The sequence below is a fragment of the Copadichromis virginalis genome, linkage group LG7 (assembly GCF_057382275.1).
Source record: "Copadichromis virginalis isolate Kocher_CV1m ecotype Utaka linkage group LG7, C_Virginalis_male_GT1.1, whole genome shotgun sequence".
Taxonomy (NCBI): domain Eukaryota; kingdom Metazoa; phylum Chordata; class Actinopteri; order Cichliformes; family Cichlidae; genus Copadichromis; species Copadichromis virginalis.
In genome coordinates, this window is record NC_140624.1 from 21,934,806 (window position 1) to 22,223,163 (window position 288,358).

The 288,358-nt window shown below is 40.9% G+C and overlaps 8 protein-coding genes and 1 long non-coding RNA gene across 11 annotated transcripts in view; 6 read left to right on the plus strand and 3 right to left on the minus strand.

The window, feature by feature from the left end:
• Nucleotides 1-654: 654 nt before the first annotated feature.
• Nucleotides 655-17,981, plus strand: oaz2a (ornithine decarboxylase antizyme 2a). Its single transcript, XM_085462488.1, is given in 6 exon segments — nucleotides 655-868; nucleotides 11,786-11,852; nucleotides 11,854-11,934; nucleotides 13,736-13,908; nucleotides 14,961-15,046; nucleotides 16,063-17,981. Coding segments are annotated over 6 exon segments (651 nt in total). The 5' UTR covers nucleotides 655-758; the 3' UTR covers nucleotides 16,197-17,981.
• Nucleotides 17,982-34,752: 16,771 nt separating this feature from the next.
• LOC146704988 (unconventional myosin-IXAb-like) lies at nucleotides 34,753-194,358 on the plus strand. 2 transcript variants are annotated; one of them, XM_085462491.1, is made up of 45 exons: nucleotides 34,753-35,097; nucleotides 80,552-81,521; nucleotides 116,508-116,602; nucleotides 117,981-118,043; nucleotides 121,203-121,302; nucleotides 124,392-124,445; nucleotides 130,040-130,140; nucleotides 130,894-131,020; nucleotides 139,342-139,431; nucleotides 148,120-148,236; nucleotides 149,652-149,786; nucleotides 159,728-159,849; nucleotides 162,315-162,456; nucleotides 163,876-164,071; nucleotides 165,293-165,412; nucleotides 168,526-168,601; nucleotides 168,678-168,821; nucleotides 169,742-169,781; nucleotides 169,877-169,999; nucleotides 170,143-170,223; nucleotides 170,316-170,426; nucleotides 170,668-170,790; nucleotides 170,906-171,055; nucleotides 172,312-172,613; nucleotides 173,033-174,238; nucleotides 174,890-174,974; nucleotides 175,182-175,382; nucleotides 177,301-177,398; nucleotides 177,482-177,585; nucleotides 178,484-178,707; nucleotides 178,953-179,069; nucleotides 179,202-179,390; nucleotides 179,537-179,584; nucleotides 181,983-182,094; nucleotides 185,225-185,286; nucleotides 185,736-185,928; nucleotides 186,351-186,479; nucleotides 186,593-186,698; nucleotides 186,923-187,054; nucleotides 187,329-187,452; nucleotides 188,873-188,926; nucleotides 190,585-190,605; nucleotides 190,885-191,090; nucleotides 191,334-191,476; nucleotides 191,812-194,358. In XM_085462491.1, the coding sequence occupies exons 2-45, from the start codon at nucleotides 80,619-80,621 to the stop codon at nucleotides 192,195-192,197; spliced, it is 7,455 nt and encodes a 2,484-aa protein (XP_085318617.1). In that variant the 5' UTR covers nucleotides 34,753-35,097; nucleotides 80,552-80,618; the 3' UTR covers nucleotides 192,198-194,358. The 2 variants fall into 2 exon arrangements, with proteins under 2 accessions (XP_085318617.1, XP_085318618.1); XM_085462492.1 differs by lacking the exon at nucleotides 175,182-175,382 and having other exon boundaries at nucleotides 34,754-35,097.
• LOC146704989 (uncharacterized) lies at nucleotides 171,049-177,486 on the minus strand. Its single transcript, XR_014921252.1, has 3 exons — nucleotides 177,284-177,486; nucleotides 172,290-172,517; nucleotides 171,049-171,829 (listed from the first exon to the last, which is right to left on the minus strand). It is a non-coding gene; the product is annotated as an uncharacterized LOC146704989 (long non-coding RNA).
• A 4,948-nt stretch (nucleotides 194,359-199,306) lies between the features above and the next one.
• Nucleotides 199,307-202,696, plus strand: LOC146704990 (uncharacterized). The gene is made up of 3 exons (XM_085462493.1): nucleotides 199,307-199,652; nucleotides 199,785-199,836; nucleotides 201,844-202,696. The coding sequence occupies exons 2-3, from the start codon at nucleotides 199,785-199,787 to the stop codon at nucleotides 202,377-202,379; spliced, it is 588 nt and encodes a 195-aa protein (XP_085318619.1). The 5' UTR covers nucleotides 199,307-199,652; the 3' UTR covers nucleotides 202,380-202,696.
• Nucleotides 202,697-203,686: 990 nt separating this feature from the next.
• Nucleotides 203,687-209,232, plus strand: LOC146704991 (maternal protein exuperantia-1-like). Of its 2 annotated transcripts, none has more exons than XM_085462497.1 (2): nucleotides 203,687-204,127; nucleotides 208,257-209,232. In XM_085462497.1, exons 1-2 carry the CDS (start codon nucleotides 204,121-204,123, stop codon nucleotides 208,904-208,906), a joined length of 657 nt encoding a protein of 218 aa, XP_085318623.1. In that variant the 5' UTR covers nucleotides 203,687-204,120; the 3' UTR covers nucleotides 208,907-209,232. The 2 variants fall into 2 exon arrangements, with proteins under 2 accessions (XP_085318623.1, XP_085318622.1); XM_085462496.1 differs by lacking the exon at nucleotides 203,687-204,127 and adding an exon at nucleotides 207,242-207,538.
• On the minus strand, nucleotides 204,322-206,502 carry LOC146704992 (uncharacterized). Its single transcript, XM_085462494.1, has one exon. The coding sequence runs from the start codon at nucleotides 206,340-206,342 to the stop codon at nucleotides 204,711-204,713; it is 1,632 nt and encodes a 543-aa protein (XP_085318620.1). The 5' UTR covers nucleotides 206,343-206,502; the 3' UTR covers nucleotides 204,322-204,710.
• A 428-nt stretch (nucleotides 209,233-209,660) lies between the features above and the next one.
• On the minus strand, nucleotides 209,661-224,475 carry mpi (mannose phosphate isomerase). Its single transcript, XM_085462495.1, has 8 exons — nucleotides 224,365-224,475; nucleotides 223,172-223,299; nucleotides 220,922-221,122; nucleotides 220,509-220,650; nucleotides 220,235-220,414; nucleotides 218,498-218,671; nucleotides 216,899-217,107; nucleotides 209,661-214,429 (listed from the first exon to the last, which is right to left on the minus strand). Exons 1-8 carry the CDS (start codon nucleotides 224,378-224,380, stop codon nucleotides 214,211-214,213), a joined length of 1,269 nt encoding a protein of 422 aa, XP_085318621.1. The 5' UTR covers nucleotides 224,381-224,475; the 3' UTR covers nucleotides 209,661-214,210.
• A 1,605-nt stretch (nucleotides 224,476-226,080) lies between these two features.
• scamp2 (secretory carrier membrane protein 2) lies at nucleotides 226,081-242,007 on the plus strand. The gene is made up of 9 exons (XM_085462498.1): nucleotides 226,081-226,272; nucleotides 232,682-232,759; nucleotides 233,035-233,100; nucleotides 234,649-234,760; nucleotides 235,321-235,449; nucleotides 235,701-235,860; nucleotides 236,344-236,445; nucleotides 237,752-237,869; nucleotides 240,219-242,007. Exons 1-9 carry the CDS (start codon nucleotides 226,216-226,218, stop codon nucleotides 240,366-240,368), a joined length of 972 nt encoding a protein of 323 aa, XP_085318624.1. The 5' UTR covers nucleotides 226,081-226,215; the 3' UTR covers nucleotides 240,369-242,007.
• Nucleotides 242,008-250,797: 8,790 nt separating this feature from the next.
• The window catches only part of map1ab (microtubule-associated protein 1Ab), a 103,585-nt gene continuing 66,024 nt past the window's right edge, over nucleotides 250,798-288,358 (plus strand). Inside the window, exons 1-2 of the mRNA XM_085462499.1 lie at nucleotides 250,798-251,077; nucleotides 258,284-258,385. Coding sequence (XP_085318625.1) covers nucleotides 250,813-251,077; nucleotides 258,284-258,385 — 367 coding nt within the window. The 5' untranslated portion in view covers nucleotides 250,798-250,812. The remainder of the gene's footprint in view (nucleotides 251,078-258,283; nucleotides 258,386-288,358) is intronic.

The window sequence follows — 288,358 nt, forward strand, 5'->3', positions numbered from 1 at the left end:
TAGGTACGACTGTGCAATGACAATAAAGAGTTATCTCTAGCTGCCAAGGTTGCCACAGCTACTTATTAGGTTAATAAGGGGCAATCACTTGTTATATATAGCTAGGTAGGTCTGCATAGGTAGGTAGAGATTTTTCCTTAATAAATAAAATCATTATTTAGAAACTGCATTTTGTATTTACTCAGGTTATATTTGTTTAGAATTAAAATTTGTTTGATGATCTGAAACACGTAACTAAGCTTAATTTCCAACAGAAAAGAAAGAAGAAAATAGGGCGAATACTTTTTAGACAGATCTATAGGCGTGTAAGGACGTTAAAAGTCTTCTTTAAAACATCCATATGTGAAAAACTTAAAATGTCTTAGGAAAGATAAGTAACAAGTGAGAAAACTTGAGGAATATTGCTAAAATTGCTCCTCGGCTCTTTGGCCTATGTCTTACAAAAAAGGTGAATTAAGGGAAGGAAGCAGAATAAAAACAAAGAAACAGAAATGACACATCACGACTCTCATTTAATTTAATCCGTGATTAGTTTTATTCGGCGCTTTAGTCTGTTTTTGTCGGTTTGTTCACTTTGTTTTTGTTGAGCTGGGGGAAAAAAACCTGCGAAGAATACCCATGATGCCTCGCGCGACTATAAAAGCGCCGTGTTTCGTTTGCGGGCTGCAGCAGTGTAGTTGTACCGTCGGGTGGTGGTTTCATCTACAGAAAGTGGAACTACAGACTTAACAAACACCAAGTTTGCTCCGAGTCCCCGAATGGTGAATACATCTGCGGAGTTTTTGTTGAACAGTGATTGCTTCGGTTGTCATAAAAGAAGTAAATATCCGCGTTTCCTCGAAGCCATCATGTTGAACACCGAGGAAAGGTATGAGGATGTTTGTTTTTCTTTATCGACATACTGAAAGCAGATGTTTGCGCTGCTGTCAGCTGCTCATATTAACGCTGTCTCTGTGTTAAAGGCGCTTAGTTTGTAAAACAAAAACAAACAAACAACCAACTAGTTAGCACGGAGCTCAGTTAGCAAGGCTGGAAGCATCTAGAAATGATTCCCCTGACAGATGTCGAGCCACTGTAAACACAAGGAGCTGAAGGTTTTAGGTTTATGATATTTACCGAGCAGGTTAATGGCGAATTTTATTACCGTCTTTAAAAAATAAGCAGGACAAGTTCACCCAGACGTTTCTAACAGTGTTAAAGCTGCTTTATGCCACATTTACACGGTATTTTTCCCGCTGTATAAAGCAGGTAAGCATCCACTAACTGTGAGCTATACGTGAATTCAATTGTACGCTGTTTTATTGTTGGAGGTGGAGGTCTTTAAGGCCGTGAAAGCCCCCTTACACCACTTTTTAGCTTTCTTCCGGGAGCAAACAAGTTGATTCTTGTTATTGAAAATATAGGAAATATAGGCCTGCATCTGCACCTTTTTTTTTTTAAAATTTGTGTTTTGTGCTTAGTGTTTCTTCCTTAGTCGCTAGAAGTTAATGAGCTCCAACTGTGAAATTTTCTTAAAAAAACAAACAAACAGCCAGACCCAGACTATTTTAGTTGGTTCACAGATTTCATATAGTTCATATTAATTTTTTAATCCAACTCCTTAAGTGATTACATTTCCGGATGTAATGTACTCCTCACCTTATTTCAGTAGAAAGTTAGTAGCCCTAACAGATTATTGAAGGCATTTTTCCAGCTAATTATTTATTTGGATATTTGCTGTTTCCAATCCTGGAATCATTTAGATGACTTAGTTTTCCTCCACTTCTAATAATATCACTGTTTTAATTGAATAATAGAAACATCTCGTTTTATAAGCTGATAAGGTCTTTATTGGGGGAACCTCATGACATTTTTCCTAATGGGGAGTTCACCTACTATTAAGTAACTGCGCAGATTTGTAGGAAGCAAGATGCCTTTTAGCTGGAAAATAATCAGTGCTCTCTGGTGGACAAACCATGTATTGGAGATACTACTGTTTTTTTTCTTCTTGTTTTTCTTTCATGAACTCTGATATTTTTCCTTATTACCCAACACATGCACTGATTTATTTCTGTGTAGACTGCCAGGGTGTCAGCTAAGTCTCACTGAACTGTGGGAAGTCTGGACAGTTATTTTGACGTTATCAAAAATAAAAATAACAATTAGTGGCAGCGTGTGTGGTTTTGTTTGTGCCTGGTTTTCCCCACCTCTGTGTGCATAGTGATATGCAAGCGCTAAGAGAATTATATTATCTTCACTTTATCTGGAGTGTGTAGTACAGTGGCTGTTCAGTGAGTGTTTACACTGGTGGTGTTTTGCACCTTATGTTCCTGCTATTGCATCATCATAGTCCTACAGGGATTTGGTGTCTTGTCTTTTGTTATGCAGCACCCACCTGTTTAACCCTTGTTGGGAGTGATTACAATGTTAGACGTTAAATAACTATTTGACCTTTTGGTTAAATGAGCATTTGCAGCATTTAATTGTAGCCTGTGTGTTTTCTTTGTATGCCTCTGCCCTCAAACAAAAAGAGAGCGAAACAAGGCCTGTTTTTGTCCTGTGTGTTTATCATCTGACACGCAGAGCAGGGAGAAGGCAGAGGTCCATTGATGCTGTGAGCCAGAGCAGTGACTATATTAGCTCTCTGACTGCTATGGCCTCGTCAGCAGAAGGCATGCACTGGCCTACATTAGAGCAGTTGCATAACCCCATTCTCTCCCCTGGTTCACTTCCCAAGAATCAATGGAATCTGCATGTGGAAAGTGTCTAGGAGTGCATTCACTCGGAAACGGCTGGACTTTCTAACCTGTGCTACCTGAGTGCACTAAGTGCCTTTTTAATTCAGTGGTTCTGGGCTCTGCGCTGTTTGCTGGTATATCCTGGATCAGTCATGTTCAATATTTCGTAACAAAGCCAAAACTGTGCCAAGCAGCATCAGCTGACATCTGGCTTTAACAGCCGCCGGTTTTATAGTTGTCCGCAGGGAGTTGGTTACATAAACAGGACGAATTCCTAACTGCCAGCATGAAACAGACATTGATGGTTTTGAAGCAGTTGGAGATGAAATGCTTAATCACATAGGTCATTTAGCAGTAATAAGTAGCAGTTATTATTCTTAATTTGTCACGCAAGATTTTTATTTTTTTGCTTTGCTTGTGCTCGCTTCTCAGATTTAAGCATGGAGTATTTTACCACAGTCACTGTCAGCCTGTTACCCACAGGGTTTGAACAGTTGGCTGGACTAAGCATGAGATTGAAGATGGAGATTGTGATGAGAACGGGTGCTTAATTTGTTTATTAATTACAGCTTAATTACACCCCCAGCTAATGCGGGGGTGGGCAACTCCAGGCCTCGAGGGCCGGTGTCCTGCAGGTTTTGGATATTACTCTGGGTCAACACACCTGAATCACATGATTAGTTTGTTACCAAGCATCTGGAGAACTTCAGGACATGTTGAGGAGGTAATTTAGCCATTTGAATCGGCTGTGTTGGATCACACATCTAAAACCATCTAAAACCTGCAGGACACCGGCCCTCGAGGCCTGGAGTTGCCCAGCCCTGTGCTAATGTCATTTTTGGGGGGGTCACACTGAGTAAAAAAAAAAAAAAAGCTGATTCATTAAATTTTGGGCATTTTAAATGTCAGAAAGTTGGATTATCCACAATATGCTCATTGGCTAGTGGCAGTCAGTTGTTAGCTATTGCATTTTCTTGATTTATGGTGTCACTGGATATTATGCTCTTGCAGCTGCGGACACCTTTTTTCGTTAGATTCACATTTCAAATATGCAAGTATGTCAGTGAGAGTGGCTCATTGGAAAATGCTCTGCCTTTACCTACACTAATAAATATATTATTATTGCAAGTGTCAATAAAATTATGTGTATGTAGTATTTATTTTTCTGTGTTCTCAGCCCCACCCCGAAGATCCACCCATGTCTCATCAGATATGATGGTGACGGGGAAAAAACGGTTATTTTGAGGCTTCATATTAGGACCAATGGTTTGTTCAGGTTTGTTACCAGCCCTATTTGCATGGCTGGTATTGATTTCACCTTGTGCGGCTGTATATCGTTGAGAGAACTTGTGGTCCTGTAGATGCCTTTGACTGCTGGCACAATCTCAAATACTTTGGTGGATGTTTGTGTTGGTCTGTTGACTTGTAGATCAACTGATTTTTGTGACTGTGACTGTATCATAAAACTTTACAGGTCTGTAGTTGAAATCAAAAGTAAAAGGTCTGATTATAGATATGGTTTGATAAAGTGGCTGCTGGTGTTTTCTGTCATGAAAGGGGTCTCAAAGTCCCTCTGATTCAGCTGCAGTCTGTGCGCTCTCTGTCAGCCACAGAAATACTGTAGTAGCAGAAAGGCAGGCACTTAATGAGATACCCATCCAATACACAAATGCCCTCAAGTCTTTTGAAGCAGAAACACCCTTTTTGCTGTTGGATAATTGAGTTGATGTTTTATGTCAAACTGCTTGCTCAACAGGCATGAGCATGCATACTTTTCCCTTTAGTCATGGTTCAGTTTTGTATGTCATTCTGAACATTTAAGACCATTTGTCATGGATAAAGACAACACTACAAGTATGATAAATCAAGATAGAATTTAATAATGATTTGTATAAAACATAAATGGGCCCACTGTCATTTTTCTGGTTAAAATAGCTCAGTTGCTTAAGGATTGAAGGTCGAGGAGCCAGGACATCGTGTTTCACACTGAACTGTAGAGCTGCTCCAAGGCCCGGTGTGAGATAAATAAGAATTATTTAAACTGTGAATCATCCAAAGGTACTCTAATCCAACAATAAAAAATGTGGAGCAGAAAATTAGCATAATGGGTCATCTTTAAGCAACTGCAATGCTTGCATTCAGTGTTGCAGAGCTGCTAGTGCAGATACAGGCTTTTACACTTGTATCTGAATGCATATCTCATCTCAAATGCACATCCTGTCATTATCATCAGCAGATGCATTCATTAATATATCTGTTATCTTGTTAATATAACAAGCTAAAATCTTCTGATTGTTCGGATTGTGTCCTTCAGCTCTGTTTTGAACTGTAGTTAAATATTGACCTTATGTGTCGTGTTCCTGAGTAACAAAAACGTTACATTTATGTCTCCACTGTACTTCACTGTTTGTCTGATGATTTTACTATGAAACATGTTCAACATACCCAGGATTTATTCACTTTTCTGGCTTTCCCACCCTAAAATCAGAACTGAAGGCAGCAGTCAGACAAAGGTGATCGATAAATGAACCCATGATTTCCCAGTGTAGTTTCTATAAGAGGAGGTGTGACATCATATGACCAGTCAGAAACACAGAAGGGGCTGCTGCTAGCAGAGCAGCTAATTTTTAATTTTTTAATTTTTTTTTTTTTTTACACATAACTGTAATGCACAAAGTGCTGTATGATATTCTGAGCTTCAAGCACTTTAGACAGTGAGATGGGAAAAGAGATGGTATACCCGTAACTCCAGCATATCTGAAACCAGGAAGGAAATCTGGTAAAAATACTGTGCAAGATAAGACTTGTGAGTATCATAGCTCTACCTTTAAGACACGGGACAATCTGATAGATTACAGTAAATGACTGTTTAGATGTTCAGCCCAGATTGCTTTTAACAGTCTGAGAGCCAAAACAAATCAAGGTTCATTTTGTATTCAGTAGTAACTTGACCAACAATTTGATGACTGCTAAGTTGCGCACGTAGGGAAGTAACATGTGAAACAAACAGAACTTAAGAACGCATTCTCAGAAAATCATCGCAATTCAGGTTTGTTTTTCATGATGTTTGCAGAAAAGGTTATTGAGATTGGTCCAACTGTTACGGAGAAATGGGGTACAGACATCTATATAGATAATACACCATTTAAAATGAATCTTGGGTTAAATCTGAAGTTTCTAGCACCGCTTCAGCACATACAGTTTAGGTGCAGGGGTCAGTTCTATGTTTTGGCAGAGACGCCTCCTTTCACGCTGACGTTTCAGAGCACGTGTGCCTTTCCTGTTTCTCGATATTTCTCCGACATGTTGCTCTGACAGACTTACTGGTGTCGGCAAAAGTCTAAGGACTGTCCTTATTTTCCTACAGTAAATAGTTGTCCATGTGTAAGACCTAAAGCCCTTTCCCAAAGCTTTTCTGGAGCCAGGAAGCTTGTTTATGTTCAGTGTGGATTTGAGTCGAGTCGTTTTCCATGACTAATCTTGTAATTACAGCGTTAAAAGTTGGTTTGGTGTGTCTTGGGCTTCTTGGAGGACCTGCCAGAAAGCTTCCTGTTTTGGTTGAGTTGTGTGTTTTTTGGCTTTTAGCCAAACTCTGGATCAACTGCCTGTCCAACCCGAGGTATTCATCCCCGTGAAACAATTCACCTGAATCAGTTCTCATAACAACTTGCACCTCAGGAAGCGCAAACTGGCAGTGCAAGCATTCATCCGCTTTAAAAATAAAATAATAAATTCTCTTGAATACAAACATACTCTCACCAGTCCTGCCAAAATGATGATAACGCATCTCTCTGCAATACACAGATGATCCTCACTAGCAACTTAATGCAGCACAGGCTTGTGAACGTGCTCAGTCTTCACATTAATGGTCTACAGAGCATAAAGTCAACCTTCTGGAAAAATGTAAACTAAATGGTGTTTTTGTCACTTGTGATTTGTTGGGAGACGACTAAAGGCCACAGCCCTTCAGCTTGAGTGGCATATTGGGATAGGAGGGTGTAGAGGAGGGTGTTTAGAGTGTGGCTGAAATGTCAGAGGACAAGAGCGTTGGCTTTCAAAACAAGCTGGCATTTCCATCAAGGGCAGACTGTCTGAAAGGGAAGATGGAAAAAGAAGCCTGCCTTGGCATCTTGCTCTCTCTCCCTCCATCTGTGTCCTACCTGTTGACCCAAATACAGTCAGTATCAGTTTTGTTTCTGTGGAATCGACATGCTCTATTGATGAAGAGTCTATGACCAATTTTTATAGATTACGTAACGATTATTTAAAGAAACTGAGTAACCTCCAGTTAGAGGGTCCTAAAATTTTACCCACTATAATGCACTGGCACATTTCCTGTGCACAGCTAAGCACAAATAATGAGACGAGCAAACAGAGGGTGTGTGCAGCAGACATGAACAGGCATAATACGCTTTGTTTTCCATTGCTCTGTAGCTCTGTACATCAGGTCGTGGGGGTAACCTGTTTGGTCTGCAGGGAAACTGTGGCACCTCCCTCTCATGAAAGGCACATGCTTGTTTGATACATGTGACTGTTCTGTTGCACATGACTTGGATATGTGTGTATACTTGCAAACAGATCAGTCCATCTGATGCATGTTTAAGAGAGAACGTGTCAGGTTTCACTGGCAATCGGGGACAGAATTGAGTCAGGCGCTGTTGCATAGCTGTCTACCTAAAGTTTGACGCCATGAGGACCGGGAGCCCTCCCCGTGTCCCAGCCCGACTCTGGCAGCGCCGGCCGTCTGCCAACGTCTGGTGTGAGATGCACGACTGTAACTCGAAACGCAGACCATGCTTGTTTCCGAAAGCCATGAAGGCTATTTGCAGAGGTGTTTACAGATCATGCGCTTGTTTATGATACATTCCCTCCACTGCATGTGGTGGCTCTTTGAAGCTGTAATAAATCATCGGCTTTAATTCTGTCAGTGACAGACTCGCTGTAAACAAACAGCCCGTGGAGGAGAGTCCATGAACTGGAGCTCAATACGAGCAATTTAAGAGTTTGTAGCTGGTTTGCATCACATGATTGATATTCAGACATTTGTGATTTTAATTTACTTTGAATTAGGGCTGGGCCATATCACATACCGTTCACGGTAATACCGGTATAATGTTAGGCAATGATAAGAAAATGAAATATCGCGATAAAATCTGGGTAAAACGCGCATGCGCAGTGCCTTTGTTTACATATGCACATGGCGGCGACGCTGAATGAGAAGAGCGTTTAATGAAACGGATGAACCAGAATTGGTTTGTAAAAATGCTGCAACTTCAGTGGTGTGGAACTGGTTTAGCTTTCGTCCATCAGATACACAACAAAGCACTATTTATGGTAGAGCATGCTAGTGGGCCGTTGTTATTACCGTATTTTTTGGAAAATACGGCACACTTAAAATCAATCCTTTGAGTTTTCTGAAAATCGACAGTGCCCCTTATAATCCCGTGTGCCTTATGTATGAATTCTGATTGTGTTTACTGACCTCGAAACGATTTTATGTCGTACACGGCGCTCGGAAATTTGTCAAATGTTTCAGTACGACTTTGCTAAGCTACAAAGCCGCACAGCTTGATGGATTGTCGGAGCATTACGGCTATCGTAGGCAGGAGCCTCGCGGAGTGATACGTACTGTGCTTCAACATAATATTACCGTATTGTATGTGTATAACCTCTTTTTAAGTTTTGTGGATATTATACATGGTTATGCTGAGGATATGTTGGACAATTTCCACTGGAAATGCCTTTTGGTTAAACTGTCAACAAGGAATTTACATTTGCACTGCAAATTTTTTATATAACTTTAATGCACTTAAAAAAAGCTGCTTGTGTAAGTGAAAATACATTCATGGGTTTTGTTTGGTTTTTTTTGCACTAATAAAGTTGTGGAGTTGTAAAGTATTTTGTGTACAGGGAGTGCAGAATTATTAGGCAAATGAGTATTTTGTCCACATCATCCTCTTCATGCGTGTTGTCTTACTCCAAGCTGTATAGGCTCGAAAGCCTACTACCAATTAAGCATATTAGGTGATGTGCATCTCTGTAATGAGAAGGGGTGTGGTCTAATGACATCAACACCCTATATCAGGTGTGCATAATTATTAGGCAACTTCCTTTCCATTGGCAAAATGGGTCAAAAGAAGGACTTGACAGGCTCAGAAAAGTCAAAAATAGTGAGATATCTTGCAGAGGGATGCAGCAGTCTCAAAATTGCAAAGCTTCTGAAGCGTGATCATCAAACAATCAAGCGTTTCATTCAAAATAGTCAACAGGGTCGCAAGAAGCGTGTGGAAAAACCAAGGTGCAAAATAACTGCCCATGAACTGAGAAAAGTCAAGCGTGCAGCTGCCAAGATGCCACTTGCCACCAGTTTGGCCATATTTCAGAGCTGCAACATCACTGGAGTGCCCAAAAGCACAAGGTGTGCAATACTCAGAGACATGGCCAAGGTAAGAAAGGCTGAAAGTCCGACTCAGACGCCAGCAAGGTTGAGGTGGAGTACAGGTTTGGGCTGGTATCATCAAAGATGAGCTTGTGGGGCCTTTTCGGGTTGAGGATGGAGTCAAGCTCAACTCCCAGTCCTACTGCCAGTTTCTGGAAGACACCTTCTTCAAGCAGTGGTACAGGAAGAAGTCTGCATCCTTCAAGAAAAACATGATTTTCATGCAGGACAATGCTCCATCACACGCGTCCAAGTACTCCACAGCGTGGCTGGCAAGAAAGGGTATAAAAGAAGAAAAACTAATGACATGGCCTCCTTGTTCACCTGATCTGAACCCCATTGAGAACCTGTGGTCCATCATCAAATGTGAGATTTACAAGGAGGGAAAACAGTACACCTCTCTGAACAGTGTCTGGGAGGCTGTGGTTGCTGCTGCACGCAATGTTGATGGTGAACAGATCAAAACACTGACAGAATCCATGGATGGCAGGCTTTTGAGTGTCCTTGCAAAGAAAGGTGGCTATATTGGTCGCTGATTTGTTTTTGTTTTGTTTTTGAATGTCAGAAATGTATATTTGTGAATGTGGAGATGTTATATTGGTGTCACTGGTAAAAATAAATCATTGAAATGGGTATATATTTGTTTTTTGTTAAGTTGCCTAATAATTATGCACAGTAATAGTCACCTGCACACACAGATATCCCCCTAAAATAGCTCAAACTAAAAACTAACTAAAAACTACTTCCAAAAACATTCAGCTTTGATATTAATGAGTTTTTTGGGTTCATTGAGAACATGGTTGTTGTTCAATAATAAAATTATTCCTCAAAAATACAACTTGCCTAATAATTCTGCACTCCCTGTAGTGTCAGTTATATCGTTATCGCAAATTTTCAAATGTATATCGTGATAAATACTTTTGGTCATATCGCCCTGCTCTACTTTGAATTGTGGTAACAGGTTTGAAGCAGTGAAGAACTTTCTATATATAACCATGCAGACCACTGAGTCTCAGGTTAAAGGCCACAGTGTTGCAGTCAGGCTGTTTCTGCTTCTGAGTTTGATGCAAATATACAAAAACGACTGTAGGAGTTTCTGTTAAGCTATGTTTAATTATGTAATTTAAGTTTCTCTTTTTTCCAAACCTCAAAGAAATGTTAAAACTTACTTTATTTGGCCACATGCATGAGAACCTATATGGGGAAAACGGTATAAAGGCAAAGTTCAGTTCTGGGTTTCTGGCGAAGCACCATCTTTACAACTAGTTGCACCCAGAAACTGCTAGCAACCTCCAGTAATCACATGTCAGAATTCATTCTTCCATAGCAACCACTAGTTGCCAGGGTGCTGCAGACCAGACTCTATGCCTGTGTGACTGAGGCCTTACTGAATGAAGAGAAACTAGCACAGCAAATATCAGATGACCTTGAAGTAGCTCATTATAACAGCGTGAAGTACAGTAGAAGGACACTGGTGACACTTGTTGGGAAATGCTTGTTGTGCTTGCAGTAACATGACCTGTCACAAGCTGATTTCATTTATACCGACTGTGTGAGGAGCCTCAGGAAAAGACAAAAGCGTTGCTAATATTTGGTTGCTGTAAGTGAGACAAATGCAAAAATGTTACCACATTTATATCAGGCCTGTTCAACTCATTATTCTGCTATATTTTATTATTTCTTTAGCTTTTAATTTGTAAAGTTAGTAAAGCAATGTTTATAGCAGCATCAGGCATAATTCTTCACAGTGAAGATTATAGCTGATGGATTTTTACACTGATATCTGATCAGAAGTTGGAATGAAGCGTCCTCATTTTTAATGAGCCTAACATCTCTGAGGTAGAATACGTTTTTAAAAAAATTAATAAATGTCAGCAGTGTCAGGTTTTCCACATTCCAGTGTGTCTACTAAGCGTGTTGAGTAATTAAATGCTGAATCACACTTCACAAGGCTTTCCAGTAACCACTTCTCGCCCCTGGGCAGCAGGTTTGACATCCCTGGCTTTAAATGGATCCAACAAACGAGCGGGCAGTATCGTGCTAAATCTCGTTCTGCGAGCTTGTTGCTACAGGTGCTTCATAGTTGCTAGTTATATGAACATGCTTAATGAAGTTAAAATAAGGTGTGTGTGAAGTAACAAGCTAAGAGGTTTACATCAGCAGTGGATCATTAGCCATTAGTCATGAGTGCCCAAGTTTCACTTCTGTCTGTCTGAGTTAGAGATGCCCTGCAGTGTTGTAAGTGCGTGAAAGCATTCCCATAAAACTTCATTTATCTAGCTGTGGTCTTGGTGATTAGTCACTCTGCAGATTTTAATAATGCACTCTGGTTTCTCCTCATTCGCTGATGGTTTCTGTTTTGCTCTGTCAGGTATAAGGGTAGATCGAAGAGCGCCAATCGTTTCCATCCAGTTTAGTTTGGCAGGTTTGCAGCTCTTCATTTAAGTTTCTGTGAAGTACAGTCACAGTAAACAAGAACTTTAAGGCAGGAAACATATGTCTCGAAAACATTTCCATCTCACTATTTTGTGGCAGTTGTAAAAATTTATACAAAATTGTTTTGTTTTTTTTGTTTTTTTTTTAATTTACACGAGTATTGAAAAATGTTTCTCCATGCTTCTCTCTGCAGTTCCTGGTTAGGGGGGTCTCTGATGCCATGCTCCATCCCTCAGGCTCCGGGGCCTCTGTGGTGCTCCTGATGCCCCTCACCCACAGCTGAAGATCCCGGGTGGGCGAGGGACGGTCAGGGATCACTCTCTCGGCGTGCTACTGCACAAGGTGAAGGTCCTCAATATTTCACACAGAGCTATAGTCCAATTTTGTAAATCATCTTCTCCACGTGTGGCCACTCTAACCAACACACATGCAAAGTGGTGCCATAATGCAGCGGTCCCCAACCCCCGGGCCTCGGACCGGTACCAGTCCGTGAGTCGTTTGGTACCGGGCCGCGAGAGTTGAGGCTCAGGTGTGAAATGTGTGGTTTTCAGGGTTTTTATCGGTTTTCAGCGTTATTTTGTTATCGTTTTTATCGTTAACTCTGTTTTCCTGGGTCTTTTCACGTGTGTTATGAATAAATCATCTTTTTTTTCAGTACCGGTACTAGTTTTATTTTGTTGTATTTTTCCGCGACACCTTAAAGGCCGGTCCGTGAAAATATTGTCGGGCATAAACCGGTCTGTGGCGCAAAAAAGACCGCTGCCATAATGCATGCAAAATATCAGCCTCTTAATGCTGCTGTGGTGAGAGTCCTACATTAGTCATCAGGGTCTTTATTTCAGATTAAATTGGGTTTAATAAAACTGAATGGGGTTTAGGGGGTAAACACTGGGGGAAAGGGTTGGCACGTGTTGCTGTAATTCACTATAAGCTTTTCTGTCATAACTGTTAAGTGCTTCACCGCTCAAGGTCATTTCTGACTCACTGAGCCAAACACAGGAGCGCCTGTCTAACGAGTTATACCCTCATTTCCCAAAGTTGTTTTATTTAAAGCTAAAAAAAAATCCTTTAATCTGCTCGTCTGCACCTGCAGTGGATTTAACAAAATTATTGTAGTCCTCTCTCCCCCGGACATGCTCAAATGGTATGTTTGCCATGCAGAACACAAAAAAGCACCCAAGTGAAAATGTATACTTTTATAGCTGTCTCATATTTGTGAACTTCTTGGGTGGGGTTGCACACAAACTCACAAACAATAGAGAGGAAACAACAGTGTTTGTGTGTATGTCAGGTTGCTCCCCAGACATATGACTGACTCTCAGGAGGATTAGAGCTTTAGGATCAGGCAGATCAGTCACAAACTGTCATTAACATCTTCATCTGTGCAGAGTGTGCAGCCCTTTCTAATATTACTGCTTCAGCAACAGCACAGAATGCTGAACGCGTTCACACTTTCACTTCTATTTCGGCACACGAGAGTCATGCATGACTATTTAGAGTGACGCTGCTGATCAAAGGTCCTGAAATGGACAGCATCTTGTGAAGGGCAGCTATTAAAAAACGAACCAAGACTTTACCTTTGCTGTTTGCCATGCTTTGGTTTAGTTTCAGTTTCATGAAACAAAGATCTGTGCGCCACTAACTTGTTGGTAAAGACAAATGGTTTGCTAGTTCACAGAAGATCACACTTGTCTGCTGCTTCTTTAACCACTTCCTCTTTAACTGGTTTCATTTCAGCACAGTTCTCAGACAGAGAAGTCTTCTTCAGACTTTTGCCAAGCTTTCAGCCTCCTGGCATGTTTACACTTGCTGCTTCACCCTCGCACCAAAAGTGACACCACAGCTGGAGGCGTGTGCTGCAGTTTGATGTTTCAGCTTTCGTTCACCCCTCAAACTTTCAAAACGTTGGCATGCACAGCCAGGATAAAGATGTGTACGCGTGGATGTGATATTCCTGCTAGAACTCAGATTCCCAAAAAAACAGAGTAGGAGCTTGAAAATATGCCCCTTTATGGAGGAACCGGGTGGGGGTGGTGTTTGTGTTTATTGTCCTTAGAAAGTGTATCATATAGCATCTCACTCTGGTTTCACAAAGCTGGATTAGGATCTATTCTAAATCTCTTCTTCCTCCCTGTGCCTCCAGGATGAAAAGTTAACTGTGACTCAGGCCTCTTCAGTGAGTGGGAGCTCTACTCTGCTCCGCTTCCACTACCAGCTGAGCGAGCGCCGCTCAGCCGCCTGGGATACAGCTCTATCAGGAGACAGCCTCTTTCTGGAGATTCCTGCTGGACCTTTGGTGGAGGGCAGCAAGGAGGGGTAAGTTCAAGAGGGATATTGTTAGAAAAGCACAAAATGCCAGACCTGACCAACACTGTTCTTTGACAATAAAATGTGACTTTAATAAAGGAGAACAGAGTTTATAAGACGATCTTTTAAGTTCCAACTTTCCTCATTTTATTGTGGTTTAATAAGAAGCCACCCTGCTTTTTATTTGCTGTTGTTAAAACTCTAAACTGTCTCATCAGGAAGAAATTTCTGAGTCATTTTCAGCTTTGCCTCAGATGTGTAGAAGCATTTTAAGCATAATGCAAAACATTGTTTTTGCCTCTTCCTATTCCACTTTTAGTTTCAATGGAAGTTCAGGTTTAAGTTTGGAGGCTGGAGAGAGGAGAGTTTGGGTCCCTCACAGGACACATTTTTCTACATTTGTTATATTTGAATTGTTAGTTATTGTTGGAAACTACAAGATTAGGTTCATTAACCTGTCATTGTTTGTGTTAGAGTACATTTTCTGGAAACAATTTTTCTTGCTTACTGAATACAAAGTCGTGACATGAAAAAACTGGACACTGTTAAGACAGAAATGGCTTTTGTGAATCTTTCATATTTTACTGAGTCCAGCAGAAAAACGAGCAAAACACAAGCTCTTCTTCTTCTGGAGTTCTGGGTCATAAAGCTGCTTAAATGGGACATTTCTTATGTTGGTCTAGTTTTAGAAATGTTGACATACTGTCCCAGTGTTCTCCACCAGAGCAGGTTTTATGCCAGGATGTAAGTTGTTTATGAGAAGCTATTTATCATGGTGCTTCAAATCTACTACAAATTAAAAGGCTGTGCTAATAAGTTTCTGCTTTTAGAGCCTGGCTTTGTGTTTGTCTGTAATCAATGGTGGGACAGAGTAACCTTGCCTGGTGCAGGCACCCTGCCAGTCCTAAAAACAGCCAGCTTTGCAGCTGCCACTGCATTATTATGTAAAGTTGCAGTGCTTATATAAAAGAGGGGGGGGAAATATTCTGTGCGTCATCCCCGCTCGTCTCTTCCCTCGCTTAGCGGCTGACTCTGTATCTCTGTGTTCATGTCATCCACAGGCTCACCGTGCTGCTTGAGTTTGCAGAAGAGAAGCTCAAAGTTAACTACGTCTTCCTGTGGTTCCATAAAAACAGAGAGGATCGATGTAAGAGCTCCTGTTATTTTAAAATGCACTTCCCTTGTTCTTTCTGAAGCACGATTTGCCTTTGCCAACCACTGTATACTGATGCAGAGACCTTATCCAGGTGTACAGCCAATAGTAAGAGTGTATAAATACAGTGCTAGTATTCATACGCTATCAGTGCTACTAGTTTTTTGTGTATTCTTAACAGTTACACGTTTGGACAAAGATAACAAGAGTAAATACAACATTTTTAAATGGTTTCATTTATTAAGGGGGAAAAAAAGCCCCCTATGCTTTGGTATGATCTTAAACAGGCCACTCAGTGTGGTGGATCCGAAACAATTCTGCAAACATCAGTGGGAGAAAATTCCTCCACAGCGCCATAAAAGACTCATTGCCAGTTATCACAAACGCTTGATTACAGTTTTTGTTGCCAAGGGTGGCACAGCCGGTTATTAGGATTAGGGGACAATTACTTTTTCACACAGGGCCAGGTGAGTCTGGATGACTTTTTGGCCTAAATAAATGAAATCATCATTTACTGAGAGGTGCTTATGCACAAAGACTGGACCACTTAGAGTCAAGGTTAACACTCCAACTCAGATCATTTAATATTTGCAGTTCCATTATATTTTCCTATATTAGAAAAGTATTAAAGAAGGAATCTGAGCTAGAATATGAGGCTGGTGTGAGTCTCAGTGTAAATAAAAAGGAGACCTTATCATATGTTGGTTTGAGCAGTATATCCCAGCTCCTTAAAAGATACAAAAACTACTTTTTTGAGGTTTTCTCCAGTGAATTATCAGAAAAATGGATAGAATATCCAGTGTTCCTGTGTCAGATCTTTAAATGGAGCAGTGTTGCTATTGAAATAAGATAGATAGATAAATAGATATAGACATAGGAAAAAAAAATGAGATGTTTAGCTTCACATTCTGAGACGTGGAGTTGGCACAAAATTGATTTGGTTGCAGTTTTTAGGGCTTAAATGTTACCTCAACAAATACACTGAGCGTTCTCCCTCATTTCCTCTCCAGTGTCCATCATCAAGACGTTCCACTACATGGGCTTCGAGATGGTGAAGCCGGGTAACCCCATGGTACCTGCCCGGCCTGATTTGGCCTTCATGGTTTACTCTCTGGAGAACAGCAGCAGCTCTGACGAGGAGTGACTGTCACATTATCCCTGACGCCTCCCTTTCCCACCCTCACCCCCCTCTCCTCTCCTTTCCACCGTTTTTATTTCCTCTTCAAACAATCGAACCTGCCTCAACTTTCCCTCTGACACACCTCTCCTCCCCCTCCTCTACGAGGTGTCACTTTTTTTTTCTTCGTTTTTTTTTTCCTTAGACTTATTTTAAGGTGTTCAGGAGCGGCAGCGTGTCTGTGCGAGAGAGCGCAGACACTGCTGCTTCACCCTCCTATCTCCCCTTCTCTGAAGATAACTGTATTGTGAAGAAGCAGCATAGCTTGAACTAAGTTGTCACATGCAACGTGGGGATTTTTTCTTTCCTTTTTTTTTTTCTTTCCTGCTTCCTCTCTCGGCCACATTGTTTATGCTGCGGTTGACAGGACAACCAACTGCTGGACATCCAGGAGAATGTTAAAGTTCAACATATCTCTCCTGACAGCTTGTAACGTTGCAGAAAGGAGACTTTGTGTTTTTGTGTGCTGTTTATCTTAAAGCTGTGTTGATGGGGGAAGCCTGGGGTGTGGTATGGTTTTACTTTATAATATACACGATGATCTGTTACATTTAGCATTAAACACATGTAAACGTTTCTTTAATCTTCCTCAAATGTGTCGAGGCATCATTCCAGCACGTCACTCACACTTCTTCTTTTTTTTTTTTCCTGCTCTAAACGATTTAGCTACAAATGTGGAAACACTCTGTTAGTGTTTGCAGTAAGAAGCAGCGAGCCTGTTCAATGCCATCGCCTTCACCTCTCCCCCGCCCACTAATTATGTCAGTGAGTTGCTAAGAAGCTGGAGAAAGAGACGGCTTCACTTCACAGAAGCAGATCCTCACAATTTGCGATGACATTTAAGTCTGAGCGTCCTGGTTTTCATAGAACGTGACGAGCAGCCATAATTTGTGCGTTTTTTTTAAGACGTAATTGTCAAACAAGCTGAGCAGACTCGTGTCAGGCATTTCTGATCTGGAGATGTCACATTTTGAGAACAGAACAATCGGCTTTGTGACTCAAATATGATAAAGGTGCAATGAGAGGCCGGAAATGACGCTCGTTCAGTCCCGCAGATTCTTCAGCACCGCCTAAAGTGTTGATCGAAACTGGGTTTTCAGTGCCTCAAGATGAGAGTGCGAATGCTTCTTACACTCAAGTCTTATTGAAGGAATGTGTCCATTTTTCACCCCAGTTTCAGACGCATGTTGTGTGAGAGGAACGTTAGCCCGCCATCGGGGTACAAGCAGGGACTCTTCAGGTGCTTATCCTATATGCAAGAACGGTTAAAAGGCAGGCGCTTTTAGTTTTTATTTCTTTTTTCCATTTCAGACTTTGGTTTTATGGTTTTAAGTACTCTGAATAAAACGCCAAAGAATTCAGTTTGTCTGCAGTCAGTTCAAATCCAGCTAATCTGAACCTAGCTTGTGTTTATGTAAAGCAATATTAACCTACATTCCCCACGTCAGCCATACTTCCTGTAACATGACCGTCTGTCCAGTGTCTGGGTGAGATGGGGCAGGGCCTTGTTTTTGTTTTGTTTTTTCTTCTGTGTTCACATCATACCAGTCTTTATTGCTACTGATTGAGCCCTGACTATAAGCTGTTAGGAAATGTCTATATGAAGTTTTCCAGAGGTATATTTTTATGTATATTTCTCTATGGTGATAGTTTTAGGGTTTTACTTTTTGTTCTAACTAGTTGGCAACCATCCAATGACAATCCGCACTTGTATTTCATGCAGGGGGAATCAATAAAGGTTGTTAACTGAAACATGCTTCCTGTTTTCTTTCCTTCAAAGAAACACACATTTTGCTTGCAGAGATGTTAAAATAGGCCATACAAAACATGGATGTTTACTGAAGATATGATAGAAATGATAGAAAAATCTATGGGGAAAAACACCAGTCACTAGTTTAAAGTTATAGTGCGTAAAACCTGAATTTGATAAATTTAGCTCATTGTTGGTATGAGAAAGGTGGATTTTATCTTGAGGCAACTGTTGTTGTGATTTGGTGCTATATAAATAAAATTGGTTTGAATCTTTTGGACATTTTAGTTGTAACAAGTGGTTATTTGACTTAATGGCGCCTTTCTGTCGTCTAGAAGCAGCCACTCAAAGAACAGCCGCTCACTGGATGTTTCTCTGTAAAAACCAGAGATGATTGTGCTGGAAAGACCCAGCACAGATCAGCAGTTTCTGAAATATTTGGACCAGAGCCACAGTCGGTCACTTAAATTGCCTTTCTTCCTCATTCTGATGCTGTTTGACCCTCAGCAGGTTCCCTTGACTGTGTCCACATGCCTAAATGCACTGACTTGCTGTAATAGTATAAGCAAAGAAACGCTGCAGAGAAAACAGACAGGAGGCAAGAAGAGCTTTTTAATGTGTGAAACCTTCGTGAACACCGAGACAGTGCAGTGATGAGGCTGATCTGAGCAAGTGAAAGTTTGTTTTTGTTTGTGTTTTTTAATCAGCTGTCAGTAGTTTCAGACAGCCACTGTCACATACACTTATATCCTACAGATCACTGTTGACTCCTCACCAAAAATCGCTACCAGCTCTCAGGTCAGTTGATCAAGAGGACTATTTTCAGCTGTGGTGGGCCTGAGCTGCAAAATACAAAACACTTCCTAAAGCAGAAAACTCAACATTTTGATCTTCACTTTCTTTTCTGTGATAGATTTTCACCATAAGCACAGTAATCTCTGTGAGCTGAACGCAGGCTGTTTCATACATCCAGTTTCAGTTATGTTTCTCACTTCTGTATCTGTATGATGTCAAAAACAGGAGATATCCCTAGCACAGATCTCAGCCACACGTCTTTGGGGGAAGAGTGGCCCATCACACCCGCCATCCCCACCTTCTGTTTGTGTTGGGCAGCCAATCGAGGGAAGCAAAAGGGCTCAAACAGAGGATGAGCTGATATTATACCCTATAACCAGCTGTAAGACTCCAAAATTAACCTCTACACTCCTGTATAGTCTACAAAGTTTTTTCTGTGTGTTCATGTTTAGCTGCTGCTTGAGGCACCATTTAAGTGCTCGTGCTCTTCCATGGCCGACAGCAGCTCGCATGTTAAAATAAAGCTGTGTCACTAATCCCCTGCACTAAACATCAAGAGGCAGGCTGTCCCCTCCTGGCCTTAATCTTATGTTGGCTTTACGTAAAGTCACCTCAGATGGAGGCAAGTAAGTGGTTACAGCATCAGCTGCACTCACAGCACTTCTCAGAAGCTGCCCATGTACCTGCGTCCTCCCATCTCGGTTTCCAGCACTGGGTAGCGAGTTAAAGTCAGACAGTGGACAGCTAATCCCTTCAGAAAGCATTTAAACTGATGCAGATCGGATGTTCTAATAAAATCTGCTTTTCTGTGCTTCTCTACTCTCACCACTGCAGACAAAAAATACACTTTTTATCAGCTGTTCCGGCCCTTTCTGTCACATTAAGTGATCTTTTTTTTCTCAGTACTTTAAGGGACTAACTGTCTAAGTTTAGGCTCATAAACCTTATATTTATTATCTAGGACTCTTGTAGAGTAGCTTTGCATGATTTGCAGATCAAAACAAGAACTGTCCGAGACCGTGAACCTCCAAGGCTGAAAATTCACTGTGCACAGGAGTGTGTTTATGAATTCCTGGATCTTGTTGTGTGGATTTGCATTAATGTGTGGCATTACTGAAGAACATCAAGATAATGACTTAAATGTTCGTTTTTGTGCTGGCAAAAAATGTCCAAATACTGTAGCTCCAGGATGCCGATGCAAAACTAAAACACTTCCAAGTTCCAAGGCCCCCTTTTCTAAAACTTTCCATGCACATTCTGATATATCTTTTTTGGTAGGCCAGGGAATAAAATGGGACATACGTAACTTATTTTAGAGCCTGTTCTCCAAAACTGCTCTCTTGCTGCAACCCAAAGGCAGCCACGAGAGTAGCAACAGTGACTAAAAAGCTGCAAAGCTGCAGGATGACAGCCTAAAAGATACAAACATCACTATAAAGCTGACTCAAGCTGCAGACTCAACTGATAAATGTCTGGAGGTTCAACAATATTATATCTTCATTAGAGTGTGACTGCCACATATCGATCACAACAAGGAATGCCACAACCATCACGTCCTGATCGACCATCTCTTATCCAGTCTAAACGTAGCATTTCCCCATTTAGCAAATATGAACATATCATTCATTGTGTAATTGCCATCTCCCATTTCATAGCAGTTTAAAGTATCCATTACAACATTCATGGAGAATACATTATGTCCAGCTGTGTTGGCCTAAGACTGAATTTGCTTTAATCCCATATTGATTTTAACTGTAAATCCACATAAATCCTAATAAATGAAAAAGCTAAAGAAGCTTTTAATGCATCTGAAAGACTAGAAAAAAGCACTTGGGTCTAAAAGGTGACAAACAATCCAGGCCATCATTATATAAAGTTAAGGACTTTTTGCTGATGGGTTAAATCTTGGTCAGTAAAGGTCCACAGGCTTAAACTGCCTTTTTACAGCAAGGATATCCCATAATATAATCCAGAAGAACTTAATCATATCGATGTATGTTGCTGATGGTTATTTATTTATTTTAACTTTGCCTTGAGAACAAACTATTGCTGGATTAAAAATGTTACTCTATCACCAAGTCAACTATTCTGGAAACACGTGCATAGAGAAAGTTGCATCTGTAGCTTGTAATCGACTGCGAATCAACTTTCAGTAAATAAGTGAGAGAACAGTTTTCACTACGCTGACTGGAGTTCAAAGTCGTGAAAACAGTTGTCTGTCCTATCTGCTGCCCATTATAATGGATTAATCTTGGATTAATCTAGCACTGTTGTCGCACAGCAAGAAGGTCCCGAGTTCAATTCCACCATCAGGCCGGGGTCTTTCTGTGTGGAGTTTGCATGTTCTCCCCGTGTTTGCGTGGGTTCTCCCCCAGTACTCCAGCTTCCTCCCACCATCCAAAGACATGCAGTTAGTGGGGATAGGTTAATTGATTAATCCAAATTGCCCATAGGTGTGAATGCGGGAGTGAATGTGAGCGCGAATGGTTGTCTGTCTCTGTGTGTTGGCCCTGCGACAGACTGGCGACCTGTCCAGGGTGTACCCCGCCTCTCACCCTATGACAGCTGGGATAGGCTCGAGAGCCCCCCGCGACCCTGAAAAGGATAAGCGGAAGCGGATGGATGGCCTTATTTTTGCAGTTTTACCACTAAATTGTTAAAATCTGAATAAAAATGATTTCTTAAACATTGCACCTCCCTACAGACAGCTTGCTGACGTCGTGGTTTTATTGAGCACTTTCATGGTGAGAGTGAAGGCCAAGGAAAGGGTAATCTCTCCCTCCCTCTAGTCCTGCTTCAGCATTGACACAGCAGCCTTGAATTGAGCAGAGTAGGTGAAGAGAAAGACAGTAAAAGCTCTTACTGTCACTGTTATCACAAAGTTTAAACCCATCACCCTCCCTGTTAGTGATGCAGACTTCACAGACGTGTAGATGTGTGCAAACAGGACTTCAGAGACATGTAGAACTGAAGGTTTCCTTTGAAACAGTGTTCATCCTCTCATGTACACTTTCACTGTCTGCCGACTCTCATACAAGCTCACTGTGTGTCAGGATCAGGTGTCTCTCCTCCTCGGACAAAACCTGCGCGCACTCATGTTACTGTATGGCTTCTTGGACACAATGCACAGCAGAGGCTGTTACCCACAATCCTTTGTCTGCAGAGATCAGCAAAGCCAGCCTGAATTTAGAGTTGCACAATTAGCTGCCCCAAGAGTCAGCACTAAGTAGGCCACAGCATGTCTGCTTATTGTGAGCGTCCAGTCTTTGTCATTACCAGACACACTGAGCAGTGGCGCCTTCTAGTGTCACTATTTAGAAATGCATTTTATTTTTATTTCTCCAGGTTTCTGTTTAGCAGGGCTGCTTCTTTACTGCATGATTATTTTGGTTATTTAACAGCATTGCTCACTGACTGTAGATAATAAATGCCTTTACTGAACTTTTTACAGTCTTAAACTGTGGATTTCATTTAATTTTTATCATAATATAAATTAATTAATGCAAAAGAAAAAAAGAGAAAAGAAACAGAACCATATTGGGGATATCATCTCTCTTTGACATCCTGAAGATTTAAGAATAGAAAAGACTTCTATGAGTTCAGAACAGTTTTTGGCTTACAGAGATTGCTTACACTTTCATGGGCCTCATTATTTTTCCTTGGTTAGTGTTAAAATCTTGACCAAAAGTACACCTTCACGGTTTTTCTTTACCCAAAAATGACCAGCACTCGCCTGCACACGCTCAAATCAAATTGGTTGAAGATTAATATTTCTGCAGTGGATCTAAAATTTTCTAGGAGACAATTAACCACATCATTTAGAGATGTAATTAATCGTCCTTGTGCATACGCTGACCTCACCACACTAAAACACACCACTGCTCATTAAAATGAGGTCTAACTGTGTCGGTATCGCTTTGATTTATTTCCTCTTGCTGTTTTTAATATTATTGTCTATTTTAAACTCTTTTTATTGGCCTTGCAATTTTCTTTTTTAATTTAATGTCTAAGAAATCAGTTTTTAATTGCTTGCAGTGCAGCACTCTTGCTAATGTCTATTGTGATTTAGGTCAAGACGACCTGCTGAAGTTCAAACTGAGCATCAGAAACTGACAGAAAGTAGTTTGAAGTGACCTTGAACATGGTACCGTTGTTGGGATCTGCTGGGATTTTCTCACATAATCATCTGTCTACGCACGGTGCGTAAAAGTCACCAACATAACCAAAGCTTTGCTGACTTGGTAACAAAGGCACCAGCACAGAAAGTGAGAGCCAGGAGCTTCATGGGATAGGTTTCCATAGCCAACCAGCTCCTGTAGGTGTAATGTAAAGTTGGCCCGGTAAACATGAAGGGGTGTATAATGTTTAATTTGTGGAAGATGGAGACAATAGTCAACATTATCTGCTAATTCATTGGTTTGAACAGTAGATGGCGGTGCTGCATAAAACAACAACCTGAGATTCACCCTGGCAGCTCATGTGCTCAGTAGCTTCTAAATCCTTTATAACACTTGAATAAGCTGAAGAGCAAGAGGGCCAGTACAGACCAGTGGGTTTAGCTGGTATATGATAAGCACCAGTTACCTTAAAAGCTGTAGCCCATCAGATTTTATGACTGCTACATCAAAGCAAATGTGACTGAAACTATTTACAGTACATGCTGGTGCTGGTGGTGGCCAACACACTGTGTTGCTGCTGCTGTGGGATAAACTGAACCAGTGGTTCAACTCACCGTACTACAAGGCACTGAAGTGAAATTAAATCTCTGAAGTATAAACTGGTATTTCAAGGTATTAGTGCATCATTCATTTGGTTTACTGTGAGTTTATTTTATTGGGACAGTGTACAAGTACACCAAATCCTTCTGTGATGAAAACCAGATGTTGCTTTGCACCCGATTATAATCATACATATGTTTCCACCTGGAGTCCCTAAGTGGCCTAACATGTTAGATAATGCAGAAAAGCAGTCATGCCAGGAAACTACAAAAGGAAAGCAGAGTGAGACACAACATCCCTTGAAGTGACGAAGAGAGCAGCCATCGATGTCATCGGTGGAAAACCCATATTAGGTTTGACAGGTCAATCATTCAGATGTATATTAAAAGGAGGCAGGTAAAGGAAGGAAAAGCAGTCGTTTATAGACAAGGGGAAGCGGAGAAGACTTTCACAGAGAGCATAAAGAGGGAACATGCAGAAAATGGCTTTTTTTTAGCAGGTGTTTACTTTGTGTGAAAGTAAACACAGCAGTGTGTTAGAAAAAATGATGTCCTATTAGGTAAGATTAGCTCAGGAATCTTGTGACGCCATCATCTTTCCTCCTATGTGCTTGAAGCAACTTCAAGAAGCTGTGGCTCTTGAGAAGAGCTATAATGTTGGGGAGTGACAAACTAAAGTAATAGACCAGTAACAGAATTGCAGAATCCCGCCCCCAAAAAAAAAAAAAAAAACAAGAAACAAAACAGGACGTTGTGTAAAATGTAAATAAAAATAGAAATCATTGATTTGCAAATCTCGTGAACCGGGTTTATTCACAGTATACACATCAAATGCTGTTTAAACTGACATTAATAAGAAATATAAGCTCATTTTAAACAACACATCTCAAAAACTCTGAGACAAAGGGGGGGAAAGCTAGAAAAGTAAGTGGTATTTAAAAGAAACAGCTGAAGGAACATTTTGAAACCAGTTAGGTTAACTGACAACAGGTCAGGTCAGGTTTTCAGAAGAGGTTCCTCAGTCTTCAAAAAAATGTATCTACGAATTGTGCAACAGTTTCAGAAAAGTGCACCTCAGCATAAAAATGTCTAGACTTTGAATATCTCATCATCTACAGTAGATAATATCACAGTATTCTGAGATTCTGGAGCAATTTCTGTACACAAGGGACAAGAGTGAAAATCAGTGATGGATATCCGTGCATGCCATCCTTGAAAACAGGCAGGATCCTGTCGTGGAAATCACTGCATGGCTTCAGGAACACGTCCAGAAATCCTTGTCTTTGAACACAGTTCACTGTGCCATCCACAATCCAGGTTAAAGGTCTGTGACGCCTTAAGTGAATGTGCATGTACTGCAGGAACAAGTGCAATCTATTCAAAAACTATTTTTGGGATTTTTCACTCAACTGGACAGATAAAAATCAGCTTTAGTCACGAAAAATCCCCCCAAGCCTGCTACGTTTATTGTCAGTGCGATGAGTCAGCTCACTGTATGTTATCAGTCAAGTTTCCATTTTTAGAAAGTCCATGAAAGCTTGAAAGCCCTAAACAAATACTAAACACACCTAAAGTTTTGTTTTTCCAGGGGGGGGATTCATTTACTTCTACAGATCTGATCAGTAAAAGCAGAGATTGTAGCTGATCGTGTACACAGCACCGTAGCGTGTTAGGAGAAACCTTTTTTCCTGTTTGAGGTTTTTCTCTCTATTGCACAGCCCAGCTTGGTGAACGTCTGCCAGGTTATCAGATATAATCACATCATCACATTGCACTCAGGGGATTGCCACAGGAAAGTAGAAAGTTACAACCACTCACAACATCTCAATAAACAAACAAATGATGGCACCCTGTTCATTCATCTGAAAAGACCTTATTGCAATTGCTCTGTTTTTCAAATTTCTGACATCTGAGCTGAATCCAAAGCAACCATGCTGTGACTTTTTGGGAGGAGTCTCTCCTGACAATCTGTTTTGACATTGTTTTGACAAACCAGCTCTTGGCTGAGTGGCAGCTCTGAGCTATCAAGTTCCCTCTTTTTGCCTTTAATTGTACGGTATCACTAAAGGAGTCTGCTCCAAAGGGATTTTTATTGTCTCTTATAAAAATTGGTGTAGTGGCATTTTAGTGTCAGCACTCAGGTGAAATAGGAGACTGTGAAGCAGAGGCGGAGGCAGACATTTGATACACCCGGGGCTTAGCCCTAAAGGGTAGTATGCATGTGGGATTGGGGGGGGGGGGGGTTAGAAATGACTGAAAGATTAATAGGCTCTGTTTTGAGTTTTGTTCAAAAAAGAATGACTTCATATAGGGAAAAAATATATCACATGTGAAGGACACCTTAAACTAGGTTTTTAATTAAGTAGCAAGGCAGAACAAAGTCGGGGCTGTATCAAGACACGAGGACTAAACCCCAATTCAGCCAGACCCAGAACTGATCTGGAATTAAAACAGGACTACAACAGTTCAAAATCAGGACTACTGAGGACTTAAGACAGAACAAGAATCAGAACTAGATGATAGTAGCACTAAAAATCATCATAGACCTGCACTACACTTGTTTTTTAATTCTACCAAAGTCCACTATTTAGATTGAGAAAAGTTTATATAAGAAACACTAGGTACGAGATACATGAGGACCTATGATACGGTGATACTTTTGGTAAACAACCATTTGACTAACATGTGTGTCTCACCTGCTCTTGTTCCCTCTCTGTTCTGTCCTCATTCTCCATCTCCCTCTCTGCTCCTCTCTCCCTCTTTGTGCTGACAATCAAGCCAAACACCAACATCATCAAATCTACAGTTGAAACCAGATATTTATGTACTCTTCAGATCAAAACACAAACACTTTTTTTAATTGTAACATCAAATCAGACTAAATGTTTATTCTTTTTAGATTGATAAATATAAAAACATATTTGTTAACTTTAAGAGTAAAGAGAGAAACTGTCTGTGTTTCTTAATTGCAAATGGCACCAAATTGTATTCAAACTTGAGCCACACTTATGGAGCTCCACATTTCTTTTCCTGGTGTTTTGGTTGACATCTCTTGATGTTCCCATGTCACAGAAACAGGCTCTGTGTTTTGCCTTATATGCATCCACAGCTGTGCCACCAATTTACTCACATGGACTCTACTAACCTATCAGAAGCTTCTTCAGCTCAGAATAGAATCGTCTGGAGTTTTCTTATTAATTAACAATAAACTTAGTGTATATGTGCTCCTAAATTTGATGAAAGTGATAAAAAATAGACAGCTCTGTCTCTCTTTATTCTGACATTTGACTAATTCAAAAGATATTTCAATATTTACTTATCCAAAACAAAACAAGTTTACTCTAAATTGATGTTGTACAGTAAAAAAATGTTCTTGTGTTTTCCATAAAGTGTATGTAAATATCTGGTTTAAACTGTGAATATACTGCTGTGTATTGAAATTCCTCTTGTTTTGCATAGAAATATATTGAACAACATACAAAGCATAATATATAAAATAACACCTACCATCTAACATCTTCTTTGAAAGAAGCCCCTTATGTCCATTCTTGTATATTGTAACGCACTCAATTATTCTTTTACTGTTATGCTGTTTTGTGGATCACAAGGTTTAAAACTACTTATAAACACACACACACACACACAGTAACTCCACCAGAGTGCCAATTTCAGGTCCCTTCTGCCGGTCCAGGCCCGGGTAGAGGAGCAGGGTTGGAATTGTGACATTAAAAAACAATAATTGCTAAAATAAATTTAATTTGTAGTTCTAAATAAATTCTAACTGCATTTAGAACGTTTTTTACTCACTCTGTGTCTCTTCCATGATGTTATTTCTCTCTCCAGCAATGTAGGTTACAATTACATTAGCATGACCAATTATTGCAATTAGGCGATGACATCATTTGGCGACTTCTACCGACTTTTAGGACAGCCAATAGCGATTTGCCTTACTGAGGAGTTGGCAACACGGATTCAGCTAGCAAACGTATAGAACTGCAGCCAATTCCAGGTCATCATCTTTTAAAGCATCAACACCTGCTGTGCTGTGATATACACTACAATGTTGCTCAGATACACACTTTTAAAATTTGCTGTCCTTGTGAAACTACTACAAAATGTAGACAAAAACATAATAAACAGTATTAGTTAAAGGACTGAAAGAAATACGATATAACTGAAGTCTACAGTGTATCTGTGTTAGTTTCCTCAGTTTAAAAGTCTGTTTAAATGAGCCTTTACCAGTCGGAGGGTTGGTGGTTCGGTTCCAGCCTGTGTGTATCCTTGGGTAAGATACTGAACCCCAAGTTGCTCTCCAATTCATCTATCAGAGTGTTAATATTAGATACAAAGCGCTTAGGTAGAAAAAACATAGAAAAGAGCTTGTATGAATGGGCAAATGAGGCATGTTATATAAAGTGCTTTGAGTGCTCGACTAGAAAAGTACCATATAAGAACCAGTCCATTTACAGCTCTGCATCTATCCTTAACTCATGCCAAGAGAAAAAACCCAAATCATATGAACAGATTTTTATGTTCCCATTCTTTGACTTTGATGACATTTCTTCTCATTATTATGGCCTACAAAGTCACCTTAAAAAGCTAATAAATACAGTGTGGGTTAATTTCATGGCCTAAAAGAATATCATTGTTCACAATTCAGCTCAGCAGTCCTGTGGTCAATAAACATTGATCAGGTATACTTATACTTTTTCTATAGCTTTTTTATGTGTGACACATTGTCAGTGAGTTTGGACATCCAAATAAAATACTTTATCCTGAACTGTGGCAATTAATCTTTTTAGTCTTTGTTGTATATTTAATTTTATGTATTATTTAGTTTATCCAGTAAAATTAAAATCATGCTGTCACAAACAGACAAACAAGGAAAAACATAATTTGTGTAAATAATTTTTTTTCCTTTGGTCTTTTGTTATGCTTGATCTCTTTTTGTTTTCAGCTCCCATGTTCTGTTTTGATCTATATCTTTAATTTGAGCTCTTTTTGCCAACAAAGACTTGTTTTTGTCTCGACTGTCTCTGCATTTTGCAATTAGGTCCACTCCACTACTATCACATCACATCTCTTAGTGTATTTGGTGACAGATTTTCTAGATCTTCCAAAATATCTGCATGTGGTTTATTCCCCACATTTCCCAGACATCAGGAAACATGGTGGCCCTCTGAATCTACCTTTCAGCTCTGTTCTATTTTTGTTCTTAATCTCATGAGTCATGAAGCACTGATCATCAGACATAATCCGGAAACAGTCACACGGTGCAAAATTCGTAAGGGATTTTGAAATGGTGGGATGCCCAAGGAGTCAGGACTGAAGCAGGTGTGAGACAGGTGTATTTAAGATTGTGGGAATTTTTCATTCATTCCAGAAAAAGATTCGCCATTTGGGAAAGTACTACAAAATTAAAAGCTTATCAGACAAGTCATAAACATAAATCAATATATGTCTAGAAGTATTAGTAAAATAAGTTACAATGTAAGTGTAAAGAACTGGTAACAAAGATTTAAACTTTGTGTAAGTCATTTGGCACAAAGCAATACAGAGAACAGTGCAGCTAGCTTAAATAAAAACACAGGTAGCTAAAAGCTAGCCAAACATTTGTCATAAAACTCCATCAGTCAGTACTTCTGAAGATCTTAACATAAGCTTAAAGCGCGTGCACTACAGCAGTAGAAAACAACATCAAGTACCACTCCTGTCAGGAAACAAGAAGAAACTGAGGCTACAATTCACACAGGCTCATAAAATTGAACAACAGAAGACCATAAAAACCTTTTCTGATCTGACAAGTCTCGATTTTGATTTCTGCTGCGACATTTAGATGGTAGGGCCAGAATTTGGATATTTGGATAAGATATGTGCATTACGGCGGTGCAGAGAGCAAACCTTCAGCATTTTTATGCTATTGTGTGAACATGAACTCAAATCTCAGAGGAATGCTTTCCTACTGAATCTGTGCCAAAAAGAGTTATGTCTCTCCTGAAGGTAAAATGTGTCCAACCTGGTACTAGTACAAGGTTTAACTAACAAAGTGGCTGGTGTATATGGTCTGTTGCAACTTAAATGTATTGTCGTATATCGCTGTATTAAATCTTAGCTAAAACATTTTAGTGAGCAGGCTAATATTAGCAAAGGTAGCTAGCAAACATTTTCTATATTCACCACCCTAGTTATTAGAGAAGTCGTGTACAGGTATATAAAATAAAATGTTTAAGTATGAATAAATAATATTATTAGTTTAATAAGTTAAAGATTGAAAAAAAAAACCCTGAAAACAGAAGTTAAAATTGTTTATTTTTATTTTAATAACCCATTTTCTGTTGTCAAACTTTTATCTTCATTTCAAAGATGCAAGAATTACTTTGAGAAGATTTCTGTGGAAACTTAACAGGCTAATGCTATTGATTATTTTTATGATTGTTTTCGGTGTAGAAAAGTAAAAGTGGATCATCTGGGTAAAGCATGGTGAACCATGTTGTTAAAGAAAGCTTGTAGTTTCTTTCCTTCTCTCTCCGTTGTGCTTCAGTACAACCAGGGATTATTTTGTGATTAACTTGATTCATCTCGTGTTTTTCATCCAGTTATGCTTCCATCCACGAATTTCCCAGAAAAAGTATGAGGTAAAGACCGGCAGTGTTTTTTTTTAGTTTCATGAGTCATAAAAGTCACATCATGAGATATTATTAACTGTGACACAAAGAAAAAATTAAAAGGAGATTATGCAAAGACGGGATGCCCGACTTATTTGCACGGCTGCGAAATGAGACAGGTATTAGACAGTGTGTCATATCAGGTGGGTGTGAGACTGGAAGATTTCCCCAGAACACATTTGAGATATACTGTATGGGAAATAATTGTTCACCAGACAGAATATTTAACAACATTTACGTCATTCTTTGTGGCCACCACAACTCAGCACTTTCAGTCTTATTTCAGTCAGATGTAAAAGTGCAAAAGAAATAAAAAAAAATCATCAGGTTGGCTGTAAAAATAGGACTTTAATGGAAACCCAAACAGAGTGGATTCCCGTCTTTTATAAATTTTATATAAAAAACATTAGTTTGAACTAAAATATATATGTTATTTGCTTTGTGTGTGTTCATGCTGGTATACAGATGTTGCCACTGTGAGACGGGGCCAATTTTCACCCTGTTTTAAATAGAAAAATTTCCAAGTGTCAAATAGCAAGAGGTGTCTTTGTTACTGTCTCCTCTGTTCCCGAGGATACTGATTTTTTTCTTCATCCTATCTCAGGTTTCTCATGTCAGTAGAGCCCTGTCGGCCTCCTGGCTAAACTCCCCTCCATTTAAACGTTTCTAGTCGACTGTCTCCATCACCCCGGCCTCTTCGCTCAGCTCCTGATCCTCTAATTTAATGTCGAGCTACTGTCATTTTGGACGCTGACGCTAGCCTGAATGCGTGAGCAGAGGGCCCCACGACACGGAGTAGGATTCCAGCTTTCAGGGCCGAGGGGAGGATTTCCTTTTCAACATGTCTGGCTGGTAAATATGTCACCGGGCTGGAAACCGATCCTGTGAAAAACAGGTGGGATGTTTTCAAACCCGCTACAGAAGTGCATGTGATCTGTCTTTCTTCCCTCACACACACACACACACACACACACACACACACACACACACACACACACACACACACACACATATTGAATGTAAAGAGAGTTAGTTCCCTGCCAGCAAAGGTATTATCTGTCAAGAGTAAGCAGCGCTGGAGCAGTTTATCTGAGATCGGCTGCTAAATCTTCTCTCATAAGATTTCTCAAAGATTTACTGTGTGTGGTGTGTCCGTACCTCAAAAGGAGTTACATTTCACTGAACACCCCTGCGGTGGAAACGAAAATGAAACGACAGTGACCTTTCCAATGACAAATCCATCGTGACACAAAGGTGTGTTGTGTGAAGCCAGTATTGACTTACAGCCAGCCCGCTGTCATCACACGCCTCAAAGAAGAAAAAAACCTGTGATTAATTCTTATAATGACGTAGCAGAAATGCTCCGGTATACTCCGAGTTTTTTATAACTCTGACAATAATTTATTGTTTGATTCCAACGGCTGCGACCAGGGACCAATACTTGATCAGTTTGTTGTTATTAAAAGCTTCAACAAATTACAAATCCTCCAAATTCACTGCAACTTTGGATCCATGTACTGAGGTTACCAGATACAGTTTAGCTTTTCAGCGTGCATTACAGAGGTTTAGGTAATATAAGAGAGGTAATATAAACAGAAACATATGTAACTGATAACAGACACATGCATTTCCTTAATCTGATGCCACTATGTTGAGAGTTTTAGGTGTTTTTTGAGGTATGGCTCTGTCCACATGTGCACAGGTGTTTTGGAAAGCACAGGTTTTTCTGTGTTCTGTGCTGTGAGGATTAGTTTGAAAAGATTTACAAAGGCTTAGAAAATCAAAATGTTTATCAGGGAAGGAAAAGGAGATCAGATGATTATGATAAAGCATGGTGATCTGTGACTTTGATAAAAACCTGTAGTTTCTTTCTCTGTCTTTGCTTAATTATTGTGACATTTTTCACACATTAAGTTTAAAAAAATGGAAATGAAAAAATGCCGCTGTTACCGGTGTCACAGTTGCATCGCTTCTTTGCCCTTTCATCTATTCCAACCACTAACTTAATTATTTTCTTTATCATTTAGCAGTAAACACATTTTGTTTGTTTTTACATTTAAAAGAAAAGTATTATACGAAATAATGTAGGTACAACCAAGTAACAGCCTAAAAACACAACAACAAAAACCAAGTCCCAAAATCTGCAGTTCCTCTAGTGGCCACTTGAGGTCAAGACTGCTATGTTGAAATTTCCAGCTTTAGAGCATTCAAAAGCATGAGCACAACCTGCTACAAAAACAGTCCTCACCCCCCATTAGATAACTTTCCCCTCTATACTAACTCAACGGAAGTTTGAGGTGAGTGAAATCCTAGTATTTAATCAGTGTGCTCCTTGGTATTGTGTCTGTGCAGTTTATGGCTGTATCTTGCTAACTAAACTTGCCAGTGAAGACTAGGGACGTCAAACTGATTCTACACTGTAGGCCACATACAGCCCACTTTGATCTTAAGCAGTGAAAATCTGTTTTCTGTCAGTGTAAAGAAATCGAATTACACTTTTACTCCCTGTTACATCTTAATATTTTATTCACTTCAGTTTTATTTATATAGCATCAACTCACAACAAGTCACCTCAAGGAGCTTTATATTAAAATATATAATATAGCATAATATAAGAAAGATGTTCAATTTTAATAAGTGTTGCTGTAGTAAATGAAAGAAGCCGCTCATTGGGCTTAAGGAAATAAATGTGTTAAATTACAGCGAAACGTTCTGGTAGCTCATCGCCCAGACTGTCCTATTATAAAGCAAAGTTTTTATTAATTCACAGACAATATCCTCTTTTTGACCCACTGTAAAAAAAAAAACACAAATAAAACAGCGGGGGGAAAAGCAACTTTTCTATCAGTTCATTGTTTATCTATTACTTTACCAGTAGGAAAAGTTGTAAAACTTTTACAGTTAAAACTCCAAAATGTATTGGATTCACTGCTGTGCTGATTCTGGCCCCAGGCCTTATGCTCGACTCCTATGACTGATAATATCACATCACACTATTTTATGATCAGTTTTGCCCCCCCCCCCCCCAAAAAAAAACAGCTTCCAGCCAGGGGTGCCTCTGGAATTTTTTCATAGTGGAAGTAGCTTAAGATTCACTTTCCCAGAATGGAGTAACTTACCGGTAATGTCAGCAAATTTGGAGGGCAGTGCCCCCTTGCCCCCCCCCCCCCCCTTGGTGGCGCCCCTGCCTTCAGCTTTCATTGTGAGTTGTAGTTCAAAATCAGTGTTTGATGCCTTGGTGTCCACACCCATATTTTAAACTGTCCCTGAGTACAACATATGTGCAGCCAATAAATATCATCATCAAGGAAATCATTTACTAGTTAAGACACTTAACTTTTAACCAAAAAGAAAAGCACACAGGGGTTTCTGCTCAAAAAAGTATTAGGGATCAACAAAGTCATTAGGCTTCATCCTCTGGGGATCATTAATGCTTGCGGCCAGCCATCAAACTGATGCCGAGATGTTTTGTCTTGGCCCAAAGTGGTAGACTGACAGACATCGGAGACGTCGCTGAGGCTCTCTAAACAGCCCAAAGACAACACTGGAAGTGCCTGAGATGTCACAGAACAGGTCGTGAGAGATGTGAATCCATCCTGGCATCACACAAGAATGTCTGCACATAATTAGGTCTCTTGGTAACATGTCTCTGACAGCAAGTGGTAATTAAATCAATGATACACTCATGCTACACTATAAAAAGTCCCTGACAGCCCTTGGGTTTGTTTGTTTTTTTCCACACTCAACATTTGGTTTATCCCACATAGAAGGATGTAAGATATCCACAACACATTCAGCCTCGTTGTCTAATAGATCTTTGGTGGCATATTTTAATCATGCACAAAATAATAGAAACATGTCAGTAAAGTCAGTTCTACTAAGGACACACTGGGAAGCTGGAAGCACATCAAGGCCCAGACATAGACCTGCGTTCACTTGCTTGTATTGTGAGTCAGTTGTGTTTGTTTCTTTCTTCATTTTTAATGGTTATTTCTCTGCTGCCCTTTTGGCCCAGTCAGTCTTGGAAAAACAAAAGATTTTTAATCTGACGCGTCGATAAGAATTACATGATTGCATCTATAAAACAATAATAGAAAACAGACAGTAAAATTAAGCTTTCTGTGTCATTTCAGTGATCTGTATTAAATAAATAAGGTAAGCCTTGGCTTGGATTTCATCTTCAAAATAAGTACTTGATTCTGCAGGTAGTACTGATTTGTATATTGGTCATTTTATAACTGGCTTAATGCAAAACACCATACTGTAAAAACCTCCACTAAATTCAGTCGTAAATCTTCCAGAAGTACAAAGATATTTTACTCCAATTTATGCATCTTCCTGTGTGTGTATATTGGGTGTGTCAGTATTGGCCACACCCCTCAGCACGTCATGATCTGAGTGACACTCTCAGAGCCAACACGTTAATTCTGCTCAGAAAAAAAACTAACTAACAAAAACTACTTTTATTGCTCAGGTCTTGACGTGAAAACAATCGCTGTTGGTTCACAGCAGTCTCCCACCTCCACCCACCAGCATCACTGCTATAAAGCGCCCATCCTACGGTGTACGTGAACGCGCAAGCGCGAGTCCACGCGCGGTAACAGCACCGCGGCTCGTAGAGGAAAAAAAGGGAGAGAGAGCGAGAAGAGAGCACAGAGGAGCTGGAGGAGCTGCTGTGGGAGGAGGGCAGACGTGACGGGAGCACCCAAAACAGAAGCTGCCGGGAGTACGACACGGACAGAGGGACCGGATCTTATCTGCGGCACATTTTGGAGATTTGAGCAGCCGGATACGCGCTCTGTTAACGACGGCGGCTTTTTCCCTGCGGTAAAAAAAAAAAAATCAGCACGGGTGTTTTTGGTGAGGAGGTCTGCTCTTCCTCTTCAAAAAGGACAGTCTGTGGCGGAGGGCTGTGCTCAGACTGAAGGCACGGTGGAGGAGGTAAGCCTTCCTTTTCTCCTTTCTTTCAGCTCTGTGTTGTTCAGCTCCCGCTGTCAGTAAGAGCAGACACCGGGGTGAGGAATGCCAAACCTCCGTCTGCGGAGCTGCTGTTTGCCCCGATCAGTCAGCTCATCGGCTGCAGCCTCCTGTCCACCCCCCACCCCGCCACCCCAGTTCAGATGTTTCACCAGGACACCTTAACCCACACCGTCATTCAAAAATACCCTCCACCTTATGATGCCTACACACACCCTACACCTTTCTCACGTCACTCTCTTCCACCGTTGCCACCGCCTCGGATGAATGTCACCCTGTTTTCTTACATAATGCAGTAAATGTGCGGGTACGGTTACAGATGTTGGCTGGTGGATGCGAGACTCCACATCTGGCGGGGTGCAGCAGATAAACGTGACGCACTGGTGTAAACGGACAAGGCGCTGACCCGGGCGGGCTCTGTGTCGCAGAGGACGGGCTGCTGGAGCTGCAGCTGCGGGGCTTTGTTTTTGTGTCATCTACCTCCCTGCTAACGCGCTCTGTGAGCTCCATGACGCTCGGTGGTGAAATTTTTTTTCGTCAAGCGCGAGCCTCTCAGCTTGCTGACATCACGCTGCTGCTGCTGATGGGGCATGGCTGCTTTTTTTTTTTCTTTTACAGCAGGGCAGGATGATGTTCAGCTGCTGTGGACGAGGCTCAGTATAGATCCTGTATTATGTCCTGTTGATCAGCGTGCACTTAGAGCAGTGTTCTGCTTTACCTTCAGTCTAAACATACTTTGATTCCGGCCTGATCGTAGATTCCGAATGGTTTGATTTCGAAACGTAGGTAATTCAACTTTTTAATGCAATTTAGTGACTAAAGAATGCACTAATTTGACACACATCCATCAGATCAACAAGTCTGACACAACTCTTGTCGACAAAAGTAGAGCTGTCAACACCAAAGAGGGATTTTAAGCTGTAAGCCTGTTACAGATTGGAATGAGAGAGCAGGTAGAGGAAATATTGGTGTGATGTAATACCAAAAAGTACAAGCCATTTTGTGATGTTAAGTCGGGCCGAGGATGAAAATAAAATAATGCTTGAGTGAGAGTCTGAGTCAAAATGAGGTGATTTCAAACCAGCTGACAGGTTAAAACATGCCTGCTTGGCCTCAGTCAGACCACCGGTGCCATCAAGGTCTCCATCCACTAGCTCCAAAAGCCCCAGTACTACTTCTACCCTCCTCCTCCGCTCCCTGTGGCAATCTGCATGAAATGCCACAGTGATGGCACTTTCACGAAAACAGATAACAGCACTTTTGGGTGGACGTCTTTGACAGGCAAGGAGAGACAAACACTTCTCACCACCTCCGGGTGCTCTTGAGCTCAACTGTCTGGTTTCACTCTCCCCGTTGCCGGTTCGGGATAAGGAACATGCTGCTTTTTTGCAGTGTCAACTTTGCTGACGTTAACATTTCATGCAAGTCATTATGTAAGTGGCGAGGCCCTTGAGAGCAGAACTGAAAACATTGCTTTGACAGCTGGCTGGCGAATGGGCTCGTGAGTGCGCCGAAGGAGCTCCAAAGCGGCCCAGAGATGTTTCGTTTTTAAATCTGTCGCAGATGAAGACATTTGTGAAAGCGGAAGAGCAGCCATTGAGGCTATTTTTCCTCACAAGTTAATATAAACACTACAACACATTCAGAGCACTCAAGGCACTAAAAGAGCAATACCAGTCATTTCAATAATTCATAAACAGTGGAAGTCTTTAATCTATTTTCTACAGCTGTTTTGAGGCTCTGGACCAATGTGTCTAGATTTGGGTTTTTCTTGACTTTTTAATGCAAAATGGATAAATCATAGTCTTGTGGTTCATTGCTCTCACATCTGCAGTTTGTTTGGTTGATGTGAAACAGGAAAGCAAATGGAAAGGTGTGAAGGAAGGGTTAGAAAAGAGAGGCTTATACGGTAGTATGAATAGGGAATATTTACCAAGCCAAGTGTCTGAATTTTTAAAGAAGAAACGGGTCAAATCTGTGCAGCTGCAGCGTAAAATTGGTTATTGTTATTGTCATAAATAAGCACGTTAAAAGACTGTTGATCAGACAGTTTGACTGATAGCTTAAGCACAACGAGTTAATTCAGTTCAAATGGATTTAAGTCCGTGAACAACTACATTTATGAAGAGAAATAGCTTCTGTGTGAACAATCTGGACCCTCTTTGTCCTTGCATGAGGTGCTGACTCATTCTTGAACCTGCTGCAGCAATACTCAAGGCTTCATGTAAAACAATATCAGGATGAGGTTAAGGCCACATATAGCATGTCAGCAGCTATGTGCATCTCTAAGCTGGTGTATTTATAGAGCCATTCACAATGGTGTGAATGGTGTGTGTGCATGCGTGTGTGTGAGGCATCTATCTTTGGATTCACGCTGACAAAAAGATTTTGAAAAGATACTGCAGTTAACTAGTCAGATTTCAGTTGTCACTAGTTTTATTTTATTTACCATGGCCATGGCTCGTCTATGCACCTTTTTTTTTTTTGTTATGTTTTGCCCTCACATTTTCTAACCCTGATCAGACAAATGTAAATGAAAATATGAAGGCCTTAAATTGATAACTATTCCATATTTATTTATGTGTTCGTTGTATTTAGACCCCTCTATTGTCTGCTTCAACTATAGTATGAGATTTCTCACAGTTTTATTTTAGGTGTCACCCACATGGACTGTGGTGGTTGTGGTGTGAGAGGAAACAAACCTTCACAGACATTGTTCAAAAAACAGTCACTGCGATGCATTGTGGAGCACCGAGGCATGTCTGTGCACAGTTTGACGTTTTGCATTTACTATTAGATTCTGATGAACATAAAAAGTAATGTGTTTTTTTTCATCTGTTAGATATAAATTCATAATATAAAAGATATAGCGCTATCCCAGAAAGAACCAAAGCTGTCTGTTCAAAGCAAGAAATACATGTTGTGGTTTTGTCCGAGGCCTCAACTGTTGTCCAGAAAATGTTAAAAAAGTTAGCCTGATTAGATCGAAAGTGTGTCAGTCTTCATAGACTCCCATGTTGAACTCTGAGGCATTTGCGTGCACCTGTAAACTCAAGTTATGAAAAATCATATCTATATTTTATCATCGGAGAACAAAAAAATTAAAACACATAGAGAAAATAGACAACTTGACCACCAACTGAATAAAATCTTATCCTCTTCCTCCTCACCTCAAGCCTCATCTCCTGACCTGAAGTCGGGACTCCAACACATGCAAACATGCAGAAACATGCTTGTTTATTCCCCATCATTTTTGCAGTTGCGTATTGTCAGCAGATTGCACATCTGTATCTGAACCTGAAGCATTATCTCATTTGGGGTTCTCCAGTTATGCGCAGCCATCTACAACAAACCTAAGGCAGCAAGGGAAATCCTTGCCAACACTGCACAAATGTAGTAGAGACCGACATATTTGTTGGTCTTCTTAAAAGGAGTTTATAAAGCTTCATTTCTTATCTATTTTCTAGAATAAAAGCTTTAGTTGTTGTGTTAACCCCCTCTTAAACTCCTACACTCGATCCATGTTTAGAAGAGACCTCCTCTTGGTGGTGCATCCACTGTTGCCACAATGTGTTGGTGGAACACCACTAGAATAGACCCGGTGCTTTTACGAAATCTGTTTCACTGCCTGATGAAGGAGTGTATGCTGGAAGACGCTGACGTTTTCATTTTAGATTCGACATACTCATGCCACGAGATTAAAGACATTTTAAAATGTTATATAAAGAAGACTGTCTTGGCTTTCTTTAATGCCTTCGCTAATCTGTCTTATTCCCAAAATGATTTGAAGGAAGATACAATGTAGCACTGGCAGAGTATTGATTGTGTAAATCCTGTTATCAGTGGTGGTTTAGCTTGTAGTCTCGTGCATCTGATGTTGCTGTGTCCTTCAATTTGCTCCTAACAAACTCATTTTTACATACACCAGCACACGGGTGCATTAAAATAAACAGTCGCACATTTTCTCCAGCCGGCTGGATCACTCAGTCAAACACGATTGCTGTCACACTTCTGCTGTTAGTTGAGGCCGCCTTGTGACCTGCTGACCTCTGTCACACATGTGCACCGTGAAGACAGAAGCTGGCTTGTTAAGAGCGTGGATGCTGTCAGATACAGAGTCTTTAAGTGCTTCATTTCATTGATTGAAGTCCTTCTCACAAACTCCTGAATCCAACAAATAATCCCCACACAGACACGTTTATCCCTTTATTACGTCCGTCATCTGCAGGTGGGGTTAATTCACGAGCGCATTTTACTTGTTAGGTGTTATTTAGAGAAAAACATTCAAAGGAGCTGCGTCCAAACCAAAGAGACAGCCGGTGAGAATTCCTACCTCTCTTTTGTGCAGCTGTCTGATGAGATTAAAATACCTTTCACTTTTGTTTTCTCCAGAAGCTTCTTGAAAGGATTTACTGCAGTATAAAAAGTGTCAGTGGTGCAGATTGTTAGCATGATAGCAGAAGTCCTTTTGATTCCAACATGGCTTGTTTCTTGGTGGGGGCTCCGCTGTTTGTTATTCCTACAGCTGCTCAAAGCCCGGCTCTCCGTGGATTTCTGCATCCATTATCGCTTCTCACATCTCCTTTGTATTATTCATTAACCTCATGCTATGGCTGTCACTGCTTTAGGCACCATTTAACGAGTATTCGCCTTGTGGAAATAAACACGTCTTGGTTTTATTGGTGGGCTTATTTTGACATAGAGAATAGGCACACTTGATTGTGGTTCTTACAGTAGGTAGCAGCCGGTGAGGGCATGGATCAGTCCCCTGGCACTGCCCGGGGGCAAAGAGCAGCCAGCGGCACCTCTCCCCTCCATCCTGCCTAGCTGGTTACAGATGGAGAGGCAGCAAGAGAGACTTTGACAGGGAACGAGGATCATTAAGCGAGCGAGTTTAGGCGTTGATACATGTTGAAGGATTCCTTTTAAATCAGCCAGCAGTGAGACTCCCTCTGCAGATTAAGACCCTGTCTCTTACCCTTATATGTCTCTACTAGTTTCTGAAGGCAGTATATTTATGGTATATAACGAGGAATTTTCGGTGGAACTCTGACTTTAAAAGCTGTGTGTGGTCAGCGTGTTGTCAACTACTGCATGAGAGGGTAGACCTGGGGACAGCTAAGGCTGATTAATAGGATGCTAAATAAGGCTTGTGTAGAAACAGGTTTAAAACAAAACCTGCGTATCAGAGAAACCAAGCAGCTCAGTGTTTTTATCTACTGTCACCCATCGATCACCAACAGTGGACTGCCCATAATAATTTACAATTTTAAGCTTTACCCAACAGTCACAGTGAGTGAAATTGGCTAAACAGACCAAAACCATTTTTATACCAGGCTGTAAAAGTGTTTATTTCACCTCTAAAGTTTGGCATTTTAGCCTGGGAGTCAATGGGATTTATTCAGTTTTGGAAACAGCTTCAAGTAGCCATTGGAGGAACTTCAGGTTTTTGGCAGTTCTGCAAAAACTAAGCACAGAGAATGTGACTTGGCCCAAGAACCTGGAAACAGTGTCACTTACCACAAGAACTCAAGTTGATCCTCGCCAGCTACACGTTACGTTTAGCTAAACTGCTTTGTCCCTGGCTCCAGTAAAGACCTGTCCTAATAATGCAGCTGGCAGCCTCCAATGAATTATATCATGAGTTTTAGTTTACTCCCTGTGGACTGAACCACTACAAAGAACAATTTGGGACAGGAGATAAGATACTGCTGTCTGAGTTTGTGCTAAAGTCCTATATTAAAGACTGCTGCATATTCAAGTATATATGCACACATGTATCATTTTCTCTCTCTTAATTCTCCTAAAATCATTTACCAAGTGCAACAGTTTCAGCTGGCTGTTATTTCTGTGAATAGAACGATCAAAACACTGAATTTGTATGCCAGAAAACCAAAACGCTAACGAGCATTAAAATGTAAAAGTAAAGGACGTCTTTTACGTCACATACAGTTAAGAAAATAATTGTGGTATCTTTAAAGTAGCATTTTCTACTGTACTTTATGGCTTTTGCTTAGCAGGGCGAAATACGCAAGTAGTCAAATGAGTCTGGTTCACAGATTATCTTAACCACTTTATTTGGAAATTATGCCTGTAGTGAGTACACTCAAATGCTGTAATTATCTCTAAAACTGTTTGCATACTTTGTAAAGGCGCGTTGAGCCATTTAAAGATGAAATGGAAACATGTTCTCTGAAAAGATCCATCACAATTGACAGTTTGGGTACATAAAACCTATAAACAAATCCTATAGGACTGTGTTAATATTGGTGCCATTTACCCTCTTTCATGATTATCAACTGGGAGCGAGCAGAGTTATCACAACTGATATAAAACCCAAATTGTATGAAAGTGGAATTTCCCTGTGAACATTTCCAGTTTGTCTCCCTTTCCTTGTCCACTTCTGTGTGGCTTAGTGCTCACATGATCCACATGACCCCAGACCATACATTTAAGTGAACAGTGGTCTGTCAGTCATTAGTTCCATTCATTTCTTAAGATTGCAAGTTCACTGTGTTAGAGCTCAAATGGCTTTTGAGTAGATTAGTAGGGCGACTAAAGGCCATTTCCTTGGAGTCATCCATAAAATATCACATTGATCTTTTTTTGTTTGTTTGTTTTATTGAGTTTATGTGTTAAGCAGCTGAGGGGAGCCAGAATCCAAACCTCAGCTCTTGGAAACAATGGACGCACCTCAGAGGAAGTTATCCAGAAATGCTGAAAAATCTCAAATTCCTTCAGTTATTATTATTATTATTATTATTATGCTCATATGAAGTTATAAGCAGCAACTGAAAATGGTTGAACATGCACTTAAAGCCCTCGAGTGAGTTCAGGTGGCCAGTATTAGGCCCTGCCGTGTGTTTTAGCTCTGCTCATGATGCTGATGCTTGCACTGTTTGTCTCACTGTGTTAACACCAGATTGATGGAGTCGCTGCCCAGATTGACAGATCTAGCTCAGCCAGCCACTCTCCCCTAAAGTCTGCCAGACTCTGCCTGTGAAAATGCCTGTGAGGTTAAATCAGTAGTAAGAAAAACTCTTGCCCCCCTCTGCAATTAGCACCGTGTCATTTTGGGGTTCCGAGGCAGTCGATAATGTCACATCTCACTTGTGTGTCAGTGGTTCGCTTTTTAAATGTTTTTGACATGGTGCCTACAGACTGAAGGGGGGCTGCGTTATTCCACGCTTGTGTCACTTCCCTAAATGCTGAACTACCATCTATAATAAGTGCTTGTTTCATATTCGTTCTGTCAGTTAGTTTGCAGGCTGCAGAGTCTGGCTTCAGTCACTGCGGCCTCGGCTGCGGGTCGGGAGTTGTAGCCAAATGACGCCCTGCTGAAGGGAGCTGGCAGCCGATATACATGCGAGAGGAATTTGAATACATGCACAGTACGACAAGCAGGCAGGACAACCATGTGACCTGCTGTCTGCCACTGCTTTGTTGCAGTATGCTGTTGGCAGTGTGTGAGAGAGAGAAAGAGACAGTAGTGGCCAGAGCCAGAACAAAGCAGTCTGTGACCAGAGTTGGGTGTGGCGCTTTCAGTTTGATGAAGTCGGGATCCTTGCTGCTGGATTGCCGCTCTCTCAACACTCAACGCTTCTTCTGGTCACCAAACATTGCATAAATTTCCTACCGATTCCAAAAAACTGCAGCTACATGTAGACTGAATGACTGTGAAAAAACTAAGATAAGAAATCACACTTATTTATCTCAAGACATCTCAGGCTGTCCCTCATCTGTTTTATACATGAGCTATTCATTAAATGAGGAAAAAATAAAGAACGCTTAATGCTGTCATATTTTTCAGGGAGTGGAGCAACGGGTGTATTTCTCTTGGAATTATGGTTTTTGCTTCTTAAAATCTTGATTATGCCCCAGGTAAACATTTTAAGAAGATGGTTTACAGAGCATGCTTGTCACAGCACTATAATGTCAAAATCAAAACCTGCACCCAGGGAAATACTCAGTACTCAATGCTATTTTCAATACCACAGAGTTAAAAAAGCCAAAATTAAGAGAAATCATTTTTAAAAAAGAAAATTACAGCAGTACTGGTTTATGTAAATTTAGCCACAGCCTTGTGACTAGGGCAGCACGATTTTGCATAAAATGAGAATCACGATTTTTTGGCTTAGAATTGAGATCACGATTCTCTCCCGATTCTCTTTTCCAGTATAAATATTTATTGCACTTATTAACTGCACATCAACTTCGTAACAGTTTAGACTGAACATAAAAACAATAAATAAACATAAAAACAACAAATGTCTCACGTTTTGTTGTTGCCGCAAAATGTTGTACTGCTTGAAATTCCGTCTCCACCGTTGCTCGACACTGCGTGTATAGAGCAGGTAGCGCAACAATAGAAAAATAGTTGCGGGACGGCACTGTGTAGCGTTTGTCTAGGGTGTTGATCATTTTCCTAAATCCCTCGTTTTGCACAGTGTTGATGGGAGCCATATCTTTGGTCAGGTGATAAGTGATAGCCTCCGTACTTTCATTTCATTTCATTTCATTTTTATTTATTTCACACTTGGTACTACAAATCAAACAAAACAACCACATCTTCTGTCAACAAAACACAACAACCATGTGTGAAAAGGAGCAGGAAGAAGAAAATATTCTTATTAAACCCTGCCCCCTATCTACCATCGAACTTATATCACCGGTGGGCACCAAAAATCAGGAACAAACTAATATTGACATTTCTCTCCGGTCGAATCCCAAACCAACATCACATTCATTCGCATTCTTCATACTGAGTTATCGTTTTAAACATATAACACTTTTTAAAACATTGTAGATTTATACAATTCTTTAAATTATAATGAAGTGAATTCCACAGTCTTATACCCCTAACCGTTGTGCTCATTAATCTTTGTGTAGTCCTGGCTAACTGATGTTTAAAATAAAATTTCCTTCTATTCTCTTCTCCCCTTGAACACATCAAAAATACTCTTTGTAACTTAAAAGGCAAAATATTATTTTTAGCCTTAAACATAATTAATAATGTCCGTAATTTCACTAAATCTCCTAATTTTAATAATTTTGATTCTATAAATAATTTATTTGTATGTTCTCTATATTTAACATTATGAATTATTCGTATAACTTTCTTCTGTAATAGGTTTAAAGGTTTTATGGTATTCTCATATGTATTCCCCCAAACTTCAACACAATAGTTGATATATGAAAAAAACAAGGAAAAATATAAAATACGCATTGTTTTATAATTTAATAAATCTCTTATACTACCCAAAATATAAATACTTTTGACCATTTTCTTTCTAATATGTTCAATATGAGATTTCCATGTCAAATTCTCATCCACTATTACACCCAAAAAACGAAATTCAGTAACTCTTTCAATCAATTCTTCCTCTATAAACATAATGACTTTATCCTCCTTTACACGATTGCCAAATATCATATATTTCGTTTTTGTCAGATTCAAAGATAATTTATTTACATCAAACCATTTTTTTATTCTTAACATCTCAGAAGTCATAATTTCAACCAAGTCTTTCAAATTCTCTCCAGAGCAATAAAAATTTGTGTCATCTGCAAATAAAATCGAATTTAACCTTTTAGATACGTCACAAATATCATTAATATATAAATTAAAGAGTTTAGGTCCCAAAATAGAACCTTGAGGAACACCACATACAATCTTCAGTCTTTCAGAAGTATTGCCAAAATAATAAACATATTGCAACCTATTCTCTAAATAACTCATTAACCAATTCAATGCTACTCCTCTCACTCCATAGTTATACAATTTAGAAATCAAAATAGAATGTTGTATCGTATCAAAAGCTTTTTTTAAATCAACAAATACTCCCACTGTGTATTTATTATTATGTGTTGCAGATGAAATATCTTCAATAAAAGTCAACAACGCTAATGCCGTTGACCTATTTTTACGAAATCCAAATTGGTTTTCATGTATTAGTTGATATTTTTCAATAAAACTATCAATTCTTTGTGCAAAGAGTTTTTCTAGCAATTTTGAAAACTGTGATAAAAGAGACACTGGCCTATAATTGTTAAAACTATGCTTATCTCCTGATTTATATAATGGTATTACTTTTGCCACTTTCATTCTGTCAGGGAATACTCCTGACTGTAGCGAAAGATTAAAAATATAACAAAGAGGAGTACTTATACAATCTATTGTCTTTTTAATTATGACCATGTCTATACCATCACAATCAGTAGATTTTTTATTTTTACAATTTTTTACGATTGCTACTATTTCTTTTATGGTAGTATCGGCTAAGAATATGGAATTAACCATTCTATTATCACCTATCCAGGCTTCCTCATCTCCTGGATCATCATTTTTCCTGATTAGATTTGCTAAAGTAGGTCCAACATTTACAAAAAAAGAATTGAATTCGTTTGCTACTTCGGTCTTATCTTTAACAACTTGATTATTATTAATAAAATAATTAGGCCGAACTTTGGGTGTGTTCTTATTACCCAATACCTCTTTAAAAATATTCCAAATGCCCTTAATATTATTTTTGTTTTCCTGAAAAACTTTATTATAGTAATCTTTCTTAGCTTTCCTCAATATTAATACCAACTTATTTTTATATAGTTTATATTTCATTTCCGCATTTTTAGTTCTATATATTATATACTCCCTATATAAATTATTTTTCTTTTTACACGCATTTGCAAGACCCTTAGTTATCCAAGGTTTCCTATTTATATTCTTTTTCTTATGCTTAAATGATATCAATGGACAATGTTTATCATACAAAGCCAAATATATATTTAGAAATACTCCGTATGCAATGTTGACCTCATTAACATAAACCTCCTTCCAGTCCGTTTCCATGAGATCTTGTCTAAACCTATTAATTGCTTCATCATTTCTTAACCTTCTAAAACTCACAAAACTAGCTTCTTTCTTTCTTTTCATATTTAAATCGAAAATAAAAAAGACTGGTAGATGATCACTTATATCATTTATGATGAGGCCACTTTCAATATTATTCTCCAAACTATTAATAAAAATATGATCAATTAGTGTTTCTGATTTCTCCGTTATTCTACTCGGCTTTATAATTAAAGGATAAAATCCTTTACCATATAATAATTCAAAAAAATCTGACGAAGCCTTATCATTTGTCACTTTACAAAGATCAATATTGTAATCACCACACAAACATACAGTCTTATTTCCCTTAACCTTACTCAATAAATTTTCTACTGCTTCTGTAAATAACTCAATCTGTGATCCCGGTTTCCTATATATACACGTTACAATTATATTACTTCTCTTTTCTATATCCAATTCTACTGTCACAGACTCCATTAAATCATCCATAACTTTCTTTGTGCCTGCGGGAGTTCGACGTGTATAGGGAAGCGCTGTATAAGGTTCCCGTTATTGATGTTTGGGTGGTTGACCGGGACGGATTTTCTTCCTCCTGTCACTTTCTCGTCATCCCTGACGTGCTCTCCGTTGTTTTTTTTCCCTGCTAATTTTAGCATCACATGGCACAGCTTCTGTATCACGTGGTATAAGGCTCCGCCCTTGTCATTTGTTGAGCAGGAAGAGTGAGCGCTTGTTTTCATGCAGAGTACGTCCCGGATCAAAATGCGGTACAATCGTCATCGTCATCCTCTTTTTTTTTTTTTTTTTTTTTTTTTTAAATCGTTGTCATTTGGAAATGAGATCGCACATAAGTATGAATCGAGATCGCGATTTTCTAACGATAAATCGTGCAGCCCTACTTGTGACTGTATTTTTGTTGCTGATCAAATACCTGTTAAGGCAGGCTGGCACTGTGTCTGTGTAGTTGTTGGTAGACCTTCCTTAGCTTCAGTCTGGGAGATTTAGAGAAACATAGTACTCTTTAGACACAAATAATTGTGTTATTGTTTTAATTAATATTTTCTATTAACATAACAATTGTTGTCTAAACCCACAAATAATGTTATTATTCTATAATTAGCCATAGCTGCTGGCTGCTACCTTAATGACAAGTTAACATTAATATATTAATATACATACACATAATATATATTCATATTTATGATGCCTGCTTAATACTTCTATGTTGTTAAAACAATGGAAAGATTTAGTGACATCTTGAAATTCTTCATAAAGACCAGGGTATCAGTGTCAAGTTAACTGTTGACTACTGTTGATGTGTTCAGCTGCTAGTGAAGGGAGGGGCCATGTGACTTTCAGATGACTGCTCAGATGGAGGCGGTTATCACAGAGTTGTTTGTATCGATACCTGCAGATTAGTATCTAATCTGATAGTAAATTTCAAGATCAGTTAGTATCTGAGTGTCATTTTTTCTGAGAACACTAAGAAAAACCCCTACAATAAAAACAAGTAGATTTGTGTTTTGAGCAGTTCAAAAGGTACTGTAAGTACTGGTCCTGATCACATTCCTACTAGAGAAAAATGTTCTTTTAAAAATGCAAGTTATTGTGCAATGCTTTCACAGAATTGGCCCATTTAAAATTAAATCAGGCTCTGTGAGGCCCATGAACTGAAATGAGTTTAACACCCCTGACATGATTTTTAGTCTTAGTCAGAAATTCAGGTTTTCTGTGTTTCTGAAAGGAAAAACAGTCAAAGGTGTCTTGCTGAGATCAGTGTAAAAAAATGTAAACTATTCCTGTCCTAACAGTCTTTCTTTTTGCCCTCATTTTCTTCTTGGTCACATTTTCTTCCATGCCTCTTTTCTTGCGTCTCACTTTCCTTTGTGTGGCTATAAAAGCGTAGTCATTCTGCCAAGGTTGTCTGAAAGTTGCTCTGTCCTGCAGCCTGTCCTACTTTGGTGCACGACTCTAAACTGGGACGGCACAATACGAATATAGCAGGTAGGATCCGGTGGTTCGGTGGCCTTAGTCACGGGATCTATAGATGCAGTTTGTACGGCGTCTCTGTCTCAGTGTTCAGTCATCGTCCTGTACTGGAGTTTGCTGTAAATAGCCCAAAGTTACCAAATCATGTGTTGCATGTGCAGGAAGTGACATTGTCTCACAGGTCCCATGTACATGTGATTTAGCTTTTTTATTTTACACACAAACGGCATTAGAAGAATTTGGTCAAAGCTTTCCTAGAAATGTACCCACCATGTCTGCGGAGGTGCATGTCCGGTCATGGTGTAAAGTTTTAAAAGTGTTGGTGGTTATGACGCACCTGCGGTGGAGATTTACCACAGAAGCATAAATCCTACTTGATGTCCAAAAACTAGTCAGTGCATCTTCTTCTGCTACATAATCTACCACAACAACACCTATTCTGTTAGTCCTCTCTCAGGTTTACAGTTATGATAACTATTTAGTACTTCAATGTTGTTGAAACTAGAGCTTTACTGACCTCTGGAAATCCTTTGTAAAAGGACTTTGGGAGAATTTGGGGGCTTTGGTCAAACAGAATGGGTTATTTTGAAGACTTTGAACAATTTTGAAGAGAATGTTGTCCATTTTTGTGACATTTACGAGACTAAAATGATCATCTTAATGGTAACTGAACAGATAATTGTTAACACTTAAAAGGTTAACGGTTAAATGTGTATGCTGAGCAGGTAATATTTATGATAGAGATTTAATACTTCAATGTTGCTGACATGAGAGCTTTACTGACCTCTTGAAATTCTTAAAGATGTAAAAATCAGTGTCATGTTAGTTGCGCTACTATTGATGTGTGTTCAGCTGCTATTGAGGGGAGGGGCTATCTGAAGTTCCGTTTAAGCTGGAGGAGGTGAACACAGAAGTGTTGGTATCAATACTGTTGCAAAAAAGTATCTAATTTGATAGTAATTTGTACTAACAGTATCCAAGTATCATTTTTTCTGATAGATGTACTTGTCAATGTTGTTGAAACTAGAGCTGAACGGTTATTTTGAAGACTTTGATGAAGATTTTGATGAGAATTTTGTACCTTTTTGTAACATTTGGAAAAAATCAACTGATTCTTTGATGACCACCTATAACTGATAAAGGCATACCAATGAAGCAGCTTAGTCCTCTCTATTAGGCTCTTCATTAGCTCGTGTCTGTCTTGTTTGGGCTTCTAAACACTGGCCGCAACAACAAAAGCCTGCAGCCGCTGTGTTTTCATGGCCGCCCGTGTTTCCCCTTTCCTTTGTCTTATTTTCATCTTTTTTTATTTATATGTTAATAAAGCAATTAGTTAGTGTTTGGATGTGCAGGCGGTCAAAGCTCGGTCCTTCTTCTTCTTCTACTTTCTCCTCCTCCTCTCTCTGCTGCACGTTGTTCATTCATTCAGGCTTGTGGTCCTTGTGACAGCGTAACCTCTTCAACCTTCCCCGTCAGGCAGCAGTTGCTAGGAGCCAGACTCGCTCGCTCGTTTTCAAATAAGCAGCTAGTTGGTAACAATAACCTGACACTGCTGATGAGCTTCACAGAGGGGCATCAGGTAAGATGGATTTTCACCTAAATGTCTGTTATTGTGATGAAAAATGTTTTCACTGTCTTCAGGTGCTGCTTTTAGATCCGTCTCCACATTGTCCTAAAGAAATCTCCAGTTGTGTCTGGGTTGTTTTTTTTTCTCTTTCTCCATTAGTAAATGATGGCATCAGCAGATAGAAAGATATAAGACAGCAGCTTTAAATGTGGGTTATTTTTGTCTCTTTTTTCTGGACAATTAAAAATTGAAAATGGTTTTTATTCGCTCCACAGTGAATCCTTTTTGTTTTGAAAAACTGCCAAAATATTCACAGGTTTCAGCTTCTAAAATGTCAGTGCTTGCTAGTTGTCTTTGTCTTTAAGATACTGATTATGTCGAGTTGATAGATGAATCCTTAACAAATATAATGGTGTGCTGCTCTCCTAATGAGCAGTGGACACTTTCATGTATTGTAACATTGTAAAGCATGATGAACACTGTAAATGATGGAAACCAGTGTAACGTAGCAAGGATGAGTGATAAACAGCTTGCAGAGACGATGAAGAAGGAGCGACAGTTAATATTTTTTGTGAAACGTACAGTATGAATTCATCAGGGAGTCTGCCGTGTCTGCAGCTGTGGCGCTAATGAAAAGCTCTCAGTTTCCTCTCAGGCAGCAGATGCTCTTTGGTGCGAAGAGGAGAGCCGAGCAGCAGCAGAGCTACAATCTCATCTGGAACAATGATGAAAGCCGTTGGTATAAAACCATCCATGGAGGGAGTGCTCTCATTGGGCGGCAAAAAACGAAGGGAGACTAGTGATTGGCTCGAGGGTTCGGAGTAGCTGCGTTGTGGTTGGCTGTTGTCACGGCGCTTAAAAGTCCACCAGAGAAAGAGAGTGTGTACAAATCAAGCTCAGGACAGATGCATGACTGTGTGTGTGTGTCTAGTTTAGATCAAGGTGGAAACAGTGGGGTTTAATTTAGTTTGAGGAGGGTGTGAAAGCTGGCCCGCTGTGGCTACATGGGGGTGAATAAAGGGTCTTTGAGTCATAACACGCTCAGCAAACACACACACACCCACACACACACTCACACTAATAACATATGTCCACAATCACGTGTCAGATGTCATCTTCCTGCATAGCTGCATTTTGAAAAATGACCATGTGAATCTGCATCTGCTGCAACACCATGTATCTTAACTATACAATATATTTTTAATCTGTTGGATTGCATTTATCATTGATTATGTAGATGTAAAAAACAAACAAACAAATACAAAAGATGTTTAGTCAGTTTTACACAAACTTGATGAGATCTACTGGCTAACACCGGTTAGCACATAATCACATGACAAAAGTCATGTGATTTGCATGTGCCACGCACTCAAGCTTAAACAAACGTTTGACCTTGTTGCGTAAAATTGTGCTTAAGCATGTCTGTGTCAGTTGTGTATTTACTAAAGCAAAAAGTGTGCAAATAGGCGACGCACTTGGCACACTTTAAAGGGATGGGTTGTGTTCAGCTGGGTTTAGTTCAACAGAAAGTAAATAGTTCCTACTTGAAACTGCTCAGAGGTTTGTGGATTTTATTTTGAGAACCTGTTTCATAGTTTCTGGAAAAAGATGGTTGCTGAGTTTGTGTTTTTTTTTTTTTCCTTCATTTTTCCAAAAGAGGAGTGCAGTTTAGTTTCATTATATTAAAGAGACGACAGATTTCTGTACACTGATGTCTCCAGAGCTGAACAGCTGATTACAGAAAGTGGCTGGATGGCTAAAAACAGACCAGAGGAAGTTACCATGTAATATTTTATCTGTAAATTAAATGTTTTAGATTAGTTTTTACGATAAATCTTTAATATTTGTTTACTTATATCAAGTCATATTGTTATTGCACATTGCAGGCCTACTTGAGATACGCTTTTTATCAAAATAAGCATATTTATATTTAAGTAGCTTCTTTTTTAAAATTTTTTAACAAATATATAAAATACCCCATGACGTATTGTTTCAGCGCTATAAAAGCAGGATTATAAAATGAACATTTTTGTTTGTGTGTCTGAACTGAATAAAAATGAGCACAGATACAGGTTAGATGTGGTTCATGCTCGTACAATCATCCTCATTAGTACATGCTATATTGGCAACCTCCATTCAGGCTTTTTGAGTTTGTTTGTCTCCCCCACCACAAACCCCGGAAATTTCAAAAGCCAAACATCAAGTGCCAGGTTACTCTGTGCTGTCTGTTAGGTTTTTTTTGTTTTTTTTATTCAAATAAAAAAAAGCTCTTCAGCATCATCGCTAAAGCCACTTGCTACTTCCTGTTTGTAGATTAGGTCTTCCACCTTTGTTACTCTCAGAAAAACACAGGATATCCAAGCAAACCCCAGCCCTAGTGAGCCTTGCTGATTGCATTATTTTTCTGTTTATTTGATTTATTTGTTTGTTTTTGGTGAATAGTCTTTGCAGAGTCTGCTTTCCACATCTCTGACATAATTTGTATAAATAAAAGACACGAAAATCTGATGGATCCTTTCTTTAAATTCATCTGTAGGCTGGGCTCTGAAGGATTAGAGACCTTGGATGTGTTCATTACTGAAGGAAATTTTAATCTCCGACCTCTTCAGTCCTTCTCCAGCTGACTGACAGTTGATTAGGTGACCGAGGCAGAGGAGGGAGGCAGAGCAGCTGCTGCCACAGAGAAAACAATCAGCGAGTCACACACTGGCCTCTAAGTGGATTTGGTGGCTGGATGGAGAAACGGAGGAAAAAGGGAGGGGGAGGGGAGACGGCGTCTGCGCTATATGTCTAGATTGCCTTGTGGACTCTGTGTGTGTGTGTGTGTGTGTGTGTGTGTGTGTGTGTGTGTGATTAGATGTGCCTTTTGTTTTCATGATGTGTGAGTGTTAATCCTGTGCAGTGATTTTGTGTTGCCAGCAATGTGTTGAACATGCGTGTTTGTTCAAGATGAAATTTTCATGTGGGGAAACTGGGTCATTCCACCAACAAATCAATTGGATGCAATGAAATTATTGAGGTTTAACAGGAAGGTTACATTTAATAGCAAATGCATGTGTATTTAATGCAGACAAGCATTGAAATCTGGTGTTAATATAACTGATAGAAAATCATAGTAATTTAAGAAAATGTGGTTTATTATCATTGTTTTTAGAAAGCTTTTGAAGTGTAAACCATCTTTGATCGGTAAAGCTTCTACAGACAGTTGCAGAGATGTGTTGTATTTGTGTGTCTGGGCTATTACTTATGAAACTGACCTTGTGGGTAAAGCTAAAAGCCATATGTGTGCATGTTTAAGGGTTCAGGCTGTATTTGTATCTGCATCTGATATAACACTGTCTGTTATCTAAGAGATAACTGAGAGCGAGGGCAATTCTGTCAAATCACTGGGCAGTTTATGTTCCTACCCTTATTTATGGCCACCGTGCCTGATTAGAGACAGAAGGAACATGATTGTTTATATATGTAGGAGAAATCAGCTTCTACAGGGAGTGCAGAATTATTAGGCAAGTTGTATTTTTGAGGAATAATTTTATTATTGAACAACAACCATGTTCTCAATGAACCCAAAAAACTCATTAATATCAAAGCTGAATGTTTTTGGAAGTAGTTTTTAGTTTGTTTTTAGTTTTAGCTATTTTAGGGGGATATCTGTGTGTGCAGGTGACTATTACTGTGCATAATTATTAGGCAACTTAACAAAAAACAAATATATACCCATTTCAATTATTTATTTTTACCAGTGAAACCAATATAACATCTCCACATTCACAAATATACATTTCTGACATTCAAAAACAAAACAAAAACAAATCAGCGACCAATATAGCCACCTTTCTTTGCAAGGACACTCAAAAGCCTGCCATCCATGGATTCTGTCAGTGTTTTGATCTGTTCACCATCAACATTGCGTGCAGCAGCAACCACAGCCTCCCAGACACTGTTCAGAGAGGTGTACTGTTTTCCTTCCTTGTAAATCTCACATTTGATGATGGACCACAGGTTCTCAATGGGGTTCAGATCAGGTGAACAAGGAGGCCATGTCATTAGTTTTTCTTCTTTTATACCCTTTCTTGCCAGCCACGCTGTGGAGTACTTGGACGCGTGTGATGGAGCATTGTCCTGCATGAAAATCATGTTTTTCTTGAAGGATGCAGACTTCTTCCTGTACCACTGCTTGAAGAAGGTGTCTTCCAGAAACTGGCAGTAGGACTGGGAGTTGAGCTTGACTCCATCCTCAACCCGAAAAGGCCCCACAAGCTCATCTTTGATGATACCAGCCCAAACCAGTACTCCACCTCCACCTTGCTGGCGTCTGAGTCGGACCGGAGCTCTCTGCCCTTTACCAATCCAGCCACGGGCCCATCCATCTGGCCCATCAAGACTCACTCTCATTTCATCAGTCCATAAAACCTTAGAAAAATCAGTCTTGAGATATTTCTTGGCCCAGTTTTGACGTTTCAGCTTGTGTGTCTTGTTCAGTGGTGGTCGTCTTTCAGCCTTTCTTACCTTGGCCATGTCTCTGAGTATTGCACACCTTGTGCTTTTGGGCACTCCAGTGATGTTGCAGCTCTGAAATATGGCCAAACTGGTGGCAAGTGGCATCTTTGCAGCTGCACGCTTGACTTTTCTCAGTTCATGGGCAGTTATTTTGCGCCTTGGTTTTTCCACACGCTTCTTGCGACCCTGTTGACTATTTTGAATGAAACGCTTGATTGTTCGATGATCACGCTTCAGAAGCTTTGCAATTTTGAGACTGCTGCATCCCTCTGCAAGATATCTCACTATTTTTGACTTTTCTGAGCCTGTCAAGTCCTTCTTTTGACCCATTTTGCCAAAGGAAAGGACGTTGCCTAATAATTATGCACACCTGATATAGGGTGTTGATGTCATTAGACCACACCCCTTCTCATTACAGAGTTGCACATCACCTAATATGCTTAATTGGTAGTAGGCTTTCGAGCCTATACAGCTTGGAGTAAGACAACATGCATGAAGAGGATGATGTGGACAAAATACTCATTTGCCTAATAATTCTGCACTCCCTGTATTGAAGATTGTCTGAGTTCAGCTTTAGACAGGTGAGAGGTTCAGTCATTCCCAAGGGACTAAACTTGGGAATGACTGAAGTAGGGAAGTAGAGCTAATTTGAGACAATCTAATCTGAAGTGGTTCAAGCATCTGTGATGTTCCTGGTCCCCTCCTAGGTCAGGTGTCTCTTTGGTAGTATAGGAATGACTCTGTATTCCTAAAGCTGGAGGTGGTTGCTGGGGGTGAAATGCTCCACATTTCCTTATTCCAGCTTCTCAAAGTTTGTTTTTTGTCATGAATGATGGGGATATCCCACACTGAAAAAAGCCTAGCCTAGATGTATCATTCCTTTCTTCATGAGGTTTGTCTGGAACTCAGAGTCCCACTGGAACCTGTTGTTTTCGACCCCCTTTGGTGGTCTCCCATAAGGAGTTGGGGACTTCTAGTCCATATGCACCACATATGTTCCTGTCTGGTTTCCCAACCACTTAGTTATGCTTCTCAGTGTATGTGTCTCACCTTGCATCTTACATTGTGCTGCTATGTTGTGGATGGTCTCTGGAGCACCATTGCACAGTCTGTAACTTGGGTCCTGTTGGTTTTGATAGAGTTCTGCCTCTTTGGATCTGCTGCTTAGGGTCTAATCTTGTGCAGCGACATCAGATTCTCTGTGCTGTCCTTTAAGCTGTCCTTTATTAGGATTTCTTCATCTCGGGTCCTTCCTCTGTCGATTGTATATCCCACACAGGTGGTTGGTCATCCATGAGAGTTCCTCCTCCTGTTCCTCATCACTGTCTATCTCCAGTTGCTTCATCCTGATGTTATTTGTGAATGCTCCAAGTCCCTGTATTTCTTGCTCTCCCTCTTTCAGTTGCTCATAGAGCCTCAGAGTGCTGGACTTCATGTGGAGACCTCTGTGCATTGTCAATTTTCATATGTTGTCATCAGTGGTATCCATCTACTCCTGTGACCAGCTTATTATTCCAGTTGGGTATCTGGGTTCCTTTTGGCCTGTGGGATACCCAGGTACTTGTAGCTGCACTGTATCTCTGCTATTATATATTTCCAGTTGCTCCAACGCTGGTGGATGCTGGTGAGATGGATCAGTGAGTCGATGTCTGGCTGATGGTCACTCCACTTCTGAATCTATATCCATATCTACTGTTAGTGCTGGGCTGGTTTAGGTGATTGAGGCAGTGCTCAGGTTGGCCTGCCTGGCCTTAGAGTCCTAGTACTGTTCTGATAACCACCTTTGACCCTATGGGGATATTTGTAATGTGTTTCTGAGCTGTGTTCATGTATAGACTTATGCCTATTCAGGTTGGCTGAAATGCCTGAGAGGAGCTTCCACGTTGTGGAGAGGCAGGTAATTGGCCAGTAGTTCAATGGCATCTTACCCATGTAGAGATCCTTTATGATCAGGATTGTTCTGCCCTGTGTTATTTCTGCCTGGATGAGTACCTGCTGTTAGGAGCCCCTTGTTTTGAGTCCTGTTTGGCTTTGTCAGCTATTAGGCTTAGATTATATCAGGTCCTGGTGCTGCACATCCTTCTTATAATAACTTCCATCTATGGGCTAACCCCAGCATAGTGGAGCCTACCCAATACCCGCCTGTAGGATATGTTGTAGTGGCAGCCATAATAGATCTTTATGATGCACTTATACAGCATAATCAGTTCAGGGTATGGTAAGAAATTGTTGTTATTTGTACCCTGATAGGAACACAGCTGCTTTAGGTGCAGGAGGATACTGAGGGTAAACTAAAATCTCAACATGGCTGTGTCTGTTGATGATTTGCATTTGTTTTCTGCAGCACATCTTGACGTAGTCTGTGGCTTTATTTACCTCGAGTGTGTCTGTGTCTGCTGAATGTGGTGAGAGTTTGTGGTTACACTTTAAGGGAAGTGTAGAGAGCTTTGTCTGTGTCTGTTTTTGTCTCGCTGCTCTTGGCTGGTACAGAAAATGAATATACTCAGGTCACACTTGCAGACTGCTAAAGGCAGATGTTACTAGTTATTCCTCTTTTTTTTTTCTTGCTTTACGCTGTCTCTCAATTTGGGGGGAGAGGAAAAATAAGAGTCACGATGCAGTGAAACGTAAACTTAAAAAAGAAAATGTTATTATACCTTTAAATTGCACACTTCATCCCCCCTCCTGAGTGAGGAAACAGACTATCTGTTTCACCATCGCATCCATACGTGATTTATTGATGAGGATGTAATAGGCTTCTTTGTTCCCAGAGAGGATTCACACACGTCTTTTGTATTATTTATATTAAAGCGTGAAAATTCACAGAATGTGGCCACATGTTTAGATTTTTCAATGATGTGTTTCAGTCATGCCAATGATATTTTTGTAAGTGTTAAATTGTCTGTGGTCCCACCCTGTTTTCTAAAACGTGCCCTGAGGCCTTGTGGGAGATTATTTTGGCCTGATGGCTGCATTCTTGGGACTAAATTGAGTGTACATAATCCCACGTCACTGATATCGCCACAAATGCACACATGCACACACTCTTAACAGCACTCATGTCTGCCCTCAGGGGCTCTGCGTAGGAAGCAGACTGGTGGCTGATACTGCAGACGGACCCTCGGCCGTCCCTGCAAACCTCTGCTCTTTAAAATGTCATAATGAATGTGATCTGTCTAAATGCTAATAATCTAAAATAGCTGGCGGCCATGAAGCCTTATTACAGTATTAAAAAATGTGTTTGAACATCTCTGACATCATCCTGCAGGATTTGGCAGACGCTGTAGAGTAATTTGATGCTGTTTTTCGTTTTTTTTTCTGTTCTCTCCTCTTTGGCCTTAACTGCCTCTTTTCTTTTTTTCCCCTTTGTAGCTGACATAAAACACATATGTGGGCTAGAGGCAATGTGAGCATTTTCAAAACATCCTCTGAGGAGTTTTGGAGGACAGTCCGGAGTCGCAGGAGCGAACAGAAAGCTGCGAGTTTGTCACATAGTTTCTGCTTCTGGGCTCTAATCCTCTGAGGATCAAGTTCCTCCGTTTGATGGTCATATCTAATCTGTACAGGATTGGTCTCGGGAGGGCACACAGGGTGACTGAGACACAGCTGCTGCTATGGTAACCTCGTGGCCCAAGGATAGTCACTGGGCATTTGGTTTCAGGAAAAACTGAAGGAGATGTAATTGAAGCATTTCTGTATCTCAGTCAATGAGGACATGATTTTTGGGTTTGGTTGTTGTGATGTGGCAAGACAGTGACATAAGAATGAGTCCTAGAAGCTGGAAATAAGTTATCATTACTGTACTTCTGGTTCTCTCAACTCTTTAGTCATTTTTTCAGTGGGTTTGTGGTTGGATGTATAAAAGAAGGCAGACAGTTCACCCAACATTTGTTTTACGACATGAAATATGTCAATAAAATCTCACTTGTGCCCAAACGAGAAGATAGGCACATGCATTGTCATCATGGCGAGCATATAGGCTTAGTGGTGTTGACCCTGCAGTCATGTGACCTTGCTGTTGTTAGTTTATATCCGAACATTAGAGTTTAACCTCCGGTGATATCATTGAAAAATCATGAAAGTGGTGTTTATCAAGATTATCTTATTGAACAAAATCTGTGTTTTCTATAATAATAACAATCCATAGGTTTTAGATTTTGTTGGAAAAATCTGGTTGTCTTGAAACCAAAGAAGCATAAAAATGAGCCTCAAAGCCCTTTTGACATCAGAGGATCTGTTTATAGTTTTGGATATTGCATTTAAAAGATATTAATCGCATTTGTAGTCTTATTGAGAATTTTGTGTGCACCTGTTCTTCAGTATCAATCTGTCTTTGAAGGACAGTTTAAGACTGTACTTCTCTGCTTGAGGATCTTTAGGATTTGATAACTACAGCATGTGCTGATCTCGTTGAGCTAAGACCTTGATTTATGACCCTATTTAGAGTTATCTTCGCCAAAGACCCTTTTGTGGTCCCACGTTAGCCTCCAGGGTCAAAACATACCGCTGACTCTCTTTTGACACGTCATCCATTTTTCAATGATAGGACGCAGCGGAGCGTTGAGTGCCAGAGGTCTTCGCTTAATAATACAATCGCTCGGTCCACAAAGAGGAGCTCCACATTCAGTTGGTGCTGTCACACCATTACTGTTATACAGTTAATTCTAACACTATTGGCTTCAGTGTGAGTGAAAAGGAGAAGGAAGATAGGTGAGAATATCAGAAATATTTCATTATTTTCTAAAACCCCAAGAACTCTCCCTCTTCAGCATGTTGTTGCATGTCTTAAAAAGTCAAATGTCACTCATCCTGTCAATCCTTAATGTAGTAATTGTCGCTATAAAGGATAAACTGTACAGCCATACCTTTGTAAAAATTGTAATTCATTCTCCCTATTGTGCCAAAAGAGTGAAAAAAAATCAAATCAAATCATCATCAGAATTGTTTTAAACTGTGTTGAAGGCCTGTACAGTACTGATGGGGCAGAACTAAGCAATGGCCACTGTCACGGGTCGCAACAATAGGACCCAAAAGCTTTGAGACAGGCAGGATAACTAAAAGCAAGCCCTTTATTATGGCTGGTACAAAATCCACAGAATACAAAAGTCCACAGGAAAAGGAAAGCAGGTTCCAAACAAAGTAGACAGGAACACACTGGGAGGAAAAACGGACAAAAGGCGGGGTTTAAAATCTCACACGTGAGGTAATCAAGGTAAGTGGACACAGGAGGGTCATGGGACACAGCTGAAACGAATTAAAACAAGAAGCAAGAAAGTACTACAAAACTGAATACTAACCTAAGAGGAAGATTTGAAAAGACACAAAAGGATGTCGTGGAAGTTTTGAATAAACTAAAACATCAAGACTCAAATGTAACTGTAAACGCCAACCACTGCATGGAATATCTGTCCATGCATTTCCGACAGACCTCCCTCACCCTGGCCACCTTTTCCAGCTCCTTTCCAAGCCAGCTGAGTGATATAATCTCTCCAGTGAGTAGAGATTATATATGTGAATCTTAAATGACGAAGCTCCTCACTATCTCTAAGGGAGAGCCCAGACACCCAAAAAGCTGAACAAACTAAGCAGTACTATTTTGTTGTTTGTCACATGTATCTTTTTTTTAATAGAAGTGACCCCAAGTGCTTTAGAGACAGGTCACATTTACCTGCCAGATCCAGAAAAACCCAGCTGAATGGTTCAAAGGGGTGTTTTTGTTTTGTTGTGTTCGTTAATTATTGTGGAAAGTAAAAATGACAGTGATTTAGTTGTCATGAAAATTAGTTCAGAATTGGCAAATTAATAATGAGTCATCTCATAAATCATGACACACTGCTCTCCAATACATAAGGTTAAAAAGAATCGGTATTGGTATGGGCAATACTGGCCCTGTATTTACTTGGTATCGCCAAAACTTGTGGTATCACATGCTGAGATCAGGGCTCCGCTGTAAGATTCCTCTGACAGATGAGAATCTAAAAATCGTTTTACTGACTTTTAGAGATTTGGAACCTTTTTATTTTTCGTTTTGTTTTTCACGTTCACATTATTTGTCTTTCCCCCATCATCTCTGCAGAGTAGCTTGAGTCAACTGAGTTCTTTTAGATTCAGAGCCCTGTGTTGTAATGAAGGGTTAAACCAGCCGTGGAGCCTATGTTAGAGCCCCATTATTATCTGTCATTACCCCACAGAAATCTGTCTCTTCTACTTGCTTTTGTCCACTCTCATGTCTGTGTGACCTGCTCCAAGCACCGCGGCATCAGAGATAGCGGTGCTGGTTTTCAAGGAGGCTTGATAAATTAGGCCATCCTGTAGCTCGAGACTTGAGCTTCCAGGGATTTACTATCCAGTGCTCATGCAGGCGAGAAACAGTGAAGTTTAAGAGGAGGATGTGCTAATCTTCTGTACATTTGAACAGATTGTCACAGGAAAATGATTCATGTGGAGGGAGGAGGCAGAAAACTCTGTGGCTGAAAAATCCCTGAAGCGGAAGTGAAAGTGACCACAATGCAGTGTTTTCCCCTCAGCCTCTTATCGTGTCATGTTTCACCCGAACGAAAAGGGGACCTTGAACCATCTTCCGCTTTCTCTAATTGGATAGTCATTTCCTTTTGGATTTCAGGGTGAGAGGGAGGGGCGCGCTGACGTGGTTGAATGAAAACTGAGAGCCGAAGAGAAACCTCTACTACCGAGAACGAGCGAAAAACAGAGGCCCAGCTGATGTGAGCGACCGAACGCGTACAGCAGCAAAGACCTCACACTGTTATTGTGTTGAGCCCTGGTTGAATTTGCTGAAACGCAAGGTCTGGGACACACAATAGAGGTGGGACTGGAGCAAACAATGCAGGCTTTTCCTCAGAAAACAAATCAAAACGTCAAACAGACAGTTCTCGGAAACTGCAGCACCACTTAGCTGCGCACAGCGCTCGGTTTCCCCTTAATGAAACACCGTATTTTCTTGCAGCTCTGCTTAAAAAGCGGCCATTCAAAACACATTGTCACCTTTGTTTTCAGAGCTCCTGCAGGATGTCAGAGGTCGCTGCTGTGTTTGAGGGCCACCTCATCATTCGGGTGAAGCGTTTACAAGGTCATAAACAGAGTTTGTTCAAATTCAGACATCTGGTCGAGGCGCATTCTTCTTATTTTTGTCCTGTAAACTGGGATTTTTGGACGACCTCCTCTTCCCTTCCCTTTACAAACATGAACTCTGCCTCAGGTTGGATTAAGGCCCAGACAGCAATAATGCTAAACATGGGGCTTAGAAATCTCCCATCTCCCTGAGAATGTGTTGCACTTTGTCCACTTTTATCCACTGTTCTTAACCTGTGGATCTTTAAAATATATCCAACTTCTTTCATAAAATGTTCTTTACATTTTATCTGAAGTCCGAGGTTTTAAGTGGATTGACCTTGTACAGCTGATGCATCAGCCATCGCTCTTCCGCTGTCCCGTCCTTGCTGACTGTAGAGAACATGACCGTTCCTCTTCCCGTCAGAGGAATGACACTCTTCGAAACCCGATTGCCATAGTCAGTCTCCTGACTCATAGTGGCAGACGCCAAGTCCCCTGAAGCCTCCTGTCTTCTTCATCTGTTGCGTCCTATCAAGGTCATCTTTGTGCCTCTACGTGCTTCAGTATGTGTACTCCGTGTCCTTCTTCTTCTTTTTTTTTTTAAAGAAACAAAAGAGGAGTTGATAATCGTTTATAGGGCTGGGCCATATCATACCGTTCACGGTAATACTGGTATAATGTTGGGCAATGATAAAAAAATCAAATATTGCGATAGAATGTGGGTAAAACACGCATGAGCAGTGCCTTTGTTTTCATACGCACATGGCGGAAAAAGCATGGCGATGACGGAGAATGAGAAGGGTGAAAGTGGATTGTTGAATGTAACGGATGAACCAGAACTGGTTTGTAAAAATGCTGCAACTTCAGTGGTGTGGAACTGGTTTAGCTTTCGTCCGTCAGATACACAACAAAGCACTATTTCTGGTAGAGCATGCTAGTGGGCCGTCGTTATTACCGTGTTGTTTGGAAAATACGGCACACTTAAAATCAATCCTTTGATTTTTCTGAAAATTGACAGTGTCCCTTATAATCCCGTGTGCCTTATGTATGAATTCTGGTTGTGTTTACTGACTTCGAAACGATTTTGTGTGGTACACGGCGCTCGAAAATCTGTCAAATGTTTCAGTACGACTTTGCTAAGCTACGAAGCCGCACCGCTTGATGGATTGTCGGAGCATTACTGCTATCGTAGGCAGGAGCCTCGCAGAGTGATACGTACTGTGCTTCAACATAATATTACCGTATTGTGTGCGTATAACCTCTTTTTAAGTTTTGTGGATATTATACATGGTTATGCTGAGGATATGTCGGCCAGTTTCCACTGGAAATGCCTTTTGGTTAAACTGTCAGCAAGGAATTTACATTTGCACTGTTACATTTTTATATAACTTTAATGCACATAAAAACAGCTGCTTGTTTAAGTGAAAATACATTGATGGGTTGTTTTTTTTTTTGCACTAATAAAGTTGTGTAGTTGTAAAGTATTTTGTCTAGTGTCAATTATATCGTCAGTTACATCGTTATCGCAAATTTTCAAATGTATATCGTGATAAATATTTTTGGTCATATTGCCCTGCTCTAATCCTTAATCAGTCCAGTTCTGAGTGGTGTCTGAGTACTTGTAGGGAAATTGCTTGGTGGGGCTGTTTTGTTGCAATGCTTCCAGATGGGCAGATAGGTTGACTCACTGCAGCTTTATGCAACTCTATGAAATTGTAATTGTTCATATCAACATTTTTAACTATCATCACTTTTAGTTTGAATAGTAAAAAATAGAAATGCTCTGTTCTGGAGTATTCCAGTTTTGTAAGTGCCAAGCTGTGAAACTTGTATTTAATGTATCTAAGTGTTTCTACGTTTTTAATCATTTTCAATCATCAATCATTTAATCTTTCTTTTTAGTTTTTCCATCTATTTTCTTCTGCTTATGCAGTTTTGGGCTAACATAAAAAGATAAAAAGACAAAACCACTCAAGCTCACAGCCATGGAGAATTTAACCCAACCCTATTGACTGCATGTCTTTGGACTGGAATACCTGGAGAGAACCCACAAAGACATGGACAGAATGTAAAAACTCCACAAAGAAAGGCCCTGGCCTAGTGCTGGATTCAAACCCAGGACCTTCTTGCTGTGACCATGAGTTTTTGGTATCATAGACATAGAGCCAATTCTCCTCTGTACTTCAAGGAGCTCATTGAGGTGGTCCAGCCATTGGGAACATGGTTAGGATGTCTCCTGGGCACCACCCTGTGGAGATTATCCACATACTACAAACTGGGAGGAGACCCCAGGGGAGGCCCAGAACTCAGTGGAGAGAATATTTATCTAATCTTGCCTGGGAATGCCTCGGAATCCCCCAGGAGGAGCTGGAAACTGTTGCCATGGAGAAGGACGTATGGAATAGCCTGCTGCCACCGCAGCACGACTGTAAAGGGTGGCTGATAATGGATGGATGAATGCATGGGTTCTTAAAGGTATTTGTCTCTCACAGTAAATGTAATCTGGCAGCGAAACCGCCAATCAGGAAGCGAGGCCGTAACCGAACGCTTTGATCTATCAAAAGGAGACTTGGTGCATGGACTCGGGATTATTTCAAAGACGACTTAAAACATTGTGACATTTGTCCCACTGGTGGTGTTGTAATAATTAATAAGAAAAAGAAAGATTTTTCCCTAATTGTGCTTCCAGGCTTGCTTTTAAGACGACTACATTAACATTAACATGGTGACTGCACCCTGCCTGAACTGCTCCGGCCCTTTTCGTCACCGCTCGCAGCAACATTTCAGCGCTGGTTTATTTCCTTCTTGGATAATTAAAAGCTGAAGAATGCCAGCCTTATCCTTTTTTAAGGTTAAACCCCCGATCAAAGAGAACGCAGGCCTCAGAGAGACAGTTAGGGAAAACTAACATGTGTTCTAACAGGCGACATGTCATTTCAGATCGCAGAAGCTTGAGAGCCGCTGTCAGAGGCAACGTCCAAAATGTGGGCGCAAACATGCAATTCAACATCCCCTCTGCTGATTGTCAAATGGTTTGAAAGACATGCTACTGGTAATGTTTGTGGCACCCTTGTTTTGCTGAGCTTTGCCTTTTTTTCCCTCTCTGGCTGTGTGGTGATCGGTGTCGTGTTTCAGCCCACTTTTATTGGAGTGCTGCGGACCCCTTCATCTCACAGCTACCACATCCATGGCGACTGCATATACGCATGCATGCACTCACACTTGAGAATGCACAAAAAATACACGCATTAGCTGCTGACCTATTTTTGTCTGTCTGCCTTGAAGGTGTGGCGGGCTGTTGCCCTGAAGGCAAAGTGACAGAGCTGCACAGGAAGCAGGTGATTGTTTAGGCTGAACAATCACTTTACCTGTCGGGCTGCGCTGTGAGTTCATTCATCTATGAGCTTCATTCATCTGTTCAGCAGATCGGAACACAAAAGCTTATGAGAGCTTTTGTATCCAAAAGTGTAGTTCCTTGTTCTCTGGCAAACAAACGCACACATCCTGCTGCCTGTGGCATCTTTGGTTCTTTCTGGTCCAGCGCTATAAGAGCCATTATTAGGGCCAGGCTTGCTTTGCTTTGATCTCCCCAAAACGCCACGGCCTCACCATTTATTACTGTGCAGAAATTATGCACGAGGAACGGTCTGTCCACGAGCATTACTCAGCCCGAGTCCCCCCCCTTTCTTTTTTTTTTTTTTTTGTATGACTGGAAAGTAGCAGAAGGAGGACGGAAAAAAAGGCGGTTTTAAATTAAGAGTTAAAAGAGGCCAGCATCCTTTGAGGCCATTTAATTGACTGACATTTTACATCCCAGACCTTTTATGGACACTCCTAAACAGGCCAGCTCGAAGTGAGTAATGCAGGATGATGTTAGGCCTGCCGTACACTCTGAATATCTCTGGTCTTAATGCTTGCATTTAATTTAATGGAAACTTCTCATACTGATGTCCTAGCCTAACCCGTTTCGTTCGTTTGACATTTAGGGCTCTGCAGCACAGATAAAACAAAACAACCTGAGTTCATCTGAGCATTGACTTTTTTAAAAAGAAAAAATGCGGACAACTAATGCACAAAACAGAGGGAGAGGATGGAGGATGGTATTGATTGTCGTCCTGCGGACACAAATCCCAGTACAGAACAGCAAACAGAGGTGGAAACTGGAGGATCAATGAGGTATGATGGAGCCATTAGTGACACGGTGACCCTGTAAGGGGAGACGGCGTTCTTGTAGCATTGTTTGAAAAGTGGGAATATTGATGATTGGTAATTGCGCCGTGGGCTGCAGCTGATGGTACCTCTGTGGTCAGTCTGTTGACATCTCAGACGCCCGTTTCCTCGGTTGTGTTGAGCGAGCCCGTCTGCTGGTCCGGCTCACCTTATTAAGTTCTTCTCTTTCATTTTCCACAGCTCTGCGGCGTCCAGCAGTTACTCAGCATTAGCTCCTCTGAGTGGTGCTTGGCTGACCGCACCCTGAGAGCCAAAACTGTGGGCAGATTGTCTCGCGTTCTGATGAACAAGTCCAGGGCACAAGCAGCTTTAATGCAAATAGACTTGGAAGGGGGTGTTTTCTCTGGCCTCACTCAGGCTGTGGGAGAGAAATACACACCAATCGTACCCCCGTCTTCTCCTCAAAAGTGCTTTTATTCAGCACAGCAAGCTGATATTACAGTTTTTCTCAAATGCTAAAACACATGTCACAAACGTTACCACCAGGTCCCCCAATGTCCAAACACAACACCCTTCTCTAAAGCTACATAAACACAACCACACCTTCCCACTGCAAAACTCAAACTCCCACACCAAAAGAGCAGCTCGAAGCTGTCAAAACTGTAAACACTATACACAGCATTACACACTACAGCAAAACAATTGAAAACACAATGCTCAATTTGTGAGAAGGTTCTTTGTTTCATAACTGCCAATGCATATTTTAGAAACTATACAGTAACGGATCGTCGTAGATCTCTGCAGAGGATTAGGCATTTAGATTTGTGAGTTTCATATGAGTAGTATAAATCTATAGAAAATCCTGCATGTACGTACACTACTGTAACACAACTCAATGCAAAAACAGAATCTATTGCACACAACAGTAATCTTGAAAACATGAACAGGGTGTGAAGTTTTTTTATTTACGTTATTCACACCACACACACACCACAATCACTGTGCGGCATCATGTCGCTGAGCTGTTGCTCGCATCTCGTCCGTAATGATGGTGCGAGGTTGTCTTGCTCTCCCTCCTGGACCTTCTCCTCTCCCATGTTGGCCTTCTCCTCTTCCTCGTTGGTCGCTCCTCTTCCTCCTCTCATTTGAACTCCTCTTCCTCATTGGCCTGCTCCTCTTCTTCCAGGGCCAGCTCTTCTCCCTCCTCTGCATCAAATTCCTCTTCCCCTGACTCTGCCTTCATCCATTGTGTTTGTTTGGAACCTTCAGCATACTGTGCACTCTGAACTTGCTTTTACATGTGGGTACAGCATTAGCAACAAGTGTCTTCAATTTTGAGTCATTGTGTGTAGTGAATGACGCCAGGTGTGTTCCCTGTGTTCAAAGATTGGTGACTGTGGCAAGCATTTTGCATCACATGGGCTTTCATTTGAGGATATGAGCAGAGTTGTTTTGCAACATGTGTTTTAGCAAGGAAAAATGTGTTTAGATTTATGAGTACAGAGGGTTGTGTTTTGTGAATTGTGTCTTCATGTGACATGTGTTTATGGTACTGGAATATGGTGGCTACATTTAGTAAATGTGTTTAGACTACTGGTCATTTGGGTTACAGGATTGGCTTTTGTGTTTTAACATTTGAGAAAAACTGTAAAGCTTGGACCTTGGACTAATTGGTTCAAATCTGTGTTATAACTTTTTTCCCACCCTGTTTATTTGACTTTTTATTTTTCTACATTTTTACAGATGTCTTACATTTGCTAATTTACTCACTTAATCACTTGAAATTTGGACTTAAATGAGCTAAAATGTTTTTGTACAGACATTTATTTTTATTTATTCATTTATTTTGGGTATTCCCTGATTTATTTTGTTTTTGTCTTTTGTATACTGTAAAATTCAATATACATGACTTTTTTGAATAGGTCTACACTCAGTTTGGAATAATGAGACTGGATTACTGGAGGAAGGAAAATGAGGGAAGATGTAAAGGAACAAGAAAGACAGGGAAGAAGATGGAAATAGGCAAAAAGAGATGAGGAGGCCAAGGAAAAATGGCAGGAAGGATGAAAGGAGGTGGAAGCAGGAAAGGAAGAAAAGAAGGATGAAAACATGGAAAAAGCATGGAGTCAAAACATAAAGCAAGGAAGAAGGGAGTAGGCAAAGGGAAGTGAAAGAGGAAGGAAAGGAAGAGAAGGGGTGAAAGGAGGGGAGGAGTAAGAGGGTAGGGTGGAAAGCGACAAGACAGAAGGAAGGGAGAAAGGAAGGAAAGTAGGAGAAAGGGGTGAAAGGAGGGGAGGAGTAAGAGGGAAAGAGGGGAGGAATAAGAGGGAAGGATGGAATGATGCGAAAAGAGGGAAGGGAGGGAGAAGATGGGAAGGGAAAAAAAGAGAAGATGTGGAGGGCAGGTGAAGAGTTAAGGTAGGATGAAAAGAGAGAGAGATGGGAAGGAGAGAGAGGGGAGGAAGGAAGGAAGGAGTGAAAACAAAAAAAATTTGTAAAAAGGATGGAGGCAAAAAGGAGGAGAAAGGAGTAGGCAGAGGGAAAAGGTAGGAAAAGGTGAGATTAGAGGGAATGAAGGAAAGAAGGGTGTGAATGTAGCAGCTATGAAATCACATGAGTTGTGTAACAGTTGTGCCCTCCGTTTTGACCGATGACTGTATCGTCATTGGTTTTGACAGGTTTTGTTTTTTTTAAGGTGCTAACCAGTAACGTCCTGTGAACACATTTATCCACCCGTGTTGATGTTTGAGGTCCCACATTAAATGACATAACGCACACAGACCCAAACCACTCCGACATCTGTCTGTCTCAGGCCAGTTCCTGTCAGTCATCTTTAGGGTAAACCTGAGGCAGTCGGCCTCCAGCACACTCCCCGATGGTGGAGGTCGACATTTTGTCTCTGCTCGCTGATCAATAGCGACTCGCTTGCTCATCACTTATGGAGTCATAGGCGTCTCCTGGGGGTTGGTTAGCTAGGAAGAAAGAGCGAAAGATGATACTGGCTCTTTGGCGAGCTTATCTAGCGGGTTGCAGAACACATTAAAATAAAAGATTTCCTCACATAGACTCACATTTATAATTTTGCTGGTTTACAGCTCACTCTGCTGCCTTTTGAAATAAAAAAAACAAAACAGTACTACTATTGCTGCTCTCACTGCTCTGTGTGCCAACATACACACCAGACATGCACAAAAACATCACATTGGGAAAATCGTGACGCTCAGATGCTAATTGATTTCAATTACCATGTTACCATGGCAACAGAGAATCACAGTTAATGTTTGATTGCAGTAAGAAGTGGGGTCTTCAATCAATAGAGCTCCCCATTGCGGCTCCATTAAAGTGTGTGTGTGTGTGTGTGTCATGTTTTACTAATGTTGTGGGGACCTGCATTTGTGCTCACACTATGGGGACATGTGTTCCTTATGGGGACAGAACACAAAAAATGAAAATAACTGAAAGTGAAGACGTGTTACAAAGTGAGGGTGTGGTTTGGGAAAAGAGCAGCAGCAAGAGTGCTGTGATGGGCTTTTCACGACGTTTCAAAGAGGGTGATGTTTCTGTGCTAGTAGGTATTGCTTACATTGTAGACAATGAATGTAAGTTAATGGAAGGTCCACTGAAGGCATGGATACATAACTGTGTGTGTTGTGTGCCAGGAGAAGGGCGGATGGCCTGAGATGATGTCATCCCCCAGTGGGAAATCTAAGAGTGGAGAGAGAATGGTGCTCTTAAACATACATCACACAGTATTGAAGGATCTGGTGCTGTGTAGTGTGTGCTGTGTAAAAATATATATCTATTTGACAAATGTGCATTTTGTGAAGTCACAAAATGCACATTTGTCAAATAGAAAAGCTAATTCTGCATTTTGAAAACATGCCACTGCTGACTGTGGCACCTTTATGTACAATATCTGCAGTATTTCCAATAACTTTAGATCTGTCTCGGACTTTGCTGTCATAGTATTTTGGCACCACTACCTTTTGCCAGTTTGAAGGGTTTGCAGTCTTTCACCAGCATTTCACTGGGGTTCAGGTCCAGATTTTAACTCGGTCTGCACTGAAGTTTAATTGAATCCTTTTTGAGGTGTTCAGAAGTGGCCAGATCGCCCTGGATAAATAAAGGACCTATTTGTGCTTGGGATCATTCTCCTATTACATTGCACTTGAGCTTTAACCCATAGAGTGTTGACCAGATCTTCTGCTTAACATGAGAAAGTCCTGTTTCTAGCTCAGTGCAGTGTAGAAGTGGCGTCTTGCACCCCCCCCCCCCCAAACACACACACATACAGTCCACAAGCCTCAGAGTGCTTCGCTAACTGACTCGGCACGGTGTGCATCGGTTTCTGGCAGATGTTTGTGTCTGTGTGGGCTCAGTTCCTGTGAGCTCTGCTGGCCCACTGGAATTCAGGAATTCACACACACACACACACACACACACACACACACACACACACACACACACACACATAGGGCGATTATTATTAAGCTTTTTTGCTTTTTTTATTTCAACCTTTAACTTTCTACGGAAAGTTGCCTGAACACATTTTTTGTTCCGCAGTAACTCTCTGCGTCACATTTGTGCTTAAAGTAAACACTAAACGGGAGGAACACGACACTCAGTGTGAGATGCCTTGTTAAAAAGTACGACACAGATCTGTGTCTAAAGGTGAAAGTTTTTCTATTTGTTCAGTTCTGCAACAGTTTAAAGTTGGGCAAAAAACCCTGGCGCCTTTCACAGAACATTTGACGAGTCTTGCACAAATTTCAGCACATTGTAGACTTGATTAAGAAGTCAATTTCAACTGGATTTGGAACAATCTTTACTCAAATTTATCCGATCCTAACATGCATGTCTCCACACAGAAAGGCCCCGGACTGGATTATTACTAGCAGCCCACAGCGCTAACCACCAGTACAAAAGTGATTTCTTTTAAGTATAAGATTTTCATGCATGTGGTGTTTATCAGTTATTTTTTTCCACCTGCATATATACTGACACTCTTTAGCACCTCTGCAGATGCAGATTTGATGAGTTTCTGTCCAAATAAGCAGCTGTTGATACACACAGAGTGAAAAAGATGATTATCTTCCTCTATCTTCCTCAGATGTTGCAGGAATTCAAAATAGCAGCTTTGCGGTAGCAGATATAAAATCCTGACCTTTAAAATGTCAGGATTTCAGGAACTGAGAACAAGAACTGTTTGAATCTCTGGCTTCAAACAGCAGGGTTTGAAAATGATTCGTGAGCCCTAGATTATTATTTTTTGAAAACTTGTGTAGGTTGAACTTTCGATATATTCTTTTATATTTTGTTGAGGACAATAATAAGGTGTGGTCCTCATCTGAGGTGATGCTTTGGGAGTGTGTGTGTGTGTGTGTGGGCTAAGCTTGCTATGATACTGTAGATCAAGAGTGAGCCTGCTGAGAGTAACACTGTGCCTGCAATCCTTAAATGATCTTCAGTGACGAGTGATCCTGGCTTGGAGAGTCTGTGTGTCTGTAAGGAGGCAGAAAAGACTTGATGTGCAGTCACAGTTCAAAGTATAATTAAACCCTGTAGTTCCCATTCTTCCACTTGAGTTTTATTAGCACAGCACTCAGTTTTGGGACGGGTAAGAGTGCACCTTTTGTGTTGAAAGATTGTACGTTAAGTGTGTTTATGTGCGTTAACAGTGCAGGGGGACTACTGAGGTCTGATGTTTATTGCTGGTGTATTGGTGAGAACCGACTGTGGGAGAGGAGTGGGTGTTACTGTTTAGACCTGCAAGACTAGTTGAGCTTCTCATCTCCATTTAATATCTTGGATGTGTGCCTGCCGTTCCTGGCAGGTTTCTCAAACTTTTCTGTGATCCTGAAGACTATCCGACTTAGGGCTGAACGATTATGGAAAATAATCTAATTGCGATTTTTTGCCCCAATATTGCGATTGCGATGCGATATGCGATTATTTTTTAAGGTCTTTGTCTTCTGTATTATTAAACAAAGACAAGCAATACATCATATAGTATGGCCAATACTATATTACATTAATTTTAAACTGTTCTTTCCTGGAAGACAGACCTCTGTTATGATGACATGAGGTGATGCATGAATTGATGACTGACATTTTTATTTAACTTCTTCAATCACAACAGTATATTTGAACATACACAATAGTTTATTTTTAGCTTACAAACATCTGAGCATAAAGTGCTGACAAGGAACCCTGGTGTAAACATTAAAATGAAAGTCAGTACAATGTGCAGATTGCAGAAATATACATAAAAAAAATCAGTGGCTTTACCACACTCAGTTTTTCGACATCTGTGAACTACTAGACAGTCATTCAATTAAAAAATAATATTAAATAAATAAAACTAATAAATAAAAAATACACACATCTTACTGATCTCTGCAGTCAGTAACATTACACATAAAGTGCAAACATAATAGCAATTGTATAAACACACACACAAACACGCCTTTAAAATTTAAAGGCGTGAAATTGGACGGTCTAGCCTTCTGATTAGCTAATCAGAAGGCTAGTTCTGATTAGCGTCACCGCTGTCTTGGTGGAGTTTAATAAACTCGGCCGTCTGCTTCTTGCTATCTAAAATATAACCAGACACTGGTGTAAATTCTCGACTGTCTCATATTTCTGTTTAATAAGTTTTCTGTTTGACGTTTAGTCAGCTGTGTGAAAACCAAGGAGGAACCCACCCGGGGGATTAATAAAGTTTTATTTTATCTAATCTAATAACTTTAATCTCAGCCAAACCGATTTACTCACGAACAAACAAAACACTGAAAAAAGCCCAACAATAACATTTTTAGGTTGTCTAAGTGACTTATATATTACGTTTAACCCGAGCAGCGAAACTCCGCGGTGATCTGAAAATGATGTGCCGGGAGTTGTGCCGTTCTCGGCCGCATCAGTAACCCTCGAGCTCCCGGCTAGCTGTCGAGCTGGTGGGTAGCAGACGCCTCTGAAAACGTCGAAGCACTTTTGCAAATATGGGATATCTTGATAAACCGAGCAGATATTTGATGTTTACACAACTACTTTCTCGCCTGAAAATATGTTAAAAGTTTATTTTGTGACCCAGAAAGATTAGTATGAGTAATTTTAAAACTTAGTAGCGGCCGCCATTGCTGGAAACTGGAGTTTGGCTGGGCCGCGCTATGAATTCTGGGATATGGTAGTAATTTGGACAGCCTTATAATCGCAGTATAATCGCAGCCTTTGCGGTTAGAAAATTGCACTTGATCATGTCGCGATATTATCGCAAATGCGATATATCGTTCAGCCCTAATCCGACTCCTGTAGTGCCTTCCTTGCAGCAGCACAGTAATTTATTTGCTACACTGCTGATGTAAAATAGTTCTTATTCCAGTTCCCACACATTTGGAATTTAGTTGCAGTGTTGGGAGGAGGCTGGGTGCACACAGGCGCATGGGAGTGCAGATGTGAACGAGCAAATGTAGCTGCAGGTTCATAAACTTATATAAAAATTGGTTTATATTTGGCTGTATACAAGATGGAAGCTGTATCTGCAGGTGTGAAAATATGAAGCTAGTGCAGATGTGTTTTAAAACTGCAATCTCTCTAGTGTCCAGCAGGGGGACGATCCTTTGGCTGCAAAAAGACATTAGATGTATGTAAATCTATGAGACAAGAACTCTACTTATTACTTGAATTATGAACTTGGCAAACATTTTACTCATGATGTCGTGGTCTCAGTCATTCATTTCAACTCTTCCTTTTTTTTTTTTTTTGCCTGTCCCGTTTGGCTCTTTTGCCATCAGAATTATTGTCTAAAGGCAAAGAAAGATGCCCAACGGATTTACTTTACCAAATTGACCATCCCAGCCTTGCCGTAATGGTCCATTTGATTCACCTTTTATTGTTTATTTTATTTTCACTTGCTGAATACGGGACAGACTTGACTGGGGGAAAGAAGGGGAGAAAGAAAGAGGGAAAGAGAAACAGCTGAGAAGAGGGACGGGGGAGAAGGGCAAAAGACAAAAACCAACAGAACGGGCAGAGAAAAAAAAAATGCATATATCAATCACCTGGATCACCTGCTGAGAAAGAAAAAAGAAAACAAGCAGAAGAAAACAAGAGTAATAGAATAAACAACATCACAATGATATATGGGAATATGACAGTAAATACTAAATATTAAACATTATTGTGCAGCACATAAGATCAACAGAACACAGTGTGCTTTGAGGTAGGAGCCAAAAAGGGTGTAGTTTGTGGGTGTGATCACCCGTGTGTACACCTGTGAGCATGGATGTGCTTGTTTTTTTTTTAAAAGGTTCCTTTATGTAATGATCTGCTAGAGGGTGTGGGGGGGCCACAGCCCCGTCCTCCAGGGCATGAAGCAGGTATGGAGGAGATCAAAATTCCAGACATCCAGAGGCCCCCAGAACACAAGAGACCAAGGAAGACCAACAGAGGGGCAGCCGCGCCACTGTTCCAGAAAGAGCTAAGGAGAGTCCCAGATGAGGGCTCACTCAGCAGCCGCAGAGCAGAAGCCAGGGGGAGTTGCAGTGACGCGCCCGTGAGCTCCGCTGGCAGCCAGCCGTGCCTGAGTGACCGAGCCCCAGGCCGAGAGGCCGGGGGCACCCTACCTCCGAAGTGGCCCGAGCGAGCCCAAGGCTCCAGGTCCTGATAAGCGGCCGCCAAGGAGTGAGCCGGTGTGTATTTAGTTGCAGGGTTGGGAGGAGGCTGGGTGCGCACAGGCGCATGGGAGTGCAGATGTGAACGAGCAAATGTAGCTGCAGGTTCATAAACTTATATAAAAATTGGTTTATATTTGGCTGTATACAAGATGGAAGCTGTATCTGCAGGTGTGAAAATATGACGCTAGTGCAGATGTGTTTTAAAACTGCAATCTCTCTAGTGTCCAGCAGGGGGACGATCCTTTGGCTGCAAAAAGACATTAGATGTATGTAAATCTATGAGACAAGAACTCTACTTATTACTTGAATTATGAACTTGGCAAACATTTTACTCATGATGTCGTGGTCTCAGTCATTCATTTCAACTCTTCCTAAACACAATGTGATGTTTATTTTGTTAAGTAGCGTCCCATTTAGACAAGCTAACTGATTATAACACATGTAGCACAGTCATGAACTTTTCCAGACATCACCCGACAGAGGTGTGTGTAAGAACGCAAAGGAACATTGAACATTAGCTGGTCTTTGGCCTGATGTTTGACTGTGCTGATATGTGAATAGTAGAGCTGGGAAACACCACAATATTTCTCTCAGGTTTGGCTAATATTGCGATTTTGAACATTTTGTTTTCTTTTGTTACTCTGGCTGTTACGGTAACATCTATTGCACCCTTTTTTTTTTTTCCAACTGCAAATTATGTCCTCAAAGTTAAACTTTAACAGTATCTACTTTATCCAAAAGGAACATATTTTTGCTGAGCCCTGAGAGGAGTTTTTTGTCTCCAAACGTAGTGGATAATTCATAAATGTGCTGGCTCCAAGTGTGCTATTGTTGTGTGCTACACAGAAATTACTTGATGTGTAAAAAATGTAACAGTGTGAGTCAAGGGTGCATCTGCATTGTAAGAAGATCTTGGTGTGCAGCGTTCTCTTTTCAGTGAGATCCGTCTCTAATTTGTCACATCTGTTTCCAAAATTCAAGATGGCTACTTTTCTACAGTACACAGTCTGTTTTAGCAACCAGCCAACACATGTCATATTACAGTAAAGTAGCAATCTAAAGTGTCCACTTAGCATCTAATAAGTGTTATTCTACCCTCTATCAGGTCAAATAACATCATATAAACTGTGGTGCACCATAATTGCTCTCAAACAAGGATGCACAGCATGTGTTATGATGGGTAACAATTTGAAAAAGAGATGAAGCTTCCAGCAGTTTTGTCTGAAATGTTGTTTTTATTTTGCCATCAGACAGACAAACAAATATGTCGACTTATATTTTGCATTTATCAAATGGATTGCACGGGGTATAATTTAGCACACAACATTTGACTTAAGAAGATTTCTAATAATCTGCCTGAAGTCAATAAAGCCTGAGGCAAACGTTAATGTTGACCATATTTCAACTCAAAAACAAATAAATGGGTTTAATATGATTCTAATGCAACAGCTAATGGATATTTGCAGCCGCACTGCACACTTGTCAACATCATTGAAGAGATGGCGCTATGGTTTTATGGGAAGTCATGGTGGATAATAACTCGGCAAACAATGTTTGAGAGTACCCGAAGTCTTTTTTTTTTTTTAAGGGACGCAAACAACAAACCTAGAGTGTTATTCAAGCGCATGAAGTCAAGTTATTTATTTATTTAACAAATGCAATTCCATTAATATTTACAGCTAAATATCTTTAGAATTATATTTGCTTGTACACAACAACCCAGCACCATTAGCTTTCTCTTTCCTTTAGAGCTGAAACAAGTAGTCAGTTAGTTCATCTCTATAAACAGAAGCCTGCACAATCAATAAGATAGGGATTCATTTTTGCTTTGTGAAAGTGCAAATACTGAACAGTCACAAGAAGACCTGAAGAGGAATTGCAGCTATAGTCTGAGCTTTGAGACTATAGCTCAAATATATCTTTCAGCACTGTATGGAAACGGGGCGTGGAAATCATAGGGATTAAATGCAAGTAGAAAACTGGTTTAGATGTCCGGTGGCTTCACAGGAAGCCGGAAAATCCTGGCTGTTACCTCAGAGGCTGATTCTTCAGATAAGCCGATGGATTCCTATCCGATCAGTTAGTTAATCTGTAGGTATTTTATCAACAGTTATTTTAATAGCTGATTTTTAAATTGATTCAAAAACTAATTTTGAATTTTGGATTGGTAGGCAGATTAATCAGTTTAGGAGCTTACAGGAAATCCTCCTTTTTTTCACTACTTTCTGTCAGTCTCCTTCTCTTTAATTATCTATTTAGGAGCCCTGTTTTAAAACATCTGCAGTTTTACTCCACATGCGTATCCGTGACCCTGGGCTGAACCTATCCGGCAAGTCAGATGACTTCCACGCTCTCATTAAAACATCTTCTACTCTTTCAGTCTCTCTACTTTTAAACTACAAGCTCATTTCTCCACCATGTCAGCTTACGTCCTTATCTCAACACGCTGTCAGCACTTCAGATTCAACCATGTCAAAACAAGACGTAACAGATGTTCAGCCCCGTCCTGTGCTTCGCCTTCCTTCCACCACTTTTGCTTTCTATCATCTCATCTCCTCCCTTCTCTTCCATACCCGACTTGTATCAATTTCCAGCTTCATCCATCATCCTCCTTAATTCTGTCAGCAATAGTTAGAGTAGATGTTGAACATACAGTTAAGGTCATGTCCAGCTATATTATTAAAGGCTTTTGTTTTCTAAAAGTCATCCAGTTCCTCCCCGAATGATCTCACCGCGTGCAGCTGTTCGAGGAAATGTCAGAAACGATTTTTCCATCTCCCCCCAAAAAATGTTGGCAGCGAGGTCGCAGCTCTACCATGTGTGATTTGTGACCATGACTAGTTACTTTGACCTTTGCACCATCCACCAGTCTCTACCTCCTTCTGGCCAGGAGCGTCCAGTGTAACCTGCATGAACTCTCTGCAAGGCTAAATGCTGAAATGCAGGCGAACAGGTTCATTTTCTGCTCTGGAGACTTGCAGTCCGCTGACTCGGGCAAAGGTTTAAAGGGAAGCCAGTGGTATTAGCTTTCGAGGCAGCAAAGCAACACATATATATATTTGTGGGGCGGGGACGTCATTACCCGAAGTAGGGATTTGGATTGCCCTTTAAACTCCTAATCCACAATATCCTTTTATTTTGGTGACATCTGCAGTGTTTTTCAAACGGTATTTCCCAGCGACCACACGTCGGGAGCTGAGTTGTAGTTTTGCTCTGTTTAGGCGGCGACGTTTTCTTCTGCTGATTCCAGACAAACTGATTTTCCTTCAGGAAGCCACCTGCCAGACATCAAAGGAGATCTGCACACTTTGTTGCTCTGGGTTCACTGAAGATTTGATTTGATTTCAGTGTATTTAATTCCCTCTTCACTCTCTGCTATAGCGTTGTTTGATGTGCAAGAATGTATCGTGCAGTTTGCCAATATGGAGAAATGTGGAAAGATTCTTCAGTCTCCCCCAGGCTCCTGCGTCTCCTTGTCATCCATTCTCATTGGGAAATATGCATGCTTTTTGCCCTCAGTGGCTCATTTTTGGCCTGTGACAGGAAGACATGCCGACAGCAGTCATAAGTTGCTGCTTTCCAGTTTAATGACTCTCTGAGTTGGACTGGCAGCTGAGCTCAGCAAGCTGCAGAGAGCTGATGAAGACGAAGCAACTGGAGAACTGAATGAAGGCCACAGCAGCTGGGCTCAGCAGCAGCTTTACAGCGATGTGCAAGACTGTGCTTCATCTCATTGTGAATCAAACCTCTTCGTTATGCTGATAGAGTAGGCACACACTAGTCTGCTCAGTAGTTATCCAGTAAATTAAGATGTCAGACTTCTTTTTTTTAATGCTGTGAGCGGTGGAGATTAGAGAGAAAAGTGTGAAAGACACATCTGAAGGTTCCTTGGAGTATATGGCTGCCTGCTTCACCAGGCGAGCTAAACTGGCACATCTGCATATGTTTTTAAATGGCACTTTATATGAAATTAAATCAGTCTGGACTTGGCATCAGTAAGGATGTGCAGCAGTGACGATTCTATAGTCTTTTGGGCCTCAGGCAAAAATTCACCATTGAGCCCTTATAAGATGCTTCTAAAAATTAAATGCTAATAACATTCAATTAAAAAGCTTTCGTGTTATAGAAGTAGAATTCCTCAAAATCCATTCCCTATTCAGTGTTCACTACTTCCTTTTCCACGTGTCATTACGTCACATTTATGTGTGGCTGCATGTGTCCCGCAGTGTCTGTCCAGAGGGGGGAACTAAGGTGGGATGAACAAGATGTAGCTTCTATTGTGTCTCCACATAAATGGAGGCATGCATCCACTTACTCAAAGGAAAAATAAATGTTACCATTTATGAGGTTATCCTTTGCAGAAACCTTAATAACCAACTAGTTTGTGATGAATAAATAACACATCAGACTAAAACAATCAGCTGCCCCTCCAAGTGAGAGTCTCAATCCACGGCTGTAAACTCAAACTCCAGCTCTTGTTTTATTACAGCGCAGTGACACGTGTGCCAGTTCTCCACCTGCTCCAGGTTCATTTAGCTGACAGTGTATGTCCAACCACAGAGGAGGGAATCACTGGAGAGACATTAGAATTAAATTGACCTGAACGGTGAACTTGCTGGTAAGGAAACGTGTCATGTGAAGAGCCGGGGCTACCTTCTGAACTGAGACGGAGCCTTTAAAGTGACAGCAAAGGGGTTGGTGTCGCTCTCTTGGAGGACATAAAAATGCCAAAATGAGGTTCTAAATCTGGGTGGCCCATCCAAGTAAACTGTGTGTGTGTGGGCAGGAGGGGCTATAGTGAGGAACAGTGTAATTGCATCAACATCCATAAATCAAGCCTTGGATTGCATTTTTGCCATTATTACTCACATCGTTGTGACCACAGTGTCAGGGAACTTTAGTGTTTGTTTGTATATTTGTGTAAAAACACCAGAAATTCCCAAAAGGAAACCAGCACAGCGTACACGCACCGTGATGAATACTGACTCTATTTGCATTTCTGCATAATAGACTTGAAACTTTGACCTTCTACCTATTTGAGCAGCTCATTAGTGTCCCAGCGAGTGATTGCGTCAGTTATCTTAAGTCCCAGGCTCTCTGTCATCTCTGCCTGTCTCTCAGCTCTGCCTCCTCTGCCTTTGCCCTGTCTTTCATCCCTCACAGCTCACTTCTTTGTGTCTTACAGACACTCGGCTGTCTGTTTCCTCCCTGTTTGTCTGTGGGCTGCTGCAGACTCCTGTAGGTGTTCAAGATTACTCCAGACAAGCAAGAGGGAGAGGAAGGCCTGTCTGGAGCGCTCAAAGGGCGAGTGGCTGGCTCATCCTCTCCTCTCCTGTCTTTATCTTTCTGTGTTTGTCGGCCACATACTGTACACATAGCTCAAAGGACAACTAAAGGAAGCTGTGTTGCTAACAGCTGCCCTGACAGACGTTTGACTTTGGCTGTCTGGTGCGTATTTGTTGTATCGTAGAAAAAATAGAGAAGGCATGAGAGAGATGTAGCAGATTAGAAAATTCAACCAAAAAAGAGAAAGTAAAGAATGAAGGAAACATTGAGGTGAACTGGCTCCAGAAAAGAAAAGAATAGTTAGTTAAATTAACCTTGAAGTATTTCAGTGGCTCCATCAAACGGATGCAGTCTGAACACTGTCGAGATTTCTGGCACAACTTCACCTACTTCTCAAGCGATAAAGTCCAAACTAACAACACATGTAGTGTACAGAACAACTTCAGAGTTTGACAGTAAAGCTGTTCCATATATTATAAGTAATGCTGGAGCTTTGATTGCCCAAGGAAAAAGCAGTTACACATTTAAGCAGAGAGGTAAATATAAACCGTTACCATCAGTTAAAAATCAGGTAAAAAATGCTGTATATAAAGAGTTATATTAATCTAGTGCAGCACAGAAGTGCTATAGTCTGTTTCTGATCGTGTCCCAGACACAATATACAGTATTGTTGTTTGTGCAATTGAATTTAAAAGCGGTTTGTCTCCCAAAATCATTAATCGATGGAAGAGCACTTTAAATTTTCAAGTGTGACATTTGAAGTTTGTGTGTGTGAAAGATTGAGAGGGAGAATGGAGTCCTGTGTCCACTATCAACAGGGAAGTGGTGAATTGCACCATTGTGCTCTCATTACAGCCACTTTTGTGTGGAAGGTGGCAGCTGTTAATCTTGGCACACAGCTACAGTACTTGGATTATCACACACACACACACACACACACACACACACACACACACACACACACACACACACAGAGTGTATGTGGCTCTGATAAGCTGTGGCCAGTAGCCTTTAAATTCATGCAGCAGCTACTGTTCCTCATTGTTTTGAATAACTATCAGCCCACTATCAGTTCTCGACTCTCCCTTAGCATCGGGCTCTTGCTCTTCTTTTGTGGCGGCTCTCATAGTGGTTCCCTTTACGATATGAAACAGAAAGCCCATTGAGTCGGACTACTGTGTCGCCCTGACTCTGATGACCCTGTTGTGACTCAATGTACTTGGAAGTGTTTGACGCTGTGAGGGCATGAACTGATGTCTGAAACCAAAAATGTCTTAACCGCCTCCATCTTTCTCTCTCTCCCTCCTCTAGTTGGGATGTCCTGAGTCAGTCCCTTGGTCCCTGAGAGCAGCTTGCTGATGGGACCTGCTGCGCCGCCATGAGCCTACAAGATGGCGGCTGCAGCTACACCGGCAGCGCCAATATGGCCACCATTAGTGGCAGCATGCGGCGGCGCCTGGAGGACCAGGAGTTCACCCTGCGCGTCTATCCGGGCTCCCTGGCTGAGGGCACCATCTACTGCCCCGTCACCGCCCGCAAGAACACCACTGCTGCTGAAGCCATCGAGTGCCTCATCGAACGGTTACACCTGGACCGTACCAAATGCTACGTGTTGGCCGAGGTGAAGGAGTTCGGTGGGGAAGAGTGGATCCTCAATCCCAGCGACTGCCCGGTTCAGCGGATGATGCTGTGGCCAAGAACCGCCCTGGAAAACCGTAGTGGCTTGTGCAGTGGCGAGGATTACCGCTTCCTCCTGCGGGAGAAAAACCTGGATGGATCTATTCATTACGGGGGCAGCCTGCAAATGTGGCTGCGGGTGACTGAGGAACGAAGGCGCATGGTCGAACGGGGTTTCCTCCCCCAGCCTGCAGGGAGCGACCCACCTTGTGACCTGTGTGCTCTCCCGGAGCTAACGGAGCGCGCCCTTTTGGAGAGCCTCCGTGCACGCTTCCGCCAGGAGAAGATCTACACTTATGTTGGGAGTATTCTTATCGTGATTAACCCCTTCCAGTTCCTGCCAATCTATAATCCCAAATATGTCAAAATGTACGACAACCACACGCTGGGGAAGCTGGAGCCCCACATTTATGCTGTGGCAGATGTGGCGTATCATGCCATGTTGCAGCGGCGGAAGAACCAGTGCATAGTGATTTCTGGTGAAAGTGGATCTGGGAAGACCCAAAGCACCAACTTCCTCATCCATCACCTGACAGCTCTCAGCCAGAAGGGCTTTGCCAGTGGGGTGGAGCAGATCATCCTGGGAGCGGGGCCTGTGTTAGAGGTAAGGAACTAAATTAGAAACTAAACTGCGGTTAGCATTTTGCCTTGTGACCAATGGAGGACACATGGGTGTATTTTTAAAATGAACAGTGGCGTTTTTGTGATACCTGACTGTCTGATTTCATTTAAAAGGCACAAAACTTAGTCTAGCAGTCATCTTCCACTGCACAAACTTTACTAAAAAAAGGTAAACAGCATAAAAGATGGATGTAGCTACCATGATGTCATACATAACTTAGCTAAGTCCTGTTTTGAAGCTTTGAGTTAACCAGTGAAACCACACTAGCTGAGGACTTGTCAATCAGAAGTCATTAGCCAATGAGCATACTATGGATAATCCTCATTTCTCAAATTGGAACATGCAAAATTTGCAAAATTTTGAATATAGTATTTTGGGTCATACTGATTCTATTCAGTATGTCTCTAAAATAAGTGACTGATTCCACTCATCAGGTGGACTTTCAGCTGCCTCTGCAGCGAGTCCCTGCTTTTCCGACTTTACTGTTGGAATGCACTAACTGAGTGAAGTCACTCTAAGTTCCGATATTGGACTTCTGAAATAACTGGAATGCCCCATAAGTCTAAGATGAGTATCTGACGACATGTAAAGTCTGATTTGAAGAGGATTGCTACTCTTTTTGATGACATTTGGTACCACAGCCCTTTGCAGCTTGGCAAATGTTGTGCTCGCTAATAACGTCTGTCTCATTACATGGTTGACTCTGATTGGTTGGTTTGTAGAGTTGTCTGAATCGTGTCGCAGGGTGTGTTTTGTGACCAAGGCTGCAAATCACCCACTGATCCATAGATCTAGACATTCTCTCTGTCTAGATCCCATTTGGGTTTAAGCTTTACTGCATTTACTACGTTTTTTGTCACTATTGTCAACTTCGTGTAAAGCTGTGCAGTTCATTTGGGCATCGAGACTAGAAAGGTTTGATAGTTAGAGCAAGACTCAGACCCAAAATGCTTCAGAAAACATCATAAATGTTCAAGCTGACTTGTTTTCAAGATGAATATGGTTCATATGTTGTTCATTAAGACGCCCTGTGTGTAGAAAGGAAGTGACCAAAATAAAAAGGCCAACGAAATCTGTAGAGAAGTCAGTGGGAATTTTTTTTCCCCCTCTGGTGATGGAATGTCAGCTCATGAGACCAGGCATGAAATGGATTATAGAAATGTCCCTCTGAAGCTGGAATCCCTTAACAGGCAGGAAACCTATATTTAGCAACAGCTTTACCACATATGACTCCTTATACTTAATATTTATTGTGTGACCTAGATATGTTGTTTTTCTGCAGTGTCCAATCTCTGCATTGACAGGAGAACGGGGGGAAAAATAATGGAATGCTGCCTAATCTGCTGTGGATTATAAATCAATAATGGATTATGGATTATGGAATTTCATTGGGAATTCCATGTTTGGTCTGTTCAAGGGCAGCATGTTCTCTTCAGCCTAAACATGACTCTGTGTGGGATATGTGCCCACCCGTAGTTTGTTGTTTGCTGGCAGCCATTTTGTTCCTCAGCTCACAGCTTCCTGTCAGGATGTATGGGGATGTCATGTCAATATGCAGCTGTGCATGTTGACACCACATGCATCCCACGTGCAAGTCTGTACAGTAAAATAAATCTGCTGTACACTCAGTCAGAAATACGGTTTGTCAGCTGGAAATCATGAATCACCTTTAAAGACCCCCACGCTGCCTCTGGGGAAAGAAACCTGTTACTGCAGCTGGTTTGGGGAAAATAAAGGTTTCTGGTATGTGTGAGACGCTCATTCTTGTTCCAAATTTCAGAAAAAAATCTTTGGAGAAACACAGTTTTCATGTACCTTACATGGCTGAGAGGTTTTTGTGCACCAACAGAATGAAGGTTATGTTACACGTGTCAGAAATGCTTTTTTCTTTTTTAGCCACATAGCTGTGGTTCAACACACAACTGCTTTGATCTGCAGGCTGACTGAATACCTGTCAGAGCTCAGTTGCCGGGGGCGACATCACCACAAAAACTGACATGCTCTTTTTGTTTAATAATAACACAGATAGAGGAACATTACAGTACTCTCTGAGGAAGTAGATACTATTTGGCTGCATATGTGCTTTATTATGGAGGCTGTGACTGTGTCCCATGTAATTACTTCCCTATCAATCACCTGTCTGACTGTGGTGTGTCAAAAAAGGTGCGCACTAGGAATGTTTAAAGATTAAAGATTTTACACTAATACACTTTTTTGGCTTAAATACTTCTAAATACTGTCGGTGCTTCTGTCTGAACAGCAAGCATGAGTTTTACTGTTGCTACATTATGTTGCTCATAACTCATCTGAGTAAAAAATTAGGTTGAAACAGGTATGAATAGATGCTAAATGTTCATTTTAAATTGTCCTCAGTCCAATCATTGCAACATTTTAAAGATCACATGATATAAAGTAAAATGCTAGCTACCAGAGCTGTCAGCATTTTAGTGTGAACCTACACCTTTACAGTAAAATACTGTAACAACTTTTAACATTCATCCAAGTCAGAGGGTCTGAAACCTATCCTAGTTGTGATAGGCTGAGGCGCCGGTTACACCCTGGACACGTCGCCAGTCTTAAACATATTTAAATAAAGGACGTTGGTAAAACGGTAAAAATATGGTAAAACCCCGGCATCTTTGATCACCAGTAATCAGTCATTTATTTCTGGTATCTTTTTCTTGTCGATGGATTTCAAACGGTAGAAAACAAAAACTCATCAACAGAGGGGCCAGCATCTAAAAACTGTTAAATACCAGCAGCTGTAGTTTGTTGTGTTACCAACAAGATGGCATAAAGATCGTTTTTCTGTCACTTTCAGAACACACAAATTCATGTGGCTATCTAATTTCTTTAATCTGACAGACTCTTGTAAACTGGCGAAATGTCAGATTAAACCAGCCGGATTATGATTAGTGAGCATTTTAGAGATGCTAGTAGGTGGATTTTGTCAGCTAATTTGATGAGCTGCCACTCGTCATCCTCAATATGAGCTCACAGCATTTACATTGGTAGAAGGCCAAAAGACACATAACAGTAACAGGAAAAATAAGAAGAAAAATGTTGAATTTCTCGAGGGGTCACTATAGCTAAACAATGAAAGAGAAGCATGCAGTGTCATTACATGTAAAAAAAGAAACTATGCACTTCATGTAGTGTAAAAGATGAATCGGTAGCAGTTATGTGTCACATGGCATTAAACCAGCGTGCAAAGAATAGCTTTTAATGTGTTTAAAATGAGAAAGCAGGAAAACATCGAGTGTTTTCTCCTTTCAATGGGAAGATCGGCGCCTCCCCAATATAAGGAGAAGCAGATTTCTGGGGTAAAAAGTTTACCAGCAGGCAGGGCACAAGAGTGCTTTGGTTCCATTCTTTGGTTTCCACAAGTTGTAATGGCAATTACAGAACCATTTGCTTCGGTCAGATGCTGCTGCTGCACTGAGGCTTTGTGGTGGTTTGAATGTGCCCCTGAGGCAGAGTCAGGCTGAAAATATGAGGTCAGAGAAGCTTATTAGATTGATTTCAAATGCATGCCGGTCCAGATGAACTATTAAAATTCTAGCCACTCTGTTTGGTTCTCAGTAGTTTTATCTCCCTTTTGTTGAACGTCTTCCCTCTTCATGCCTGTAAATTGGATACTGTCTAATACAGTGCATAACTTTTCTAATAAATTACTGCCAGAGCTCAGTCAAAGCTGCCTGTTGTATAGACTGAAAAAATGCTTTGGGACCAATCTGTGACTTTAGCCCAAATAAATCAAATTAATGTGTATTTACCACCCAGCTTCCACATCTACGCATCACATGTTCTGACAGATACATTTACTGACCAGTTAAGTGTTATCTCCACATGCTGGCTGCTGAAGTGCTGACCTCACAATCAGAGCTTGACTAATGGGGGATTTTTAAAGGCTGATGTAATGATGATAACAGGAAGGACAAAAAAGTGATAACCATTAAGGCAATTTTGTGATATCATTATGGAGGAAACAGAGCTGCATTCAAACAGTTTTCAGCTTTTACAGAATTTTTTTATTTTTTGTCTAATGTGTTCGTAATATCAGCTCACAATTTACAGATAGAGCTGGGCGATAGAACGATAACGATATGTATCGCGATATAACTTTTACTCGATAGAGAAATTAAGCTATCGCGATAGACCTCGCCGCTCTTGTCCTCTTAAAAAAAAAAAAAAAAGGTCAGCCAATCCAAATTAGGTAGCGCAGAGCCGAACCAATCACAGCCGCAGCGTCACGTCGCGTGACTTGTTACGTACAGCACAAGTGCTAAGCCGCACGTGTGTTTGTTTGGGAAGCAGCCAGCGCGTAATGGAGGAAATGAGTGTGCCGACTAGAAAAATCAACTGAGCGTGACCTTAAGAGAAAACAGATGATGGTTCCAATGCCGGAGAGATTGTCGAACAGAAGAGCCAAAGAAGTTCCGTAGTGTGAAAGTATTTCGGCTATTTCAAGTCTGACAAAAAACAGAGTAGCTGCACTGTAAATTGTGCCGAAAGCAAGTCTGGAAATACAATAAACTGGTGCATGCGTCACCAGTTTATTGTGACTGGTGAAATGAATTTCTACAACACTGTTACTGTTAATTCTACTCTCTGCAGTGTTTAAATGCTTACATATACACACAGTTACTGTCCCTCCACACAGACGACTCTGTTCTGCTTCTATGCCCCAGCTTTGTTTACTTTTTCCCACCGAGGCTTTTAGACTTCTGATTGGCCAACATTTCTGCACGGTTAGGAATCTAGCGCCACCTGCTGCTTTGGCATGTTCATAGCAGCGTTTTCCTTAATTTCCGCCTTTATGTGTGGACGGGATTATTTTTTAAAACGAAAACGGAAAATCTCCGTTTTCAAAAATACCCGTGTACGTGTGGACATAGCCTCAGTCTCTGACTGGAAGCGCTAATTCGTCATTCGGCTTTTGTCAGACTAAAGTAACTGTTAAAACTGTTTGAACAGCTCAGCTATACAACAAGGAGAGATTGAGAATTTCCTTTTAGTTCTCAGTTTATTTGATATTGACAAAAGTTAGTCAGTTTTGTCTGTTCTTCTGTAAAACAAACTAAGATTTATTTTTAGAATTAATATTTTGTTTCTAAGTGGAATTGACAATTTAGTCTGTTTCGTTTGTTCTATTTTGAAACTTAAACGCTTTAGCGGCTGCCTTTTGTGTAGTTTGCAATATTTGCCTTTATTTATCTGAAAAAGTCTCATGTTCCTTAAGTACATCTACCCTGTTGAACTTATTATGGGAAATAAATATTTAAATAAAAACAAGCTGCTGATTATTTCACATTTTACTTGTGAGCAACGGCACATTTAAATCTTACAAATATAGTTATTTGGCTTATATCGTGATAGATATCGTTATCGCCTGAAATGAAAAAAACATATCGTGATATGAAAAAATCTCATATCGCCCAGCTCTATTTACAGATAAAACAAACTGATGTGTAAATCTGTTACTGTTTGTTAAATGTTTTCTTCCTGGATTAAAAGCAAAGCCCATGCAGATGTTTCTTAAAATTTATTCTTTCCAGCATTTGCCAGCAGGGGGCGACTGCTCTGGTTTCAAAAAGAAGTCCGATTGCGAAAAAAAATCTGTGTGAAAGCTGATTTCAGCTCCTTTGATCTGTGACTTCAGTAAACACTGTACTAATAAACTTATGGTTTCAGTTAATGGTTTAAAGTTTTATTTAATACAACATCTTACTCATGTTGCGGTCCCCTTTAGAGTGAAAAATTAAAATAAGGGGGCGCTAGTGAGCCGACATTGGAGTAAGACGTGTTGGACTGGGCTCCCACTTGGCTAGTTTATATTTTAACAATTCCAAGCACCTTTGAAAAGCTTATTTAAACCAACTGTCACTCCCCATTACACCTGTGACCGAAGAAGGAAAAAAATCAAAACAAAACAAAAAAGCATAAACAGTTAGGGAGTGAGATTTAATTACCAGTAATATAAATAATATCTTAACTAAGATTAACGAGTCAAAATCTGGCCTGCGTGTTATTATATAGTTCATCCATTTCTTCCAACGTGATACACACAGGTCCCTCTTTTATTTCACATCCACTGTCATTTTCTCCATCCTGTAAATATCCACTGTGACCTCCATCCACATGTTCATAGTTGGGCTCTCACATGAAAGCCATTTTTTTATGAGGGCTTTTTTGCCTGCCACCAATAAAATATTAAACAAATATTTATCGTTCTTTGTCCATCATTCTGGGATGAGTCCAAAAAATAAAGTTTTTCTTTCTAAAGGCAAATATCTTCCAAATATTCCTTGTATTGCTACATGTGTTCCCTTCCAATAAGCTTTAATAGCATCACAGTCCCAGAAAATATGATAACGATTTGCATCCGTGTTTCCACAATTTCTCCAGCAAACGGGAGGGTTACTGTCATAGTGAGATTTTTGGTAAGGTGCAATAAAATATCTTATCAGGCTTTTCCAATAACAATATGGATAATATGGACATATTATCCATATTGTTGTCCACTCTTCCTCCGTTATATCTATTGCTCCCTCCATTTCCCATTTAGTTTTAATATATAGGGTCGAGTGTGATTTCATGTTTATTAACCCTTTATACAGGCCTGAGATGATGCCTCTATCTTTAGTTGCGCTGTATGCCCTTTTAAATAAGTGTAACAGCAGTTTGCTTAATTCAGACTTAGATTTTACCTTTTTGCTGACAAAATGCCGCATCTGTAGGTATCTTTAAAAATCCTGTGTTTCTAATGAATATTTTTCTTTAACCTTTTCAAAACGAAGAAGTCTACATTCCTCCAGTAGCATGCGCAAAGTCACCAATCCTTTATGCTCTTTTATTATTATTTCCCAAACTAAAAGTCAGCTTGATCCATTTAAATAGTGTTTATTAAATCTTGCGGGCTACTGTCTGCTATAATAGCTTGTAAGGGAATGGAGGTCAGACCCTCCTCAATGCCTTTCCACTGAGCATCATATGAAGGATTACACCAGCATATCATAGGCCTTAATTGTGCTGCCCAATAATAATCCTTGAGAGAAGGAAGGCCCCATCCCCCTTTTCCTTTATCCAGTTGTAAGGTTTTAAATCAAATTCGGAGTCTTTTACCTTGCTATGTATCTTGACAACATTTTATCCCATTCATTAAATTGTTTCTGGCTTATTTCCATTGGCAATGTTTGAAATAAATATAATAATTTGGCAGTATATTCATTTTAATCGAATCTATTCTCAAATATAAACTTAGAAACTGCGAGATCCTTAGGTGTTATAACTCCCAAATATTTTTACTCTGTTTGCCATGCTAAATGATACTTATTTTTAATTTCTTCTGATGGATTATAATTGTATTTAAGCAGTTGTATTTTACTCATCATAACTCGATAATCGACCAAAGTATTCAAATGATTGCATTAATTTAGGTAGAGAGTTTGCTGGTTGACACCAAAATATTAAAATTAGTGCTGTCAGCGTTAATCTTGGTAAAATGATGTTAACGCCATAACCGCATTAACCGCTTGTATGTTTGATTTGTTGTTTGTAACGGTACTTTTATTAAATCTCTTTCAATAAAAGACCTTGATTAAAAAAAATCCAAATGAAGTAGGGTATGTCACACGGTGGGACTACCTTGGGTTGGTAATCTTTACTATCCAAAGAGCTGTTTTTGAGGAAATGTACAACTTTTTTCTTTTTTGGAGTTGAAGTACACAGTTAGAGGAACTTAAGCCTAGACATTTAAGTGTATACATCCATGCTTACCACCAACACTAAGGTTCAGCAAAATTAAGAGGTAGAGCAGACAGAAGCTGTGATACTTTTTCAGCTTTGTTTTTTTTCTCCCAAATTTGGTGTCTAGGTTAAATTTTTCATTTCAGTTTCCAAATTGTTGAATGTAGAATCAGTGGAAACATGCAAAAGAGCCATATGAAGCTAGAAGATCCTACCTCAACTGATTTTTGGACAGCACAAAAAACGTGACTTTGCTGACCAGAGGCTCACATCACTGTGGCTTCATCTGACTTTTATAAGCAGTCTATAAAAGTGTAATGGTATTTGAATATAAACAACACTATTACCTTGACTTTGTGTGTCAAGACTGAATGCAACGCTTTTTGTTGTATTCCTGTAACACTGTTTAATAAGTCATGCTGACTGTTGGACTATGATGTGATTCTCCCAGACGTTGGGGATTTTCAAATGTATTAAGATGAAAATAACAAAAAATGCATCAAATCAGTTTTTTGGTATTCTTCTGATAAATTCCTTGAAGGCCTTTGATGACATTCGATTCTTTTGTTTGTTTTACATCTAAATTGCCCTGGCAAGGCTAACAAAACACAGTTCTTTGGTACCGTATTTTCCGGACTACAAAGCGCACCCAAATATTAGCCGCACAAGCTAAAATCAGGGGAAAATCCTGTTTTGTACATACATTAGCCACACCTGACTAAAAGCCACAGGTGTTTCAATGTTGACTTATCATATGTAAGAGAATATGCACAAAGGGAATTGTCAGGAAAAAGATGGCTTCTTGGAGACATCCCTTTTTATTAATATTTTGAAAAACAAGTTATGGGTACATATTTGCATAACTTTTTAGGGTATATGTACAAGTAGCGGTAATTACAAGTACGAAACATGTACTGTGCTTCATAAATGAGTAACAAATGTAGTACATAACAGTAACCTACAGCACACCAGAAAAATAGATTCGGACTACCTTTTAGGCTCAGGTGCAGTGACACGGCTTTAACAAGAAGAAAAGTCAGTCATTCACCACCATCTTTCTCTTCTTCCTGCCCACTAAAACCACCAACGTCCTCTCCTCCAGTGTCGGATACCAACAGGCTCAGGATGGCTTCGTCATCCACTCTCCGCTTCTTTCCTTCGTTGTCACTTTCAAAACCAAAGAAATCCTCGTTGTCAGTGTCAGAGTCGAACACCCTCTGAAGGGCCGTGGCGGTGTCCTCCTCTTCATCATGCAGCAGTCCAGCCCTTCGAAATCCGTTGGTGATCATGGATTTTTTAACACTTTTCCACGCTGTCAGAATCCACTGGTGGAGTTGGGCATAACTTGCTTTTCGCAAGTTTATCGCCGCTCGTCATCCACGCCACTGAACGCGTAGCGCTACTTTGAAGTTTGTTTTTCGCGCTACTTCGACCGGCACTACGTTGCCTGGCGGACGGACATGTGACCAACATGCCATTCTTGAACCCCAATACTGTGTGTCTGATCACATGCCCTTCCGCCAGGCAACGTAGTAAACAAATCGTCTTACGATATGACAAAAATCACGGACAATCCATAGAAAAGCCGCACCTGACTAAAAGCCGCATTGTTCAAAGCTTGTGCAAAAAGTAGCGGCTTATAGCCCGACAATTACGGTATTTCTATCTGCCAGTTTGTATACTGTATTGTTGTCACCCACGCTAACTAGATGCATCTACTAAAAATCTCAGGCAAGCATGAATCTTTTTCCTCAGATCAAAGTCAGAGGTCAAGTGTTTTTTGAAGATCTGGTGAACGTGATACTTTAGTAAAGCCTGACACAATAGATGTATCTACTAAAAGTCTCAGATGAGTTTGAATTTTGGTAACATTGGCCCACAAATATGACCCACCAGGCAGGTGCTCTAGAAATTCTGCTTCTATGGTATTTGCGCTAACTAAGGATTCTGCTGCCAGGAGGCTGAGGGCTAGCACAGGTGGCTGCCAGTATCTTCTAAATTGCTTTCATAGTGTGGTGGTTTACACATTTGTCTAACAAGGAGAAGATCCCTGGTTTAATTCATGGAGGTGACACAAATCTGTCAGCAAGGGTTTAAAAATCCGCCAAATCAAACATGCAGAGCTACCTGCTGTGGCGACTGGAAGTTGGTTAGTTTACATCATAATGATTCATTAGATTTTTCTTATAGATTGCCTGAGACGGAGCAATAACGAAAGCAGATGTCCAGATTTTTACATTAATGTCAGGAAGAGGTCTGGAAGAAGAAAGAAAACACTGCAGGATGAGATATCTCTCGCTGGCAGAAGATGCTGCGGTTGGGCCTTGATTTGACAACATTTGTATAAAAGCCCGTAGCCTTAGATAAATCATTCTTTTTTGGATTGGTGTAAGAGGCTTACTGCCAACTGGATGAATGGAGGGAGGGGGGGCAACCTGCAGATGAGTGAAAAATTTCTTTTTAAACCTTGTTCCTTATAAATATTTTAAATCAATTATATTAAATCTCAGGCCTTCCCGTGTACGTTTGATTGACAAAATTAAAAGGAGATTTAAATGGAAACACCAGGTGGGCCGTGAAGGATCCAGGCTGGGATTATTTCCTTCAGTTTTCAAGCTGTAACAGTGAAAGCTTCTTCCTGTGCTCAGGGAAATGAGACAAAGTGGGCTTTTAGTCAGCGTGAAGGTAAAACAATAAAATAGCCACACTTGGTGCAGCTTGAGCTTGTGGCTTGCTCTTGGTACATGGAGGCTACTGTGAAATTCCTAGGTTAACAACAGTGGAGACAAAAGCTATACGCGTGTTAGTCATTTGTTGAGTCAGTGTGGAGGACTGTACTTTTGCACACCTCGGCAGATGTGTTCATGCACACAAGACATTCCTGCAAAACAAGGGCACAGGAAAAATAGTAAGAGAAAAGCACCAAAATACTTGGCTCCAAACATACGAAAAGATTACAGCGGCCTGCTGGGGTAGCTTTGGAGTTTATTTGAACCTCCTAATGGGCTGTCGTGTAACTGGCCTTTTGCGTAGTCAAATATCACAGTATTTGCAGTCCTTACAGGCAGATAACGCCCAAATCTGTCCTCATTTCTTTTGGTTTGAAGTTCATATTCACTGCCGATGACACTGTCTGTCCAAAGACTTTCTATTGTTTCGAGTACTCTGTTTATACTATTCTGTTTACTCGTATTAAATCCGTGGATTAGTATGCCGTCTGCACTTCGTCTGAAAGTTGTCTGCGCCCCTGCACTGACATGCTCGGCTACTTCTGGCTGCGTGAACGCTTTTTTTCCTCATTAAGCTAAGTAACTGCTGTTGTCGGGACTCAGTGCGACGCTGTGATGATTCCTGTTAGAACCTAAGTGAAGATTTGTATTTTTTGGCTGGAGATCTTTGGAAGTTTGGGCTGATCTAATAGCCAACCCTGTTGCACATATTTGTGCATTTTTCTGCATCACAGTGACCTGATTGTTCACCTTTGCTCAAGGTAAAGCACGCTGCAGTGAGTGAAGAGGCTGTGCCTGACTTTACCCCCTTCTCAAGGACACTGTGTGTGTGTGTGTGCGTGTGCGTGTGTGTGTGGTTTTAAAGGCTTAAAGACTCACACAGCTTTATTTCTAGTGACTGATGACCACTCAGCTCTTCATCGGCTGCTGCATCAGCCGCTGCAGGGGTTCAGTCTTGTGACCTTTTTCTTTTTTTTTTTGGCTACAGTGCAGCCTCTGTAGCCTCTGTGTGATGCGTCTCAGAAATACAGCAGTGCAGACACATGACTAACAATGACTGTCTTCCTTGCATCACGCCAGCGGTCAAATCCAAGTATTCATGATATGCTGTCATCGTCCGCTGGAAACTTTTCTCGTTGCGTAAAAGCCTTTAATAATGCGCCGCAGATGTCCAATAACTGCCGTCGTGTGTAATTTGAGCGGCGTTCAGAGGCAGGCGACGGCAGAGATATGAGCGTACAGCGGGAGAGCGCTGACGGGAAGACAGCTGGCAGGCTGATGGGAAGGACTTGGCTTCCAGTGTCCGTCTGTGTCTAGCAGTCCAGTTGTAGTTGTGCAGTCAGGTAATATCAGATGAGATGTTCTTTTTTTTGGTCCCCTGCAGCCTATTAAGTTTCGGAGAGCTGATACACAGGAGGTGAAATTTGACTATTATTTGACTGTTTGATTGTGAGATCAGATCAAACCCAGAGGCTTGCTGAAAATAAAGAGGCCACTGACATTATGTTGGATTATCAGTCATTTAGAGGCAGGAAGGGAAACTGAGTGATGATGAAAAAAATCCTTCACTTTCACGTAAGCTGGACAGACTTTTGTGCAGAGCCATACATTTAAGCAAAAAGTAAATAAATAACTAAAAAGATTCAGTTTCCCAAAAGCTTTGTGTATGTGGAGCAGCCGTTCTGTGTGCCACATTTGGAAAACATGCACATTCGGTAAATAATATCGAGTCGTCATCTGACTGAAGGACGGGATTTCTGAAAGGCTGCCGGCTGTGTCCTCCACAACTAAGCGGTAGAGAAAGTGAGTCATTAAAATCTTAGTGTTTGAGTTACTGTCATGTGAAGAGCGGAGGCAATCCATGAAAGTGAAGCAGTCTCTCGCATGACGAGCAGACGTCTGCATCTTAAATCCGTCCTGAAGGCCAGGTGAGGCTTTGAGACTGACCCCAGCTGTGTGCTGTTCTGTCTGGGGAGGCAGGCAGACAGAGCTCCCCCGCCTCGGCCGCGGGGACCACATTACAGCTTGCCTTTGTTCTGGTGGTGTGGCCGGCAGACCTGCCTGCCTGCCTGCTGCAGGAGTAGCAGAACAAACTCCCCCTTCACCAGATGGTTCCCATCCAGATGCCCCCCCCCGCTCTTAACCAGGCCCTCAGGGAAAGGCTCTGTCTCCTGTGGCTGATGGATGGCTCCAGGTAGTACCTCAGCACTCTGATACAAAACAAAACGTGGGTTCAAAGGTCAAAGGAGCGTGCGTCATTAAGTATGAGTGTGAAATGGCTTGAGGACCTGTGCTCCTATCCAGCACCACCAAAACTGGGATTGGAGACAGCTACCTGGGTTAAAACGGCACGTACTCCCCGGGCATATGGACACATTTACAGTACGGCAATGGTGCCACAGCTGCTGGGGGTGAACCCACTGAACCTCACAAACCAGGTGAGAACTGCAAGGCCTGTTATAAGGCTGGCAGCTTGATAGAGGATGCATGGATTATAGCACCATCGCTCAAGATGCGTGCGTATTGCAGGAGGTGCTGTTTTTATTCTGCTTGAATGAGGGCACCGCTGCTCTGTGTGTGTGTGTACTATTCTGCATGGCGTGTGCAGCGCTAACCTCTGTGCACCGGAGAGGTGCCTGTCAGAACATGTTCTATTCTCCCAGGAGCTGGGGAATAGGAGATGTTCACTCATGACTGACTGTGTCCTTGGTCTTTAAATCACAATGAGACATCGGAAAGCTCTGTACTGCCAGAGCTGCTCTAGTGCAGAGGACAGGCTGGTTTTACTGCACAGTGCTCTCCTCTGTGCTGCTGTCCCACCCTCACTCACTGGTCACATTACCTCTCCTTCATCTTTAGCGCATGCTAGAGTTTTAACTAAATGAGCTATTTCCTCTTGATTAAATGGTGAAGAAGTACAAAGCAAAGCTCCGTCCACTCTCACATGTCTGGAGTCTTCTCTGTGTGACATCTGGAGTGTTTCTTTTGCCAGTGGCTACTTCTGTGAAATTCTCTCATTACATGTGCTTTAACAACAACGGCTACCTTTTACATCTCAGGATCGCACTCTGGCTAGCCTTAGCAGGTGTGCGTTGGCTAATCGTGTAGCCCACCTTGGCTCCCAAGCGTTCCTGTTAGCGCTTCCATCCGCTTATAATCGGTATCCTCTGGGCAGCGAGCACTCTTCGATGTGCTCCCAAACATCTGCTCACTGGATTATCCTCATCTCCCTCTCATGCACTCTTTCTCTGGAGCATTCCTGCTTTCCTTTCTCAGGAAGCTCAGTACAGCATTTATCTCCTCAGACAGCTGTACACAGTGTACTCAAATGCTCTGTAGACATATAGTTGACCTGGACAAGGTTCAGCGTAATATCATCAGCCAAGTTTTTTTTCCTTTTCTCGCTGCTCCTTTCTGCATCCTGAGAATTTTTTTTCTTTGTCATCTTTTATTAGCTTAAAGGATCCTGTTTTTATTCTGCTCATTTTTATCTTTGAACTCTGCTAGAATAGCTTTGCATGATTCGCAGTTCAAAATAAGCCTTATTTACTTCATACTCGGCCTTAACAACAAGTTGTTTTAGCTCGTTTTCCTCTCCCTTAAAGCTAACTTGCTTCTGATTATCTGCCCCTCATTAACAGGTGATTTTAAACAGGTGAGCGGAGCTTCTGCAGTGACCATATAAGGATTCTTGTGCACATGCATGCGTCAAAGAATAATAAGTACCTATCATTTCATGCAGTGGAATCTGTATTGTTGTCTTTTGGACAGTAACACTGAATGGATGTGCCCATTTAAAAACAATAGCTGACACAAATATTTCACACAATGCTGTATGGCCAGGCGGTGATTTCCTCTTCTTCCTCCCTGCCAGCAGTGTCTTTTTTCTCTTGATGACTCTCCGCGACTCCGCCCAATAGATTTAGCGAGAGGCTCACGACAGGAAATTGATAGTTAAAACGGGCCTGATTCAATCTGATTCTGCTTATGTGGTGTCACAGCAATCAGGCCCAGATGAGATTACTGACATTAGTGCAGCTTTAGTTGGACACAAGGCCATCTGGGCTTTATGGAGGCTATTGAGCAAACTAGATCTGCATTTGTAATCTTGTCTGTTTGAAACCGTTAACTAGACTTTCATCAATCAGACGGAAACTGAGCCCCCGAAAAAAAAGTTGTTTGTTTTAATTTGTCATACAGATATCTGTTTATCTCTTCAGTTTTTTCATCCGCGGATTCTCAGTGTCATTTCAATTGTTAAAATTAACATCTTCCCCATTCACCCTCTAACGTGCACGAGTCGGCTTGGTTTTCATTACCTTTTGTCCCAGCATCATGCGGTTGTGAAGCAGCCTTTGAAAAGTTATTTTAAGCCTGTAAAGACAACAAACTCTGCCTTTGTTTGCGAGTTTCTGGAGGAGGCTTGCCTCAGAATAATTGGTAGCCTTGGTGCATAACAGCAGCATATGGTGTTACACAGAGAACCAAACATAAGAAAGGAGAGATGTCAGAGAATAATGTGTGGGGTGGGTTCAGTTGGTGTGCATGGTATGTTTCTGCACAACAGTTGTTATTTTTATCTAAAGGTGGATATTCAACTAATAGCTGCAATAAACATTGAGGTAAAGTGCTTGTTTAAATGCAGAAGAGTGTACACATGATAGAGACTATACATGCCTCATCAGAGTTGAGACAGTGCTATTTTTTTCTTTAGGGTTCACACAAAAAACATGTCATTTTGTAATCTGAATCAGATTTTGGGTATTATCGGGTTTCTAGTGCAAAAAAAAAAGTGCACGTGCATGTGAAAGAAAACGGCTATGGCTACATCCATTTTAAGTGGAGTTTTCAACTGTAACGCCACCGCAGAAGATCAGCGCAGCCACACTGACCCCAACCTCGCAATCCAAGATGTCGCCTATCAAACCTACCTAATCCTACCTATCATACCTAATCAGGTCAGGCCAGATGATCACAAAGGAACAAAAACAGGAAGTTCAACTGCAACAGGACACATTAGAAAAGCTAACTATTAAAAAAAGAAGAAGAAGGAAGTAACCAAAGGGCAATTAACATGCACTGAAACATAACTAAAAGCCAATGGGAACCACAGGAAACATGACATGTACAAGTAGCTGGGATACCCTCAAGGAAATTAGCATCTAATTTTTTTTTGTTGCTATTCTCCTTTGGATGAAATTTTTTTTTTAAAAAGTCTGGCTTTACACTAAACTCCTGGAAAGCTTTTCTTCATAAAGATATTTTTTTAATTATTATTTTTATATATATACCCAAAAAGATACCGTAACTTAGGTATTGCCTAACTACATGCTGCAGATACTGGCTTCTTGTGGCTGCTCCATTTGTTTTTTGGGGGGTTTTGTGGTGAGACCCCATGCAGCTAAAATCTGGCTCATTTTTGCTCACGTCACTGCTGCAGTAATCACAACTTTAAATCTCCCCACAAACCCTCCTGCTTGCTTTTTCTTCTTTATAATTCTGTCATTCCTTATTGAGAAACATATCTGTGTCACAGACTGACTCGGTGAGTCTGAAAGCACTTTTTAGCAGGTGTTTGATTTCCTTTTTTCTTATAGCACGTATCACTGAATTTAAATAACTAAAGGAATGTGCGTGTTTATTTAAGGACTACTTCACTATTATTATTGAATTCTTTACCTTTCAAAGGACCTTAAACAAATAGATACTACATACAAAGAAGCAGAAACATCCTGTTGCACCCAGTTGTCCTAATGCTTTACATCAGCAACTTCAGTTTCTACTACCCAAAGTATCCCACAGAGTTTCTGCTAGCTAAAACTAACTGATAAACACATGTTCTCTAGCCTCACAGAGAATAACAGTTTGCCTCCATGATGTTTTAGCTACTTGATTTCTGTGTTTTTTAGGATTTTTGCTTTTACATTTTAGAAATGTGTTTCTATATCTTTCCCTGAGCTTCTTGTATATTTGTTTAGTCCTTTTTCTAAAACCAGGCTGAGAGTCCATTTACATGTCAGCAGCTCTGTAGTTTTGCTCTGTGCTAAATGCTAACATGACAGTGCTAAAGTGTTATTTTTATGTATTATTTTCAGCATATTTAACCACTTTTTAGAGTGCTAGCTTGCTAACATTTGATAAGTACTGCTGAATCTAATCATCATCATCTGCTGGTTCAGTCGTCATGAAACTTAATGAAATTAGCTAGGATACCAAGTTTTGTAACGTCCATACGGGGTTCACTACAAATAAAAAAAATATTTCTGTGTATTTGTTTGAAGAAACTGCATCATTAAATGCATCATTTGTACCGTAATGTTTGTACATTTATATGCACATTACATATAACAGTCACCTGATGGTTCCATCGTGGTAGAGTTTGCAAAACCTGCCCTTAGGATGTCTTTCTGCTAGCGTTTGTAATGTTGCATGTCAAAAAAGCCCGTTTTGAATGCAGATATACACAAATAATAAAAGCTTCATCTGAACAGTGTCAGAACTCATTTATAGAAAAAAGGTTCAGTCATTTAGGAGGTGTTTAAAGTAGAGCTGCTGTTCTTCCACATTGAAAGGAGGCAGATGATGTGATCCAGGCAGCAATCAGGATTCCTCTTGGCCTGGACTTTGGATATTATTGTTGTTTGTCTGTTGTTGTGGGCAATCCAGTTTCTGTATGACTGCAGTGAGAGCTTGGTTTGCATTGCCGGCAGTAAGTCAGCCCCATTCCTGTGGAAGTTGGACTCCACCAGGGCTGCTTTTTTCCCCACTAATTCTGTTTATTAGACTGAATTTCAGGCACAGCAAATTGCATAAACATAACCCTAACCCTTGTCTCAGCTTTTTGCGAATGATGTGGTCCTGCTGACTTCATCAGGCCGTGACGTCCAGCTCGCACTGGTGTGACCCGGTTAAGATGAGGATTAGCACCTCCAAGTCTGAGGCCATGGCTCTCAGCCAGAAAATGGTGGCGTGTTCGTATCTAGTCTGGGTGCAGGGAGGAGCTGCTGGAGTTTTAAGTATTGTGTTGAAAAGAGTTGACCGTGAAAGCGACACTGGCATCAGTCTGCTTTCATTTTAACTCTCAGTTTGATGGATTTTAGTTCAGCTGCTGTGCAAGCTGGGTAATAGTGGTGTTATCAGATCGGCATGAAGTCATCACTAATGGTCTGTGGAGAACACACACTGCCTTGTTTTTGTCTGTGTTTGTAAGTGTGGGTGATTGTGAAAGTTTCAGACAGTAGCAGTCCTAATCACTGTCTTTGTACGCTGTCACAAAACAGGGATTTACACAACAAGCACATGAACATGACGCTCACCTGTCAGGTTTTAACAGGTTTTGATGTTGAAATCCACTGAAACAAACCAGACACCCCAATACTTCAAGTGAAGTACAGTCATGCTTGGTCTAGCCATTCAAAGCCCAGTAGGCTGCTGTGGATAAATGAATGAATGAAGGGATGAATGGTACAGCTGTACCATTGAGAGTCCTTCTGCTGAGTGTGTGTGGACTGGGTGGGTGCGTGAAAAGACCGGGAGTGGCCGGTGGAGGTTTGAACTTGTTTTCAGACTGAGGCTGACAGGTGATGCTTTGGTTTGGTTTGTCGGTGCATGGTGCACATGCCTGCTTGCGTTTGTATTGTATTGTTTCAGTGCAGTATTTACTGCTTGGTATGAATGAGGCAGCACTGATGACATTTGGCAAACTACAGTATATTTGTGTCTACAAGCCTTCCCTTTACACTTGTGCTGCACAACATAACATAGAGTTTAATCTAATGATTTTCTTTAACTTTATAAAATCCAAAGAAGACGCAGCATTGTGAAAACAATCATAACATTCAGTTTCAGTTATAATAATGATATAAATCAAAGCTTATGATATTAAATCTAAACCTAATACGCCCTATTTCAAGCTTTTTCCAGTTGTAATTCTTTGATGTATTTGCTCAGTGGTGCCTGTCTGTTCTGCTCTGATCTATATCCTTTTCACGGCTGGTGCAATGACCTGATTTTCCCCACGGGCATCATTAAAGTTTCATTTATTTTTAATATTTAATTTAATCTAATAGACCATAGTTGACTGATGCTGCTGCCATAACCTGTGATGAAATAGCAAGGTGCCCAGTGCTAAATACACCTAAAAACTGCCGTTTTATTCAAGGAATCAGAGCTGCTTTATTTTCTGACAATTTGCTCAGTCTGCAGTGTTCAGTTTGGTTTCTGCTAATTATATTTTATTCATAAATCTGTGTCAACTTTATTTTAAGATTCTCTTTATTCAAATAAAATAGAATAGAATAGGATAGCCTCTATTGTCTTTGTACATATACAATGAGCTTGAGATTCACCAGTAAATTATTTAGGGTTTCACTTGTTTGTTTTTTTTAACCACATCCTAAACAACCACATTTTATTTAGAAAGTATGAGATGTTCCCCTTCAAATGTCTCATACATGGATTTATTAACCAGTTATCTGTGATCTTCGTCCTTCAGATCTTATTATTATTGTTGTTCAGATGCAGCTTTTACATTTGGGTTGCTGTTTTTTTGTTTTGTTTTGTTTTTTTACAGCAATAATTTCCAAGCAGGGACCACAAGCAGAATTAGATTAGACATTTATTGAAAGAGAAAGGTATATGGAATAAGTGTAGATGTAGGACTGAGAGTGGGATTTAGGGTAAGCCTCAGTGAGGACTGCTGGCGAGCCAGGCAGATCCCCAGGTATTAATGAGAGGTCTGAGAACTGAGAATGGGGGAGGCAGGGTGGGGTATGAAAATGAAAACAAACATCCTGTAGTGCAGGACGGCATATATACTGGAGGCATAGGATTTGAAGGGGAATGCATAAGGTGTGGCCCAACCCCTGAAATTCAGATAAATGATCTCCAGTTCCAACTATCACCTCTATAAACGCAGATGTTTTGGCAGTTTGCTGATCTGAAACCTTCACTCGTGTAATCTTCCCAGGAGTGGATGTCCCAGCAAATTCTCCCAGGTCAAACCATGCAATGTTGAAAAAGCTGAAAAAATTAGCTGTCATGTCTGGCTCCACAGGTCTCAGGTATATCAAATATTATCATCTTGGCATATCATTTTTCTGCTTCTGGCAAAAAAAACAAGTAAAGCGCATACCAACAGTCAAGCACGGTGGTGGAGGGATGATGATTTGGGTTTGTTTTGCACCAACAGGGCATAAATCAGCCATGTCAGCTTCTCTGTACACACCAAAGAGTCAGATGTGAGACTATTTGTCTAATAGCTGAAGTCTGCCAAAACAGAGTCGCACGACAGGACACTGAGACAGCAGCACATCTATAACAGGATATATAAGAAAGAAAAGAATCAAGATTCTGCAATGGCCCAATCAAAGTCCCAGTCGAGGAAATGCTGTGGTGGGACCTTAAGAGAGCTGGACATTTTGGACTTTTTGTTTGATGTTGCCTGTGTAAAAGTGCGTTCAAACAACGTACACGGCATTTTTATGTTGTCCGAACTGCACGAGTTGTGCAATCAGCTCAGTGTTTGACTTTTCCTATACGATGTTTCCATGTGGCAGAATGGACGGGGCAGAGTCACGTGACAACACAAACTGTAGTGTGTTTTAAGGGGGACAGTATGTATTGTGGAAAAACGTCTGCATGCTTGTGCTCTTACTCTCAGTATGATTAGCAGGAAACAGATTGGCTGAATGAATAGAAATAACTGCAGCATCTCCCTGGTTCATGTCATGTGACTCATATTATAGCTACTGAAATATGTAATATGTCTGCCTGTGAGTAACACGTTCCAGCAGTTACGATGACAGGTTAAAAATGCATGTAGCGTACAGTTATGGTGCCCTGGCTCTGGTGTATCACTGCATCCACTTGGTGTGACTTCTCCTTGATGCAACAGCCCTGCAGAGAGTGGATGAAAGCACTCTGCTGCAGCACCCTGCCTCTCTGCCTTCATCTTCTCTCTATCCCACCCACTCTGCTACAGCACCACCGAAGGCACACAGTGGAACGACGGAGATAAAAAAGGAAAGGGGGAGGACAATAGAGAAAGAGGAGAGTCAAGGAAGGGAGGAGGAGGAGGAGGGAGATGAGAGGGTCTCGCGCTTAAATAATGTAGAGCGAGAGGATCGTTTTCAAGTTAGCATGGCTCCCAAGTGCCCCAGAGGCTGGTAATGCCGACAGATTTGACTCTTCCTAAAGACCGTCTCCATGGTCCTCAGAGGCAAAGGCGTGCAGTGGAAGAGATTCCTCCGGGTGGCAAAGTGGGTGGCAAAACTCTTATCCCCTCCGCAGCAGTTTGTTTGTTCACCTTGTAAACAAACGACGTGAAGAAATGTGTGACTGCCTTGTTCAAGCTCGCTTTCTCTCACAAATAATGTCCCCACACTAGTCAAACACTGTTGTGGCTCTTCTGTGCCACCCACCTCATCACATTCATGTTTACTTACTATGTTCAATGAAACAAAGCTGCGACACTGCTATCACTGCACCGTCATGACACGTTTGATAGCGAGCATGGCGAGAGGGGCTGAGCATCTGTGGGTTTACCCACTGTCTTTATGTATGCTTGTGTCACTGTATAGCTCACTGTACGCATGTATTTTGGTTTTGGGTTTACATGCGGTGAGCGTTCCAGGGCTCCTGTTCACACTGGCACTAAATTTTTGCGGGATCGGTGTAAAAATAGCTCAGGTTTCTTCTGCTGCCGAGTGAAACACCGTCTGAAGCACTTGGGCTCAGAGAGAGCTTAGCTAGAGAGGGGAGGAGAAAGAGGAACAAGGCAATGAAGCTTTCAGATGGGGGAGATGGAAGTAGAAGAAAAGCCTGAAAGGAAGGGAGAAAAAGAAAGACGTAGGGCTAATATTAGACTGTCATGTTAAGCTAGAAGAGGTATCAGTTTCTTAATTTCAGGAAGACAAAGAGGAAATAGTGCAGCCTCGCAGGAAGGCAAGATTGTCTTAATTTAGGTGGCTTCATCTCCCTCCAAAAATTTCCTTCCCCCCGACAGGCACAGATAAGACAGGAAATGCTGCACTCCTTTATTGAATTAGTTTGCCAAATCCACAGTTCATGTAGGGCACTAATTTAGCTTCCCGACTCTTTCTTTACCCCCGGCGCTCCGGTAACACAATACTCTATCCATGAGTGCACAAAGACCGAGTTACTATCGCTCAGTTATGAACAGTGAGGTAACTCTCAGTTACAGCCGACGTTATTTATTTGTGTTTTTGGAGAGTGTGGAAAGTGGACCTGTTCGCCAGAATACTGTACTTATAAATCTTTTTGTGTTTATGTCATAAATAAGGAGCTGTGTTTTTGAAGAGTGAGTTCATGTCCAGAAAGGTTTCACTTGAATATTTCAAGCTGCGCAGCTTCAAGTCTGATGTTTGGAAAGAAAATGTTTTTCCAGAGCGGCCGTGTAAGAACAGATGCACAGATCTGTCTTTTTGTCTGCTGACACCTTTTCCACTGTCTCAGCTGATACTGATTACTCCTTGAGCACCGCTGCGTTCTTTATTAGGAATTACAAACTGTATGAAAGCTACAGAAATACCAGAAAAGTTTACTCTTTACTTTCAAGCGCTGAAAGTGATTTAAAACGTATTTGCGCAAATCATCGTCCTAACAAAGCTGTTTATTCTTAGTTGGCTGTTTACCATGAAGCTCACAGCGTAGCAGAAATGTACAATCCTGCAAGCATGTTCATGCTTATGTTACCTGGTGAAAATCAAGGTTTAGCTGCTGGGTCGATGTCAGCAAACGCTCTGCGTGAATATCACTCTGGATCTGTAGGTGTATGAAAGAGGTTAGCACGTTGCTTCAGGTGCTTGTAGAGCTGTTAGGAAGTGTTCACAGCGGTGGATTGTTGTTGTTTCCAGATTAAGAATTGTCGTCTCTTTATAGTCAAGTTCCTGATTTTTCCCTGCAATAAATCTCAGTATAATGATCATAGCATATGTTTGTATGTTCCCTCATCTTTACAAGTATAGTAGTTTACAATATGTATTTTGTGTATAAATATATTTAAACTATTTTTAGTGGGGCAGCACGGTGGTTAGCACTGTTGCCACACAGCAAGAATTCCACCATCAGTCCGGAGTTTGCATCTTCTCTCCGTGTTTGCGTGGGTTCTCCTCCAGTACTCCGGCTTCCTCCCACAGTCGAAGGACATGCAGTTAGTGGGGATAGGTTAATTGATTAATCTAAATTGCCCATAGGTATGAATGTGGGAGTGAATGTGAGAGAGAATGGTTGTCTGTCTCTGTGTGTTAGCCCTGCGACAGACTGGCGACCTGTTCAGGGTGTACCCCGCCTCTTGCCCTATGACGGCTGGGATAGGCTCCAGCGCCCCCCGCGACCCTGAAAAGGATAAGTGGAAGCGAATGGATGGATATTTTTAGTGTAGTGGCACTTTTGGATCATTGGAAAGTTTTTTCATGCATAGCTGTAAATAAGCGTTCATCAGACAGTGATGCTAACAGTGCTTGTAACTGATAACTTTGAATATGTAACCATGAATATGTAGCTTGCAAAGAAAGAAGAATACATTTGGTTTTATTATTCATTTGTCTGATGTTTATGAACAGCCGTTTTTGCCATCTTACTATATATAGTATTATAATGAACATAAAATAATTAACATGATATGTTAACCTTAACATGCTTTCTTACATGAATGAAGCGAGCAAGAACCTCTGGCTTGGCAAAAACTGCCTGCAGGGCGGGTTTTTGCTAGTTAGAAATGATGTGTATATGGTCACTCCTCGAAAGCAGATCACTCTGCCAACTTTTTTCTTCCTCCTGCTTGAATTAAAGTTATGCACCTGTTGCGCAACTGTACTCACATTTTCATCTGGCAGGTTATAAAAGAAGTCGTGTAGCTCAAGTAACAGCATAACGGTTTGATTTATAACTTTAATGTGATTACTGAATTTACCACAGTGTTTTTAGACAAATGTCATGTGATCAGAGTAAGGCTGTGTGTCCTTTGTCCTTTCTGTCTTTATTGTCAAAGAATACAGGGCGAAAATAGTAGCGTCAGAGATTAAAAATACTTGTCCGTCCTTTTTTTAAAATATCATCATAATGTCTGATTTTGTCACATTTTTCCAAAAAGTTGCAGAGACGGAGGCTTCCACTTTCATAAGTGTGTGAATTACTATTAGACCATTAGAGGTTTAACCTTTTAAGTGTGATTTTAGCCACTGAGCCAAACGCATGCTGAAATGCTGCTTCATAACTTAATAATAGGCAATAAATTGGTTGTTTATTTTCTTCAAAAATTGTTTATAAAGTTATCTGTGCGGTCGGTAGTAACTGTTATAGTAACCCATTTTCTTAGCAATATTACTGTAAACTCTTCACAGAAGAAATATGTTGCTCTTTACACCATTCATGGGCTAGGTGGAAACTTTTGTCTCACAAATGCATAAACAGACTGCATTGCAACATCCAAATATAAATGCACTTCAGGCTACACACACTCCTCCCAGTCAAATCCCCAAATTAATCATCTGTCACTGCAGCGCACGCACACACACACACACACACACACACACACACACACACACACACACACACACACACACACTTGCACACTGCAGCATGCAGAGGTCCAGCTCTCGGGGGATTAACACTTCAACACGCTCAGTCGTGGGATTTTCCCACACCATCTCGCATGCTGAGTTACATTTTATGTCATTCACACCGCGCTGCGTTACAGGATCGCCGCCAGCTCCGAGCGCACTCCCACATATTCACAGGGTTTGCCTGAGAAGCTGTGGTGTGTTAGAGCGCTGGATCCAACTGAAGGGGGTTTGGGGTTGATTGGGCACCTTCACGTTTCTTGAAAGGTGTCTGTTTTTATCTGCAGAAAAACAATAGGTATGCAGTACACACAAGCAAACACTGCTCAAGTCGGTTCTTCAGAATAGGTTTAGTAATAAATATTTCAGGAGGCGTTAAATACAGACCTGCATGCCTCTCTCTCCCTGTCTCTGCACGTTCACATACAGCAGTATTTATGCATTTTTCCTACTTTGTGAGCAAGAAAAACTTAACGAAAAACTAAACTAAACTTCAAACTAAAAGTCGCGCCTTTTGAAACCTGCTGGTTTGCGCTGTGAGGTTGAGAACTTTTACTCTGAAGGTGAACAATCTACACAGTTTTTGTTATTTTAGTTCTATAATTAGACGACTACCCATCATAGCTTCCTGTTAAAAGGGAGTTTTTTCCTCCCACTGTTGCCAAGTGCTTGCTCATAGTGGGTTTCTGTTGAGATTTTCTCTCTATTATATAATTATTATTGCAGGGTTTTTACCGTACTGTATAAAGCACATTGACGCAAATGTGATTTGGCATCTTTAAATAAAATAAATTAGAAATTGAATATATCCAATAAAACATGGTATTACTGTGATGAAAGGTTAAGGTACTAAATCATAAAAATGGCAATGCAGTTTGAGCTGTTTTTTCCCTGTCTTTATAATCACCCTTCTGCTACTTCTTCTACGTTTCCTGCTGCCTGTGTCTCTGTCCATTTTCTTTATTCCTGTCCTCCTCTTCCCCTTAGCCTCCCTCTTTTTCTGTCCCTCTCTCTGTCCTCCTCCTCGCCGACAGTGGTGGACGGCCTGTTGACAGTCCTCTGCAGTGGAAGGAGGCTTTTATTGAGTGTTCAGCCCTTCCTGGGGCCAATAGGATCCAGATGTGTTGCCGGCACACAACGACAGCAGCCATTTATGGAGAGAGAGAATGTGTGTGTATGCATGTGAGATAACCTGTGACAAAGATGTGATATTTCTTCTTCTCAGTGTGCTCTGGAGCTCTTTTTAACACGTGTTCACATGTGTTTGGCTGCGTGGGACGTGTATTTTTCTGCCCATGTGACAGCACCAGATGCGCTCAGGCACTATTTTCTGAAGGATGGACACACATGAGACACACACCAAAACGTTTGTGAACACACAAAAAATGTACAACAATCATGAAACTGAACTTGTGGCTAATTGTTAGGCTTTGGTGCTGGTTTTGGCTGTTTTACAGCTGTACTGTTTATAAGGCTGGAGAAACGTGCAGTCAGCTGAGGCTAAACAAGCCACTTTGATGAGTGTTGAAACACTTAAACACTGTGTCCAGATGATGAATCCAAAGTTCTGATATTTCTTTTTAGTTTGACAGTTTTCTCAGCCTTGTCATGCTGCAATTACTGGTAGTCCAAGCTAACGGCAACCCCTTCTCTCAGCCGTGTTGTGTTTTTAGGTTGTTTTTTTTTTGTAAAACCTGAACACCAAATATACATGAGTTCAAAAATAAAGACATGATGAGCCCAAACGCTGTCATCACATACACTGATTTTGCTTTGTGTTGAATGTCATTCATGTTATTTCAGTACATGCTGAGTCACTGACCATTGCAGCAGAGCCCTGTGCTGTTATAATTAAAAGGAGTCACTTAGCTAGCATTAGCTTTCTCCCTACCATCAGCCTTATTGTGATGATAGGAAAAGGTGAGGCCAGTTGTGTCAAACATGTGCCCCAAGGGCCAGATAGGAATTTCAAAGGATCCAGTTGATGGCTTTGTTAAGTGTGGAAACTGCTGTGAAGTCAGTAATTACATCATAAAAAAAGATATTATATATATGTTGCCAATTCGTCTTTGTTATGTTAGTATTACCATGCAGGAATGGAAATACACATAGATAATTGCTCCATCTCGAAAGGAAAGTGATTAAGTATACAAACCACTTCATACAGACTAAAAGTTTGATGCTCTCAGTTTTCTCTTCTTCCAGTATCAGGTTAAATTATCGAATGTTGACGGGTGAATAGTGAAAGCTTATCTATGTGTGTAAATTTAATGTTTGATCTTTATTTTATTTATTATTATATTTAAAGGCTATCTATCACCAAGAAGTTCCAGTGTGCAGCTATCCCAGTAGAAGTAAACAGCAGCATCAAGAGCATAATGAACACGAATGTTAGTGTTAAAATAAACACTCATGAATTCACATGCCCATTTTCAGTCACATGACTGTCCTATCTTATTTGCTGCACCAGAGTTCCTGGTTACAACTTTATTTGTTGCGTTCTTTAGAGCTTTAACACTCATTCATGTGTGAATGATTGGAGTAGGCAGTGCTCAGCTGATCAATTTTCATCATTTCATCATCATTTTTATGTGAGTGCACACAGAGCCTGGAACAGGAAGCCTGGGTAACAAAGAAAGCTGATGGCCACCATCATGATACTTGTTATCTCTGACTGTCAAACCAGCTAATGTAAAGAAAGCCTGGATATGCTGATATACTCTAAGGTGTTACTCATGTTGTTGTGTGAAAAGAAAATTACAATATGGGTAGAAAGACCAAGTTCTTATAGGTTAAATCATTAAACACAAGTGTCTGTTTTAAGGTTAGGCTAAGTGTTGAGTTAGTAGTAGTATAAGCCTCCAGGAAGTGAATATGAGTCAGTGAACGGGCTTCATAAATACACAACTGTGTTTATACGTGTACGTGTGAATGAAATAATGGGCTCCTTTTAACATGATGATCTTGGCACAGGCACAGAGCTGCAGATGACTAATGCAAGCGTGGAGTGTGCCAGATATGAGCAGAAACACTCTGCTGCATCTTTTGGATTAATGTTGTTGCGCACTTGTGGTGTTTCTTGTGTTAAATAATGTTCTGTAGTGGAATCCACACAAGTGCAACTATATATATTGAGAATAAGCCTTTTATCTTTCACAGCTGTTAGACACGTTTGTGAATCAGCAGGCCAATGTCAACTTGTTTCCCTGGTTTTAATTCTTCTTGTGGTCAAATTGGGCAATAGATTCTGGGCATTTTATCAACTGGAGGACGTTGTTATTCAGTAAGGTTTTTCATGTCAAGCACCAGCCATTAAGCCATGACGTTAACGGCTCATGCTCACCACATGAAAGAAACCATTTCAGAGTGTGTCACCTAATATCAGAGCATTATTAGCCCTTAAATACAGCCCCGTGGAGGGTAGCGATGAAGCCGAAAGGTAAAACCAGAGCATGTGGTACAGTGGATCTGACCTGACTGTTTGCATAGTAATCGGTGTCCAAATTTAAGAATGCAGTTAGAAAAAAATGAGCCTTGGGGTGATGTTTGCTTAGGAATGTTCCTGACTGAGTGAATTAACCTGGAAAAACAAGTGTGGCAGCTTAGTGCTCACAGCATGTGACCTACATGAAACCAAACCGTAACCACACCTTACAGTAAAGTAAGGTGTGTGTTTTGGAGCCCAAACTTTGAACATTGTGGTTAAAACATGGCACGCACACGTGCTGTACTTCTCTTTTCCTAAGTCTTCTTCACACCTTTCCATAACCTAATCATGTTTTCCTTAAAGGTCAAGGAAAAGTGATTACTAGTGATTAGAAGAGGTAGGGGGTCATTTTTTGGCTTGTAGAGCTGATCCCCTGTTTGTATTCTGTGCAAGCAGATTTGTAACTCACTCAGAGAGAGGAAAAAAAAAACCCAAGACATAACATAGTGAAAGCTGTTTTTTTTTTTAAAACTATATTTCAAAAATTCACTATATACTGTAGGAAACACTAATGCTAATTCCACACAGTTGTTTTAGCAGCATTATATAATCTTGATTATATAATGGCTAGCTTAAAATAGCAAGCTCAAATTTTATTTCTAAGCGTTGGAGTAGGACTGACAAGAATTATTACACACGGGACGACTCTGGATGAACATTGCATTCTTCCTCGCTGCCTTTTTCACCAATGTAACAGCGACTTACACGGGCCTTTCTGAGCTCGAAATGCGCCTTAGGGTGCTAACTAAGGGCAGCTGGCACAGTTGATGTTACCCTACATAACAGGAATTGCACAGACCTCTGTTGCAGCCATTTAATAAACAAACCAATGAGTTTTCTGTTTGAGTAAATGAAACCACACTTTTAAAAAAAGAAGAAGAAATAAACAGAACATATAAATTGTTACAAAAATAAAACTTTATCTCACTTCTGTCGATTTTTCTTTAGAGGAAGTCCCAATCTTTGTGGTGGGTGTCGAAACGTTTTGTATGCAGGAACATCCCTGCTGACAGCATTAATGCTGTATTGCTTATGAAATAACAAGATGGGTGGAAATGCACAGAAAAGCTAGCTAATTTAATAAGATATATATATATATATATATATATATATATATACACACACACACACACACTAATTGTATTAATGGTTTGTCCGAGCTAGCTATCGGTTAGTAACTGTTGTCCTAGCTAGCTGATATTAATATTAATATAATCAGCTAACGTTATTTTGTGGTTCATTTTAGCAGTAAAAATTCTTATCTGGTGTTTATTAAGCTAGTGCACTCACTCTTATTATATTCTACAGACAAGAGGGTTGAGTGTGTGCATGTATGTCTATATATTTGCTAAGAGCCCATATTTTATTGCTTTTTCGCTTTACTTGTGTGTTAAAACACAAACATGTATCTGAAGTATTGTAAATCCGGTATATAGAATCATACTTTGTGACTGTCGTGTGTTTTCGTGAGAAAGATATGTTGAAAAAAGGTAATGTGCAAGCTCAAGAATTCAATCCATGTACGATAAATGCGAGGAGAGTTTGCAAACACGTGGGAACGTACATGTCACCACATGTTTTGAGATCAGCTATTCCACATAATGTATATAATTTTATTACACTCATATGTTTACAAATTAATTCCCAAAAGCTAAACATATGTTGATAATCATCAACATCTGTTACCCTAGGCAGTTTCTTTAGTAACTTTCATCCAGATTGATCAAGGCATCTCAGAGGAGTTCGGGTACATACATGTGCTATGATCATTATAATAAGATTGGCTTCTCCTTTACCTAAACCACCCCATGTCCTTTCTCCTCATGCTTGCTGTTATGCGGTGGCCCCTTCTTTGCTGTGTGACCTTTGTGTGTAATCACACAAAGGCCTACCTTGTGTGATTACATAACCGCAGTCCTCCTTCTTCCATCCTCACCTCTTTTTCACTCCCAACCTTTCTTTTTCCCAGAAAAGGAGAGCTCATCCCATGTGTCCAGAGGAAAGGACAGAAAAAGAGTTGAAGAGTGCACAAGAATTGGGGGAGTGGATTCAGAGGACAGAGGAAAGTTAAAAAGAGAAGATGAGATGCAGATGAAGCAAAGATCTTATTGCTTAACTTTATTATGTAATTTAGAGTCTTTGATGTTTTAGAGATAAACGGTTTATTTACATTTGATCCAAGCAGTCTGGGTTAAATGTTGTCATCTGTTTCTTGAAGTGAATTTGGTGCGTCTCTGTGTGTGTGTGTTTATACTAGATGTGGTTAAAGACTTAAGGAGATTTTAAGCTCTGCCTGTGTTTATGTTTGCACATATTGAGCGTAACAACGACGCTGTAATTTTAAAAAATTTAACCATCGTGCTATTTTTTTCTTGTATGAGGACAAAACTGTCATACACCAAACATCACATCTATATATAACGCGACATACAAGCTTTTTTGCAATATACATGAAACTGTTTCCCGTATCTAATTTTCCCCTCCTGTTTACAAGCAGTGCATTGATCAGCAGGAACATCCAGAGATGAATAAAAACACACATTTGCATACACATACACACACTTGCACAATGCTGTCATTTGACACTGCCGCAACCACCTGGTCGGCTGCATGTGCGTGCGTTACAACCTCGTCTGCACAGCTAGAATAAGGGCTGCATTGAAGCTATCCCCAACCACAGACACAAATCCTCACACACACACACACACACACACTTGCACAGATATGCTGTTTTTCCCAGCCTGCCATGTAAAATCGAGCTGCACCTGCTTGCAGAGGAATGCAATGTGATGTCATCTCAGCTGTGAGTGAGGGGCACTTACCGCTGAGGGGGGGAAAAAAAGAAACTCCTCTGGGCTTATGAGTAGCCTTCTGGAGGAATCCACACAGCATGAAGTCATCCTGAAAAACTGTTTTCGGGGTATTTCTGCTGCTCCAGATGTTGTTAAACCACACGTCATACAGAAAATCAACAGTGTAAGGATGGAGGGGATGAGATGGACACAAAGTTAAATAGCGCTGGCATCATTTTATCTGTGCATCACTTTGTTTGTAGTGAATTTGCCCGATGACTTTGACTCATTGCGACTCATGCTTAATTCATCAGTGTTCATTGTTTCAATTTAGTACAACAGAGCTAACAACCCACCAAAACTAACGGACTACATCTCTTCATCATGCTAATGTTATTAGCATTTTAACCTTTAGAGGGAACATATTTGGCACAAGAAAAAAAGCCTCCATGTTTTATTAAATCAATATGAAGAAATGTCTTATGTTCATCATTATGGTTGGCCTAGAAAGTAGATAAAGAACTTGTACAAATATAGGCTAGTAGCATGCTTAAAGAAGATCCAATTAAACAAAAAGTAATGATTGTTACTAATAACAAGGAAAACAGGGATTTCGTTCCATTGGTTCATTATTCATAATTGACTCATTCATGAAAACGTTTCTCTCTTAAAACTAAAAACTTGGGGAATTGAAACCATTTTCAGTCATTTGAAGCACTCACTGCTCCCTGAAACACAGAAAGCTATCTAATGGAAGCTAGCCCAGCAGTGGTTTTGGCACGTCTCCACTTGTTTTTCATAAACTAGGTCACCTAATGATTTTTGAAAGTGTACGAGGAAATACTGTGGCTCTGCTGGGAAACAAGGGAAAGAAAGTAACAGAGAGGGAGAAAGCATGTTATTAGAATTGGTATCCAAACCAATTTTAGCCATCGCTTTGAGGAAAGGCTTGACATGCTAATTACCATCCTAGCTCCCATCTCGCCCCCACTCCACTTCAACATATAAAATGCAAAATTTCATCCCAAAATAGGAGAACCACTGCTTGCTTCCTCAGTGCTTGTAGAGCACGGGCTTTCTGCAGGAGTGGAGAAAACAAGTGGCTCCTAACGTAATGTGACAGCATGGAAGGACCCGCCAGGGCTACCACAGCACATATGCATTCATTAACATATTGTTAGAATGACGCTTGGACTTAAACCTACACACACGCACACAGTGTTATAGCTGGATTAAGCCTTGGGCTCAGCACATTTGCTTCGGCATAAAATGTGACATATTGCCGGGAAGCAGTGTATCTTTCATTTGTATAAGTGGACGCTGTGGTGAGCTGCTTTTAACACATTTAAGTTGTTTATTTCTGTACTCCATATGGTCCCACAGGCTATGCACTGAAGGCTGGGGTTAATTCAGATTATGTTGAGTCACTTTGGATTTTCAATTCAAATTCAAATTTGAGGCCAGATTTACTAACATATTGCACCAGCACAAACCTTAAAAAAAGGTATTGTTGTTATTTACAGAGAGCACAGTGAAAAATTAGGTGTAAGATGTGGGAATACTTTTGCAACATATCCTGTTCCTGTGTATTTCTGGGAGTTCCTTCCTCAAGGTGCAAACTTTAGGGAGGCAAACAATAAAATCAAGCGTGCAAACTGATTTACAAATGTTTGTGACATGCAATTTACTGCTAAATGCACCAATAACGCCAAAGAAGCCTGTCTAATTTTTGGTGCTTGATATTGAAATGAACTGACTTATATATTCAATCAAATAAATGCTTCTTGTATTTTGACAGCATCCGAAGAAAACAATGTGATAAAGTATGACTTAAGATATTTTAGTCCTCGCTTGTTCAACTGGTTGCATTAAACTAATTCCCCTCCTTTCACAGCATCTTTCCTTATCAGTCTTTGTTATCTGCCCGGCAACAACAGAGAGATTTTTAACTAAAGTAGGTCATCAGTACATAATATAACCAGTCAATATTTCAAACACTTAGAGTAAATCTTATATTATCCCTCTAATAATTTAACAGCTTTATTCATTTTTTGTTTTCCCTTCATAGGTGACAGTGGAAGCCTCTTTTTTTCTCATACCTGTGAAACTGTTGTTTAAATCCAGTTCGGAGTAAAACTAGGTCACAGTTTGCATTTGTATAAACATGACAGGAAGTTTTTAAGTCGCTGTTGGTTTCTAAAAAAGAAAATGAAGATTTCTCCTGTTTAGGTCCATCCATCCACCCCAGCCTCCTCCTTGTCAGGGATTGCCACCTTTCTTTTGCTATTGACTTAAAATGATTTTTAATTATTTATTTACTTTAAATTAAAATGTTCACAAATAGTTGCTGGTGCCTTATTTTACCTCAAATGCACAAGACTTAAATGTGCTTCATTTGAAGCAGACTAGTATCAAAATATCTAGTTTCCTTGTTTATATTTATAGCACTCTAATGATTAATACTGTACTGCTAATCTTTCTTTCCCGATAGAAACCCTTCATTTCTTAATAGGGCTTTTATTTTATATCATATGACTACTGTTGTGTCCCCTCCCCCGTGTTTGTTCATGTTTACCAGACCCCCTTCCTGTCTGACTTCAAATTGACTACCGGTTGAGGAAATACGGTTTGCTTGGGGGCTTTGTCCGAAACAGTACAGTGAAGACAGGAAATTAGAAAATAAGATAGCGGGGCATGGCGTGGCAACAAAGACTGTCTCTGTTTTATTTACTATTTATTAATAAATAGTCCAAATAAAGTTAAGGTTCTTCTTGATTAGCTTAGTTTTTTCCTTTTTTTCTGTCTCTGTTTTGCATCTGTTTTCTCGCTTCGTCTCCTCGCGTTCATACATTGAGCACACACTGATGCAGACACGAACATATAGACGCACACGCGCACAGACTAATCATAGCGTGTGTTTTCCTGTGCTGTGGTCGCAGCAGGCGTTGACCATGAAGCAGAGTTCAACAGTAAATCATCCAGACTGTGCCGCCCTGCTTATTAATCTCTTTCAAACATAAACAGAAAGCACACGCACAAACTGCGTGGGGCTTAGCACATGCATGCAAACAGATGTGCGACGGGCAAGTGTCCTTTTCACATACATCGTACCAGTGCATTTATCACTTCTTTTTGTTAATGATTGTGAGTGACAGTTTCTGTTAGGGCTGCTCACTTCAATCATTTCAGGAAGTGGATTTTCCCCCTTCAGACTTTAAACTGGAAGTATTTCCCACAGCAGAACGATTGAGGATGAACGCTCTGTCATTATCATTCTGAATTGCAGTTTCGATTTACATTTCGGGAAATCAAAGGAGATCTCACTGCCAGTCCACTCTCCGCCTTTGCCTCCTTTTAGTTTTTTTTGGTAGTTACCATTGTGTGTCAACCACTGCAAGACTGGCACACATTAAAGACCAACAGGGGTCTAAAAGATGGATGTGCAGGGGAAGCTGTTGCTTGGTATGAAAGTGAAAGGCCTGGAAAAAGAACGACATCAACCTTACTTAAACCTTGTTTTGTTGCTTCTTTCTTCGGGCTGCTTTGTCCCGGTTGGCTCGCTGAATGTGTGTCAAGTTCTGTTTTTAAATGAATCATCACAGAGATCAAAGCCTGATTCTGGAGCAGGGTTTTACTTTTTATTAACCGTGTTATTCCTGAGCTGTAGTATTCACCCAGAAGCCACAATCAATTATCCGACGCCCACACCGTTCTCCCCCGCTCCCCTTCTCCCCCACCCTTTTACTCTGCTGGCTTTTATGAAGTAATTTATCATCGCTCCAAAATACTGATTGCATCAGCCGGAAAATTTACCGTTGCTACCACTTTATCCTCTCTGAAAAATCTTCTTATTTTCTGCCATATCTTTATCTGTGGGCTTGTTTCCTTCTTTTTTCTCTTTTCACTTAGTTTTCCCCATTTTTTTCTCTTTTCATCATGTCCTCTCTCACAAATGATCATCCCTTCTTCATACTCTTTTGGTCTTTTTTGTTTTGTTTTGTTTTATGTCTGAGCTCTGTCTTCTTTCTTGTCCCTCCCTTTCGTTTGTATCTCTGTGGTGCATTCCCTTTCCTTGTTGCCTCTCCTGTTGCCTCTCCTCTCCTCTGCCTAACTAACCAACCCAGCGAGGCCCATCAGACTGCTAATGAGAACCTGAATGAGTCCTCCAGGGGTCTCTAATGATAGTTTCTCTCTATGTGTGTGTGTGTGTGTGTTAGCAGAAATGCCCACAGACTCCCACAAGCAGTGACTGTGTCTGTTTTCAGTGTTGCAGTGTTTGCCTTCAGAGGAATTTGGCAGTTTAGTGCGTGACTGACGTGTCTGACTGTGAGTTTTAACTGCGTGTTTGTGTATTTGTGTGTGTGCCCCTTTTGCAGGCCCCTTCCTGTGCCTCATGGCCTCTGTTACAGTGCTGTGATTGGTAGCTTTCCCTTCATATGTCAACATATTTCAACATATTTTTTTTACTTTTCTTCAGAGCTGGTAGATATAACATCTACTGAAATCTGAATGCTAACCCTAACCTGTTGATACTTGGTTTATCTTACAGGTGTAAACTGTTAATCATAGCTTGCCAGCACCTTGTACCTGTGCGTGCTGATATGTAATCCTTTCTGTTTTCTCTTCAGGCCTTTGGGAATGCTAAGACGGCCCATAACAACAACTCCAGCCGCTTTGGGAAGTTCATCCAGGTCAACTATCAGGAGAGTGGCACAGTCAGGGGGTGAGAGATGCATGCTGACATATAAAACACATCTATAGAAGCCATATCTAGAGCTGGACCGATATTATTTGCCAGTGTATCGGCATTTATGAGACAGAGGGCGCTCTGCAACTTAGCTGTTGGCAACATGTGCTTGGAACACCACAAACAAAACAACGAGCTGATCCGAGCAGAGTCGGGCAGTGCATCAAGCGATCCACGACTTTTGACAATAAAACAAGATTACATGTCCTCGCTGTTTAAAGGAAGCAGCCGAAAGTAGCTTATTGTCATATTGTGTTAATAAAGAGTCATAAATTACTACATGCATGAAATGTTAGTTAAAAGCTTTTTGTTTAAAACAACAAAAAAAATATTGGGCCATTTATATGATTTTAGAATCATAGGCTGCTGGGGGATTCCCATGATGCATTGAGCATTTCTTCTTCAATCACCTTTCTCACTCACCATGTGTTAATAGACATCTCTGCATCAAATCATTACTTGTTATTAATCTCTGGCTCTCTTCCACAGCATGTTTTTTATCCTGTTTTCCTTCTCTCACCCAAACCGATCACGGCAGGTGGCCCCGCCCCTCCCTGAGCCTGAGGAGGAGGTTTCTTCCTGTTAAAAGGGAGTTTTTCCTTCCGACTGTCGCCCAAGTGCTTGCTCATAGGGGGTCAAATGATTTCTGGTTTTTTTCTCTGTATGTATTATTGTAGGGTCTACCTTACAATATAAAGCTCCTTGAGGCGAGTGTTGTAATTTGGCGCTGTATAAATAAAACTGAATTGAATTGAATAGAATCACCAAATATTGTTATCAGTCTTAAAAATCAATATATCGTTCCAGCTCTACTAGATACACATTTCATGTTGTTTTACTCGTTTTTTGTTTGTTTTTTTAATCAAAAATTTGTTTTGTTTTGTTTCTTATTTTTGTCTGTCACTTTTGGTCAACAGCTTTTGTTTTTAAAGGTGTTATAAAAATGAATCTGACTTGAGAAATAATTTAATAACAGATATAATAGCAGAATAATGCCTACAATTTATGTATATTATTATTATTAACTTTATATATCTCTTAATATTGTGCTATGATTTATAAATATAAACATGTAAGTTACAAAAAACAACATTCAGCCATTATTGACGTGCGATTATGTAAATTCTCATTTGACAAACTATTAAAAACCACAATTCAGATAATTATACCTCTTACCTCTTCCTATTGTCTGCTAATCTGTTAAAACGCCCTGTTTAGGATGAGTATGGCAAAAAAAAGCACATTCAGTGTCCATGTGATATTGAAACATTGTTCATTTCTGATCATAATTACAGCAGCTTGTTCTTAAATTACTCTTGTGACTTAGTGCGGCTGCATTTATGTTTATTTCCAGCGCATACGTAGAGAAGTACCTGCTGGAGAAATCACGTCTGGTGTACCAGGAGCACAATGAGAGGTGAGTGCAGATCACATATTGTTTGTTTGTTTGTTTGTTTGTTTTTCTTCTTCTTTTTTTGCTGGATAAACCCATACAGACATCATTAGAAGATTTGTCATCTGCAGCACTTGGCTCACTTTCCACATTGTTTCATCAGTATGGATCGCTGTTTTATCACACCTAGAATGACTCAGCAGCAGCTCTCATGCTTTTGAATGTAAATAACATCTTGTTAATCAGAAAGAATCCAAGTCTTTGCTTTGTGTGGATTTAAAATCCATCAAAAATAATCTGTTTAACTTTGACTCCACCTTTAACGGAAATCCAATTTTTCCTGTGAACATTTCTAAAAGGTGAAAATAACGAACTTCAATAAGCGCAGCTAGAGGTGGTGCAGCCATAAATAATCTAAATATGATACATGAAACACTGAGACACTTCCACTTGCCTGAAAGCTAAGATCTTAAATGCGTATCTTTTCGCTCACATGCTCTTTGTCTAAGAAACTCAATGCTGAAATAGTCTTCATTTCCCCTGCAAGGATATATCAGGTGGCCATCTGACTGAAACCTCTGCCCTTTGTTTAACTCTCAGGTTTTCCTCTGAGTTTAGGCATTTATTGACACAGAATGGGACAAATACTGTGATACAGATTTCGAGATATTACATAAGGAGTCATATTTCCTGTCCAGTATAACAGTGTAAAACTGTCTATTTTTACTTTTTATACGTATAAACACACTCACATGTGTATGAAGAACTCATCTACCTGACGTTGGGCATATGCACGCACATGCACGTGTCTCCACCTGCACCCACATCCTATAAATAGCTTTACTTGCCTCAGGTAACACAGAGACACACCCTAACAGTTCATCATATCGCTCCCAGGTGACAGTAAAAAAAAAGCCACTGATCCCACCAGCATAATAGCTTCATGCGTGGGGAGGAGGGGAACTGTCCAACAGTCATCTAATCGCTCTAACCCTGACTGGTCTGGGCTTTTTGTTTCATCCTGATGACAGGCTCTGGCGGCCATATTGATAGGATAGAAATTAAAGTCAGGACCTCCCAGACGGTTCATCCTTGAACCACAGAGGTGGGGGAGAAGGATGATAAACTGCAAACTATCTTAAATCTTAAAGTCGGTTCAGTGGCAGGTTGCCTTTGTACGATCCCACCGGAGAGGAAAAAGCACTAGGGAGTGAACTAGCTGAACTTTCCAGGGATACTGTTGGGGCTTAATGACTCTGCAGAAACTACAAGGGAGGGGGCTTTACTGTATTCAAGAGCCGTCACGCAAATCCCAAGTGTGGATACTGTTTTTGCTTGTTGGTATTTTTTGTTATTGTTGTTATCTTATAAGTTGCCCCTGTTTTATGTTGTCTAACGCATTGAATGAGAGACCCCATTTTTCCCACATTATTTTCTTCTTCCTGCCGGTTAAATGCAGAACTGAATTTAAAATTCTTCTCCTCTCATACACAATCTTGAATAATCAGGCCTTTCTTCTGTGGAACCAGAAGATGATTTTGGAGACATGCACCCTGGAATCTTTCGTGTGGAATCACAAATGAACTTAAACTGAAGATTTAATACTTAATACAGTGTTCAGCTGATAGCCTCCCATTTATGTTTCACTGCTTCATTCAGGCATTCAAGTCATTGATTGGTGTATTTGAATGAGAGCCTGATGGATTACATAAGTTTTCTGGGCAAAGCCATGGTACCTTACCTACATGAACTCTGCTTTTCTGGTCTTACAAAAATAAAAGCCCAAAAAAGACTGAAAGCAGTCGATCACGAGGTTTGCTACTTGATACTGTATTCTGGTCAGCGGTTAGTGTGAAGAAAAACTCTGTGGCAAAAAAAAGGTTGTAAAACAGTTCTTTGTGGAAGGTCAGAAAGAATAATTTGGGGTTGAGTGCATTTGTTTCTTTTGTATTTACGGTTGCGTTCAGGGAAAATGACGAGTAACCTTTGCCCTGTAACAGCTGGATTCATTAAGCAACTTTATCTGGATTCATCTGGATAACTCATTACTGCCAAGTCCATGTATTATTTACCAAACCTGTATATATGCAGTTCATGAAGCTCAGAGTAAAATATCGCAATACTTTGGAATCGGATGTAGAGATTATGTAATAGCATCTTTTATTTGAGAGGTGCGATGATAGAAAACGTGAGCTTACAGGTTGGGAGTCTTTAATATCCTCCGTGGGTTTTATAAGTTTCCACCACTCCATCAAACAGTAAGTGTCCCTCTGCAGAGAAGGGAAACTCGTTTCCAGCTGTAATAGAATTACCTCTCAGCGCACTGGCCAAAGCCCCAGCCTTTGTCACGGTTAATCACAACTCGTTACCTTGAGCCCACACGCCACACTGCCGCTTTGTTTGTCTTGAAATGTGAGACCGCCGGGTCAGAGGGGTGACTTATCTGTTACATGTTGCAGGTTTGTTTTAAGAAATGTTCCGCAGATAACGCGAAAGGAGTCTCCTCCTCAGGGGCCGTTTCGGCACAGCGGGGAGATATGAAAGCTGCTGTCCTTAGTTCACCTCTGAGGAAATTTAAAAGAAATTAATACAAGAAAAATAAATCTTTTTCTTTTTTTTCCTTCTTCACCGTCTAACTCAGGAGTATCAAACATAAGGCCCAGGGCTCGGAATCGGCCTGGCAAGAACTCCAATCCGACCCACTGGATGCGTTTGGAAAATATAAAGGGGGGCATAAATTTTAGACTGTAATCAAGTAATAGATAAACACTTAAAACAAAGAAAAATTCTTGCTTCTTTTCAGTATTTACTACAGACATTTCTATTTTTGTACGTGTCCACAGTTAAATAATAATTAACAAAATCGTGCTGTTTTAAAACTACAGGACAGTCAGGCTTTTTCTGTAATTTTACACATATATTTCTTACAGTTTAAGCACATTTATATCAGCAGCAATTCTTTATCATGTACAAAAACTGACATATACAGTTGAAAAATCACTTCTTTTTCTCATACTGAGGTATCCAAGGGATTAAACGTACAGTTAAACTTCTTTACACTGACAGAAATGGGATTTTCTCCAGTCTGGCCCACTTAAGATCAAAGTGAGTTGGATGTGACCTACGAAAAATATAAAGAAGTTTGACATCAGTGCTCTAATGTGTTTCTGTGTGTTTCTGTAGGAACTACCATGTGTTTTACTACCTGTTGGCTGGAGCCAGTGAAGAGGAGAGGAAGGCCTTCCACCTGCTCAAACCTGAGGAATATCACTACCTCAACCAGGTCCGCACACAAAAACACACACGCCCAAACATAGATACAAATAGCAAAGTGGGTGCTGCTTTCTAGAAAAGCTTCACGTTATTCTATTATATTTTATTATCTGGCAAGTCATTCAAATCCAGTTTCTGTCTGTTAAAATATGAATCGATTAAAGCTCCAGCAGCACTTGAAATGTGAAGAAACAGCTTTATTAATTTGACTGATAAGCTTTGGATAAAGGCCTCAATTTGGTTCATCACCAAACAGGTTACAGTGAACATTTTAAACAGCTTACGTAAAACAACCAATCATATATGTCCAACTTAGACAGTCATCAGTGAGGCACGAATAAGGATGGAGTGAGCACGTGCTTGTGGTTTAATGCACATCATTGCCAATGGAAACCAACACTGGTTTTAGAATATCTCATTGCCTGCTATATTCAGTTTACATGTAGTAAATAGTATGTAGTGTGATCAGTAAAATGCGTGATCTTATATTAAAATAATAATATAACTGATGGCATTTTGGGAAAAAATTAAAAGACTTTTTTTTTTAAATTACACATAAACAGCCCATCAAAATGATACAACTATGAAATATAAATATCTAACATGAACATCAAGTAACCTTCCTCACTTAAGGCAGGATTATCCACAAATCCTAATTTACCGTAGCCTAATGCAGTACTATAGCACTATAGACAGAAATATGTCTGTAGACTTTGTCAGGATGTATTTATTATCAGATATAATCAGATATATCCGGACCTCTAATTTAAAACAACAAAAATTCAGATATAAACAATTTCCAGATGAGATAATGAGTTACAAATGAAGACACAATCATTATAGCAGGGATGGGAAGCTTGAGTCTACAAAGATTTTAAACTGATAGCATGTTAACCGATGCACATCAAAGCCTTTTTTTAAAAGATGTAGGGCAAAAAAATGCTAATTTTATGTAAATGATTCATAAAAAAAAGCAAATATTCATCCCAAATGAAAACCGGGTTAAGTTATTATTGATTAGTAAAGCTGAAAAATCTCTGCTGGATCTTATTTACTCACTTAACTCAACTGGGACACATACATATCTTTGACTGCCAGAAATTCAACTCTTTTTCTCACATGTATGTGTGGCCGAGTGTGCATACATGCCTGGTCACATGCCAAAAGCCCCCCCCCCCCGTGTGTATCTTTTGCAGTACATCTGTGTGTTTTGGCAGCTGATGTGTGAGGATTCATATTCCCTCATGCCATGAAGGTAGCACACTGGAAAGATGAAAAAAAGATTCTCTCTCCTCATCTGCCCAAAAAATAAAATTTTTCTCCCCCGTTCTCTTTAATCTCCCCAACAACAACAGCAACAACAACCCCCTCTTGTTAGCTGCCAGCTTACTTTGCAGCTCTGTTTCCATGGCAACTGCAAAACTCACGACTCAGTCTGGCGCTGACGAGGACTCACGCAGAGGCTGCCGGCAGTCGTGTAGTGGTGCGCACTTACGCACACGCCGATGTCACAGAAGAGCAGAGCGATTGTGCGTACTTAGCTCTTTGTGTTACTCTGTGTTTCTCGGTGGATTTGACTGAAGTACATTTGCTCAAATACTTCAAAGCTGTGCCCCCTCTTTACTGTGCAGTGCACTTAACTTACTGTGATTTTGAGAGTGTAGATCTGCTGACTGAAGCCAGTGTGAAAGTGCCTTAAACATCAGTTCTTTCAGTGGCCAGAAAGGGATGTCTCCTCTGCTTGCAACAACACCACTGGTTTCCTTATAAGACGCCTACGAGGAAACCTTTAGTGTGCAGAATTGCTACTTCCAGGTCGTATTGAGCAGAACACAAAGTTAATTTTGTGGATTTAACTGGTAAATTTTATGGTCATTGAATCAGAACGGAAAGCGATCCAGGATATTGTCATCAGCTAACAATCTGCTGCTAGCCAGTCTTTTTTGGTGAGTCTTGTTCCTCAGCTCAAGGCTTCCTAACTAGACTTCATTTACCACTGAGTTACATCGTGGTGGCTATGTCTGTTCTGTATGTCTTAGCACGTGTCAGTCAAAGCAGCAACATTTCATAACTTTAAGACTTCACAAAATCTAAACTATTGAGTTCCAGTGGTCTATCCGATATCCCTGTGTTGGTATTGTTCCTATATCATCATAACAATGCTGGTCCAGGATCAGCATTGCAACTGACCAATCACTTTATCTGAACAATTAGTTGGCATTAGCCAAGAAGTTAGCTGATGCTAACACGAGTAAATTTAGCTTATAGCAAACCTTACTCAGTAATATATTTGCTACACTGCTAATTATTAAAGAAAACACTTGTTTACTTTTTGTTTTAGAAGAGAGTTTTATATAAACAGGCATTTTTCCCCTTTTTCTGCCATGTTGTGATGTCAAGGCTAAGACATCACAGCGTAGTTTGTCCATCCACGATGATCACTGCAAATGACAATGTTATGATGGTATGGGATACCATCATAACATCATAACGGATACACTGTCCCAATGTTAGGAAGGGTGTTTTTGACACTTGCACACTGGATTAATTTCTGCTTATAGCTTTAGTTACTAATTCCTTTACTGATTGTGATTTACACATTAGAAGGTGTTGCAGTGTGATACAGATTTAAGCTTAAAGTTAATGTTTAGGATAACTTAGGATAAATAAATCACTAACTTAACCAGTCTGAATTTTAAAAAAAGCAAAATGATTAAAAACACAACTATAACATTAAGGAATCAACAGCATTTATCCAGTTGTGCTATGATAGTATTGTAGTAGTTTTAATTTAGATAGGAAACGCTTTCAAAATTGTAATTAATTAATATTTGCCACTACTTTTACTTACATAAAATATCTAACTACTTTTTGCACCACAGATGGTGTGTTTTTTTTCCAATGCCAAACCCTGATGAGGTCATCGGGGTTTCATTTTCGTGACTCTGTGGATGTGTGTCTGTTTTCGTGAGATTCTTTTTCTCCCCTCACGTCTTAACAGTATGCGTCATTGCTTCCTCAGTCTTTTTAAAGATTGCATTTTCATACTGTACGTATGTGTAACTCAAGCCTTCTTAACCCGCTCTGCCTTACTTCCAGATGACAAAGAAATCGCACAAACTCTACTGGGACAATTACTATGAGAGTGAGCTGGTCAGTATCGTGTGGATGACAAGCTGTTTGTGTACGTCTGTGTCCATGGGTGTGTCGTGGTACACTGGGTTTTTGGTGCCAGTCTTAGTCTTGTTCTTTCTTGGCTTTCCACACCCGCCCGCTTTCAGTGAAAAAGATGGAGGCGACCTGGGCCGACCTCCGCCGGTTGTGCTCTAAAATGTTTAAAGGGATTCCTTAGTGTAATCTTTTGACTGTATTTGGCTGTTCCGTCTCAAGACGTTTGCTCTTTGTACTTTGTCCAGTAACTCAAGGTTTTTGCCTGTTTTTCAAAGTAAATGAATCTCTTTCTCTCGTTTAAAAAAAATAAAATGACGGGTGACGACATGCTTATTAACAGTATTCGGACAATAAGGCATCCCTTTAAACTTGTCCTTTGGCTTTTGCGTGCTTTGCTTTTGGGGAATAGGTGACAAATTCAACACTACCATCTTTAAAGGGAAGGTTCAGGATCTTAATGTGAGTATGACAGAAGTTTTGCAGTTTTGGTTTGTTATCACAGAGCCACAAAAACTGCTGATATTGATAGCATCGATTGCTTACCACAGTAAGGAGGGAAAGGAGTAAGAAGAACCTTCAAGCACTCAAAAGTGTCGCTGATCCAAATGATACTAGTAACCATGTTCAAAACGAGAAGCAGACTTGCAGCAGCGACACTTTCCATCAATGTTAAACAAGCATTTGTGGTGAGGGCCTTCAAGTACGTTGACTAGGATGTAAATTTAACATAATTTCATGCTTCGCGGTAACATTAAAGATAGGGCAAGCGCTAACCTGAACAATTGGTAAAATACTCCTAAGTCTATTAGTCAGCTTGAGCAGTGGTCAATTAGCTTCACATCCTGAAACTTCCCTCTAGCTGTGTGGTCCGTTTTATGTGTGTTTGTGTGTGTTTTTGCCGTTTCATTGGTCTCTGAGCCTGCCCGCTGTCTTGCCAGCCTCCACCTGAAGTGAGTAATGTTTGGTCAGTGGGATTTGTTGTGTTTGTTTAAAGGCCCCTGTATCTGCTAATGGGAGATTATGTTACTTAGACTTTGCTGGCGAGCAAACACTTGACATGAGAGTTGGTCAGTATAAATACGACCTGTGGACTTACTGTATTTCACTCTTGACTTTGGCTTTTTCAACTCTTTGTTTCTTAGCTCTGAAACATTTCTTTTTGTTATGAATGAAAACAAATATTTTGAGTATTCTCTAAAAAGCTCTCATTGGCGTTGTGAATCCCTATTAATTTTACAAGCTAATGGACTTTTCTCATACCACACCTGCAGAATATCCTTTACTTCATATCTTGCTTGGAGGCATTTAACAACATAAAGTACAGCGATAGCACACATTTATACTCAACTTGTTTTTGTCTTTAAACGGCTATAATCTGTTACTGCACGCCCATAACAAAGTCATGATAAAATAACGTGATATTTACAATCCCCATATATTATTACCTGCATGCCTGTATGTTGTCAGTACAAACAATGGCAGTAAGAAACATTGTTGTAAATATAGCTCTAGGTAATATTATTATTACTTTGAACTTCAGATCAAACTGTTGACCTTGAAGGTTAGTTCAGAGGTAAAACGTGACATATTTTAAGTCTTACTGTACTTTGTGCATGTTGGCAATACACACCACACTACGAATCGTACTTTAGTTTTTAGGCTTTTTTGTCAACCATGAGCTCAAACACCAGAAACATAAGCTCCTTGGCTGAGGTAGCATACTTAACAACTGCTTATAAGAAGAATCATTTAAGTCATGCTGAACATGTGGCTTTTGCTGCAGGAGTGGTTTGAGAAATTTCTGTTGAGGTTTTTAAGATACGATTTGTGTTCCTCTCTTCATTTGATTCATGCTGTATCTCTGCATCATTTGCACCATTTACAGTAAATGTTATGAAGCCACGTTAATTACTGTGCTACGCTTCTGAGGCCATTGGATTTTCAAGAAATTGGTGCAAACACGAGATCCTACAAGGATCCAAGAAGCCAGGCGTGAAACTATGACGTTGTTGCTGAACCGGACCAGTTAGCAATCTTCCATGAAATTGGTTTCACTTAAGTGTAGCTTTTTTAATCTTAGATTTAATAGACTGTTTTTAATTAGATTTCTTTCTTTTATTATATTTTTTGCAAGGGAAGCAAAAAGGCATACTGTTAGGCCCTAACCTCTGTACACCATCACCAATTTTAGATCAAACCATCAACATGTGATTGAAGTTTGGACTTAACTCAAGGGTTTAACCAAAGGTTTGTAGTAACTGTTTAGGAATTACAGCCATTTTCATTCATAGTCCCCCATTTTCAGAGGCAGAAATTGCAAAGGGAAAATTGACTGAAAAGCGGTTTCATGGCCTGTTCCCTCTTTATTTCATGAAGCAGATAAACGATCTGTAGTTAATTCCAAGTGTTAATCTAGCGTTAGGTAGCTGTTCATTGGACCTTTAAATGCCAGTGATGGCATGAGGAAGGCCGTCATTAGCCAGGAAAAAAACAGAAACCCCCTCCCAGAAAAACATAACAAACTTTACGAAGAGTGACTGCACCGGCCAGCTCAGCAGTACCAAAAGTGCTGAAAGCCCACAAAGGACTAAAGTGCATGATCGCAGAATTCTTTGCATGGTAATGAAACCAAGAAAAGAATGTGGTGGTATACAGAGGTAATGTTACACAAATGTGCCAAAGTCCAAATACTTAGAGAAGCTGACTGTCTTTTTCATTATGATCCATTACTTGGAAGCTTTGCTTTAGTAAATGGCTCCTTTCTGTTATTACTTTCTCGCACAATCCTCCCATCTCACTGTTTGCTGACACACTGTCTCTCCCAGAGGTCATTGAATGACCTCATGAGAGACCCCACCACCCAAGGAGATGATGTCAGTGTCTACACACACACACACACACACACACACACACACACACACACACACACACACACACACACACACACACACACAGAAAGAGTGGCAGCTTTTGACAGCTGCCTGATGACCTGACCAACCCTCTGGGCCTGTTTGGCCTCTGACCTCTACCACTGGTCAATGTGTGCTGCAGTAAATAGAGACGCACTTTGAGCAGTGACAAGTGTGTACAGATTCCAGATGCAGCGTCTGGGGCTTAAAATACCACTTAAACAATGAATGTGAATGAAAAATCTGAGTATTTAACTAAAGATCCTAAAGACCAAACATTTTCTGGATGTTTGCATTTGATGTGTGCAGTCTGGTGTTTGGTTCTGGGTCTCGGTGGCTGCTGGTTTACATTTTGCGCTTGTTTGGGTATCTCTGGTTTTTGGCTGTGTGGAATGTCTAGAGATGGGTTGGCATGCTGATGTTTTTTGCACGGCTGGTCCATGGAATAAATCTTGACTAAAGTCATGGTAAATAACAGGAAAGCCTTGACTGGACGCACGTTCAGTTTTAACAGAATCCTCGAGCGATCTGTTAAAAAGCTTCATGTGCACAGTCAGCAGGGTTCCCGGCTTGATTTAATGCACCAGAACTGTTGCAACTGGCCTGAAATTACAATTTCAAGCTCTGAAGTGAAAATAGACTCTTTGTTTAAAATAAGTAAGAACAGATTGTTTCTTAATCATCACTTTACTGCACTCAACAATCCCTTGTTCTTTTCTCGACTTTTGTCTGAGCACCACGAGCTAAGGTTTTGGTTTTCAACCCAAGTATTCCATTGCAATTACCAAAATTGATCTCTTTATTTTCTCAACTTCCTTCAACGTATCACATTGTGCTGTTTGGCGCCGATTTAAAACATACCCGGCAATTTGAAAACTGGCTTTTCCTGAGTCTCGATGTAGCTCGAGAAGCCTCAAAACCCCTTTGTTGCAATTGGAGAAGCTCACTGTAGAAATGCGCTGATTGTTGGCTCTGCAGTTCCTGACAAGTTCGAAGCCAAAGGAAAACAATGGAGAAGCAGATGAGCGTTGAATGGTAAAGGGTACAAGAGGCAGATCCAGAGTGTGGATTATGGGTTCCTGTGTCTTCTCTCGCCGGCCGGTCACTGTGGTATGTGCTAATTATGTGCCTGACAGAGGCTCGCTGCTGGAGCAGAGACACGCCGACTAACTGGAGGGCTCGAAGAGACAAACACACACGCTATGATTGTATACGTACACATCCTCGCGCTGCTCATTCCTTTGCTTTACTCATTAATTGTTAAAACACTTTCAAACACTGTGCGATGGCTCATGATTACACAGGAATGTACTTGTGTTCACTTCGCAGGGTTTCCCCCTTCAACAGCTGAAATAAACCCTGTAAACTGTATTTTCTTTTACATTCATTACACAAAGGAATGTGCAGTTTCTATAAATAATTGCTGTTAGTTGCTTAGCTGAGTCTGATGACCATGATTATAAAACAGTTTAAAGTTCAGTTTCTACATTGTGGTCCAACCCAGTGAATGTGCTTTTCTCATAATTAACTGCCATGTGTCACATAAACTCATGTTAGACTTGACTTATGAATCTAAAGACGCAAGATTCAACTTGAGGGAGGCTATAAAAGGCTGATGGGATATTGTCGTCACCCTGCTGGGCGGGCAGGCAGGAGGCCGGGCGAGATAGACACCCAAGTTTGCGAATGTGAGAACTCCAGAATGAAGAGACGTAGGACTACTACTGAAAATCTCGGACGAGTTCAAATCTGAGTAACCTCGGCCTCAAGTTCAGGGGTCAGAGGTTACGTTTTCTGAAAATCTTATGAATCTGATAACTTGAGAATGAAGTGACGCAGGAGTTTCAAATTTATACCATAGGTGCATTTACTAGGAGGCTGAGGGTTAAACTGGCTGCTGCCATTATTTTCTATTTCCTAGGGGTGGTCTTTTGCTGCTAAACCTCATCTGCTTCAATGCTTGACGTGATGCTCTGTCTGGCCTTTTTTCTCTTATGGCTAGCATCAACATTTTGGCACAAAAAAATGCTGCTCAGTGGATATTTTCTTTTCTGACCATTCTCTGTAACCCTAGAGATGATTCTGTGCTAAAATCCCAATAGAGCAGCAGTTTTTTTTTATTTTGCAGCAACAGTCATGCTGCGTTCAAAGGCACTTGCATAAAAATTAAGTCTCTGTCGCATTTTGATTTATTGAATTGCTTCTTTGTTATTGTCTGTTTTTACAAGTAGTTGAACTGGTGTACCTAATGAAGTGTCCAATAAGTTTATAAATAGAGCACATTAGTAAGACACAAATATCTAATATTTTAATCTTTGACTTTTTGCACATACGTTAGAAAATTGCAATAATTCACAATTATTTTAATTGCATTTTTAGAAAAAGCACTTAAAATAAATCTCATCAGGAGAGCTGAGGTTTTGTTATTGGGGTTCAGTGTTATTTTGCAACTTTCTTTGATAATTTGAGGAAATCGGGCACATTTTATATTAGAAGTTCTGTGGGGAAACCCTGCTTAGTGTCACAAAAAGACAGCATGCTGTCTTTTAGCTTCTGGTACACACTTTAATAACAGATACAATATAAAGAATCTTGTTTTTGTTGAATTTATGTGCTTTGTAGTGATTATGTGTTCGTCTGTTTTTGTGTGTTTCCACCTGACACCAGCAGGACTGCTTCACAGTGGAAGGAGAAGATCTAAAACACGACTTTGAGCGGCTGCAGCTGGCTATGGAGATGGTTGGCTTCCTGCCCACAACACGCAAACAGTAAGATTAGCTGCATGGCTACAACCATTAGCTTGTAACCTGTTCTTGTGTAAAACTGAGTAAGATTAAAGAACTACAAGCCAACAGTCAGAGTCTGAACGCTTTTAGAAACTTATCTCAGTACTTTTTTATTTTATTTTATTTTTTTGAAGAAACCTATGCACTGGGACAAAAAACAGGGAATTGTCTAGCTATGATAATGTTACCACACTAAAGCAGACTAGCGCTCCCTCAGTACCCCTGCTCCTCTTGATGTTTTCACCACAAAGCATTTTTAGTCTCTCACAAGGTGCTTCAGCTTGTCTCAGCAGCTCAGAGCATGTTGTGCTTTCTTGTTTACTTTTTTACAGTCTTTCTAAGATTTAAATCACTAACTGAACTAACTGTTAGCTAAAAAAAATTATTGCAAAGTGTAATTTTTTAGCTTTAGCTAAAAAAAGAAGCGTGTATTCTTATCTTGCTCTTGAAAAGAAAGCATATGAATTATATAATAAAATATATAAAAAATAAATACATTTTCCCAAATTTCCCAAAACTATTTCTATAGGGCTTCATATTAATACCTATGTTTTGTAAACCACAGTTCTTGGAAATTAATCGATAGGATTAATTACTTCAGTTTTTCAGTCCCTACAATATGTATTTAAGTATAAATACGTTTTCATGATGCCCTAATATCCACTGTAAAGCCTGCTCAGTAAGAAGGTGGAGTTTGTTGATGTGATAAAGAAAAGTACCTTTGTTCCTTTTCAGGATTTTCTCCCTGCTGTCAGCCATCCTCCACCTGGGAAACATCCGCTACAAGAAGAAGACCTACAGGGATGATTCCATCGATATCTGCAACCCAGAGGTCCTGCCCATCGTCTCAGAGCTGCTAGAGGTGAGCGGCATGGTGCAGATCGTGACATCTGTCCGCCAACACTGAATCAGCAGCATTAAAGTTGATTTGGCAGACATGAGTTTATGCTTTGAATCAATAAATGTCACAGAGCTGTGTATATCCAACATTGCTCTGTGAAAATCAAATGGAAAAATTGCACATTAAGATATCTGAGGAATTTATGGTGCTGACTTTAGGCTGAAATGCAAAACTCTTGATACTTTGAAGAGTAATAAAAAAATGAAGAATTGGAGCAGAACTTTACCACAGGACTTGTTTGTTCTCCCAAAATTCCTTCTTTGCCGTTTTTTTATTCTCACAGACTTCATGAACTTTAAAAATAAGTAACATCCGCTCGAGCAAATAGGCGTTTTTCTATGCTCTGTTTTTGTTGAAAGCTGTGAGAAAAATGTGATTCCTCCCACAATGTGGGTTTTACAAAAAGCCTTTTAGAGAGCTGAGGATATAGGTATACAAGCACAGCTTGTGGTGACAGCGGAAGTTAAGAGGTGCTTCAGGTCCCAAAGAGCCGTCCACCCATCCAGTACTTTCACAAAGTACTGTTTGTGTAGAGGTTATTTTCAGAGCTCTTATCCTGGTCTGTTGTTGCTCTCCCACCAGGAACAATGAGTCCCTGTTACTGTCCCAATTTTAACTGCAAAGTTTAATCATATTTAAGTTATTGTAGGAGCATTTTAAATACAGATAAAAGCTTTGTTAAGGGTCATTGTGATTCATTTGTTTGTTAACAACTGTTGTTCTTTAATTCCGCTCCCTTTTAAAAACCAAAAAACGGTTGTTTTTGGCTTGTTTTGTCATTTCTTCAGCATTACACTCGGGCCATTTGTTTTCATACTGGGAGCACATTGTCTCTGAAGATGAAGTTCAAGTAGAGTTCATCCAGCCTTTGATTTCAGCAATTATATTGTAGACTGTTGCAGTAAAACTCAGACTAAAAACAGACTCAAGAATAACATTAGTTCACGCCAGGCAGAAGTCAAGCTCTGCAGCAGTCGCTGCAGTCCAGCTGATCTCAGTCCCAGCCATATCAGCTGGTGGCTCAGCTGACATCCACCTCAGCATCCAGCTGGCAAATGTTATGTTAGGATCTACTGTCTAACCTGCTTATAGTTGCTGTGCATGTGCAAGCCACTTTGCAAGCCACTTTCACCCAAGCTCTTCCTTCTGTTGGTAGCTCCACCCATCCTGTGTTTTCAACATATGCATATGGAAGGGCGTTATAGAACAAAGGAAGTCACTCTTATTTTGACTGTAGTGGCTCTGAGTAAACTACACTTTTGGTGTTAAACAAAGCAGTTGAATGTTTGTTTGTTATTCCTCCTTTTTGTAATCTAATGACTGAGATATTTTATAACCATCTTTTTGTTTTGTTAACATTTAATAATGTAAAATTAACACATTTTAAAAGATGCTCTTGTGTACATACACAGACTGTATAAGAAAGATAGCACCCACTAATTTGCAGGTGTGCTTTTAAAATCCCAACTTAAAAAGCAGAGCATCATGATCATTACCATCTTGTTTCTTAGGAACCACATGTGACCATACAGTATGTTGTCAGCTAAGGCGAGCTAGCTTGGTTAGAAAGGTTCGTCCACAAACTACATCACCCAGACGTAGATACCTACTAAACAGTGCTAACCTTTAGCAACATTTGAGTGCGGGTGAAGCCTGTTACTCTGCTGCGGGCTCTTTCACTCACCTGTTCAGTACTGCATGACTTTAAGCGTCTGTGGAATTTCAACTGCTGGTGACTCTTTAACTCTCCTGGGGAAAATAGAGACCTGCAAAAACATTTACTGGCAGGGTTTATGTGCCACACAGTGTTTATAAGTTTATGAAGTTGAGCTGCATTTGGACTCATTCTTGACGTTGAAATCAGACCATAGACACACACAAACATGCACACACACATACATAGAAAGGACAGCTGAAATACCCACATGCTGCTTGGACGTGTCATTTCCCAGTCCCTGTTACAAACTGCAACAATTAGCCGGATGCGCTTGTTGAGTCGGTGACAAAACAATGTCCGAAGTGTGCCGGAGACTCCTGTCAACAGCACAGCGGGGATGTTATGACTGTGGAGTGTTCGCCTGTAACATCCAGGCTGGTCTCTTTGTTTCCCCCAGGGATCCAGAGTGGCAGTGCGGCGAGTTGAGCCACATGTAGGCCACATGCTCAGGGGTCAGTTTTTTAAGTTCAAGTTTATTTGGATGTCTGTTATTTGATGCAGAGCCTCTGGCTGTCTGTCTCTTGGGTCTTATAAGATATTCTTAAAAAGCCACGAAGAAAGAGAAGGAAAGAAAGAAAGCACAGTGCTGACCTGAAAGATGGGCTCATAATGAATCCCTGTTTTGAGTGGATCTTAAGCATTAACATTTGTGGTGAGATGCAGTCTTTTGGTTGGATGATGGGAAAATATTATCATTCATTATGTGACCATTGAATCAGGTAGGCAGAGAAGTTTAAAGACTGTGACAGATTAGGTGATCTAAGAGTTTACGTTTAAATACTACTTGTAGTGTTATTTAATGCACACAGTCTAGAAAAATAACAGGACCTGCTGGGAATCAAGATTGAGTTTAAATATTTACCCTTTGAAGCTTGGCAGTAGAACTACAAGCTCCTTGATCTGCCTATGATTTAGATATAGATATACTGAATTAGTATGACCTATGCAAATTGGTGATGTTGTTTCATCCTTGCAAGCTTAGCTTTACGCTAAGAATCTGAATGAGTGTCTAGACTACAGACAGGCACCATCAAAACTCGTTAGCACTTATGTTTTATTGATGGTGCATGGTTTTACTTTAAGGCACTGTGTGAGAGAGTCTGTTAAATGGTTAAAGAGGTTGTTCAGGTCAGCTGAAGGGAGTCTCATGTTGAGTCATGTGAGGCTAGGACTGCTTGAAGGCAAACTCTGGCTCTAAATGAGTCCTAATTTGCATGAATGTCCAGCGTTTGATGTGTAAAATGGTTTCGGGCAGGATGAGGTATGTTTACTGCTGCACTCACTGCTGCTGTGGCATATTAATGCAAAGCACCTTTCAAAGAGAACCTTGTGTAGATTGACGCACAAATGGGAATAAAGTCAAGTGCCACTTCCTGTTTCCTGTGGAGGTGAAACAGGAAGAGGAAGTAGAGCTTGTACAGGCTGATGTACAGTTGACAGACTGGATCCTCTGAGGTCTGGAGTTGAGTAATTTGACCTAACCAGAAACATTTCTGTGCAAACTGGAAACCAGCTTACAGAGAGAAGCTTTCTGTCTGAATAAATGCGCTGAAGCCTGAAACTGCTGATGGTAATTGAATGCTAAAAACAGTTTTTCTTTCGTCTATTTTTTTCTTTTTCTTCTTTATTTTAGACATTCGCTATTTATTTTGCTTTTTAATTGCTGCATTTAGTTTTGAATATGAAAACCAGCTGTCTAACGTTTGCGTTCTGCCCTTACAATAACCAGTTGCCACAGTTTATTCTTATATCTGATAACAGCATCAGATATTAATCTACTCTGGACATTTACGATAAGAGGATAGATATCTTTTATTGACTCCAGTAGGGAAACTCATTCTCTGCATTTAACTCATCCTTCTGTAAGTACAAGGAGCAGTGGGATCAACTCCAGATGTAAGCTTGGTCGCAGTAACAGAAGACTCAACCTTGCATGTTTTTGCTGGCAGGCAAACCTGGGGCTCCTGGAGGAAACTGCAAACTGCAAACAGAGGGGCCCTGTAAGCATCCAGGACCCTTTTTCAAACCCAAAGCAGCTATCGTGTTGTTTTGGGTTTTGATATGTAATAAAAAGATCTCCATTAGGACACAGACGGGCTACCAGGTGTCACTTTTAGCCCAGTTCAAATGATCTTTGAACCATGATAGTGTGTCTGCATAGGAGAAAACGTATGTGAGATGCATGGCACTGCGTTACTGTGTGTTTCTCCAGGCATTTGATTACAGTGAAGCATTCTGGGGATCCAACAATGTGTGCAATCTTTCAATAAACAGCACGTAGCTTGATGGGGAGGACTCTCTGTGTAGGTTAAAGTGGACCTGGACAGATCAAAAAAGGCTGCAGATTATTAAATTGTGTCCTGTCAGCAGGATGCTAAAGTACCAATAATAGTCCAGTTACCACAGACTGATTGGTTCACACATTTTTGACACTGCCTACAACAGGTTGACGATGGTCTACACTGCTTTGCATATTATTAATGCAAAATCACACTGTCAATTTAGACATTAATGGTGATAAATAATGTTGACAGGGAAAGCCTAAAGTCCTTTCAAAACAGACCTGGGCATTATACGGCCTCCTGACCACCTCCTGCCCCGTGAGTGTCCCTGACCAGCCCGCCACACATCAACAGGAAGTCAGGACTCAAACCTAAATCTTGCAGTTGTCTTGTTTCGGTTGCCAATTACTCTTTCATACACCCCCCACCAGAAATTCTGTTTCAGGGTGAAATCACAATATAACTTTGTTGCTTTTATTTTGAAGGCTACTGAAAGTTTTCTTTACACTCATGCATCTGCAGTCTCACTGTGGAAGCAATGGAACTGACGCTCATGAGAAGTGTGTTTTCTAGCCCCAACAGGCTTTAGCTGACACGCACAAAAAGATAGATTGATGCCGCATGCAGAGTTTTTAACAAACACATAAACTGCTAAGTATTCGTTTACTGAAGTCAGAGGTAAAGCCATCTGCTTGGTTTGTGGAGAGCAGATTACCATGTTTAAGGATTACAATTTGAATTATCATTATGAGACTAAACATTCAGAGAAATACAAGAACTTGACCGATGCAGAGTGGAAACAGTGGAAACATATTTGAACCTTTACTAGCAAAGCTGCTATGGAGTATGGTGCTAGAGTATAGGACCTGAGAGCAGGAGTTTGAGGGTTTTGGGAGAAGAATGGCAGATTTGAGAGAGAATAGAAGGCACTAGAGGTGGGAATCACCATACATCCCACGATACGATATTATCACAATACTTAACGCACGATACGATATTATTGCAATTTTTAAAAATATTTTGCAATATTCAGATTCTGTACATAAAGGTAAACTTTATCAATATTCATTTTATCTAATATCAAATTCTCACACTCAGTCTTTCTCTCATTTCAGTCAGTTTTATTGTTGACAAACTGAACGGTTTGTATTACAGTCTAGTCCAACTTAACTGAATGCAACCATCTGGTACAATTATAGCTATTCTGAACTATGCAATTTATGAAAACTATGCAGCCCATTCAGCAACTGAAGAATTTGAAAGTAAATAAACAAAATATAATTTTACATTAAATAAAAAAGTTTAAAACGTAATTAAAATAAAACGTGTCTTAAATTAAAATAAGTAAACTGTCATGTTTATTGCTGCCATAAAAAAGTTAAACATATTTGGACAGTGAAGGAATGTCAGGATTCTTGCTCAGAAAAAGGATCAACATGCTCTGAAGTCAGAGCACAAAAACTTTTTTTGTAACAAAATATCGATTTCTGCTGTCCCTGTATCGATACATTATTAGCAAAAAAAATATCACGATACTACACAGTATCGATTTTTTCCCCCACCCCTAGAAGTAGGGCTGGGCGGTATATCGAGTTTTTTTAAAAATATCGATATATTTTCATACGAGATATAAGATGTGACAATATCGTTTATATCGATATAGTCTATGTTACGTTATAATTATACTTGTGGAGCCGCAGGTTTGCCTCTCTTTCGTCCACTTTTGTCTCTACGCAACGTTACTCGGCCTCGCCTCTCCTTCACTGAACACAACTCCGCCTCCCCCATAGCTTCACCTGCAGGCAATGACAAGATGAAAGCGGAAAATCTCCGTTAGCGAGTTACCGTGTGTGGGGCTGGGCGGCGTCAACGTGTTAGCGAGCTAACCGCGCTAACGAGCTAACCGCGCTAACGACATGCAGCCCGGAGGGGCTGCACGGCCTAAAATCCTTTCATTTTCTCAGAAATCGACAGTGCACCTTATGTATGAATTCTGGTTGTGCTTACTGACCGCGAACCGATTTTATGTGGTACACAGCGCTCAGCAATCTGTCAAAAAATGTTTTAATATGACTTTGCTAAGCTACGGAGCTGCACCGCTTGATGGATTGTCGGAGGATTACGGCTACCGAGGAGGAGCCTCGCGGAGTGATATGTACTGTGTGTGTATAAGGACCACAAATGGCACCTGTTCAGAGACGTGGTGCAGCTGTGAAATCTGTCTCTTTGTTATTATGCTCAGCGTCTATTAGTTTACATTTTGACTGCACAATTGTGAGCTTTTTGTTATGCACAAAAACAACATTGTTTTCTTTTATTTATGGACCATGATTATTTAATAAATGCTGATAATTTATTTTTGAGTAATTTCTTCATGTACATCTACGCTGTATGTAAATAAAAGTGCCCGTGTGACATCTGGGACACAGTGTGACTAAGAACTCTCTTTTTGTTCTTAACTTATGGCTTTAAAAAAAAAATATCGAGATATATATCTTATATCGCCATCCAGCTAAAAAATATCGAGATATGAATTTTGGGTCATAGCGCCCAGCCCTACCTAGAAGGCACACTTACCTGTGGCTCTACTACAGTAGGCCCACCACCTCACAGCTGAAACTTGTGTGAACCTCTAATATGCAGATGCAATATCACTGGCTCATATTTTCCTATAGAGTTCTATTCAGGATTCTTTGTGTGCAATGTCTCTGGAAAACCGTCATGCTCAGATCAGGCGGCTCTGCTGTGTTTGCTTTTACTTTTTGTCTTCACTAGGATCTAAAGGTGCTCCAAAAAAATGGCTGACTTCAGTTCAGAATCACTGGCCCCAAACTGGTGTTTACAAACTTCTGATTATTAGAGTATTAAGATCTGTGATCATGACAGGGCATCGCGCCTGTCACCAAGCAACTAATACATGGAAATGTACCAGTTGAAGACCAATCACTGAGCTGCAGAATAGGCTTTGCTCTTTGTGGAGGGATTACCAGGCAGTGTGAAATGAGGTCTGATTATGCCCCCCGCTCCCCACCAACCCACTCACTGCAGAGTTGACTTGTCCTGCCCCCCCCCCCAAATTTATGTCAAAGCATTTAGAGGCCACTGACAGAAATAGATCCATAATGGTATTAACTATAAAATTGACACCCTTGCTCTTTAAACATGAAGACATCAGGCAGCCTTGCGATGGCTTGTTCTCACATGTATACACACACACGCGGAAACACACACACACACACACACACAGTCTCAGGAGCAGCTGTTCGGCCCACGCCCATAATCCCCGTAGATGGAGGAGATGTGTGCAGTGACATCTGCTTCTCCCAGTGTGGCCCTGTCATCGCTGGTTTGTCTGGGGCCATTTTTAGAGTGAACACAAACTCAAATGGAAAGTCATATAGTACTGTACTGAATATCATGTGTGCTGCTTTTGTGTCAGCTACGTTGGTTAAAAGCGGCAGAGATGTCAGAGTTATGGTCAGCTAAATACATACAGACAATATGTGACAAACACTACAACTGAATCAAACAATCATCTGCGTATAGGTAATAGAACCAAATGGGATTGTCTGTTTTGGACTTGCTGACATTTCATCAAATGAGTGAAAGAGTACCGATTGGGTAAACTTATAAATTAGCTGCATAGTGATACAGCGGTTAGCTTTGTAACCTCACAGCAAGAAGGTCATCAGTTTGAACCTCCCAGCCAGCTGGAGCTGAGTGTGTATGTTCTCCCTGAGCCTGTGTGGGTTTCCTCTGGGTACTCCAGTTTCCTCCCACAGTCCAAAGACACCGCTGGTTCCAAACTGTCCGCGGTTGTATGAATGCTGTGTGAATATATGGTATAATGTGGCTTTAAATGGCTGTAATAGATACCACGAGGGACATATTGGTGAAACATGCATAATGACTAAGTTTAAAAGGCCTTTATTCTGTGTACCTAGTGCAACCTCACTGTGGGAACTGTAGGATACATAGTCAGTCACCATATCTCTGCTCCCATATCTTTGCAATCTGTCTCCTGTAAATCCCCCCAGCTTTGCTGAATGTCTTATTTCATTAGTCTCCTAATCAATGTTATCATCATCATTGCCTGTAAAATAAACAGTAAATCTCATTTCAGGTTACATTTTACTGATAGAGTAGAAGTGATCCTGTGTTATAGCTATTGTGGGTGATATCCCTTTGTCATCACTGATTATTTGTTAATAAGTCCAGTAGTGAGTGCCCTGATGTCTTCCTTGAAAATGACACTTTTATTCTTGCTTTTCTTTTGTGCACAGGTGAAGGAGGAGATGCTTCTTGAAGCACTGACAACCAGGAAGACGGTGACTGTTGGAGAAAGGCTCATAGTGCCCTACAAGCTTGCAGAGGTAACCGCACCAGAGTGAGACACGTGCCCCAAATGCAGTGGCTTTGTCTCACCGTCTAAAGCTGCTAAATCTTCTATGAACCTCTAGTCCTTCGGTGCCACGACACATTTAAGAAAATGCAGCAAAACAATATTCGTCTGTTCTGCTTCTTGATGGCGCTGCTCTGTGGTGTCAGCAGGAGCGTGGCTTCATCACATCCAGTGAGTCTCAGTAAAAGCACGTTGTTGCTGAACGTTTTGTTTTGAAGTGCGTCATCTGTACTGGAGATTCTTTGTTTGTGTTTGCTTGCTTTAGAGTTTGTCTGGGGAGTTTGTTGTGGCATTCTCTTTTGATAGGGGTCTTCCTCTGCAACTTCCTGTTTCCTGTTAAGCCAAGCAGTGGCGGTTTGAGTTAACCATGTTCTTTAGACTCACAGTCTGAAGAATTTACCTCTTTGTTGCCTCTTTTGACCTAGATAAACTCCACTGAAGGGCATCAGAGTGCTGCTGAATATTAATATTCAGTGAAGTTTGCTTATCTCTCCCTCCAAGCTCAGCAAAGCACTGCATAGTCCTGCTCTGTGCTTGTGGCTTCAGGGCCTTTTGTCTGAGGAAGGAAATGCTACACATTGATTGCCTGTAACCCCGTTAAGCTCCACCTCTCCATCTGATCCACAGCCTAGTTTCACCCAACAATGGTTGTTCCCACTCTCCCACACCCCCGTTGCTTCAGTCATGTGTTCTTGTCTTAGGAATGTGCAACCTCCACTGGAATATACAGCACAGAGGCCAGAAACACGATCCTGCCTCAGTCTGTTTGTCTGTCTCTTTCTCCTCCAGTCGCATATGTTTCAAAGCATAAATTCACTTATTTTTGGACTGGCTGTGTGAGACAGGCTCAGACGATGTGATCAGAACTCTATTCCTGGATTAGAGCTGCATTTCTGATTAAATGATGTTCGCTTCTGGCTTCTGGTGTTTTCCCCCTCTGTCCTTGTTGAGGTGGTCGTATCTCGAGAAGAGCAAGAGATAAAAGGATTCACGGGTACCTGCAGAAACCTTCAGGTACTATGTCATCTGTGGAGGAAGTGGTAAAAAAAATAATAAAAAAACGAAAACAACAGCAGATTAGCATTATAGGAAATCCTCAACTATCCACTCAAAGAAAGAAAAACGTGTCATATATAACATGTTACTTTTAATTTGTGCCAAGATTTATGCAATCCATGGAGACAGGGCAGACTCGGTTTATTGCTCTAATTCAGATTGCGTACAGAACATTGTTATCTATCAAGTAGCAGCACATAACAGATAATGATTACTACTTCGCACTATATATGTAGACCGCAAACATATTTTATTAAAAATATTTTTTTAAAACAATATTAAAATGTTTCATAATGATGAAATTAACATTTAACATTAGATTAATATTACATATATAAATAAGGCACAAGTTTGGACAAACTGGTGGACTTCATGCTAGCTTTAACTCTTTACCCCATAAAGACGACGTTTAACACCTCAGTTTATGTCAATAAAGACGTGGCTCGATGACCATTAGAATAGTTTCTTGGTTTTTCCAAGAAAAACTCTGCACAGGCAGAGACCACCCTCACTAACCTCTGTTCGTTAAACAGGTCTAATACGAAAGAAACCACTCAGTTCAGAAAAAGTGTTTCAAGGGTTACTCCTTGTAGCCTTTCAGGAGGTAAAGAGTTCAGTTTAGCTTTTAGCTAGCTTTACATGGATGTTGCTGCAAATGCACTGTGTCATTCAGCCTGGCCTCTGTAGGGGAATGACCATATTAGGGAGATCTACTCTTCTAGTATCGCACAGGGCCAAGAGCAGAAAAAAACTGTCTGAAAAAATGAGTTTAGAGTCTGAAGCCTGAGGTTTTGGCTCATAGAGTTTGTTTGTCCTCATTATTTGAACGTTTGGCCACATTCAAGATGGGCATCCTCAGCTGTAAGAGTATATGTGTCACAGAGAATAAGGAAAAGTATAATGGATCCACCATAAGCATTATAACAGCGATCCTTAATTCAGCCTTTAAACTAAATCAAATACCAGAGGCCATGCCATTTTCCGCATGTCATCCCCCCACACTCTTTCCCCAGTTTCGTGTCCACTCATTGCGGCATCAGTAAAAGCATAATGCCAGAAAATCACACTCCACGTAAAATTAGAAGTGAAAACCTGCCCCGATCTGACGGAGGGTCGTGGGAGCGAGTCGAGGCCACCTGTGGAATCCATAACACGCCTGTTTTTATACAAAGGAAATGTGGAAAAAAGAACCTGGCAAATGTTGCTGGTTCTTCTCAGAAATGATTTCTTCCTGCTTGGATAAGAAAGGTTGAGAAAATGTGCTAGGCAGCTGTCCCATCCACCCGCAGTGGAGGTGGGGAAATTTGGATGAGGTGTTCGACCTGCTGAACCTCAGCAAGCTGCGGATTGGAAGATGTTGGTTTTCTAACTTTATCGCAGACAGTCCCGAACCTGAGTGGACGATCTCTGGTTGAATCATGTAGCTCTTGGGGTTTATCATAGAGGAATAATGAGAGTAAAAGTAAAACCCAGCTCAAGCAGGAAGATTGTGCTTGGCAGCTATTGTTCTGTCATTCAAGCTTCCTCAAGAAGTTACTTACTACTACTACTATGACTTACTACTCCTACTACTTAAGCTGGCTGTGCCACAAATAGAGAAATAGTGCAATTACTGTTCGTCATGTCTAACTAAATGTTAAAGTTTCACATTCAAAAATATGTTTTGGACATTGTTTATAAACATGCATATTCAGAGTTTGACAGATTGTTTTCAGATTCTTTTGCTGAAAGTAGAACATTTCTTTCAGCAGAAATCTGTTTTGAGCTGCAGATTTTTTACTATCTTAGTTGTACGTAGTTTAAACATAGTTTAAAAGCCAGTCACACAAAAAGGTAACTCACACAAGTTTGGTGTGGAAATTTGAAGCCTGCATTGAGCAGTATCTCAGTAACATTTCAACCATCTTTATATATACATTAGCTGTCAGACGTAAGCTAATAGTGAAAGCAGGATATTTTTTTTTACGTTTTTTAAGTTGTGAAACGTAAAGAAAAAAGAAGGGTTGTTGGTCAAGAATGTGATGTCATAAAAAGGGGGTACGGTCATCTCAGGCACACAGGCCATCTGCTGCTCAAAAATACTGTTTTGTAACAAAAGAAATAAAGAAAAAAGATTTTGTTTGACATCAAGGCTCCAGCCCGGTCACGACCCTCAATTGGATGAGCAGGAAAAAATTAATGGACTTTATTAAATAGCTGTTATTATAGATATCCTTTGTTATCCAAGCTGGATGCACATAACTCTGACCCCAGTGTGATTTAGTCTGGGTTTAGAAGCGAGTGTGTACATGCGTGAGATCTTGATTGCATGCATGTGTGTGTGTGTCTGTAAGCATGCGTGGGTCCATGCTGGTCACAATAAGGCAAGCGGTTTGACAATTTTGATGTGGCTACAGATTATTTGACTCTACCACTTCCTTCTTCCTGTTTGAAAGACAGACATATTGAAAGAGAAGTGTATGTGCGGGGATCAGGCGTTGATGGTGGGGAATAATCAGACCCTCATTCAAATGGCTTCCATTCATGAGGCGTCACTTTATGATAGTTTTAAGCTATATGATGATGAGAAGTATAAAACCACTCCCCTATTGGTGATGGATTGTAAAATGCATCAAAAACACCCAGTAAACATACATATATGGGCACTGACACAGATAACAAGTACATAAATGCAAATGAAAAACATATGCATACTGGCATATTGTGGTGAAATACCTAGATAAAACATCCTGCAGCGAGGAAGCTAGCAGGCCACGTGCAGTGTGAGCTCATGCTGGTGTTTCACGCCTCCTGTGGTTTTTCAAGGAGGAGGAACGAGAGAAAGAGATGGAGACAGAGAAAACAACAAGTTCCCCTTCCAGGGCTTTATAATCAGAAACACCAGCTAAGACCCAGTTTAACAGTCCGTATTGCTGCACTTTCCAAAAGCCTCCGATAAAGTCCTGCTAATTATTTCATCTGTTGCTTAGGTGGGCATTGAGTGAAACATTTTCTACGCATTTGCTTCCAGCCATATTCCCTTCTAGTTCCTAACTTGTCCCATTTTTATGAATAATTAAGTGACATGGCAAAATACAGAGACGACACGTGCTCAGTGGGCATGTCAAATGTTCACTTCAGATCTGCCAATCCCAAGTTCCTGCTGCAGCAATTAAATTGTGATTCTTTTTGTATTATTCATATCAATCTTACATAAGTCTGTGGGCACAGAAACGTCACAGGCCTGCCTGCTAAAAATATATCACAAGCAATCAATAATGTAAAAGAGAGGAGGCAGCTTTTAAAAATGCACGTTTTTGCTTCATCATAGTGGTTTGCTGCAAGACTTTCAGTCCTTCGTGCATCTGCGTTGGTGTGCTCGGCCTCTGCAGTTATTAAAATAGTGGTTAGAATAGGCCCAAAAAACTTTTAGTAGAAACTATCATCTCTTATGGTTTCAGCTAGCCCACAGATATCAACAATAAGTGTATGATCTGAGAGGAGAACACTAACATAGCAGCAAAGCAAAAAGACATACTCGGAGACCAACACCCCTGCTGAGAAAAACATGCCCTCCTTTGGAAGAACACCTAGCTAACCCTCTAAATGTTTTTGACACCTCCCTCATGGTAATCAGTAGTAACCTTTACTCTCATAGGAAGTCATTTCAACTGCTCCCCTCAAAGCTGAGAAAGGCTTAACTTGTGAGCCTGCACCAGCAGTTATTTTACTTCTTGCTGCTCGAAGGCAATGAATGCCATTGATATTCTGAAGACAGTGGATCGCCGTGCTCCTAATTGCTAGGTAGCAAACTGCTATAGTTAGCTAACAATACTGGTAGCTTTCTGATTTATCTACATTCTGCATATAACTGTTATAGGACTAAAACTGCATGTGTAGGAATACTGAGTGTCCAGATCCTATCTGCCAGAATCTAGTTTTTATCTCAATAAATGCTTAGCTAGCCTGGTATTAGTGCATCCCATAAAAAAATGGTAAATGTTCGATCATTCCAGTCTGCCTGCCAGGAATATTTGGGGTTACTATCTTGCCCAAGGATATTTGGGCTGCTCTCCGATGCATCCACTGGAGCATGACTGTGTATGAATGTTACATAGAAAGCACTTAAACATGTTGTATCCATCACTTTATAAAACGAGAGTAGAAAAGGACTGTATAAGAATAACTGGTTCTGCTGAAGGTTTCCTCCTGTTAAAAGGGAGTTTTTCCTTACCACTGTCACTAAGTGCCTGATCATAAGGGGTCTTCTGATTGTTGGGGTATTCTCTTAATTAACGTAGGGTCTTTACCTTACAATATAAAGTACCTTGAGGCAACTTTTTTTTAGGCATTATATATGTTGAATTGTGAAGTTGACTGACTTGAATTTGCCATAGGGCTTTTCGATAGTCACATGACATAAGGCTCTGTGAGAGATAAACCTACATCAAGATGAGAGAGTTATTTACAACAACACAACTGATTCTGTGATTCTTTTTGATTGTCCCATAGATGAAATCCTCTCTGATTGGATCACACTTAGCAGCCTTTTCGGATTGGGGTATTGCACAAATATTTTGGGGTTCCTGGCATAAAAATATTTGACCTAGCTGAAGCAGATTTCCTTTGTGTCATTACACTCCCTGTTCAATCATAATACTTATTAGTGACAGAGAACATGCTCTGGTGTCCAAGTCAGGTCTGCTTATGTTAGCTTAGCATGATTTTCATCGTCTCTAAAGAGAAAGAATAGTTGCTGTTTTGCTCATTGAGGCACAGTGGGTTGGGTTTTTTTAATGGATCACAAAGTGAACTATAAAAAATGTTGTGCAAATACTAATCTGTAGGTCTGGAGATACTTAAGGCTCTGGCTCATGACTGAAAACTCCAAAAGTATTACAGCACTGTGCACAGCGAGCCTACAAAACATAAGACCACTAACTCTGAGCAGACAGGGAACTTAAACAGGGGCTCTGTTTGCCCTTTAAATACAAAGTGGCTGTTGTTATACTGCCTAACAGTTTATTCATAACAGGAGCCTCGGGTACATTGCCTTTTCTAAGTTACAGTAGCACAGCCACTGATAGGCTGTTAACATTGATGGTAACTTACTCAATCTTACTCAAGCAAGTAGCTCGATTATTTTTCCTTAAGCAACTTCTGATTGTTGACTGCTGGCTCTTTTCAGTTGCCTGTTGCTGTAATTATACATCCTGATGTTTTGATGCCTAAAAATAAAATAACCATGTTATACATTAATGGAACAAAGGTTATTAATTTAGGTTTGAAATAAGAGGATTGATCCTCACGTGTCTGTAACATTAAATCACTCAATACTGTAAACTGCAAAGCTGCTACGCTGGTCATTTTAAACCACTTCAAGGTCACTTTAAATGATTCAACTGTAAATTGGAAACTTAGACTGTTATTGATCCTTTTTACCCTAATTTTAAAATGTATATTTATTCCTTTTATCTTTACCTCAGTCTTAAGTGTATATTTATTCTTATTCTTCCTATATTTATTGTTGTTTTTTGCACTGAATGGAACTGGAGCCTTGTCGCACGTCTCTCTATATACTGTACTGTATATAGCAGAGATGACAATAAAGTTAACTTTGACTTTGATTATGCTTAGGATCAATGCTAGCAACTAGAGAAAAACTAGCAATGCATTGCAAAAACACAATGCCAGTCACCTCTGCTCATCTAAATCATGATCATATACACTTAGTGTCCATTATATTTGGTAGTACCACGTTGGATCTCTGGTTACTGCAGATTTGTCGACTGCACATCCATGATGCAAATCTCCTGCTCTGCCACATCCTAAAGATGCTCTGTTGGTGTTAGGGCCGAGAGGGCCAGGCTGTGTGTGTGCACTCAAATGCAGACACAGAGGGAGGCAAAACGGGCGTGAACACAGTGCTTTATTTACAGTGCCTAGTGAACTTACAAAGCAGGAAACTGTGGAAGCTATGAACTGTGGAAACTATGAACTGTGAATTGTGAGGCCAAACTATGAACATGAAACTCTGAGTGCTATGACTAGGTGCTAGATTTCACAGATGGATCCTGGGAATGGAAAAAGGGGCAGCGGCTTGGATGGAGGTACGCAGTCAGCGTTGTAGTTTAAAGTGTCATGCGAGGAGGGGGTGTCCAAGGGGTTCCGGGTGAGGAGTATCCAGAGAGGATCCAGAATATACTTGGAGTGAGGGACTTGGCAGGGAGGCAGGCAGGTGTAGTCCAATGATGGAAAGGAAGCAACCAGATGACAGAACCAGCATCCAGGCGGAGATGTGAGTAGTTTAGCTTGGGAAGTGCGACTGACAGGTGGGTCCTATGACAAAGAAAACACGGTGAGGAGAAAAGCAGTAGTTAAGGGGCTCTCACAAGGGCTTGGCGGCGTAGCACTAACGTGAGTTAGCAAAAGATCTGGCAGAGGTCTGTTGTGAATGCTGGTCTTATATGCTGGTGACTTGATTGGAACCAGGTGTGGAAGCTGATTGGAGTCTCTGCCTGAAGGTGGAGCCCAGCGGAGTGGAAAAACCCCGTACTCACCCGGACCATGACAGTTGGATTAAAATCTGGTGACTGCGGAAGTCGTTTTAAAACCGTGAACTCACTCTCATGTTCAGGAAACCAGTTTAAGATGATCTGAGCTTTGTGACGTGGTGTGTTATCCCACCAGAAGATTGGGTGCACTTTGTTCATACGGCAACAGACATGAGCATCAAATATACTCAGGTAGGCTGTGATGTTTAAAGGATGCTCAGTTGGCACTAAGGGTCAGGAAAAATTCCCCAGACAATTACACTACCAGCACCAGCCTGACCTGATGATACAAGGCAGGATGGATCCATGCTTTCATGCTGTTCACACCAAATTCTGACACTACGGTCTGACTGTTGCAGCAATGTTTGTTGTTGCACCAACAACCATGCCACATTAAAAGTACTTAAATGACTTCTCTGCCCCGTTCTAATGCTCAGTTTGAACTTCAGCAGGTTGTCTTGATCGTGTCCACTGGCTGAATTGATATCTGTATTAACTAGCAGCTGAACGAGTTTACACATAAAATGTCTTTGCGTGCATATTCAGTACTTTTGTGTGCATAGAGATTAAGCTAAGAAGACCATAACATCAGTCATTTAAAGTTGGAGCTTCTGGTATGTAGATTATTCTTGCAGTCAGGCTAACTTCTTTCCTGTGCTTTGAGTCTTTAGGCAGATCAAAGTTAATGTTTGAGTAAATGTTGTTGTTTTCAGAAAAATCTGGATGAGGTTTTTGTTGCAGCCATCGCCAAATTATGAGCAGTTTTTGATTTAAAACATCATCCACTGATTCATTTTTCTCCATTGCTTTTCTGTCTGTTTAATCTCTTCCATCAAATGTTTCAGCTGCAGCAGGATTTTATTAGAACGTTTTCTCTGCCCACTTTACACATTTAACATTACAATGATCCAGTAACAGAACAAGTGGGGAAAAAAAGCTAAAAAAGTTACTTGAGCAAGACTGTGAGTGAAAGCGGTAAACATCCACAGAGCTAGCTTCTGTTTCAGATTATAAAATCCATATGTTTTTGATCACGTTGTTTGTCTGTGTGTGTGTTTGTTTGTGTGTAGGCAGGCACAGTGAGGGACTCCATGGCCAAGTCACTGTACAGCGCGCTGTTTGACTGGATTGTGTTCAGGACCAACCATGCCCTGCTGAACAACAAGGACCTGGAGGACAGTTCAAAGGTAGGAATGAAAACACACTCCACGAACACAGAGTCAGACACCTTTAACAAGGTCTAAACTGGATATCTCTGATTAGATCGCCTTTCCTCCAGTTATTGTCGTCTTGATTTCACCTGTGTGTGTGTGTGTGTGTGTGTGTGTGTGTGTGTCCAAGTGTCCAAATAAAGTGATCTCCCTCAAAATTCATATTAGAAATATCCTTCAAATATTGTCATTAATAATATTAGTTAGGTTACACCACCGGCTCATACCCTTAAATGGAACAGAGCTGTTATGAACTGTAGTAATTAAACCTGATTTTAGTACTTTTGTTAGACAACTATTATTATCATTATTATTATTATTATTATTATTATTATTATTATTATTAAACGATTGTACCGTTACACTGAGTAAATATTGGCCATGTTGTTCTTTCTTCTATTTCTGTTGCCTTTTGTTTTATTCCTAGAGGCAGAGGGTGTGATATGTGTGTATACGTGTGCGTGTGTGTGTGTGTGTGTGTTGGCAGCTGGCAAGCCAAACCCAGTGGGTGCATCGAAGGAATTGGAAAACAGATCGTTGTGTGTGTGTGTGTGTATGCTAGGAACATTTGGGCAGATGGCATCAAGTTCCCTTCAGCTCGGTTTACCCCCCATGGTCCTCTGATGTCCCAGCACTCTGCCTGTGTGTGCGTGGATGTGTGTACTTGTCTTATTCATATCGTGGGGACATAAATCTATTTACACAGTCACATTGTGGGAATTTGCCCCTTTCTGTGGGGAAAAACAGTCCACAGGATGTAAATCATTTGATTTTAGGCTGAGGACTTAGTTTAAGGTTCGAGTATTGATGAGCAGTGCTTTAGCCTGCAGGAAATGAATGTAAGTCAATGCAGCGTGCTCTGAAATGGTGAAAACAGGAGTGCGTGTGAGTGCCTCCCTTGGCACTGACATCATCTGTCTGTGTGTTTGTCAGGGGTCGATGAGGGTGCAATTTCCATCAAGGTCATTGTTCTTATGTTCAGATACCAGATTATATATATATATATGCCATGTGTTCTTGTATGTTTTTTATGCCAAACTATAAAAAATGAGCCTTCAGAGGGAAATAAAACACTGTTGAATAACATTCAATTAAATGAGAAGCAGCTTTTACAGTCCATTTCATAATTAAAGGCCTTCTCTGAGTGAATGCCTTCTTTAGATGGTGCATATTAATGATGCATGATGACATGAATCTTACTGACACCCGGGGGGCAAGTGAGAGGCTGGAGCAAGTGAGACGTAAAGGGAAACATCTCTAAATAAAGATGCTGTTGGTCAAAGCATCATGCATTTCTACTCATGTTTACAGTGTTTCAAAGGGAAGAGTCTTCCTTTAAAAAGAAATCACGCTGATTAAATCTGAGGTCTGCCGTCTGCCTGTTCCACCAGATCCTGTCTATAGGAGTGCTGGACATCTTTGGCTTTGAGGATTATGAGAACAACAGTTTTGAACAGTTCTGTATCAACTTCGCCAACGAACGACTTCAGCACTATTTCAACCAACACATCTTCAAACTGGAGCAGGTAGGGTAATGTTACTGTTTTTCCTTTCCTTTTCTTTCCTCCACACAATAATCATTGTGCAGCCGCTGATAACACGTCATTGCATTTTGTGTGTAGCTGGAACTACAGTGACGTTAAAAACGTGCAAACATTCAAACAGGATCTGCTTCTCGACGTCTGCATATGCACGCACTCAAAGCGGTGAGGTGGAGGGACATTAGTAATTTTTTCTGATGTGTGACGCATGGCTTCCTCTTTAGTTGAACCTCTGAACGCAGTATGTTAAAGAGGTGCTAGAAGAAAAGTGCTTTGATGTGCAAAATCAGTGCAGGTTCCTTTTAAGTCAGATGTGTCAGTACATGTGTCAAAGTCTACTTCATTTACAGTCAAACAGCAAGTAAGTAAAGCTTTATTTATATAGCACCTTTCAAGATATAAAATCACAAAATGCTTTACAAGATCCAACAATGCATAAAAAGCAAAACAGCACATTTAAAAAGATATGTTTGTAACTGGTTTTCATAAGAGACCACAGAGTCCACCAGTGTCCAATCCAAAGGAACAGATTTCCAGAGTCTGGGGGCCACTGAACAGAAGGCTCTGTCTCCCTTTGTTTTCAGCTTAGTGCAGGGGACCATCAGCAGGCCCTGGTCATAGGACCTCAGGGACCTGCCAGGGACATATGGATGCAGTTGCCCTCTGATATAACCTGGTGCCTGTCTGTGAAAAGCTCTCCAAGTCAATAAAATAATCTTAAATTCCACTCTGAAATAAACCGGAGCCCAGTGTAGCTGCATGAGGATTGGAGTCCCATTTGAGTCACATTGTGTTGTTTTTTGTCAGAAGCCTGGCAGCAGCACTAAGAGGTATAAGTGTCTCCTTTATCCCAGATGTGCATTTTTCTGGCACAAAGATAATTATTTCAGTTTTGTCTTGGTTTAGTTGAAGAAAACTGTCTGCCATCCACTGTTTAACAGTGTCTCATAAACTAAACTAAAATAAAGTCTTTCATAAACTGTGGAGTTTAAGCATTTCATTTGGGTGAAATTAGGCGTACAAGTGAATATCATCTGCATAGTAGTGATAGGAGATCCTTACAGGTTAACAGTCTGTGTCCTGGGGGAGCGAATACAATAAAAACAGCAGAGCCCCCAAAACAGAACCAAGGGGTACACCAACATGAACTGGAGGGGGAGATCTGTACTTAAAACTAGCCACAAAAAAAGATCTGTCAGATAGGTATGAAGAGAACCACTGTAAGGCCGATCCTGATACATCAAGGGCAACTGCATCAAAAGCTGAGATCTGGACAGATGCTAGGAAGCATCAGCTGCTAAGTAGTCATCTACAGAACATTCTGGACATGACAACTAAGGCTGGTTGATAACTTGATAATTTTTATTGAAAACATGATCATGGGAAACTCTTTAGTTCTTCATCAGCCTTAATCACGCCGGTTGTATTCCTCTGGTGAGCGTGCGTAGTGCTCCTGTGACACTACTGTGAAAGCAGCTGTAATTATGCAGTTGGGCTAGGGTAGCACACACATCTATTAATGTGAAAGGTCAGAGGAAAAAGTGCTGAATACTCAGAACAGGCTGACAGGCTGGGTTAGAGTGCATGAGTCAAGCTGAGCAGCATGGATCTGACAGCTTAGTGCTGCTAACATAGCTTTGTGCAGGTCGTTGGATTGACTTGTTTACTATTCATGCCTCCTTCTCTTTCACCACTGCTGCATCTCAGAGCAAACTCATCTGCAGCATCAAAACTAGCCTCTATGAGTCAAAAAATCCCACATCAGTTACATTATATATTCATGCTGTTTTATTTGGATGCCAACTGCTAACCCACGTAATATTCTGCGTGCCGTGTTGTTTCTGTTGTTGTTTCCAAATCACATCGAGTGGACAACAGAACTGAGAAGGAAAAATAGAGAAAGATCATTTAGGGGAGATTATGAGTCTCAAATCAGACGGACTATGTCAGAGTAGCTGTCAGCTCTCCTCTCCCTCTTGCTGAACACTGATAGGCCGTGGCAATTTAACATGCTAGCTGATGGCTGACGGTGAAGCTAAGAGAGGAAGGGAGTGTGAAAAAAAAAAAAGAATAATGGCAGCAAACAAGTGCAGTAAACGTCTCTTCAGTCTTAATGAAGATAACAAACCGGCAGTCAGCCAGTGCTAATGGCGCTGTTATCTGTTTCTCACTGTTAGCCCTCAGGCTACACATACATGCAGGATAACATTTTAACCCAGCCAGTATTTTTCTACAATTCAGAGAGGAGACTGGCAGGACTGATCAGAACGGATTGCAACCTAACTTCAAAAATAAGTCCTTATCTGTCTTTCTGCATCCAACATCTGACAGAGTGATTTGTATCTAAAAACTCAAGATGTGATGTTTTTTGCACATTTGACTTCAAATTTATAGAGATCTGTGAAAACAGTATTTCCTCCCTTTCTTGATTTCTTTGTTTTTTGCATATTTCTCACACTTACATGTTTAAGATTGTCAAACACATTTTAATATTAAATAAAGATAACCCAAAAAAATACAAAATCCTTTTTTAAATGGTGTTTTCATTTAAAAAACTAGCCAAACCTACCTGCCCCCGGGTTAAAAAATAACTATTCCCTAAAACTAATAACTGGTTGTGCCACATTTGGTAGCAAGAACTGCAATCAAGCATTTGTAATAACTAGCAATGAGTCTTTCACATTGCTGTGGAGAAATTTTGGACAACTCTTATTTGCAGAATTGTTTTAATTCAACCATATTGGAGATTTTTAAGCATGTATATGTTTAAGGTCATGTCAAAGCATGTCAATTGGATTTAAGGCCATACTTCAGCTAGGCCACTCCAAAACTGTCATTTTGGGTATTTTTTAGCCTGTCAAATGTGGATTTGCTGGTGTTTTTTGGATTAGTGTCCTGCTTGATAACCCAAGTGAGCTTGAGCTTCAGGTCACAAACTGATGTTCGGACGTTGTCCTTCAGGATAATCTGGTAGAGAGCAGAATTCATGGTTCCATGTTGTCATTGATGTGTTCTTGGAGTAATTTTGGTAGCCTATCCATTCCTGGGGAAGTTCACGACTATTCCAAGTTTCCTCCATGTGGGCATGTAGTGTCTCTCACTGTGCTTAGGCGGACTTCACAAATCCTTAGAAATGGCTTTGTAACCGTTATCAGACTCGTAGTTGTCAATGACTTTGTTTCTCACCTGTTCTTGGCTCTTTTTATATCCTGGCATGATCTTTTGCTTTTTGACACCTTTTAGCCTACTTCACTTGATCTATTTAAGTAATTTGATTTGATTTGATTGATTGATTTGATTTAACTGCATTTTGTATTTTTTCAGGTTAGTTTTACCAAATATAAAAAGTTGTTTGGTGATCTGAAACCTTAAAGTGTGACAAATATGCAAAAAACTAAGAAATTGGGAGTAGAAAAAATGTGTTTTCATAGCATTGGTGGCCTTAACATATTTCCAGTTAAGACTCTTTGAAAGAAACTATGCATACTATGTTTTTCTGCAGTGCTGTAGTTGAGCTCTACCAACTGAAGCACCGTGTAAGAATAAAAGATTACCTTAATTACATAAGTCATCATCTTATTCGTTTTAAAAGTACAGTAAATTTATTTATTTTTAGTTTGGTCTGTCACTGATGAATATCTCTGGTTTGTAAGGTGCTTCCATTTAAAGGCGTGTTCCTCTGTTACATTGAGTTAGTAAGAGTCAACGTGCTCCTGAGATGGCCAGTCTTGCATCAAATATTGTTTCAAAAGAGTTCATGTTTATTATCCTTAATCACCGGTGTCCTCTGAAACTTTGGCTATCATTGAGTTTATCTAACAGAACAACAGCTGAGGTGGTGTTGGGCCCCTCTGAGGGAAGCTGGTAGAGCTTCAAAATAAAGAGCTGCCAGATCTCAACTGATTTGCGTTTGTTTGAATAAAATTGCGAGCCTTACTCTGATGTGATACGGAGAGAAAGCTCTTCACACCTACCTGTGGCTTTGTTTTGAGCCTTTGACTGCTGACCTCAGATCAGCTGGCACTCACCTTTAGAAGGTAACTAAACACTAATCATGACCCTGTAGGTGTTGTGGGGTGTTTGATGTCAAGTTTTATTTGTGGGGTTCAGATTACCTGGTTAATCCCAGAGGAAAACTCTGCCTTTCTGAGAGTTTTCTAAGATTTCTGGCATTAATAGATTACTGTTGTGCAGTCTGAACTGCCGTTGCTTAATTTTGTTGGAGTTGTACTCTGAGTATTAACAGTAGTATCAAATGAAATGGAGATGCAATTGAAATAAAACAGATCATATTGTCTACTTCCAGCTAACTGCAGCTCTTTACTCTTTTCTTTTTCACTTTAATTTTTTTAGTATTTTTGAAGATGTGATCTATTTTTTTACTATTAAGGTTGAATTAATTTCTATTCAACCTTTAAGTTTCAAAGACTGGAGCCATTTGTGGATTCCGTGCTTGGGTTGTAGCCCATTAATTGAGCTGTAATAAAGATCTACTGTTTGTGCTCATTTTTAAGAAGGATCATGTGTCCAGAAAAGATGTAAGCTGTTTTCTGAATGCGAGCAAAATGCATGCTTTCTGTCAGCTCATACGCCTCATTTTTGAAAGGCGGTTTTAGCTCTCCATCAAGGGGATTTTCCTCCTCTCTTCCCTCTGGGCTACAATCCGCTCTAGCCAACCAGCTGGTCTTATCAGTGCTGCGTGTTTATCTTTGGAACAGGAGCCAAAGCTAATAGCGCCGCACCAACCTTAGCCCTCAGCTGGATCGAGGAGGGTGTGAGTGTCTAGTGTTTACACTCTACATGCCAGTTGGTGCTTGATTTCTTGTCTGTACGAGGACCGTGTATCAAAGTGAGAAAACATATATGATGGCCACCGCCTAAGGCAAACACAGTATCGTGTTTACCTTGGGAGATATCACACTGACTCCGAACTGAAATAAAAAACATGTGGAAAGGTTTATCGTCATCTGACAGAGAATTCTGCAGCTTACTTTTTCCTCAGACAAAGCAACGAGGTATTTCTCTGAATTAATAGGATCCTTAGGAACGTGCCAATTTTACCAAAACAATCTCTTTATTGTATTAATGGTCATACTCATGAATTCATTTTTATGGGGTGGCTGTGGCTCAGGAGATAGAGCAAAACGCTGGAGTCCAAATCTTTTGGACCACCTACAATGAAACCATAAAAACACACATAAAAACAATCGGGATGGATATTTATGCTGTTATGGACCGGGTAAGGAAAGGATGTCACAATGAAAAATATCAGCCTACAAAGGACTGAATCCAAACGTCGGGACATGCTCCTAACGAGACGGCCTTGGTGTCCATGGTGTCCTATCTCCTCCCAGATCTGAACCAGGGGAGTCACTGAGCTCCTGACAGTCTGAGGTGCAACCTGGCAGAAACATAATGTCCCACAGTTCTAGTATTCAATGGCAATTGGCTCCATGGTGCCAGTCAGCGAGCACAAAGACATTCATACCAGTGACCTGCTGTAGGTGATTTTGTAGGGCTTATCCTGGTCCTTCTTTCACAAAGGAGCAGATACCAGTCCTGATGGCTTAAAGACCTTCTACGGCCCTGTCCAGCTCTTCTAGAGTAACTACCTGACTGGAATCTCCTCCATGCCCTTGAGACTGTGCTGGGAAACGCAGCAAACGTTTTGGCAATAAACATATATTGATGTGCCATCCTGGAGCAGTCGGACTACTTGTGCAACCTTTGTAGTGTCCATTTATGGCTTCATGCTGCCAGTAATGACACTAACTGGAGCCGAATGCAAAACTTTAACTGAGGACCCACCAACCTTACAACATTAATGGATAAGTCTTTGAATTTTCTTTGACATTTCATGGTCTCTGGTCTCTGCTAGTTTTCTCCTTTCTGGATGCCCCTTTTTCCCCAAAGCACACACTCCAGCCCGTCTTTTTTTTTTTTTTTTGCATCTCTGCCAGTTTTGACGTCTTTTTCTCCTCACCCTTTTAAAACCACGAGAACTTGCTCCATCTCCAATTATTGCACCACTGTTCCTCCTGTCCGCTCAATAAAAACACTCTGCTGTCATAATAAGAGAGACAGGGAGCTTAGTGAGTTAGAAATATAAAGACGGAGGGAGTGGAGAGATAGCAGGAGCAATCGAGAAACACACACACACACACACACCCTCCCTCACCTCTACACCGGGGCTTTCAGCCAAACACAATCTGGGTTGCTTGAATGCTGCACTGAGTTACGCAGGAGAGAACAGACACATGGTTGACTAATGGATGGAAGGATGACCACAAATCCTGACCAACCTCATCGACCGCAACAGAACTCCCGGCTCACTTTCGACTTAGCGGGAGGTTTGAGGGCTTTTATTGCTTGCAGATTGGATTTTAGGGGTCCAATATCAGTTACATCTCTCTCTGTTTACAGTGGTTTGGTTTTGCCAAATTTATTTCATCATGTTTTGTGGAGGATCTGAAGCCTCTATTGTACTGGGGAAATCTTATCAGCCTTATATTTCAGAGACAAAGACAGAAAGATGGCCCTCAACAGAGTCTGAGTTAAACTTGGTATGAGTTTAAATCAGAACTAAACACCCATCCACAGAAAAGGTAGTAGAAGTACTTTTTTCAGTGCCCCAAAACAGATTAAAATTAAGTTAATTTTGATAATGTTTTCTAATAGCTGCCCAAATAACAGGCGTCACAAAGATAGCTGAGAGTTTTTGTGGAGACACTCCGTGAACAAATCTGTACAGTCACAAAAAAAACAAGCAGGCAAGTGACCTTGATCGTCTTCCCCCCCTGTCAAAGGGAGAGCCCGGACACCCTTTGCAGGAAGTTTGTTTCCCCCACTTCTGTCCTCGATGTCATTCTACCAAGATTTTGTGAGCACAGGTAAGGTTAGGAGTAGTAGATTAGGGAGTAAATGAACATTTTCACGCTCAGGCCTCTCGTCTCTCCTCCGTGTACCACACAATCTGCTCGTCTCGCTCTTTTTTTTCTCCCCTCACTTGTGAACAAGAACTCTGAGAAACTTGAAGTCCTCCTGTTGGGGCGGTGACTCCTTCTTGACCCAGTGTGGGCTCTCCATCCTTTTCCCCACTGAGAACTGTGGCCTCGGACTTGCTAATTCTCATCCCAGCTGCTTCACACTCAGCTGCAAATCCTGAGACCAATGGTCCAGGCAAAGGAATCTTTCTTCTTTTAGCCATTTCTCTTCTTCCTCTGTTATATTTTCTCCAAGCAAACCCACCATCTGCTTCCTGTTTACACCAGCACCTGTGCCCACTGAATGGTCAGTGTAATATTTTTAAACAGACGTGTCAGTAAAGGTAGAAATCATTTTGGAAATGCTCCAATGAGCAGGGATCACTTCCACTTTAAAAACGACTTTAAAATAAAAACATATCAGACTGGATATAGCTTTAGTGCGTCTCCTCTGTTAGCATTTTTTCATCTGAGCTCTCCTTTCTGCCAGCTCAACTAGAACGAGACCTTGATTGGCATTTATTTGCTACTCTCAATTACTGTGTTAACAGGACTTCCATGAATAGGGTCTTGCATATAAAAATTAGAGGGTCGCTCTGCAGTGCATAAAGAAAATTCCTAAAGCAGCTGTTTCTAAGTTGTCGGATCTGGTTTGCTGTTTGGTTGAATCATGACTGAAAGACCTTCTGTACATTCTTCACATACTGAGTCACCACTTTGTAGTCCTCTGTCTGCTGGGTCGGGCTGTTTACGTTAATGTGCCTATGTAATAAAATGGCTGATTAGTGCTTGCGTGTGTGTGCTTATCTCATTATCAGAGTGTCTGTATCTAATTGCCCCTCTCTCTCTGACTGAGTGTGCATGTTCACAAACTCTCACAGACACAACAAATGTAGCCAGATGAACCGCGTCGGCCAGCAGTGCCGGCGCTCGTCCTTGATGAGATTTAAACAAAAAGAGATTTAAACTTCTTTACGCCTCTGTTTTTATTTTACTTGATCCGGTGCGACCTCGGAATAAAAGCAAAACATGCCACATGTTCTAAATGCCTCATCGGTGATTCAGCAGCCTAAAACAAGGACAGGGCAGACATGTTGCATATGTGAAACTATGTTGCAGCTCCGCTTTGAATTTTTGATCGCTATTCAGTTTAACAAATGGCCAGCATATGTTCCACTATATTTGCTCTCTAATAAAGCCATATAAAGGATGCAAACATGTAAATGTAAGACTGAACTACACTATGACACCTAAAAATGCCAAGCACACATAAACCCTGAACTTGTTCCCATACAGTCACATTTACAATTGGGTTTATTTTAGGATTAGTCATTAATCATTATGCACATTCCTGTGTTACTGCTTGTTTTTGAATTGACTTATTGCCAGGGTACAAACACACCCAACTTTTTGCTGGGAAACAGAAGATGGAGTGTGGTGAGGAATTTTCACTTGTTGAGTACTTTTTAGGTTCAAGTAAACCCTTTTTGAGGATTAGACATGGTAAGAAAGCTTTAGGAAGTCTTTGAATCCATCCATTTTCTTCCATGTATCCAATTCAGGGTTGAGTCCAGCTGCCACGGGGATATCTGACTGAGTACATCATGGGCAGGTCGCCTGTCTGTCGTGCGACAGAAACGTTTCTCCCACTAAAAACGTTATGTCCAATCAACTTACCTATGGTTGGGGCCCAGTCTAGAATCTGTTCAAAGCAAAAGCTTCCACCACAAATTTGGTAGGCAAAAATATGTGACTGCTCAGTGCTGTAAGAAAGCAGTTTTTGGCTGATGTGATTGACTCCAACTTCTGCTAGCGACAAGGTGTAATAATGTTCTCAAAAGGCAGTCTGGCTCAGCACCAGGACCCACACTGTGTCTGCGCAAAAGAGGTGTAAGGGTAGCGATATAAGTGCTCATTTTACATGAGCTCACACACGCCCACTAGAGGTCGCTAAACTCGTATTAAGAGCTCATGCAAACAACCAATCCAGTCATTTTCAGTGATCAGGAGATTTCTGAGGACTTGTTTGCAGTGTAGCCCGTGTCGTCGAACATGAAGGCTCTAATCGTAGCACAATTATCAATTCATTGTTCTTACTGTCTTTGGATATTGGCTGCTTGTTTAATGCTGTCCAGCTGATTAATCTGATACCCCCACCCTCTTTTCTTGTGGTTTTTTTTCAGCCAGGTTTCTGCTTTGGTGGTGCTTGCCATTAAACCTTTTGCTGAGTGTGCATCCTCTTTTCCAGCAGCCTAACTGAAAGACACTCTCTAACCTGCAAGGTTTTGGAGCAGGACCTGTTTACATGACTTTCTCAAATGTACCTCAACAGTAGTTTTCTTAGTAGAGCAGAACGTTAACCTCATCCCGCCCCAATCAACTTTTCATGCTTTCCGCCTCCAGCTGGCAGAGGCTCGCTGATTTCTTACTTAGGGGTGTCAAGGGTACCAGGGTCATATCTTTCAGAGGCAGACAGATCTTGCCAAATGGCTTTTTCTGACAGTCTGCAAGCAGCCAGGTGTTTTCCTAATGGTGGCTCAGGTTTTTCAGCGGAATGAAATCATCACTGAAGACTTCCTGATTGAGTTCTATGGAAAGCCAGCACAAGCATAAGCATACTCTTTGGCCTGTACGAACCATGCTTATCAAAGTCAAAATCTCATGCAAAACAGAACATGTTTGGTTGCAGCGCTGGTAAACAGCTCTGCTGCGTGTGTAAGATGCTTAACCTCTCGTGCTGTAGTGCAGCTAGAGACTGATTGATAGATATGCCTGTGGGAAAATATGAAAGCAATTCAGAAGAACAGCATATGCAAGAAATCCTGTCAGACTTTAGCTACATAGCGATCAAAGACATTAACACACGGGTTTTTTGTCTCGCTTCATTTGTGTTTCGCAAAGTTACTGACCATCCTTCTCCTGTCTGTTTGTTCTTGCTTGCAGGAAGAGTACAGGGCAGAGGGCATCACCTGGCACAACATCGACTACATCGACAACAGTGGCTGCATCAACCTAATCAGCAAGAAACCCACAGCTCTGTTCCACCTGCTGGACGAGGAGTGCAAGTACGGCACCTGTTGATTAGCATGGATCGTGTTTGTTTACTAGATAATCATTAAAACTGTCAGTCGAACCATTTTCTGCAAGATATTGCACAACTGCTGGTTTCCTCCATGTGTTATAAGGGAAACGGTGTATTTTATCAACTATAAAATGGAATCAGAGGCCTGAAAACTGAGCATGGGTTCTCAGGGAGGCTTCAGGTGACCCTTCCTCAGTCCATGTCCACACTAATACGTTTTCGTTTGAAAACACATCTTTTTCTCTCCATTTTGGCCTCTGGTCCACACTGAGACGGCGTTTTCGGTAAAGGAAAACAGCGTTTTGAAAAAGCTCTCCAAAGCGGATACATTTGAAAAGGCCGTTTTTCGCGTTGCAGTGTGGACAGCGAACTCGGAGACGTTTTGAAACGGATGACACATTTTAGTCATGTGATGCAGTCATGTGACCAATTAAACTAAGATAGCGGAGGGCATTATACAGCAGTTGTTTTGTTTGCACTTAATTTTGACAGCCCTATTAAAGATTAATATCAGTCTGTACATGCTCCAGATAGCTTTTCTTCAAATTATTTTATTCTCACTCGCTTTTACAACTTTGTACCTTTGTGTTACTCGCAGCAACAACTCCACCTCATTGTTAGTCCATTTAAAAAAACTTTTCCTCAACATTTTGCCGCAACGTTTCAAAGACCCGGAAAGTAAATAAACGGCAGACAGAAGCGAGGCAGGTCGAATCTTCTTGCGTTTCACGCATGCGCAGTACTGGAACATAAGCGTTTTCGTCTGTTTCAATGTGGACGCACAACTCTGTGAAAACGACTGAAAACGCTAGTGTGGACACAGAGCGTTTTCAGACAAAAACACAGTTTTCAAATTTATCCGGGCTAGTGTAGACGTAGCCTTAGTTATACTGCAATAGACCCTTGGCTGCTGGGGGCTTCCCATGAGTGTTTCTATTTTACTCACCTGCTTTTGCTCTCTTTGTGTTTATACACAACTCTGCTTTTAATCATTGGTTATCATTAATCTGTGTGTCTTTTGTCCTGTCTCCCTCCCCTCACACTTAACCAGTTGCGTTAGATAGTTTCTTCCTGTTTCTTTTCCTGTTAAAAGGGAGTTTTTCCTTCCCACTGTTGCCAAGTGCTTATTCAAATGGGTTGTCTGATTATTGGGATTTTCACTAAACATGAGGAGAGGATATAAATGTAGCTGATTATTGGTGAAACCAGTTGAAGAGCAGAGTATAGATAGGTCTTTTATTGCTTGCAGTTTGGTTCTTGCTTTTAAACTTTGTCCCCTTGCAGTGTGCTTCATCAATGATGGTCACGCTACACGGAAACTACTTTCGTGCATCTGTTAAACTGAAGAGACCGATTGCTCCCTCTGCAGGCTTTTCATTCATTAGCCTGATCGATACCAACACTGGGACTCGTACCAGGGTTTAACCAAAGATATACTGATTCCTCCCCCACTTTTACTGTAACAGGTTGTGCTTTTTCTCTGCCTTTCCTATGGTGAAACATTGTACTGCGGGTCAGCTCTCTGTCTCGGCATCTTTCTTCTTCATAAATCAAATCAAATGCTCCCCCAGCCCCCTCGCATAGAAAAACACACCAGGCGGTGCATCTTTGGAACCATATTTATCTATGTTAGCTGTCATCTTACCTGCCACTTAGCGTAGCTGCTTCATCTGGATGTAATAACATTGGGAGTGGACCGAATGCCGTGTATGTATTTGTTCGTACAGCGTGTGTGCGTGTTGGGGTGTGGGGAAGCAATTTTGAAGAAATAGGGTCAAAGGGGGATCTCTGAAGAAAAAAATGAGGCAGACAGGATCTCTCCCAGGGTTTGTGCTGCCGCAGGAAGGAGCTTCATGCTAAATGACTATAGCAAAAGAAGGAAAGTCTCTTGGAGATCTCATCACTCACAGCTAGTGCAGCCTTCAGGGCCTCTGGAGAGATGGATTATGTTACTGCAGAATCAGACGAGTGTGGGGGCTCATTTTGACTTTAACAGCATCAAACTTCAGGACCTCCACCTGGGTAGGCAGGGCGGTCTGGAGGTGCAGGGAGGAGAGGTGATATGAAACATCTCCAGGAATGTTGATCCAGCCAGCAGAGGTTAGTAGTTAATGGCTTAAATGTCCATAAAGCAGAGGTGAAAATACCAAAGAAGAATGTGCAAGTGGAGGCCTCGTAAGCACCCTTGTGGTTAAATTTAAATCATGGGATTAAATATGTGACAGGGAGTTTTAATCTCTTGGGGTTAGAGGAATGGGATGAGCGCTTGAGAAGTGCAGATGTGTGGGAAAAATGTGGCAGGTGGTGGTAATGTTTGTAACTTATTGTAACTTATTTTTTATTTTCCTGAAATAATCAGAAGATAAAAAGTCTCTAAAGACCAAAGTGTGTCCACTTTGGTCTTTAGAGACTTTGAATGCGAGCCTGATGAAATCAATGTCTTTGCAGTTTCCCTCAAGCTTCCAATCAGACCTTGCTGGACAAGTTCAAGCGTCAGCATGAAGGAAACAGCTACATCGAGTTCCCCACTGTCATGGAGCCTGCCTTCATCATCAGACACTACGCTGGGAAAGTCAAGTACGGAGTCAAGGTAAGACGAGTCTCTGCTGTCATGCAAAAGATCTGATCTGCTTTTTACAGTAGCACGTCACCACCGATGATCATCCTAGCCTCAGCGTTGTAGTTTCACCGTGTCCCCGACCCTGCACGTGTTGGTAATTGCTTATAATCTCAGGGCAGCCAACTGTAACAGTAATCCAGGAGTTATGTACCGTTTGCTCTGTTGCTGCCCTGGATTTACAGAACGGCCCCACCTGCTAATAGCTGCGAATGAACCCAAAATTAGGCATTAAACCAAGCACGCTGGCACAAACAGTTACGTGAAAAAAAGAGATTTTTTTCCACTGATATCTGTTAATTTTGCTGCGGACTTCATTTTAAATAAAGTGTTAGGAGACATGTCTCCAGTGATAACATCAATTTACTGATGAAGTCAGGAACTACAGTTCGGAATCTGACATCCACTTTTCTACCTTTCGTTTGCATCAAATTGAGATTTTGATAGTCTGAGCTGTCTCACTTCACTCGAGTCTTTATGGATCCTGAAACCCTGCCGCAGATCTGCTTGTTCTGTCGACCTATTTTTGCAGTTAGATCTAATTCTCTGCTCGTTTCCCAGCTGCGTTTTGATAAGAAGCACATGTGCTGGACTGGATCGAGCGTATTGTTGTTTCACTGTATAATATAAATCCATAACAGCTGGTTATCTCAGCTGTGGAAAAATATCTTATATTTGCTCAGAGCCAGTGAGTCGTTTGGTGCAAACCGTGCAGCGAGAGCCGCAGACGTGAAATGTGCCTGACGTTGGCTCGGCAGCGAGCGCACAGCTGATTTGTTTCATATGGACAGAGAAGGGTTTATAGTTCAAGCTTTGTTATGATAGCACCACTTCAAGTTGGAATATTTCATTCCTTACAGACAGATGGGGCAGAGGGCGTGGGGCATGTGTTTCTCCACTCGTATGGATGTGTGAGAAGATTTTTCCTCACCTCGTGCTTAATGTGAAGCGAAAGGTGCATGACAACAAGCGTGAATTAAGTACATATTTACAGGCTGTAAAACTGCTTCATTTTAATTATGGCTTTGAAGATTAAAGCAATATTTTGACATTTTAGATACTAATATGTATTTGCATTCTTGCCAAGTCTTAGATGAAAATCGATGGCGCTATCATGCAAGCTATTTAACTCTATCCACACAACTGAGTAAAGAAAAGAGGTGAAACATTTGCCCATAAATAGTTGCAAACTCTGCTGCCAAGTGCCTTTCCACAGCTTTACAAACAAGAAATAAAATCGCAGCCACAGCAATAACTAAGGTCCTTGTTTGTTGTAATACTTCAGCTTTGTGCTTTCATGCTTTAGTCCTACAAAGGTTGCCTAACGTTCTTCTTTAAATGAAAGAAATAGGCTGTTACTCAGTTTTGAAAACACGTCTTTCCTTCATCCAGGACTTCAGGGAGAAGAACACTGACCACATGCGTCCCGACATTGTGGCCTTGCTCAAGAGCAGCAAGAACGCCTTCATCTGCGGCCTGATGGGAATCGACCCCGTGGCGACCTTTCGCTGGGCCGTGCTCCGCGCTTACTTCAGAGCTCATGTGGCGTTCAGGGAGGCTGGACGCAGACACACCCACAAAAAAACAGGTGAAGAACACCCTGCAGGTTCAGTATATGCAGTAAACCGTTTAAGTTAAAGGCCAGGAAAAAAAATGTTCTGCCATAATAGACTGTATATAAAAGATGGCTGTTGCAGCCACAACTTCTTTAAAAAAAAATAAAAAACTTTTTTATGCTAAATGTGACCACACATGGGTGAGAGAGTAGACTGTTAAAGCTGTTAGCTAACACTGGAAAGCTTGGTTTAGCAAGCTGCATCTGAAAACTTATGGGTGCAGTGTACAGACATGGAAACCTTCCAAAAACACTATTTCATAATCCAAAACTGTTGGCTGGGCTGTGTGTACAAATAACAGCACAGCAAGCCATGTTAGATGTCAGGTAATTATGGTATGAAGACTTGAAGTAAAAGCACTCTCTCCCCCTATAGTTGTTACGAAAGACTAACTTACCTGCAGGTGCTACAGATACTTTTATGGTGTTTTCTGCATTCATTTTCAGAAGAAATTATATTTACAGAAACTTTCGGAGTTTGTCTCAGATTACTATTTGATAACATTTCTTTGTCCAAAATGAGGATAACAGTGACTAGCTATACATTCAAATATATTAAGTATACAGGTGTGTAGTATTGTTTTCCATAAGCTAAACTGCGCATCGCAAATATTAACCAAGCTGACAGTAGGAGCTACAGAAAAATGATTGATTGTTAAGATGTGGGCCTTTTTAAATATTTGTACATGGTTAGTTGGTGTATTTACCTTATCATAATAAACTTTCTGTCTTCAGTCGGGACTCAAGTAGCCAGGCCATGTAAAAAGTGCAGGGGGGTGTGCTCATGGTTGAACAGGAGCTCGGCTACAAACTTCCACAATTGAAAATTTTTCTTTGCCTTTTGTTCGCTTTAGGAAGTTTAGCAAGGTTTTCAATCTTTTATAGATTCTGTGAGGACAGATTCGGTACCACTACAGTGGGCACCAGAGGAACTACGTCAAACCTTCAGTATTAAAAATCAATAGTCAGCATTCATAAGCATTTGACTCATGGTTTTGAATGACAGTAGGTTGTTGTGATGGAGTTGGTTCATTATTCCCAGCTTATCTACTCTCTGTGTAGATCTAACCTCCAAACTCCAAAGAGCTTAGTGACTTAATCCACTCACAGTATAACCATTATTATGTTTAATATTCCTGATAGATGCTTGACTGGACTTTACTGTCATATTTTCTCTCCCTCTCTCTGGTTTAGGGAATGATGCAGCAGTTCCCTGTGCTGTTGTTAAAACCGTTGACAGCTTCAGTTTTCTTCACCACCCTGTTCACCAGCGGAGCCTCGAGATCCTTCAAAGATGCAAAGATGAGAAATACAGTAAGTAACCGGAGTTTCCTGCACACATTCATACTAATAGACGGTGGGAAGAAAGTTGGAGAGACTTGTGTGCAGCCTCAGTTCAGTCCCACACACTGTGATTTCACCATGGATACGGTTTTGTGCTGCAAAAGGATTGTCATGGATTTTTGCAGTATTTTGTTCATACATGTTTCATGTTTTATGGATTATTAACCAAAAATTGAGACTGATCAAACTGAAATAACAGTTCGTATTAGTTATTTGTGTTTTTCTCTATTCCTCACCTTACTTATGATTTTTTGTTTTGCAAAGGTGGAATATGTGAAACAGTTTAGCCTAGAAGTGGCAGTGTTACTTTTGTTTCTTAGTGTGGCTTTCTTTTGTTTCACTTGCCAATAATTGTTACATCATCAGTCAACAACCAACCTCCATGACTGACTTGAAAGGCAAACTAGGCTTGCTGCGGGTGTAAGCGATGCTAGGCTAAAAGTGCAGCCTACACACAGTTTTGTAGCACTCTAGTCTAACTGACCACTCAAGGCACTTAAAACTACAAATCAACTATAATGAACCATATGTTCATACGGCAGGTCAGTCTATACACAGGGGTGCACATAAGTGGTCCGCAGGTGCGCATTCGCTGTCAAAATAAAAGACGTGCACCAGATATGAAGTTGCAACGCGTGTTTGCGTACATAAGATTTTCAGGAGGACAGACATTTGTTTAGAACTCTTAAAGATGTCGAAGAAGCTCCTTTAAGCAATTACTTTGGTCTTCCTCCACCTCCAAAGAAATGTCAGAAGGAGTCCGAACCACAAAAGAAGCGTGTATTCTCGGAAAAGTACTTGCAGGAGGTGAGCTGGCTTCAAACAAATGATGAACACATAGAGATGTGGTGCAGAATATGCCGTGAAAATCCGACTCTAGCGGACAAAAACAGTGCTTTTTATATGGACGCAAACGCGCGTTGCAACTTTTTATCTGGTGCACGTCTTTTATTTTGACAGCGAATGCGCACCTGTGGACCACTTATGTGCACCCCTGTCTATACACCTAAAGCACTTTATATTTCTCATACCTACAACTGATTTAGAATCGCCAACTAGCCTACCATGCTAATCTTTGGACACTAGTTTTTTAAATAGCAGAAAGTATTTAGGCAAGTCGACTAGTCTAAGAGAAAGAAAATCTCCCAAAAACAATACATAAACAAATTATGTGTTGAATGTCACTAAAAAGTGTAGCACTTACAAACACATTAGTTTGAGAGTCTGGCTAGTCTTAGCAGTTTAGCAGGAGTTTTGTACATGCTATCACCTACACGCTGGGATTTACACCAGTACACTGTGTCATGCAAAAGTATCAAAGCTGGCAACAACATCAGCTGCCTGCATAGGCAACCTGGTAGGCTTTGCATGGATTCAACGCAATCCAAGGCAGGTCACACATTACTGCTGGTTCCCAGGATCTGCAGTCATCATGTTTTTGTTTCATTTATTGACTGCCTGCTTTGTATATAGACTGTATAAAAGTGAAAAACAATCTCTGGGGAGCGCTGCTTCTTCTTTTCGTGTTAGTTCGACAGACTGGACACTAGGATGAGTCAGTAGCTCCTCTTGAGCTATAAATTGGTATTACGGAAAGGTACAGCTGGTCCTAGCTGAATACTATCCCAACTTCAGTAGATATACAACACAGATGTCTTTGACACAAAGCTATATTTCTTGCATATATAATCTTGCATATTGCACCCTTCACGTTCGTATGATGAGTGTTATCCTTATAAATAATAAGGATGTGGGATTTCGCTTGTCCTCATATGTGGATTTGTTTTGTCAGATTTTAAAGATAGGTTTGCAGGGTCAATATTTCAATAAATTTGAAGCCAGAATAATAGGGACCCTCTGTAAAACTGAAAGGTCAGCACTTATTTGAGCGTGCAATATTTTTTGGTATTGATCATTTAAATTCAATTTGCTAAGAATATGAGAGGCATTCTTTTGAAAATTGATGTAATTTTTGAGGTTTAATGTGTTTTATCTTCACTTATGTATTAAATGGTACTATATTGAATTGTTATGATTCATATCTAAGTAGAGTTTGGAAGGTGATCCTTGTGAAAGAGGTTTTTAAATGGATTGATTCCTTGTGAGTTAAGAAGGCACATAGCTCGGCCTAATGAAAGGAATAAATCCTGTGCTGTATAGATCATAATGGGTGGCTTGTGGTTTTGAGGCCCGGTAAACTGGTTCTGTTGCAGCCATTAATAAGAAATCAGGTATGTGGGTCACTCTGAGCTCTGGGCAGATTGACTCAGCCTAGGAGCAAAGCTCATAACCAAAAATTTTCCCACGCATGAGTGATCGGACAAATGAATCAGGTCTCTGTAGACCAGAAGGGTTTAATGACACCCACGGTTTTTCTGGCCGTCCTTTATCACTCCTTTCAGCACTGATAATCACATTTGTGTGCCTGAGTGTGTTTTTGCATACTTCAAGTCATGTCATGTATCCTAATGTTGTAAAGCAGCACTTTGCAGAAGTGGGATTTAGCAGCTTTCCAGCAATGCAACTCATTTCAAAGGAAATTCCCAAGAGAATTTCTCAAGTCTTTATTTTTTCCTGTAAAAGAGAAAGTCTGATGATTTTGCACCTCGACATCTGTGTACTAGTCATGGTTACTACAAGTAAGCCTGTGAAAACAGTCATATACTGTAATGTTTATATTTTGCTTTGAAAGAGCCTTGTTAAGATAATATCTGTAATGCCCAAATTACGGGTAATCTGGGCAATTTTCTTTTGCACCTGCTGTTTAGGGCAGCCAATCAGAAGAAGGCTAAAATAGCTTGTTTCAGATAGCAAAGCCACTCTAATAGAGTCCAAGTGGGACAGAGATACTGCCCTGAAGATAGTTGTTTGTCATGTATAAAGAAGAAGTGTGTTAGAGCAGTGAAAACGAAGAACGGTAGAGAGTTGGAGTTAGGGGATTAGTGGAGACCCTTAAGCGCTGGATCTTAATGCTGTGGCTTCAAACACGGGGTGAGTGAGATGTAGGTGTTGATAAACCCTGTGACCTTTGACTCCTTTTTGTATTTCCTTTCCTTTTCCTCCCTTCACCACTTCCTATCCAGGTATAACCAGGAAGAATCCCCGCACCCCCTTGTCAGATCTTCAAGGCACCAACGCCCTCAATGAGAAGGCCAGCTGGTAAGTTCGAGTGTGTATTATTAGTATTAAATAAAATGCCTCTGTGCTGATCTTCACTCTTCCTCCCTCCCTGTAGGGATGGCTACAGCGTTGGATGTAATGGTCGCACCTCCAGGTCGGGTCGCCTCTCTTCAATGGGAAGCCCCGCGCTGGAAGAAGATGGGATCTTCCTCAATTCGAACAACAGCAAGCTCCTAGAGAGAGCTCAGGGAATTCTAATGTGAGTGACATATCACAAAGTCACAGTAGTCTTTTTGTTTGCTTGTTTGTTTTTGATAATTCTCAATCCAGTATATCACGCTGAGCACTCGAAGCGCTTTTACCCTGCAAGCATGCATTCACCCATGCACACGCAATCATACAGTGCTTTGTTCTGTGCACTTCAAGCTCTTTTATCTATCACCCACACACTCACACAATACATCAGGAGCAATTTAAAACCATTGACCTTCCAATTAGTAGACAATCCACTCTACTTCCTGAGCTTCGCCCGCCCCTGTTGGTCTAATATTAGTAGTGATACGCTTTAAATGGAGCCTATTCTGCTCATTTCCTGCTAACTAATTTTATTCTTGGACTCTACTAAAGTAGCTTTGTGTCAGTCACAGTTTTAAAAACTCCTTGGATATCTTACACTCTAACTTGGTGCTGTTCATACGCTGTCTGAATCTTCTGATTGGCTTCCCCAGTTGTAAACTGGAGGTTTAAACGGCAGATGTGTCAGGCTTCTGGTGCTGACAGCCAGATCTTCGTGCCCATTTGAGGGCTATCTGCAGTCATTAACATCATACAGAGCCAAGGAAGGAAATAGCTGTCTAAAAGCAGCCGTTTTGAGCAGACTGTGAGTCACAGGGATTATCCACACACACAGACTTCATGAATCAAAACTTTGGCATGTTTAATATAATGTCACTGTAACAGTATAGAGTATAGCCGGCAAAAAATACAGACAAGTATAATAGGCTGTCTTTAAAGCAATGGTTTTTAAGGCGCTTTCCCCCAGCATACTGTAAGGCCTGTAAGGCTGGATTGTAAGAAGGGATAAGAGAGCGTATCAGCACTAATACAGAGGAAATAAAAGATGTTAATAGCTGTTGAGTCTGCTGATAATATCTGCTAATTATAATTTCTCATGTTCAGGAGAAACAAAAACTGCAAAACTAAACCAACTCTTCCCAAGGTAAGACGCTGACCTGACACTACGCAAAACTTAGTAGGTGTTCATTCACTTCAGTGATACACAGGTTTGTAAATGATCCGGGTTTTTGTGCGCAGCACTTGCTGGACATTAAGTCTCTGCGCTACCTGAGCAGCGTGACGCTCCACGACCGCATCACCAAGTCTCTGCTTCATCTGCACAAGAAGAAGAAGCCTCCCAGCATCAGCGCTCAGTTCCAGGTCAGTGCCGCTTTCTCCCTCTGCTGGAGCACTCAAAGAATTACAACAACACTGGTGACACAGCAGACGGCAGCACGAGCACGTGCAGCAGCATCAGTAACAACAAAGAGCAAAAGTGTGATCATTTCAGTTTGTGTGTGCAGGCGTCACTCAATAAGCTGATGGAGACTCTGGATCAGTCGGAGCCGTACTTTGTCAAGTGCATTCGCTCCAACGCTGAGAAGGTGATCGCTCCTGCAGAATAGCCTCCACTCCTCTTAGTGACCGACTGCTGGATTGTGTTTAAGCGCTCCTGTTGTTTTTCTGTCCCACTTAGCTGCCGCTGCGCTTCAACGACAGTCTGGTGCTCAGACAGCTGAGGTACACAGGTATGCTGGAAACCGTCCGGATCAGACAATCAGGTTACAGCAGCAAGTACACCTTTCAGGTAATCCCCTCCTAACGCAACTGCGCTGCAGATCCACAGCCAAAGCCATGTTATCACTATGTTGCTTAAAAGATGTTTTACTTTATTGAGAAAATAACATTTGTCATGATGTTTAGATTTCCTTGCTGTATTTAATCTTAACCAGAACTCTGTCTTCATGTAACAAAACACGTTTTTAATGTTGTATTTTCATCACAAAATGAATCACCAGAAAATGAACATACAAAAATCCTTTTTTCAGGACTTTGTGCATCACTTCCATGTGCTGCTGCCTCGGGGCACTAGCCCCACAAAGTCGGGCGTCAGGGAGTTCTTCAGACGGATCCACCTGCCCCCTGCTGGGTACCAAGTGGGCAGCACCATGGTACGAATTCTGGAAATTATAAATGGACTGTCCTTCTCTCTATATGTTTTTTTAAAATGTCCCATGCAGTGGACTTCAGCAACTTCACTTTACCTAATGTTTCTGTATGATGCAGGTGTTCCTGCGCGAGGCCGAGCGCCAGCGTCTTCAGACCCTCCTGCACCAGGAGGTCCTGCGGAGAATCGTCATGCTGCAGCGCCGCTTCAGGGCAGTTCTGGAGAGGAAGCACTTTGTCAACATGAGACGAGCTGCGTGCACCATTCAGGTGAGACGCTGTGATGGGATGGGCCTAAGAAGTGGTCCAATTCTATAGCTTTGTTCCTCTGTTCTCCTTAATGCTCGAAGGGTATCACTAATCCAGTCTGGGACTGTTTAAGCATTAGATGATTAATAGCTGTGTATTAACTCTTTAAGTGTCATGGTTCTTAAAACATAGTCTCTCCTTTTGAGATGATAAGCACTTGTGTCCTCACAGGAGAGCTCTGACCTTCAATGATGCTGCGTTGGGATATAAAGTATGATATTTGTCTTCTTGGTCTTTAACTAGCAAAGTCTCTAACACAAAATCCATGTTAATGCGATTGCATCCATATACCAGATAATGCTCCAGTGGATGTCCTGAGTCAGGCACCGCCTTTGCCTGAGTGTATTCAGCTTTCATTTGTCTTGTTATAAATCCAGAGCAGTGTGTTTTCATCTAAAAGGCCAAAGTCAGTTGCTATTTAGCTTACTTTGGTGAGCACGATCGATCTAGTGGAAGCAAAAGCCATGAAAGCTTTTGATAGGTTTTTGGGGATTTGGTGCTATACGAATAAAATTGTATGAAATTAAGTATAAAGCTACTGTATTAAATGATGACTGAATATGTTACATTTTTAATGAGTTATAAGAAAGAAATAACACGTGTGCTACAGAGTAAATACTGTGGAAAAAACGATGCAGCACTAAGTGGTAGAGAGAGGATGAAAGACAACAAATTTGCTCTTTCTGTTTTTTCTGGAAGAGTTCTTGGAGAGAAGCTGTCCAAATCCTCATGAGACTGAAAGAAAACACACCAGGTCATTCCAGAGCAGGATCCATTCAGGCACAGATAACTTTTACGAGAGAATATCAGAGCATCGAAACATAAACTGTCACATGTGGGATTTTTATTCTGTGCTTGTTGGTTGCATTTCTGCGTGGGCCTTCCAAGATTACAGTTCAAGTTTTGGAGTTGGGCTTAATCAAAATAACGTGAGGAGTTTTCTGAATCAAACATTCCTGCGGTGTCAGTCATACTGCATCATATTGATTTGACATAGTGAATGAATAACAGGCGTCAAATTTCATACATCTCTTACATAAACTGCGTCAGTTTAGCCTCACAGATATGCACATATTTTAGGTGGTCCCAAAGGGGGATGACCATCTTTTTCTTTTAAAAAAATATTCAAAGCTTAGCTCAACATATTCAAGGATCCCCAGCCTGACTTTTTTCCCTCACATCTATTTTGTCTCACCGTGCTTTTCTTTCTCTTTCAGCGATGGTGGCGTTTCTGCCTCTTCAGGCAGTCCACCATTGACCTGAGCGTTGAGGAGGGAGCAGCGTTGTGTCTGCAGGCGGCTTGGAGGGGTTACAGAGAGAGGAGAAAGTTCCTGCACTGGCGGGATTCAGCGATCGTCATACAGAGGAGCTGGAAAAACTGCTGCCATCGGAGGGCTCTGGCAGCTACTGCAATTCAGACAGCCTGGAAGGGATCCAGGGAGAGGAGGCGTTACCACAGAACGCACGCAGCGATGATACAGTTACAGGCGAGGAGCAGAGGATACCTCGCTCGACTCAGGTGAGTGAAGGAGTTGAGCTTGTAGGTAGTTTGAATCAACTGATTAGTGTCTTTTAAATACAGCGTGTTTATTTGTATAGTTGGACTGATGCACTGACACATTAACATTGTTGCATTTAAACAAAATGCAGCCAATGAGATTTACACAGGAATTCTAACCAGGGCTACTTTGGAGACCTTATTGCTGGTTTAAAAAAAACAAAACAGTGTTGAACTCGAACACACTTCAAACAATCCAAAGGGACACCTGCACTATCTGTCTGTATGCACAGTCTAGGATTCACAGTTGTATCTGCTGCCACCAAGTGGTGTTTTATGTGAAAATGTGTAGAAACCCAAGTTTTTGGCACAGGAAGTAAAATCATGGTGGTGCCTATGTGGATAATAGGCTTCTGTTTCCTCACTATTACTGTTTCCAGGTTTAGAGACTTCAAGGAGCAGCACGAGAGACTTGGTGAACAAACAAGTCTGTCAGCAGCGATGGAGGCAGGAAGAAGAGAGCCCGCCTCATCCGGACTGGAGAGTTATGGCCAGGACATCTCTGCACAGCTCCCCGAAGACTCTAAGTCTGTTTCACTTTATGGAGCAGAGATGGAAAAAGAAGATGACTTGGAGCGAAGCAGGAGCACAGACGAGAGCAGCCATAAGAACCGGTCGAAACGAGAGAGCAGACGAATGAGAGAGCTGGAGCAGGCACAGTTCAGCCTGGAGCTTCTTAAAGTCCGAAGTACCAGCTTGGGGGGTTCGCTGCCAGAAGACCCGGTCCCAAACAGCAGCAGCAGCTCTCAACAGGATGAGCATCACAGACATTCACCCCAAGGGTCCCCGGCTAGTCAAGGAAGTTTTGAAGTTCTCAGTGTGGAAGACATGGAAACTGAAGGCTCCGGAGGATATAGTTCTCAGCTCAGTGTACTTCAGGAACAGCCCAAGACGCTGGATATTCAACTTCAGCAGGGGCTGAGAGATTCCAACTATAATGAAAAGCCTGTGACTGAGTTGCCAAACAAAGTGGAGGCCCCGAGGGCAACTTTTTATATTGCTTCTGACCAAAGTCCAGCTCATGAACCAAAATCTGAAAGCCCCAGCAGTTCTTACAGAGAAAGAAGGGAGTCCACGTCTCGAAGGCCTGTAGTGGTGTTGATCAGTATGCAGAAAGAGAGTCCTTTGGAAGAGGGAGAGCTGCTGGCAGCCCAAACTCTAGAAAGAGCTTCTCAAACAGGAGCACCCAATGCCCAAATGACCCCTATTGCAGGCCTTGAGATAGCATCAGACAGGGAGCAGCCTCTCGGCGTTTCCACCCAAGCCAAGAGAGACATATTTGTGGTCGGTAAGTCTTCAAAGGCTCCCTTCACTCGTGGAGAGAGTCAGGAAGGTCCAGGGATTTGTTCCGCAGAGATGGACATCAAAATTGCCCTGAAGCCCACATGCAGTGTTCCTGCCGTACTCCCCACTCTGCAGGAGAGGAAGACGATTAGGTCAGCAAAGGAGGCCCCCAGCCCGGTCCTGGACACCAAACCTCCAAAGGCCCAGAAGAAGAGCAACGCCCAGACTGTGATTGTGAACATGGTGGAGAAACCCTCTAGTACTGTGTTCTCCCCACCCAGGCGCAAGCTGCCGTTCTCCAAGTAAGTAAACTGTGCTTTTGTGTTTGTTTAGCAGGGCCGAGGCGTATATTTGCCTCTCCAGAGTGCACTGAAGCTATTTAAATGGAACGCCATGAACACACCTGCAGTGCCTCTTCTGTTTCGATTGAATGGAAGAAAACTCCTCAAAGCAAACTGTTTACCTCGTGGTCTATTCCATGGAGGGGGTGGAGGGGTCTTTATCTGCTGGAAGGGAGAATCTTTTTGAGTTAGCCAGGACAAGCAGGAGGCGTGTAGAGTGAATAGTCCCAGTGGATAGTTGCACAGTTGTGTTAAGCTAGGTCTTCATATGGTGTCAATAGAACAACCTGGGCCAGATAGGTGCACAGTTTCATCCCTTGGAGCTGGTGAACATAACCCTTAAATATTGTGATGGCCAAAAGAAGATGCTTAAGAAGAATTGCTTAAAGAAGATGCCAAAAATCAACTCACTTAATCCGAGTCATTTTATTTTGAAAGTGCAATATGAACAGCTGCAAGCCTGCAGTGCTGTTTAAAGGCTAATGATTCATTTCCCCAAATCTGTATCACCAGTTTTCCTTCATTACAAAAAAAAGTCGACTTCATTAGCGCTTTTTAAAGAGACCAGTTAACTCAAAGTAGGACCTTTTAAACTGTGGTGATTTGATGCAGGTCCGATAAGGATTTGGTGAACCAGGAACGATCTCTCGCCATGTTCAGAGATGATTCCAAGTCTGCTGGATCCAGAAGCAGAGAGGTAGGAGCCTGCAGCTTCTACACATCACTTTAATTTCATTTGCACATCGTAATTATTGTTATCTTTACTCATTCAGTTCAGACTCAAGATTGAGATTTTTATTTACTTTGAGTCAAGTTTAAGACACAAAACAAGTAAATACAAGCACGCCAACAAACACACACATACACACACAGCTGATATATTCTTATGGTTGCCTGGAAGCAGGTGGGCCGCCCCGGCCCCAAAAAGAAAGCCCGAATGTCCCGGACGCGCTCCGACTTCCTGACTCGCTGTAACTCAGAGGGGGCGACCCAGTCGGATGACGATGATGAATACTACATCCCCGCCCACTCCTGCACGCTGCCCCCCTCTCTGTCTCCCCCACACTCCCACCCCGACGCTGACTGTCACAGTGACTCCGAGATGGTAAAATACCGGGTCTGCGGCGGTCACCTGACCTCCGTGCGAGTAACCTGTCCACTTCGGTCCCCCTCTCTACCTTCTTCTCATGTGCATCTGGCCACACGACAGGGGGACGAGCCTTTTAACACTGCTAACCCCACTTTCAGTTTTTCAACGCTGTCAGACCAAAAACATGTTTCTCTGCTAAATATGGCAGCGCTGTTTGTGTTTTTCCTCAGTGCTGATAAAGGTCACTTGGTGCTGTGAATGGCCTTGCACACTGCTTTGGTGGCTGCTAGTTTGAAACTAAGTCCAAGCTTCTCGACCACACTACCGTTTTCACTTTGCTCTATCAGCTAGTTTAATTCAGATAATATGTGCTTTGCAAAAATGTCATCATCCTTAAATTATTCAGACAGGTTCTAAATGCAACAGGGTCACTTCGCTTGCATTGTTTCATTAGATACAAAATTTACAGAGTGAAGTGCAAAGTCATCAAGTTTTGAAAGCTCATAATTATTCGTAACCTGAACCTATTATGCTTTCCTATATTTCCTGTGATATATACTCATTGGTCATTAGTTACCTTGCCTTCTAAACTGATGAATTCATTGTGGCACAGATTCAGTACGGTGCTAGAAACACTTCCTGGAGATTTTGATCCATCTTGACATGATAGTGTCACGCATAAATGTGCTGCATATTCATGATGCTAATATGCCGTCGCACCACATTCCAGATGTGCTCTGTTGGATTGAGATCTGGCGACTGTGGAAGTTGTTTGAGTGCAGTGAGCTCACTTTGATGTTAAAGAGAGAATTTCTGCTTTGTGACGTGATGGAAGCACACTGTGGTTTTAACAAGCAGCTATTTGAGTCGGTGTGTAGCTCCAGCCCTGAATATGTAATGAAACAATGAAGGAAGCTCATATTAAACATGTCCACAGATCAAGTAATCCCTGCAAGCCTAAAGCGTGAGCTTCAGACTGCTCTAAACCCTCCATCTCAGACGTATTACAGAGGATAATATCATCTCTAATATGGTCATCTCAGCACAGAAGCCACACCCACCTGCCATTTAAACCTTTTGTCTGTGAGCGTAAGCCAATCAAAAGAAAGATGCGTAGGTCAAACACTGAACTAATGACCTACAGCAAGGGCAAGACTACAGAATGGAGCTTGGCTAGAGAAAACGGTATGTGTAACAGTGTGGAGCTAAAACTGAGCACAATAGGTTCACAATAATAGAAGATGTAAAAAACAAGCTCAGTGGTATCTGTGAATGAAAATTCAACATGATAGGTGAAGCCTCAGCTTATCTACCTGTGGTTGTCCCCCTCACCATGTTAAATTACAAATCCTCTTAGACCAAACTGCTCACAGTTTTGCATCTGTCATGAAGGAAAAATAAAATGCTAAAACTCAGAATGAGTTTATTTAGATATTCTTCTTTTACAGCACTGAACGCAGACTGTCCCAGCGCAAACTCGTTTGACTCGTGTGATGTGGTCAAAGACGTTGTTCTCTCATATTCTGACCTCCCAAACTTGACCCGTCCTTGAAACAAAACATCTCGTATTGCACTGCACGGCACTGCTCCTGCATGCTGGAGCCAATTAAAGCTGGACCAGAGTAACTTCTCACTAACAATGAGATTTTCCTACACAGTCTAACACATATGACTTCTGTTTGCCTATCACACACTCTCATTATCAGGCCTGTGCATGTTTATGGTGCCGATTTTTTCAGTTTCTTCACATGAAGTTAATGTGATCATTTATTTATTCGAAGTAGTAATTTAGTAGTTGTAGTTTTGCAAATAAACTCTGCTAAAACCATAAAACTCTGCAGAATTCTTAATCAAAACATGTCACAGTCGTGTCAGCTGACAGATTATAAATATGTTTTGTGGTCTTTCTCACTCACTGTATCTTTCTCTCCAGTCGTCTCACAAAGACCAGAAGAAAATCCATAAGACCATGTCATCAGGGGACTTGGGCAAGATGGAGATCCTCAGGAAAACCTCCAGTCAAGATGGAAGGTAGATCTTCCTCAACTTTCTCTTGTCACATCTTACTTTTTATGCTAGATGTTGAAGTTTTTTGTTTTGTTTTGTTTTTTCAGCAGGATGAGAGGGAAGATGCGATTCTGGAGTAAAACGAAACACAGTGAGAAAAAACTGTCAAGGGAGAAGCAGGCCAGCATGAGTGAAGTTGGAGAAACACATGGTAAAAATAAAAGCTATTCAGCATGCCACATACAGCCTCTGAGCAGATTTATAAGCACGCAAACGCTAGATGTGCTCACAATTATCTCTGAACTGTAAATAAAAATGAAATACGTCACCTGATTAGCTCTGGACAGCCTCAGCATTGCTGCTGTTTCTAGATCGCTTTCTGGATCTTCCTCTTGCTTTGTGATTTCTTCATGGATGTGGATATGCAGAGAACAGCAGGTTTAATATGACGGATCATTGCTGGTGATGAGAGAGCTGTGTCTCAGCAGTTCAAGAGTTTCAAAGCTTAAAGGCAGAGCAACCAGGAGCACACTCGTTTTTAGTCAGTTGCAATCACATTAACAAAAGTCACCTCGAGGTGCTTTCTGTTGTAAGATAAAGACCCAACAATAATACAGAGAAAACCCCAACAATCGGATGGCGCTGTGAGCAAGCACTTGGCGACAGTGGGAAGGAAAAACTTCCTTTTAACAGGAAGAAACCTCTATCTGAACCAGGCTCGGGGAGGGACGGCCATCTGCCATCTGATGAGAGAAGACTGCAGAGAGAGATGGGCCTCTGACACAGATCACCAGGCACAAGTGAACAGGACCGATCCATAAATAGCAGCTGTGTTAAATGTTGAAAAAGACTTCCAAGAGGAGCTCTACTTCCAGAATATCCTGGTCACACCCATGTGCGGTACACACAAGTGAATAAAAACAGGATCAGAGCTGCAAGCATGAATTTGTTCTGGCAGTAAATTTGAGACATGGTGTAATAAATTTGTGAAGAGTAGAAGTGCACAGTATAGCATAAGGAATAGTCGTTTTTAATGGAAAACAAAACAAAAAAATTGTGTATTTTATTCCTAGATGAATTAAGCCTAAACCTTTGGTGTCTTTGTGTAGCAGAAGGCCCGTCTCCTCCTCACAGTCCAGATTTGGAGGCGGCTTCATCTCGGGGGGTCAGAGACAGTAAGGAGAACAAGGAGCCGTCTCCCAAAATGAAGAGACGTCGCAGCGTGAAGATCAGCAGCATCGCTCTGGAACCTGCCCAGTGGCAGAATGACGCGCTGCACATCCTCACCTCGGCCCACGACTATCGCAGCATGAACGACTTCCTCATGAAGAAGGTGAGAGGGCAAAGGCCGCACACGCCTCACTGACTCACACAAAGAGCAGTGTTTGTGTGTTTTCGCTGTTCATAGAGTTGTAAGGGTTACCTCGTAGTACGTAACGTTTAAATTCTCATGCAGCGTGTCGTATGTGGTTGTCTGTGTAAATTAAACATCAAACAGAATTAAAGGAACAGTTCACCCCAAACTCCGATTCACATATTGATCCATATAGATTATTTTGGTGTGCTTCGCTCCCTCAGATTGCCGATCTTGATTCTGAAGATGGTAAAAAGGACACCATGGTGGATGTTGTTTTTAAGAAAGCGCTGAAGGAATTCAGGATCAACATCTTCAACTCGTACTCCACTGCCCTCGCTGTGAGTCTGACACCCTCTTTTACTCTGTCATTGCTGTCACACGACCAGGAAGATTTTAAAAACCGAGATGCTGCCACTTAAACTAGATTTACATTTTCTGCGTCCTTTCCTTTCTTTTTTCCTCGCCACCAGATGGATGATGGTAAAAGCATCCGTTACAAGGATCTGTACGCATTGTTTGAGCACATCCTGGAGAAGACGATGCGTATGGAGCAGAGAGACTGGAGCGAGTCACCCGTGAAGGTGTGGGTCAACACGTTCAAGGTGTTCCTGGATGAATTCATGACGGAGTATAAGCCCATGGAGGGAACCATCGGCAGGGTAAGACCAGTAACATCTGGATGAATTCATTAAATGATAACAGAGAAATTCTTTCATAGGATATAACATCATAAAATTGCTAATCTTAAGGCATTACTGGTAAGAAATACAGAGAAAACAAATTTTGTCATGTTTGCTTTTTTCAGGCTCCAAAACGAGAACGCAAGAAGTCAAGGAAGAAGGAAACTGATATTGTGAGTTTGTTAGTTTCAAAGAAAAAATTACTTTCATACCATCAATCATAAAAAGCAGATATTGCAACCAGTTCTGCAAAGATTTAAAACAGGGCTTCACAAACCTGAGTGGTAGATACTAGGGGTGCAACGATACACAAAATTCACGGTTCGGTTCGATACTTTGGTGTCACGGTTCAATATTTTTTCGATACAAAAAAAATGTTCATGCCTTTTTAATTTGTCATTTATTAAACTTATAAATATATATTTTAACTCAAAAGTACAGTTTTTAAATTTAATGTTGCTGAAACAAAAGTAATTAAAAAAATAAATCTGATTGAGGAATCACTCATCTTTGGAAAAGAGAGTTTATTACAGAGAAATGGCTCTTCCCAAAATAAAAGCAATACTATACACTTCTTCTGGGCTATATTCTCAGCAGCATATTGTAGCGGGTCAGGGCTGTTCGGGGTTCTGTTTGTACAGTTATGTTTTGTTTATGTTGCCATAGTGACGGGTGACGCCCTCTCGCTGCGACGGTGTGTCCTTCCGGGGTCAGAGGGCGCCCTGTGTGTTGTTGTTGCTGTGTGGTTGCCGCGCTGAGTAGTTAGCTAGCGGCAGTGTTCTTCTGCAGATGTCAATAAATGGCTGTGCTCCCTGGCTAGCTCACGGGAAGCAAGACCAAACGACACCTCCGTCTCCTCGTTGTCTGAGCTCGCCACATTGGTGTCAGAAGTGGGATGATGGTGGCACCCCATGTTCTGACCCGAGTGACTTTTCCCCCGCCAGTCATGACCGGCCGGTGCGCCAAAAGAAGGCACCTGGACATTTGCAGGACTTTGTGTGGGGTAATGGGGTCGTCGGGGACGACTAACCCCTTAGGTGGGGGCTATGTAGCGGGTCAGGGCTGTTCGGGGTTCTGTTTGTACAGTTATGTTTTGTTTATGTTGCCATAGTGACGGGTGACGCCCTCTCGCTGCGACGGTGTGTCCTTCCGGGGTCAGAGGGCGCCCTGTGTGCTGCTGTTGTTGTTGCTGTGCGGTTTCCGCGCTGAGCAGTTGGCTAGCGGCAGTGTTCTTCTGCAGATGTCAATAAACGGCTGTGCTCCCTGGCTAGCTCACGGGAAGCAAGACCAACCGACACCTCCGTCTCCTCCTTGTCTGAGCTCGCCACATTGGTGTCGGAAGTGGGATGATGGTGGCACCCCATGTTCTGACCCGAGTGACTTTTCCCCGGTGCGCCAAAAGAAGGCACCTGGACATTTGCAGGACTTTGTGTGGGGTAATGGGGTCGTCGGGGACGACTGACCCCTTAGGTGTGGGCTATGTAGCGGGTCAGGGCTGTTCGGGGTTCTGTTTGTACAGTTATGTTTTGTTTATGTTGCCATAGTGACGGGTGACGCCCTCTCGATGCGACGGTGTGTCCTTCCGGGGTCAGAGGGGCGCTCTGTGTGTTGTTGTTGCTATGCGGTTGCCGCGCTGAGCAGTTAGCTAGCGGCAGTGTTCTTCTGCAGATGTCAATAAACGGCTGTGCTCCCTGGCTAGCTCACGGGAAGCAAGACCAAACGACACCTCCGTCTCCTCCTTGTCTGAGCTCGCCACAATATTAAACATATCAGGTCCCCATAAGGAGAATCATGTGCTAACGGCTGTCTAAATGACTCGGGTAAAGTTTGTAGCATGCATGCTTGTTGTTTTTGTCTGCTTCCACTTGTCTTTGCACTAGGATGATGTCGGCGTAAATGTGCAGTCATATTCGTTGTGTTCCCACTAGTGCTGTCAGCGTTAATCTCGTTGAAATGACGTTAACGCCACAACACTGCAAATCTCCGTTAACGAGCTACCCCTGCATGGGGCTAGACGGCCAACACGTTAACGAGCTAACTGCGCTAACACACTAGTTCCCACCCATGTAATTGAGCATTGCGTGGCACATCCAACATACTGTTTTACTTTAGTCCATGACGCGCTTACCTTCAGGGTCATACTTCACATGAAAACCAAAATAATTCCAAACGCCAGATCTGAATGAGGGTGGGGGAGGTTCAATTTGCCATGTTGCAAGGATAGCTTAACTTCTGTCTCGCTAGCTTGCCCTGCGCTCTTCCTTCTGGCAATGCTGTCTGTGTTGAACGCTCAGTGGATCTTCGCTCGACAGTGCAGCCTAGGCGGAGTAGTCGAACGCAGATTCACTGAGCGCTCAACACAGACAGCATCGTCAGAAGGAAAGTTGATAAAATAAATTACAAATTTTGTATTGTTCAATACATATGCGTACCGAACCGAAAGCACTGTATCGAACGGTTCAATATCGATACAAGTATCGTTGCACCCCTAGTAGATACAGACATCTTTTATATGCAGTCTCTGCTTCATATGTCAACTGAGCTGACTGGCAGGTCTGCTGCCCCCTGCAGGTGGAGGAACACAACGGCCACATTTTCAAGTCCACTCAGTACAGCATCCCCACCTACTGCGAGTACTGCTCCTCCCTCATCTGGATGATGGATCGAGCCTGTGTCTGCAAACGTAAGCACTACACACAGAACACATCTGTCCAAAACACACATTTAGGAACTGAAGTCAAAGCTCCAGTTTACCCTGCCCAGGACAGGTCACCAGGATACCACCCTGGAGACAGGCCTGGGGTAGGGACTCGAGAGCGAGCCTCTGTGGCTCAGCTATGCTTAATTAAAAAAAGCTCCTTGGGTCCGCCCTCATGTGGAGGGCACAGGAGGTGCTGTAGGATTTTTTTGTTCCAGCTTTCAAAACTACTTTGTGGTTGTCATTGGGGAAAAAAGGTTAACTAACCAGACACCCTTCAGCATGGTGGGGGTACAGTGTTTTAGCTTCCAAAAATAAAAATGAAGACCAAATAACGAAGGAAGTGTTGCCATGTGTCAGTGCCAAATTATCCTTATTAGAGCCTTATGTTTATTAGAGCAATGTCACAAAGTGTGGCTCACAAGACTGTTGAATTCTCAGTTTGTTAGTTGGCCTCGAGGAGATAAAACATCACATCTAAATTATCTACAGTCCATCCACCCATATACACATCCATCCACCTTTTTTGTGATGCTTATCTGGGTAAAGGTTGCAGGGGCATCAGTCTAAGAAGAGGTACCCAGGCCTCCTTCCACCCATCCACCTTCTCCAGCTCTTCTCAGGGAATGCTAAGACGTACTTGAGCTGGCCGAGAGACATAACCTCTCCAGCATGTCCTGTGTCTACCCTGATTGTTCTCCCAGTGCGCAGGAGTCATCCTTATCAGATACCCAAACACCTCAATGTGAAGGAGCAGCAGCTCCAGTAGAGAGCGGGGTCCACCCTAGACAGGTCGCCAGTTTATTGCAGGGCTAAAGCAGAGGCAGACAGCCATTCACACATATGGCATATTTATCATCACCAGCTAACCTGACACGTATATCTTTGGACTGTTGATGGAAATCCAGGGAGAGCTCATGCAGACTCATGGAGAAAGCAGGACATAGTGGATAGTGAGTGGGTAGATTTGAACACAGGACCTGCTTGCTTGGAGGCAACAGTGCTAACCACTGCACAATGTTTCTGGTCTTAAAGTGAAATATAAACAGGTGCAGCAGGCATTTTTATCTTTAAAACTGCAGGGATAAGAGCTACGTGCATAACGTCTGTTATCTTAATGCAAAATCATAGTGAGGTGACACTTTTCAGCACTGTTGCTTTAGTTTTTCTGTCAGTAACTGTCAGCTGTCCGCTGGTCAGTTTAAAATCAAGCATTAAGCTGTCTGCCCAGGATCTTTCTCTCTCTCTCTCACACACTCACACACACACACACACTAGGGCTGGGCCATATTATACCGTTCACGGTAATACCGGTATAATGTTAGGCAACGATAGGAAAATGAAATATCGCGATAGAATGGGAGTAAAACGCGCATGCGCAGTGCCTTTGTTTTCATACGCACATGGCCGATTGTTGAGTGAAACAGATGAACCAGAATTGGTTTGTAAAAATGGTGCAACTTCCGTGATGTGGAACTGGTTTGGTGTTTGTCCGTCAGATACACAACAAAGCACATTTTTTTGCAGAACATGCAAGCGGCCGTTCTAAGATGCTCTTAAATCTGGGAGTAATCTGGGTCCTAAACTCCGTATACTTCAGGTCAAACAACACTGCAGCATCACTTAGAGTTAAAAACTGTCTAAATTCTTTCATCTTTAATAAAACGATCAGCATTGCTGCTTTACCAGGTGTAACTATAAAGTTTAACTTCCAGGCATCCATGAAAACAAAAGTTATTACATTTAACGGAGTTAGAAGTTAGCAGGAAGCTAGCGGAAGTTAGCTCGCTAGTTTCGCTAGTTACCTAAGCATGATATTGCATGTTCTGACTGAGAGATTTCTGAAAAAATTCAAACGTACAGCTCTGCTATCACTTCCACCATAAATGAAGACAGGAAACTAAACAGCAGTGACGTTTGTAGGGTTACTGAAGTTTGGCTAGCTGGTATATAATGATGTGCTACGTGATCGCTAGCGACACAGCTATGTTAGCATAACATAAACAGTGAAGCCGGAGGACGAACACTAACACTTTTCCACTTATAAAAGTTAACGTGAAGGTTCTTCATGGTTAGAGACAAATGCAATCGCATGGCAGGATGCTGTAAACGGACCAAACTTCAGTCAGGAGAACAACTGAGATAATCCATCCACAATACGAGGTTAGTCATTAATATACTGCAACAACATGGGAATAGAGCAGCTACCAGAGAATTCAACATTAATGAATCAATGGTACAGAAGTGGAGGAAGCAAGAAGAATGAGTTTAATAAAGTTTGATTTATCTGACTGCTTTGTTTCGCTTAATGTGCCTTATAATCCCGTGCACCTTATGGTCCAAAAAATGCGTACTGCACACTGCAGTTTAATGTTGCAAAGCACCTCTTTTTGACTTCAGTGGATATTATACATGGTTGTGCTCAGGATATGTCAGCCCATTTCTACTGGAAATGCCTTTTGGTTAAACTTTCAGCAAGGAATTTGCATTTGCACTGTTACATTTTTATAAAGCTTTAATGTACATAAAAACCAGCTTCTTGTTTAAGTGAAAATAAATGGAAGGTTGTCTTTTTGCGCTAGTAATGTTGTGGAGTTGTATTTTGTCTCGCATCAATTATATCGTCGGTTATATCGTTATCGCAAATTTTCAAATATATATCGTGATAAATATTTTTGGCCATATCGCCCTGCTCTAACACACACACACACACACACATATATAAAAATACACACCAGCCGCAGATCCTAATGTTCTCCTAACTCACTTACCACACCACTCACACTCAAAACTGTGTAGTTTTTCTTTCCACTCACATGGCAGTCCTTACACACACACACACATACGCAAAAAACTAACACACTTTCCCTGCGTGCCTGAGTGTCTGCAGAATTCGATTAAACCTCCCTCTCCTTTCATGAGTCCGTCTTTGATCTAGTTACAGAGCTCCATCTGCACTCTCTGAGAGCAGACATCCCATCCCGGCTCTCTGCCGCCTCCACGCTTGCCCTAGCCTTTGAGGTGGTAAATGTCTACAGCACCGACTGCCGCTGTCGTGACTGTGAGGAGTTTGTAGAAATGCCTCCCGTCTGATTGTCGTTTGTTTTGTCTACAGTGTGTCGCTACGCCTGCCACAGGAAGTGCTGTTCCAAAATGACCACGAAGTGCAGCAAGAAGGTAGGTGGAGTTCCTTTTTTTATGTGACACTTGTTTTAAGATGACACGGGTTCTCTCCGCCGTTCAAAATATGTAGCCAACAATCGAAATCACAGCGCAGTATAATCATTAGCTAAAATAATCACCTTTTGCCCTTTTGGTTTATTTTGTGGTTTGATGTCGTCTGAATGTGTTACAGTATGACTAAAGGAGTTTGTATCAAGTTTTTCTCCATTAATCCTACTGAAAGAATTTTAGCCCTGAAAGAAAGGAAGTCATAATAAATAAAAAGTCCCGTGCGTCATCAGTACACACAGATGTTTACCAGCTTTAGGTAGATATTACTGTATAATGCAGATGGGAGTTTACGTTTACGTCATCCTTCATCATCGAGCTGTAACGGTCACTGGTCTGTGCAGCCTGCCAGTGGTTCAGTTTAATGTGCAGCATTATTTACGTTTGCAAACAAGTACGACCCGGAGCTGTCGTCACGGCAGTTCGGCGTGGAGTTGTCGCGTCTGACCAGCGAGGAGCGCACCGTACCCCAGCTGGTGGAGAAGCTCATCAACTACATCGAGATGCACGGCCTCTACACAGAGGGCATCTACAGGAAGTCGGGCTCCACCAATAAGATCAAAGAACTCCGACAGGGGCTGGACACGGGTGAGGCTGACTCACAGATCAATGAGACACACATTCCAAATACATATTACAGGATTCCTGCCGGGGCGTTTAAAAGTGTGAAACAAGTCTGAAAGTCAAATTGAGAAAATAAAGATCCTAAAAAGTACGTGTCGCCATCCTAATGAGCTGGTTTTATGGGTGAAAATGTGTACTGTCATAAAAATGTGGTTTAGTTGGTGACTAATTATCACTAATTACAAAGTACAGCTGAGACAGATGGCACTGTTATGGAAAAAAAGGAATTTTTAATGAGGACTAAAAGCTAAAATAAACTTGAATCCTGCCAGTTTTCGTGGCCGTTTATTAAATGATTTTTAAACTACATGTATGAACTACTGCATCATTTGGACCAAAGATCAAAGAGAAACCATGTTAACTTGTCTGAAATCATGCTCTTTCAGATGTCAGCAGCGTGAATCTGGATGACTACAATATCCACGTTATTGCCAGTGTGCTCAAACAGTGGCTCCGTGACCTGCCAAGCCCTCTCATGACCTTTGAACTCTACGAGGAGTTCCTGAGAGCCATGGGTAAACTCATGCTTATGCTCTTTACCGTCTGTTTGCTGGTTTTCAGCCCAGGACCGAGTTAGCTTGAAAAAATGCGTTTGCCTGAACTCTGTGGTGTTTTTCTGCCTTTTCAGGTCAGCCAGACAAGCGGGAGGTGATCAACGGAGTGTATTCTGTGATCGACCAGCTCAGCAGGACACATCTCAGCACACTGGAGCGCCTCATCTTCCATCTGGTCAGGTGAGTGATGACTTGAATCAATATGACCAGGCAAACAGCTTGTGCCTGGAAAAAAGGGTTTTATAATAAGATCTGAATCATGTTTTTGAGCATCAGGTCGAAGCTGCAGAGGTTTCAGGGCCTATTATATATATTATTATTTTCACTAGTCGTCAGACACACTGGATTAGAGCTGTGTTCAGTGGGAATTGCACATCAGGATTAAAAGTATTATGCTGTTACAGGATTGCCCTGCAGGAGGAGACAAACAGGATGTCAGCCAACGCCCTCGCCATCGTGTTTGCTCCCTGCATCCTTCGCTGCCCCGACAGCATTGACCCACTGCAGAGCGTCCAAGACATCAGCAAGACCACAGCGTATGTTCACAAACTGACCCTGCAATTTTACAGTCATTATTCATTAAGTGCCAGAAACCTGGTATACTGCTGTAATTACAGCTTAATAACATCTAAATGTAACTGCATCTTTGGGCTGATGTCAACAAAAAAAACTTCAGCCTCTTACATTTTGAAAAGGGGGTTTTCAAGAAAAACAAACATCTCCTTATCCAAGTGTGTCCAAGCCTATCATAGGGTACCAGAGCATCTCTGCTCTGTTTGCTTCCAATTTAAATGGCTCTCTGGTCCGCAGGTGTGTGGAGCTGATCATCAACGAGCAGATGAGCAAGTACAAGGCTCGTCTGAAGGACATCAGCAGTCTGGAGTTTGCAGAGAACAAAGCCAAGAGCAGGCTGACCCACATCAGGAGGTCCATGGTAAGATCAAAGTGCAGTAGGTGTTAGCATAGAGGCTGAGGTTGTCATTGAGCGAAAGTTTTTTATTTTTTATTTACTCCTTCCTCTCACTCCTCATCAAAATGGATCCGTTTTCAGCTCCACGAGCAGCTGGCATGGTTGTCGCCATGGCAGGAGTTCATTCCTGTGTGTTTCTTTACATGTGTCATCAACACTTTTTGCTGTGTTTTTCTTACACATGCAAAAAGGTGACCCAAAAAAAGCATTTGAAGGGGATGGACACTTGTTTGAATCATTCATTTGTGAATTATTCTGCTGTAATAATACCTCACAGGAGTTTAATTCTTTACGTCAAAGGTCTCTTTGGGACACATAAGATCATTTATACCAGGGAAACAATAACCTCAGAAGAAAAGTGTAAAGTTCTCAAAAGCACCCTAGTGGACTGACGTACTTTCCAACTGCGTAGTTTTAGTAAATGGTGATGATGCAGCCACTATTCATGCAAGTAATCGGCAAGAAACTGAGATAAGAGGTTCATTTAAAAGATTCAAAATTGGAGAAATTGAAAATTTCAGCAGGAAGCAGCTCATGCCTAAATACAGTATGTAACATTATACAGTATACCTTCTATTACATGATTTCACCCAGGAATGCAATTATTGTACTCCCTAAGGAGCATCCTGCTGTGTAATCTGTCTTTCTCGAAAGCATTATTCGGGAAGATGAGCTAACTTGTGCTTCACAGGACAACCAAATTCCTCCAGCATCCACATGGATCCACACTTTCCAAATAAGAGTGTTTTTTAATGATTTGCAGGTTCAGAGCTATCTCGCCTGGATTTGTTCTTATAGGTAGAGCATGTGTAAAGTGCCACACGTCCATGGTTGTTGTTTTCTGGGCCAGATCTGGTCAGCCAGTCACAGTAGACCCTAGTTCCCAACTTCCCACAGCAGACCCTTGTTGGGCTCTTACATAGTTTTTGCTGTCATAAAACTGCAATGCACCAAGGACAAAAAACAAAAGCAAAGACACATTAACTGGTGAGAGAAACAGAAATGTCTGAGTTTTATCTTTGTTGAAAAGTGAAAGGTGAAAAGTCGTCTTTTGAGGCTGTTACAAAGACTTGCATTCAGCCTGGTATGAATCATGAATTCACGTTTGCCCACTTAGGAATTTCCTGTTAATTAACTTTTTAATCGAACCTCAGCATTGTTCAGTTGCCTATCAATTCCTCCCTCGGCGTCTTTTTACACTGGGTATTTTCTGGTTGGGAAGATTTCTTCAGATCTTTCTCTTTCTAACCAACTGTAGCTCATTTTAATCTGGAAACCTCTTTTGACCTGTAAAATAACCAGATCCATACTAAAATGATAACCTTCACCGCTCCTTAATCCTAACCTGTCCTTCCTCCTTTCCTCCCCCACACCCTCCTTCCAGAAACCCGTACTAATTGCCGTTAGGTTTATGAGCATTACCCGCACTACCACCCCGGTATGTATGCCCCTCCCACAACATGTACCCGCCCACCACCAGTCCTGTCCTGTCCATCAGTCTCTTAATTCCGTCCACTCATGCTGTCTGTAACACCACTCATCTCATATACCTGTAAGCTACTTCTATGTCAGGTGTCTGACTCTTTGTTTGTGTTGCTGTTTTGTTATCAGTGGGTTGGCTAACATGCAGCGCAGCAAATCATACAACACCAGAAGTCTTTCAGCTGGCATTGTTATATCGTTTATTATAGCAACGTGGCCTCTGGCAGCCACGTCGGGTGTTTGTATTAAATAATTAACATTGCTGGTAATCATTTTCTCACAGTTTCAGTTGTAATTTGAAATAATGTATGTAATGTATGTCTTCTGTTTAGCAACTGATTATTGATTATATTGATGATAATCAGAAGTATAGGAAGGTGGAGAGGGTCTGTAAGCACAACTGTACTCAAATAAAAACATTAGCTCGTTTATTTATTGTATTAATATTAAGTATTATTACGTTTAATATTAGCTATAAGTTATTGCTTCAATTCTTTTTAAATATACTGGTTTGTCGTCATCATTAGCAGTATATCAAAAGAGGCCGACTTCAACATCATAAAACTGTATAAAAGAGATGGATGTAGCCATTGATGAACTATTTTAAATCAGGATTTTTTTTTATTGGCCAGCAGGGGGCAGCTCGTCTGGTTGCCATAAGAAATCAGACTGTAGAAGTCAATGGGGAAAAACGACCTTTTTGCTACAGTCATTTATGACCTCAGTAAACATTTTCTTCATACCCTTCATAAAGCCTGGTGTTCATCTTAGACTACAAGAGACGGCAAAGCAGCTTGTGCTTTAGCTAATGGCTGCTTTATGTTCACAGCAGTCCACAGCTACATGAGGATACGGTGTCCATAGTTTCTCTGTCTCTGGTTTCAAAAAGCCTCGACAACAGCAGACGAAATGTTCAAATTGACGCTTTAAATCAATGGCTGCTACAGTCTAAAGTTGACTTTACAGTCAAGCAAAAGTTGAACAACTGACCTTTAAGTCAAATAAGCCACAGCATTTTAAACACAAAACAGTGTTTATGTGCAGTGTAGCCTCTCCAAGCATTGTTGTTTGTATAAACTGTATTTATACACTACATTGTTTCTCAGATAATGTACTGTAGCTTTGTTGTTTGTGTAGATTTAATTATTAATATAAACATAAATAGTGATGTTCTGTGAAGTCTGGAGGGAGGCAAAGTAAGCCATTATCTTGACTAGTACATAGTAAGCATATATATATATATATATACACACATATATATTAGCTACATCCAGATGTTCCATAGGAGACATCTTCTCACATTAAAAGACTTTGTGCCGTGTTCACACTTGACGTTTAACATTTCCAAAAACAAACTGCACTATAAATAAACCCTGAAAATAGAAAGCATATGCTTTCGGCTACGAAAGCATTGAGGCTAACTTAATAACATCAACTATTTCAGGTTAGCAGAGCTGCATCATAAGCAGTAGTGTGCATTTCTACAGCTTCACGGCTGCCGTCACTGTTCTTTAATCACTGCTGAATGTTTATGCTTCTCTCAAAAAAGGCAGCTCACTAACTGTAGCCCCACTGATCGCTCTTTGCTTTCTGTTTCTGTTTTACAATGTACAGCCTAACACAGCTAAAGTTAAGGTAATGCCAACCTGTGTGTGTGTGTGTATGAAGTGATTGTGTGTAACTGTTCGTAGTGATTATCACCTGACCTCATAGTCTTTCTTTTTAGCAGTGATGTGGTGAACTGTGCTCAGTCTATCTAGTCAGTATGTGGTCAGAGCATCCACCTACACCTGTAGCAGCTTAGCTTTGTGTGCTTCATCACTGTCTCTCCCTGAACATTCTGGTCACTTTGGACTTCCGCTAACACACTGTCTCTATAAGTGTGTGTGTGTGTGTGTGTGTGTGTACTTGCAGAGCAAAAGCCGTGTTTGGCAAAGCACCACCCACACGACCTCACCTCCTCTCAGCCCCAGAGCGCCCTCTGGGGTTGATGGAGAAACTGCCGTAGGAGGAGGAGTGGAGGACGCAGCAGAGGCCGTGCTCAATGACCAGCAGGAGCTGGCGATGCAGCAGGAGGAGCGAATCCTCGCAGAGCAGATTGAGAGTCTGCAGAAAGAAAAGTATGCCGTTTCTGTGGTCATACTGTTACATTTAAGTTGTGCATTCCTGTTACACATGTTACATATTTAAAGTCAGACAACAGTGCAGGCTTTAAAACCTGGAAACTCAGAGCAAACATAAAATTTATTTTTGTTCTGTCTTGTAGCTGCCGTGTGCTTCTATGTGGATGGCTTTGGGTCAGTTGCATACAGTAATAAATATCCCAAAACTTAAAATATGACCTTTAATGTGTCTGTCAACAGGGAGGAGCTGACCTATGAAATGTTGATCCTGGAGCCGCGAGCATCCGATGATGAAACTCCTGAATCTGAAGCCTCCATCGGTACAGCAGACAGCTCAGAGAATATCACCATGGATACGGAGGGAGCCACCTCTGACCCCTCTGGTGCGTGTCAGTGTTTGTGTTCATGTTTCAGTCCCTGCTTACTGTGACTAACTGCAGGTAACGATGTAATCCAAAGATCCTATATAAATGCTGCCAACTCACACTCTCACTCAACCTTCATCATCCTTATATTCGTTTAAGGTAATGGCTTAATGGCTCCAGGTAAAGTCAGATAATCATATTCTATTTATGTCTAATAAAGGATAACCATGTGAAATTGTCTACATGAAAGTAAATTTTCCTAATTTTGTAATTCAATTAGTTGCTTTTTGTGTAATAAATAATAATAATAACTCTCTCTTATCACTGCCATCTTTGTGTGTTCTTCTTCACAGATCGCGGCACAATCCGATCCAGAAAGTCAGAGGCGAAGAGCAGGCGAGCTCTGCGACGCCAGCCCGACTCCCAGGATTCAGCAGACTCCACTTCCACCGTCTCCTCCTATCACCCTTCCTCCTCTCTCTCCTCCAACGCGTCTGGTTCTCCTTCCCCTCACTACAGGTTCCGTTCCTCCTCCTCCGGGCCCTTACTCACCTCCTGCAGCCTGGGGACCCCTTTGGCTGAGGCAGAGGGGGGCCAAAGTACCGGGAAAACGCGGCACAGGCTCAGGCTGAGCCGCAGCTCGCCACGGGAGCCCTCGGGAAGCCATCGGAGGGAGTCGGACTTCGGCTCGGGGCCGCAGCAGCTGGTTCTGTACGGCAACAACGAGTTCATGGTTTGACCCCGAAACGACCATTCGCGGGAGGCTGAGTGAGAACGGGAGGAAGACGAGTTTAGGGCAGAATGAGGCTGGTCATGGGGCAAGGTTTACGCCAAGAGTCGCCTGTTGCCCCTCCTTGGTGCCCAGCCTTACCTCCTCCCTTGGTCCAGTCAAAGCAGGAAGGCGATTCTGACAGAGAGGGACAAAAACAGCAGCTGGTCACTGAAGGATGACTGACGACTAATGTGAAATCTGGAGAGAAGCAAAAAGACAAGTTTAACTGTGTTCGCTGATCCTCTGATCTGAACCGTTTGACCCCTGCTGGAGCCCCAGGGGTCAGTCAGAGGAGATGGAGGGGTGGGGGAAGAGGAACGGAAGGACGGGTGGCGAGACACAGGACACCACACCCACACCTGCAAAGCCAAACCTTTCAGAGCCTCGTCTTTATTTTTTAGCATGCGGGCAGATGGTGAAAGCCCCCCAAAAGAAATGTAGCCATACTGACCGAACTGGCGGACAACCAACTTGTCTGTAACCAGCACCAAGCTAAGTCTGCTTTTCTCGTTTACACAGGACACACCAGCCAAGAGGCTGCATGCTTCTCCATCACAATTTTTCTTCAGTTTGAAGGAACTGTCTCTTACAGCTGTATGTTAATTATTATTATTATTGTTATTATTATATTAAAGAGGAGGAAAAAAGGTGTACATAAAGAGACAGTCCAGTGCTGCTGCTGGGTTGCTGGGTTGCTCATCGGTGATCAGTCTCTACGGCCTGTTTTGCAAATATAAGTATCTGAAATTCAGGTTCCACTTTTGTTTCTGCGTCGGTTCTCCTCTGTTTACTGCTGGCTTCTCTCTTTTTTAATATTACACAATGAACAGAGAGCACTTTGGTTGCACTCTTGAGTCGTAAAAGAATTTGGAAAAAAAAATGAAAGAAAAAAAAGCCACCAACCTGCGGTTGTAGCGCAGAGCGTCGGGTGTCACGCGAACTTGACCTGCAGTATGAGATGTCAGTCAGCCATACGTGTTTTGTTCTGTCTTTCTTTGCCCGCAGCCTTTTATTACCCCCCACCCCCACATTTCAGAAACATCAGTGTTACTGCGTCAGAACTTGAATTTTTTCTCTTTTAATATATATTATTGCTGTATTATAGTGTACATGTTGGTATTGCTGTCAATAGTTTTTGTTCAGATGAAAGCCATCGTTTTGTTTTTTCTTTCCGATCTTTATTATTTGGTGGAGTGAGTGAACGAGTGAATGATCCCTTCCATTTTTATCAGCTCCCACTTTGTGCATGTTTAGCCTCTCCTCCGTAAATATGCTTAATGGAAGGACTGAAAAGAAGAAGCAGCTCTACATCCGTCGTGTGACACTAAAACTAACTGATGTGAGCTTACAAGGGTTAGTCTGAGCTTTACTGCACCTGTGGGGAAACACTTGCACTCATCATGCACTCAAACCGTCCGCGATGTCCTCTGAGCCATGCCTGTTCTTCTTCTTCACCAGTACAGTAGCTCCTCTTCTCTCCCGGCTCTGGCTGTGATAAGTAGCATTTAATCTGCCTGTTAACCTGTCAACAAAAAAAAACTAGTAGCAACTAACTCAAACCGTCCGTGTGTTTCTGCATATTCTTCCTCTCTTTCCTGTCTCTGTCCATAAAGTATCCAAACAGTATCCGTGTGATGTTGAGATTCTTCTCAGTAGCTAAACAGCGATCATGTCTCCGTGATAAAGCTGCGATCTCTCTTTGCTTGCCGCGTCTCTGGAGGAACTTTAAAAGCTGGAAGTCTCAGTGATGATTTAGTGTGTGTTTTTTGGTTTTTTTTAGTATCACTTTGAACCATTTAGACATTAAAAAAAACCTGTTTTCGGAGTTGAGCTGAAAGGGCATGGCTGATTCTGGTCAAATGTCTTTTAGCTGATATTTGATGGGATGATGTTTGTTGTGTATGTCTAAGCTGTCCATGTGGAGAAAAAAGAAGAAAAAAAAGGAAAAAGTGAATGTACCTATCACTGGAAGGCATGCTCTGCTTTCTTTGGTTGTTTTTTGGTTTTGTTCCTCTTTTATACACAGTGTATGTGCTATTTATGATCATGCTTTTGGGATGTACATTGATTTAAAAAGAATCTGTTATAAAAAGGTGTTATAAAAGGATATATTATCCTGTGTACGGTTCATTATCTACTATTACTCATGGCGACATTTTAGCAGGCCATACTCAGTCACTCATTTTTTGTGCTAAAAAGCAAAAAAACAAAACAAAAAAAAAGCCTTGTGTCTGTCTGCGCCACTCTGGACACAGTTATCACAGTATGTATGTATAAGGTGCGATTTGTGTTACATTTCCTCTTTTTTTTAATGATATAAACATGTCTATGGTTGTAAGAAGAAAAAAAAGACTTTATGAGGGAAAATCCATCTGCTTATTAAAAAAGCAAAATTGCAGCCAAGCACGAGTGAGTTGAGTCATCTTTTGAACCTGACTTCACGAACCAAAAGAAGCTCACACAATCATTCACTCGGTCAACACCAACAAAGATCCAACCTGAAATAAAATCACAAGAGACGTCTTCGCTTGTGCAGAGCCCACCTGCAGTACCACCACCCACCACTAGTGGGAACTGTCCCACAGTTTGAGAACCTAAGAGGAACGTATAAATCTTTAAAATAAACATTTGTTGTTAAGGAAGCATATTAATTCATTGAGCTAGAGGGCTTTCATCTACTCCAGATATTTATGAATTGTCATTTATGTTCTGTGACGCGCAAGGGCGTAGATTTGGTTTTGGCATTGGTGGGGACGGATGATTCAACCACTGAACTCTGCCCTGTTTCTTTTTCTTTTTGTTTTTGTTTTGCTTCTTAATAAAAAGAGGAGAAATATACTTGCCTACATATACTATTCTACGTGCTTTTAAACCATTTAAAATCACAATTCATAGTTTTATATGTGAATTATATAATGTTAAATTACTATTAAACAAATGACTAAGTATTTTAGGCTTTAGTGTACTTCAGCCATAATCCATATAAATCAGGTATCATACAAAAATAAAAATAGCTTCAAATACAGTCATGACAATAAAAGAATATGACTTTAAGGACTTAACATCATTACTTCAGTTACAGTACACCAACATCTGTTATACTTTGGCACTAAGGGAACACTGAATGACCTGCTGGTTTTTGTCCATAAAACTACTCATCTAAGATTACCACAAAGTAAAAGATCTCTCAGCAAAATTATGCAACAGTTTAGGCACAATTGCCCCGATCAAATCAGTGAGCTGAGATTTTCTGTTCTAAACATGAACTACTGGTGTCCCACACAACAACTCGATGTCCACTATGTGAAGGAGCCAAACACATGCCTGCTCCTCTCGTTAACTGAGATAAACTGCTGGCATATTTGTTTTACATCTATACTGTCCAGTCTCTCCTGGTGGACATACAGCAGCATTGTTTAATCTCATTTGAGTCATTGTTGACCTTAGCCATCTTTTTAGTCTTCTGAGAGCACTGAAGCTTCTTTCAGCCTCAGTACCTGCGTTTTATCCTCAGATTACAATTATTATTCTGTGCTTGATGTGCCTCACCTTTGGCCCTGGCTCTTCCCCTCTGACTGCACTAGGACATATTGCTACCTGATAAAATAACACATTGATTCGTGCCATATAAAAAGTGAGACATGTCAATTCAGATTCTTTGTCAAATATACACTAGTGAATCAATTTACATCAGCAGCCTAACAATTATTGTCATGATAATAAATACTAGTTAATCTATAGCACCAAATCATCAGTCAGTCACCTGTGACCTCGCCTCTTCACCTCTGTCTGAGCTACAACATGGCAGAGCTGCCTCTGTCACCTGATGAATAACAGTGAGACATTCCACATACATGCAGTCACATATGTGCCTCATGATCCAATTTCACCTGTGATCTTGCATCACCATTGCTCTCTGAGCTTTGTGTTGGTTCTTCTGTCACCTGACAAATAGGACATACATGACAATAAAATGTGGAGCTGCTTCAGTGTTTCTGTCAATTTGTGCAGATCTTGACTCATCAGTAATGTTTGCAGGGTGAGTGCATTTTTAAAACAATTTGTGCAAACTGCAATACAAGGTGGATATTTGCAAAATCATGACTACCTCATGACATTTTGTCTCAAAAATTAACCCTATGAATATGTCAGTACCATTAGGATGAAATTATTGTGTCACCAACATTTTAACGTTAGACATATAATTTTAACAGCCTCTGTAAACTAATATCCTGACTTGCTCAAAGCTGCCGTTTTCTCTGACAGTTTCAGTCAAAATTAGAAATGCTGCTCTGAGACTGAGAGAACTAATAGTGCTGCATGTTGTGCAGTTAGTTTCCAAAACACATTATTCGTGGTTACATACAATTTTAGACTGATGTGGGCCAAAGCCTAGCATAACCTGTAATGTTATTATGACGGACACATTTTATGAGTTAATTTGGCTTTAAGTGACTTACAGGTTTCTTTGAAAAATACTTCCTTTTTGCTGCCATCCTCCTCGCAGCGCAGGTTTGCCGCTGCTAAAACTAAACAGAGCTCCATGAAATGCACAGCCAATCACATTGGCCATATTTGTCACATGAGGTAGGACTCCAGTAGAGGACGTAATTTAACTCTTTCTGCACCGCTGGGTGAATGAGACGTTGACAGATCGTTTTTGTTTTCTTTCTATCGGGTTTGATTTTCTTTACTCGAATAGATCAAATTATTGGTGGGGACAATTCAATAATCTGGTTCAGCGATTGGTGGGGACATGTCCCTTCCGTCCATGCCAAATCTACGCCCTTGGTGACGCGTCATTGGGCTGTAGTGTAGTGCAGTGTTTTCCCAACCACACATAGGTGTGCCGTGGAGGATTATCTGGTTTCACCTGATTAGTACTCTAAGCAATCGGCGTAATGGGCAGAGCAGTTACATTATCTTCTACTAAAGGGCAGTACAACCTGCTCTAATTAAATTGGTTGCCAACTGCCAGTAAAACAGAAGGAAGAAGAAATTACATAATAGTCATTCTGTCAGGCAACGCAGTGCGTATAAGGAATAGATAAATATTTGAAAAGAAAAGGTAGTCAATCTGACCTGGGTGCTGGAGAAAATTCTTACCCAAATGAAGGCCCTAGCATGAGTAGTGGTCAGAAGAAAGCGAGAAGGGCATACTCGGGACAAACCGAGCCAATTCAAAACAAAAACTATCAATATGCTTTTGTGGCATTTTTGTTTGGTGTGATTTTTCTGATGTGAAATATGTGCTGTGGCTCCAAAAGGTTGGGAAACACTGCTCTAGTGCCACCATCAGTGCAGAGAAAGACATGGAGGGTGCGAGAGGGTAAACCAGATGAATAAAAGAAAAATTAGAATTTATTAACACAGAGTATTTCTTTTCTACAACAGTTATCCAATAAGATTTGCTCCAGAGGAAACAGGGGAAACTGCAATCAGAAACAGTTACATAAGCTTTTTGTGTTGGCACCACACCTTCTCACCTCTGTGATCGTCTTCATGCTGATGTGTTTTGAGTGATGTGTGGTATGTTTTTTTTAAGCTCAGGTTCAGATAGAAAAGGTCTGAATACAATATATTGATTTTTACGTTATAGCCTAATAGTGAAGGGATTTTTTTCTCCAAATTTTATCTAAAATAACATAATGCGTTAAAGCCACGTACCACTGAATTACTCATATAATTATCCGAGTACATAAAAAAGAAACAAAAACCAGCCTTATTTTAAGTGAATGCATGATACTTTCACAACCACAGTGTGAAAAACTAAGTGCACCCTTTGCACTTCCATAGGAATAAAGAGAGTAAGTAGCAGAAAATGTCACCTCCTCTATAAAAGCAGAAGTTTTGTCTGTTTGCAGGTCTGGAGCACTCAGGTGTTTGTTAACACAATGTGAAGAAGGAAAGGCATCGACAATGGTCTTAGAGAAGCAATGAGCTGCTGCACATCAACCTGCAAAGGTTATACATCTATGGTCCAGTGAGAAAGATTATTCACAGCTGAAAAATAGTCAACAGAATGTCCCAGTAATTTCAACCCAAGGTCTGATTTCTAAAAAAACAAAACAAACAAAAGACATGGCAGTACAGCCTGAGGAGGTTTTGGTCAGTCACTTCAAGGTCCCCAGCCCAAATCACCATCCCCCCGCCACGGTGCCTGACAGTTGATAAGAAGTGTTTGTTATGCTGCATTTAATTTTCTCTAAATGTAGATCTGTGCATTTTGGCCAAACGTCTCCGCTTCGCTCTCGTCTATCCAAAGGACATTGGTTCAACAACTCTTGTGGTTTGCTCAGGTGCAACTTGGCAAACCGAAGAATACCAAAGTTCTCTAACGTGTGAGTCAAGTGTGTCCAACGGTTAATGCTTGGAGAAAACTGGGTTGTGCAACAGGACAATGGCCCCAAGTGCAGCAGCAAATCTACAATGTCTGAAAATGAATGGATCAAGGTGCTGCAATGATCCAGTCAAAGTCCAGATCTCAGCTTGACTGGAATGCTGTGTATGAATGAAACACCATAAAGCTCAGTGAACCGAAACAGACTAACCGCTGTGAGAGCGGACCACAATTTCCTCACTACTATGTGATAAAGTCACACAGTAAATAATTACATCAAGTTACTGTTTCTGAAGGTGTCTACAAACTTTCACAGAACAGCAGAGGGGCTGTGAAAACGTTTATACTGGACTATAGGAAAATGATCAATCATGAGCATCCCTGGTTGGTAGAAGGTGGCAGCAAACGAGCGCAAGATAAAACAAAATAAAATACTTCGCAGAATATTTATAATACTGTAGAATACGTTTTTTGTTGATGTTGTTTTGCTTTTTTTGGGGGGGGGGGGGGGTGTTGTTTTTTACCGTCTTTAACAGCTTTTTAAAAACTTTTTATTTCAAATTACTTCAAAATCATTACGGTCACACTCTACTTTTTAAAGTTTCGCTTAATAGTGTAACTTTTTAAAAATATGAATTTCTTTATATTTGTATTTTGTGTCATACAGTCACTGTATTATTATTTATTCATTTATATAACATAGGCTATTCAAATCTACGGTTTGCCGTAGAACAAAAACCGTGTGTCATCTAGCGGCTCAAAAATGAAAGTGAACGAACAGCAGAGAAGTTTCCACGTTTACCGAGAAACGTGCGTGTGAGTGTGTTTCTACCGCTGGCACATTCACGGACGTTCAGAGCGGGCCGAACGAGCAGGAAGGAGACTGGTTAGAAGGAAGAAAAAAAGAGTTTCTCTTCCACTAAAATGAAAGCAGGGCGCAGTTTTAAGTTGTGAAATGTCGTGGCGGGGGTTCACCTGCTGGGCCCTCCCTGAGGAGTCCGCATAAGTACATTTATTCTCTCCAGCTGACTTCACATCTGTCACAAGGCTCAGCAGACTTACAGCAACCTGCAGGCTGCACGGTGAGTTCAATACACGCTCTCAGTGACTGACTACAGCTGTGACTGAGGAGGCAAAATTAACTTTAAAAAGGTTCCGTTTAAACACTGACTGTTGTTGTTTGTTGTTGTTTTGTTTTAATTTTTCATCTGCAGATGGCTCAAGACAGAACTGTTGTTTTCTTTGACCTGGAAACCACTGGATTAGGTACTAATCTAATAATATAACGTTTCTTGTTGTATTTTGTTGTATTTTATGTTATTTTAGATAGAGCTTTTTTGGAGTAACTTAAACCTCAGCATCACTGGATGTCAATGAAATGAAAGCAGTAGTTACATGCAGTTGCAACTCTGTGCCTTGCCTAATACTGCATTCACCAATTTACCAAAACAGAATTACAACACGCTTTAAGCACCAAAACATCACTTTATTTACTTGATAGACGGCCGCTGCTGCACTTAGTTTTTTTTGTTTTAAAAAATAAATAAATATATATTTTATGGGACAAACTTCCTAGATCAGTGATCCCCTACATTACCTTGTGTTGTTCACACATAAAAAAAATGTACTGATATTATCCATCATGTCTTTCCAATCCAATCTGAAGGCTTTACCTGCCAACACACACGCGTGTGCACATCATGTAAAGCCCTTACTCTACGCGATAAGGAGGGTGGTAGTTTCTGTTTTTACTGCTGTCTAATCTAATCTTACACTTGTCAGCCTTCCGTTTCCTCAAGCTCTCTTTGAGGGATTATAAAAAGTGTCAGGCAGCTTTAAACAAAAAACAAACAAACAAAAAGCACAGAAACCACGGCTGTGCCCACGTGCTAGTATCATACATGTTCTGCATTATATGAACAGTACATTTAACATTAAATACACACTCGTGTTTCAGGACTGCATGGCTGCAGTTAATTTGAGAAAGAGTTCAGCAGATTACTCAGTGGAAACCACAGCACTGTTCAGTTAGGAAGTCAGTCAAAATTATATTTCCTGTCATCGTTGGGACATAAAACACGCCATAGATGAAACCAGATGCTGATTTCGTTTCTGTGATTTGAGCTAGCGTGGGTGTGAGAATGGCCTCATAGGCCAGGCATGTTGGTGTCACACGTCTTAGCAGGAGTCCATTAAAGAGAGGCGTGTTACTGACGTCAGTATAAGCGGGATCAGCAAACAGCCCTACCTGCAGGACAAAAAGAACAGCACGCAGAGAGCTGAAGATTAACAACAGCAGCTGATGATATTTTCATTTTCACTGTAATCTACAAATAGGGAGTGATTATCTGTTATCACTTCCTGATAACAAACATTATGTGTTTTTGTCTATTTATTTATGTTTAATACATCTACCGGCCATTTTTTAATGTTGCGTAATTCTCCAGTGGACTTGCATCCAGAAAATACAATAAGCTGTTTTCCATCATCTTCTGATTCACACTCAGTCATTTCAATCTGGAAGCAGCCCTGAAATGTGAAGGAAAAACTGTTCAGTTCACAAAATAGAAAGAAGGGTTATCCCTATCAGGCGTAACATCCTGAAAGGTGCAGAAACTATCATCCAGCACAACAAAGAGAATGTTCGAGCCCCAACTCCTGCACAAATGTATGTCTAGGCACCTCTCCCATTTGTTTGAAAACTAACCACACAAAAACTTGCATGCTCTGTAGCATCCTCAAGACTGTCTGTTTTCTAGTGCTGTGCGATACTGTAAATTTTGGTATCGATCCAATACCAAGTGGATTAAGAGCAGTATTGCCGATACCGATACCTCTAACTTATAAGGGGAGCTTATGTGGGTCAGAGCTGTGTGTCATGATTTATTAGCTGAATTATCATAAATTTGCTTATTCCTGAGTACATTTTAATGAACACCAACACAACAGTGTTGGGATTTTAACTACATACGATTGTGTTAGTATCGATCCAATACCAGTGTTGGTATCTATATTGCGATAGATCTGCCCACCAGTACTGTTTTCAGCATTTCTGTCAAGGTATCCATGTGAGTGACAGATGTTAAGAGTGGTGTAAGATTTCTCATCTAAGTCTTGACAAGGATAGAAATATTAACATTATAACCTGACAAACTATTGCTTTTAAATGGGAAGCTATCATCCTGTTCATGTTGCACTGCTTTCTGCAAAAAGACTGTTCTATTATAACTTGTGGTTATCTGTTTTTCCTTTTGTCCCGTCTTCTATTTTCAGACACCACGGTGTGTGACATCATTCAGCTCGGCGCCATCTGTGAAGACAGGATCTTTAATGTCTACATCCTCCCCCGCCAGCCTCTCACAGAGAGCGCAAAACGTGTCACGGGCTTCACCGTCAGCAACAACCGCCTCTTTCTCCACGGGGTTCCCGTGGACACCATCCCTCTTGCGGAGGCTCTCACTAATTTCATCGCCTTCCTGCGCTCCTTCCACCGTCCAGTGCTGCTGGTGGCCCACAATGCAAAGCGCTTTGATGCACCTGTGCTCACCAGGTGGCTGCAGAATTGCTCCCTCCTGCAGCAGTTCCAACAGGTGGTGTCTGGGTTCCTGGACACCTTCTTGCTTAGCAAGGACCTGTTTCGTCTGAGCAGTTACTCCCAGGAGTCCATGGTCCGGCGCTTCCTGGGAAAAAGCTACGACGCTCATAATGCTGTGGAGGATGCCAAAATGCTGCAGGAGCTGTACAAGGCCTGGAGACCTACCACATTTAGCGTCTCCAATTGTACCTTCGGGACAAAGCAAAAATATTAAATAATTTTAATAAATAAAATAAATAATGTTAAAGCTGACCTTTTATTTGCTGTTATGTTCAGGTCAGTGGACAAACAGGAACAAATAAAATGGAGTATGTGTGGTCATAAGTTATCAAGATTTAACTTATTTACTGTTAAATGTAATGTCATGTGTCACATGCAGTGCAATCTTCCTTTTCTGTTTCCCTTTGATCTCATTGATGCCTTTTTGTAGCCTCTGTGGACCAAAATGCAATGGGTCTGCAAAATATTTTGTTTTTTAAAAAAAAAGAGCATTAGCCACATCTTTCTCAGCCTTAATAAAAGATCTGCTACTACAAAGTGTCTCTCTGTGGTTTCTAAGGTTCAACTGATTCTGTTTTATCCCAGGTTTCTATAAGAGCAGGAAATGACACCTTTAAACGTTTTTTTTTTAGGTTAATAGCGATAATATATCCATAAGCACCCCAAGGTGAAGAAATACAGACAGGCTTTGAATGCTGCCTTGTTTTCATTGTCGCTAATAAAGTCTCGTACAAACATCAGCTAACGACAGGAGCGAGAACAGCCTGGAAAGCCTTAAGAGAGATAAAATAAATATAACTTTGATATGAACTAAAGTCTTTTTGTTGTTATTTCGTTATTGTATTTTGTGGCGTGGTGGCGGGGAAAGAACTCAACTAAGTATATCTGGTATACTTATCCGGCAGTATTTCCTAAATGTATATTAAATTGCAAACCATTGGAAAGAGATCAACAAATGTCGTGTAGCTGTGATCATTTTTGGCTGGATACACTAGGTGGAAGCAGCGATTTCTAATCCAAGGTACCTCAACCAAAGAAGAAGCACAGAGGCGAGCGATCCTTTCTAACTAACGGTGAGCAAAGTCCTGAAAAATCAAGCCGCGTTTTATTTATTTTTTTAGAAATCAGAGAAGGTATATTTCAAGATATTCTAAAACACACCCGGATTTTTTAAATGAAATAGGCTATTATCACAATATTTTTTTGGCTATCATGTCTGATCTCTCTTGTTCTCTTCTTCATCTCTAGGTTGGTGCTCCCTGCTCCGACTTTCTCCTCCTCTTTCTCACACGCTGCTGAATTTATCCTTGTGTGTCAGAGGTGCAAAGCCATAAGAATGAACAATAAATAGAACTGAAACTTTTTGGGTTGTTATTTAATTATTGAATTCTGTGAAGTGGAGGCGTAAAAAGAGCTCAGGTTATTTAATTAAGTGGTACTAGCAAACATAGGGAACATACATACATCTGCAGCCATGCAGCTGCACTGCTTTTTTAAGGTTGAGTGAGGATGGGAAGAACAGACAAAGAAACCACATGCTCAAAAATAAACAATAAATTGACCTCCCCAAAGGGATTAATAAAGTTCTATTCTATGCTCTACGTTAAGAGACCTGTTTTAATTCGGATAAGTCCCTCTGAGAGTAAAGGCAATCTCCAGCAGGCCTGAGCTAAGGAAACAAAGTACACTAATGTAGTTATAACGTAATGAGTCGTTATAGATATATACGTAATTAAACACTGTATTGAGCAGGCTACTGCCCACACTAAACTGTGACTATCACCAGGCAATCTGGGGGTGTTTCCTAAATCACTAGCAGGCGCCAAACTTCTGACAGAGTGAACAGGATGTATGCAGGTAAACTCCAGATTGACACGAGCTGATTGGTGGAGTCATGGGGAAAATATTGGCTCGTGATCTACGTTACAGAAAGACAGAGAGAGGTACAACACCAGATGGAAGGTATTTTATTTACACACTAAACTAATCTGATATCCCATTTTCAGCAAATGAAATGAAACAACACAAAATGTATTTTTATTTCATTTTATTTTTTATTTTTTTATTTATTTTGGTGTGGCACTGTTTCTTAACTTAAAATGTCCTGTTGTAATTGGACATTTTAAGTTAAGAAACGGTGCCAAGCCACCCCCCCCCCCCCCCTCCACTTCCCTCAAGGTGTATTATTGCAAGGTCAAGACCATGCAATAATACATAGAAACTCCAACCCCCAAGAGCATGCACTTTGGCGACAGTGGGAAGGAAAAACCCCCTTTTACAAGGGGGAAACCTCCAGCAGAACCAGGCTCAGGAATGGGGTGGCCATCTGCCTTGGCCAGTTGGGGATGAGGGAAGGAAGGCAGGAGAAAAAGAGTGGTTATTTTAACCACTCTTTTTTTTTTTTTGCCAATTAAAATTGGTCCATCTCATCTAAACTTGGTTTTAAAACTAAGTTTAGATGAGATGGACCAATTTAAATAAATATTTTAAGACAAGCACGTGTGCTTGTCTTAAAATAGCACACCTTTTTCTCATTTGCACTCATTTAGTGTGCACATGAGAAAATCCTAGAGATGATACTTTGTCTCTTCAGCTTGGCATGTTTTTTGAAAGTGTTGACAATTATTTCGTCAACCGTTGGGTTGCTTAACTTCATGAACTGTCCTGGAGAATGCCACTTTTCATGGAGATCATTGTATACTGTCAAGCTGAGTTCTTCAATGTTCTCTAGGGAGATTTTATATTTTTTGGACAAAATTTTGTTCCAGATCTTTTGGCTAAGCCTCTGTACAATGAAGTCAGTTGTTCCTGAATGCCATGTCGTCGTCTCATTTAGTTCGGCCATGCTGTGTATTACCAGATCTCTAGTGAATTTTTCCACAAGCTCCCAGTACTCGTCCCAGTTTTTAGATACACTGAGTACTCTTTTTGGTAATCCCAGCAGGTGTTTGGTGAAGATTGGAACAGTAATGTTATCAAGCTGCTCCCTCAGACTAAAAATCAAATATTTTTCCTTGCATTTGTGTGTTTTGCAAAGATCCTTTAAAATGGCCTCGTGGATATTTTTTAGGCTTTTTGGAGATAGATCCAAATGTTTGTCATTAATTTCTGGCCACATTTTCTCAAGCAGGCGATCACCAATGCAGTCAGGAGTGAGGCGCTCTGTGAAGAGCTTGTGTTTAGAGGCGACGTTGTCTATGGCCTTTGAAACCACCATCTGAATAACTTTGTTGACACACAACTTTTCCTCGCTCAGAGAATCAGATAGTGGACTGATCTGACAAGAAGTTAAAGACTCACTGTCACTGAGGAATCCCTGAAATCTGGGGGTTGCCTCATCTTTCAGTCCTCGACTTTCTGTTTCATCTCTGTAGCTTGAGTTGTCTACAGATATGCAGCCTACAACTGGTTGAGCCTCCAATCCCTGGTCTTCTACAGAGCTTTCACTTAGAGAATCAGACAGCAGACTGATACTAGAAAAAGTTAAAGACTCAGTGTCAGACTCAGGTACTTCTAGCTTCACATTGTTTTCCAGGAGACAAGATTCTGTTTTGTCAAAGTCTTTTGTATCAGCTGTGAAGTTTTTCTTCATACAGCTCTTTTTTGGCTTTGCTGTGTCTATTGTTTCGAGTTGTGTGTTTGAATTACCCACAGATATGCAGTCTAGGGCTGCTTCAGCCTCCAGTCCTGGAGTTTCTAAGTTTTCATTATCACCATGGTCATCCACAGAGCTTTCATTCAGGATGCTGTCCTTTGCTCCTGTATCCTCTGTTTTCTCGGGGCAGTCTGTGCCCATGGACTGAAGACAGACCTCAGAGGTTTGCATGGAGGTTGGATCTCCATTCTCTGTGGGTTCCCTAGTTGATCTCACTAACATTTTACAAAACTTCAGCATGTCTGTTAACAAAGTGGAAAGCAGATGAAAGTCACAGTACTCTGGTTTGAACGGTACCAGAGATTGCCACTGTGGTACAATTGTACCAAAAAAGTGGTTGATGAGTAACTCCCAAGTTTCCACTGAGGTGTAAGTGAGTGGAGTATTCATGTTAAAGTCTGTACTATTTAAACTCTGAATTGGAGAAGTGGGATTCATTTGATGTGTAGTTGGAGTTGTGCTAGACATGTGTGCTGTTTGTAAACTAAATGCGCTTAAATTACACTCGCTGCTCTGATGCATAAATGCTTTGTGAACTGAGCTTTACTGGCATTGCTCTTGGCTATTTATAGCCTCGCATGTCAGAAGCCACGCCCACCCCGAAGAACGCATTGATAGGTCACAGCAGGTAGCCAGTGTGACGTCACACGCAGTTCTTGGCCCGAAGAAAACTGTTTAAAGTTAAATAATAATAATAATAATAATAATAATAATAAATTCTGTTTAAAGTAAGTAACAGCTCTCATGTGGCTCATTTATCAATAACAAAGAACCTTAAACTGCACCGTATCCTGTCTCAGCTGACTCTTCATTTCTTGAAAACTGTAGAAGCTAGACTGCTAACAAAGAGACAGACAGACAAGCATATGGAACCAATTACACACGTCTTCTTCTCTAGAGGGCATAGTTGTGAACCTTGGGCTTGCTGGTTAACACTAATGATTATATCAAAGATTTATTTTATTTTATTTTTTCTAGTCAGTGGTGGAGCCCAACATAGCTTGTAATTTGTATAGATGACTTGCTATCTTTTTGTCTCTTATAGATGGGAGCATTCTACTATTCAAAATTTTTGCATGACTCACGCAGAAAAAAATCAGTATGTCAAACAAATATATCCTCCTTAGAACCAGCCTATTCATTTATGTCCTCTGTAATGGACATTTGTTTTTGGTCTATATCATTTGACTTATTTAAGCTACCCTACCAAGTCCTGATGTACAAAATAAGGACATCCTGGGGTTTCCATTGACATCTCATGTGGCCTCTTTTAGCTCCAAAGAGGAAGAAATAACAAAAAAAAAGTTAAATGGGAAGGTTCTTTATTTCTCGGTTTTCAGTTGCATGTTATACCTAAGCGTGCGAGTTTTTTTAGTTGTGTTTTTCATGTATCTTCATTGTATGGTCCAATATGGTCCTTTTCGTCGAGGCTTTTGTTTTGAAACTTTCAAGCTTCCGGTCGGTCACTGCGCAGGTGCTTTAAAACATGGCGGGGAAAGCTTGACAGACTCGGTGTACAGTAAAACTGTGCCGACCAAATGTAATGTTTTATCGCTAAACACTTTAGGCCAATGATGATAGTCGCTTTTGGACTTTTTTAGCTAACCTCTCCGTTGCTCTCACTAACGGAAGTTATTTATTCGTGATGCAAAAAACTGAGGAAGCTGAAGGCGCTCAACAGTCGCTGGTTTTCTTTGACCTGGAGACGACTGGACTGGGTACGGTCATACTCTAACTTTGTTTTACGTGAGTTATTATGACCGATAAAACTGTATCATGGTGATAATGTTGTAAACTGCGGTTAAAAGTTGGAAAGACACACACGGTTGACCCACTAAGCGCACCGTGCACACATGTATGGAAGATAAATGGAGCCAAAATATTCAATAGCTCATTTGTTTGTTTTTTTTGGTCATTTTTCTTTTCTTTAAAAGAAAAAAACAACTATTAAATAGCAGAAAATGTGCAGAACAGCATCTCTGAATGCACAACATGTTGAACCTTGAAGGCTACAGCAGCAAAAGACCACTCCTGTGAGCTAAGAACAGAAAGTTGAAGCTATAATATAGATTTGGACTGATATTTGATTATTTAAAAATCATATTCCAGTATAATGGCTGAGTTATTTATTCTTTCAAAGACAAAACACAAACAGATGTCCCTCAGGTTTATTATTTGTAGTTATTTTTTTTACCCATTTATGCTAAGCCCATGTCTGCTGCAGGAAGCTGCACAGTGGAAAACAAACTGTGCAACATCAACAATTATTAACTTATTTGAGGGTGTTTTTTCTGTTTCTTCTTTATTTATTTTACTTTCATTTATTGGCTCTTAAAATTGCTCTTGTTTCTGCTAAAAAACAAACAAACAAACAAAATCTTCAGGTAGTCATTTAAATTTGAAGCACATGAAAGTGTTCATGTTTTATTCCTCTAGATCCAAATTGTGAGATCGTCCAGCTGGCTGCGGTGAGTGGAGGCCACTCGCTGAACCTCTACGTCGTCCCTCGCTGTCGAATGCAGCAAGGAGCTTCCAAGGTGACTGGCTTCAAGGTTCACAGGCAGAGGCTGTACCTGCACCGGCAGCCTGTTCTCACCAACTCCCTCAGAGAGGTGCTCGTCTCCTTTATAGCTTTCCTTCAGATGCTCGGCCGCCCTCTCGTCGTCGGCCACAACATTCGCCGCTTTGATTGTGTGCTTCTGGCTCGCGCGCTAGATGAATTTGGTCTCAGAACAGAGTTTGAGTCTTTGGTCTCAGGTTACGTTGACACTCTGCCGCTGTCACGTGAGGTGCTGAAGGACTATGGGCTGGAGAGTTTTCGACAGGAGAACTTGGTCAGGAAGCTGCTGGGCGTGAGCTACAAGGCCCATGATGCTCTGGAGGACGTGCGGGCTTTACAGGCACTGTATGATGTTCTTCGGCCCAAGCCGGAAGTGATCTGCAGGCACAGATTTACTCTGGACACCATGGACGACAAAACACCTGTCACAGTTGCCAAAGTGCACTGCAGACTACCAGGACAGCGCCCCCTGTGGGAGCACTTCAAACAGACCGTGACGGTTACGGAGGATCATAACAGAACCTGATACAATTTTAATTCATTATCTGAGACTTAAGAAATTAATATTAAAAGAAAATAAGTAAACATAACAAAAACCTGTACACTGGATATAAGGAAATAAAGCTTTATTGCACTTTTCTACAACACAACATAAGTGGTCGAGCCTTAGGCAGTGTGGGGTAAATTTTAAAATGCCTTACTCATCGTTGACCTAGCAGCTTTACTTTCATTATTATATTCAGATATTTGCTACCAGCTTTATGACAAAAGAAACTTCATATACTTAATGTTTCAATGTGTTCTATAGAAAGCTATATTCGACATTAATAAATGTGTTGCATTTCTACTCTGTTCCAGATTGTATACTCTCACATGCTCTTTTCTGCTCACTAGCATGTAAAACATTCCAATCAGAGATGCCTACACCGCCCTCCCCTCTCGCTCCTCAGGGCTGACACTGAGGTGTTCATAAGCGTGTCCTGGGTCTGACCTGCTGCCCATTCAAATATCCTCAAGAGCATAACAGACACACCCTTCTCTTAAGGCTTTGATCTTTCCAGGGAGGCTGTGGAGAACATCATCAGGTCACCCCAGTCTGCTACACATTTGCCACTCTATGACATTGTGTTATAACAAACATTTCTATGATATAATAGAAATACTTGCTACAATACAGTACTGTCACACGGGGGGGGGGGGGGGGGGGGCTGTAAAAGTCTGTGTGTGTTGTTCATGTTCATGCTCCAGAGGCAGGAAATAAAAAACAAGTTCAGACCGTACAGTTAACAGAACCTGGCTTTATTAAACCGTTTTTACATACATGTTCTCTGCAGTACCATGCTACAGCATCACCACATTCAAAAATACTCAACCATGCCCTAACTACAGACATATTCTAGTAAATGTTCCCATAAAAGGTTAAAGAAAACAATGCAAACTGTATTTGAAAGTCATTAGTTTACAGTAAGGAAAAAAAGAGCCACAAACTTCAGGTGTCCAGTATTCAAATGAAAATGTGACTTACAGCAAGATCGGCAACAAAAAGGTGCGTGATCATTAAATCAGAAGTTACATTAAATACAGTACTCCACAAAACAAAGATAACATGAAAACATGGCAAACAAGAGATGATTCGTTAACAGTGTTTTGAGCTACAGAAGGATGATTTGAGGTAATCAAGAAAAGTGATCTAAAAATAACTTCACATCCTTCTTAATACTCTTCTTTTTTTTAAAAAAACAACAGTAAACAAGTAAAGGTTTACCGCATCTGCACTGGGGACAATCAACCTACATCACAAGCGTGATAATAAAGCATTAACACGGCTTCACTCACTCTGAAAAACGTGTTCAGTAGTAGGTTGGCAGGCTGATAGAGGACCTATCATTGAATATTTGAGTTGAGAGCCTATAAAAACTACTACGAGAAGAAAGTGCACATCATTATTGAGTGAATTCAGATCGACCCTGGTACTAGAACCGGAAAGTTACACAGAAGTTTGCACCATTACCGAAATAATCTACTATTACTACTGCACCAACATGTTGTAAAGTGGTCACCAAAAGAGATTATATTTTAGGAAAAGAAACCTGTTTAGCTATTATAATAAACATGTAAAACCATTTACTTCATATGTATCGCCACGTGCTGATTAATCGTTACAAACAACAGTCAAAAAATCTCTCCAATACAATAAGGTATAAAATTCAATGCAGCATTTTGTTGTACAACTGTACAAAAAGACAAAAAAATCTTTTAAAGGTACTTTTTGTAATTAAACTGCAGCAAATGTTAACTAAAACCTTTATCACCAGGGGGCAGTATTTCACCAGTAAATGCCTTTGTACAAACTGTTCTAATGGCTTGCCTGGTTATACAAAGGTTACGCTGATACACCATCTTGTGGTACAAATTGGTATTACACAAAATTGCCGTCCAGCCCTGGTTAAGGTTCTCTTTATATTTCTTCAACAAAAAAATATATCAGTGTTTTGGATGTAAAGTCATGCCGATCAATTGTTTACATTCTGCTGAAAGCTTCATTTAAATTTAAAAGGTGTTAAAAACACTTTCAAAACAGAGGAAATTACAATAAGTACCTTAAAGCAGGTTTAGATAATTGTTAGTTGACAAACAAGATGTTTGACTCGGTATGCATTTATGATTCTCGAGGTGTAACAATTCTCCCAAACTACAAGGTTCATACCTTTTTTTTTTTTTTTGCATTCACACCAAAGACAAAGTGAAGTATTGCCGTGAGTTATTTGCGTGAATTCATGCACATTGAAAACTGCTGAATGAGGTATTTACAGCTGCTTTCTTTTTTCCCCAAGATGCTGCCACAGCGGATGGATCTGAGTTTTTGATTTGGCACAGTTTTTATGCCAGATACCCTTCCTAATGTAACACTTCAAGTTACTACGCTACTAACAGCTAACAGGACAATGAGGAGTACAACCAATAGCTGGAAACATGTCAGAGTGATTTCAAAATTTGAAAATGGTGTAAAAATCCATTAGGTTGCATGAGTTCCCTCACTTTTTTCCGCAAAGTGAAGTTTACCCGTTCAGCTCTATATACCCTCAGACAGTCTCAATGCCCATCCTGTCCGACAGCTTCAGCTGTTGTCCCAAAAACATTTGATTCCCCAAGAAGAAAGTGTCCAGTGTATTAAAAGTGGTTCTCTTTGCTGACGATACAAACATTTTTTGCTCCGGTGATGAACTGCAGAATTTATTGGAGGATATGACTAATGAAATAAGTAAAGTGAAGTTCTGGCTTGATAAAAATAAATTATCATTAAATTTGAATAAATCTAAACTTATGTTATTTGGAAATAGTAGTTTAAATACAAATGCAAAGATTCAAATAAATGGTGTTGCTATTGAAATAGTCAGTGAAAATAAATTTCTGGGGGTAATAATAGATGAAAAACTTAACTGGAGAGCTCACGTAAGATATATTCATTCCAAAGTATCACGAAGCATTGCAGTACTAAACAAGGCAAAACAGGTATTCGACAGAACATCACTTCATATTCTATACTGTTCACTGGTTTCACCATACTTATGCTATTGTGCAGAGGTCTGGGGCAATAACTATAAAACCACATTACATTCACTTTTTACTCTTAAAAAAAAAAAAGCAATTCGAATCATCCACAATGCAGGTTATAGGGAACATACAAACTCACTATTTTTGCAGTCTGAAATATTGAAAATTGACGATATAGTGAAATTCCAAACAGCACAAATTCTATTCAAAGCAAAAAATAAAGAACTGCCAGGTAATATTCAGAGTATGTTTTTTTTGAAAGAAGGAAGTTATAATTTAAGGGGTTTTTGTAACTTCAAAACAATGAAGGTACGTACTACAAGAAAAGGCTTTTGTGTTTCTGTTCAAGGAGTGAAACTATGGAACAAACTGAATATGGAATTAAAGCAATGTCCAAACATAAAACTGTTCAAAAAGAGTTATAAAAATATGATCTTCTCGAACGATAAAGACAAGGAAAATATTGAAATTAAGTGAATGTCTCTATTTAAAAACAAACAAACAAACAAACAAAAAACTCATGATGTGATATTATAGTATAAAGTATATCAGAAATCTGTTCGCTATTTTTATTACAAATTATATCAGTAAGGAAGCTGACTAAATATTAACTGATAATTTATGGAAAAGGGGTGGGATTAAATAAGTGTGTACTGCTTCCCACTCCCTTTCAACATGTAAATTAATCAGAACGGGTTTTTTTGTATGTAATTTGTATAGTATTTTTTTCTCTCTTATTTTCTTTTCTAAATGTACTTGTATATTGTTCACATGTTGAAATAAATTACCAATCAAATCAATCAAATCAGTGCAAAAGTTCTTTGATACATCCAGATTAGCACAATGCAAAACGTACTCCCACCTGTTATGGGTGACTGAACAAACTCTTCAAATCAACAGTTAACTTGCATCCAATTAAAGCACTAATTAAAGTCTGCACTTCTAGTACTTCTGGACTTTATGTATAGTCGACAAATAGCAGGCGTCCCTGCTTGTTACTTGAACAATCTTTATTACATCTTTCATAAAGTTAGCATGCTTTAACTGCTCTACGTGAATCCCAGAGTACCTACATGACACAGTATGGTGGACGTTTGTATCATGGTTTCGGTCTCAGAATTGTTACACCCCTACATGGTTGCCACATCGTCATGCTTTATGGGACAGAGATGGAAATGGCTCTTCATGCCCGCTTCTTATTTATTTTTATTCATTCATTTTTAATACTCATGAGTTTTCACCACTTTGACGGGATGTTTCCAGACTGTAAAACATGCGCTGGTAACAGAAGCAGTAACACTCAGCAGGCTTAGCTTCACTGTGATTGGTTTGTAGCACTGATATAGTAATCACAGAAGGTGCTCTGGAGAGTGCTACTGCTCTAAAACATGCACAGGCATCTCAGTATCACACTTTGTACTTTTTAATGTTTTTCTTTTACTTTCTTTTTTTTTTTTGCCTAAAATTAAGTTTGAAAGGTGGATATTCTCCAGTTTGAGCTAAAGTTAAAATGACAACACTGATCCTGGAACGCAGTAGCTGGCATATAAAACAGATGTGCTTTGTTGTCCTTAACAGGTTGGTTGTCTGGCTGTTCAAAGCACTGAGTGGTGGTGAAGTGTACAACAGTAAACATCAGCCCCACAATGCTGTTTAGTTCATTACAGCTAGTGTGTGTCACCTTCATAATTCAGGGTATAAAATAACATGCAGGAAAAAAATTGAGAAATTAACTGTACTTGATGTTTTTTTCCAGTTATCACCAATATTTTTACAATCCACCTTCAGCTAATTGAAAACTTTTAATCATGTTGGATGTTCTTCACTTGTCCTGGGACGGCAGATGTTCAGATTTCTATTTTTGAGCAAACTAAGGACCTTAAACACCAAAACAGCAACTAAACAGACATATTTTACTTTTTATTCTGCCCTCTATCCAGCACCTATAAAGAATTTTGGATGTGCAGATCTTCTGTGTTTTATGAGTACTTGCACACACGAAAAGGGTAAGAACCAATAAATCCATCAGCATTGGATTAAAACTGGAGTTTAAAGCTAGAGAAGAGTGCTGGAGGTGGCAGAGAGGGCACATGTTACATTTTAGGGGTTAAAGGGGAGCAGCAGGTACCGATGACGCTCCTTTAGCTTCTATACTATCTTGTAAAAAGTGCACGAGTCATCGAGCTCAGGTAAAACACAAGGACAAACCTCGACACTTCAAATCACAAATACAAACAAACAGGTAGTATGAGCTTTAACGACCACAGACCCACAACTACAGAAGGCAGCAGGCTCGAAAAAGGGTCATCCCCAACTGCGAGGTGATGTGTAGAGAGACGCTCTCGTTGGCCGAGACGAACAGGACGCTGCCCCGCGTCAGTGTGAGGTCGGAGAGAGCAGCAGGCGAGGTTCCCGTGGCTTCACCTTCAATGACCAGGAGGATGCTGGCGCTGTCGACTGGAGAAATATTGTACTGCTTCACTGAGGCTGGGATCTGCAGGATGGAAGGGTGACAATGAGTCGGTATTTAAAACAAACATTAAAAAACGAAAGAAAACATTCGAGACTTTCTGTTTAAAGGTGGTGCTTGCAATAGTCCAATGACAGTTTGGATGTCAATCAAAGATGTGTATTTTTAACAGTATTAAAATCACAGGTGTTGCAATAACATCAATAATGGTTTATCATTAACTAAAGGTAGGTATGAAAAACCATTTTGCTGAACTGGAATCAAATAAAATCTAGACACATGAAAAAGTAAAATGACACTGTACACGACATATACACTCACCAGACAGTTAACTACACATGTTAAACTGCTTCTTATCTAATCAGTCACATGTCGGCACCTCATTGTACTTAGGGATGTAGATATGGTTAAGAAGACTGATCATCAACGGGGGGAAGAAAGGTGATTTAAGCGATTCCTTACTTTTACTTTACTGTCTGTAATTGGGACCTAACTTCCTGAAATTAGTGAAGTTTAGCATGAGTATTCATTGATCTTTGCTAAACCTTTCATGCATGAATTATGACAACCTCAATCAGGATTTTTTTCCTTCATCTTTAGGCATGAAAAGATGAATAAAAATACTTAAGAAAAAATCCTGATTGAGGTTGTCATAATTCATGCATGACAGGGTTAAATAACAATAATTACAATGAAACACATCATACATCTATAGTCACACTAAGCGACCAGTGGATGGCAGGGTATGGAGTGACACATCAGTGTCCAATGTATTGGTTTATGTGCAAGTATACCATCAACACTGACCCAAATACAAGAAAACAGCCTTTGCATAGCTGTCCACTGTAGTGACCACTATGCGTGAAAGGGTTAATTTGGTCAGATTGTTAGAGTCACATAACTGTGACTCAGCTGCCTTCAAAAAGTGTTGTGTTTGTATTGCACGATTAATTTGCAACTCCTTAAATCAAACCCCTAAAACGAATACTGAAACTAGTAAAAACTAAAGTGAAACTAAGCAGTTTTACAAAAACTAAACTCAAATAATAAAAGCCACTTTGGAAAATACATGAAAATAGAAGAAACTCTAATTTCTTTCAAATTTGTTTTCGCACTCTATCAGTTGAACAAACTACGTGTCAAAGCGTCACAAAGGCAGACTGATGGAAGGAAGGTTTCTATAATATCAACTCAGAGTGCACATGGGTTGAGAGTAAAAGTTTAACTTTTTAAAAACACAAAACACAATATGCCAAATATTACATTTTAAACTAAATTCTAAGAAAAATTAAAAACAACAAAAAAAACTGGTTATTATATACACTGATCAGATATAACATTATGACCACCTGCCTAACTTCTGTGTTGGTCCCCGTATTGCTGCCAAAACAGCCCGGACCCATCGAGGCATGAACCCCACTAGACCTCTGAAAATGTGCTGCTGTATCTGTACCAAGATGTTAGCAATATATCCTTTAAGTCCTGTAAGTTGCAAAGGGGGCCTTCATGGATTCTTTTGTCAAGCACATCCCACAGAATGACTGGATTTAGATCTGGGGGCTTTGGAGGCCAAGTCAACACCTCAAACTCATTGCTGTGGTCCAACCATTTTTTGCTTTGTGGCAGGGAGCATCATGCTGCTGAAAGAGGCCACAGTCAGCAGAGAATGCTGTTTCTATCAAATGCTGTACACATCAAAGTAACATCCACATGGATGGCAGGACCCAAGGTTTCCCAGCAGAACATTCCCCAAAGCGTCACACTCCACCAGCTTGCCTTCTTCCCATTATGCATCCTGGTGCCAGGTGTTCCCCAGGTAAGCAACTCACACACACCTGACCATCCACGTGATGTAAAAGAAAATAAAACATGATTCATCAGACCAGACCACTGCTTCCATTGCTCCTTGGTCCACTTCTGATGCAGATCAGCATGGACACCCTGACCGGTCTGCTGTTATGCAGCCACATACACAACAAACTGTGATGCTCTGTGTATTCTGATGTCTTTCTATGAGAACCAGCATCAACCTTTTCAGCAGTTTGAGCTACAGTTACTCATCTGTTGGATCAGACCACACGGGCCAGCCTTCACTCCTCACATGCATCAATGAGCCTTAGTTGTCCATGACCCCGTCGCTTATTCAGCACTGTTCTTTCTTTGGGCCACTTCTGATAGATACTGACCACTGCAGATGGGGAACAGCCCACAGGAGCTGCAGAGATCCTCTGACCCAGTCATCTAGCCATCACTCCTTTTCAAACTCACTTACAGCCTTGAGGACAAAATGTTCACTATCTCCCTAATATATCAAACCCACTAACAGAAGCCTTGATAAAGAGACAATCCGCGTTATTCACTTTAACTAGCAGCGGTCACAGTGTTATGTCTAATTTGTATATAATGTCAATATATCACGTAAAGTTAGTTGTTTTTTTTCTCAAATGACAAGGTTTTATTTTAAAGATGAGATCAACTATACAATTTTCTAACCTGTATCCTCATGACAGTGAAGTCTGGCACGGGCGGGTTGTATATGGACACGCAGGGGTCAGAGGGGTCCTGAAGACACGGGAAGATTTTCGAGGAGGCGGGGGCGGGGCTGTAGTTCAGCATCCCACAGAGCGTGTTAACATCGATGTATTTGGGTGTCAGTCCGGCCCTCACAGTGTTGTCTGAGCAGGCCATGCACTCAATACAGTCTAGATGGGTGCATAAATAGAAAATCAAATATTAAAATCAATTCCCAGAAAATCCTGCAATGTTAAACAGATTCAGATGCTTTCATGTGGGCGAACAACAGAACAGGGCAATTTTCCAGAGATAAAGATGAGCTGAACACATCATCAACACATCTCATAGCCGGATTGCATTTTATTCTGCTGAGACAGCTGCTAAAAAAGACACTGCGGTAAATCAGTGCTTCACAGACTGCTGAGTTCACAGAGAAGCTCTTGTGTATGCTTCATGTTTCAAAGAAGATGACACCAAAGCTCGACATTTCTGGTAAAAAAAAAAAAAAAAGGCTGGCTCTCAGCATTTTGCAGTTTGCTCCCAGTGGATGAGACAGTTTTACTAGCTTCCACGTCATCTGCTGAAAATAACTAAATCGATGTATTTAACATCAACTCATCTAAGGAATCAAATAATACACACAGAATTTACTGGAGTTGGCTACTTGGTTATGTTAGTGACACCCAAAACATTATTTATTCTGCCTACTATTTTCTCCTCCTCCCAAGAGACAGACACCATTTACTGTTTACTGTCAGACAAACACCACTTTTTGTGAAAGTTCATTAGCTGCTGGCAGACCACGTCCTGTCTTGTGTTTCCCTACCTGCAGACTGATTAGTTCACTCCTGTGGCAGTCTTTGATATAATTTAGTTGGACAGATTCCAGTTTAAACATCTCTGACTGTACAACAACATGTATTCTGCTCTGTCACAAGCTTTTTAGTATACTTCAGGGTTCTTCAGTGTAAAATAATAAAAATGCACAATCCTCCTTTAAAAACTCCCTGTGTATTACTCTGTAGCTGAACGTAGTTCAATATTTGAGTAGCATTTTCTCAAAACTACAGAGGCCTGCAGTTTTGAGACTTTATGATCTATACTTTAAGATTTGTGGTAGAGATGCAGTGGACGTGACGTTGAGAGTAACAGAAGATGGATAAAAACATTGTTCATTTTTATGATTGGGATTAAAGACCTAGCGCTTCTATGACATAATAGCTCATCCAGTTTATTCACCTTCACAATTTACAGGTTATTGACTGTAAAATGACAAATGTGATCCATTAGGTGATGAGTGTGTTGTAAGCTTGACTAAAATTCTGACCAATACTGTAGAGAAGTGAGTCTTGTGGACAGACAGAAGCCAGTCTTGGCATAGTCAAATTGGTCGTTCAGACAGAAAAGCCTAAGCTGCTAAATAATCCCATACTAGCTCTTAAAAGCCATATCTGCTGCTCTGTTATGCAGAAGAACTGCAGCGACGCTGGAAAGTCAACAGTTTCAGTCACGCTCACTCAACTGAATCTGGAGCTCTATTGTACTAGAATCTTATAAATGTAAATGCTATCTACTGACCTCCATAAAGGTAAGCGTGAGGCTCATTGGCTCCCAGGAACATGGCCTGGCCTGGATTCAGGACCACATGATTGAGGAAGTAGATTGAGAAGCAGCCAATGTCTCCAGGGTACTGAGAGTGGAGACGGAGCAACAGGTCACCACTGATGCCTGACGTGTCCTTTCCAGCTGCAGCTGCAAGGATCACAAACATCCCGAGGTAGGACTGTGTTAGCAAAACATAAGATCAAACTGAGCTCTTATTTTTCTCTGTGTTTTAAAGTCATTTTTGAATAATTGCAGAATGGTCGACTTTGCTGCCAGATGCTAACACTGCTAGGTGTGAACGCACAGCACCGTTCCCCTGATGTGAACTCAGGGCAACACAATCACAGCTGGACCCTACCCTTTCACTGTAGCTATTTATTCTAACACAAATACCCTCAAAACATTATTTATACTTCAGCAATTATGTTTTAGTAAATGCTTCAAGTTAGCGGATACCACACTTTTTCAGGTCTTACATACTTTTTCAATTCAATTCAGTTTATGTAGTGCTAAATCAAATGCCTCAAGTCAAATGCTTGCTCATAGGAGCAAGCACTTGGCAACAGTGGGAAAGAAAAACTCCCCTTTAACAGGAAGAAACCTCCAGCAGAATCAGGCTCAGTGAGGGACGGCCATCTGCCCCGACTGCCTGAGGGAGTCAAGATTAAAAATATCATCACTAGCTAATGAGAAACCTTCCTATCCAATGCCAGTATACAACAGAATCACACAAAGGTTTCTTAGCCTTTATAATTTTAGTAATTACTCCAATCTGACACACAGATTCGATCTTCAACATGTAGGTCCTGGTTAAAATGTGGGCAGAACTACAAAGTCTAAGGAGCTTGGAAAGGAAAGCGTCCGGACTTCTTTAAGTTCCTTGAAGACGTTTCACCTCTCATCCGAGAAGCTTCTTCAGTTCTAGGGTCAAATGGTGGAGGGTCCCAGATTTAAACCCAGTGGGAGTTTGCCCCCAAAGAGGGACAAAAGGACCCCCTGATGATCCTTTACCTAATCACATGAGCCAAGGTGTGAAAACGGGTGTGGGTCACCATCAACCAGGGTTTCGGGTGAGCTCATTGTGAAACCTAGCCCCACCCTATCATGTGATTTCCTGAGCTCAGATGGCCCAGGGTCCCTTTTTCCCTCCTTGGGGGGAAACTCCCACGGGGTTTAAATCCGGGACTCTCCACCATTTGACCCTAGAACTGAAGAAGCTTCTCGGATGAGAGGTGAAACGTCTTCAAGCAACCTAAAGAAGTCCAGACGCTTTTCTTTCCAAGCTCCTTAGACTACGATGACATGGATGACTGAGAACCTTCACAGACCCAGAACTACAAACATAACAGTAGATAGCTGTAAGCTGTGTATACAAGAACATACATTTAAAATTGCGCATTAAGAGATTAGTTTTAAAAATTATCCTTGGCTATGAAAACAAATACTGCAAATCAGACTTTGACTCTGCAATGTCAATGTTTTTTTTTTAAATTTAATATAGTATAGATCTTTTAAAGAATCTACAATTGTAAATTAATCTCTTTTTAATAAACTGTTTTCAAAATATTTTTTTTGCCTTCAGTGGCCTTGATTAAATTTTTGTGTAATTTACATTAAAACTGCCTCAGAAATGTGTAATAGTTAAACGACACATATCTACATACACATCATGAAACCTGTTGACGATCATTTAAATAAATTAATTCTCACCGTCTTCCGTGACCCTTTTCACCAGCTCGTTGAGGTTCTCTACCACCACCTTCTTCTCCCAATCCATCATCCTGGTGAAGCACCTCTTCAGCGCCTGGCTCGTACGGTCTGCATCTCCCACGCCGCCCCGCAGCTCTTGTGCTGCCCCGTGACCCACCAGAGTGTGGAACTCTGGGACCTCTGACAAATAAACACACACAGATTAATTTTGTTTTATGACCATTTGAAGCAGAGTACATGTTTTTTGGTTTGACACAAAAAATCCAAAACTCACTTTCAAGAAATTCCAGGATCTCTTCCACTGGTCTGAAGCCACAGAGGCCTTCGAAGCGGGTGAGAGCAATGGCCATCTCCGGTTTGTGGTTGGTGTCTGGGTAGTGCTCCGGAAACTGAGTGTGTAGTCGAGTGGCTAATTCCTGACCAAAACATTATAGAAAAAAAAACATGCGTTTTCATACACATACAAAGGAAAAAAGTATGTCCTTGATCCTAAAAAACTTGAAAATATAATGAGTTTAGTATCACTACATGCTATACAAGTAGATTTGAGTAATGCTTTCTCCTGATAAATCATTTAATAAAGCAGCTGACATTTGCCTCCACCCATAAACTTCAGCCAGTTCACAATGATGAGCCAGCTTCAGCAGAACTTGAACTCTGAGCAGGTGTGGGAGTCCGTGTACTCACCTTGTTGGGGTGGGCTTGTATTGACAGAGCCGTGTTGACCGAGAGAACTTTGAAGAGGAAAGGCAGCTGACCCTGGAAGGTGTCTTTCACCTTTGAGCCCAGACATGCAGGGAAGTGGGCGATCCACTGGCCCAGGGTGGTCTGTGCGATCCTGTTGTCCTTAATCTGGGCGTCACCTTTTGGATGAGCGCCCATCCACAGCTGGAGAAAACAGCACAGCTTTCAGCTGAATAACAGCTCATACTTTATTTACTTTATTTAGAAATATTCCTGTTGGTGTTGCAGCAAGAGGTTCCAAAAGTGGGCACACTTTACATTTCCTAAGTACTAAATCTTAATAATAAAAACCACAGTTTTGTAGCTCTCCTTATTTTCTTTTTATCTGCCTTGAAACTTTCTAAAAAACCTATGAGAGGCCCCAGATGTCTTGCTGACTGAGAGAAAAGCCTGCGATTATACATGGACCCAATTAACCCAATACTCCAAACCATGGTCATTTATAGCGAGTGAAAAGGAAGGAATCCAAACTATGAGAGTGTAATCTACGGGATCAGAGCGCTATTCCAGTTTGTAAATAAAGGACAAGCTCTATCAAAGTCACGTGTCAGTGAGCAAACAGATGATCCAAAAACTAGACACCTACACTGTACTTCCTGACTTCATATCAAATTTGACAGCACACTAAGGTTGAATAGTGTTTTTATATTCAATCAGGCTACCTCCAGAGTTTCCATTTGGAATCAATGACGTTTTTATGGAGTCTTTTATTCACAGCATGGTTGTTTAATAGATTGTCTGCTGGGGGAATTTGTTTTCTATTGCTTGTTAAGCTGTGCCTAAAACCACTGAATGAAGCACAAACTGTGTGTTGTATGGAATATATCACAGAATGGGTGTGTAATGATTCAGAGATTTAGAAAATCAAATATAGTTGGATTTGATTATAATTTGATTCTAAATCTTTTTTACCACTGGTTCTAGAACACAAAACACACTGAGAATACCTGTTCAACCAGTACAATTAATTTCACTTTGATCCATGACTAACTGAATTGGTTTCCACATCTTGTTTATCAAGCTGTGTAGCTTTAAAGTTTAAATGGACTCTAATGTGTAAATAACTGGAATTAAATGATTATTTTTACTGCTAAATAACCAGATTAATAACTTTCTACAACATATCTTGCAATCTTGCATACTTATATAGTATATTTATATGTTCTTGGTTCTCAGTGAGAACCATTTGATAACATCTCTGCAGTAGGTGGCTCAGATAGGGATCATTTTCTGTGGAAAAAAAAAAAAGAAAAGTCATACAACCCGTGAAATGCCCCCTTTAGATTGGTCAGGTGGTGCCAAGACCACCCCTTTTATGCGAACGGGCAGGGGAATGCCTGGGATAATTTAGCCAGTTAACTAGTTTTGCGTGAATGTTTATTCATATTAGAGGCCCAGGTCTGAAACGTAAAGCCTTAGGTACCTTAAATCTGCGTTATTTTTACTAGCCACCAGGGGGCAATGGCTGTGACTATAACAGGAAGTCTGTGGGGAAAAAAAGCAACAGCTGTGGGAAGAATTATGGTGACAAGTCCCTTAAAAAGAACAAAACAAAATAAAACACCAAAAGTCAGTTAAACAAAAAGACATGTCACATAATGTGTTGATCAAAGTCATCCTTCTGAAAATGTGTACAACCAAGGGATGTGGTCCACAGTACGTGAAAATATCAGCACTATCGTAACCTGAACTAATGACCTTTATGACAAACACTGCAAAGCTGTTGTGGCTAAATAAAGACAGACTTATTAAAGGCATGCACAGCACCGAGCCTGTGCCAAGACAGCCTAGGACACGACTGCATTTAAAACCAAAATGATTACGTTATTTTTGCTTGGCTGAGGAGTTGTGTATCATTAACGGTAACATAAGACTACAGAGCTAAATTCAAATGTTAAAGATCCCTCATTGCTGACAGTAAGTGTAAATAAGCTCAAACGACTCAAGCGTAGCTATCTCAAGAAATGGTAGTCCTACAATTCTATTCAAACCTATTCCAGAAAACCAGAGTGAAAACCAAGTTTCCAGCTCTGTTCCAGCATAGTGGTCTCAGGTTTTCAGAAAACCTGAAAACATTAAGTTTCTTTAACTTTTAAGAATGAATCACATGCATGCTTGTACATTTTCAATACTGAGTGTTAAATGTTCACTACCCTCCCTCCAACAGGTACCCCAAATATCTCTGGGCCTTACCTCTGCATAAGGTTTATCAGCCTCTACGACAGCAAGTGCATCTCCGCCAATCACCAGCTTGGCCACCTCGCTGTCCAGTCCAACCTTGCCCCATGCATAATTTTGCACAGCACAGGTCAGGGGAAACACTGAGGAGGAAACATTTAATGTGCAATAAGTGTATAAATATTACAAAAAACAAAAAAAACAAAAACATACAGTGAGTTACAAAACTCTAGTATGAGCCTCTTTAATGTTCTACTGACAGGTGCATATGCACACAGCAGCCAGTTTATCAGCAGCAGAACTGAGACAATAACACATTAGGCTTCCATCTTCACACACAGTGAGACCCATGTCGAGCTTTTAATGGTGATAGCTGTACTGCTCTAAGATCATTCAAACAACAAGCTATCTTTAAATATCATCAGAAGCTCATGGTAATAATTGTTTTTTGTGCCCACGATCCAGTAATCCTTTATAATGCAATACCAATCATCAGAAAAAACCTGCGTTAAAGTCATCTATAAAAATATTAAAATGCATTAGATTTATGTAGGTACAGGAAAATCGCCTCTACCTTACACCTCATAGTTTTACTTATTAGGCTCTTTGTTGTGTTATATTCGGCTTTTTATATGATGTTAATTTATTTAATAACACTTTTTATTGAGTTGATTGATTTAAATAATATATCTTTACCTCATTACCTCTCTTTCTGTCTTATCACAGTTTGAACTAAACAAGTTTCACTGGATTTCTAATAACTACCTGCTTCGCTAAACCAGTAAGACAAGCGGAACGGATTGCTGGGGGTACATTTTTAATCAGAACACCGGGCAGCTGACGGTGCAGCCTTCACAGGACAGAAACACACAGTAAGCAGCTTTACGTTTGGCAGGCTCTGTTTGCCGGTTTCAGACAAATGTAGCTGAAAGTAAAGGTTTTATATGCGGTAGGGAAAAAATACTAAACTCCATCTTTGTGGCTGAGGTGCTAACAGCACAGTGAAAAGGACAGTGAGCCACACGTAAAGCAATCAAAACGCCGGCTGAAACAATGAGGTGGTTTTTCGGGTAACGCCGAGCCTCCCGTCATATTACCGAGCAGCACCGGACATCACGCAGCGTAAACAAACATCTGCTGTTAGCTAGCTGAGTATGTATCTGTAAAAGAGATCATTTCAGACAGTTTAAAAGGAGTAAATCTCTCACCTCTCACTTCCTCCATGTCTGCGACGTCGACTGACGGCTGCTGGTGACGTCACGACGGACGTGGCAGATGTTTTTTTTTTAATTTGAATAATTCAACTGAATAATTTCAGCTTTTTACCCACAGAGATAATTGCTTGGAAAAGAACAAAGCAAAAAATTAAAACTAAACGCCACAGATTGTTTGTTTGTTTTAATATTTATTCGACCATAACTGGTCACAGGGCATTCTGGACATGCCCTACGAGGACATCCGACAGTTAGGACCAACCCAAAATGGAAAGAAAATAAAACAACAAGAACAATATACATATAAACATATATATCTATAGATATATCTATAGCTATATAGAGAGAGTGTGTGAGTGTGTGTGTTCTTTTTATAATAAGTAAATTAAAGTTGAACTAAAAGAGTATGGAGTTTTTTATGCATTAAAACTTTTCATACATATGAGATTTTTACAGAAGTCTTCTCTTATATATATTTTTTCTATAAATACATTACACATTTTTCAGAAAATTTAATGAGCCAGCTATGAAACGAACTACGAGTGGAAATGTGGTTGGTCCAAATGACATACCTGTGGAGGCATGGAGATGTTGTCTTACTGACCAGATTGGTTGACACAATCTTGGAGAATGAGAGGATGCCTGAAGAAAGGAGGTGAAGTGCACTGATATGAATTTTCAAGAACAAGGGTGATGTGCAAACTGCAACTACAGAAGGATGCGAAAAAGAGGAAGACCTCAGAGAAGATTCATGGATTTAGCAAAGGAAGAAATGCAGAGGCATCCACAGGATTCACAAATAGTTTATTAATACTTTATTATTATTATTGTTGTTGTTGTTGTCATTATTAGTTTAGTAATCAGTTTGTTGGGTAAATAAGATTGTGGGGGTTTTTAATAACAAAAACTCAAATAACATCTACAATATAAGCCATGGACTCATATCAACATCGTTATGCTCAATGCAATGCTCAGGATTTTCTCCAAGTCTGTTGTGGCCAGAGCTATCCTCTACACTGTTGCATGCTGGGGCAGCAGGTTGAGGGGCTGCTGATGCCAACAGACTCAATACACCGATCTGCAAGGCCAGCAATGTTGTGGGGATGGAGGTGGACTCTCTTAAGGTGGTGACGGAGAGGCGAATGTTGTCCAAGATAAAGACAATGTTGGATAATTCCTCCCACCCACTCCATGACATGCTGGCTAGCCACAGGAGCACGTTCAGTGAGAGACTGAGATTACCAAAAAGCACCACTGAACGACACAGGAAATCATTCCTGTCTGTGGCCATCTCCCTGTACAACTCATCCACCTAACACACTGTATACTGCAATAGCTACATCCTTTTTGCACATGCTCTTCTTTCTTATTCAGATATTTAGTCATAAGTGACTTATATGTATGTATTTATTGTGCTATTTCTTACTTCTTGTTTTGTCTATTTTTGTTACTGTTTGTACTGGAGCACTGTAACCAACATAATTTCCCCTAGGGATCAATGAAGTATTCTGATTCTGGTTAACAATTGCACAATATAGTGAAGTAAGATAGAAACAAGGTTAACATGTAGGTAAAGAAAATAAATAATAATAATAAAAATGACAAGACATAACAACTGGAATTTGCTTTTAATCTCAAACGGCGCCGAGAGGGGTTGCAGGTGGCGCGCTTTGATTACCTGCGCATCATTTGACGCACACGTCATCGTCCAACTGGCTCAGTGCGCATGCGCTTTAAACTTTATTCGAGGAAGTGGTAGGACAGGCACCAGAAGCGATAGGGAAGAGTTTGTTGTTAACTCCACCTTCAGAGAAGACAAAAAGAACACCTCGCAACATTTTCAAAATGTCGGAATTTGATACCAACCCGTTCGCAGATACTGCCAGCGAAAACCCTTTCAATGTAAGTACGAGGACTGAGATTATAAGGCGCAGTCGGTGACATATCAAACGGCGGCAGTTAAACGGTAGCCAGCACGCCAGGAAACTTGTTGGGTGGATGTCGGGGCGGGAACCTACGTCTTTGAGGATTGCAACCATTTGGCAGGAAGTGTGACTGACAGTTTTTTAACCAATCACGTGGCTTGTAAAACGGCTGCATATCCTGTGAGTTTAGTTGCAGGAAGTTAAACTTGAAATGTGTGTCAGATATATTTTTTAAGCCACAGTACCTATTTTCTGCTTCCTTCGGAAGATAATGTACATTATTGTGTGTATTTCTAATGTCTTAGACGTGATTTGTGATAGTTCTGGTGGTTTGTAATGTGACGTTTATCGAAACTGTTGGTTTTCTCTCTACAAAGAGCTTCTAGCACACAGGATGTCTGATAGTAGGCCAGTTGTTTGTGGAAATAGGAACGTCCTCCCTTCACTTTAAAATATTAAAAAGGGCGAGCGACAAACTAAGGTCTTTCTTTATATGCACTGAAATAATATTTAGTTATTTGAACAGATTTATAGTAGGAAAGCCTACTGGGAATGTTCTTATCCTCATGTTCCCATACATTTTTCTCTGGATAAATGTTCAGAAATAGTGAGAGTAAGAGTGTTTAGTTGCTATATCTTTATAGATTTTCTTTTGTTCCCTTGCACTAAAATGGGTTAATAACTGAAACAAGCCCAGAATTTCACATTTGGTCATTAATGTTTCTGTTGGCTTTTTCACAAAGACGTGTTGAAGCTTTGAGGGGTATACTGTAAACACAGCCAGGTTTTCTTAGTGTTAGCAGGCTTGACAAAACCTAAAACCCTAGTCTGAGGTAATGGGGATCACAGTGGTGGTTACCGGACAAGGCTATGTGTTCAGTCTAAGTTACCAAGGTAATTTGGCCAGTTATGAAGAGAGCCACTTTTGAGACACAAGAAACTGTCACGTTAGGTTTGACAAGCTCACTGACCCATTAATTGTACTTTGTAGTACACTCAGGAGCTAGAATTATTTGCCATTCATAAAGGAAGTGGTTTGACCCCTGGCTGCTTCAGTCTGCATGGAAAAGTGTCCTTGGGCAATTTTACCTCCATTATTGCCTAGTCCTCATCTGAAATTGAAAATGAAAGAAAGTAACAGAAGTCATAGAAAAAGACAAGTAGAATAAAGTACAATGTGAATATGTGTGTGAAAAGGAAGATGTGGCTTTTAGTCTTTAAGTGCTTTGAGTACTCAGTAAGAGTAGACAACCCCTTTAAATGCACCAGTCTGTGATTTAATATTATGCCAGCCAAGAAAAAGGATGAAAATGAAATAAATGGCTGACACAGAGGCAGCAGCAGTTAGGGAGACTCTGACATTGATTAATCCCTAATGTAAGTTACTCTTTAAAAACCTAGTTTTTGTCACTGTGTCTCATACTCCTTTAACACAGTATTTAACACACAGAAGTTTCAAACCCAACAATGGAAGAGCACCAATTTAAAAATGTTAACCATCATCTTTTGCTTGTTATTTTTTTATCCATATATATGTGTATATATAAGAATGCATGATTTATTGTACATGTGTATGTACATGCAGGGAAACAGTCCTTTTATATCAGGTTTTCTCTTTCTCTTTCACGGAAACCTTTGAAGTCTGTCAGGAATTATCTCACACTCCACAAGTTTTCTTTTTTTTCTCTAGGACATGAGCTAGATATGTTAGCCTAGTTTCTGCAGTAGTAAAGAACCTGTTTATGTTTTCCATCTTTCCTTCTTATTATGCAATATGAAATTCATAAAGTAAAAAAAAACAAAATTAAACCTGTCATAACTCTCCTTATTTAACAGTTTTTGAAATGAAGTGTAACATTTTAGTAACAGTGGCCATTCTTGAAAATGTAGAATTAGATAAAATGCAACATAAAAGGTGAATAGAAACTTAGCAGATTAATCACAATGGCTTGATCATGATGTCAGATTTGAATAACCGCATAGATAAGTGGGTGTTTGCATCTGTTAACACACACGTGCTGTTGTTAGGGTTTTTCAGTTCTACCAAATGTTAAGAAATCCATCTTATTGCAGAGAGAGCAACAGTTTATAGGAGCATTCAGAGTCCAAGGTTCAACCAGGCCTCACATTTAGTGTGACATATTTAACAGTAAATTGCTCTTATCACACTCCAAATCAAAACCAATGACCTGTGGGTACTATTCTGTGTAAGATTTAAGTGGCATTATGCTTTTACAGTATTGCAGAATGGAACTTTTGTTATCTCAAGTGTTCAATAGGTGTGACGTCAGTGGAGACTTCTGTTTGTTTGGTGGGTGGACTGGATAAATACCCTAGTAGCAGCTGGAGTATAATATGTACTCTGAAAAGCAGTTCTATTCATAAAAGCTCGCTGTCTGTGGTCACATTAAATATTTAACATGTTACCAACCTTTGAAAGAATATTAAAAATGTTAAAATGTGCATGTTTGTGGACTGCAGACTGCACTATGCTGCTTTTTCCCCCTGTAGGCCTTTCTGAGCATGTGCTTCTATCATTTGTAGCACTGTGGTATCTAAATTATTATTTTTGGGCCTTTGCTGGACAGATGCAGTGAAGATGTTTACGGGTGGGAATGTTTACAGGTGTGTCACTTTCCTATGGTTAGGAAAGCAGGTAGAGAAAGGGGAATACATGCAGCAAAAGGTCGCGGGTTGGAGACGGACCCATGCCATACTGCTTTTGGTCACCTGTTCACCCAGTGAGCTAAACCTGCACCCCATGGCTGTGGTATCTAATGTAAAATGTAGTAGTATCCAGCTGCTATTTTGAAATGGCCACACCTAGGGAATCAGCAGTTATGAGAGCATGTCCGGTTTCCTTGTACAGAGACGTTAAAGTCACTGTATTATTTTTGTATTAAAATATGCCATGTTTACATGTCATCTATATACTTTATGCAGTTTTCCATATATCGGCATATATGGAAAACTGCATCTTTGTATGTCTGTCTATTGTTTTGAAGATGCTGTCCTCTTGTTTGAGGCTTGTCCCAGCTCGGTTTTCATTTCAGAGACTGTGTAAGTTTGCTGTCATCAGTTACTTTATTCACTGCTGTCGGTTTGTCTCTCTAAAGGATGTATAATAAGCCACTCCTCGCTGTTTACTAAGCATATGTTTTTTTTACCTGTGCAATTAGGTAAAGACGTTTTGAACGAGAGCCTTTGAATGTCTTTGCAGGCAACAAGGAGTTGTTTCGTAAAATGTATCATGGGTCATTTAAGTTGGGTTTAGAGGTTAATTCCATTCACCCTTTTCCCTTTATATTGCTAGCTGTTGATCATCTCACTCAGACGTCTCTATGTTGCCGTCTGGGAATGTTTACAGGTGTGTCACAAGCACATATTAACAAGCAGGCGAGCTCTTATCACACTGTTGGTGAGTGACGTGTCACGTAGTCATGTGAAGTACTCGTTCTGTCAACCTTTTAAAGGAAGGACTGATTTGTCCCAGATTATTGAAGTGATTCTGGAAGTTGTTACTGTGTCATAGTTTTTGTTTTTGATCACCCACCGAGTTCACACAAACTTGCAGATGCAGCATTTCTCAGGACTGCATTGTACACCATCATTTCCAAATAAAAGCTTAGTTGTTACAATATGTTCTAGTGTAAATATTAGATATTGGTGTGTATATATATGTGTTTAGATGTTTCTTTTTATGTGCCAGTCTGGGATTATCTCTGAGACCTTGTCAGAGTAATTTACAGCATAGTTTCAGGTTCTTCCAGAACATCACAGGTTGTTGAGTTACATTCAAACCTTTTATAAGGAATGTTTTAATGAGGACAAGGTATGAGTCTACATATGCACAAGTTACATTTTACAACATAGTAGCAACCACCACACCCTATCAGTAAATTGTTTATTTCATATATGTATATGACAGTGGTTATAGCTACTGTTGCATAACCCTCTGCTTTCTGAATTTTAAATATTGCTGTTGTGGCTGCTGCCATGTTGGTATGTTGCTGAAATCGAGACCTGAAGTAGACAAAGGTCATTGGGAGGGTTGCAAACACAATATGTAATAATCTGTGCCAAATCAAATATGCATATCCTTCCACTGTAACTCACATTTTGAGTAAACCTCAAGTGGCCATCAGAAGAACTGCAGTTTTTGGAACTTGTTCAGCTGCTTCAATTTTCAGTCCCAGAGGGCTTAACAAACTGAGCCTTAGGAAGCCATTATTTCCATTGTCAACTGTCAACTAATTCGCTGCTGCTAGACTTCACGAAGAAAAGAACTGACTAGGGCTCCAAATACAAGGAGTGTTTGACTCCACTGCCCAGCCCTCTGAAGAATCCAGATATCAAAGGGATATTCATAGAAATCAAGGCTCAGATACTTTCCCTACTGAAAGACGTGAAGAGCAGGCCAGAGGTTGCACCACCATCAGAAACAAGCTGGTTCAGCCTATGTCGTGTGGTGTGTCTGCTCAAGACATGGCCATGGAGCAGACAGTATGGAGTTTCTGTTCATCCTCTGTAAAGAAACCATGAACCTCTTCTGACTAGGACACAGGAAAAGAATACAAACCTGCTAACTCAGTTTTGTGATAGCCCCTTCACTGGTTATGTAGGTTATAGTTATTGAACCTTTTGGAGGAAAAAAAATCTCTCCAATCTACCTGAAGACATCTCTGATTCAGACTCTGACTACTGCTGCTGAACAACTAGGCCAAGTTTTCCAGACTGAGCCTACGGGCCCCACCCCCGACACATCTTGAGCTGTGTCCCATTTTAAGACCTGGATTTTTTTTTTCAAAGCTGGTATTTGTAGCTGGGCTGAATTTGAGCCTTTATTCTGAGCGAACTGCTGAGTGTAAAGGTGTGTCTAAAAACTTCAGGTACTGGATCAGAGAATCTCATCGTCGTCTGGGGCTATAGATTGGAGAGGAGAAAAAAATCAGAAATAATTGTGTCAGGTGTAACTGGGACAAGTGGTAGCAATTAAGTTAAACAGAAGCTGAAGCTGTGTCAGGAAGATGGAGAACAATAAAATATTTGTGTAAGTTTAATTGAGACTGTAATTTTTCTTTGCAGGGTCTCTTTGGTTGTCCTTACCGATATTGACTGACAACCACTTAAATACAAATACAAAAGGACAATTTGCAATTAAGCTGTTGGCACATCCTAGAAATCTTACCGTCTTCCTTTCAAATAGGACAGACCCTTGTTGAATTACATCACGACACATGCGTGTTACCGGTACATCACAGGAGGCTCCAGAGACCCTGTTGGGCTGAAGTGGCGTCATGTATGGCAGGAATTCACAGTTACTGTTGTAGTTTTGGTGTGAATAAAAATTTCCTGGTACCTTTTTACCCCCCTCATATTTGTTTTTGCATGCCAATATAAAGTGCATCATTAAAATTTTTGGTCATGTGTTGGGATGCCACAAGCTGCCAAAATAGTGTCATCATCCAGTGCAGATGTCAAAACATGCTTTCTAGTTTTTTATTTTAGATTTAGGTTGTGCTTTACAGTTTTAATTCCTTAATAAAAAGGTTTATTGGAGGAAGGAAACTGTATGTGAATATAATGTTTTTAAGCCTTTAAAAGGTCTCCAAAAGGTCTTAAAAGGCTTTGAGAGAAATCTATAATTGCGTGCATGTGTGTAAAATGTACTGAACTGCATTGATGGAATTTATCAGGTCCTGACTTTCTTTTCTCAGACGTGTCAAAATAAGCAGTGCCTTCTCATATTATAGAGTGGTTAAATCAATAGTGAGCTCACTAGAGTCATTTAATGATTACCAGTGCTTCTCCAGGGGTAATATTACCAGGAACCTCAGAGGTTATTGCTGGATGTTATTGTACTTTACTTTATGACTTTGGCAAAGCATGATACGAGATTTCATAATCTCGGCTTTTTTCTTTTTGAGGGTTGCTTTCAGTGTTTCAGGAAATGGTAAAGCTTATAACAAAGAGTTCTTCTGGAGAGAAAATGAACAGCACTAAATGAATTTCTTCTTTGTAGATTTTAAGTCTAAATAAACTTGATATTCTTTATTTATTTATATTTATAAATATATATTTATTTTATTTTATATTTATTTATATTCTTGCAAAACTGTTCAGTTAAGCCATGTCAGTTAAGCCATGTAAATGCACTTACCTCTAATAGCAGCTCACCAAACCTGGTACAAGAGGCCTCTTTTTCATTACTGCATAGCACCTACACTTATTTCTGCAGCTTTTAGCTCAAAGATAAGAAATACTTCCAAGCTGTCATCATAGACAGAAATTGGATCAAAATGTATTTGTAGATTTTCAGGTAACTTATTATTATAAGTTGATAAAGATGCGCACGTGTTTTTATTATTATTTTTTTGTTTTTCCAGGATCCCTCTGTCACTCAGGTGACAAAATCCAACATCGAACCAGTTGACCAGTACAACCCTTTCTCTGCTCAACCCAGTGTAAGACATCTGGAAGCTACATTTTCTACTCATTTTGTTGGTTTTGAAACCATTTGATGGTGTCTTATCTGCACATTTCCTCATTATTTCGTTTTCCTGTCAAAATATTGTATCTTTTGTTTTTTCTCACCATCTTTCAGTTCACCATTTCAATTTTTTGGTCTTGGCCTGCTTATGTCGCCATTCCCTTTATCTTCTTAGCCTTGTTTTCCTGGTATTCCTTCTCTTTTACTGGTTGCATTTGAATCTTTTATTTGCTTATTGTTGTTTTTTAGGATGGACTAGCAGCTCACACCACATCTCCTGCTGTGCTACAGCCATCTACAGAGCCCAGTCCACAGGTGAGAATTTATACCAAACCCACCACTTCTCTGATTAAAAAAAATATTTTTATGAAGGTGAATGAGCAGGTGTGGGTGAGATTTTATAACAATCTAGCATTATTATTGCACAATTATGTGACCTCACTCTGTTTTTTCAGTTGATGGATGGTGGGAATTATGAGATTGAGATACATCGAAGCCCTGATTGACAACAAAGAGCAGAATAAGACTCAGTTGCAGTTTACTGAAGCTGTAAGACGGCCCCAGTCTGTCAGGAGAGGTTGGCTAATGCTAACATTGTGCAAAGCAAGCTAAAAATACATCTGGTAGTAAAACATTTTTGAGAGCAACTCAAACCTACTGTAGAAGACCACTACATCTAAGCCAAGATGAGCAAGACCATTTATTGAAATTCAATAAATACATTTAAAAAATTTCAGTTCTTATCCTAGGTCTAGATATCACAGATGGGCTCTTAATCACATATTCCTACTGCAGCACATTTAGAAGAACTCATAATAACTACGATGACAATTGGATGTTATTTAGTGACAGTGTGAATGGAGGTGTGCATTTTGTCTTGCCCTCTGCTGTGCTCTGGGTACTAAAAGTTTGGAAACCACTAAGAAAGAGTATTTTCTTAAGTTCCAATTCTACTTATCCTGCCTGTTTAATTAACAGTTATTTTTTCACACAGATGCTGTAGCCGTTTCTTTTACTCAAAGCCATTTAGTTGCTACATCGAACTAAATGTCCAAACCTTATTTTGCCAAAAAGATCACAAAACTGAGCTTTTAATTAGGGGTGGGTTTTTATAATCGATTTATCGATTAAAATCGATTCTGGCTTGGATAACGTGAAATCGATTCATTAAAATTGTGAATCGTTTTTTTAATATAAATTTATTTTGCCCGAAATGCCAGAATCTCAGGTGAAAAATCACAAAATTTCAATAACCACCAAACAGCTAAGACAGTAAATGAGAGCAGGTACACGGATTCAGCACAAAGACGTTCTAAAATGTTTAGAAATTGCATTTTTTAGCAACACGTGGCTCATTTTAGAATTCTAAAATAACTGGATGTGTCTAAAGGGCAATCTGTCCCTTCAGACTCTCAGTATGGTCCTTACGTCAGGATGTGTGGTTGCTACACAAACATCTACTCACTTTACACATTATTATAATGAAGCTCTTTGTTCTGTCCTATAAATATTCATGAATAGCAAAACAGATCACCTGCATCCTACCTCTTCCTGGCAAGTCAGAGATCAGATATGATAACCATGAATATGTATTTCCTGTAATATGTCATTTAAAAGTCAAGTACACCCTTTTAGATGCCTGTGAAAACAGATGCAATTCAGAGTGTTTATTGAAGTGGCTCACAGCGACTGATTGCTGTCTTGGGTGTTAAAAACTGAAACTAGAAAGCTTATATGTGAAGTGAATCATTTCTGCACCGTTTCCTTGCTATTTGCATGAAATCGGAGTCTCCTGACAGTGGCTTAGGTAATTTTCTGTGCATCTAATGTGGTGGTTGAGTGAAGCGTTTCCTCCTTTTTCAGGTAACTGCTGCTGCAGCTCAGGCCAACCTGCTGAGGCAGCAGGAAGAGCTGGAGAGGAAAGCTGCCGAGCTGGACCGCAGAGAGCATGAGCTACAGAGCAGAGGCCCGACAGGTCATTAAAAACAAAACTCCTCAGCACAGCGCCCTGATAACAGACAATGATTTGCAACGTGGGCATTATGTACCAAAGACAAATATAAAACTACATCCTTGCACTCACTGGCTTTTTTTTTTTTTTTTTTTGGCTCTGATATTCATATCAATAGGTCTGCAAAGAGCTATAACAATAATATGAAGATCATTATCTGTTAATTATCAACTCTGGTGAATGACTGAATGTTTGGTGAAATGTGTCTTCATGTGCTGCATCTGCTGATGTAAACTTGCGGTGATAAGTTTTTAGTTTAGTTTAAAAAGCAGATGCTTAGATAGGTTTATGTAAACAGTGCAGTTATGTTCCAGAGGCACAGCAGTGACATTATCCAGCCTGCTTAGGTAGGAATGCTGCTGTACATTGACTCCCACACACTTGCGTAAATGACTCAGATGAATGTGTCAGTATTTTAAAAATAACCACCGGTTGCTTTTTGTTAAACTCTATTCGTGCTCATGATATATCTGCTGTCTTGTATTTATAGTTTGCCATGCTGATGTTATCTCTTGACTCGACAGGTAAAGAGAACAACTGGCCTCCACTTCCAAAGTTCTTCCCCATCAAACCATGTTTTTACCAGGACTTCTCAGAGGAAATCCCCCCAGAGTGCCAGAGAGTCTGCAAGATGATGTACTACCTCTGGATGTGTAAGCACATTACATTTTTAGGGGGGCGGACATTGGAAGTCTGAGAAGTAAAAACCTTTCAGGAAGGTTTGAAGCTCTGAATCGGTGTAAAAATGTACCCTAAAATCACTTCTTAACAACACCGGTTGGTGTGATGGGAAAAACACTCCAGCCAGTACTGTTTAGTTTTTGTTCTTCTTTGCTGTATACATACATGATACTGAAATTCTGACTAGAATACAATCACTGACTCTCTCTACTGTCGTCCTCAGTCAACTGTGTGACTCTGTTCCTCAACCTGCTGGCATGTTTGGCTTTCTTCACCACGGCTTCAAGCAATGGTGTGGACTTTGGTCTCTCCATTCTCTGGCTCATCCTCTTTGCTCCCTGCTCCTTCCTCTGCTGGTACCGACCCGTCTACAAGGCCTTCAGGTGAGTCCCCCCATCATGAAAGGTACTGTATGCATCATTTGACCCCGTGTGTGGACAGTGATGTGTGTTTTTAAGAACTCTGCTTAAAAGGCATTTTTTCATCTGGATTTTACAGACGTGTACATTAATGCATTAGCTTTTGAAATGTTTGTTCCTAAATGTATTGTGTATAAATTTAACAAAAAACCCTGTGAGTTTATTTTTAAGTTTCAATCAACTGCTGTGAACAAAAAGAAAAATGTCTGATAACTTTGATACTTTTTGTAACAACGATAATGCGTCTGCGCCAGATGTATTCGCTTTCCCTTGTAATTTTTGTGCTGTCACAGTGTGTATTTCACACATTACATTTATATTACAGCGTTGCCATGGTAAAGATTTGCACTTGCACATGTCACTTACATTCATATAACTGTACTCCTGATATAAATGTGTTTTCTAAGTCTGAAAGTTTAATGGATGGTTTTTTCCTCTTTTTTTCAGGACTGACAGCTCCTTCAGCTTCTTCTTGTTCTTCTTTGTGTTTTTTTGCCAAGTGGTAATCTTCATCATCCAGTCAATAGGCATACCTCACTGGGGCAACAGGTGAGTGTCATGTATGTCCTATTTTTCAATAAAAACTTTAGTTTTCCAGATGGCTTCTTCAAAAGTAAATATGTGGGCATTACGTTTATGGTTTTTAAGCATATACTTGAAATAATATGTTAAGGATATAATAGGATAGCTTTTTTTTTATTACCCTCTAAAAAAAATAATTTGAAATTTGCAAACTCTAATCTGTATTTAATTACATATCTCTATAAATAAAGCTTATATTAGTCCAGCATGTTATGGTAGATATATGCATTGCATGAAAGTAAATCAGAGTCCTATTTCAATTTCAGTTTGTGCATCTTCATCACAAACCACAGACATTTTGGATATAAAGTCGTAACAGTTATTTCATATTCTGTTGGCGGCTTTAGTGAAATTTAGAAGTTTAAAAAACTATTTTTAAACACCAGAAATTGCAATAAGTATATTTTAAGTTCAAGTTCGAACAAATGTTATAATTTAACATATAATTTTGACAGAATAATTATGTTTATATTAATATTAATTCATAGTATGTATGAATCTCATAAGAGCTTATGAATAGATAATAAAATAACTGGTTTCGCGGGAGTATTCACGTTGTGATCGTGTCCCCCTGACTGACAAAGTGTTTTGTGTGCTTGTGATTTGTTGCGTTAAATAATCAGAACTATTACCGGTCATTTGGCCTGTCAGCTGCCGTCCTCTCTCTTTCCTTCATTTTCTGCAATCTTTCATCTCTCACGACAGAAACTTTCCATTCTTCAGCCTCTAGCCTGCTGCCTCTCTGTCTGCGGGTAACTCTGTAAGTTTCTGCTGCTTGCAGTCTGTTACCCCACCATTTCTTTGTTCTCTTTTCCCAATCTAAATGTGTTTCAGCTTAAACTGCATCAGAATACGGTGTCATAACCTCTGCTCTTTAACCAGTGATCCATTTTAAATACTAACCTGCTGTTTTTTACTTTGTGTTTGTTTGTTGTTGTTTTTTTTCCTATTTTTTTAACTTCTTAATATTACGATCAAATTAATTATAAATGTATTAAAGTCAAACAGAGTTTTAAAGGTAAAAAGAAGAATAAGAGCAACAGAAAATGAGGGCAGTGATGTTCATTTATTTCACGTTAATTATTTAACCAGTGGTTGGCATTTGTTTTTGTCCGGCTGCTTCCAAAACACATTCTTCTCTTCTCCTCAAATCGAATATAGCAGCGTACATGTGTTGTACGCTGTATGTTGTATGTTTCCTTCTGTTGAATACAATTTTAAGTTTCACTGATGCTGTTCATAAGATCACCTAAAACTCTGCTGTTTGTTGCAGTGGTTGGCTCTCTGCATTCACTATCATCAGTGAACACCGTGCAGTGGGAATCATCATGATCATAGTGGCCATCCTCTTCACTTTGTGCGCTGTGATGTCTGTCATTCTGCTCAAGATGGTAAGAGTTGCCTCACTTTTCTTTTCTTTTTTTCTTAATTTTCTTCAGAACACAGTTTTTATCTCTGGTTATTTTACTTGTTGACTCACTAATCAACAGTTGCTAGATGTCTGTGTAATGTTATGGTTGATTTTTGGTTAACACCAGTGCAAATCCTTCAAGTGCACCAATCACAATGAAATGGAATTCCAGCCATTCATTCATTCTTACATGTGTGTCCAGTTCAGGAGCCTATCCCAGCCCTATGCTTCTAATAGGGCAAGAAGCAAGGTAGATCCTGGACAGGTCACCATTGTGTCACAAGGCAAACACAGAGAGAAAGACCGTCATTCACACTCACAACTAAGGCATTTTTAGAAATACGACATGCTTATCTCTAGTCTGTGGGAAGAAACCAGTGTATCCAGAGAGAAACCCATCTGGCCAGCATGTTTGAACCAGGAACCCTCTTGTTGTGCTGCCTGCTAAATTCAATTTAGAAATAAAATAATAATTCCACTTCATTTTTGTAGCACCAGATCAAAATTGTCATTGCAAATTGCTTTATGTTAGAGAGAAGCCAAAATCAGTTGATCCCCTATGAGCCGTACTTGATGATTTTTAGTAGGAAGAGACCTCATGCAGTACCAGGCCGAAGCGGGATTTATTTTCCAGCAGAGGTACAGTGGGGCAAAAAAGTATTTAGTCAGCCACCGATTGTGCAAGTTCCCCCACCTAAAATGATGACAGAGGTCAGTAATTTGCACCAGAGGTACACTTCAACTGTGAGAGACAGAATGTGAAAAAAAAAATCCATGAATCCACATGGTAGGATTTGTAAAGAATTTATTCGTAAATCAGGGTGGAAAATAAGTATTTGGTCAATAACAAAAATACAACTCAATACTTTGTAACATAACCTTTGTTGGCAATAACAGAGGTCAAACGTTTACTATAGGTCTTTACCAGGTTTGCACACACAGTAGCTGGTATTTTGACCCATTCCTCCATGCAGATCTTCTCGAGAGCAGCGATGTTTTGGGGCTGTCGCCGAGCAACACGGACTTTCAACTCCCGCCACAGATTTTCTATGGGGTTGAGGTCTGGAGACTGGCTAGGCCACTCCAGGACTTTCAAATGCTTCTTACGGAGCCACTCCTTTGTTGCCCGGGCGGTGTGTTTTGGATCATTGTCATGTTGGAAGACCCAGCCTCGTTTCATCTTCAAAGTTCTCACTGATGGAAGGAGGTTTTGGCTCAAAATCTCACGATACATGGCCCCATTCATTCTGTCCTTAACACGGATCAGTCGTCCTGTCCCCTTGGCAGAAAAACAGCCCCATAGCATGATGTTTCCACCCCCATGCTTCACAGTAGGTATGGTGTTCTTGGGATGCAACTCAGTATTCTTCTTCCTCCAAACACGACGAGTTGAGTTTATACCAAAAAGTTCTACTTTGGTTTCATCTGACCACATGACATTCTCCCAATCCTCTGCTGTATCATCCATGTGCTCTCTGGCAAACTTCAGACGGGCCTGGACATGCACTGGCTTCAGCAGCGGAACACGTCTGGCACTGCGGGATTTGATTCCCTGCCGTTGTAGTGTGTTACTGATGGTGACCTTTGTTACTTTGGTCCCAGCTCTCTGCAGGTCATTCACCAGGTCCCCCCGTGTGGTTCTGGGATCTTTGCTCACCGTTCTCATGATCATTTTGACCCCACGGGATGAGATCTTGCGTGGAGCCCCAGATCGAGGGAGATTATCAGTGGTCTTGTATGTCTTCCATTTTCTGATGATTGCTCCCACAGTTGATTTTTTCACACCAAGCTGCTTGCCTATTGTAGATTCACTCTTCCCAGTCTGGTGCAGGTCTACAATACTTTTCCTGGTGTCCTTCGAAAGCTCTTTGGTCTTGGCCATGGCGGAGTTTGGAGTCTGACTGTTTGAGGCTGTGGACAGGAGTCTTTTATACAGATGATGAGTTCAAACAGGTGCCATTCATACAGGTAACGAGTGGGGGACAGAAAAGCTTCTTACAGAAGACGTTACAGGTCTGTGAGAGCCAGAGATCTTCCTTGTTTGAGGTGACCAAATACTTATTTTCCACCCTAATTTACGAATAAATTCTTTACAAATCCTACCATGTGAATTCATGGAGTTTTTTTTTCACATTCTGTCTCTCACAGTTGAAGTGTACCTCTGGTGCAAATTACTGACCTCTGTCATCATTTTAAGTGGGGGAACTTGCACAATCGGTGGCTGACTAAATACTTTTTTGCCCCACTGTAGCTCGTTTGGTGTCTCCTCCCATACAGGGATGACCTACCTGTTTAAACAGCAATTTTCTCACAATTTCTTCCTCCTCAGGTCCACAGCATGTACCGACGTACTGGGGCCAGTTTCCAGAAGGCGCAGCAGGAGTTCTCTCAGGGCGTCTTCACCAGTAAAACCTTCCAAACTGCTGCTGCTGGAACAGCTTCCTCTGCTGCCCAGGGAGCCTTCCAGGCAAACAACTAATGGTAGATTTAGCTAAACTGAGCTTGTTTAGCAGGTCAATGTCTGTACATTATCAGGTCTGGATAATTAATTAAACTAAAGCTGAACAAATGAGCCTTTTGAAGCCATCGGCCAGATTTCTGGAAATAAGAATTTGACCTCATAATGTACAGACCCTGAGCCAGGTTAAGCTCCTTCACCCTTCACCATCAGCATTTCCCTGTATCTCCTTTTGCTTGTCACTTTCAGTGTGTGCTATGCAGAGTTATATCGTCTGAAGTGGGTGTTTTTAAAAAAAAACAAACAAACAAAAAAGCAAGCAGTGGAGGGAAAGTGCAAACTGGAGTGTAAAGCATGAAGTTGACTCAGTGCTATTTCAGCATTTCTTGTACATAAAATATAAATATTTTACATTTCATGTGGGTGCAGTGAGCTTGCGGTCCTCCACACTGATGGAATATCCTGTAATATAAATAAGATGAAGTGTTTGTCATTGATTGACATGTATTTTGTCCTGGAAGCATATCTCTTTGCTTTTGTTTGCTGCACGTTTTCAGTCTAATGAGGAAGAAATGGATCTGACAGATCGTGCTAATTGTAATCTGTGTGGCCTTAAAGTTTTGGATATTCTTTGGATGTTATTGCACAAAATGACTTAAACCTGGAGTAAGATGATCTTGGTAGTTAGCTCATGATTTCTACATAACCAAGTGCATCCACAGAGGAAACCACATCGCTCCACATCATTTCATGCTTGTACTCAGATTTTTTTTTTTTTTAATCTAATTCGGCAGACTGAGGTTCTGATGTCCTTTTTTTTTTGTTTGTTTGTTTTTCTCCAGCCGAATATTCTTGCTGAACTGGTAATATTTACAAATGTTATCAGGATCACATTCATTTTTTTCTTATTTTTTAGCAGCTTCAGCTATGTCTTCTCACTACCTTGTTTAAGAGATGTTTCTAAGGAAACCAAACGAGTACTGAATATAAAAATGGAACATTTTTCTGATTAAAATAAGTAGATCAATATTTCATATAGATTCTTTAATGGACTGAGTCCATCCAAGCTAGAGTATTTTTTTAAATTTACTAACATTTAATGCAGGAGAAATGTTAGAAAATTTGCAATGATTTTTTTAAACGGTGTGAATATTTAACAACAATCAGAAAGTAAGTCGGGTATTCTGATTTCTGAGAAATCAGATATGTATCTGATTAGATGTTTGCCAAAGCAGTGTGAATATGATACATTTCATCCTCCTCAGAACACATCCAGTTTCAGTAAACAGCTGCGGTATTTTCATTTCTTCTTGGAAATAGTGGAACATCTTCCTTGTATTCCTGTAACTTGTCCACTGAGCTCTAAATTATTTGTGTGCTGGTGTATATTTTCTACCTGATTTCATGTATTAAAAAACATGTGTGTGTGCGTGTTTATTGATTGTACTGTTTCAAAGCATCAGCTTGGATGTAACATGTTCCTAAATGACAAGTGCAAATTTGAATGTTTTTTTAATGACGTTCCTGCACCGCATAACAGTCTGATTGGAGGTTTGAGCTTATTTACACATGTATAGTAAATATGGTTTTAAATTCACACATTTCTGAATGCAGATCTGGATTTTGTATTTTAGCGTCTATTAAAATTTCTTTGCTTTAATTTAAAACTGTTTTCCTTACTTTCCTTTTTTTAGTTTTACAGAACATTAGCGATTGAGCAATATGGAGACACAGTTGAGAAGGTTTGGACGTGTACGGAGGGTGGATGGTGGATATGAACAAAAGAATTTCCTGCATCTGGATGCAATAAAGTACATGTTATCTAAAAAGTAATCGGTTCACATTAGCATTAGCCCAACATCTGACATGATCAAAGGAGACATAATACCAGTGACGTGAAGACAATGGTACTGCATCAATATGAGTTTGAATATTATTAAAGCTTAAGTATTTTAATCCATAAATGTCACATACCTTTAAATTGGGTAACAATTTGAACTAGTATGATAGAACAAAGATAATGTTTTGCTTAGTGTTGCAAATCAAAAATTTGGGGGAAGAAAGTTGATATATTGATGCTTAGTTGCTACAATATGTAACAGAAATTTATCTGTATTGTGGACACCAGTGCTACCCCTCAGCCTCCTAGTAGATGCACCTTTGATATGAAAACTCATTCTCAATCTCATTCAGAAGATTTTCTGAAAGCTTGACCTCTGACCTTGACTTTGAGGTTGAGGTCACAGATTCAGACTTATCGGAGATGTCCGTGGCTAAACCTATGGCATCAATTTGAAACTCCTACATTGTCTGATTCTCAAGTTATCGCATTCACAAACTTGGGTGTCCATGCCAATAACCCATTAGCCTTTTATGGCTGAGGGGCAATGAGTGAACTAGAGCTGCAGGGATATCACATCGGATGCTTTAATCAGAGTTCTGAGGTGTTACCGGCATCCATCCATTTCTCAAATTGTTTACTGAGTTGTCCAACAGCAGCTGAGATAAGGTGAGAGGCAGGGTACACCTTGGAGAGGTCACCAGTCAATCACAGGACCATCACATAGAGGCAAATGACCACTCATGTTCACATTCATGCCTCAGAGCATGGCTGGGTATTGTCACAGATTTCTACAACCAATTCAGTTCTCTTTCACAATTTTATTCGACTCAATTCAATTTTAACTCAGCCAGAAATATTATAATTATGATCATTTATCTCGGAAATGTGCTGTAGAAAGAACCCTTTAAAGCTTGTAAATTAAATATATTAATTTTAAAATTAAGAACAGATCCTAAAGCAGTTACAATAATGCACTTTTTATTTAGCTTTTTATTTACTTCTGAGATTTGTGGTATTTCCACAGTATTTCAGCTCCATTTTGCACATCTTCCATATGCCTTTGCTTTTGTCCAGCTTTTCACTGGAGACAGTGAAGGCTTGGTGGCGCCTTCAGTGGAGTAGCCATGATGGTTCATGTGCAGCCAGGTTACTTCACTCCTGGGTGGCTACCTCTTTCATACTCGGAAAAATACTTTTATATTTAAAAATTGATTTCAGGAATTAATGAATCGATATAAGATTATTTAAATTAAAATCTTAATTAGCAAGCACATTTAACTAAATGCAACATACTGTAGACAACAGTGGTCTTTAATAGATCCCCCTCCTCGGTGGATGGAGAGGGAGACCTACGTGACCAGGTTGGGTCTGCAGTGATCCAGACAGTCTGTGGAGAGTCTGCGCTAAGACCATGACCGCTCTCCTTTGACCATCTGCCTGCCTGTCTGTGTGCTTTCTCCAGCCTCCATCTGGAGCTCAAAATAGCTGAAACTACTTTCCATCAAATAAAGCCATCGACAACGGGACCAGACAGCATGGCTGCCCGAGCAGACAGGCACTGTTAATGTTATTAAAGGTGGAGACAGAGATTCTCTTTATCAACGTCTGCAGCGCAAGGTGAAAGCTGCAGAAGGAAACAGTAATCCACTAAGAACTGCTGTGCACATCCTGCAGCTATTCCAGTGTACTCTCAATGAAAAGAGTCAATTCAGCCAAGGTAGAAAAAATATTTGCACAACTATTAAAATATATGTACTTACAGTTAACTAAAAGCACTTTTAAGGCTTCTTAATTGATATTTTTCACAACTTGTTTCACAACATTTGAGTCACATATAAATTCTGCCAGTTTTAAAAAGTTCTCTGGGGTTGAGGTTGATGTGTGTAGAATAAAAAAGTAATCAGCTGTGTCACAGAGATGCAGAGTTTCAGCATCAGTTTGACAACAATGGCTTTTAAACACAGTTTGTCCAAAAGATGGCGAGGTAGAGCCCTGCTATACGTTAGCTGCTTTAATCTTAACTGTGCATCAAAATGTTCTTCTCTGCTACTTCTCTGAAGTACTGACCAGATCAGAATATCGGATCCCCAAGTGAATAGCAGCAAGTCAGTGTCAATAAAATAATCGTCAATTTATTTAAAGAAAGACGCATTTCTCCTCCTCCTCCATCGGAGGAGAAAAACAAATACACCAAGAAATGCTTTCCAGTTTATAAAAAGAGCCAGCACTGTACATTCAGGTGAGTCAGCCTTGACATAATACAACTGCACATGGATTACATCATCTGCTAAAGTGTGGTGAGACAAAAGACTGTAGTTTTACCACTAGAGGGAAGCATGGCTGTGGTTAGGTGCTGTGTGGTTAGAAGTGCTGACTCACTGTCAGAGAGACTTGCAGCAAAAGCCTGTGGTGAGGTATCCACACAGGGTGGGATGCTACACACAGTTTATTTCTGCCTTTTTTGACTGGAGCTCCTGTAAAGTTACTGGATATTACAGACAGCTAACTGTAATATCCAGTAACCTTACCAAACATGATGAAGCGCAAGTGCTGCTTTTATTTTTAACACTGGCATCGAAAGATGCTTATTGAGCAAAAGCAAAAAAGATGTAAATGCATAAAAAGTCATATATGTTCAGTCCTTCACCACCAGCTCCTGCCATGTATTATGTTGTTTGTAGGTAGAGGGAGACAAAAGCCAGTAGTTGATGCAAACCTTCGTGTTATCCTCTCAGTGTGGTGCTGACAGTTTATGCTGAGATTCCCTCCACTACGCTCCAAAATGTGCCAAGCTCAAGGTCAACCAGGAAAAAGCTGAATGAGGATCATTTGTGTGAGCAGAAAGAAAGAAAGGAAGGAAGGAAGGAAGGAAGCCTATTTTAATGCTGTGTTCTTTTTGTGTTTTCATCAGTTTGTCCTCACTGTGTGCTAAAGACATTTAAAGTCTGAAGAAACTTGAATTTTCTGCAGATCATTTGAATAAGTCCTCTGCACTGCATCCATTCTACTAGACACCATCTGAATCCAGAGTTAAGACTGGGAGGCAGAATTAGTGCCTGACTGATGTTTAGAGCAGTCTGATCAAGCTTTACTTCTATAACTCTCACTTGCCTAGAGCCTAGAGTTTTGCTTTTAACCCCCCCCCTCCAAAAAAACAACCCCACGACAAAACAAAGAAAACAAACAAAAAAACAAAAAACAAACCTAATTGAACATTCATACAGTGTAAGAGGAGACATGTGGGCATAAACATGCTACACGTAAACCATCTGTGTAAGGTCCCCTTTGTGCCAGTTAAAAGCTCTGACCTGTTGGCACATGGATACATGACATTGGGGGTAACGTGTGCTTTCTGACACCAGGACTTGTGACTTGTGTGCTGCCAGTCTGGACCTTCATACTTCTCATGGATGCTCAATCTGACTGAAGTACGGGGAGCTGGAAGGCTGGGTCAGCATTTGGAGGCTTGGTTGAGCCACAGTGTTCTGCTGAGTCAGGCTACCATTGGAGGATGGTGTCGGGTGGGGAGAGGGTTATCCGGAGAAAATCTACAACAATGTTGTGAACGACACACTCGATGCTTTTGATATTGTATTAAACGTGTAACCGTTGTAAGTGCTGCATCCATAGATGGTATAAAAAGTGAAGACGGTCACATGACATCCACTGGTTAGTGAAGTCATGTTATGAAGTTCTGAGCTAAGTGTTTTTGGTGTTAGCATCTTGGCGTTTTGAAAGCATGGGGTAGCTGTAGCTCAGGAGGTAGAGCAGGTCACATTCTAATCAGAAGGTTGATCGTTCAATCCCTTTGAATGGGTGAATGAGGTAAGTTGTATAAAGCGCTTTGAGTGCTCAGATAGAGTAGAAAAGTGCTATATACAGAATCAGTCCATGAAAAGTGAGTGGTGGATGTGACTTTGACACTGAGGGCAAATACTTGTGATTGGCTGTCATTAGCTCATCTTACTTTACAAATATTTACAGAAATCGTCATTGTTGTTCATCTAAGACTTCCAGTACAACTCTGGGTCTAGGCCATGCCACCTACACAAATACTCTGCAGTGGTTAGATGTATAGGTGCAGGGTAGGAGGAGTACAAAGAAACCAACACAGTGCACTATTTCATAAAGCTGAGATCCTTCAACTTCTCAATCAAAATGCGGGGAATTTTCTGTCAGTCTGTTGTGGCAGACAGGACACTTTGCTCTGGTCTGATGAGCATTGAAGCTGGTGACACCAAAAGACTGAAAAAACTGATTGGGAGGGCTGGTTCTGTGATTGGCTGTAAAATGGAAACATTTGGAGCTGTGAACAAACTGTTATCCATCAGGGATAATCCTGACCCCCCCTCTTCACCACTTACTGGACAGGCAGTAGAGCACTTTCTCTAACAGACTGATGCCACAAAGACAGACATCTTTAATCTTTGATACTTGCTGTTACCTTCTACAATATGATTTACAGTCAGGGGAAGTAATTGTTTGATCCCCTGGTGACTGTAAAATTGCACACTTACAAATGTAGTGAAGTAGATTTTGGGGTAGGATTTTACATAATGTCCGCAAATGCAGCACTAACATCCACACCTTCCCAGCTGATAATTAGCAACCTTATAAGAAACAGCTGTGCTTCACAACCATGTGGAGGCACTTGGTAGTCTTTTCCCATCCAAGGTGGCTGAGAGCGTTAGGCAGCTAAGCACTGCAGATCTCAGGAAAGCTGCTCATTTCAGTATTGCCCTTTAGATAGTGGTCAGTGGGACTTTTGTGTTGTGTTTGTGTGTAGTAGAGTGGACCTTGACGACTGTTTCCCTCTTTTGTTACAGGATTGTGCCATACTGCTGCTGTATTGTTTAGTTTTATTCTGTTTTGTTGTCATCTTACAAACGTTTATGGAGTGGCCTCACCTGACTCCTAGTTTTATGGTCTTTTACTCCAAATTGTTTTATACACTTTAATCAATCTTTTATAAAGAACTGTAACTTAGGGTGTCTTTGTTTTATTCATCTTTTACTAATTTGTTCAACTAGTTATTGCTTTGTTTTGTTGCTTTAGTGGAGGTGCGGCCGCTTGTTGAGGGGCTAGGCACGTGAGGTGGAATCCCCTCCCCGATGCATGAGTGTACACACCGGGCATGGGTAGATTGAAATCTAAATGGTGCAATGTGAGTGACAGTGAGGTTTGCAGTGGAACTACACGGGTGAGTAATTGGTGGCACCCTTGGACGCTCCTCTCTGTAGGTTGCCTCCTCAACTGGTCTGTCTCCACCGTTTTGTTTAGTTATTTTATTGAGTTATTTTACTAGGGTAGCACTGTGGTAGCGAGCCTGTTTTAATCACTGTTTGTTAATAAAGTGTTTTAAATAAGAGTGTTGCAGTCTCAGCCCTGCTACCCTAAGAATTTCTCTGATCTTACAGTTCTATGCTTTTAGTTTTTCTTAATTTTGATTTGTAAAACTGATCTGCCTCACCTCTGCTGTTAATAACGAGCCTGTGGGCTTTGGTAGCTAGTGTAATATCTATATGGCTATAAAAATCTTTCCTGAGGTGTAACTCTCTTCCCGGGTTGCGTTGTCAACATTCCTTAGGCTACGTTCACACTGCAGGTGTTAATGCTCAATTCCGATTTTTTTTTGATCAAATCAGATTTTTTTTTTTTTTGTCTGCTTGTTCACACTACAAATAAATTGCGACAGCAAACGCGCTCTAGTGTGAACGCTCAAAGCGGCCCGCATGCGCAAAAGAACGTCACACACAACGTGCTCTGTTTAGACCCAGAGCAAACAATATTGTTTGACTGATGCCCTTAATATAAAGACTTCGGACTTTACGTTTCCCAATTTTTGCTTTAAGTTTTGTTATTTACATAATAATGTAGATGACCTAATAATGATCCTTATTGCTGTTTTAGAGGAGCGGTGCTTCAAAGGATAGTTGCAGATTTGTCAGAATCTGCAGATTATACAGAACAAATAAAATGTTCACGTTTGTTGTCTTCCCAACAGTTTCACTAACATCTACACTTATTGGCCAGGAAGCGTTTGCGATGTCTTCTCCGGCGCTGATAATTGGCGTCTGTCTTGTGTCAGTGACGTAAAAGACTGATTTAATGCGACATGACTGTTCAAACAGCAGTCGCTTTCTAAGACATCGGATATGTTTCGGATTCAGTAGCTACCACATACGAAAGTGACCCAGATGGGATTTGAAAATATCGGATTTGTGCCGTTCACACCGTCATACCATGATCGGATCCGGGTTGCATAGGGTCAAAACGTAAGCGAGTGCGACGTTTGTGACAACAGCTGTGTGCAGATCAACAATGGATAATATATCATTGTGGGAGAGAGTATGAGCGTGCAGCGTTTAAAGCGTGGAAGTACTGACCTTACTTTGAGTTTGATTCCATAAAAAGTGACACAAACATTAGCGTCCATCGTGCGTGGGAAGAAAACTTCTTTTTACAGCGAAAAAAACCCCTAAACTTCTAAGCAAGCACCAAGTGCGCTATGACGTAATGGGAAACTCAAACTCGCGGATTCTTCAACTGACCGCAGCACACCTGCACCAGGGTAAACCTCCGCCTACCCAACTCCTGCTTTACAGGTGAAAATAGAGCAAAAGGACCGCTGAGTCTTTGACTTTATTTTCTGCTGTGTTTTACTTGCATCTATTTGAAAGACTGAGTGTAAACACAAAAAAAATTAGTTTGTGCTGGAATGTGCAGAAAATAGGTTTAAATATTAAACAAATTTCTTCCAGTCAGAGAATGTTGCATATAAAATTTAATTAAATTTTTGCTTGATGCATAAAGATTAAAACTAATAACACAAGTTTTAAAAAGGGACTTTTCCATTTGATTACATTGTATGATGGTAGAATTGGGCTGAAAGATCTATCGCTTTATCACCTATTCAGGTTGTAAATAGTTTTTAAAAAGTAATTAAGTAATTAATTACTTTTGAAAATAAGTAATCAGAGTAGCAGGATTACTTTTTTGGGGAAGTAATCAGTAATTAGTTACTGATTACTTTTTCAAGTAACTTGACCAACACTGCATGTAACTGAGTGAAAATATGACTTGGTGGTGAAATCCTTTTTGGCAAGCACAGCAGTGAGATGTTTGGTCCACCAGGTTTGCACACATCTCATGAGGGATTTTGGCTCACTCCTATTTTTAGACACTTTAAATCCTTTAAGTTTCTTGGTAACTCGAAGCTTTGGTCATACTAAGTGTTTTGGAGGAAGGTTCAGAGGAGGTTGGAGATTGTTACCATCAGGGGCTCATCCGGTCAGGATGAGAATGAACAGTCAGCAATCACTTGCAGGGTTTTCATTTTATTGAATAATGAGCAATGGAAAGACACACATGGAATGCTATCTCTGAAAGGAAATAGTGAGATTTTAAGTAACTCAAAATAATACAGAAACTCACCTCAGCTGCTGCCCCATGTGGGAGTGAAGAAAGCATGAGCTGTAGGTGAGTGCAGTCCTTATATAACGAGTGGCAGGTGAGCACAATTAAGGGAAAGCACCACACCCAATCAAAGGTGAGGAAAAGAAACAAGGTGCATCCAGTGAAGTGAATGTGCTGAAAGGTGAACCTTTACAACACTAAGCATTTGTCTTCTCCAATCATTGCGGGTCTAGTTTATGCAAAATAACTCAATTTATACTTCTTCTCCCCCCACAGCACTTTCTCCCAAGCCTTCACTGAATCATTTAGCACTTACTGGTAGATTTAAGATGGACCTGTACTGCTGCTTGCTTGAACAGTGGGACCTTGCAGGTGCTTCAAGATTTTAAACCAATTTAGTGTAGTATATCTGTGATTAATTGATTGTAAACCGTATATCACATGGGCACACACCCAATCTGTGGGAGCCAGACTTCTGGTTGGATTGTAGGGGAAGGAATACTTATTTCACTCAGTGACACACAAATCAGTTAATACCTTATATTTAATGTGAATTTTTTTATTGATACTTTGTCTCCCTCTATTAAAATGAATCTAACATTGTAGACTGTTCCTTTCTTTGAGGGTGAGAAAATTCAGAATAATCATAATCATCATAATCATCAAATTATTATTTCCTTCACCGTAACTCTGTAGCAGAGAATCATCTGCTCTTTTTCATCTGCCGTTAGTTCAAGTTCATAGTTCAAGTTTGTGTATTATTGTAGGGTCTACCTTACAATACAAAGCGCCTTGAGGCGACTGTTGTTGTGATTTGGTGCTGTATAAATAAAATTAAATTGAGACTTGCAGAATTGATAAACATTACACTGACAGCAGCTCAGATTTGTTTTCTCCCCCCCCCCCCCCCCCCACATATCGCACCTTGAATATAATTTTATATGATTTATAAGTAAAACATCACAAATGTAACAAAACTAAAATAACGGATTGGATCCGGCTTGCTAAATGTATAAAACAGCACTTTCACGAAAGCGCTCTTATTTTGAAAGTTTAGGCGGAAATTTCTTTTGGATTTCTGGCCCGTTTGCTATCACCTGTCTTCACCTCCCTCCCCTTCCTCACCTCTCAGCGTCCTCCATCCTCATCCTCCACTCCCGCCCCCACCCTACCAGGCTCTTCCCCTCGTTCACACCGGTAGTTGTCATGGCGATGGAGTCAGCCCCGGCGTCGGCTCCGGGGGTTGTTGCCATGGAGATCCCCGTGCGAGGTGCGCTCCCGGTGGTGGAGGAAGACGAGGACTTCAGCGCGCCGCTGCCGGGGTGCGAGGGGCGATTAGGGCACCGCAGAGGCGCGGGGAGACGCCGGCGAGGGGTGCCGTTCAACCGGGGCAGCTACTACATGCTGCTAGTGATTGGGGAGATCGGCACCGAGCACCAGCTGGACACCGCCAGAGCGCAGATAGAGCGGGGTGAGTGACGGACGTCCATCCGCTTTATTACCCGTGTGTCTTCCGTGATTCAGTGTGCAGCAAACATGGAACAGCAACAGGAGAGACGTGTTTTGACGCAATGATGGGATAGTATCCATAGGCAGAAGCCGTTACTGCAGCATTGCACCATGGGACACTACGCATTTTCCTTACCCACAGAGTGTTGCTGTAAAAACTGCAGACTCATAAGAGGCAGAATGGAATTTAATAGTGCAGCAGTTTGGCCAAAATCTCTCTTGGAGCTCCAAATACTGCACTAAACACCTACAAACACTCACCATTTACCAGATAAAGAGACATAAATCAGCATGTCAGCAGATCACAATCTGCACAGGAAGTCTTTAGTTAAAAAGAAAAGAAAATAGTTTGTGTTTTCAGGCATCCGAGTGTGTTTTTGTGCTTGGAGTGTCACTATAGTGTTTTTGTTTTTTTTGTTTTTTTCCTTCTTTGTTGCAGTGATGTCAAGTCAAATCAGTAAACACACAAACTTTGTAGGCTTTGCCCAGCAACAAGAACACAACTGTTTCCCAGACACAATGAGGGAAGAGTTTTCAGTTTCCTGCTGGACTGATTATTTTGCCATCATTACTCGGGTGAATATCTCAGCGCTACTCTGAGTTGAAACCCTCCTCCTCTTCCTTCTCCTGTGGAACTGCAGCAGCTTGCAGTCGTTCTTGTCACTGAGGGCTGTCTGAAGTTTAGAGAGTAAATGCTTTGTTGTGTGAAAGATGTTTCAGGAGCACGCTTGTCAGCTATTTTCTGCGCCACCGTTGCCAATCTAAGCTGTTCCCGTTGCAACGCCATATCAACCCCTGTGCGTCCCGTCTGACCTCCTCTTGTGATCACAAGCTCAGTGTCACACCCACTCAGCTCATTACTGCTTGGGCACTACTACTGATTTTCCCAGGTCGGTGTTTTAAGCGTGACTCAAAGTAAAAGACCTGCTGTCGACTCACATTACACCTCAGCTGCAGGGTCCCCGTGTAGGCCTGCAACAAGTCACCCTTACTGCAGTGTTGTAATTTCATCAAAGCAAAAGGCCAGAATCTTCATTTTGCTAAAGCTGATGGTTCATTTCATTGCTGGTTAAATGGCCACATTTTGGTTAATCCTTTGGTTGACATGACGTGCCCCAAGTCTTTTGAAACAACAGGCTAATGCTTATACAAAAGGTCAGAATATAATGAGAAATTGGCATTGCAGTGCTGATCTTTATGAAGGCAGTTAACTTGAAAACCTCATCAGACAGGTTCTGATAATGAATTTGATGTGAAAACACTGAAAAATTAAAAATAATGACAGGTTCTTTTATATTCTTATTTTATTAGGTTAGTTTTGCAAGTGCATAGTACACTTGGCACCTTTCTAAAGAAAAATAAAAGTTAGGAACTGAAAAATGATTACATCCTTAACAGTTTTTTTTAAACTAACAATAACTAAAAAAGATCGAATGAAAATAATGAGATAAACAGATGATCATCTTAAAGGTACAGCCGGTTTATGTTTTTATGGTGATTTAATAGAAAAAGGACATACACTGACAAACATACATTGAGTAGTGTATGATTATGTCTTCCAACAAATTGATGTGTTTCAATGAACTTACATTGAACCCATTTAAAATACAGAGGAGTGGGTTTGCAGTTTGTAGAAATTCCCATGTGGAGGGAGAGTTCAATTCCTGTCTGCACCTTCAGAATTTAAGATATGAAGCATCATACCTGTTTTATCATCAAAGGAGTTCCCTTCATCAAAGAAGCAAAAATGCAAAGGGAGATAGATTTGCAGACAGGTGCCAAAACAAGAGCTGAGTAAACACCAACAACAGCAGGTTATAAACTAACAATATACCAACTAATGTTAGGTTTATTTGCCTCAAAAATCACATTTTCCCTCTGAGTTTGATTACATTCTCACAAACATATGAGTTACATTTTCTTCAAAGGTACTTTCACTTACACTGGCTAACAGCAGCTAACAGCAGCTAACAGCAGCTGCGCTTACTGACAGAAAAGTTCTCGATATCCTTAACAGCTCACCTCAGTATCGCTGTCATCAGTCAGAAGTGAGGTTCTTTGACTCCATACCTGGACTCTTTTCACAAAATTTTACAGCCTTTTCCAGAATGATGTGAACAGATGGGAATGCTTCTCATGCAGCATTGGCGGCTGAGGTAAACAGTCTTCCACCGATAGGGATCTCAGGGGATATGGATCTGGTCCAAACTATTGGAGAAAACACGCTGGCCAGCCATGATGGAAAAAAACTTGTTTTTATATATACAGTAACCACTGTAGTTAGGATTATTGGGAGGGGTAAGACAGCGAAATCAGTTGACTGAAATCTGAATGACTGAGATCTACATCTCCCTACTACTGACAAATGTCACATTTATGCCATTTTTTCCCCTGAGCACTTTGGTCATTTATGATTTATATTATCAGCAAACATGGTGCTCATGTAGCAAGTGACATTTGCGCTTTAAAACAAGGATGGGCAACATTTTTCCCGAGGATTATATTGATATAGATATAGATAAAGCATTTTTCTAAAACTCCATTAATGCAGCAGACACACTGGATTATTTTACTAATCAATTCAATTTTATTTATATAGCATCACATCAAAACAAGATCTTACAATAAAAAAGAGAAAACCCAGACAATCAGAAAACTACAAGAGTTGTCTGATTGTTGGGGTCACTTGGCAGGAGTGGCAAAGAAAAACTCCCTTTTAACAGGAAGAAACCTCCAACACAACCAGGCTCAGGGAGGGGCGGGGCCATCTGTCACCACCAGTTGGGGTTGAGGCTATTGACCAAATTCACCTTTTTACAGATTACAGGGTATCTGGCTCCTTCTGATGTTAAAAATGAAAAGATTGCTTAGATAAAACAATCCACTTAGTGTAAATGTCATATAAGCCTTTACAATCACCTAGATCTAACTCATTTCTTACGTGCACATTCTGTTATACATATAGACTAATGCATACACCTATATACTTAATCTACAGTTTGTTTCAGAGGGTCATGACAAGTGTAGTGCCTTTTTTTTTTTAAATCAACACTAGTACAGACTCATTACTGCCATTTACTGCAAGATTTATTAATATAATGTTTAGCGGGGGTGTTTAGTTAGGTATGATTGTGATGGTTATTGGCCCCCAGTCTGCCCATGGGTGCTTTGAAAGTTAACACTGAGGCTGGCTTTTAAAAAAAATTATATATCCTGTGATATTGAAGTATTAAGGCTTTCAGTAGTTCATGAAACAACTTGTATTTATTATTGAACACAAGCTGACCACTCGCTCAGCTTAATGATTATTACATCAGAATCAGTGCCCAACTTTTCTGTTTAAATCCTTTCATTTCTATAATTTCTTCTTCAAATGTGCTGCGAGCTGGAAAAAAACTGCAAGTTCATATTTTGGATTTGATTCATTTAGACACTATTGAAAAACTTTGCTATAAAGCCTACCTGTAGGCAGTCTGCAGCATTAAGCAGTTATAATCCTTTCTCCGTATCTCAAAGTGGGGAAAGAGGAAATATTCTACACATAGTGTAGTAAATGACTCATTCAAAAACTATATGTTGTTTTTATGCTATTATTAGCCTTTAACAACCTTCCCATTCTCCTGTCCTGCTGCAGCTCCAAACACTGTATTATAGGGACATTCCCAGAGTACACAGGGTGGTTGTTGGCCAGCTTTACTGGCCGTGCTCTGCTTAAGGTCTTATTCAGATGAACATGAATTTTTCATAAACCCACTACTGACTCTGCACATTGACAAGACTAAACCAAATGACTTTATTTTATATTTCACATTTCCTGCAGTGTGCTGAACTGTTTAATTCATAATTTTAGCCTCATTAAGGATATTTTAATGCCACTCATTAAACATGGGAATGAAAACTATGCCTTACTTGGAGAGGTTTCACAAGAAGACCTTACATACAGTAAGATTAGGAACTACAGGTACGATTAACTTACAATCCATGTGATGAAGAGCATTGTTCGTTTTTAAAAATAAGTAATTTATTTGAAATTAACGTGGACTGTCTGAGAGACTCACTTTGAGCAGATGCCGACAACCAGAAGTCAGAGGTTTTCTTCTGCATGTATAAAGTCAGTCCAACCAGGCTTCTCATTAGTTTAGGTGACTTATTTGAACTTGTGAATGGGTTCAGTTAACAAATTACTTTTTATAGATATGTAAATAAGTAAATATTTTTAAGGTTTTTAAATTAATGATTTATTTTATTGTTACAAAGATGTGGGGAAACCAAAACCCAAAAATATCAAATCTATTGTGATATACAAGCAGCAACTCTTCACACTGGAAGAGAGGGTGGAGTGCTGAGACGTTAGCTGGCAAACTGAGTGGTTTCGGTGCACAGATACACAAGTCAGTGCTAAGCAACAGATAATAATGTTGTAGAATTTCATTCTCCAGTGCTGAAGCACAAACTTCTCTTATTATTTTCAGTGTTATTATTGTTTGACAGATAATTCCATTAAAACAAACAAAATAGTAACACAAACGCGATCGAGACGCCCACTTCAGTGACTTCAATCAGCAAGGTGAGGCCTAACAGGCAATTTTCAGCCCCAGCTGCTCAGATATTAAATATAGGCTATTAGAAAGCTAAATTGGTCAGTTTACAGCAGATGGTTCTGAGACTGCATTCCTGCAAAAGCGTTTTCCTCTTTTGTTCTCCACATTGACAGTTTTACCTGCATGCAACCAAAAACCTGTTCAAACGTGGCTGATCAGTAAAATACAAACTAAAAGTGAACTACAAACTGAAGCCAAACCCAGAAAGCTTCCAGTACCAGAGATCGTATTCCTTGCCTACGTATTTTGCAGCGTCATATCCAGACATCTGTTTTTTGCACAGACACAAAGGAGGTTTCTTTAGAAACGCCTAAAAATGTACTCGACTGGAACTCCTCACGCCAGCATATGCAGAAACTGGTGAATCCTTTCTTGCCTATAAACAGCCATTAATGTGTGAGACTAATTACAGTGTTTGAAATGTTGACTCTATTAACTTGCTGACAGATGTCATCCTCTATGATGGGTCGATCAAAAATAAGAAGGCCTTTGTTATTATCATAATTTGCCCTGTCCTTTAGTCTTCTCTCGATGCCAACAGTTATGTTGTCATGGGGATTGTGATGAAAATGTAATATTGTGCCTCTAGAAGGTTATCATTTTTATGCATCTGGTAGTGCAAAGAAAGACAGAACAGTGAGAGTGATACAGCATCTCTGTGCACAGACTGCAGTCTGTAGTCATGGAACATTTTCTACTCTGTTAAGGGCATTTAAGCAGAGGGGTATGGATTTGGAAAAAAATTTAAATCTAATTTCTTGCTGTGAGTAAAGGAATCCAGAAGTGGGTGAGATGAGAGAGGCGTGTGCATTGGTTTCCGTCCTGCTGGATGAGATCTGACATAAGTTCCCTCTGAAGTTTGACGATGAGAGAGAGGGAGAGAGAGGGAGAGAGAGAGCTGCCCCGATTATCTGATAATAATGCAGTACCTGCTCAGTACCTTCTTGATATCTATTGTCTGTTGAAGCGTGCCTTTTTTTGTTATAAGCCATCAACACTCCATTTACACATATTAACAAGCTAACACATGGTTAGTAGCCAGATGCACTGGAGCCTTGTAATTCAAAGGACTGAAGAGTCAATAAGATTCAGTCTTGAACTTAACTGGATCAATCTCAGCAGGTTTTCTTCAAGGACCTCTCTGCCCATATGGGAAAAAAATGGACAAGCAGTACATGTACATGTTCAGTATACTGTTTTGTTTTGTGTTTTCTCATGGAAGTGGCCCCTTTTGGATTTTTGTGCTCTTACAAAGAAAGACTTACACATGCATTGCTGGAGTAATGGGATTTTTTTCTCTCTCTTTCTTTCCAAATATAGATTTAGTTTAGATTAGCCTACCCCTGACATGTTGCTACTATCACAAGCTATACTGTAGGAATGGGATTAGCCAGGTAATGGTGAGTGTTTGTCAGACACATAGCTGACAAACACAAAACTGCCCGAACAGTTTATTTTTTGACCTGTAAGACCAGAGAATACAGGAACTCCTGCTTACTCTTAAATGTCATAACAAAAGTTAGAAAGGGTTACAGAAGAAGACCAATTATTTGTCTTGTTGTACTCTCAGAATCTTTTAAAGATAGTTTACCATATTTTAAGTAGGCAGTCATAGCTAGTCAGCTTTGAAAGCCTAAATGAAAAGGTGTGATGAGATGCTCATTTCTCTGTTATGTTACCCCATCTTTTCAGAGGGCGTCTAAAGCTTGGCGATCGTGGGATTTTTCTTATTCTACTCAGTTTGGTCAGATATCCAACTCTAGGCAAAGTCCTGTGGCTTCCAATTACAATTAATAAGCCCACCGATGGTTTTACAAACACTCAGAGCTTTAAAGAAATCTAAGAACGGATTGGATTTCTGAATTATTTTCACCTTATGTGTAACTAATTTACAGTGTTCACCAGACAAATGAGGCAGATTAGCATACAACAGGGTGTAAACTGTTCAAAAGACCTTCATAAAATCACCAAAACCAAAATCAAGGCTAGACCCATCAATATTGAGCAGCTAGCTTCCACATCTACCTTTACCACACAGAACTGACCACTAGCCATGTGACATTAACTCGTCTGCCATTTTGGACATGTGACACAATGGCATTTTATTCACTTTTAGGGTAAAGTGAATAAGACCCTGTTCACACTCTCATAAAAATGTATTACATCCAATATAGTGGACAAGTTTCAAGCAATGTGTGCATGATGTCATGTCAGAAACCTTTAGCTGACTAAAAGTCATCACAGGCTGTAATACTGCTGTGGATATAATGTGCTTTCACTGGTTTTTAAGGTTAGTATTTCTGAAATGAGAAAAGCACGTGATGCTTTGAGTTTCTGGACATTTTGAACATATGAAGTGGTTTCAGGTCATTGACCTTCCCCAAAACCCAAACAGAATTCAGAAAGCGAGTTGAGGAAAGACAAGACACGACAGCAGCATCTGATAAAAGGTTACCTCAAGTACACAGATAAAAGAAAGGCTCAGAAAAGTTTGCTTAGTTTCACCAATGCCTGTGCTTCACTGCATCACGTTGTCCTTGAACAATCTTTGTCTTTCTTCCTGGCAGGAATTCGATCCTGGGACGTCGACCTCAAGTGCTGCGACCTTGATCAGCAGCTGCAGCTGTTTATAACTCGCCACTCTGCCCACTTCTCCTCCGAGGTCAGAGGTCAGTGTGATGTGGCTCTTTATGAGCCTGGAGATGACTTGACAGAAACCAGCAACGTATTCTGAATAACATTCTAAACAATGAAGCTTTTTTTATTATCTTGTATATTTTTGTATTATCGTGACGATGTAGCTCCAGTCTTTAAAGTCAACATTTAGCAAGAATTGAACTGAATGCAAGTAGATATAAAATACAGAATAAATCATTAGTGTTTTATCGACCTGTGTGATATTTTGTAGATGTGCTCAGTTTAATCAAGTGAAGATCTTTTTTGGTTTCTGTGTGTTTCTGGATGGATTTTAGGCTAGCAGTGACTGACAAAGTGGGACCTTCTTTGTTTATTTGTTCACCACTGAGCATTCTGTGTGTAGTAGAGCAGGGCGATAAGACCAAAAATATTTATCACGATATAGATTTGAAAATTTGCGATAACGATATAACTGACAATATAATTGACACTAGACAAAATACTTTACAACTCCACAATTTTATTAGTGCAAAAAACCCATCAATGCATTTTCACTTAAACAAGCAGCTGTTTTTTTGCATTAAAGTTATATAAAAATGTAACAGTGCAAATGCAAATTCCTTGCTGACAGTTTAACCAAAAGGCATTTCCAGTGGAAATTTCCCGACATATCCTCAGCATAACCATGTATAATATCCACAAAACTTAAAAAGAGGTTATAAACACACAATACGGTAATATTATGTTGAAGCACCGTACGTATCACTCCGCGAGGCTCCTGCCTAATATAGCCATAATGCTCCGACAATCCATCAAGCGGTGCGGGTTTGTAGCTTAGCAAAGTCATACTAAAACATTTGACGGATTTTCGAGCGCCGTGTACGACATAAAATCGTTTTGAGGTCAGTGAACACAACCAGAATTCATACATAAGGCACACAGGATTCTGTCGATTTTCAGAAAAATCAAAGGATTGATTTTAAGTGTGCCGTATTTTCCAAAAAACACGGTAATAACGACGGTCCACTAGCATGCTCTACCAAAAATTGTGCTTTGTTGTCTATCTGACGGACAAAACCAGTTCTACACCACTGAAGTTGCAGCATTTTTACAAACCAATTCTGGTTCATCCGTTTCATTCAACGACCCGCTTTCGCCCTTCGCCGCCGTGCCTTTTTCATGTGCGTATGTAAACAAAGGCACTGCGCATGCGCGTTTTACCCATATCCTATCGCGATATTTCATTTTCTTGCCGTTGCCCAACATTATACCGGTATTACCGTGAACGGTATGATATGGCCCAGCCCTAGTGTGTAGTTTTCAGTTTATGGATTTTTCTTTATCCGGTCAATAGATGCTATCATTCAAAGCTGCCAAACGCACCTAGATCATTAAAGGGGGTCTGTTATACTAACAACAACTCCATATTTTTATTCTTGGACTTTGCTAGAGTAACCTTGGACGATTCACATTTCAAAATAATGTTATTTATCTCACGCTGGGCCTGTCCGTCATCTTTGAAATTAGCTGTTTTAGCTCCATGCCCCCAGCAGACATGGAAAGCTTCATCCCAATCATCATAATCACAATGGGAAGACCTCATTATTTGTCAGTAAGTGGACAATAATTAAGTGTCCACTTACTGACAGTATACACTGAGAGTATACAGTGAGTGCAGTAAAAAAAAAAAAAAAGTAATTGCTACCCCTTATTAAATCTTTTTTTTAAATGCACTGAATTTCACACCCAGCGCTTATTATTGCCAGACCTGTTAAATCAAGAAATCACTTAAACAGAACCTGTGTGACAAAGTGAAGTAGGCTAAAAGATCTCAGAAAGCAACACATTGTGTCACGAACAGATGAGAAACAAGTCATTAGCATCTATCAGTCCTGAAAGGATTACAAGGCCATCTCTAAGGCTTTGGGACTCCTGTGAACCACAATGACAGCCATTATCCAAAGGCAACTTGGAACAGTGGTGAAACTTCCCAGGAGTGGGCTACGAAAACTATTTCAAGAGCGCACAGTCGGCTCATTAAGGAGCTCACTGGAATTGCTCAGGTGGTAGAGCAAGTCATCTACTAATCGGAAGGTTGGTGGTTTGATCTGACGAGACAAAAGTTGAACAGTTTGGATGGTTTGAGTCGCGTTATATCTGGTGTAAAACTAACACAGCATTTCATGAAAAGAGACCAACAGGTAGTGTGATGATGTGGGGCTGCTTTGCTGCTTCAGGACCTGGACCACTTGCCATAATTGATGGAAACATAAATTCTGCTCTTTACCAGAAAATCATGAAGTACAATCTACAACTCTCAGTTAATGCCCTGAAACTGAAGCACACTTGGGTTCTGCAGCAGGGCGATGATCTTAAACACACCAGCAAGTCTGCCTCCGAATCGCTAAAACCCCCCAAAAGGTTTTGGAGTTGCCTAGTTAAAGTCTGGACTTAAATCAGATTGAGATGGCATAGTTTTACCCTTAATGAATAAAGTCATCATTTCAAAATTGCATTTTATATTTTCTCAGGTTATCCTTGTCTAAAATTAAAAATAATGTGAAGCAATATAAGAATATGGTTCACAGCCCTCTGTGTAGCAAAAAAGGAAAAGAATAACAGGACCACTTTAATATTGCTTCAGATTTGTTGATAAAAAAATAAATTTAGGTTAAGGCTTATTTGAGGTTTAGTGACACTTACTTGAATTGGATGACTTTATTTGCCTGCCTAACCTATTTACTTAAGTATTTTTAATTACATTGATTATATTAATGCTGCTATCCCTGTATATATTGTACATACTATTGTTTGAGTACTTACGATTGTTTTTGGGGTTTTTTTGTACTTTTTATATTTTACATTTATATTTATTATTGAAACTTGCACCAAGGGAGTGGCACTCCAATTTCGTTGTACTCTGTACAATGACAATAAAGGCTATTCTAAAAAAATGATATGTTGAGATCTTTTGGTAAAAATTTACATCATTTCAGAGTTTTTACCTTACTGCTAACCATGATTAGTTCATTATTAGGATTTTAAATGATAACAAAGCACATCAAACTACTACTACTGTCACAGAAATCAATTTTTATTGTAATTATTTGAGCTATTGATCGTGTAGGCATTTAATTTATCTGCATTGCATCAAAGCTGTGCGGTGACTATAATCACCACAGCGACTCTGCAGAGAGCTGTGGACCTGTGGTGTTAGATGTATGTGTGCATGTGTTAGAGTGAGAGAGAGTGCTTGCTCACCCATCTATATAATGCAGCACTTTAGGCTCAGAGCCCAGGCTGAGCATGCAGTGGATGCTGAACTGGGAATTATTTCAATCATCTTCCAGGTAAGAGCCTGAAGGGATCAAACATATACAAATATGCAGAAGAAAGACCAGCAAAACTGCACAGGTGGCAAATGCTAAGCAGGAGCTGCAGTCAGCAGAAAGTGACACAGCGTTTTTCAAGACAACTGCTAAACAAAGAGAACACATTCAAAGGAAACACTGGAATTCCTGTGAAACAGTAAACATTACTGTCTTTCATACCATCTGTTATGCAGTCTGTCTTAAAGGGTTACTCTTCTAAGGAACGACTCCTCCACTCATTTGAATCGGTGTGATTCACCTTATTTTTGTGCTTAAAGCTGCTGTCAAAGGAGCTTGCAAAGAAAAGCGTCTGGACTTCTTTAAGTTACTTGAAGACGTTTCACCTTTCATCCGAGAAGCTTCTTCAGTTCTAAGGTCAAATGGTGGAGAGTCCCAGATATAAACCTAGTGGGAGAAACCCCCCACAGAGGGACAAAAGGACTCTCCACCATCAGCATCTAGGCAGGGAGGGGGAAGTAACAAAAGTGACCGGGTCAGAAAAAGGAGTCAGGGAGGCAAAACAGTTAAATAAAACAGTTTTATTGAAGTAATTCAACTAAAAGAGACGGACAAGCCGTTATCACCATAAAAGAAACAAACAAAACTCAGGCGTCGGTCAGTAAGGCAAAAAGTCAAAAGGAAAGCGCAGCTCACTAGCTGGAAACCACAATACACAGCTCACTAGCTGGAAACCACAATACACAGCTCACTAGCTGGAAACCACCGCAAACACTCAGCTCACTAGCTGTACCCACACAAAATGGCACTCTGGCCCAGAGCTCACCTTGCTCTGGGCTTAAATACCCTTAATTGCTGATGGGAATCAGCTGTACCGGTGGGAAAGGTGGCATCTCAGGCAGGAGGTAGTGGGACACGCCCACACAGGCACCCTCAGGAGAGAGAGGCCCTGCTAGGGCTGTAACACCCCCTCCCATAAATGCAAACCCATGGTTTGTCAAATCACAATAACCAAAAGTGAGTCCATAGCCGTGTCAGGACGAAATGCAGGCTTTCCACCTACCAAACCGCGTAGCAACGGTTAGGCATTGCCCGCGGAAGCTGCCAACCCCATCTCAATGGGTTCAAAATACTTACTGAGGGTGGCCGCAGACCCTCAAAACAATGTCTCATGTGATAGCCAGGGCTTTTTTGAGCCATCACATGTGGAGAACACAGCAGGTAGTCAGAAGACCTTACTGCAACAGGTTTCAGACGATTGCTCAGGTCACAGGTACAGGCATGTTTGTTAGTCAGGGGTGCAGGTCTGAGTGGTGGTGTTATACACGATCTGCCCACCTGCAGGTCATTTTGAGGAACTGGGACATTGTCAACCAGCAGCAGCTCAGGGTTAGTTGACCTCTCACACTGACTACATGACACTATTGAGCAATTATGCTCCAAGTGTAGCCTTTTACTAGGCCTGGCAACCTGGTCGGTTTGAGAACCACGACTAGCCTGCTTTGAGAAAAGCAGGCACTTTTTGCTTTGAGTCGGCTTTCCGTTTGAGTTTCAATTTCGAACAGTCAGCAATGAGGTGTCCAGGGTTGTGGCAGAAGAAACAAAGCTTTGTTTTGGGTCTCGAAACCACAACTTTTTCAGCCTTGTTAGCTGGCTCCCTCCTAGCTCTCCAAGATGTGTTACCGTGAGAAGGGATGTCACATTCCACCGCTTTTGTTTTATGAGTTAGGGTAAACCCATCCGCCAGTATGGCAGCCTGCTGTAGAGTGGAAACCCTTTGCTCACTTAAATAACAAGAAATAGACTCAGGAACCGAGTTTTTAAAATCCTCCACCAGCATAAGCTCACGTATGGACCCCACATCGTTAACCTGGCTTGCAGAACACCACCTATCAAAGAGCTTTGCCTTCTCCCTGGCAAAGTCACGGTAGGACTGGCCCTGTGCCAACTCCAAACCTCTAAAGTGCTGCCTATAGGCTTCAGGTATGAGTTCATGGGCTTGGAGGACAGCACTTTTAAGCTTTTCATAAACTAAGCAGTCCTCCATCGACAAAGCAGAACAAACCTCCTGAGCCTTACCTGTCAATTTACATAGCAACATCACGCACCACATGTCTTGAGGCCATTGCAGTGCAGTCGCTATGCGTTCAAATGCAATAAAGAAGCTATGAACACTGGACTCACAGAAAACTGGAACCAGGTGGATGTTATTGCTCATAAACGAGCCTCTGGACACCTGTTCACCAACAGATGTAGGCCCAGTGCTCGTCAGCTCCAGCTGATTCAACTGGAACGCCATTCCAGCCTGAAAAAAAAAAACCACCACACACACACCTGTGCCAATTCTCACAGGCTAGCCAACAATTAATGGTAACCGAACAACTTATTCTCCTTGACCAACTTACCTTCTGCCACACACACACACACACACACACACACACAACCCAGTTCCTAAGCACAACAAACTTTACCTACCTATCTTCTGGAGCGTGCTGGGCTCGAGGCAACTTTAAAGGCAGAACTTCAGCGACCGGAGCCCTGAATTGCCTACCCCCGACAGAGAATTAATCCCCACCCAGGATTACTCCAAAAACAATAAAGGCAAAATAACAAAAGAGTGCCCGAAGGAGGAACTTAAGCTCAGCTGGACACTCACCTACCTTAACTGGGAAGTTATGAATCTCTAAAAGGTGCCAAAGCGAGATAATCAAAAAAAACCAAATCCAACACAGAACTCCCTTTTCAATTATCCCGGACAAGCCCCCACTCATGTTACGACCCGGCTCAAAAGCCGCAACATAAAAAAAAAAGGAGACGAACAACAGAGTGTGGGTGAGAAGAGGTTTCATCCTAAAATGGAAAACCAGGTTGGCTAAAATGGCTGGTGCCACCAAGGCAAAGACTAGTGCACTGCCGGAAAGCTTGCCTCAGGTATGCTTTTATCCACACCTGACTAGGTGTGGCCAATTAGCACCAGCTGAAAACACTGAGACGATTAGAAGCTGCAGAGGGACGTAACAAGGAGATCAAAACTCCAGACATCCAGAGGCCCCCAGAACACAAGAGACCAAGGAAGACCAACAGAGGGGCAGCCGCGCCACTGTCCCAGTAAGAGCTGAGGAGAGTCCCAGATGAGGGCTCACTCAGCAGCCGCGGAGCAGAAGCCAGGGGGAGTTGCAGTGACGCGCCCGTGAGCTCCGCCGGCAGCCAGCTGTGCCTGAGTGACCGAGCCCCAGGCCGAGAGGCCGGGGACACCCCACCTCCGAAGTGGCCCGAGCGAGCCCCAGCACTTTTTTGGATATATTTATGTCAGTGTTACTTTGACACTGAATGCATCTTGAATGCAGTCATATTGTATTGAAAGAAGCAGTATTGATTTATGACTCTAACTGTCATTGATTTGAGAGACATTGTCCCCGTGGATGCATTGCTGAATCCTTTTGTGTGCACACTGGATGTTTGTAAGTTGTGTTTTCTTTGGAGATTGTCAGAATTTATCCACAAACCTTGCACCTGAACTAGCTTATCACTGCATACCCTCAATATCCTCTTATTGTGCTCTGAGTCTTAGTGATGTGTCAGTTATGTTGTTCACACTTGTTAATCTTTAAATTCAATGTTTTCAGTTCAATTGGTACAGGTATATAAAGTTAAGCACCTAGCTATGCAGTCTGCTTTTCCAAACACTGTGAAGCAATGGGTCGTTCTGAAGAGCTCTATTAATTTGAGCGTGGTGCTGTAATAGGATGCTGCCATTGCAACAAATCAGTGGAAGTGAAAGAGTTTAGAAACCACAACTAACTAATCAGCAGAAGTTGTGCTCAAATACATCAAAAAACATAATCACCAGTATTTTTAGTCATTAAGTGTAATCTCGATTATTTAATAAGGCTGTTCATTGACTTAACAAAATGCTTTTATTTAAACTTTAGGTTTTTACAAGTGATTTTAATATTTTTCAAATGAAAAACATACAGCATGGATGGCATTTTCACCATTTGAGCCCACCTGTGAAGCAAAGTGGATAAAATGAACCAACTAATGATTTTTTTTCTCACACTCAGTATTTTTACATTTAAAAAAATAAAAGTATGACTTTGTTCAGAGTCTGATGTGGCTTAAATGTTAGCATAAAACTGAAAGAAATGTGAAGGAAGGCATTCTTTCTACCTGCTCCGGCGCTCTTTCTAACGGTGATACCCTCAGCACGCCTGAGTTTGTAGCTTTATTTCAAAACTTCAGTCACTTCAATTCTTCAATTTTATTATGAAGACAAAAAAAAGAAACTAATACTTCTCTAAAACTAATAAAGGATGACTTATTATTAGGGATTAGACTCAGAACAAACAAAAGACCCCAATCCCCCCGAATCCTAACTTGCAACATATAAAGTATTATATACTGCTAATATATTATATAGAAAAAAATGTTTTTTTATGGACCAGAAAAAAACCCCAAAAAACCAAGCAGGCCTCTAGTTCTCTGAGAGGAGAGATGAAGCATAGGTACAGTCGGAGGTTTGATCCTTGTTTTATTTATTGGTTGTTTAATTTATTGACCACCTCTCCTTCACTGAGAGGTCTTAGTCATAAACTACGCTACTTTTTTCCCTCTCGTGTTGGACTGAGAACAGTTTGGTAGTGATATAAATGTACTATACACAAAGTGGTATTACTCAAGAACGAGTGTGGGTTTGGTGGTTACCAGGAGAACAGTACTTGTCTCATTGCATTGTACCAAGTGTAAAGTTTGGTGGAGGCGGGGTTATGGAGTGGGATTGTTTTTCAGGAGTTGGGCTCGATCCCTTAGTACCAGTGAAAGGAAAGGCAAGACATTTTGGACAATATCATGCTCCTAAATTTTTGGGAACCGCTTAGGGATGGCCCCTTCTTGTTTAAACATGACACCAGTTCACAGAGATTAAAGATAAAGATTTGAATGAGTGAGTTTGGTGTAGAAGAACGTGACTGGCCTGCACAGAGTCCTGACCTCAACCTGACAAAACACCTTTGGGATGAATTAGAATGGAGACTATGAGCCAGGCCTTACAAATGTGCTTTTAGAAGAATGATCAAAAATTCCCATAAACACTCCTAAACGTATGGAAAGCCTTCCCAGAAGAGCTAAAGCTGTTCTAGCTGCAAAGGTTCATATTAAACCCTAATTTAATTAAGAACGGGATGGCACTCAAGTTCATATATGTGTCAAGGTAGTTGAACAAATACTTTTGGCAATATGGTGTTTTTCTCAGACTTTCCTACCAGACGAATTGCTACCTGGTTTCCTTTAAAAAGAATCCATGTAATAATGTATGTAATATGGTATCTCTTCAGTGGAAAAAGCATCTAGCTGTTAAATATACATACTGTACCTTTAAGCTTCAGATTGTGTTTTCTCCCGTCTCCTAAATCTCAGGACTCTGCAGAGACTGTTTATAGGAACGGCATTGTTAAGGGAGCCGAGGAAAGGCTCCTTATTTCTTTTTCTTTTCACAGATCATAGCACACATCTAGCAAAGCCATCTCCTGTGTAAACCATGTGCTCAAAGTGAGCACTGATCACTAACACGGTGCATGAAAGAATGTAAACACACTGAGTGTATGGCTGTTTTTTTTTTCTTGTTTGGAAAAGAGATGAGGTGAAGGAGAAGTGTGGAACTCCCTGTTGTTGATGAATTCATGTGTTTGTGATATCAACAGATACAACTCAATGCTTAACCATGTGTAGAGGGAGTGTATTTTTAATTCTGACTACAGGATCCTTGTGAGACTGTCTGTAGTATTTAGGGGCTACGTTTATAAAAAGAACCATTTATTCATTCTTACATGCTGTACATTGTGCTGAAAAGCAATGGCGTGCTTTCAAACAACTGATAAGGGAGATCACTGAAAGTCCCTCATCCCTTTTGAAAACTGTGGCCACCGAGACCAGAGGGCCGAGGATGGAAACTGGGAGTATTGACTGCTCCTGATTATCCCACCATCCTTTCCTCAGTGCAGGACAACAAGCTAAATCAATAGCACTTTGATGCAGAGCAATCCAATGGCTGCACTGCAGAAATAGATGTGGAGATCACATTTCGTTGGGTTGATGGAAAATTTCCCTTGTTGGAAATCGGCAGTAGTGCTACCCTGTGGGCTGCTCTTGGAAATGAGCTGATACAGCGAGGGAGGGCCAATCGCTTCTCTGATCAGATGTAGGAAGGTCAACAGGGTGCATCGATTATATTCTGCTTTGTCAAGATGTCATCTTGCAGTCCTTTTAAGTTAAAGTATTAGACTGCTGTTTGCAGGTGTGCCAGGGACAAACAAATTATAGTTCAGTTTGGTTTTGTAGTTTTTGTTTTGATTTGTATTCATTTTTATATGTTTTTGTTTACAGTTCAATTTCAGTTCATCACTTTTCCAGTAGTTTCAACAGAGATGTCCAGACCAGGTCATCTCCTCCAGCTCTGCCTCTGGCCATTTTTTTAGGTCTGCCACTTCTCCTTTTGTCCTCCACTTGTCCAGTTTTTGGACAAATAAAGTAGGAAAGCTATGGTTACAATACTTGATACAAACTTTTCTTTACGTTTTTGTCCTTGACAAGTTAAACCACAATAAATAGCAATAGCATACACAGGCATTGTGTTGTCTGTGTTGTGGTTGTCTTTCCCCCGGAGAGTTTCCTGTGGTTTGAAATCTCAGGTGATCTTGTCCAGGCAACTGACCACTTACTAGATTGCATCATGTCATCTCAACAAGAACAAATTAAGTTGTTGAATTTCATGCAGATCCTACATGATTTAATTATGTTCACTATAGAAACATGAAATTGTTAAACATGAAAAATTACCACCCAATTTAATTTTTTCTGGTTACGTTTAGAAGTAACGCTGGCTCATCCCTTGAGAAAGGTGCCAATTTATACTTGAATGATTCATTGGTCAGTGTTAATGCCCAAAGAAAAAACTCTGAAAGACCTTCAGAAAGAGAAGTGTTGATCAAGACCACTCAAGATAAGTCGAGATAACTCAAAATATAATGGAATGTATGATTCAAGACTTTTGAAATACTATGTGTTTATACACCACTCTGTATTTAATCATTAGTTATTATCAATCTCTGGCTGTCTTCCACAGTGTGTCTTTCGTCCTGTTTTGCTCCTCCCTGAGCCTGGTTCTGCTGGAGGTTTCTTCCTGTTAAAAAGCAGTTTTTCTTTCCTACTGTCACCAAGTGTTTGCTGATGGGGAATCGTCTTTTGAGGTTTTCTGTATTACTGCATTGTTGTTACCTTACAATATTAAGGGCCTTGGGGGGACTGTTGTGATTTGGCATTATATAAATATAATTGAAATGAACTTAATTGAAATAGCGTAAAGTTGATTTATTTATAAGGAAATATTTAAAGCAAAGGAAGTATTAAGAGAACATTTAAAAAGTCAGCAGCCCAATGTGAGCCTGTTTCTGAAACTTACAGCTCTACTACCATTTTTCCTTTCCAGATAAGCCTTTGTGCTGCCAGCCCCATTGAAATGCACAATGTTTTTTGGTGGATTTCTTCTTTGTATCCAAACTCTCTGGTGGTAAAACACCGTGAGGGGACATTTATCTTATAACGCTCTAGCAGCTGGTCTCTTCTCAGTAATGAAAGCACGGTTTTCTCCAGGGGGCTGTTGTCAGCTAGTTGGGACAACAGTATATGGAGGTGTCACTTATATTTTCAGACGTAGATTAGCTGCCCTCAAAACCAGTTCTGAGCTTCATGGTAACTGCAGAGAAAACGGAAACATTGCAGGATTATTCAGATCCTGCTAACTATCAAGGTTGTGCTACCACAACCAAGGTTGGTTGCACTGTCAACAATTAGATATGAAGCCTCCTTGTTGCATTAGTAACCATATCCAAGTGTGAACTAACAAAAGCATTGGAAGCTTTGCTTGTTAGTGTGTCATTAAATGGGAAGAGTACAGCACTTCTAATCACCGTTATTATTTAGAATCACACAGCATGCTGTTCAAAACTAGCTGGAATTATGTCTTCACACTTCACAGTACTGTTTTCTGTAATAAACATCTATGAAGCTCTGTGCATTCTTGTGAAATGAGGAGGGTGGCTTCCTTTTATCTTGATCTTAAGGTCACATCACAATACGGATGCAAAGGGATTCACCCATGAGATTTACCCATTCCCACTGATAACATGATACAGTTACTGTATCCAGAGTACAGCTGCTGTTTGTCTATAGATATGTTTCAGGTCTGTTTTTATCTCCTGAAAGCAGAGGCCAACTATACTGCTAAATAAGTGGAACACCCACTGCAGTGCTTTTGTATTTGAAGTTCAGAAACATCTTTGAAGGGCCATACTGGGAAGTTTTATGTTACTGTAATACAGTTGAGGTTAAATATGGAAGATAGAAAATTGATCTAACATATAAAATGTTACATCAGGTTTTCCATGGTGATCGCTTTTCATTTAATGGGTGCATTCAGTAGGAGCATGATGACACTGCTGTTCAATACAGAGCCTTACAGTTAAGGGAACACAATCACCTTTCCAGTTAAAAAGATGCTCGAGTGTGCTTTACAACATCTGCCTGTCACGATGAAAAAGCAGAACGACGTGTCAGAAACTGAGGGCAATGTATTTGATGATAGGTGTTTGAGGGTTCACTTTATAAGCTGACGTTTATAAAACACAGGCTGTACTCAAGATATCCACTCTGCAGCCTATTAATATTACACAGTGGCCCCCCAGTGTTGAAACGGAGTACTGCAGGGATGACTTGATATTTCTGCACAGAGACGCTGCCTACTTCTCTGGTCCTACTCTTTAAACAATGACAAATCAAAAAGCCCTTAAGTGATGCACTTTCTGTGAAGCAGTAGCTTGTATGCATACACACAAACACACACAGACACACAACGAAGGGTCTGCCACACAGATACCCAGGTGAGGAGCGGGTGAGAGAGCCTGAGGATCCTGTGTGAGCGATTTAAACTGATTAACCCTCCTATTTAGAATTAACAAGTATCTCTGCGTGTGTCCCTAATTTCTTTGATTAGTTTACTTGTGCGTGTCATTTGTAGTGTTTGAGTTTCGAGTATCAGAGCTCTTACTTTGATTTATTATTTGAACTGCTCTGTCTGTCTGATCTTTTTAATGTTTGGGCCTGATTATGAAATAAGTGTTTTCTTCATTGTGCAACAGGAATCATTGTAAAGCTGCTAGGCTAAATGAAGTGAAGCAAAGGCGAGATATATGACTCTAGTAATGATTAGTATGTCTATTTATTATTTAATTTCAGTCTTATTTCATATGCCCGCAGTCAAACTGTGGAAAAGAACAGTGTGTCTAGATTACAAATCAGAACATTTTGAAACAGGTTTTTATTATTTAGCTGGCAGCATGTACGTCTCCCAGGGTCTAAATAGAGGCACATTTGTTTCAATAGCACATCAAAACTCTTAGGAGACACCTTTAGAAGGTAGCTTAAAATGAGAGCAGCTTTAACGGCATGTATTGCTGCTCTTAGTCCATCAACGCAGGAACATATCTGAAACACAGTGAACAAGGTAGTGAGAATTTGTGCGTTGGGTTAGCGGGAAACGTGTTTGAACGTCCCAAAGGTCCAGAGATGCTTTGAAGTGAGATGTGAAGCATCACGTTCCTCGTTTCTTCCTGACTCTCTCTCCTTTGCTCAATCTTGCTGAGGGAGGTGTGGGCGGAGAAAAAGGAGAAAAGTGAAAGAATCGGTGGGAATAAACTCAATGCAGTCGTTACGCCTGGATCCTCCCTCCCACACACGTTCATACACGCAGAGGCAGGGTGAGCTCAGTAAGATGGCTTACCCAGGCAGGGGGGCTCATGATAGACTACATAGTTGATCCGATCCTTAATAAGAGGCTTCCAAAATTATCTGCAGGATAGACGTCATTTTACAACTACTGCAGTTAATTCATGAAGGTAGTCATATTACTGGACTTAGACTGCATCTAAATGTGACCTCTTAGCATGAAAAATGCATAAATACATACATGAATTCAACATGATTATGATGAATACAGTAAAAAAAAAATCAAACATAATCATTTGAGAATTCAATTCCTCCAACATGTTTCCCTCAGCCCGACCTGTGTGTGACCTGTGTATGTATGCACACACACACACACGGCGGAGTGTCATCTCTGTGGCGCCTGACGTAGATGTGGTCGAAGTGAGAGTTAGCTGCGGGTGATTAAAGATTCATATTTGATGGTGGAGCCAATTAGCTCTGGCGCCCAGGGAAATGTGCCTTTCATGACTGTTGCTGTAGCAACCTCACCATCAGGGCCCGAGTGGAATAACGCTCTAATGACCCTGAAGGTGTCAAAGATGAAATGTTAAAGAGGTTTGCATGACCTTCATCGATTAACTGTGGCTAAAGTCAAACTGGTTGAGGATGGGCAGAGCACGTGCTGAAGGTCACAAGAAGGAGGCACCGTGCGTGACCTTGCTCCATAAGAGGATGCACTTTAGCTGGTATTGGTTTGAGAAATATGATATAATCTGCAGCTCAAAGAGCTCCAAAATGTGTAATCACTAATGTGTAATCAGGTACAACGTGATATTAATGGGTGCGAAAATTTTAAAGCCTCGCTGTGAATGATAGGCATATTTTTGAGTTTAATGTCTACTTGTGCAAATCTGGAAAACATTGGACTGTATGTTCCTTTAAATTAAGATGTGAACAATGAGCTCCAGTCAAACAGGCTAAGCCGCATTCAAAAGCTATAGTATATGTAAAATGCTGGCATTCCAATGCTTGTTTAGTCTTCTAATGTTTTATAGTTACCAATAAACACAAAGAGCAACTGAGGCTGCTGGTGGTGTCAAGAGGACTGGTCACAAACCAAGTGGATGCAATTCTGTTTTAACCTGATAGAGATGCCAAATTAAAATTTAAGGGTTAAGTTAAAAATTAATCTAGAGTGGATGTTATTGCCGTAAAATCTTAAAAAACGATTACAGTCATATTTCATGTAAGTGAAAATTTAACTTGGTATTTATTAAAGATGGCAGTTCAGGGAATTACCAAAGTCAATAGAATTATCCTGGGGCAATCATGAATTCATATATAAAAAAAGTGCATGGTGTTTTTGTGCTTATGATCATCTACAACATATTGTTCTACATATTCTTGCATATTATGTAAAAATCTTCATTGTGAAGACGAGAAAAAAACGGTTGCTTATAGTAACTGGATGAGCTTCATTGTCATCATCATCTGATGAACTGGATGCCTTTGTAGAGGGAAAAAATCTCAGAGAAGAAGAGCATAATTTTTGAGAGCATTGTGTTAGAAATTATTCAGAATTATTCACGTCATCAGTCTGACTCATCTGAGCAAGTAGTTGGATTCAACCAATTTACAGCATTCTTACTGACAAACCCTTTACCTTTGGCCACACTCACACTAAATCTTCTTCTTCTTCTTTTTCATCTTTTCAATCCTGGTCACTTCCATTGCAAATGTAACATCTTCAGCTCTGCCGTCTCCGGCTCCACCTCCTCTCATTTTGGTAGCACCTCCTCCTCCAAACCCATACATCATAGCAGGTCTCGTCCATCTTGTAAATTGTCGCTTTCACTTTGCTGCTATGCTTCTGTCAAAAATCACCCCTGACACCCACTCCACCCTGCCTGCACTCTCTTCTTCACCTCTCTGTTGCTTTGGATGGTTGACCCCAGTTATTTAAACTCGTGTACCTTCAACATCTCTCCTCCTTGAACACTTCACTGTAAAGCGACACTGTTGAGATGGTTTCGACATGCAGAGGAGGGATAGTGGACATATTGTGCAAAACTGGAAAAACTGAGACATATTGTTGCACATGCACCAGTAGCATTTGATACCGTTGACTGTTATATTTATAAAAGTGATTAGAGCATGCTGTAGGTATTAAATGTAATGCGCTGAAGTGGTTTGAATGATATCTATCTAATAGACTCCAATTTGTTGATGTACTGTGGGTTGGATTCTGTGTCGGGCTGTTTCTGGTCTGCAGTAGGCTATGCAGCAAAAAATTGTCCCTGTCATGTGGCAGTTACGTATGTCATTTATTCCTAATGATGCTATATTTAATCAAAGATATTAAAGTTTTTTTGCCTTCTGAATCTCTGATTATTTCATTCAAAACAATCTTCTTACTTTGGTTAATGCTAACTTTTTGCTATTGCTCAGTCTGCTCTGAAGTATTAGCTTGAGCTGTGAGCTTTTAATCATCATTTTTTAAGCTAATGTGAAAGTTCATCATGTGGTCAGCCTTTCATTAGTCTTATTAGTCTTACTGCTTTAAATTTTTGGAAGCATTATCCAGAGGTGGGACCAAGTCATTGTTTTGCAAGTCTCAAGTAAGTCTCAAGTCTTTATCCTCAAGTCTCAAGTCAAGTCTCAAGTAATGTCAGGCAAGTCAGAGTCGAGTCTCAAGTCACTGGTGTAAAAGTCCGAGTAAAGTCACAAGTCTGAAATTTTGAATTTCAAGTCCTTTCGAGTCTTTAAAAAAAAAACCCGAAAAAAAGCATGTTGCAGTTATGCTAAATGTAAATATTAGACCATCCATCCATCCATCCATCCATTTTCATCCGCTTTGTCCGGGGCCGGGTCGCGGGGGCAGCAGCCTAAGCAAAGAGGCCCAGACCTCCCTCTCCCCAGCCACCTCCTCCAGCTTATCCGGGGGAATACCAAGGCGTTCCCAGGCCAGCCGAGAGATATAATCTCTCCAGCGTGTCCTGGGTCTGCCCCGGGGCCTCCTCCCGGTGGGACATGCCTGGAACACCTCACCCAGGAGGCGCCCAGGGGGCATCCTTGTCAGATGCCCGAACCACCTCAGCTGGCTCCTTTCGATGTGGAGCAGCAGCTGCTCTACTCTGAGCCCCTCCCGGATGGCCGAACCTCTCACCCTATCTCTAAGACCATGTAATTTTTAAATCTGTGTTTTTCTCAACACATGACAAAATAGTGAACTTAGAAAATATACACAAATTGTGAAATTGCACCTCTTTAAAATGCAGCTCAATTAAACCTAGCTCCAAGAATAATTTTCACCGACAGTTCTGAGATAAGCTGCATGTTATTCTTGGATGCGGTTGTAGGACTGGCTTTAAAATCGCATGACAAAAATATCATACATAAATAAATGATTTTTAAAAAAAAAATATCATTTAAAAAAAAAAAACTGCATCACCAACGTAGCCTGGAAAACATTTGCTAGTTAGATGAAGTCAGCTATCTCATCGTAGCATATTTATATGCATATTTATAATCATACGGTTCTTGGAGTGAGTGCATACACTCATGAAGTTTAGTAACTTCCGGTCACTGCAACAAGCCCAGGTACAGTTTACCGACGGATGGGTACAGGACCTTGAAATGCACCGTGTAGAACGAAAGACCATCGTACGTATCATAAGTTTACCAGTCTCACAAATCGTCGTCATAAATACGCATTCCTTAACCGTTTATTAATAGGACCTTTGAGCTCAACGGTAATTAATTAGCAGTGGAAATAATTTCTGGTAGCATCACAGAAATGTAGCAGTGACAATAATACTGTATGCTGTAATCGTACTGGGCAATTAGTGATACAAAACAACTGTTTTATCCTGTGAATAAAAGTATATGTTTTTGTCAATGTACCATAATAACAGAAGCGAAACGCAATATTGTGTCAGGACAATTCACTATTTATGCACAATAAACAAAGGAGCATAGCGCTACAATTTCTGTTCAGCGCCAGACTTGCTTGTAACCTATATCACCAATTATGTTAAGAAAAATGACGTATTAACTACTACAGCAGACTGACCTTTGTGGAAATGCTTGGAGCAGACTAACCTGTGAGCTGGAGGGTTCTGGGACGTTATATTTTGTCTTTGAATGGCTGCAATCCAGGCCACCCGTCGCGTCTTTGTTACTTCGGAAACATGGCTCGAACAATTTCTCTTCAACGACGTAATCCGATAACAACCGATCTCTTTACCCGTCGGCTTCCCGTGGCTGTCATGTGACCGGCTATTGCAGTTAATAATACAACAGCTTCTTGACATTTTTGTGTTTCTTTTTATCGCTGTGTAACTGATTTCAATTGAAAGCCTGCGTGCGCTAGTACCGCTTGCCACGAGTTCCCAGAATCCTTTGCGGTTCTACCCGTGAATGACGTCACATTTTCAATCTCTATATAATATGCATGTTAAATTTTATATTTGGGGTGAAATATCAAGTCTTTTCAAGTAAACCGGTTCAAGTCCAATTCAAGTCCCAAGTCATTGGTGTAAAAGTCCAAGTCAAGTCACAAGTCTTAGAACATTTTTTCAAGTCAAGTCTAAAGTCATAAAATTAATGACTCGAGTCTGACTCGAGTCCAAGTCATGTGACTCGAGTCCACACCTCTGGCATTATCTCACGTCCCATTGTGACGTTCTCCAAATTCAAATTCAAATCTAAATGGCTCTAAAAAATGCTTATCTGAAAGCAAAAGCAACCCTCTTATGAGCTCTCGCTTCCTTTTTTATCAAATTTTGTCCTTTTAGATTTAAATTGATAGTTTTACACCTAAAATCTAAGCAGCTGATGGCTTTAACTGCTGCATTAAGACTTTTTCTCTTTCCTCAGTTTCCATATTATTTCTTTCTCTCTCTAACCTCTAATACCATCGCTCTGGGTCTTTTTGATTCAGAATCAGTCCGGTATTAGTTGCTTGTACGGTTGGAGCTTTAGGATCATTCATGCTGGAGACGGTACTTTGAATGTGGATGTGAGAGGGAAAGCCACAAAGATTTCAGAGCTCTAATCACACCAGAGCTGTGGCCCATACTTCACAGCTTTCATCTTCCTCTGACACTTGTGCGTACTAAAAACCTGCACTGACCAAAAGTCAGCATCGTGACCTCTTACCTCAATAACATCTCAACATCAAATAACAGTTTTGCTGATCATTTCTGATGTCTTTTTTTTTTAAGGGAAAATCTGCCCATATTTTTTTATTTCTTTTCATAGACAGGAGCTGTCGGGGAAATATGTGAGGGGGAGACACGAGAAAAATGTAATCCAGCAGGATTTGAGTTGAGGCCCAGTGGTTTCACTCCCTGCTGCAGTGGTAAATAAAAAGGTTGGGAAGCTGTTACCTCCTGTCAATGACTAAGTGCAACTATCTTAAGTAACCACTTTATTAGGTCACACCTTTACTTGAAATAACTTAAAGGTAAAATAGAGGTTAATTGGCAGTAATTCTAGTAAAAAAGAGGTTAGCAAATCAACTCCATTGTTTTTATTTCATTTTTTCATACATATCTTAAGCTTACAACTGCACCCACTCTGATTTACTATTTTCTTTGTTTCCACAGAACAATGTAGTACCAGCCCCCTTACATATTGAATAATAACTGATTACCTTGTTAAGTATTATATTGTTCCCTGCTTCCCAGTGCTTCTGAGTTTTGTTCTCTATGCTCTTATAATTATGTTAGTGGCCTTCAGTGTTGGATAAGTTACTTTAAATTAGTAACTTAGTTACATTACTAGTTACTTCTATCAAAAGTAACTCAGTTACTTCAAGTTACTCGTTACTTTCAGAGTAACGAGTTACTAGGGAAAGTAACTTTGGTTTTACTCAGAATTCTCTTGTTAATGTGTTGCTTCCGTAACTGGATACCCAGCAAGATTGCCAGTCTTCTAGCTTGCTTACTTGCCACAAGTGCACTGTGCCACCTACCAATAGAAAGGAAAAAATAATGTGCACATTTCCACGAGAGAAATCCCACGCCTGATTCTATCCTAGCCTGCTTTTTACATCCATCCAACACAAAAACTGCAGTCGTGGTGCTTTCGATTGTACTCAGAACTCGGAAATTCTGCCTTCTGAATAGGAAGATGTAGGTAACACCAGACTGCAGATGAGCTGCTTACAGGGCTGGACTGGGACAGAAAATTAGCCCGGGTATTTTGACTAGAGACTGGCCCACCATTATAGGAAAAATCATAAAGCCTTTGAATGAAAATAAACTCTGTTGTGACAGTGATGTACACTGTTCTGATGGTATATATGTATCAATCTATCAATTGTTTGTTGCAAGACTCAGATAATTTTTTTTTTAAAAGTGAGACATTTTAAATGAGAATAAGAAAGTATTTCTTTGTGCCCCCTTTTCCCTTTTAATGCCCTACATGGACCCCTGGCAACACTTTGCTAGACCCGCCCCTGCACAGTTACCAGCTGTCAGCTACATAAAAAAAGGATCCTGTTGTTATTTGTCTCTCAGAAACAGTTCATAACTTCCCTTCAACTCATTCATGTTAACTAAAAGGTAAACCTGTTTCTCCATCACAGCTCTGATGATTCAGTAAGGACATGTCCTGGTTTCATCTTCATGTTTCCCTCTCATCACATAACCAAACCTTTATGACCAGCAGGTTTACAGCTGTGGCTCCAGCAAACTTCAGCTGATACTAGAAATTAATATTAAATAAATTCTAACAACAGCTGATCAAGTTTAAACGTGCTGCTGTTGTTTAGCGCGACATCCGCTGGTTTCCTCTTTCTGGCGCAAAGTGGGCGATAAACAAACAAGAGAGAAAAGCCGATCAGCTGATCATTGATCAGTTTCATGATTGAAGTAGAATCAGGAGAGGGAGGGTGAGCGGATGAGAGAAGAAGAGGCAGCTGTGCAGCGTAAACACAGAATAACTCCAGCTTTGTGTCTTTTCTCTGAATACCAGACGATTACGTTTTTTACGGGACGGTTGGAAACTCTAATAATTAACCTATGAACAAAATAAAGTTCAGCGTCATTAACTTCATAGCACCCACCCAGCTGTATAGAAACTCCGTCATGCTAGCTAGCACGCAGTACGGAAAAGTCAGCATAACGAAAATAAACTCCACCTAAACTTGGTTCATATCGGACCCAGATGGACTGCAGGTCATAACTTCTTACCTGAAGTTCAGTTCACCTGACACTCTCGGACCAGCGGCCGCTTCGGGTCTCTCCTCTTGCCTCCCTTTTCCTTCATCCACCTGCTGGCTTCCACCACTTGCGAATGTTACTGAATCTGTGGAAGCTCCGCGATAGCCACCACACGAAGTAACGAATAACGACCTGTTAGGGAAAATATTCTAAAACATTTCTTCAGTAAAGACTCAGAGAAGAGAAACACACAGAACTTCTTGCTAGCAAGGGCAGTCTCAGTGACTCGCGCTGAGCTTTGCCCTGGTCTTTATTTTATACTTCAGTGTGTGTGTGTGTGTGTGTGTGTGTGTGTGTGTGTGTGTGTGTGTTACTGCTGATCAAAGGGTCATATACATAAAAGCACAAAAGGCAAACATCCTAGGAGAGGAAAAGGGTAGACCCCCCCTCACCCTAGATGGTTCACCCTAGATAACACGGTGAAGAAGTCCTGCAGTTCATCTAAACAAAAAGCACTTAGACTAGAACAAACGTAGCTACGTTAATCCTGCCATAAAACAATAAAACCAGGTACGAACTCTCATGCTCCCAGGACGATCACACAATTGATTATATGCCTCTAAGTATACATGGTTGAATATTTCCTAATACAAATAACTACATGCAGTATTCTATCATATGCAAACTTATATCACTAAAAGATTATACTGACTACTAAATACAATTTTCCATTGACACGACCCTATCTAAATCCCAGTAACGAGTAATGCGTTCCTGGTTTTGGCATAATAACTAGTTACCGTGCTCGTTACCACAATAATAATGTAGTTACTGTAACGCGTTACTTAATAACGCGTTAGTCCCAACACTGGTGGCCTTTCATGCCCAGTCTGTCCTAGTTTTGTCTTTGTGTCTTGCCCTCAGTGTCTCTTGTGGTCATCAGTCTTATCTCCGTGTTTCTGATCCTTGTTACTTTGTGTTTTATTCTGATAGTCCCTTGTCTTGTGTGTGTTTGTGTGTGTGTGTGTTACTTTGTGTCTTATTTTGATAGTCCTTTGTCTTGTGTCTGTTTGTTACTTTGTGTTTTATTCTGATTGTCACTTGTCTTGTGTGTGCTGTCCCCTGTCTAGTTAGTTAGATTCTGTTCAGCTGTGCACCCAGATGTGTCCATTCTGCCCTGTGTATACACTGTCTGTGTCTCCCTCTGTTCTCTGTGGTGTCCTCCCTGATGGTGTCTGAGCCTCAAGTTCCTGTTCAGCTCTCAATGTAAACAAAGCTGTGAATTAAAATCTACTTTGGTTTATCTGCCTGCCATCCGTCCAGTTCATGACAGGAAGCAGCCATGAGAAGCCCAAAATGTGCCAAGACAATATCCCTCATATTCTTATACCACCACTAACAACAACACCAGCCTGAAATATTGTTAGGGACAGGGTGCGTTCATGCTTTCATGTTGTTTATACCCAATTCTGAGTCTAACATCTGAATGAGGCTGCAGAAATCAGCTAGACCAGGAGTTTTTTTCTAGTCTTCTGTTGTCCATCTGCTTTAAGGTTTGACGTGTTGAGCATACACGTTGTTGTGAGATGCTCTTCCTTGTTGCAATGAATGGATATTTGAGTTACTGTTGCTTTCCTATCAGCTTAAGGCAGCCTGGCCATTCCTCTATGACCTCTGACATGACTTCGACTGCTCACTGGATATTTTCTCTTTTTTTCAGACCATTCTCAGTAAACCCTATAGATAGTTGATCCCAGAAAATGCCAGTAGATCAGCAACCTGTCTTGTGCCAAGGACCATGCCATGCTTTTGAAATCTTGTACTATCTAATACTGATGTTTCTGTCAAGTTCTTTTTCTCCTACATACTTGAGGGAAGCATAAAAGGAGAACAACCTCTGCACTAAAATTTGAAACCTCCATGCAATTTTGATAAAAAAAAAAAATACACAATTATTCAGGGATGCATGGGATTTCAGGTTGCATTGTTTGTTTTATGTTTTTAAATTTGCCAGCTATGGTATGTGGTAAAATCTTGGAAGGGAAGAAAAGGTGGACTGCCTAATTACAATTCAATCCAAACTTCATCCAGGTCATGCTTTCTCACTGACTTATTGGTCCTGAGATTTGTTGGAGTCAGAGCTTTCATTCTGCCAGTGACGTGTGTGATGTTCATCATGTTGTACCAATTTTTGAAGGACGACAGTGAGAGGATGTCTAAACCCTTATAAAAACGTAGCTGTTTCTAAATTTTACGGCATCATTGCTCTGTCCTCGCCTATCACCTCCAGTGTGGGAAATATTTCTTCCTGTGTCCATCTCTGTGTTCATCTTGTGTACTGGATGGTAGAAAGGAGACATTTTCATCACTGCTAGATTCCCTTGAAGAAATCGATTGAGCGCGGTAGGAGAAGAAGTTATGGTTAGCAAGCACAGAGGGTTTTTCCCCCAGGACCATGGAAGGTTGTCACATCTGCATTTTGTCTGCCTTTTGGTACTTTAACATAAAAAAACCCCAAGAAACTAAACAAGAAAGGGAAGACAGAACTGGATCTTTACTGAACACCAAAATTGAATTGCTATTATTTGACAGTGATTTGCTGTCTTAGTCTCTGAATTTGGGCCAGACATGTAGGCGTAGAGATATTTATTATATGAGAACTAAATGAAGAAGAAGTGCAATGTTTTTCTTTACACAATTGACATCTCACCCTCCAGTGTCCTCAGTACCACCCCCAGATTTCCCACTAATAAGTGGCTTTAAATGTATTTATTGCTATTGCAGGACAAAGTCACACAAAGTGCAGGATTTTATTTTCTGCTTGTTCTGGGGATTTGTTTAAGCTACACATGGGGATCATATGGAAAAGTCGCCAGAAGTTAATTAACAATTATTTTTTTTAAAAATCTAAAAAATCTAAATTTGTGTCAACCTTTTATTTATTTATGCTTCTCAGAAGTAGAAATATAAAGCTTTCCCTGTTCATGCTAATGGTAAACTGCACAGCTTCTGGGTTTTGTTCTGGTCTTTCAGTCTGGTCTTAATACCAAACTTAAAGTTGCCACAACAAAGCGTGTTGTGTTTTTTCATGTGCATGGACACAGATTGCTCCACTTTTTCACAAGAGTTGGAAGTACGCGCAGTGTTAGCAGCACGTGTTATTGTTGTTGAGAGTCAAAGTTGACGTGTCATCCTGTCAACCAACGAATCAGAGCTTTGGAAAAAGTGGCAACCGTGTTTTTTTCAGGCTTTTTGCCTTTAATTAACAGTTCAGGGGTGTAGAGCAGAGATGAAAGAGAACAGAGGAAGTGTGCAAAACTGGTGCCTGGCAACCATTGTAGCTTTTTCCCAAGTAAGTAGTTTTATTTTCTAAAGCATACAAAATAAAAATCATCATTTCCATCTGGGACTCAAACAGCAGTCTTCCAGATGTGAGTGGGAAAAAAATTAATGTCACTGTCAAGCCACTAAATATGAACCTTTTCTCCTTTTATCTTTATCTGAACATTGAATTGTTAGATATGAAGTGTGTTCATGAACTGTGGTGTGGCTGTGTGATAAAACAAGGGCCTGGAAAACTGGATGGATGATTAGGGTAAAACTTTTTGGCTCGATAAGTAATAAAAGCAGACTTGTGTTGCTTCTACAGTCTAAACTGTGTGGTCAGTACAGTCAAAACAGAAGAAACTGAATATGGAAAATGACTGGAAGCAGACAAAATGTCTCGTGAAATGTCTTGAAGAATGAAGACACATAGCAAAAAGTGCTAACCCCCTGTGAATTTCATCACCAAATCACAGGTGGTGCTCTATTTTTTATCACAGATGGTGTCATTGGGCAGTCTACTACACCGGTAAAACCTGACATAAAAAGATTTATAATATTTAGTATCATCTTCATTTTCATCATCATATCCCGGCTGTGTCGCTGGCTTTAATTACACTCAGTGAGTTCTGCTGTGTAACATTGTCCTGACAGTGATACAGCAGTTCTGTCCTCTCACCTTGTCGCAGCTTTAATAGGAGAGCGGCATGCCGACTCACTTCTGGGACACTTTAACCTTCCTAAAAAGACCTGCCGACCACACACACACACACACACACACACACACACACACACAAGCCCATTCAGCTATCTTAGTGAGGACCTTCATTGACATAATGGTTTCCCTAGCCCCTTACCCTAACCATTAAAAATTAATGCCTAAGATACCACTCTTTCTGTTTACTCAAAAGCTGAATATTTCCGCATTAACTTAATACATGGTCAGAAGGGATCAACTACAGTATACACCAAAGAGGAACGTCAAGGGAAGGAGAAGGGGAGCAGAAAAGTTTATCAGGAACCTTAAAGGAGAGTATGGATGATCCAGCAGCCCCTAGGACTGTGCATCAAAAGCTTTAGCAAAAGAGAACTAAATCAAACTCTCTTTACACCTAACCATAACTTAATTGTAACACTGACACTAAAACCACATTTTAAGCCTCTGTTACGTTCTGTGAGGCTGTGGGAGTGTGTGGGTGGGGTGTTTGCCCACTCTCCCCGCCTCCACCCCTCTTGCCACTCCTACCCCTCTCTGTCTCTCTCACGCTCCTCTCTCCCCAGGACACAGCTGCTGCTGATTAGCCTCGTTTGCCACCTGACTCCAGTCAGCAATCATCCTCTGAGGCTATTTAAACTGGGGATGAGCTGTGAGCAGGGTGGCTTTTTTCCTCGGTGGCTCTACGCGTTTCGGTGCTAGATGTTGGACAGACAGCCTCTTTCTGACCAGTGAGCAGACGGGCTTGTGGGCCCTGAGAGTGTCTCTCCGTGGTGGGGAGTAGGGTAGGAAGTGTGGGAAGTGCCGCCTTTTTTATTGTGTTTGTTTGGTAGTCTTCCTGCCTTTCGTGGCTGCGAGCGTTTTCTTTGTTTCTTTGGCGTTGTTGGTAAGACGGCGTTGCCGGCCCTTTAAGTTAATGTTAATGTCGTTTGTAATCCACCTGTACCATTTCGTAATAAAGTTCTATTAATACAGAACAACTCTGTCTGTTTTCCTTTTCATTCTGATTCCGGACTCATTTGTTACTGGTCCCCTCACTCATATGCCTAGACCCCTTCGGGGGGAACGTAACAATGTGGGGGCTCGTCCGGGATATGAATGGAAGGAAAATAGAGTTTTTGTGAGTTGTTTGCCGGTGGCCTGGTTAGTTGTATTGTATCGGCTGCGCTCCCTCTCCAGTTAGCAAAAGGGGAGTGTCTAGCTGAGCGTAAGCTCCTCCTTCAGGCACTCATTTTTTATTTTTCCTTTATTATTTTTGGAGTAATCCCGGGTGGGGATTAGTTCCCTGTCGGGGGTAGGCTTGTCGGTGCTTTGTGCACTTGATGCTTAGCCTTTAAAGTTGCCTCGAGCCTGGTACACTCCAGAAGCTAACTAGGCTAAGATTTTAGTAGGCAGGTCTGGGGAGAGGGTCGGCGGTACTTTTATTTATTGGTTAACCTCTGGCCACACTTTTCCCGCCTGTTTTCTCATTTGTGTATTGGAGGTGGTGCTTCTTTGTTGTTATTGTTAGCCTCAGGTAGTTTTTTGTTTTTAGAGTTGATGGCTACCTTTGATATTGCCGTGTTTAAGAAAAACCCCTCGCTTGTCCAACTGGACGCCTGTAGGAAGAGGGATTTGCATGAGGTGGCATCAGGTTATAGCATTTCTGTTTCCACAGCTCTGCGTAAGGCTGAGCTGAAAGCTGCTCTTGTGTCTGGCTTGGTGGAGAAAGGGATAGTGGCCTTGCCAGTATCTGCCAGTCCACTTGAGCATGGGGCAGCGTCTCAGCCTGTTCCGCAGGCGTCAGCTCAAGCTGTAGGTCCATTGGTGTCGACACCTGTTGATCAGGGGCTGCCTGAGGACAAACCCATGACATTGCCTCGCTTCGAACCCCTCTCCATTGAATCAAGTGAAGGCTCGAAGCAGGATGCTAAGCTCCGTGTACGCCTGGCTCGTCTCCAGTTAGAAAAGGAGGACCGTGAGAGGGAGTTCCAGCTAAAGAAAGAGCTGGAGCTTAGGCGTTTAGACGCAGAGCTTGCTAGAGCCAGAGAGGTCGAATTGAGGAAGGTGGAGGCAGAGACAGCTGTGAGGTTGCGACAGCTGGAACTCCGGCAGGTTTCCCTTCCTCCGACCGCCTCCATTCGTCAGGCGGACACCCCGTTTGACGTAGGGAAAAACAGTCGTCTGGTTCCGATGTTCCGTGACACTGAGGTCGACAGCTACTTCGAGTCGTTTGAACGAATAGCCACGGCCTTGCACTGGCCACGGGATTCATGGGCCATTTTGCTCCAATGTAAGCTGGCGGGTAAGGCTCAAGAAGTTTGTTCCTCGTTGTCAGCTGAGGACAGCTTGGACTATGACAAGCTGAAAAGGGCTATCCTGCTGGCCTATGAGCTGGTCCCAGAAGCCTATAGGCAGCGTTTCCGGGGGTTGGTGGCATGTGCTGCAGTTAGCACATGATCACGCATGGTCAGGTCATTTGGGTGTCACTAAAACATATGACCGTATACTGCAGCATTTCTTTTGGCCGGCAATGAAAGCAGATGTAGTGCAGTTTTGTAACACCTGTCACACTTGCCAGCTTGTGGGTAAACCGAACCAGGCGGTGCCCCCCGCCCCCCTACGTCCTATCCCTGCTGTCGGTGAACCTTTTGAGCATATCCTGGTAGACTGTGTTGGCCCCTTACCAAAGACGCGGGCAGGGAATCAGTTCTTGTTAACCATAATGTGTGTGTCCACTCGATACCCAGAGGCGATTCCTCTGCGGAAAATCACGACAGCAAGCATTACCAAAGCACTAGTCAAATTCTTTACCACATTTGGCCTCCCGAAAACCGTGCAGACAGATCAGGGTACCAATTTCATGTCCAGGGATTTTAATCGGACTCTACGGTCCTTTGGAGTTTCTCATTCTGTGTCTAGTGCTTATCACCCAGAGTCACAAGGTGCACTGGAGTGGTGGCATCAAACTCTCAAGGCGATGTTGAGTAAGTATTGCCACGACACCGGAAAAAGCTGGGATGAAGGGGTCCCTTTTGTATTGTTCGCTATACGTGATGCGAAGCAGGAGTCTTTGGGGTTCAGCCCAGCTACCCTGGTGTTTGGACATGACGTGCGGGGTCCGCTAAAGGTGCTGAAGGAGAGTTTTCTCAGTGGTTGTGTGCCTAAAACTACTGTGGTGGAGTTTGTAAAAACATGCAAGGACAGGTGGCAACGGGCTACTTTGTTAGCAAAAGAGGCTCTCTGTGTATCCCAGGCAAACATGAAAAAACGATGTGATCAAAAAGCAGTGGAAAGACAGTTCCAGCCTGGGGACAAAATTCTTGTGTTGTTGCCCGTGCCCAGTTCTGCCCTCATGGCTCGTTTCTCAGGCCCCTATGTGATAGTGAAAAAAGTGTCTGACACCAACTATATTCTCAACACCCCAGAACGCAGAAGGAAGACTCGCCTATGCCATGTCAACATGTTGAAACCATACCATACCAGAGACACCAGCATGACAGAATCATCAGACACTGCTGGGACGGCTGTCCCCGGTTCAGTCCCTGTTGCCCTGCTAAGTGTTGAAGTTAAGGGTGATGATGATCTGGGTACCCTTTCTGAGGGACAGCAATGTGGGCGGTTGTCAAATTCTGTTTTTTTAGCTAAGGCCGAGGCCAACCTATCTCACCTTCCTCCGTCCCAGTGTAAAGAGGTACTTGACTTGCTGCACTCCTACCTGTCTCTTTTTAGTGACGTACCCTCGCGTACCCACGTTTGTGAGCATGACATTGACGTTGGAGACGCAGTCCCAATCAAGCAGCATGCATATCGTTGCCCCTTCGCCAAACGTGAGGTCATGAAAGAAGAAGTTGAGTACTTAGTAGAAAACGGCTTGGCACAACCTAGTTGTAGCCCCTGGAGCTCCCCATGTCTACTAACACCTAAGTCTGATGGCACACCCCGTTTCTGCACAGATTATCGGAAGGTAAACGCTGTAACGGTCTCTGACTCTTTTCCGCTTCCTCGTATGGAAGACTGCATTGACAGCATCGGCCCTGCCAAATTCATCACCAAACTCGATCTCCTTAAAGGCTACTGGCAGGTGCCTCTCACTCCCAGAGCTTCAGAGATTTCTGCATTTGTCACCCCTGACCACTTCATGCAATACACAGTAATGGCCTTTGGCATGAAAAATGCCCCAGCTACTTTTCAACGACTGATGCAGTTGGTGTTGGGAGATGTGCCCCAGTGCAATGTGTATCTAGATGACGTGGTGCTATACACAGACACATGGGCAGATCATATGTCCCTTCTGAGGACAGTGTTTCAGCGGCTAGCCGAGGCCTCGTTGACCCTCAATCTCACTAAGTGTGAGTTTGGTAAGGCAACCGTCACTTACCTAGGTAAGCAGGTGGGGTTTGGGCAGGTCCGCCCAGTGGAGGCGAAGGTTGCTGCAATCCTGGACTACCCGAGTCCAGCCACCAGACGGGAACTAAGGCGGTTCCTAGGGATGACCGGATATTACTGGTGTTTCTGTAAGAACTTTTCTGTGGTCGTGACCCCGCTAACCAAACTGTGTAGCCCAAAGGTGCCTTTTGAATGGTCAGTTGAATGCCAGCATGCCTTTGAGTCGGCAAAATCTCTTCTGTGCAGCACCCCTGTATTGGCAGCTCCAAACTTCTCTCGCCCCTTTAAGCTAGAGGTCGATGCCAGTGCCACCGGAGCCGGGGCAGTCCTGCTGCAGGATGATGAGGAAGGTGTGTGCCATCCGGTCTGTTATTTCTCTGCAAAGTTCAAACCCCATCAACTGAACTACTCTACCATAGAGAAGGAAGCCTTAGCTCTGCTTCTAGCTCTGCAGCACTTTGAAGTGTATGTGGGCTCCAGCGCTTCCCCGGTGACCGTGTTCACAGACCACAACCCCCTTGTTTTTCTGAACCGGATGTACAATCACAACCAGCGACTGATGCGCTGGGCACTCCTGGCCCAGGATTACAATCTGATGATCATACACAAGAAAGGTACTGACAATATAGTGGCTGATGCACTCTCACGCAGCTCGCAATAGGGTGTTGTTGTTGTTGTTGTTGTTGTTGTAGGGCTTCAATGTAAGGGGGGGGGGGGGGGAATGTTACGTTCTGTGAGGCTGTGGGAGTGTGTGGGTGGGGTGTTTGCCCACTCTCCCCGCCTCCACCCCTCTTGCCACTCCTACCCCTCTCTGTCTCTCTCACTCTCCTCTCTCCCCAGGACACAGCTGCTGCTGATTAGCCTCGTTTGCCACCTGACTCCAGTCAGCAATCATCCTCTGAGGCTATTTAAACTGAGGATGAGCTGTGAGCAGGGTGGCTTTTTTCCTCGGTGGCTCTACGCGTTTCGGTGCTAGATGTTGGACAGACAGCCTCTTTCTGACCAGTGAGCAGACGGGCTTGTGGGCCCTGAGAGTGTCTCCCCGTGGTGGGGAGTAGGGTAGGAAGTGTGGGAAGTGCCGCCTTTTTTATTGTGTTTGTTTGGTAGTCTTCCTGCCTTTCGTGGCTGCGAGCGTTTTCTTTGTTTCTTTGGCGTTGTTGGTAAGACGGCATTGCCGGCCCTTTAAGTTAATGTTAATGTCGTTTGTAATCCACCTGTACCATTTCGTAATAAAGTTCTATTAATACAGAACAACTCTGTCTGTTTTCCTTTTCATTCTGATTCCGGACTCATTTGTTACTGGTCCCCTCACTCATATGCCTAGACCCCTTCGGGGGGAACGTA

Coding starts and splice junctions, on each gene's coding strand:
- LOC146704988 (XM_085462491.1), top strand. CDS start 80,619: ATGAGCCTACAAGATGGCGGCTGCAGCTACACCGGCAGCGCCAATATG. Junction 124,446..130,039: donor ATTACTATGAGAGTGAGCTG/GTCAGTATCGTG, acceptor ACCTGACACCAG/CAGGACTGCTTCACAGTGGA. Junction 149,787..159,727: donor ACATCTTCAAACTGGAGCAG/GTAGGGTAATGT, acceptor TCTTGCTTGCAG/GAAGAGTACAGGGCAGAGGG.
- LOC146704990 (XM_085462493.1), top strand. CDS start 199,785: ATGGCTCAAGACAGAACTGTTGTTTTCTTTGACCTGGAAACCACTGGA. Junction 199,837..201,843: donor CCTGGAAACCACTGGATTAG/GTACTAATCTAA, acceptor TTCTATTTTCAG/ACACCACGGTGTGTGACATC.
- LOC146704992 (XM_085462494.1), bottom strand. CDS start 206,342: ATGCATCAGAGCAGCGAGTGTAATTTAAGCGCATTTAGTTTACAAACA.
- LOC146704991 (XM_085462496.1), top strand. CDS start 207,466: ATGCAAAAAACTGAGGAAGCTGAAGGCGCTCAACAGTCGCTGGTTTTC. Junction 207,539..208,256: donor CCTGGAGACGACTGGACTGG/GTACGGTCATAC, acceptor TTATTCCTCTAG/ATCCAAATTGTGAGATCGTC.
- mpi (XM_085462495.1), bottom strand. Junction 220,415..220,508: donor GATCCTGGAATTTCTTGAAA/GTGAGTTTTGGA, acceptor TTTATTTGTCAG/AGGTCCCAGAGTTCCACACT. Junction 217,108..218,497: donor TCACGCTTACCTTTATGGAG/GTCAGTAGATAG, acceptor GCACCCATCTAG/ACTGTATTGAGTGCATGGCC.
- scamp2 (XM_085462498.1), top strand. CDS start 226,216: ATGTCGGAATTTGATACCAACCCGTTCGCAGATACTGCCAGCGAAAAC. Junction 234,761..235,320: donor ACAGAGCAGAGGCCCGACAG/GTCATTAAAAAC, acceptor TTGACTCGACAG/GTAAAGAGAACAACTGGCCT. Junction 237,870..240,218: donor CTGTCATTCTGCTCAAGATG/GTAAGAGTTGCC, acceptor CTTCCTCCTCAG/GTCCACAGCATGTACCGACG.